This window comes from Macaca thibetana, chromosome 12 (assembly GCF_024542745.1).
Source record: "Macaca thibetana thibetana isolate TM-01 chromosome 12, ASM2454274v1, whole genome shotgun sequence".
NCBI classification, from domain to species: Eukaryota; Metazoa; Chordata; class Mammalia; order Primates; family Cercopithecidae; genus Macaca; species Macaca thibetana.
In genome coordinates, this window is record NC_065589.1 from 6,122,147 (window position 1) to 6,359,793 (window position 237,647).

General features: G+C 43.9%; 1 protein-coding gene and 1 pseudogene across 3 annotated transcripts; both read left to right on the top strand.

Annotated features, from left to right (window-relative positions):
* The first annotated feature begins 23,650 nt into the window (after positions 1-23,650).
* On the top strand, positions 23,651-190,461 carry IQCA1 (IQ motif containing with AAA domain 1). Of its 3 annotated transcripts, none has more exons than XM_050751654.1 (19): positions 23,651-24,005; positions 34,488-34,812; positions 38,163-38,282; positions 43,279-43,470; positions 44,575-44,646; positions 64,897-65,102; positions 90,219-90,303; positions 106,365-106,490; positions 122,990-123,065; positions 130,350-130,456; positions 130,627-130,719; positions 135,560-135,627; positions 138,503-138,585; positions 147,348-147,455; positions 150,768-150,967; positions 169,717-169,803; positions 176,003-176,180; positions 183,029-183,267; positions 189,825-190,461. In XM_050751654.1, exons 1-19 carry the CDS (start codon positions 23,995-23,997, stop codon positions 189,951-189,953), a joined length of 2,505 nt encoding a protein of 834 aa, XP_050607611.1. In that variant the 5' UTR covers positions 23,651-23,994; the 3' UTR covers positions 189,954-190,461. The 3 variants fall into 3 exon arrangements, with proteins under 3 accessions (XP_050607611.1, XP_050607612.1, XP_050607613.1); XM_050751655.1 differs by having other exon boundaries at positions 135,563-135,627; XM_050751656.1 differs by lacking the exon at positions 43,279-43,470.
* On the top strand, positions 106,500-116,287 carry LOC126932615 (60S ribosomal protein L3-like; annotated as a pseudogene).
* Positions 190,462-237,647: the final 47,186 nt, after the last annotated feature.

Below are 237,647 nucleotides of genomic sequence, written 5' to 3' on the forward strand. Positions count from 1 at the left end.
GAAGTGATAAAATACAGCGGCCCAGTTCAGGCACCACTCCCATGCACTGCCAATAAGGAGGGACCATGGACTAATGCCCAAAAGGAAATCAGAGGTTGCCTTGTGGACCAGCAGGCCAAATACACGGGCACTCTCACCTGCTGTGTGACCCTCTTCACAGGGCTGGCCTCACCCCAGGGTCTACCTTTGTGAAGCTGTATCTAATGCACAGCTGCAGATATCTGCTTACCTCAGATGCAATGACTTTGGGCCTGTGAGTGACGGTGAAAGAGAGGACCATTTTCCAGGGGATCAAGGCAGTATTTACCTTGAGGTTTCCTAGCCTTTCATATGTAGTACTTAAGCTCCTTGGATCCCATTCATTACTGTTACGTGGACATAACTTTGGAGGGTTTAGGAAAGTGGGGAGGTGGGAAGAAGAGCCTTTCAACTCCAAAGAAGGAAGACATGATAGTGAGGCAGCGCCATAAGAAGCCACATGGGGTCTGAGCATGCTGACAGGGTGACTCCAGGATCTTAGCCTGGGAGGCAGCTGGCTCATCTATTGAGAATGCTTCCCTAGGCCACCAGAGCTGTGGCGCAGACACCTGCTCCCACAGATGAAGGGAGCACCAAATTGCGCAATGAGACCTTTTTTTTTCATGGTTCTATTGTTTTAAAAAAGTTTGTATACTGGTGGGGAATACACAGGTGAATACAAATGTCAGGTAATTCCACACCCACCACAGCTCTCCCTGGATTTTCTGACAGTTGTGTCTCTCCTCTAAAACGTCCCATTGTCCCTTTCAGCTGGTATGCCCAGATCCATGTCATATTCAGAACCTGTGTAGAGAACTAGGGAAAGGCAAACCCAATTTTACACAGGCTATTCTCTGACTTACATACATGGAAGATTTGGAGACGTTGTTACCATGTCTCAGAACCTGTTCAGCTCTGACTTTCTGATTGTTTTACTGTTGCTTGAAAATCTGATATAAATATATTCATGTTGCCAGTAATCTTCAAAATTAACATATCATGGCTGTATTAAGGCTGACACTACAATTTTTTTGACTGTTCTCCTAATATTGAATGCCACTTCTTTACTGAAAATAAATTTGTGCAGATAAATGTTTTCTCTCATGGGAGAAATTCCCAGAAGTAAGTAGAGGTCATAACATTCTAAATCATTTCCCTTGGGGTGAGCAGTAGAGGGTAATTATGTCCTCTGATTGCTCCTGGGAGTTAACATTTTCTCACTTATTTGTACTAATTCTTGTGAAGATGTTTACTCATCATCTGCCTATTCACATGCTAACTACTTGATGTGTTTCGTATCAATCTGTGTGGCTCTTGATGTGATATGAGTATCTTCTCTGGGCATTCTAATGTAACCTTTTCCTAGTTAAGCTATGAGTGCCAGGCCTGCCCGACTTTAGATCCTGAGAGCCATCTATGGATCCATCTCTATGCTGTGCACTACAGAAGAGCATCCTATGAAGTCCTGAAGCAAATCAAATTCATCATTTTTTGAATGAGCTTAAATGTCTTTGTACGCGCAACAGAGAAATCTTGGAGACAGACCTCCTGGTACTGCTGTCTGTTCCACTATCTTCTTAGATGAGCATTCTGGAGCTTTCTAGAAAAGTTCATTATTGATTTATAGCCCAGTTTTTGTTTGATAATTATATTTTCTCTTATGGAAAAAGAAATAATGATCTACCCATGTTTAACTTGTGGGTTTAATAGTCCGTGTTGACGATCAGTAATTATTCTATATAATAGAAGTCCTATGCTGAGAAGATTCTATTACAAAAAATGAAAGCTAAAAAGTTTTGGGAAATAATAGATGGCAATGTATATATGAAATTTGGTATGAAACAGCATATAAAATAATTATTTCACCTTGTTTAGAAATGATTAGTAGTTTAAACTTGACATGTGACTATTTCGCCTTCATAGAGCCTTGTGTATTTCCTCAGTGAACAATATATTAGAACACATATGGTGTTTTACCTAGCATGTGTTTACTACCTATGAAAAGCAATGGATTGAGAGGTCCAGGGTTTGGCATTTGAAATCTGACAAAAAGCAGAGAGAGAAGGATGGGACAGCACTGAGCTGGGAAGCAGGACAGGACCAGCAGACCCACAGAGAGAGTGAGGTCGCTGGGGAGGCTGGCTCTTTCTGTTTCTGGCAGTGTTTCTGGAACCGTGGCCCTTATGAGGTCTAGCTGATCTTGGATTCCGGATATGTCCTTGAGTCTTCTTAACAAATCCTCCTTTTGTGTAAGTTAGTTGCATGGATTTCTTTTCCTTTTGCCAAGTGATTCCAGTGGTAACGCACTTTGCAAAACTCTCTCAAATTCTTTCTTGTTCTGAGAGGTTCTAGACTGTAAAAGTCTTGAGGTGAGTCCTGGCTCTGCTACACTAGCTGTGTGACCTTGAGAAAGTTATATGACTTTGTTTTCATATTTATACAATAATAATAAAGCTTGCCTCACTACTATAAAGTCTGAAGGAGAGACAGATATAGATACAGATATAGATATAGATATGAAAGGTGTTTTATAAACAAGAAAATGCTACTGATATGGTTTGGCTATTTCCCCACCCAAATCCCATCTCGAATTGTAATCCCCAAGTGTTGAGGGAGGGACCTGGTGGGAGGTAAATGGATCACGGGGGCAGTTTCCCCCCATGCCGTTATGATAGTGAGTTCTCATGAGATCTGATGGTTTAAAAGTGGCAGTTTCCCCTGTGCTCTCTCTCTCTTGCTGCCTTGTGAAGAAGGTGCCTGCTTCTCCTTCACCTTCCGCCATGACTGTAAGTTTTCTGATGCCTCCCCAGCCATACAGAACTGTGAGTCAATTAAACCTCTTTCCTTTATAAATTACCAGTCTCAGGCAGTTCTTTACAGCAGTGTGAAAATGGACTAATACAGCTACATAGAGTCATTTGATATTATTTTGTTCCCAGAACAACCCCTGCATGGTTTGCAGGAAAAACACCATCACAGCTGTTTTCTGGATGAGGACTCTGGAGTTACGTGGGGCTGCGAAGCATGGAGATAAGGCCCAGCCAGAGCTGACTCCATTGCTTGGTAGCAGAGTCAGGACTGAAACCCAGGCCCATAAAGGTCCAGGTCATTTCTTCTAAAGGGCCCCACTGGTGGGGTCAGAAAGGCAACGTAGACAATGATTATGTCTGAAGTCATTCAGGACTTTTCTTTCTGGAGAAAACACAACTCAAAACAGTAGGTTGTAAGCATGGTCCCAGATTCCCTCATCAGACCTCACCAAGTGGAGACACAAGGCATTCCAGGGCGTTTCAAGCCTTCCTCTCTGGCCAGAGCACCTAGGCGATTCACATTTAGTGTAATTATTGATGTCGTGGGATTTGAGCCTGCCATCTTGCTTTTTTCTACTTTCTCTGCCTTCTCTTTGTTCTCACCCTCTCTTCTTAGAGAGGAGCGCAGGTCAAGAGCAGAGTAGGCTCCGAGGTGGAGATGCCACAGGAAGGTGGCCCTACATCACGGTGGGGGACAGCGAAGGGCTGATGCTCCCTTGGGTTTTTAGGACTCAAAGGAAACACAGAACCAATCCTTTGTCCTTTGCCACTCAAATGAAATTTGTTTGATAAAGATACATTTTTCACTCTAGTAACAAGAATGGTTTTACTTTTTCAAAAGAGAAATGCAGCAATAACTATAAAGTCAAACGTTTTCATTTGCCATAAGTAGTAAAAGAAAAAGTATCAATTGTCCATCAATTACTATGGCTTTCAGTCGTTGATAACATAAATCACCAGCTCACTTCCAAGGGTCCAGAAAAACAGAAAAGATGTCCTAGTACTCAGACCTTCTAATTGCATGTGAGGCAAGATCTGTTTATTTATACACAAGAAAGAAAGAAAAAGGGGAGGGAGGGAAACAGCCAGATGAAAGTGATATAAGCCATGTAACTGTTTAAATGATCTGATATTGGCAAATACATGGCTGACTTGAGATAAGCTAGAGAAGTATCCTGTCTACATCGCCAGCCCGGGACAGTGAATCTGGTCCCAAAGAATGAGATTCTAGTATATGGGAAAAAGAGAGGAGGTCCCAGGTTCGGCTTTGCATGGAGGCAGTGTTAACGCTCAGTGTCTCAGGTTTGCAAGCCACTAAACATCTCTTTTTTCTAAGCGAATTTGAGTCAGTTTCTTCCTGCCATTTACAACCTAAAAAAGCAAACAATCCTGCAGGAGTTTAGATGAGGGAGAGCTGGCCATAGACAGGGCTGGTGGGAGAGAAGGGCCGTGGCAAATGTGCGACTCGTCTGGTCTTTGAAGGCCGCACAGGAATGAAGTAACTGAAGGAGTTGCTGTGCAGGAGAGGAGCTTGCTGTTCTCAGCCCCAGAGAGAGCTCACGTAGGCCGCTAGGCAGTAATGTGTGGTTTAGTGAAAGGTCTGAGCTCTGGAAGAGGAAACGGAACTAAATTTTTCTTCTCTAGGAAAAAGGCTCCCATATTGGGAAGGAAAACACGCGGTGGTTCTGGTGCATGTTTTGGTTAATCTTTCACTGAGAAGATAAGGAACAGCCCTCATCTGATAAACAGCTTAAGATTCCAAGTCCTCGACATTGCTAGAATTCATGTTACAAGTTTAGTCTTAAGTACAGTGTCAAAAAAGCTAACCAAGGGGGAATTTTGAGTCTAAGCTGGGACATGGTTGACAATTGTTATTGAAAGCATGTCTGGTGTGTTTACATTTCAGTAAAAGGTAACCCTCTCTGAGCCTGGAGAATGAGAAAAGCTATCAATAATACCTCTTAACTCGTTACAAGTTCACACCAGGTCAATGTGCCACTAATAATTCCTTCAGCCAGAAGATTTATGTTGCCCCACCACTAGTATTTATTTTACACCATGAGCAATAGCCCTCTTGCCAGCTCTCAGTGAGCCCATGTAAGCAGCCTTGATTTGCTGATGGTACCTTTACCCTACACCCCTCTATTCTGTCAAGAGACTGATGCACCACCTGCAAGCTGGGTTTGCCTGCATTTGTGAAGCTGGCCACCAGGGTCTACTGCAAGTCGCCCTGAAGGCTACTGGTCACTACTGCCAATGTTTAAAGCATGCGTGGGTTTAGCACTTTTTATGTTTTATAATAAAGGAAAGTGGTTCAAAGCAGTGTCTTGTGCCATTATGAAACAAGAACATCTCTAAAACAGGAGAGGCCCTGGAGAGTAGCGCCATTTAGATGATGTTTCCCTGGGCTGACTGCAGGCACTCAAGAGATGCTCAGTGAATGAATCAGGTGAAATCCGCTTACCAGGACCTCAGGACAGCAGCAGCCCCTCCCTACTGCGCCATGACTGTGCTCAGCCTTACAAGAGGTCAAGTCTAGAGTGGATTCGCTTCCTTTATTCATGACACAAAAGGGAATGCAAAAAATGATCAAGGTGCAAACTCTACAGTTGGAAAGTTTGTAAAGTGGTGATGAATTGATACGAAGTCCAAAAGAAATACGGTAGTCCCCCTTTATCCTCAAGGGATATGTTCCAAGACCCCAGTGGATGCCTGAAGCCTCAAATAGTATTGAACCTTATATATGCTGTGTTTTCTCCTGTACATACATACCTATGATAATGTTTATAAATTAGGCACAGTAAGAGACTAACAACAATAACTACTAATACAATAGAACAATTATAACAATATACTATGATACAAGTTATGAGAATGTGGTTTCTCTTTCTTTGTCTCGCTCTCGAATTGTCTTATTGTGCTGTACTCACCCTTCTGCTTCTTGTGATGGTCTGTCTTGATAAAATGCCCACGTGATGAGATGAAGTGAGGCAATGACTAGGCATTGTGACATAGCATTCAGCTACTACTTCTGACGATGCAACAGGAGGACCATCTGCTTTGGGTGCCCCTGGATCATCCAGCCATGACCATGTGAGTGGTTGGATGTCAGGAGCAGATGATGTGGATAACTAATGGGTGGGTGGCATCTACACTGCGGACACGCTGGATGATATGCCACGGGTGGGTCGGCACAAGATTTCATCACGCTACTCAGAGCAGCATGCAATTTAAGACATAAATTGTTCATTTCTGGAATTTTCCACTTAATATTTTCTGACCATGATTGGCCATGGGTAATTGAAATCACAGAAAGTGAAACCACAGATAAAAGGGGACAACAGTACATGAGCAGGTGGGAGGTGTTAAGCACCTAGAGACAGCAAAGGTCCACGAGGAGCTGGCAAGGGGTGGGCTCACTCTGGATGGGGAGAGCCAAGAGGGAGGCAGCTGATGTGGTATACTTTGCTTCACACATATGCATGCACATGCATGCGCACACACACACGCACATACACATCCATGCGCATGAACCCACACACACAAATGCACAGATGTACACACACACACATTCTAATTCCCTTACACTTGCAGAGCAGGGTCCATTCTGCAGAGGCTTTTCACAGGCAGACCTAACCAGCCTTGCAACAACCCCACGTGGGAGAGAGGTTTCACAGAACATCTCCATTCGATAGAGACTGGCCAGCAGGAGACATCACTTCCAAATATATCTATTGTTTTCTTCATTAGCCAAAGTGTTTATTTTAAACCACCTGATTTAACGGCATGTGTCAGGCAGAATTCTAAGATGGTCACCCAGATTCCCACCCCTGTTAGATATGCCTTTAAGCCCTCTCCCCTCGAATGCGGGCAGGACTGTGATTGGCATGAAACACTCACTCCCTTGCTGAGACTTCATTGCAGGGGACTGGAAAGAGGTTCTCCAGCTGGCTTTGGAGGAATGAGCTGCCATTCTGGGAGAGGACCATGTGCCTGGGACCTGAGGGCAGCTTCCAGGAGTGCCACAACTTCAGGGAATTGAGTCCTACCAACAGCCAGAATAGCTTGCAAGAGGACCCAGAGCTCCAGGAGGGGACATAGCCTGGTCAACACTCTAGTTCAGCCTTGAAAACTTCAGGCAGGGAACCCAGCTAAGTCATGCTCTGGCTTCTGGACAACAGAAACTGAGATACTAAATGGGTGCTGTTTTAAGTCAGTGAGTTTGTGGTAATCAGTTACAAAACAATGAAAAATGAATACAGAGCACATCTTCTATATGGTTTATCTATTTCTCCTTTTTTTTGCCTTCCCCCCTCACCCCCCACATCTGGCTATTTATTTTCTCCGTGTGTCTCTGTCTGAATTCTGTATCTGTTACATTGTTTAATAATGATAGAACTTCCATATCACAGAAAAGAGCAAAAGTGAGCCTCGTTAATCCTAGTTCAGCTCTTTTTTTTAACTCATCCAAGACCTTGAAAGAAGCAGAAATAAAAGTAATCTCGCTCTCACTTCTGGTTCTGTTGAAAACAGAGATTTATTCTTACCAGAGATCCCTGCATTTTTAACAAATAAACCGAAAGGTTTGATTTGGCACATGATTGTCCCAGATCAGCAGAATGGCCAGTGGGTGAGCACAGGGTCAAGACCTTCATGCTGGGATCAGACTGGGAGGACACCAGAACCTCTTTCAGAGTCTGAAGACATTCCGTCAACCATAAGCAGGGGAAACAGAGTCTCCTGATTTGTCTTAGCAATGTGGGGATACCAACAAACGTGCCAGCAGCCCAGACCTCACCTGGCCAACCCACTCACCTGTCCTCTTCCTTGCATCTCCAGGTCTCTGGGCACTTTTCATTGACTCTTGTTCATCCTAGTGCTTTTTCAGAGGAATGTGGACGAGGGCCCCATGCCCAGGAGGTGGCATTCTCCAAGAGGAGCCAAAGGTTGGAAGTTTGGATGCTCCAATGTCAAATCTTTCTATATAAGAGGACTAAAACCGAACTCACAGTTCAGGTCACTTCTAGATTTGAAGTAGATAACTGGAAGGTGTATTCACAAACAACAACGATAATAAGTATATAGAACATTAAAAAGTTAAATGAAATTACAATTTGACTACATACCATTCATTTAAATTCTAGACGATTGTAACGATTTCATAGCATAGTATCTTATGATCCATGGCTTTTCTGAAATGATTTTTAAATTCAATCAGTTACAGTCACAGGAAAGCCATCAGTACTACAAATGGAGGTGCTGCCATTCTTATTAACTTTATGCTACAATTATTGTCTATGTCATTAAATCTAGATGTAGCGAAGACAAAGAAAAGAACAGATGTTTAAAAAATAGTCTGAAGCAGAAAGTGTAAAGAAATAATTTTTGGCAGAGAAACAACAAGTCCTGTGGAGCCTAAAAGCTAAAAGCAATTACTTATTAAAATAATAATTCTTTCCAGCCCTGATGAATTAAGTGGTACTGGATCAGCCCTCCCATCATAAACAATGATAGAACTGGATCAAATTTGTGAATTGCCTGTTTTTCAGGCATTTTCAGACCTGAGGCAGTGCAGAATCAGAGAGAAGAGAAAAGTAACAGGGATGAGCTGTGGCTTCTGGGAGGAGGTTAAAGAAAGACCCTGGCCCTCCTCCTGTTCCTCCTCTCATGCTCTCTCTTGTCTGCCCACTCAGATGGAGTTCAGCTACCATTCTGTGAGCTGGAGAGGCCTGTGCAGAAAAGAACTAAGGAAAGCCAATGAAGAACTGGATTCCTCAGTCCAATAGCTCACGAGGAATTTAATTCTGCCAACAGCCACTCAGGTAAGCTTGGAAGTAGACGTTTCCCCAGCTGAGCCTTCAGATGACACCACGGCACCTGCTGTCTCCCTGACTGCAGCCTCATGAGGAGAATTCAAGGCAGAGGCACCCCACTAAGCTGTGCTTGGATTCCTGCCCCACAGAAACTCCGAGTTAATAAATGTGTGTTGTTTTAAGTCAGTGGGTTTGGGGATACAAAGTGTTACACAGCAATAGATAACTAATGTAGGTGATAAACAACAAAGAAAACTAATCAAAACAAAGATTGCCCCTTTGAAAACATTGATAAAAATGACAAACCCCTAGCAAGATCAATCAATGAAAAAAGAGAAAATATAAATTACCAATATCAGGAATGACAAAGGGAATATCACTATAGATCCTATAGATACTAAAAGAATAATGTGGAATATTATGAATAACTTCATAAGGTAAACCCCACAACTTATATGAAATAATAAAATTACTTGAAAGACACAACTTATCAAAACTAGAAAGAAATGGAAAATTTGAATAGTGCTGTATCTATGAAAGACATTGAATTCTTAGCCAAAAGCTTCCCACAAAAAAAAAAAATTTCAAGCCCAATGTTTCTATCAAACATTTAAGGAAGAAAATAACAATATAACAGAAACTCTCAAAAAATACAGGAAAAAGAGCACTTACTAATTTATTTTATGAGGTCCAGATAACCCTGATAACAAAACTTGACAAAGACATTAAAAGAAAGAAAATTACAAACTATAAATGTAGATGCAAAAATCTTCAACAATATCTTAGCATACGAAATTGAGCAGTGGATAATAAGTATAACCCATCAAATGCAGCTTACCCAGATGTGCATACAAAAATCAATGTACTTCACTCCATTAACAGAATAGAGAGAATCATATGATCCTTGCAAAGATGCAGAAAAGCATTCAACAAAATCCAGCAGCATATGGACACCTCACTAGTGACAAAGGTATCACTGCAGAGCAGTGGGGAAAGGATGGCCTGCCTGCCTGCCTGCCTGCCTGCCTTCCTTCCTTCCTTCCTTCCTTCCTTCCTTCCTTCCTTCCTTCCTTCCTTCCTCCCTCCCTCCCTTCCTTTCTTCCTTCCTTCCTCCCTTCCTTCCTTTCTCTCTTTCTTTCTCTCTCTCTCTCGGTCTCTCTCACTCTCTCCCTCTCTCCCTCCTCCATCCCTCTCTTTCTTTCTTTCTCTCTCTCTCTCTTTCTTTCTTTCTCTGTCTCTCTCATTCTCTCCCTCCTCCCTCCATCTCTCTCTCTTTCTCTGTTTCTCTCTCTTTTCTTTCAGAAACAGGGTCACGCTCTGTTGCCCAGGCTGGAGTGCAGTAGTGCAATCACAGCTCACTGCAGCCACAACCTCCTAGGCTCAAGCAGTCCTCCTGCCTCAGCCTCCCAAGTAGATGGGACTACAGGTGGTCCAAGATGGTCTTTTTATAAATAGTGCTGGTTGATTTGAATTTTCATATAGAAAAGAGGGAAATTTAATCCATCGACTTCACACACACATTTTTCACAGAAAAATTAATTCTCAATAGATTATATATCTGAATGTGAAAGATAAAACAATGAAGCTTTTAGAACATAACATAGAATAATGTTTTTTCCCCTTGAAGTAGGTAAAAAATTTCTTAAACAGGACATCAAATAAGCACTAATCTTAAAGAAAATGTTGATGTATTAGATTTCAGTAAAATTAGGAAAATCCGTTCATTAGAAGACACCATTTAAAAAGACAAAAGGAAAACCACAGGGTGGGAGGAGATCTTTTCAATAAAAGCATTCAACATAGACTTGTGCCAGAATATATAAATATCTTCTACCAAACATAAGAAAAAGATAAAGGAAATTCAATAAAAGTGGGTCAAAAGATATCCACAGGCACTTCACAAAATATCCAGATGGTCAAAGAGGTATACAGAAAGATTCTCAGTACCATTCTTACCAGAGAAACGCAAATTAAAGCCCCTATGTCGGGACGCCCACCCCCCAGTACCGGTCCGTGACCTATTAGTAACTGGGCCATGAAGCAGGAGGTGAGTGGCAGGTGAGAAAGCAAAGCCGCTCCCCATGGCTCACATTACCACCCGAGCCCCGCCTTCTGTCACATCAGCAGCGGCATTAGATTCTCACAGAAGCGCGAATCCTACTGTGAACTGCACGTGAGAAGGAGCCAGGTTGTGTTCTCCTTATGAGAATCTAATGCCTGATGATCTGAGATGGCACAGTTTCATCCCACAACCATCCTCCCATCCCATGGTCCATGGAAACATTGTTTTCCACGAAACCAGTCCCTGGTACCACAAAGGTTGGGGACTGCTGCCCTATGAGAGAATGATACTACAACTGTAAAAATAAAGAAAAAGATAGAAAATACAAAGGGTTAGGAGGCCTTGGAAGCAACCAGAACTCTTATCGGTAAAATTGAAGAAAACATTGGTACGACAATGTTGGAAAACATTTTTGTCAGTGTCTTCTGAGGCTGAATACGTGTATACCCCATAGTCCAGCAAGGAGTATGTGTGTGCACTGAAAGATATGTATGTGAATGATCTCAGCAGCATTAATCCCAATAACCTAAGCCTGTATGCAACCCAACTGTCCTTCAATAGTGGAATGGATAAATAAGCTGTGATCTGTTCATATGTGGAATACTACACAGCAATGAAAACAAACTACATCTACATGCAAGAACATGAATAAACCTCATGATCAATCATAAGTATGTTGAAAGGTGCTAGATTCAAAAGAATAAAGTGGGCCCTTGAACAACATGGGTTTTAACTGCATGGGTCCACTTATATGTAGATTTTCTTCCACCGGTACCCCTCTGAGACAGTAAGACCATCTCTTCCTCTTCCTCCTTCTCCTCAGCCTACTCAACATGAAGACGATGAGGATGAAGACTTTGATGAGGATTCCCTTCCATTTAATGAATAGTCAGTACATGTTCTCCTCATGATTTTCTTAAGTAAGATTATTTTCTTTTTCTCCAGCTTACTTTATTGTAAGAATACATTATACAATACGTACAACAATCAAAATATGAGCTAGTGGACAGTTTATGTTATCAGTAAAGCTTCGGGTTAATCGTAGGCTGGTAGCAGTTACATTTTTGCAGAGTCAAAAGTTGCATTCAGATTTCTGACTGCCTCGAGGGTTGGTGCCGTCTTAACCCCTGCATTGTTCAAGGGTCAACTGTACACTATATAATTCCATTCTGATAAAGCTTATATATGAAGTCTTTCTTTACAATGGAAAAATTAACCTTTGGTGTTAGGCAGCATTTGCCTTTGGGAAGGAGGGACAGAATGGGTTTGGAAGGCGTCCTCTGGGAGCCTCTGGGATTCTGCTATTCTCACGAGTCTCAATCTGGGTATTTCGTACACGGGTGTTCTCGAATTGTGAAAATGCATTGAGCTGTACGCTAAAGAGTTGCCCATTTTCTGCACTCATACTTTTATAAAAAGTCTTTTTAAAGTTGTAGCTATTTAATATTTTTACCTGCATTTCATGTCCCAGGACATCTACAAAGTCTGAAACCATTTTCATAGCATGAAAAGTGAAAGTAAACAACTCCCTGAGAATACACTAGGCAGACACATGCCCAGGATGGCTTTAATATGTAAACCTCCATAGCAGCAACAGACTGCACCGGGTCTAGACCAATGTGACGCCTTGGGGGAAGCTGACAGGCAAGGGTTAGCAGCATTCTGCCTGCAGTGAGGGCTGCTGCTCCTCCTACCCTGGGACAGAGCAATGCCTCATCCAAGGAAGTGCTGCACTTCTCAGTAGAAAGAGTGAGCAGGGCAGGGCACGGTGGCTCACGCCTATACTCTCAGCACTTTGGGAGGCCGAGGAGGATGGATCACTTGAGGTCAGGAGTTCGAGACCTGACTAGCCAGCATGGCGAAACCCTGTCTCTAGTAAAAATACAAAAATTAGCAGGGCATGGTGGTGGGTGCCTGTAATCCCAGCTAGTCAGGAGGCTGAGGCATAAGAATGGCTTCAACCTGGGAGGTGGAGGTTGCAGTGAGCTGAGGTCGTGCCACTGCACTCAAGCCTGGGTGACAGAATGAGACTCCACCTCAAAAAAAGAGTGAGCAGAGGACAAGGAGACAGACATTTGGCAGACAGATGGAGGAAGAAACAAGCCTACAAGAATTCTTACCAGCCTCCTGCTTGATATTTTTTAAACCAAGATTATATTTCTATTAAGTCTGGTGGTATTCTAGGATGAATCAGTAGATTAAGTAGACATTTTCTCTGCTCTTAAATTACATCTTGCTGATATAGTCAGAGCCATTGCCAATTCAAGACTTTAAGTATGTCTCATTAATGACTAAGTGTGTCACATTTTTAAGAGATGGGGTCTCACTCTGTCACTCAGGTAGTGGCACTGTTATAGCTCACTGCAGCCTCAAACTCCTGGGCTCAAGCTAACTTCTCACCTCAGCCTCCTGAGTATCTGGGGTTACAGGAGTGCACCACTGTGCCCTAGCTTCACTTTTGTTTTATGAACAACACAGCTGTTATTTGTAATTAGCTTTCTACTCTCGGTACCAAAAACTATTGTTTTGTTATAAGCACTGTGAAAATAAAATAGTAAGAGGCGGGATATGAGAGTCAAATAGCAAACACACACACACACATGCGCGCACACACACCAGAAATTGGACAGACATATTATTTATTCAAAAGTTTTATCAAAATAAAGGAAACCGCCACTTGAGGTAGGTTTCAGACTGAATTTATCAATGGCTTGTGGAAACCATGTTCATTTTAATAGACAGCAGGTGTTAAAACAATTGAAAAGTGACCTTCTCTGCATCTGGGTTACAAAAGCTGCCTCAGTGTTTGTGAAAAAAAACAGGATAATAATAATAAAAAAAACCCCAACATCCTGCCTCCAGCTAGTTCCTTTTTCTTTTTTCTCACACTGGGCAGTTTTATTAATAGATAATAGCGGCAGCTCATAAGAAACACACACACACACACATTTACACTCATTTCCCAGTGGAAGTGATGTTTATTTGACGTAAAACGGCTTTGGTGTTTGTGAGATCTATTCTCTTTGGAACTCTATTCAGAAGGTAACATACACATTGCTCATATCCCTTTAAATTAGTTTACTAGCATATTCTCACCAAAATCTATCAACTCAGACTCATTTCCAGTGCAAACTATGCTTTGACATGTTATGGTAATAGACTGGACAGAAGCCAAGATTCACAATCAAACTGTTTGCTGTTTGGAATGTTGGTGTCAGCTGTTGCAGGAGTTTGTAGTTATTATTGTTCTGAACGCAATGTGCATGTTATGGGCCCTCAATGGAACAATCTGTGTGGAGCGGGTCTTTGCCACCTGGGATTTCTGTGAAGCCTAAACTGAGGAATACGGTTAACTGAGATGCTGATTTTGAGCAGCCCTCCAGACTCCCCCAATAGCTTACAGGACTACCGGCCACATAACAGCATGCTGGTTTAAATTTGTGCCAAGTGCTTTACATACATTGTTTATTTAATCCTTATAGCAATCCTCTGAGGGAAGTAGGCCTGTCCCCATTAAATTATAACATGCCATGGACCTTAGGGGTGGCTCAGAATAAGTCAAAACTGTGAATGTTAGATCTCGAAGTATTAGGTCAAGGGTCTACCAATGCTTACTTTTAATGATTATGAATTAATGAAACACATTTGATTTAGTTCCAGGTATGTATTCAAATTGAACAAGCTTAGCATTTCATCCATTTCTTTTCATACAGACATAACATTAGACATGAAAAGTGGAATGTTACCGCAGACAGTTTAATATCTGACATTTTAAAATACACCTCTTATGTAGAATGACATTTTATACTTAGAAGCATAGAAAATGTTTCTTACATCTAAGTTTAGAGGAGAAGGCCTTCAAACTCAATGTGAACTTTACACCTTTTCACTTTCATCTCCGCTGACTTCACTCTCTGCAGTTCGGCAGGCCTACCTGAGGAACGTGTTGGAACTGAATCAAAGTCAACCAGAAACTTCCACTTCCCTTTCACTGTGCCTAGAAGTGCCCATCAAATCACGGTAGGATCACAGCAGTCGCTGTTCTCAAACTCCAGGACTCACACTAAGGGACAACTCAAACGACAGGCTTATCACTTATTAAACAGGGAGGTAAATCCACCTTTCAAAGACTCAATTCCTTCAATACAAATTCAGTGAGGACATGGGGAAAATTTCCAACAATGCTACAAACACTGAGTTTTCAGAAAAACACTTCGTGAACAAAATCTCTGGAATATAAAACCTGCGAGTCAAATGATCACCTGGCTACTAAGTACACAAGGTCACACCAGTTTTCTAGCAAAAGGCAACTTAAAAACCATTCAAGGAGCTCCATCACAATGCTTTGAGTGCCACAGTGGGTATCACTTTGTAGAGAGAGAGATTTGGGTTCAGAAATGTTACTGGACTTTATTCAAGTCACACTGTTAGAAAATAGAAGAATCAGCCGGGCGCAGTGGCTCACGCCTGTAATCCCAGCACTTTGAGAGGCCGAGGTGATGGATCACCTGAGGTCAGTAGTTTGAGACCAGACTAGCCAATATGGTGAAACCCTGTGTCTACTAAAAATACAAACATTAGCCAGGCATGGTGGCAGGTGCCTGTAATCCCAGCTACTCAGGAGGCTGAGGCAGGAGAATCGATTGAACCCAGGAGGCAGAGGTTGCAGTGAGCTGAGACGCTGCCGTTGCACTCCAGCCTGGGAGACAAAAGGGAAACAGAAAGAAAAGAAAAGAGAAAGAAAGAGAAAGAAGAAAGGAAGGAAGGAGAGAGAGAAAGAAAGAAAGAAAAGAAAGAAAGGAAAATAAAGAAAGAAGGAAGGAAGGAGAGAGAAAGAAAGAGGAAGGAAGGAAGGAAGGAAAGAAGGAAGGAAGGAAGGAAGAAAATGGAACAATCAGGACCAGTTGCTCCAACTGACTACAATTTTACAGTAATCAAATGCCCAGTTTTTGTTTTCTTATGAACAACCAGCTTATAATATGCCTAACTAAACTGTAACCTATTTTTGAGCATCAATAAACTAAGTAAAGTATTAAATGAAAACAAGCAGCATCCTGGGCTCTACAGACTCATAAGCATGATCCACACATTGCGAGAGTTTTAGGAAACCTGTAATTGGGAAGGAAGGGACACAACGTGACACTGGGTGATCCCCACTGTGCTCTGGCCAATAAAGAGAGGCGTGATGCCTTCCTGGCCTTCTCTGGGGTGTTACAGAAACCTTTTCCAGACTTACCAAAACAGCACTCTGCCAGTTACTCCAGCTGATTCTTTAAAGGCTGAATCACACCACCAAAACTCTCAGGGAAGGGTCTATATGTGGCGTGAGAACACAGAGTATTGGGATTTCTTGGAAAGAAAGAAGGGTGGTGAGTATAAAGAGATGCCAGTGCACATGATATCCCAGAAGAGTGCTTCTAGACCAGGGTTTTAAAAATGACATGCACTTGGCAGAGGAATACATCTTCAAATTCTTTCTTCCCATTTATCCTAAAAATTAGTTTCTGCCTCCCTAATCTGAAACATCTTCCCATATGCTTGTTATCACTTTTGAGCTACCTTCCTGTCTCCTTCACCAAGCTTCAGTAGGCGCCTCTGTACTTAGTCGCTCTAGCTCCTCCATTCTTCAGCCTCCATTCCTTCCCCAGCCTGACCTACAGCTCTGCTCCTTTGAGCCACCTGCCACTGAAGCCTCAGCTCAGCTCAGAATTCTCCCTCTCTGAGTCACACTACAATCCTATGAATTGTGCTTTCTCAATATTTTATACCTTCTCCTCTATTCTTCGTTTCTCGTTCAAAACAGTCTAGGCATCAGTTAGCTTCTCCTTGGTCAATGTTAATGGTCAGTTCATAGCCATTGCCACCCCCCAAGCTGCCAGGAGCCTCAGGCAAGGTCCTCAGTCTGTTGTGCTTAGTTTTTACAGCCTGATCTTTTGGTAGAGTGTATTCCTGTCTTGTCATGCTTCTCTCTCTCAAACATACAATGTGCCATTTTAGCTATTGTAAGTGTGTAATTCAGTGGCATTAACTACATCCACAACGTTGTTGTACAACCATCACCACTATATTTCAAAATTTTTCATTACCCCAAACGAAAACTCTGTACACATGAAGAAATAACTCTCCACTCCCTCCTTCCACCAGCCTGTTAACCTCTAATCCACTTTCTGTCTTTACAAATTTGCCTGTTCTAGACATTGCATACGAAGTGGAATCATACAAAGTGTGTTCCTTTGTGTTTGGTTTCATTTCACTTAGCATAATGCTTTCAGGGTTCATCCACGCTACAGCATGTGTCAGAACTTCATCCTTTTCTACAGCTGACTGTTGTTCTATTTACGTATACACCACATTTTGTTTATCTACTCATCTCTACTTCTTGTCTTTGAATTGGTCCCCTGCCTCATGACCCTGTCAATTATCTTGCTCACATAAACCTCCATAGTTTGAGGGTCGCCGTACAATTCAGTCTAAACTTCTCGGCCTGCTATGAAGTCCATGTAATATCTGACCTGAGTCCATCATGACAAGCCTATTCCCAGGTCAAAGACAAATACCGGCTCTCAAACGAACATATCCCTGTACTTTTCCTGCTGCTCTGCCTTTGCCATGTTGTTTCCTTCACCTGGCACAGTCTCCCATTTCCTCAGGTCAAAGCCCCACTCACCTTTTATGTAGCTAGCTCCAATCCCACCAGCATAACACCTTCCACTTTCCGAAGGGCAAAGTAGCCCCTCTCTTCTAAACTCCCAAAAGACTTTGCACTGTGACATTTAATCACCTCCTACCTTTATCTCTTCTACTCTACTCCCTGAAGGCTGAATTCCTAGCAAAGGTTTCTTTTTCTATTACACCACATTGAGTATTGTGCTTGGCATAGAATGAGTGTCCACAATATTTGCCTAACTGAATTCATACATATTGAGAACAATGAGAATAAAACATTTTCCCAGATACCTGGCAGTCTGATTATGAGGCTGTATAAAGACATGTACATTTGACATAAAATAAAACATCAATTGTTCAGGACAAAAACATAGTAACTGTGGAAGAAATAGTGACCAATTTAGAGGAAATTATTGGAAAAGTTAATCAGAATAATGATTTGGCCCTCAGATGCCTAGCAAGGTACAGAGAGTGGTTACTAAACAAGTAAGCTTAGGGTTCTCATGTAAGAAGAGAAAAGAAGCTTATTATCACTCAGGCTTGGCAGGATGGGACCCTGGAATGGGATTGAGTAGGACAGAGAGACCAGGGTGGGTGGAGCAGAGCTCTGGTCCTCCCTGGAATGCCAGGACCTGCTCTGGTCCTTCAAGGAAGGAGCTTCTCCTTGGTGGATGTTAATGGTCAGTTCCATGGCCAGTGCTGTCCCCCAAGCTGCCAGGAGCCTTCCTGGGCAAGGTCTCAGTCTGCTGTGCTTGCTATTTATAGCCTCGTCTTTTGGTACAGTGTACTCCTATCTTGTCATGCTTTAGTCTTACCGTTACTGAGGGAAATGGGAGGGGTGTTAGCAAAGGAGGTTAGGAAGGAGGCTGGGTCCTTCGGTGAGAAGGTGGGAGCAGGAAGCATTGTGTGGTCCTCACTTTGACTGGTTAGTGGCTGGCCTGCCACCGTGTGGCAGGAAAAGGCCCTGCTTCCTGTTGCAGCCTGTGTTGTCTTAGGCCGAGGTGTAGACAGATGAGTTGCTTTGGGACACTAACCCTGGTTCAGGCCTAGTAAAGAAACAAGTTCCCTGGTTTGACTGAATTGTCATGGCATAATGAAAAAAACTACAAGAGAGAATTGTGCAGTTCTGAGTGACTGATGACTCATTCACTTAAATAGGTCAGGTTCTGGCCCAGTGAACTTCATGTGATCACAGGAAATACTCAGACCATTAAAATGATTTGTGAGTTTTTAGAAAAGGAAGCAAAGGTAACAAGTATTATCATCTTGGATTTCCAAAAACAAAGCATGCCAGATCAGCCTACTTGTAAATTTCTATAGTTACTAACATAGTACATAAGGCAATGCTTTAGATAGGATATAGCTGCATATTACTGTGCATTTGACAATCCTTACCACATGGAATTGTTGAGGGCAAGGAGAAATACAAGCCATGATGATAGCATGGCTGGCAGGTTTAGAACTTGTGGTTTGATGCTAACTTGAGCTCATTTCTGGTGCTGTGCTATGGGGTTCCCAGCTTTGTCATAGAGAACATGTTTATCAATGGCATGGATCATTTGAGGGGTGACATGGAACTGGATAGGATGGTGAACACACTGAAAAACAGAGGAGACATTCAACAGTAGACACTGTAGGCAGATTTGTGGGGTTAGCGGACTATGGGCGTCATGAGTCAACAGTGTGGCGTGGCCGCCCTACAATGGATCTAAGGTGTGGAGACTCAAGGAAAGGCCCCTTTTGCTACTTGATGAAATGCCTACCACCTCCCACTAGAAGCTTTTGTTTCATTGGTTTATGCTGAAGGATGCTAAGTTGTGTTAACAGCATTACAGAGAGAAGGAGAACTTAAAAACCTTGTAATGCAGAAGAAGCTGAGGGCACTTACCCTGTAATCAAGAGGACTTTGATGAGGGGTGGGGTATGCAGGTGGACAGGTGGACATGGTCTTAAACTTTTCAAAGACTGCTCCCAAAAAAGAGGGATTGGAGGCCAGACACGGTGGCTCATGCCTGTAATCCCAGCACTTTGGGAGGCCAAGGCGGGTGGATCACCTGAGGTTGGGAGTTGAGACCAGCCTGACAAACATGGAGAAAACCCATCTCTACTAAAAATACCAAAAAATTAGCCAGGCGTGGTGGCATATGCCTGCAATCCTGTCTACTCGGGAGGCTGAGGCAGGAGAATCGCTTGAACTCAGCAGCAGGGAGGTCGTGGTGAGCCAAGATTGCACCATTGCACTCCAGCCTGGGCAACAAGAGCGAGACTCCATCTCAAAAAAAAAAAAAAAAAAAGGATTGGATTGTTCTGTTTCTCCCTGGAGCGTCAATGTAAAACCAATGAGCAATGGTGAGAGTTTTCCGAAACCAGAATGGGCTTCCTAGAGCGTCAGGCGTCCCTCTCACTGCAAGTGTGTTGGCAGAGAAGGGATGCTCAGGAGGTGGCAGGGTACTGGGGACCGGACGCACCTGAAGGAAGCAGATCTGACGACCAACCTGGAACAGCCCTTCCCAGCCTATTATCCCACAAGAAAATGCACATGTGATGATGAAGCCTGTGTTCTCCTGAATGATCCCCTCTCCTCTCCTCCACTCCTGCAAGCAGAATTCTTCCTATCAGAGCCAACTTTTTTCTATTGCATGGTGTTGAGTATTGTGTTTTTCACAGAACAAGCATCAATAAATATTTGCCCAAATGTCACATGTACCAAGAAGGCTGAGAAGACTGATTTCCCCAGAGACCTGGCAGTCTGGATCTGAGGCTGTATGAATTATTAAACGCTGAGGATAAAGTAACCTTTTCTACTGTATCCATGTACCTAGGTAGCAATGATTTTTCCTAAAGGATGGGCTGTTATGAGAACCAGTTTTTAGTAACATTTGTCTCACAGAAAACCCATTTTTTTTAGCTGTGTGTGGTGGTGGGTACCTGTAATCCCAGCTACTCAGGAGGCTGAGGCAGGAGAATCACTTGAACCCGGGAAGTGGAGGTTGCAGTGAGCTAAGATTGCACCACTGCACTCCAGCCTGGGCAACAAGAGCAAAACTCCATCTCAAAAAAAAAAAAAAAAAAAAAAAAAGGTGGGGGGGGATGAAAATATTACCTGTCTCACAAAGTTAATGAGATTTAATAAATGATTTATGTCACGTCCTCAATACTTTCTGGCAGAGAACAAGAGGTCAACAAGTGCAGCAATTGGCAAAGCTCATAGGGTATAATCACAGAGGAACTATATTTGTTCTCTTGCAGAATTGAGGGACCTTGTTCCACTGTCTTCTCATATTGAGTATTATGCTAACCCTTTTCACCTAATTTGTATCTTTTGCTTGTATTTCATCATCAAGTAATTTATTTGCTAGAAGAGTTCATGGGTGGCTCATATTGAATGGTGCCTACATACAGCCAATCCTGCCTTCTTCTGTGCTGACAGAGTTCTGATTGGATTCTTTCATCTACCTCTCTACCTCTTAATGCAGGTAAATCCTCATTACTCTAAAAGGGCAATGTGTATCATATTTCCCTGCTGGTTCTTTTTCTATCTTGGGATGTCACAGTGTGAGGATATAAGACCTAGAGCTGCGACAGGCATTTTATGACCACAAAGAAAGTCATTTCGTATGGTTACTATAACAGCTCCAAAAGATGGAAAGATCATTGAAGACTGATCCTTAGATGATGTCACTGAGCCACTGAGATCATGAGCCATCACCTCTATTCTTGGTGTTAAGGGAGATTTAAAATCTTATTGTTTAAGCCAGTGCTCACTGGGTTTCTGTTATTTGCATTTGTTAACACATCAATCTGTACATGAGTGCTGTATCTCCTGAGGGCTTTCATATTGGGACTATTAACTTGAATGAGTAGAAATATGCTTGGGTCACACTTTTTCCCAAGAACTTTGTAAATATTGCTTCGTTTTCATCTGACATTGAGATCTGAGGCTAGCCAGATTTCTCCTGCCATTTCTCTTTGAAGTTCAATAATGTATCCAGGACATCTCCTGATGCTGGGTGTTGTATATTAGTTTTCCCTGGAACACAGTGAGAATTTCTGATCTACAGATTTAATTCTTTTATTTCAAAAACATTTCTTTGTATCTCTGAAAATAGTCTAATGTTGAAGGTCTTTCTTTCAGGAATATCAACTAACCCTTTTTGTAAATTGCTCAAGTGTCTCTCACTCTTTCCTCTCTACATTTACTGTAAGTGAGTCAGGTTTTCTCTCTAAGTCAGTAATTCAGCTGAATTGTGCCTGGTCTATTTCTTGGTTTTTCTAACCTATTTTCTGTATTGGACTACTTCTGTTTTTCTTTTGGTTTCCTTAGCTGTGTAATCTTCTTTCCTTTTTCTTTCTGTTGTTTTATATTTTCTCCCAGTTCTTATTGTATTACCTTAATGTTCTTATTAGCTTATTCTATAACATGGAACACGTGTAAAGATTTTCCTGCTTTGGCAGGGCGCGGTGGCTCACATCTGTAATCCCAGAACTTTGGGAGGCCGAGGCGGGCAGATCTCCTGAGGTCAGGAGTTCGAGACCAGCCTGGCCAACATGGGGAAACCGTCTCTACTAAAAATACAAAAATTAGCTAGGCGTGGCGACGGGCACCCGTAATCCCAGCTACTCGGGAGGCTGAGGCAGGAGAATAGATTGAACCCGGGAGGTAGAGGTTGCCGTGAGCTGACATCACACACTGCACTCCAGCCTGGGTAACAGAAGGAGACTCCGTCTCAAAAAAAAAAAAAAAAAACTAAACTAAACAAACAAAACCAAGATTTTTCTGCTTTTATTTATTTGGTTACATTTTCTCCATACTTTCTTTCTTTCACTTGCCTGGCCTATGTTATAATCCTTTCTTCTACTTTTATGAAAGTCTTGGTTTTAGATAGTGGATATGCTGCTTCTTTCTATCTTACTCCTACTTAACACGTGTTGCTCTTTGAAAATGTTCTATTTGTTCAAACATAATGTGGGCGAATCCTCTTTGACTGTCTTTTCACTGTATCTGAGTTCCAGAGCTGAGATACTGCACTTCTCTCTGCTTTTCTGGAGCCTGAGTACACACTGAGGATAAGGGCCGCTCCCCTGAATCCACACAACTTCCGGGCTCTGCTCTCTTGTGAGATTTTGATAAGCTCCTTTGCCACCATCCTCCCACTCTTGTCACGAGTGTGCCCTATTCCTGTTACAAAATGCCCTCTGACTTTGAATCTTTGCCTCAATTCAATGTAGGAACCTAGAAAATGGCAAACCCTGGCGATTTCTCCTGTCCTTGCTCAGGTCCTGGGGGTGGCAGGGATTAACCTCCACTCAGGATGGTTTTATCTGGTAGGATTTCCCCAGGCGTTTGCTCGTTCTGCTCACCCTTTCATCTCCCTTCTTTTCAGTTTGTGTCTTCTTTGTATCAAAAAGCATTAATGAGATTCTTGGTGTTGTGTCTACTTGGTCTCTTCCCCCGAAGGGCTTTGGGAGAGTGGAGATGAGGCTGGACACCATTCTCCACTGCACGCAGCTATTTCAAAGAGCTTTTAAAGTTTACGGTACAGGTTGTACTTAATTTCTCGTCTGAGAAATAATTTGCTCCATTATTTTAAGGGGGTGCAGAGGGCTGGCTTTTACTACGCTTTCGTGCATTTCATTAATAATGGTGGGGGAGAGGTTTTTGATCCTGATTATCATTTTTTACCTGGATGTCCGCTCCACGCCTTTGACAGCATTAAACCTGGTGTTCCAATAGGAACTGCAGAGCCTAAAATGTGCAAATAAACCTCAACAGTTACTAAAGGCGAAGAAAGAAGAGCAATGAAAGCCAACACTCAATACCAACTTACGGATAACTGTTGATAACATCCACACTGCATTTTACATTGACAACGCACCCGCGCCTTGGTTCATACTCATTAAGTCTCCGAAGGGGGCGTCTGCGTAAGTCTTGAGTCCCCAGAATCTAAGTCTGCACTTGGCCCAGAATAGGTGCCCAGTAAAGTTCTGAACGAACGACTGTTATATCCACTTTACAGATGGAAAAACTGAAGACCACCATCATTAAGGGCCTTGCCCAAGGCCGCAGAGCTGACGGTGGATGAAAATGGGGCCAGCAGGAAAGCGGGAAGACGGCCTGGAGGACCACGGGCCAGGGACTGGGGCCCGGAGCAGGCTCGCCAGGCTGCCCGGCCCCGCGACGGAGGGTTGGAACTCCGACAGGCTACCGCCGCTGCGCCCACCCAGGCCTCCCTCGCGGTTCCTGCAGCAACAGGAGGCGGTGGCGCAGGCGCGGAGGGCGCAGGGGACAGGCGGAAGGCAATGCGCAGGCGCGGCGTTCCCGTTGCTAGGGCCGCGTCGCGCCCACCTGAGTGGCCGAAGTGAGGTTCGCGAGTCTCTGGGTCCCGACGGGAAGGAGCGAAGCACCCTCTCTGCGCCTGCGCGCTCCGTGCCTGCGACGCAAACCCGGCCTCACCTTTTCCTGCCCGAAGCGAGAGATTATCGCAGTCCTGGTTTCTCCCTCCAGAAGACCCTCTCCCAGTCCTCTGTAGCTCCTGGTAGTGCCCTGACCCCTGCTGCCACCGTCCTTCAGAGAGCAACGGAAGAGCTTCCCGGAGGGCGAGGAAAAGAGGGAAAGTAGCCAGCAATGTCGAACACGTAAGTGATGGGCTCCCAGCCACAGCTATGGGGTGGGCTTCCCCAAGCCAGAAGGTGACTTGCTTTCTGCTTCTCTTATTTTCTTTTTTCTTTTCTTTTCTCCTCCCCTCGCCTCTCAACTTCCCTCCTCTCTCCCACTTTTTTTCCTTTTAGGAAATTCATATATGCCTCAGGATAGAGTATCTGCTTCTTGTGAGCAAGGAAGATCATACGCGTAGATCTCCCCCTCCCCCACGCATCCCACCACCCCATGGGGATGAGCTCCCGGTCTTCCCTATACCCGCCAAGCCCTTAGGGGCTATTGCTGATAAGCCATTTTGTCTGGGGTTTTTTTTGTTAATCTTTCACAGTAGTAAATACGTTGCTTTGTGAAAACACCTAGGTCCTGAAATTTAAGTCTAGAAAGATCTTGGGAAAGCGTTATTGTCATTTGCTTTTCACCACCTCGAGTGGCAGTGATACTGAAAGGAGTGTGTGCCTAGCACTGTGTCGTTTACACAGCACTTGCACAAAGGTACCTCATTTGGTCTTCATAAGAATAATTTCAAACAGGTAGTACAGGGCTGACCCTGTGGACACTGTTCTAACTGCTTCACAGCAACCCTGTAATGTATGGGCTGTTGATACTGTTATTTCCATTTTACAAATGAGGGAACTTGGGTATGAAGAGGTGAAGTAGCTCACACAGCAAGTAAACAGTGCCAAGGCAGGCACTGTAGCTCCAGCCTGCACTGTTGCTATTACACTCCCTATTTTTCTGGGCAAGGAAGTAAGAGCGGAGAGGTTAAAGGCTTGCCAGGGTTTGGGAGTGGGGAAGATCAAGAGTTCTGTTTAAGACCTATTGAGTTGGAAGTGCCCATTGGACATGACATGGAGATGAAATAGCCAGTTAAAATATTCAGATCTTGGGTTCAGGAGCAAGACCCACGTCTGAAATATAAACTTACTCGCTGTCAGCCTGTGATGGTCTTTGTGAGACATAGAATGAATATTAATAAAGAAGAGGTTTATTATTATCCCAGCCTGGGATCATCCACAGTAAGGCAGGAAGAAGAGGAGACCCAGCAAAGGGATCAAAGACATGATCCGTGAGGAAGAAGCAAATGAAAGAAGTAATAGTGTTTCCAGGAGAAGTAACTTCTTTCTCCTCCGTCAAGTGCTCCTGAGACAAGTTGGGGTAGAACTGAGAACTGACTGTTGATTTGGCAGTGTGGAGTTCAGCAGTGACCTTGACAGAAGCTGATTCAGTGGTGTGATGGGATAGAAAGACTTACTCAAGTGAATATAGGAGGGAGAGAAACTGTAGACGGTGAACATAGCTAACTCTTTAAAGGAGTTTTGCTGCAAAGGAAAGGAAATGTGTTGGCAGCTAGAGGCAGAGCACATGGCTCCAAGACAGAAAACGATAGAATGTTTGTGTGTGGAAGGGAATGGCCCAGAATGATATATGAAGAGGAGGGAGAAGTGGGTGACATCGTTGGTAGTGAGAGGACATGGGATCCAGGGGGTACTGGCCTTAGGTAGAGGAACTCAGCACTTAGCAATGGAACAGGTGGGAAGGCAGCGTCAAGATGCTATTCAGTAGGTAGGTGCCCTGGAGGTGGCCTGGAATGATCATGGTAGATGGAAGATGATGGTGACTGAGGGGCAGTGGTGACAGCATCAGATGAAGTGGGATTCAAAGCCAGGGAGTGTTGGGAGGAGGGAATGCAGATATCTGGAGGTGCAGTGAAAAGAAGGGGTCCCCTTGACCCAGCCCCACAGCCAGAGACAGAGGGCTCTGGGGGGGAACAGGAGCCTCTACTGAGAAGGCTTCCGAGCAGAGCCAGGCCTTCCATAGAGCAAGAAGACAGGGGGAGTATTCAGGGAAGAAGATAGCAAACTAGTTAAGATTGGAAGATTCAGAAGGTTTTATCATGTGCAAAATTACGCGGAAAGAATTCCCATTTTGCAATATTTTGATTTCCCGTGGACGTGCATAGTATGTCTGAATATGCAAGTGTTTCCCTCCCCAACCCACTCCGTTATAGGAAAACTGCCAAGCTGTAGAATTAACAGTCTGGTCTTTTTAACTGTTATATTCAGTCTTCTCCATCCATAATCCTCCTGACTTCAAAGTCTATCATATCTCTAAGTCATATGCTCAACTCTGAAACCAATCATATACTTTTAAAAACTGTTAAGTAGTCTTATGGATAAAATGCTACCTTCTGTTTGCAAGGTGCATTTAAAATTCCCGGAACACTTTCACACCTGTTATTCCACCTGTATTAGTCTGTTCTCACACTGGAACAGAGGAAAGAGGTTTAATTGACTAGCAGTTCTGCAGGACTGCGAAGTCCTTAGGAAACTTACAGTCATGATGGAAGGTGAAGTCAAACACGCCCTTCACATGGCAGCAGCAAGGAGAAGTGCAGAGCAAAGCGGGGGGAAAAGCACCTGATAAAACCATCAGATCTTGTGAGAACTCACTATCATGAGAACAGCATGGAGGTAGCTGTCCCCGTAATTCAATTACCTCCCACTGGGTCCCTCTTACAACACGTGGGGATTATGGGAACTATAATTTAAGATGAGATTTGGGTGGGGACATGGCCACACCATATCACCATCCCACAGTAGTCCCTGGAGGTGTCCAGAGTTGGTCTCATCATCCAGATTTGCCAGTGGAGGAGGCGTAAGCACAAAGAGGTTGAGTGACCTCCAGGGATGAGCTGCTCAGGACACTGGTTTCTATTTTAAATGTAGAGCGCTTTTACCTTTGAAAACCACCTTGCCATATCCGGGGAAAATAAAGACATATGTCCACGCAGAAACTCATGCAGGAATGCTTCTAGCAGCGTTATTCAGAGCAGCAAAAAAGGTGGAGACGACTCAGGTGTCCATGGGTTGACAAATGGATAAACAGAATATAGTGTATCCGTACAAAGGAAACTTGGCAATGAGAAGAAATGAAGTACGAAGTAGGCGACAGTGTGGATGAACTTTGAGGACACCGCACCGAGGGAAAGGAGCTCAGCACTGAAGCCCCCTCTTGTGTGATTCCACTTCTGTGAAATGTACAGAATAGGCAAATAGAGCTGGAAATTAGGTTAGTGGTTGCCAAAGGCGGGGAGGAATGGGGAATGGGGAGTGACTGCTTCACGGGTGTGAGTTTCTTTCCCAGTGATGAAAATGTTCTGGAGTTAGATAATGGTAGTGGTTGCACAACTCTATGCTAAAAACCACTGAATTGTACACTTGAAAAGAGTGAATTCTATGCTGTGTGAATTATCTCACCAATGCTCTTATGAAAAATCATCTTGCTGCCTCTCTTGTCTCATTTGACCTTCATGACTGGGCTCAGGCAGAAGGAGGCTGAAGCTGCAGGGCGAGGAGGTGGGGTGCAAGGCCAGATGGACTGAGCACAAAGTGGGGGCTCCCCAGGATGGTGTGGCCGAGGCATGGTGTCCAGGTCCCTGGCGGTCCGACGCGTGAGGGGGTGTGGTCCCATGGAGAGGCATTGGGACAGCTGGGGAGCAGGAAGCCAGAAGCAGTTTCCAGGGAAGAGGGTCTGGTGGAAAGAGATGACGCCATGTCTCAGCACTGAGGAAAACAGGTAATGAGGCAGGGATCCGTGTGCTTTCAAAGCTGCCAAACATTTTCCTGTCAGCCAGGAATCTTTGCCTGGTCTCTCCAGACAGGGATCCCCAGACAGACTGCAGATGGGGAAGAAAGAAATTGCAGGACCCAGAAGGCTGAAGCTACCAGGACTGTCTTTGGCCAAAAATTCCAGTTATGGGTCAGCTCTGTGAGGCCCTGGAAAAGTCCTGCTTCTCTGACCTGACTGAAGCCAGTGAGGGCTCTGACCCTGAGCGACTGGGCTCCCCTGGGTGGGAGCCCACAGCAGGTCCAGACATCCAGAAAGTCTGACTGTGCTCTGCCCCATCAGGTCGGCCGTGGTTTCCCCTGCTGGAAGCAGGAGCCTCTTCAACCCAAGATCTCTTGCTATTGTTGACTTTGCATCTTTGTGGAGTTCAGGTCACCCCACCTGAACTTCACGGAGGCAGCCTCTTTAGGGTATTGTACAAACTTAATGCTTGTTGGTGTGGCCAATGTTGGAAGTATAAGATGCCTTTTAACTTTTACTGCCTGTTCTGCTCCCATATTTAAAAATTATTACTAGACTTATTTATAGTCCTTAGTCTATTGTTACTGAATTCTTGGCCATATTAAATCTGTATGTATGTCTCAGGAGTCTTCTGTCTTTATAGCCTTTCTTTTCTTTTTTTGAGATGGAGTCTCGCACTCTTGCCCAGGCTGGAGTGCAGTGGTGCAGTCTTGGCTCACTGCACCTCCGCCTCCCAGGTTCAAGTGAGTCTCCTGTCTCAGCGTCCCGAGTAGCTGGGATTACAGGTGCACGCCACCATACCCGCTCCTGTCTCAGCGTCCCGAGTAGCTGGGATTACAGGTGCACGCCACCATACCCGCTCCTGTCTCAGCGTCCCGAGTAGCTGGGATTACAGGTGCACGCCACCGTACCCGCTCCTGTCTCAGCGTCCCGAGTAGCTGGGATTACAGGTGCACGCCACCGTACCCGCTCCTGTCTCAGCGTCCCGAGTAGCTGGGAGTATTACAGGTGCACGCCACCGTACCCGCTCCTGTCTCAGCGTCCCGAGTAGCTGGGATTACAGGTGCACGCCACCGTACCCGCTCCTGTCTCAGCGTCCCGAGTAGTAGCTGGGATTACAGGTGCACGCCACCGTACCCGCTCCTGTCTCAGCGTCCCGAGTAGCTGGGATTACAGGTGCACGCCACCGTACCCGCTCCTGTCTCAGCGTCCCGAGTAGCTGGGATTACAGGTGCACGCCACCGTACCCGCTCCTGTCTCAGCGTCCCGAGTAGCTGGGATTACAGGTGCACGCCACCGTACCCGCTCCTGTCTCAGCGTCCCGAGTAGCTGGGATTACAGGTGCACGCCACCGTACCCCACCGCTCCTGTCTCAGCGTCCCGAGTAGCTGGGATTACAGGTGCACGCCACCGTACCCGCTCCTGTCTCAGCGTCCCGAGTAGCTGGGATTACAGGTGCACGCCACCGTACCCGCTCCTGTCTCAGCGTCCCGAGTAGCTGGGATTACAGGTGCACGCCACCGTACCCGCTCCTGTCTCAGCGTCCCGAGTAGCTGGGATTACAGGTGCACGCCACCATACCCGGCTAATTTTTGTGTTTTTGGTAGAGACAGGGTTTGCCTCTTTGGACAGGAGCAGATAGTGCCTTCTGCTTGTGCTGATCTGTACACAGCATTCTAGAATTTCCTTTAGCTAGATTTCATGTGGCTCCCACCCTATGAATTCTTAAATATTTAATATTCTTTATTGGTGCTGTGAATGGGTTTCTTCTTTCATTTTTTTCTCTGCATTAAAGTATTGCAATTTTGCTGTAATTTTTTTTTTTTTTTTGGCTTGAGTGCAGTGGTGAGATCTTGGCTCACTGCAACCTCTGCCTCCGGGTTCAAGCAATTCTCCTGTCTCAGCCTCCCAAGTAGCTGGGATTATAGGCGACTGCCACCATGCCCGGCTACTTTTTGTATTTTTAGTAGAGATGGGTTTTTATCATGTTGGCCAGGCTGGTCTAGAACTCCTGACCTCAAGTGATCCACCCACTTCAGCCACCCAGTGCTGGCATTACAGCCGTGAGCCACCACGCCCGTCCTTTGCCATACTAGTTGATGTATTTTTGTTACTGATTTCCTTGGGTTTTGCAATCATGCCATTTGTAAGCAATGGTGTTTTAAAAAATGGTTTATATTACTTACGTATCTCCCTTGTCCTTTTTTACTGCTAATTTTGAGGGCATATTTCTAGCGTTTCTCCACTGAAGGTCCATTGGGTCACTGGTTTTTGGCACTTTGAAGAAGTCGTCATTCTTTTTTTCCTGGTGTGTGGGGATGACATTTTTAATCAGGCCTGTGTTGCAAGTTACAATTTACTGAGCATCTTCTTGGTATCTATGAAACAAGCTGGGGTTTTTACTGGTCCGCTGCTGTCTGGAGTTATGCTTTCCTCTGTGCTGAACTGAAAAGCACTCCCGCAATCACCCCTCCTGGGTTAGAGCAACAATTCTTTTGATCTGGAGCTGTGCTCTGTTTTTTAAGTGGAATTTCAGATCTGAGTTCTAAACAAAATTAGCCTGTAATTTTCCTCTTGAATGTTGTCCTGGCAGGTTTGGGCCCCAAACCCTATTAAGTCCACAAAGCAACTTGAGCATTGCTCTATGTTTTATGCCAACAGTTGTCACACCCATTAGTATGTTCAGCCCATGTCTTCACTCAGGCCAGTGAGTGCCTTGGGTTTACTGTCCCTTCTCGGGTCCTGGAAGTCTGGACTTGGAAAACTCACACTGTGCTGAGCTGTGGGTCTTGATCGTTGTCCACAGCCAAACCATTTCCTTGATCATCTGTCATCTTTGCTTCTTCCAGCCCCTCCTGCTTGTCTGTTTGAGGTGGGGCAAGCAGAATGTCAGAGGGTCTCAGGAGCTTTGAACTGGCATGAGGTTTTGCTTTTGTTGTTGTTGTTCCTGGTCAATGTACTTGTTTATGAGTCACTAATTCTGCCAGGAGTCAATGTGTGTTCTGTGTGATATGGTTTGGATTTGTGTCCCCACCCAACTCTCCTGTCAAATTGTCATCCCCAATGCTGGAGGCGGGGTCTGGGGGGAGGTGATTGGATCATGGGAGTGGATTTCCCCTTTTGTGCCATTCTCGTGATAGTGAGTTATCAGGATAACTGCTTGTTTAAAAGTGTGTGGCACCTCCCCGCCTTCCTCTTGCTCCTGCTGGTGCCGTGTGAGATGCCTGCTCCCACTTTGCCTCCACCGTGAGTAAAAGCTCCCCGAGGCCACCCCAGACACAGATGCTGCCATGCTTCCTGGACAGCCTATGGAACTGTGAGCCAATTAAACCTCTTTTTTTTATAAATTACCCAGTCTCACTGGGCATGGTGGCTCACGCCTGTAATCCCAGCACTTTGGGAGGCCGAGGTGGGCAGATCACCTGAGGTCGGGAGTTCAAGACCAGCCTGACCAACATGGAGAAACTCTGTCTCTACTAAAAATACAAAATTAGCTGGGCGTGGTGGTGCATGCCTGCCCAGCTACTCGGGAGGCTGAGGCAGGAGAATCACTTGAGCCTGGGAGGCGAAGGTTGCAATGAGCTGAGATCACTCCATTGCACTCCAGCCTGGGCAACAAGAGCGAAACTCCATCTCTAAATAAATAAATTACCCAGTCTCAGGTATTTCTGTATAGCAGTGAGAGAATGGACTAATACACTGTGCCAAGTGGAATTCTAATTTTCTGATAATAACCTTCTTTCTCATAATAAGCTGGTCTGGAAGAGTGCCCTTTCACTAGCAGTATTTTAAATATTGCTGAGTTTTGAGAAATCTGGCATTCGAACATGCTGGGGATGGGATTCTAAAGGCAGAATTCAGTGTCCTGACTCAGTGGGGTGTTGGGGGGAAGAGTTTTGGTTTTTGTGCTCAGTCTGTTTGCTTGTGATGTAACTACCTCTGTGTCACAGGACCCCTCCTTCCTCATCTACTTTCTCCCTGACAAATGGGAAGCGATGAAGTGGTTTAGAGAGTGAACTCTGGAGCCGGACTGCCTACATGTATATCCTGCATTCAAACTGTGTGACTTTGGGCAGTAACTTCTCTTTGCCTCAGTTTTCTCATATGTAAACTGGGCTAATAATTATGCCTACCTCATAGGGTTGTTGTGAGGATTACATGAGTTATTACATGGAAACCACTTAAGACAGTGACTCACAGTATATAAATGTAAGCTATTACCATCGCCATCGTCATCATCATTATCATCATCATCATTATCATCATCATCATCATCATCTGAACCCCAAAATCTTGCAGACATCAAGATATGCTTTTACTTTTTGGCCAGAAAGGTGGGAAAAGCACGTATAATCAGTGCTTCAGTAAATGATGCTTAGTGTTTAGGGAAGAATGGAGCATGTTTGAGAAATGGCAGATGGTGAGCCTGGGGCAGAGGGTACCTGGAGGGGATACTTAATAATGACCTTAGGAATGTAGAAGAGAGATTCGCAGTCAAACAGGGTGGCTAACCATGGGTACTTATCTCCTCTTCCTCCTGAATTGCCTCCAAAATGGCAATAAAGGATTTTAAAGCTATGAACTCACAAGGACAAAGAAAACATTTGACAAGAGATACCAAGAAAGTGCAGGAGGCCAGGCACAGTGGCTCACGTCTGTAATCCCAACACTTTGGGAGGCCAGGGCAGGTGGGTCACTTGAGGTCAGGAGTTCAAGACCAGCCTGGCCAGTGTGGCAAAACCCCATCTCTACTAAAAATACAAAAATTAGCCTGATGTGGTGGCACACGCCTGTAGTCCCAGCTACTCAGGAGACTGAGGCAGGAGAATTGCTTGAACCCGGGAGGCAGAGGTTGCAGTGAGCCAAGATTGTACCACTGCACTCAGGTCTGGGTGACAGATTGAGACTCTGTCTCAAAAGAAAAAAAGAAAATGTGGGAAAGGGAGAGCAGGCATGGATGAAAGGGAATGGAGGAAGGGCAAAGAATGTGGGACCTGAAAGCCAGCAGATGGGGCTGGGGTGATCAAAAGCCAGCTGTTTCCCTGGGAAGACAGATGGGGGGCATGGTTCTTCTGGGATGGGGCTGAAATTGGAGGACTGCTTGCAGATCTGTATAGGCCACATTTAGGCTGCCAGTCACTTGTACACCCCAGAGAGCAGGTGGCCAAGCCACTAGCCAACCAGGCAGAAGTTGGCACATGCAGCCAACCTGGACTCAGGACGCCAGGCACAGGTAAGCGTGGGAATGAGTGGCTTGGCTGACAGTAAAGAAGAGGTGAGCCCCCTTGATCGACTTGCTTCTCCTTCAGGGGATTAGGGCTGCCCCCCCCCCACCCCCGTTAGCATAGGGAAAGACCTTACAGAAAGATACTGACATTTTTGGGTTTCTCCTTCATCAGTCATCAGGGCTCTCCACACCCACTTTCTACAGTGAAGCTCCTTCCCAGACACACTGACTTTCCAGTTCACTTTTCAGTCCTGGTTCTTGAACATAAAAGCAGAATCAAAAAATCACCTGAAATTTGGTAAGGGAAGGTGGGAATCTCTACCATGAATGTATTGGCCCTGGCAGGAAAAGTGGGGACACTCATGAGGGCCTAATAAAGAGACCAGTAACAAAGAGGTGGACATAGTCTAGGGAAACTGGTAAGGGATGGGGCAGTACTCTGGGGCCAGCCAGCCACAACAGAGCCACCACCACCCCAAGACTTTGGTGGAAGGGCACACCCAGCCTTTGTTGCCTCGCCAGGGTGTGGACAAGAGGGTCATACTCGTCTGCTCTCTGGCTTCCTCTCTGTTCAATCCACTAACTCAACTCACTGGAATGAGGGCAGAGAGCCCAGCTGGTGCATTCCATAGAGCTCAGCCTCCCAGGCCACAGTCTGCACCTCACCTCGCTTCTCTCTCTCCCTCTTTTTTTTTTTTCTTAAGACAGAGTCTCGCTCTTTCACCAGGCTGGAGTGCAGCAGTACGATTTCGGCTCACTGCAAACTCCACCTCCCAGGTTCAAGTGATTCCCCTGCCTCAGCCTCCCAAGTAACTGGGACTACAGGCGGGCGCCACTACGCCTGGCTAATATTTTTTTGTATTTTAGTAGAGACAGGGTGGCCAGTATGGTCTCAATCTCCTGACCTCATGATCCACCCGCCTCGACCTCCCAAAGTGCTGGGATTACAGGCGTGAGCCACCACGCCCGGCCTACACTTCATTTCTTACACTGTACATTATGGTTCTAAGATTCTTAGTGGTTGCCTTTTGCTGTACTTCATTCGTTTTTCACTGCTGTGTGATAGTCCATTGGTGAATTTACTACGATGTATTTATCCACTGTCTTATTGGTGGACATTTGTGTTATCTCCAGGTTTTTACTATTATTTAAAAAATGCAAGTGATCATTCTTGATGCATATTTACAAGTTTCTCTAGGGTATAGTTATTCATTCATAGGATATGCACACATTCAACTTCGTAAGAAAATGCTACATTACTTTCCAAAGTGGTTGTTCCAATGGATACTTCACCAGCTGTGTACGTGGACAAATCAGTTAACTATTCTGGATATCAACTCTGTCCTCTTTTAAATGTGTATAATAATAGTGGTGTTATGGGCGAAGTGAGGAAAAACTTCATATCACTTAGACAAAATGCCTTTAAAACTATTTATTTGATGATAATAGTGTTGATACATATTCAGAAATCACAAGGACATCAGAACAGGATATAAATTGTCTAACAAGCCTTTCTACTACATAACGATATTCTTAGCTCACACTTGATTCTGTGTTATATTTTGCAATACCAAAAGCCCGATGTTTATGTTTTACCAAGTGATTTTTATTTACTGTGTCATCTAAATTCCTTATCTTCCCCCAGAATGTATAATAAGATGTGGCATCAGACCCAAGAAGCCCTCGGTGCTTTACTCGATAAAGAACCTCAGAAGATGGTTGAACCACAAAGAAATCAGGTTTTCATCTTTCAAACGTTGGCCACCTTCTACATAAAGTATGTGCAGATCTTTAGAAACCTGGAGAATGTCTACGACCAGATCGTCCATCCCCAGAAACGAATACTGATCAGGAAAGTCCTGGACGGGGTGATGGGCCGCATCCTGGAGCTGAAGAACGAGATGGTGGAGCTGGAACTCACGGAGTTCCATTATTTCGATGATATCCTGCAGGATCTAAAGCTGGCTCCCGTAAGCACTCTGTTGTTTTCTTATTAGTTGCTTTTTGTTATAAATAGGATATGTAGCCCTGTACCCAGTACCCTACAGACTTCCTGTCCATGTTTACTAGTTGGTGTGTGGAAAATCTAAACATTTCCCTTCAATTACACCATGCTGTCGTGGACAAGGATTGGGTTCCCTTTGTTTCTGGTGCAGATGCATCTGCACACTTCTTGGCTGTGTTAGGCACTGCAGTGGCCGTGGTCTTACCTGACACCGTGGTGTCTGCACAAGGCTGTTGGAATGCAGTGGGCCAGCCCTTTCATCAGCACCCTTGAAGCACGGACCCTCCCAGCATCCAGTAGCACCACCCGCTCCTCTGTTTCCATGGGAATCTCTCTGTAGCCTGTTGGTCACAGGTTCCCTACTGCCAGGTGGATGCATCTCCTCCTTACTTTGGGACAGTGGTGACCCAGGGGAATGTATGGCTTACATGGCAGTGGGCCTCAGACGTCAAAGGAGAGCTCATGTGCTTGCTCTCCCTCCTTCCCTCTGCCCCTCTTCCCTTCCTTCCCTCTGCATCTCTTCCCCTCCTTCCCTCTCTCTCTGGAGCCCTCCCTGCTGGCACCTGGCAACCACACCCCCCTCCTGCAAGCATTCGGCCCCTGCTGCCTTCTGACATTCCTGCCGGGCACCGGGCCTCTCTTCTGACTCAGGCTGGCTGGGCTGCCGGGGCCACTGGCCACCTCCCATCAGTGTCATGGTCCTGGGAGCGCACCTTCATTTTGAAAGGAACATTTCCTTGAAGTAAAATCAAAAGGAGAAAGTCTTTAATTTTCTACATGAGTGTTTCATGTTTCTTCTCCTTGAAAATATTTGGGCTTTTATAAAGGTATCTTTCTTTCTGAGATAGGCTTTCCTCACATTATTATTTTATCAGAATGGAATAATGAGAATAACTGAAATGAATGAAGATGTTGACGATTATTCCAAAAGTTTTATGCTTATTGCATTCATCTGTAAGAGCATGGACTGATCACCAGATTTGATCTGGTGCACTTTACTCACTAAAGTGACAATATGAACAATTTAGGATAACAGTGAAACAAATGGTTATTAAATCATGTTCCTAAATTTAATTAATGAAGTAATACATATTCCTAAATTTAACTAATGAAGCAATACATATTCCTAAATTTAACTAATGAAGTAATAATACATTTATTAGTTGAATTTCAAGAACAGGAAGTCACGCCCCTGTTGTTGAGGAATAGTGCATTTAGGGCTGTGTGTGGCAGCCCCTCCACGGCCTTGCCTTTCCTGCCGCATCAGCCAGCCCCTCTGCTCCAGGGACATCATCTTCCTAAAGGCCATGCCACTGTTGCTGTGGGGACGGGGCCACCAAGCACCAAGAGGAGTGACAAACGAGCAGATGGCATCCAGGAGGCCTTTGTGCAGGGGGCGGTCAACAGTGTTTCCTCGCAGTCCTGGAAATAGTGACTGAACCATGTGCTGTCACTGAATCCCACATGGTTGGGATAGGCTGAAGGCACCTTCATTCTTGGCCACATCCCCAGGACTGACAAACACCCAGCTGGGTTCCTGCCCTTGGTTCCATGAGTTCCCCAAATCCTTCCTTAAACTGCCCCTTAGTCTGAAGACTGTTTGTAACCTGCCACGCGGGGAAACTTTCCTAATGGGCCCACCTCATAGAGAGAAATATATGCGGGAAAGAGCCTTTCTCTACCACCGGAAGTTTCCTAGATTCCACTCCATAGGGAATGAGAAGCCTCAAGGTTTCAGGGATGGACATGAAACGCATCATGGACGAAGATGGAGCAACTAATATCTTTCTTTGCTTCTCTTCCATTCTCAGTGACTCTGTGTTCTCATCCTCAAAATCCTAAGTATAATATTTTTTTAGATGGAGTTTTGCTGTTGTTGCCCAGGCTGGAGTGCAATGGTGCAAGCTCAGCTCACTGCAACCTCCGCCTCCTGGGTTCAAGCAATTCTCCTGCCTCAGCCTCCCAAGTAGCTGGGATTACAGGTGCGTGCCACCACACCCAGCTAATTTTTGTATTTTTAGTAGAGACAGGGTTTCACCGTGTTGACCAGGCTGGTCTCGAACTCCTGACCTCAGGTGATCCACCTGCTTCAGCCTCCCCAAGTGCTGGGATTACAGGCATGAGCCACCATGCCTGGCCAGCTAACTATAATTTTGTGGTACCAAATGGACCAGATGGGGCTATAAGACAATGAGGTTTTGTCTTCAAAGTTATAAAAGTACCACACTTGAATGTGCTTATTAATAAATAAAAATCACATTAAATCAAAATGTCATCATTCTTCTCCGACTGCCCTCTCTCCTCAGGCCACACCCACCCACTGGACTCTGCTAGTTCACTCTCCAGTCACCCCCAGCCCTCCATGAGCCTCAGAAAGGTTTCGTGTTCAAAAGTCATTGTCACCTCCCAGAAGCCATGGGGATACTGTCCCACCAAGTCCTAAAAATGATACCCTCTTAGGCTTAAACATTTATTTAGGGGAAGGCCTATCCAAAATTCTCTGGGCTGGAGGGAGGTTATGGGAAGTCACACCTGGAATTGGAAAAAAAATAAGGTAGCCAGTTCTGAAGACAAAGACCTTTGCTTCCCTGTCAAAACAGCCAAGCAGGTCTGACAGAAATTCTAGGATAGTGTTTCTCAGTGGGATTGGCCAAGGGCATACCCTTATCCTTAAAGAGTACTTCTGTACTCCTTTTCACTCAATTTGGACTGGTAAATTTTCATCTGACCCCCCGCTAGTTTGAAATATTTGGTAGCATGCACAAATGAAGGATAGAAGTTTTTTATATAAAAACCAGTTTCATAATAAAACAAACTACTTTTGTAAATAATTTTTGCAATGGGGTAATTTTGGTAAAAATAAAACCAAATTATTAGAGAAAAATGTGACCATTTACATACAAATAGTCGATGGTGCTAATGATAAATTATTAGGTTTAGTTCAGAGATCTCTACAGCTTAATACTCTACTACTCCAATTTGAACCATTATTTTAGGTAAAACGAGGTAATATTGTATTTCTTTAAAGAAATCCATTAAGTAATCATTAGTTAATTGAGGCCTAATTGACATGAACTCCTGATGCTTTTCTGTAATGATTAAAGCAAGGGGCATGGTTATGATTTTCTTTTTGACTTTGTGTCTCTTTACTGAGTGAATTCTCTTCACTCTGCTGGCCTCATTTTTTTCCTTAAATGAAAATGGGAAGTAAAGCAAGCGTCTTTGATGTGCACATCCTTACTGTATATTTTAAATAAAGTTCGAGTCCTGGAATTGTGACAGAAATGCTCTTTTTTTGTTCTTTCTCTTCTCTAGCAACAATTAGATATTCCCATACCCAAGTATTTTTTGAAGGAGAAGTTGGAAGTAATAAAAGGAAGAGAGAAAATTCTTGCTCAGATATTAGCCGACAGCGGAATAGATACATCTGAAATGGTTTGTATATCATTTTAACAAACATTAATCCATAATCTGTGTAACTTCCTTTTTCTGCTGCTCCTAATTGTGTGAGCAACGCTTAGGTTATTTTCAGTTTAAGGAAAGAATAATCCCTCCCTCCTTGTTATACAGTGCATAAGAAGTTGCATAACTTTTGGACATGCTTTTGGTGATATATAATCATTATTTTTCAAGAGCTTAGAAATCGAGATCAAAATGTATGTTTTGCTACTTGTATCAGTATCTGTTGATTATCAACTCAGTCTAATGTTTCATCTCAAATTCATCTAGCTGAAGCTAGAAGCTAAATGTTATTCATGTAAAATAATTAAGTGCTAACATAACTTACTAGGAACTTGAAAGTTACTACACTTTCTAAAAATGTTGATTGGCCTTTTATAACTGCAGGCTGAGTGGATACGGTTTGGCAGTGTCCCCACCCAAATCTCATCTTGAACTATAACTCCTGCAATTCCCATGTGTTGTGGGAGGAACCTGGTGGGAGGAAATTGAATCATGGAGGTGTGTCTTTCCTGTGCCATTCTCGTGATAGTGAGTAAATCTCACAAGAGCTGATGGTTTTATAAAGGGGAGTTTCCCTGCACAAACTCTCTTGTCTGCCACCGTATGACATGTGCCTTTCACCTTCTGCCATGATTGTGAGGCCTTCCCAGCCACATAGAACTGTGAGTCCATTAAACCTCTTTCTTTTGTAAATTGCCCAGTCTCAGGTAAGTCTTTATCAGCAGTGCGAAAACGGACTAATACATTGAGTGACACTTAGATCATCTTGAATGGACTGTCATTGGGGGAAGAATAATCCATAAAGATCCCTCCTGGGAAGCAAGGAGCAAAGTCTTTTTAGTTCTGTGCCCTGATACCTCTTTTGTCCCCAGGATTTTTGCAGCTGCATCTTTTTCCTGTTTCCACAGATGTCTTAGTCCTGACTCTCATGACCACGTCTTGGATTCTTGTAATCATCCGCCATGCAGCCTACTGGTGGGGAGTCTTCTTCCCACCCTTTCCACAGGGCACTGTCCTATCTACCTTCTGGCAGGTCTGCCTATACATTTCACTAACTTACTGCCTCGCCCCTCTGGCTGGCCTTCATGGCCTAAGCAGTTAAGGCAGCACTTGTCCATTCAAGCTGGGACACTCCAGGGTGAAAGAGGCACTGTGACTAACTATGCTGAGGCTGCAGCTGCAGGCCAGGATCCCAGGATAAACCAGCACCTGCAGTCTTTCTACAAATAGCCCTCATTGGGTATTGCCAGCCTGGGTGATGGTGTTAAGGAAGATTCCAAGTGTATGCTGAGGATGGCAAGAGAAAAAAGTGCCCTATGTGCCTGCCTCAGAAGACAGGTGAAATGCATGCCCTGTATTTGCCAGCCCAGTGCTGTCTCTCATTTTCCATAGGCATGTTCCATGCTGGATAGAGGACTTGTTCTTCTCCCTTACGTACCTGCTCATCAAAATGGTCCCCATTCTGCAGAGCCTAGCTTGATACACCATCCTTCAAGAAACCTTTGCTGACATACTGGCTTCGTCCATTTTGTGTTGGTGTAACAGAATACCACAGACTGGGTAATTTAAAGACAACACAAGTTTGTTTTGCTTATGGTTCTGGAGGCTTGGAAGTCCAGTACTGAGGAGTTGCATCTGGTAAGGGTCTTCTTGCAGTGTCATAACATGGCAGAAGGCATCACATAGTAAGAGAGCAGGAAGCGAGGGGGTGAGCTTATCCTTTTAGCAGGAAGCTATTCCCTGGATAACAGTATTAATTCATTTTGAGGAGAGAGGCCTCATGACCTTATCACCTCTTAAAAGTCCCACATCCCAACACCGTTGCACTGGGGACTAAGTTCCTAGCACACGAACTTTGTGGGACACATTTAAACCGTACCAGCCATTGAACTCGATGACCTCTCCTTCCTGTGCCCCTGCTCCCAGCTACTGGCCCTTCTTTTACATGATGAATTCCTTGAAGTCCATTCCAAAGCCAACTTACTTGGGGGTCAACTAGCCATCCTTTCACCACTGGGCTCCTGTGTCTGTGCTTTCTGTCCATGCATGAGTCAGGGCGAAGCACTCACACTGCATTTAGTTCCCCCCAAAGGAATCCCTTTGCACCAAGCAGTGATGAGCACTGCAGAATTACTCAAGATTTTGTGTTGGAAAATGGAGAAGGGAGATTACAATGCTCTCACTACAGTGAAATCCTAAAAATTCCTCTTTGCCATTTTCTGCTCACTGTTCCTCTTCATTTGTTCTCGGTCACAGCAGTCAGGCTTCTTTGTTCCTTCAGCATCCAGCTTTGGCCAGCTCCTATCTCCTCCATCGGGTTAAGCAGTTCATCTCCACCCCAGTCTCATTTCACATGTGCCAGGGGCTCAGAAAACCACAAGGACTTCCCTGCTGCTACTTCCCCATGGCCTTTGATGTCTCACAAGACCACTTTCTTTAAGCTGCTTATATACAATATATACCCCAAGAAGAATATTATATATATACACACACACAATATATAACCCAAGAAGAATTTTGATGCATGAAAATTATTGTCCATCTCCTACATTAATATCTACTGTGGGCCTCCTTAAATGCTTAAAAATGTTTGACGTGTTGAGTTCCCTACTCAAAATCCCTTAGAATTATTTGATAATGGCCACGACTATTTTCAGAATGACAGCCTGGAATCTCAAGGAAAGAAGTACAATACTAACTCATGTTTGCTGGGTACCATATGTTAAGTTCATCATCTCATTTAATGCCAGAATGATACTCATTCTACTCTGACTTGACAAGTGCATTATTGAAAATGTGTGCTCACTGCAAATTCGAAGCAGTGAGATCTTACTGAAAACAAAACTCAGAGGGATTGTTATGTGAAAGAGCTTCCTCATAAGCAACCATATTCCTCGTGCCATGTTGAAGGGTAGTGGGTGGCTTAGTGGAAAGAGGGTCAGTCTGTTCAAATTGGCTCCTTCTCTTACCCACGGGACCTTACATAAGTTGCCTTACTTCTTTGATCTTCAGTTTTCTTCAGTCTTAAGTGGTCATAGTAATACCGGCCTTGGAGTTTGCTCTTGTGAATATGATGAGCATGCATACAAAAAGCGTCTGACATCTACAGGTTCTCAATATATGTGTACCTTTCCTCTCCTTCTCACTCCTTCCTGTGCCCCCGACCCTGGCCTTGTTACACAGAGGAGGGATCATCCTGGCAGCAGTGGCCCTGGTGACAGCACCCCACTCATGAGGCCTCAGCACCTTCACCTTGTCCTGCTGTGGCAACCATTGCTGCCCTCTGAGGCCTGGAAACAGGCTTCACCTATGCTTTGGTGCTTTTCTTTTTAAATGTATTTTTAAATTCTTTTTAGAGACAGAATCTTACTCTATTGCCCAAGACACAGTGCAGTGGCATGATCATAGCTCATTGCAGCCTCCAGTTTCTGGGCTCAGGTGATCCTCTCGCCCCAGCTTCCCAAGTAGCTGCGACTGCAGGAGTGTCCCACCACACTCCACTAATTAAAAAAAATTCTTTTGTGGAGATGGGGTCTCACCCCTTTGCCTAGCCTGGTCTTAAATTCCTGGACTCAAGTAATCCTCCCACCTCGGCATCCCAAAGTGCTGGGATTACAGGTGTGAGCCACTGTGCCTGGCCTCTTTGCTGCTTTTCTCACTCCAGTGATCTGTCCCTTCTGCTTCCATCCATGCATGGACATCCCCCGAGCCAGGCCACGTGAGCCCCTCTTCCCTTGCTGTGGGGCCTCTGGAACAGCACTGGGGCCTCCTGATGAGCCTGCTCAGAGTTCACACAGGCCTCAGCTGCACCCAGAGCTCACAGAAGCCCCGGCATGCACCCAGAGCCCACACAGGCCCCAACATGCACTCGGAGCTCACACAGGCCTCACCTGCACCCGGAGCCCACACAGGCCCCAACATGCACTCGGAGCTCACACAGGCCTCAGCTGCACCCGGAGCCCACACAGGCCCCAGCATGCACCCAGAGCCCACACAGGCCTCACCTGCACCCAGAGCCCACACAGGCCTCACCTGCACCCAGAGCCCACAGAGAGGCCCCGGCATGTACCCGGAGCCCACACAGGCCCCAGCATGCACCCAAAGCCCACACAGGCCTCACCTGCACCCAAAGCCCACACAGGCCTCACCTGCACCCGGAGCCCACACAGGCCTCACCTGCACCCGGAGCCCGCCCAGGCCTCACCTGCACCCGGAGCCCGCCCAGGCCTCACCTGCACCCAGATCCCACACAGGCCCCAGCATGCACCTAGAGCCCTTTGTTCTTGTCCCTCTTTCCTCAAAAAATGGCACAGCCCCTCGCTTAACTTTGTCTCCACGTACACCATATGAGATGTCCCAAAACATTTTACTTACCAGCCCTGATTTTTCTGTTTTGCTAGTACTCATCATGTTTGAATGTTTTAAGGTGCAAGTTTATAGACACTGGAAGACTTTTCATATCTAAAATTCAATGCCCCAAAAATGATTTTGTTATCAGTTGTATTCACTGGGTCATTCTGTAATTGATTTTAAGATCAGCATTTTACTTCATGTATATTTTAAATTTTAAAAGCTCATATTAGAGGTATGTTTTCCATTTCTATGTTTCTCCTCTTAAGTTAATGAAATATTGATAGCAATTTCAAGTTTTACTGCATCAATTTTATTGGCATTTTTAGTAGAATTTGCTGCCAACCTAAAATATCTTGGAGCTAATTAGTATTTTGTGCAGAAGGATAAAGGAAAGTCATGAGGTCCTTAAATTTGGGATCACTGCATGAGTATGGCATGTTATCGAAATATACATCGTTCATTGGAAAAATGAACAGTGTTCAGTGGTTCTCACACTTGTCATCAACCGTGGGGACTCTTAGCAGGATTGTGTTTGAAGTAAGCGTGTGATGTGTCCGGGATCAATTGATGTGGTTAACATGTTCAAACATTGGTTTCTCTTAACTGTTGTTTGCAGAAATTCCCTGTAAAGAGTATGCCTTTCGACCAGGCTGTTAAATTAATCCAGATTGCTGAGAGGGCACGGCAAGGTCGCCTAAGGGCGTTATTCATGAAGCAAATCTATCTGCAAGAATACAGAGCAAAGCAATCCAAGACGCTTGGCAAGAAAGTGACAGATTCCTGGGCTGCTGCACTCTGCATTCAGAAGGTGCAAACCTAGAGCTCCTGGAGTTGGGGGTACAGGGTGTCTTATACACTAAAGATGCATCCCAACTTCGGGGCTGAGCTTCAAAACTCAAACCCCGAATCCTACCCTTATAGAACTGGATTACATTCCAGAAAGATTTATTAACTTACCCTGGGGAAACCATTACCTAAGCTTGGTCATATTTTCAAATTTTTACTCTAAATAGGTATTAAACTCAGGGCATTTTATTCAAATATTGTTAAAGACCATTGGTAATTGTTGAAATGAATGTTGCTGAAATGCAGTGAGGATATAAATCCTTAATGGATTTTTGGAATACATTCACACACAGATATATAATTACAGAAGGGGGAGCAGGCCTTAATAGCTTCCAGAAACATGCAGCAGCCATCACTAATAACCAGTACATCAGTGTCCCTTCTGGAAGGAATCCGTAAGGTTTCCTTTCCTTATCAGATAAGCACCATGGATTTGTGCCCCATTTTTTTTTTTTTTCAAATAGAGGCTAGGGTTACTTACAGGGAAATGCAGCAGATGGCAATGTGATACAAACTAGCATTAGGTTTCAGAGAAAATAAGTATAAGGACATAAAATTAGGCCAGAAGATGAGGACTCTTTGTCCCTAATTTTCCCTGAATAGGAATAGGAGAAGGTGGTAGGGAAGGATGGATAAAAGACTGATTTCTTTCGGGTTTCTGTGGGAATATTTAAAGTTTTAGCATCTGAGTTAAAAGCTTGAGTTGTACAGTTCTTGGAGGTTACTATATTTCCCCACATTACTTTGGAAATTTTTCCTTTAAAACCATGAAGTGCCATCCCTAGATCTAGCCTCACGTTCCTCCTACCTAGAAGTTCCTCTTGAAGAAGCCAAGGTAAAGGAATCTCACTAATAACAATTATAGGTCAGTTCTGTGGTTCATTTTTTTAATAATTTTTTTGCCTGTGATCACAAAAGAAAAAATATTCTGTCAACACACGCATGGACAACCTAAGCTTAGGATTAGTTGGCATTTTGAGATGTGCAGTTTATATAGGAGAAACTGCAAACCATGTTTTCTTTATATTTGTGTATATTAAACAAGTAACCATTTATTTGTTTTTAGGTTTGGCGACGTTTCCATCAATGTAAGAAAACTGAAAAACTGAGAGAAGAGGAGATGATCTTCCTGGGTATGGTAAGTTTTTTTAAGAGATAGCATCTGGTTTTCTTAAAGACAGTAGAATATGTGAGACTGTGTCTTCTTTAGAGAGTTTTTGAGGGAAGAAAGGAAAGAAAAATACATGATTTAATGGAATGGAGTCACCCATATGGTACAGAAACCTGCTCAGGGAGATCTGAAGAGATCAGAGTTATATCCATTTACATATTTCTTTGCAAGATGCGGAATGGTATAGATGTGGAAACAGGCTAGGAGCTGTCACAATCTGCTATTCCTGTCTGATGTCAGCAGTGCACACCACTATATTAGTATGGACGGTCATGACAGTAGGTTTGCATTGATACAGCAGGCCTTTTTTTTTTTTTTTTGGTGCTGGTGATTACTGAATCATAGAGTTGGAAAGATGGATTAGTTATCTATTGTCACATAACAATGTCACCACAAACTTAGTAGCTTAAAACACCAATTTGTTGTCTCACAGTTTCTGAGGACCAGGAATCTGGGTACCCCTTAACTAGGTCCTCCGCTCAGGATCTCACAAGGCTGCAGTCAAGGTGTCAGCCAGGGCTGAGGTCTCATCTGAGGATCAACTGTGGAAGGGCCTGCTTCCAAGCTTGTGTGGTTGCTGGCAAGATTCTCTTCCCTGTAGGGCATCAGATCCTGGGCCACAGTTCATGCCAGCTATTAGCTGGAGGCAGCCCCCAGCTCCATGCCATGTGGGCTTCTCCATATGGCAGCTGCCTTCGTCTAAGCCAGCAGGGAGAGAGGGGCTGCTCAGAATCTTACGCAAATGATCACAGAAGTGGCATCCCATTACCTTCACCCTATCATATTGGTTAGAAGCAAGGTATAGGGGCCACCCACACTCAAGGGGAGGGGATTACATGAGGGAAGAGGACCAGAAGGCAGGGTCACTGGGACCATCTTAGAGTCTGTCTGCTGCTAAAGATTTTTCTGCATGCTTTGCCTCATCGAGTGCATGGCATCTGAGGAAGGCTGACTTGTCCTCTGCCTGAGCCCCTCCTGAAAACAGAACCTCTGCCTCCCACAGGAGTCCATTCTCTTTCATTAAACTGCAGTTGGCCTCCCTGCAGATCCCACTGCCAGGCTGGGCTCTGTCCCCTGCAGTAGCTTGGAATGTGTCCTCTTTCCCTTTCACATGACAATCCCTTCAGCCCTTGGAGGCAGCTGTCAAACCCCCTGAAGCCAGTTCTTTGCAAAGCTCATTATGACCAGAGAAGGGGACCAGTCAGTCCTAGTGGGGCTTTGTTGACCTGCTCAGTTTTCATTAAAGGACATTGTAATTTTAAAAAGAAAAGAAAGCATGTTTGGGACTTGTTCCAGCATTGACCTAAGGTGTGTTCTGGTGAGCTACTTGGCTTGATACCCCCTATCCAGTGCCCAGGTAAAAATGTCGAAACAGGAACATTGATAAACAATGACTCGGTCTTTGAAAATGCTAATAACATACAGAGCCCTGGTGAGACTAATCAAGAAAAGAAGAAAAGAAAATACAAATGTATGACAAATATTATATATATGTATATGTATATTTACAAACACATGACATATATATACACATACATATATATGACATATATGTGGTCATATACGCAGTATACAATGACCACAGGCACTAGCAAGTTAAAAACTATTAGGTGATGTCATGAACAATTATGGTCATAAAATAGAAAATATTGAACAGAGAAAACTGTCTAGGGAAGTATGAATAGCAAAAGTGACCAAAGGAGAAAAAACCTAAATAAAACAACCATGCAGCAAATGCTGAAAAGAGCTTCAAAGTGCCTCTGTTAGTTTGGGTCCTGTGAGAGCAGAGGCCATGGTGGAATTAGGCACGCAAGAGATTTAGTAGGAGAATGTCTGTAAGGAATAAAGGGAGGGCGCTAAAGAAGGCAGGAAGAACCCTCAGATCATGACGCAGGTCGGGCGGCCGGGAAGCAGGCACCAAGGAATGAGGGCTGAGAAGGGGGAGTCTCCCCGTGCAGCACAGTGCCCATAAGGAAACTTAAATCGCTTTTAAAAATCCATGCTAACAAAAGAAAAGAGACCCAGTAAGGATGACACTCAGTTTGGGTAAGGACCGAGTGGCAAGTACAATCCCAGGGACTGCCACTGAGGTTTTACTTGCCCACCTTTCTAAGTTCAGTTTGTCTCATTACAAACACACCTTCTTTCCCAGTAGTGCCAACCCTTGGAATTTCTTTGCTCCAAAAAAAAAAAAAAAAAAAAAAAAGCCAAGAATATGAGCAAAGTATACAATATATAGATATTCATATTAGTATATTTTTAGAATTGTAAGAAATTGGTGCCCAGAAATACTTAAAATATCCCATTATGTATCTTTAGAAGTGATGTTTTAGAGTTTCTACATATTTTGGGAAATGTAAAATATGAACACCATGATTCTATTTTTTAATTTTTGCTTAGTCTTACATCTTTCTGCAATAAACATGTGTTTTATGTCTAAAAAATTACAGATAAAATGCATATTCAAAATTATGTCAGAGGGGGAAAAGACATGAATCATGACTTAAGTAATTTGTAGCTTTTAAAATTGTACCTTAATCAAATAATACTCCAGTTGAAATACGTTTTTCCAATTCTATGTACTTAACAAATATGTACTTCAGGTAAGACAAAAATCGGGATTCTTTTCTTTTCTGTCTATAACAGTAGACACAGTAGAAATGTCAGAGAATAACGTAAGAAGTAAAACAAATACAACATTTTAACCAATGTGAGGATATGGTTTTCTTTCTAATCTTCTTTGTTTTTAGGTTTCAGTGTTAATTTCTAATACTGCCTTCCTCTTCTCACTTTCAGGGAAAATAAATAAAGTGGTCACCACTATGTGGTTGATACTTTAAATCCTTTTGTTCTGTGATCAACCATAAACCTAACCATTTAAGCCATATTTTAATTAAGTCTTCTTGTATAAATATTCAATTTTCTTTTGGGGGATTTTAGGATTTAAAATAAATTAAAAGATTTTGCCAGTGGTATTAAGTATAACTAAAATATAATTTAGTTGAATTTTCAGGATATTGCCCTGTAATTTTCATCAGTTTTATAATGGCACGTTCTAAATGACACGGCAAGTTCATTTAGTTTTAGAATAGTTTACATTTTACTCTGGCCCCTCGTCATGCATTGCTCCACCTGCAGTCGTGGCCTCTCCACATGGCCTTTGTTGTTCGCACATAATTATTTTGCTTGAGGAAAGAATTCAAGTCCATGTTCCAGAAACTTGGAACTGCCTAGTTTCCTGGTGGAGGGGCATGGTCTTACCATATCTGTGTTTGTAAACTCTCAAATTGTGATATCCAAGCTTATGCCCTAAAAAACAGGAAATAACACCAAAAGAGCAGATATGATTTCAAAAATATCTTGATTTTTATCACCTACATTCTTGATTTCTGTTTGATCTTTGTGTTTCAAAAATAAGCCAACATTTGTTTTTGGAAATTGGAACCCCTTGGGACCCAGCCCTGTCCTTTACTTTTTAGTTGTTTAGGTGTGCTGTCAGAATCCAATGGGTCAGCAATTTCTGCAAGTTGTTAAAAATTTTTATGATTTAGAAATTCACTGGGTAGAATATTATTCAGCTATAAAAGAGAAGGAAATTCTGACACGTGCTGCAACATGGATGACATTATGCTAAGTGAAATAAGCTAGTCACATAAAGACAAATACTGTATGATTTCACCTATATGCACTATCTAAAGTAGTCAAACCCATGAAGGCAGAAAATAGGTGGTGGTTGCCAGGGGCTGGGGAAGGAGAAAAGGGGAGTTGTTGCTTAATGGATACAGAGTTTCCATTTTCAAGATGAAAAAGTTCTAGACATCTGTTGCACAATAATGTGAATATAGTTAACACTACTTAAAGGCACACTGAAAAATAGTTAGACTGGTATATTTTATATTATGTTCTTTTACCACAATTAAATTTGTTTTAAAAAATTCACTGGCACGTTGAAATGTATACTGAAATGGTTCTGTATAAATCATGGCTCTTACCTAGTGGTCAAAAATACAAAATAAAAATTACATGAGATTCTACTGTAATTTCGTTGAATCTAAGATATCATCAATTGTAAGATGCATCATTATTTTTAGTTGCCATTAAGAAAAAAATGCTGCCAAATAAGCCAAAACACAACCTTGATTGTAATATACATCCATCCCTAATTTCAGATATGCTAAACTATGAAAAATGTGCATCTTAGAATTAGTGAAATGGGGTAAGTGGTGTCTGTCTTATTAGGAGAATATTAACAGTTTTTAAAATTATAATTATTGGCAAGGCGGTGATGAGATGCTCATTCTTAACACAGGGAGTTAAATGGACTCAGCCTTTCTGAAAGCCAGTTGGCAAGTTGCCACAGGATGGTTAAGATATTTATATTCTTCATCCTTAAGTTACATTTCTGTCTTCAGATAATCACCAGAAATAGAGATGTGTGTGCATAGGAGTTCCTGACAGTGTTCTTTTTAATAGTGAAAAAATTGGAAATAACTTATTTTAGTATTCTTACAGTATGTATCTAGGTAAATAATTACAATGTTAAATAATGTATGATGTCCCTGTATAATGTAGTGATATGCCAGCATTAAAAAGTGTGTTTCTGACTAATTTTGACTACGTGAAAATGCTCAAGGTAAAAATTCAGGATTTAGAATTATACATGTTATGTGTATAATTCTAAAGTATATAGATTTCAACTGAAGGGTAAAGACTTCAACTAAGTATATACAGCATCCACGCACATACGAAAGAAAGAAAGAAAATATGCCAAGTCTGAATAAAGCTGATGTTTTAATGTGTGAGCTTTGGGAGATTTCTTTTTTGTCTGTAATCATCACATTTTCTAAAATAGTCAAATTTTACTTCGTTAATTAGAAAAAAACACATATTTAAAAGTAAAAGCAGCTCACCAAAATGTCAGAATAGAAGCAGCCTGACTTCACTCCCCACAACAGAAAATCAAAAACGAATATCCAGCACCAAGATTATCACCATCAATGTCCCATAACTCAAATTTAAGGATGACATGACCTCCAGGGCCACAGAGAAGTAAAAAAAACTCTGAGCCAATAGTAAGAAAATTAGACTTCTATATCCACAGTGCTCCTCCCCACAATCTGCCAGGCACCTCATGTATGGAAAATCTCCCCCAGACTCATGGTTTCTACCCTGGAGAAAGTGAGAGTAAACAACCAGCTTCCCCATCTTGGGTTCCCTTGCAGGAGAACTATCCCTGCCTCAACCTACAGGAAGCATCATGAGTATCGTAGGGATAAAAACCTTTTAGGGCAGCCAGAGACAAAGGGAAAGGCAGGACTAGCAACCCCAGCCCACAAAACTCTTCACTGTATCTTGGCCAAAAGAGATGCAAAGTCAGAATGGCTGTTCAGCAGCACCACACTGTAGAAGGCAGGCTCCACAGGTCCCCCAGGCACAAACCACTAGCCAGCCTTCCTGCATAGCAGGGATATCCCCTTTGGGACCTTCCCCATTGGGACAGGCAGCACTCCAAACATTTCCTAGAGCTAATGCAAACCTGGGCTTAAGGCTCCATACAGTACTGAAAAGGAGGCAGTGACCTAGCAATAAAGGAAATTCAACAGGTAAATTGTAAAGAACCCCTAAGCAAACATATGAAAGGGAAACCAAAACAATCCAGACAGAAAAGACTGGAAAAAATAACTAATTCTTCAATGACAAGACATAGACCTACACCAACAAGAAATAACAGCCAACAGGAAATGTGACCTCCTCAATGAGACAAAGCAAGAAGCCAGTGACTGACCCTAATGAGATGGCAACATGTGTGCCATCAGATCAATAATTCCAAATAGCAATTTTAAGGAAACTCAGCCAACTCCAAAATAACACAGGAAAGCAATTTTTAAATTTGTCAGAGAAAGTTAACAAAGGTATTGAAATAATTTTTAAAAATCAAATCCTGGAACTGGTAAATACATTTGCTAGACAGAAAAATACATTAGAGGTTCTTAACAGCAAAATGGATCAAGCAGAGGAAAGAATCAGCTTGAAGGCAAGCTATTTGAAAATACACAGTCAGAGGAGAAAAAGAATGAAAAGGAATGAAGAATACCTACAATGTATAGAAAATTGCCTCAGAAGAGCAAATCTAAGAATCATTGGTATTCAAGATAGAGTTGAAAAAGCGTAGAAGCTTATTCAAATAAATAATAACAGAAAATATTTCAAACCTAGAGAAAGATAAAAATATCCAAGTATAGGAAGGTTAGAGATCACCAAACACATTAAACCCAAATAAGACTATCCCAAGGTGTATAATAATGAAACTTTCAAAAGTCAATGACAGCAATGGGAGTCTAAAAGCAACAAGATAAAAGAAGCAAATAATGTATAACGGAGCTCCAGTTTGGTGACAACTTCTCAAAGGAAACCGTACAAGCCAGGAGGTAGTAGAACAATATATTGAAAGTTCTGAAAGAAAAAAAAAAAAAAAACCTGTCAACCAAGAATACTGCACTCAACAAAGCTGAATTTCAAACATGAAGAAGAGATAAAGTGTTTCCCAGACAAACAGAATTTGAGGGAATTCATCACTGCCAGTCTCATTTAACAAGAAATGCTAAGGGAGTTCTTCAGTCTGAAAGAAAAAGACACTAACATGCAGAAAGAAAACATTTAAAGATCTAAAAGCCACTGATAAAAGTAAGCATACAGACAAGGCCAAATTACTCTAATACTGTAATTGTGGTGTGTAATCCACTCATATCTCTAGTAAGACTAAAAGACTATCAAAATTAACAATAACTACAGCAGCTTGTTAAGAGACAAGTAATATAAAAAGATGTAAATTGAGACAACAAAAAGTCAAAATATGGGGAGATAAAGTATAGTTGTTTTAGTTTTTTCCTTTATGCCTTTCTTTGTGATCAAAGGTAAGTCCTCATGTGTTTAAAATAACTTATATGATTTGTTGTAAGCCTAATGATAACCAGAAAGCAAAAACCTATGATAGATACACTAAAAATAAAAAGCAATTAATTAAAACATATTGCTAGAGAAAATCACCTAAACACAAAGGAAGGGTATAAGAAAGGAAGAGCGGAGTTACAAACAACCAGAAAAAAAATGTAAATGGCAGTAGTACATTCTTACCTATCAAAAATAACATTTAATGTAAATGGTCTAAATTCTCCAGTTAAGTGATATAGAGTGGCTGAATGGATTTTAAAAATTAAAAGATCCAACCATATGCTGTGTACAGGAAGCCACTTTCACCTATAAAGACACACATAGACTTAAAGAAAGGAATGGAATAAGATATTCCATGCAAGTGGAAAAAAAGGACAGGAATATGTATACTTCTGTTAAATAAAATAGACCACAAACTGGCCAGGCGCAGTGACTCACACCTGTAATCCCAGCACTTTGGGAGGTTGAGGTACGTGGATCATTTGAGGTCAGGAGTTCAAGACCAGCCTGGCCAACATGGTGAAGCCCCCCTCTACTAAAAATACAAAAATTAGCCAGATGTTGTGGCAGGCACCTGTAGTCCCAGCCACTCGAGAGGACAATCACTTGAACCTGGGAGGTGGTGGCTGTAGTAAGCCGAGATCGCACCACTGCACTCCAGCCTGGGTGACGGAGCAAGACTCCATCTCAAAAAAAAAAAAAAAAAAAAAGAAAAAAAAAAAAGACTACAAACCAAGGATTGTAAAAAAGAACCCCAAAAGGCTACTATATAATGATAAAGGAGTCAATTCAGCAAGAGAATAATTATATATTAAACCAACACTGGAGCACCCAAATATAAAGCAGACATTAAATCAACCTAAAGGGAGAGATATACTACAATACAATAACAATAGGTGGCTTCAACATCCCATTCTCAGTCGTGGACAGATCATCCAGAAAGAAAATCAACAAAGAAACATGAGAATTAAGCTACATACTAGACCAAAATGGACCTAACTGACATTTACAGAACATTTTACCCAACTGCTGCAGAATACACATTTTTCTCGTCAGCACACGGAATAGTCTCCAGAATAGACTATGTGTTAGTCCACAAAACAAATTTTAAAAATTTGAAATCCTATCAAGTATTTTTTCTGATAATGATAGAATAAAACTAGAAATCAATAACAAGAGAAAACTTGGAAATTACACAAACGTGGAAATTAAACAACATGCTCCTGAATGACCAACAGGTCAATGAAGAAATTAACAAAAAAATTTTAAAAGTTCCTGAAACAAATGAAAATGGAAACCAACATATGAAAATCCATGGGATATAACAAAAGCAGCACTAAGAGAGATGTTTATAGCAAATAAAGGCCTACGTCAGAAAAACAGAAAGAGCTCAAACAACCTAATAGTGTACCTCAAGGTACTAGAAAAGCAAGGAGAAATCAAACCCAAAATTAGTGAAAGGAAAGAAATTAAGATCAGAGCAGAAATAAATGAAATTGATACTAAAACACATATACACACAAATCAACAAAATGAAAAGTTGAGTTTTTGAAAAGATAACAAAATTGACAGACTTTTAGCTAGACTAGGAGGAAAAAAGAGAGAAGACCAAAATAAAAGAAATCAGAAATTTAAGAAGAGACTTAACAATGATACCACAGAAATATATAGGATCATTAGAAACTATGACAAAAAAACTGTACATCAACAATTTGGAAAGTCTATAAGAAACAGATAAATTTCTGGACGTGTACAACCTACCAAAATTGAACCATGAAGAAACAGAAAACCTGAACAGACCAGTGATGACTAATGAGATTGAATCAATAATAAAAAGCCTCTCATCAAAGAAAAGCCCAGGACCCGATGGATTCCCTACTAAATTCTATCAAACATTTAAAGAACTAATACCAATACTACTGAAACTATTAAAAAAAAATTAAAGAGAACAAAAGACCAGGTAACGCTTGAACCACACAGGTTTGAACTGCATGGGCCCACTTATAAGCAGATTTTTCTTCTGCCTCTGCCACCCTTAAGACAGCAAGACCAACCTCTCCTCTTTCTCCTCCTCCTCAGCCTACTCAGTTTGAAGACAATGAGGATGAAAACTTTTATGATGATAGATTTCTACTTAGTAATAAATAATCTTCTCTTTCTTATGATTTTAATAACATTTTCTTTTCTCTCGCTTCAAGAATACAGTATGTAATACATGTAATATATAAAATATGTGTTAATGGACTGTTTATGTTATCAGTAAGGCATCTGGTCAACAAGTTATTAGTAGTTTTGGGGAGTCAAATGCTATGTGTAGATTTTTTTGCTGTGTGTGGCACCAGCACTCCTAACTCCCATGTTGTTCAAAAGTCATCTGTACTTTCAAACTCATTCTATAAGGTCTGGTACCAAAGCCAGACATAGACACAACAAAAAAAGAAAACTACCGGCCAACATCCCCAATGAACATAGATGGAGAAATCCTCAACAAAACACTAACAAACCAAACTCAACAATGCTTTAAAAAGATCATTCACAACAACGAGAACACATGGACACAGAGAGGGAAACAACACACAGTGGGGCCTGTTGGAGGTGGGGGGCGGGTGGAGGGAGAGCATCAAGAAAAATAGCTAATGCATGTGGGGCTTCATACCTAGGTGATGGGTTGATAGGTGCAGCAAACAACCATGGCACACATTTACCTATGTAACAAACCTGCCCATGCTGCACATGTACCCTGGAAATTACATTTAAAAAAATACAATCAGGAAAAAAAAAAAAAAAAAGATCATTCACCATGACCTAGCAGGATTCATCCCAGAGATGCAAGAATGGTTCAACATACACAAATCAATAAACATGAAACATCACATTAACAAAACCAAGAACAAAAACTGTGTGATCATTTCAATAGATGCTGAAAAAGCATTCCGTAAAATTCAACATCCCTTTACTATATCAATTCTAAACAAACTGGACACCGAAAGAACATACCTCCCAACAGTAAAGGCAATATATGACAAACCCACAGCTAACATCATACTGAATGGGGGAAAATTTGAAAGCCTTTCCTCTAAGCTCTGGAGCAGGACAAGGATGCCCACTCTTACAACTTTTATTCAACATAGTACTGGAAGTCCTAGCCAGAGTAATTTGTCAAAAGAGAAAAATCAAAGACATCAAAATTGGAAAGGAAGAAGTCAAATTAGCCTTTTTTGCAGATGATATGATCTTATAGCTAGGAAAACCTAAAGACTCCATCAAAAAACTGGGAGAATTTATAAATGAATTCAGTAAAGTTACAGGAAACAAACCAGCATGCAAAAATCAGTAGCATTTCTATAGCCAACAGTGAAAAAATCTAAAAAGATTCAAAAAAGTAATCCCATTTACAGTACCTACAAAAGATATGAAACACCTAGAAGAGAAATATGAACCAAAGAAGTGAAAGATTTCTACAAGGAAAACTATAAAGCACTGATGAAAAAATTGAAGAGGACACAAAAAAATGGAATGATATATTCCATGCTCATGGATTGGAAGAATTAATACTGTTAAAATATGAATACTACCCAATAAATTTACAGATTTAGTGCAATCTCTATCAAAATAACAATGATATTCTTCACAAAAATAAATTTAAAAAATTCTAAAATTCCTATAGAACCACAAGAGACGCTGAATAGCCCAAACAATCCTGAGCAAAAAGAACAAAGCTGGAGGTATTACATACACTACCTGACTTCAAAATATACTACAAAACAGTAGTAACCAAAGCAGCATGATACTGGCTTGAAAACAGACACACAGACCAATGGAACAAATTGAAAACCCTGAAATAAATCCATGCATTTACAGCCCATTTATTTTTGACAAAGGTTCCAAGAACCTACATTGGAGAAAGGACAGTCATTTCAATAAATGGTGCTAGGAAAACTGGATAACCATATGCAGAAGATTAAAGCTAGACCCCTATATCGCACCATATGCAAAATCAAATCAAAATACATTATTATCAAAAAGACAAAAAATAATGGATTCCAGCAAGAATGTGGAGAAAAAGGAACGCTTGTGCACTGTTGGTGGGAATGCAAATTAGCCACTATGGAAAACAGTATGGAAGTTCCTCAAAAGACTAAAAATACAACTATTAGGCTGATAGAACCATTAACAGTAATGGCAAAAACCACAATTACTTTTTGCACCAGCCTAATACCATATGATCCAGCAATCCCACTGTTGAGTGCATATCCCAAAGAAAGGAGACCAATACATCAAAGAGATAACTTCACTTGCATGTCTGTTGCAGCACTATTCACAATAGCCAAGATATGGAATCCACCTAAGTGCCTATTAGCAGATAAGTGAATACAGAAAATGTGGTATGTATATACACAATGGAATATTATTCAGCCATAAAAAGTAATGAAATCCTGTCATTTGCAGACATGAATGGAACAGGAGGTCATTATGTTAAGTGAAATAAGCCAGCACAGAAAAACAAAAATCACATATTCTCACTTATACATGGGAGCTAAAAAAGTAGATCATCTGAAGATACAGAGTAGATTGGTGGTTACCAGAGGACTGGAAGGGTAGGTGGGTGAGGGGAGATGAAGAGACATTGATTAATGGGTAGAAAAATACAGTTCTTTAGAAGGAATAAGATCTAGTGTTTGATAGTTCAATAAGGTGAGTATAGTTAACAATAATCAATTGTATATTTCTAAATAGCTAAAAGAGTAGGATTTGAATGTTCTCAGTATAAAGAAAAGATAAATATTTGAGATGATGGATAGTCCAATTACCCTGATTTGATAATTACACATTACATGAATATATCCAGATATCACATATACACTGAAAATATGTACATCTATTATGCATTCATTTTTTAAAATAAAGAAATAGTACTACGTTTTACAAAACAAAAAAAGTAATATTAAATGACAGTAGAGTTTCATAAATTTTTCCCCTAAGATCTCCAGATTGTTTGGTGTATATGGGTAGATGGGTACATGATGATATGTTAGTATTTCTCTGCTCAACACCCATAAGAGACACATGGATATAGAATGTAATTATAAAAAGAATTGTTACGTCCAGTTTTCTACTGTAAAAATTAAATTAGAAGTCAAAAGATTTAATCTAATACAATCTAAGTTTAACATGAAATATTACTTTAGAATCAGTTGGGATTCAACAACTTCTATTTAATTAGATTTCCATTTTATTTAATTCAGTCTACATTTACTGAACACCTATGCTGTGCCACACACCAGAAACTTAGGCAATGTTCAGTTTGTTCATGCTAAAGTCTTACTAGCTTACACTGATACCATACAAAGATAGAATTACATGTTTTTAACTTTCTTTTAGTGTTATTTTGTAGTTTATATGTACTCAGCTCAAATGAATGAAGTTTGTATTAATTTTTTCTGAATGAAGTTTGGTATAAAGAGAATAACGTCTGTTTTGTATTCAAATGTGACTTTCTTCAGTTTGCTTTTTTTTTCTTGAGTATGTCTTCACTTGGCATGACATGTTCTATTGAAATTTTACACCATTAAGAGATATATGGATTCAGTTTTTAAAAGAATGTTATCTTCTGTTCACTGGCTGAAAACCACTTTTAAAAATCCAAAATCTGTTACCCTAAATCCAAGAAATGTTTGCAATTGAATATATTTTCCACTATATCACTGGTTAAGATATTACCTACTCATTTTAAAGTTTATTTTTTGTTATTTCATTTTGTTGCACTATACCAATGTAGAAACCATTGACTTGTCTGATCTAAACCATATTTGTATCTTTAGGAGAGGTTTGGCATATTTCTAGGAGTGACTATTCAGTAACTGAAACCAAAATTAGAGCAAGAGACATCATCATGCCTTCAATTCCTGACCAAATGTTTCTTTTACCATTGTCCTATAAATTGTCTTTTTTTGGATATTGCCATTTTAAATATTTATATTCTAAAATACAAAGAAAAATAAATAGCACTCTAAAATTTATGTGCAATTATTTTAATTGGCAGAGCCAATGGAGTGGATCAAGTAGAAGGAAACTTAATGATTGTAATACATTTCATTTTGTGGATCCCTTTGAAATAATTTGTCCTACAGTCATGACCGTCATATATTTTATGTTACCCTGAAGCTATCAATGTTTGCATTATAATAAAGAACACTGGGGAAACACTTATTAAAGAGGAAGACCTGTCACTTTTAAACGCATCTACTGAATCCTAAAAGCAGCATAAAACCTTGTTCACTTTCCCACTCTAACATGAAGCAAGCTGTATTCTAAATGATTTTTTGGCCAATACATTCAATTTCTTTCTTATTAACAGCTAACCTCAAGTACGAGCTTGGGCGCCCAAATGAGCATGGCCCTCTCCCGAGACTCCGTTTGGGAAAGCTCTGTGCATATTGTAACTGCTTTTGTTGCCCTCAGAACATGGGGTTCCTCTCTGGGAATTGCTGTCAAAGCCAAAGTGAGCAAAGAATCTAAATGAAATTCTCTTTGATGATCACACTTTCATTTCAAAATGAAATGAAACTATGTAGTCTAGCTTGGTCATGTGTATTATTCATCATATTTGCTGCAGATGATCTTTGATTGTTTTTATTTTTTTAAAAAATTCTCAAAAAATAGATTCGCTGTAATTTGTGGGTTTTTGTTTGGCTTTGTTTTTGTTTTGTTACACTTTTTAAATGCAAAAGGGCTGTTCCCTACATGTCCTGGGAAGGAAGCAGCACCTTGGAAACGAGTGTGAGTTTCCAGGCACCAGCTTTGAAGGCCTGCTCCCCTGCATTGAGGGAGAACCAGGCATGGGGTTGGAGGACAGTTGGGAGTGTGCGCTTCCCAGGCAGACAGAGCTAGGCTCAAAGCCCAGCTCTGCAGTGTGCCAATGGAAGGATTTTGAGTGACATACTTACCAGTGAGCCTCAGTTTCTTCTTCTCTAAGGGCAGGAGAGTGCTACCTATTTCACAGAGATGCTGTTAGGAGGCCCTTAGGACAGACTGAAGGAAAATGGTCTAGCCTGGAGCTTGGAGTAAGATATGCCATCATGGAATGCTGGCTGATGTTAATTATCTTGAAAAATTATAGTATGTTGTCACGATATCTGACTGATTCATAGAGTGGAAAACTATCAAGAACTACAACTTTTCATGCAACAAAACACAAAATAATTTCATGCAACAAAAAAAAATTCAAAATAAATAAATTGTTGTGTAAATACATGTGCAACTGAGTTCAAACTATAAAACATCCTGGCCTTTGTCATCATGTACTGCTGAAGTTATGAACTGAAAATGTAGTCTGTTAAAAATATGATCCTGTAAAGCAAAGGGTTTGGAGTAGCCCATAGGGTTTAAACCTCATCTGCGGCTACTGTAGCTAGCTGCAGGGGGGAATTGTGGAGGCAAAAATGGTGCTACCTGTGCACACAGCTTGTGTTTTGGCACCAGCAAAAAGTCTGCAAACACAACAAGCAGTGCGTCCTGTACAACTGTCTGCGGCCTGTACAACTGTGGGGTTCTAGGGCAGGACATCTGCCTTTAAAAAGTCTGCAAACACAACATCTAAGACACCTGAGTATGAATTTCAAGAAGGACGCCTGGAAGCTCATTGCAAAGTGATTTTCTAATGCAGCTAGTTTTGGGAAGCCGTTAAGGTCAAGAACCCCGGAGCCAACCTACCTGGGTTCAGATTCCAGTTCGACTGTTTTCTAGCTGTGTGAACTTGGGCTGGCACCTTGGCCCCTTTGTGCCACAGTTTCTATACATGTAAAATGGAGGCAGTAATAACTCCTAGCTCATAGATTTGTGTTAAGCATTAAAGAAATTGCTATCTGTAAGGCATTTAAACTAATGTCTGGCAGTAGTAGCATGCAGTAAGCACTACATAAGTGTTAGCTGTTAATTTTTAAAATAGATTATTAACATGCATTTAGATGCTCACATCATTCATAATTCAAAAATGCTTCTTAAATTGCCATCTTTTATCTACTTAAGTTAGCAAATATCAAAAAAGTTAACGTTACAGTGTTGGCAAGGTATAGAAGCACAGACATTGTCATGCACTTCTTGTGAGGGGAGAGTAAATGCACTTCTTGTGAGGGTACCCATAATTTTTTTTTAAGTCAGAGGAAACCTATCAGCCGAGAGAGACAGCAAAGCATGGAGAGTAAGAACAGAGACTTCAGAAATAGATGCCTCAGGCCAAAGCCCTAGCCACTTCCTAGCTGTGTGACCCTGGACAAGTTCCTTGAATTCTTTGTGCCTCAGTTTTCTCATATAAAGATGAAGATAATAATGCTACCTAGTAGCATAAATGATGAATCAAAATGGCTGATTTTAATAAACTAAAGAACACCTCCCTCTTCGCATGATCTTGAAATGAACCAACTAAGGAGTGGTGCATTCCTCAGCGTGAGGTCTTCCATGTGCAAAATTAGAGCCAGGGCATGCGGCGAGCCCAATGATCTGACCGAACATGTGCCTCTAAGTGCTTCCTAATGAACACTGGGGTGTCCAGGGGCGCCGCAGTGCTCATCAATCTCTGCATTGACGATGGCAAGAAATTTCACAGGATGGTCATTTGCTGGGAATAGATGTCTACCCTGCTCCTTCTTTGCCTTCGGTAACAACAAAGCGCCACAAAGAGCACAATCCAGCGAGACAGCGAACTGCCCCAGAAAGTTAACAGCATTCAGTCACTTATTTGCAAGTATATTTGCAGCTGATAAATTGAACAGACTTTCATTTGGACAAATGTCCATTTTCTCTTACTAATTTGAAGAAGGATTTTTAAAGACAAAGCCCATCAAACATTAGATAAGCATTTTAAGTTAATGGACCATGTAGTCCTATTTCCCCACAAACTCAGGAGGCATCACATTATGTCCTATTTTTACAGCAACATCAATTATTAATATGTATATTTTTGCTGACAGAGGACCTTGCTATAAATGTAGGTTTCGTTATCCAGTTCTGGGTCATTAACTATGGAAAGCTTGTAAATATAATGGTTTATTCACATGGGAAGCCTTCATTAAGATGCATTATTCTACAGCTGATGTATTTCAATATATAGTATACTATTGTGTTCTCTATCTCCCTTTAATATTTGTAATTTATTTTTAAATGAGTTGCTGTTTATGCAGTGAGTTAACAAATTTGAATTCCACATGACCAAAGTTGCTAAAGAGGAAAAGATGTTTTAGCCCAAAGGAAAAGCTGCTCATTAACATAGGACCTAAATATGTTATAACCTTTAAATTCAAAAGCAACCAGAGAAAGGAGCCACAAATGACCCAAATGTATTTTTGTCAGAGAAAGTCTATATCAAGAAACATGCATGAATACACACATATTAACAGCACAGCATGGTGTAATAGGAGAAACACAGCACTAAAGGAGCCGGGAAGCCTTATTGCTGGATTCTTCATTAACGTGGAATGACAGGAAAGTCACTGAGTTCTGAACCTCTGTTTCCTCATCTGTTTAGTAGGATAGTCATGTCCTCATTCTTACCTCAAATAATAGATGTGTGGCCAACATGGTGAAACCCCGTCTCTACTAAAAATACAAAAATTAGCTGGGTGTGGTGGTGCACTCCTGTAGTCCCAGCTACTCAGGAGGCTGAGGCAGGAGAACCACTTGAACCCGGGAGGCAGAGGTTGCAGTGAGCTGAGATCGTGCCACTGCACTCCAGCCTGGGCAACAGAGTGAGACTCTGTCTCACAAAAAAAATATATAAATAAAAATAAAATGAAATGAAAATAGATGTGGACATGAATAAAGAAACGCAGCACAGGAATATGTAAGACAGGAACCATGCCAAGGGGCTATTAGGAAAATCCAGTGACAGCTGAGTGTTTTGTTGCACTCATGGATTGTGGAAGTATTAGGAAGTTTCTTGGACACATCGTATAGGGCTGTTGACAAGACACAAATTAGAATCACTTGCTCATTCATTCATTTGTAGGGATGAAAGGAGAAAAGACTCAGGTAAAATATAGTTTGTCTGTATACGTCTATGAAGGAAATCTACAAATAACGACAGGAACAACATAATTTGGAGAAAAGCAACACCAGATGATACATTATACAGTAGATAATTGTGACATTATTAATACAAGACTTCAATCAGAGGCAAAAAAAAAATTTGGGTCATTTATTGCAGAGATCCATTTTAACATCTCCATGAAAACTAAATTAGCCATTGGAGAGATTAAAGTCTCTATATGAATTTATGCTATATGTCTTATACACTTAAGATGTAAACACTAGGAATGAAAAACATTACCTGGACAATATAAGAACTGGATATTTTAATGATAATATAAAGGAAATTCCTACTGTTCAGTTTTGACACAAATACATAATATAAAGAAAAGTCATGCTTTTGAGCACCTTTATTGAGGCAATTAATGATCATTTTTTTAACATTGTTCTTTAAAATGATTCTGTAATTCTCATTCTATATTTGCTTTTATATTACTTTAAAAAGTAATTTTTAGGGTTTTTCTTCTAGCATCATAAAAGTTGTATTTTCTCAGCCAGGCATGGTGGTTCACCCCTGTGATCCCAGCACTTTAGGAGGCAGAGGCGAGTGAGTTGCCTGAGTTTAGGTGTTTAAGACCAGCCTGGGCAACACAGCAAGACCCCATCTCTACAAAAAGTATAAAAAATCACCCAAGTGTGGTGGTGCGCACCTGTACTCCCACTACTCAGGAGGCTGAGGTGGGAGGATTGCTTGAGCCCAGGAGGCAGAGGTTGCAGTGAGCTGAGATTGTGCCATTGTACTTCAGCCTGGGTGACAGAGTGAGACTTTGTCTCCAAAAAAGAAAAGTTGTTTGTTCTCATTTTACTAAACTTAGAAAATTGGCTCAAATTTCCTTAGGATTTTCTAATGCATATATTTACCAAGTATGATATATGTGGTTTCCTGTTCTCTTTTCACTGACTTTATGGGGTGAGTGGACACTGTATTTTAACGACATCTTCATTGTGAAATCCCTCCCACCTCCAGAGGTTCATAGGTATTTCTTTGAGAGTGTGTGTATATGTGTGTGTACATTTGTGTTACATTTAACTAATTCGTTCAAAATTTTAGTTTAAGACATGAATTGAATCTTTAAGATAATGATTTTTTTGAAGTAATTGATTTAAGTTTTTAGTTTTGCTAATGTCTCTTATAAACAGGGTCTTGAATTTTGTCATATTCTTGTTTCACAGCTTTCAAAATGGACTTTAACGTTGTTCTCTTACCCTTGGACATTTCTTTACTCCAGAGCTCCCTAGTATTCCTGGATTTCGCCCACTTAGCTATTGGTGCAGCCTGTCCTAATGACAACAATCACAATAGTGTTCACCATAGTGACTACAAAAAATAAGAAAGGAACAAGTATAAAATAAGAAACTATTCTGGGAATATAAGAGCATGCCCAAAATTAAAACAACAACAGTAACCACTCCAAAATTTAAATAATCCAAATGGTACACATAACTGAAAAGCAAATTGGTTCTGGAAGATAAAGCTAAAGAAATCTCCTATCTGCGCTATAACATAGTGATTTTTTTCTCCTATTTGCACTATCACCTAGTGCAAATAGACAAATGGAAAATATAAAAGCTCAGAGTCATGAAAGATCAATCTGGTGGTCTGGCATTTATCTAATGTTTACTGCAGACAAGGAAATGGAGAGAAAGAGATAATAGAAGGAAAACTTGAAGAGTTGAAGGTAATTCTTTATATTGAATAGACCTACCAAAGGAGAATACAATGAATGAAGAAATGCCTACACCTAGATACATTTTAATGAACTTTCAAAACTCTTAAGAGTAAAGCATTATAAATACTTTCAGGGAGGTAAACACCTTACTTGCAAAGGAACAACAATTCCGTTTGCAAAAATGGAGCTGGAAACTCTACATATTAGAAGTAGAATTCCTCAAAGGAACTACCAAAATGCCATTCAAGTGGGAGGGACCAAATGAAGACATCCTTACAAATGCAAGTCCTTATAATATTTATGGCTATACATATTCATTCTGAAAGTTACACTCAAGGACATACTTCAGCAAAAGGAAAACTGAACACAAAAAAGAACAAGGGTCATATGGTTTGGATGTTTGTCCCCTCCAAATCTCGTGTTGAAATGTGATTCCTAATGTTGGAGGTGGAGCCTAGTGGGAGGTGATGGATCATGGGGGCAGATCTCTCATGAATGGCTTAGCACCATCTCCTTGGTGATAAGCGAATTCTCTCCGTTCACACAAGATCTGGTTTTTTATATGAATCTGGGACCTCCCCTTCTTTCTCTCTTGCTCCCTTTCACCACGTGAGGCACTGGCTCCCTGTCATCTTCCGCCATGATTGTAAGTTTCCTGAGGCCTCACCAGAAGCCACGCAGATGCTGGCACCATGCTTCTCGTACAGTCTGCAGAACTATGAGCCAAAATAAACTTATTTTCCTTATAAATTACCCACCCTCCAGTATTCTTTTAGAGCAGTGCAAAAATGGACTAATGCAAAGGGTAAACAGAGAAACCAGGACATCTCATAGTTAAATGTAAACACATGTTTTCAAAATTAATTACAGTCTATGATATTATAAAATGAGAGGTTGTGGGAAGAAAAGTGAACACATGCATAGGTCCTATACTTGTTCAAAGAAGCTCTAGATTATGATAAATTCTAGACAGATAGAAATACAGATATTAAGTAACATGTTAAAATTTTAAGATAAGCAGTAGAAGATTAAAATAAGATGTATAATTTTTAAACCACTACATGATAAGAATGAACAAAACTAACTCCATAAATCCAGCAGAAGGTAGGAAAGGAAAAAAACAAAACAAAACAAAAAGAAAGTGTGTTAGATAAGAAACTTAAGATTATCTCCAAATGTTTCTTCTATACAATGAATAAAATTTTTCTTTTCTATAATTCTCAGATTGAGTTTTTTTAATCCAGATCTATGTTGTTGACAAGAGAGAAACCTCAAACATATTAAGCTGAAAACTTCAAAACAAAAGAACATAAAGCATTACGTCAGGGACTGTGGATTAAATACACTGAGTAAATGTACTCAGTTAGCTTTGCTTCCTCTGGATGCTTGCATTTCTTATTTGCCTTTGCTAGGACACTATGGAAGATATTAACACATTTGTTTAGTTTCTGATATTTTTGCCAGCTCTGTAACTTTTATGACCTCAAACCTTTTTGTTTGTATATATTTTCAGAATCCACCTCCTCTCTTTAATGAAGTCAGTGCTACAGTAATCCAGGCTGAAAAGGTGGACCGCCTGCGGAACGAGGTGCAGATGAAGCATGAAGAGGACTACAGGGAAGCCCTGGTTACCATCAAGAATGACCTAAAGTTGATAGAAGGCCTGGACATCAAGGAGAACCTTCAAGACCAGATCCGGCATTGGTTCATTGAATGCAGGTGAATATGAGCTACATCGTGATATGTCCAGACAGTCTGTTCTTTAGTGTCTGAGGTTATTGTATGTTTTTAAGCACAGAAGCATATTGATATAGAGTCATGAGGTTTCTTGGCTTCGTTTTAGAAGCGTGAAGTGCCAAGGCTAAGAATTCAGAAATTAATTTTTTTAAATATGGAAAAACGACCCACATAGTGCCTCTGTGACCACATGGCTTGGAATATAATGGGTGCATGACATAGCCCCAGGATGGCAGGACTTCACGTGCCAGGTCTGTCCGAAAGCCACGAGACCCAGAAACAACCTTCCCTTCTGGCATCTAGCCAGCCTCTCTACTTGTAAGAAGCTTGAGATTCTTGATCATGGTCCCTCTCGGTCATAATGCTTTGAGGCAGCTGCTGATTCCTGGGACTTGACACCTGGCCACCAGGTCTCCTTGAAATGATGGTGTGTTATGTGGTTCTTGCGTTGCTATGAAGAAATATCTGAGGCCAGATAATTTCTAAGGAAAAGAAACTTAATTGGCTCAAGGTTCTACAAGCTTTATGGGAAGCATAGTGCTGGTATCTGCTCCTGTTTGCCTTGGGGAGCTTTAACTCAACTTACAGTGGAAGGTGATGCAGGAGGAGGCGTGTCAAATGGCAAGAGCAAGAGCAAAAGAGAGAGTGTGGGGTTGGCAGTGGGAGGGTGGTGCCACACACACTTTTAAACAACCAGATCTTGCAAGAACTCCCTCACTATAGCAAGGACAGCACCAAGCCATGAGGGATCTGCCCCCATGACCCAGACACCTCCCACCAAGCCCTACCTCCAACGCTAGGGATCACATTTCAACATGAGATTTGGAGGGGGCATCCAAACTTTATCAAATGGGTAGATAGGTAGTTTTGGGGACAAGGCTCCAAGCATATTCATATTTAAGGGTGTTCTTTAATGCTCTTAAATGAAACATTAAATGAGTTAAAACTTGTTTACAAAAGATGGTTTTTAAATGGTATTCATCAGAGAATTTTTCTACACAGCAGAACAGTTTGTTGGTAACCTAATTAGAAGAATTTTTTAAACCAATTTTATTTCAAGAAGGGAAGAAAAGAGGGCAGATTGTTATGATAAATCCCAGGAGCCATAGAAGGCAGACTTGGCCATCTGTTTTCTTGATGGGGTATTGCATCATATTACATCAGGTCTCAAGATGTTCTGACGCCAACTGTGGTTAGCTCATCAGGACCAGAGAATTTAAATGTTGGCAGTAGAAAAATTGAACTTTCTCTCAAAAGATTCTGTTGAAAGATATCTGTGGCAGGCAGCCTCTAAGCTGGCCTCCAGTGATCCTCCCCTGAAGTGTAAGGTATACCTAGTAACTCACTTCCAAAGACAAGGATATGGCTAGAGTGATGGGATATCACCTTCATCCTGCTTGCCTTTCCTGCTCTCTCACTTGCCTTTTCCCTTGCTGGCTCAGAGGAGTCAGCCACCATAGTGTCTGCTGCCCAGTGGAGAGGCCCACATGGCAGGGAGCTGGGGGAGGCTCCCGAGCAACAGCCATTGAGAAGCTGAGGGCCCCCCTCCAGCAGCCTGAGAACTAAATGCTACCCACCAACCACAGGCATAGACTTGTAAGTGAATCCCCTTGACCCAGGTGAGCCGTCAGATGAGACCACAGTCCCCACCAGCACTTTGATGACAGCCTTGTGGGAGACCTTGAAGCAGAGGCGCCCAGCTGAGCCACATCTGATTCCCCACCCACATAAACTGTGATGCAATATGTGTTTGTTGTTTCAAGCTGCTAAGGCTTGGAATGACTTGTTATGCAGCAATAGGTGTCTAATACATATCAATTACTTTTACAGTGATTTACAAAAATCTAAAGTACTATAAACTTCTTGTATTAACTTTATGTGGGATCCTAATACACTATCTCCTCAATAATACTTCAGTTTTATACTAAAGTTTCTTCATGAGTGTTTGACCTAACAGTGACTTGCTTTTGACTGAGAGTTCCATCCTTTCCTACAATACAATTTTAAAAGTGATGACTTGTAAAAATTCAAAATTGATTACATTTGTGAGATTTTCTTTCTATGTCTTATTTATCAGAGATATTTTATAGCAAAATGGGATATTTTGAATGAGGGGGTATTTAAAATGAGGAATTTGATGTTGTGTAAATTCTGTACTGATGATGATAAATGGAGACGGAGGGCTGCTGTTAATTGAGCAGATGGTATCGATGTGCACATAGCCCTCCTTTCTCCATCACTTTCCTCCTTGCTTTCTGGGGATGGTTTCATGAGAGCATATATTTGTCAAAACTTATAAAATTCTATCCTTGAAATATGATCAGTTTATTGTATATCACTCAGGCCTCCATAAAGCTGTTAGAAATATATCACAGTAATAGTAGTATATCAGCAAAAATGCCAATGCTTGTCGTTCTTTAAAATATCATGTTCTGTTATCCAGAATACCAAAACCCAGTTTTCCAGTCACTACCATCGTTCTCAGACTCCCACTCCTGCTCATGGTATAAGACTTGCATCTTCATCAAAAATGGGTCACAGTAAAAAAGACAATAAATAAATAATTTTAAAAAGCAGTGGGGGAGGGAATACTTGCATTTGCCAATTATAGGTGACTTTGTCTCTTCTGGTTTAAAGTAGTCTCTTTCAGGTTAACTGTCTCTCCTGGGTAAATCTGAAGTCAATTTAAATGTCTCTCTCTCAAGAATCTTGCCCCATTTTTCTTCTCCTTACTGCATCTGACTGTAAAAGGAAATTTCATATCCTTACACTAATAGCTGGCAGCTGGGGAGAGTGCCAGGCACACCATTTCATACCCTGGTGGTTTTTTTGTTTTGTGTTTGTTTGTTTGTTTTTGAGACAGTCTCGCTGTGTCACCCCGGCTGGAGTGCAGTGATGTGATCTCGGCTCACTGCAACCTCCGCCACCCAAGTTTAAGTGATTCTTCTGCCTCAGCCTCCCGAGTAGCTGGGATTACAGGTGCACACCACCATACCAGGCTAATTTTGTATTTTTAGTAGAGACAGGGCTTCACCATGTTGGCCAGACTGGTCTCAAACTCCTAACCTCAAGTAATCCACCCGCCTCGGCCTCCCAAAGTGCTGGGATTACAGGCGTGAGCCACCGCACCCGGCCCCTGGTGGGTTTCTACAGCCATGTGGTGTGGCTGTGCTGGTCCGGCCCACCTGGTCTGTTGGGGGCTTCCTTTGCAGCCCGTGGTTTCTGCCACTTGTCCCCAGGCACTGGCTACCCACAGTCCAAGCCTCTTGGGTCTGAGCCCGGCTCTGCTGGCTGCTAGTTCTCCCCCATGAACATAGGTGGTGCCAGGCCCATGTCTCAGGGGCCTATCCATCAGGTCCCCTCCATTTTGCTACCATCGAAAATGCTGCCCAGGTGGGAAGATGAGCACCGCCTCAAAGTTCACAGATTCTTGTCAGCCACTCCGGGGCTTCCGCTGTGGTCTCAACATTCACCCCGCTCTTTGACTGAGGCCCTTACAGGATGGGTCCCAAGGACTCAGGGTCCCCACCCTCACTCCTCTCTTTCCTTCCTTCACCGTGCTGCTCCACTGCTTTGTTGTTCAACTTGAGAATGACTTGTGATGAAAGCCCCCTGACCATTCCCTCCCAGGTTCCTTCCGTCTCCTCCGTGAGCTCTGAGAGCCCCTCCGCTTTGCTCCTCCGGGCAGTTTGACACAATGATTAGGAATGCAAACTGGAGTCATTGCTTCCCGCAAAATAGCTGTGTACACTTGGGCAAGTCACTTAGCTTCTCTGTGCGTAGGTTTCCTCATCTGTGATATGAGAACAAGAATCGTCCCTGTTTCACGGAGTTGTGAACAGATGAAGGGTGCTTAGACCTCTTAAGTGTGGGCCACTGTCATTTCTCCCAGACTATAACCACTGCTCACCCAGATGCCCCCCTCCCATGTAAACTGCAGGTCCCATTAAGACTGTGCCTGCTAGCAGGATGAAACTGGTATATAAATTTCATGAATAAGCAGTGAATGGTGCTTCAAGCCAATGGTATTACAGTTTTTCATTCTTATTCAGTTACATAATTGGGTCTGGAGAAAATATACTTGGGATGATTTTGTGCAGTTGCAATCATGGAAATGCAGGTAGAAAGGCATTGTTTCAAAAGATTTAAGTCTTCTGATTAAATCACGTTGGTTTACACCTAAAACTGTCCTTTCCATAGCTAACAAGGATTATATGCTGTGTGCTCAATGTTCATGAATTTCCCTTATCAGGAACTTCCCCCATTTTCTCGTGTGTCAAAGAATAGGTATTCAAAAATATATTTTCTGTAAATGAAATGATTCTTTACTTTCATATAGACAGGGTAAAATCTGATTTATTATTAAGTGGCAAAACCAGGTTGAAAGCACTATGTACAACTGTAACCCCAAATATGCTAAAATATTTATATTTTTATATATATATATATTCACAAACAGATTTAACTTATTAAATCTATGTTTGCAGGCCAGGCACGGTGGCTCACACCTGTAATCCCAATACTTTGAGAGGCTGAGGTGGGCAGATCACCTGAGATCAGGAGTTTGAGACCAGCCTGGACCAACATGGTGAAACCCCATCTCTACTAAAAATGCAAAAATTAGCTGGGCTTGGTGGCGGGTGACCGTAATCCCAGCTACTCAGGAGGTTGAGGCGAGAGGATTGCTTGAACCCGGGAGGTGGAGGTTGCAGTGAGCCGAGAATGCACCACTGCACTCCAGCCTGGACAACAGAGCAAGACTCCGCCTCAAAAAATAAATAAATAAAATATATATATATTTGCAGATGGATGGAAACTTCAGGAAGGATACACCAGAAACTGTCAGCATGGCTACTTCTAGGGGCTAGAGTGGTAGGGTTACTTTTTGTTTCATATTTTTCTCTACTGTTAGAAGTAGAGAAAATAAGTGTTATTTTTATATTTATAATAAAAACCCTCACTAAAACATATATGTAAGGAAAAAGAAAGGCCATCTGTTTGGGTTGATTTTATGTTTTTTTTTTTTGTTTTTTTTTTTTTTTGTTTTTTTTTTTTTTGAGAGGGAGTCTCGCTCTGTTGCCCAGGCTGGGAGAAACGTCAATGAATATACCTTAGACACCCGTGGCAATCGTCTTTTGACCAAAGGGTAGGGAGACGGGGCTGGCCATGGATGTGAGTTGCTTCCCCAGCTGAGGTCCCAGCAGGGTCATGGGAGACAGAAGCAGCTCTGGATGTCATCCCGGGAGCGCCTTCTCAGTTGTCCCAGGGTTTATGGGCACCTTTGAAGATCCGGCCCTCACTGGCCTGTCCCTTGAGAACACTTTATCCAGTGTCCTTGACCTGACAGTTTGGAGGCCAGTTAGAGTCATCCTCGTGGGTGTGCTGTGCAGACTTCACAAAGATGTAAAAATGCCTCTTTTTGAAGTAATGGAAGGTCAAGAGTGAATTTATTTTCCTTAATTGGATTATACTTATCTGATTGACTTTGATAAAATCCCTTTCCTTGCTTTTTTAAATCAAAGACAAATAAAAAGCAAATATTGTCTTTTGAAACATGAAACATGGTCAGTCCTCAGGATAAATTCCAGTAGGACATACAATGATGGCTCAACAAATTCTTAAAAGCTACAGTTAATATGCACTCCCACGATTTGGAATACTTATGCTTATCTCATTGAATTAGCGCTTATAGTTGCCAAAAGGGGTTCTTTGTTTTTTAATTCAATTTCTACGTTATTGTACATGAAGTTTTTTCCCCAATGTTGAAAGTAGTGATCACTGTAGAGCATTCACAAGATAGAGCTTAAAGAGGAAAATTGAAATCATCTGTGAGGATGTAGAGATAGCTACCATGAAATTTTTTGATAAATTTCCTTCCAGTCCTTTTCTTTCACATATATATTTTAATTACAGTTTTAGGAATCATTTCTCCAATTTGTAAAAATTTAACATTGACTTTTCCCTTGTCCTTAAAATATTTTTCCAAAGAAAACCATCTTTGTTTTGATGGCCTCACTTTCGATTGCATGGATGCACTAGTTAATTAATTGATTATGATCTTTTTAAATATTTTACCAAATTGATAAAAGAAAAATGGTATCTCAGTCATCTTTTAATTTGTGTGCATTGTATTAATAGGGAGGTTAAAGAATCTTTTGGTTTCTTTGTCACAAGCATTGTAAAATGCCCAGTCATTTATCCGCTTCCCTTTTGGGCGTTTTTTTTCTTTTCTTTAGGTGATCTCTAAAATGTAGTTATATATGTATTACAGATACCAAAGCCTTTTGAATTATTGCAATAATGACTTCTCAGTTTATCATTTGCCTTTTTTTGTTTTTTGAGCCAGAGTCTCACTCTGTTGCCCAGACTGGAGTGCAGTGGTGCAGTCTCGGCTCCCTGTAACCTCCGCCTCCCAGGTTCAAGAAATTCTTGTGCTTCAGCCTCCCGAGTAGCCAGGATTGCAGGTACCCGCCACCATGCACAGCTAATTTTTGTATTTTTAGTAGAGACGGGGTTTCACCATGTTGGCCAGGCTGGTCTCAAACTCCTGACCTCAGGTGATCCATCTGCCTCAGCCTCCCAAAGTGCTGGGATTACAGTCGTGAGCCACCGCGCCCGGCCTTTTTTTTTTTTTTTTTAATTTAACTGGCTTATAGGAAAGCCAGAAAGAGAGGGAAAGAAAGCAACAGTGAGAAAAACGATACTGTCCCAGCAGCCCATTGCACGGTTTCTGCCAGCGAATGCCCCCTTGCTGGCTGGGAGCCCCTGAGTATCACTTCTCTGACTCTGTAGAGTCAAATGAGGTGATGCAAATAAAATACTTGGGCCCCACAAATTACTTGTTGAGGGTATGCATTTTATGTGTGCATTTTCTGTTTCGAATGAGATTTTCTTCCAATATTTTCCTTGTGATTGGTTGCAGACTCGTATATAGTGTGTGCATCCCTAAGTGAATTCCCACATTAGTTCTTGTAGTTTTTTAGTTAATTCTCTTGGATTTTACGTCCTGCCTCCACGCCGGTGTGTTTTCTCTTGCTTCACACTTAAGCTCTACAGGCCTAGAATTTTCTAGATAGTGTGATAGTTGTGATTATTTTTCTTTGTACTGTATAAACGATTTGAGATAGCTATTTTTGTCAAATATTGCAATTTAAGGAACATGCTTTGGGTTTGGAGGCGCTTCAGTTGTTCATCAAGCAAACACTGATGCCCTCTACTTAAACCTTTGGCCCTATCTCCTCCTCCCAGAGTCACAACTCAAGTGTGGGCTCCTTCCCTGTACCCCGCCCCTGGCCTCCCCTGTAATTAGAACCATTTTGGTGGTTGGACACATTAGGTGTGTATTCAATAATAATAATAATAGAGACTCACAGTTACTGAGCACTCATTCTATAATTCTACATCAGGAATTTGAAGTGCTTTATACTTTAACTAATTTAACCCTTGTATTGGTTTACTGTTGAATTGTAACAAATTACCACAAACTTGGTGGCTTAAAACAATAGAAATTTATTTTCTCCCAGTTCACAGGTTGGGAGACTGACATCAAGGTGCTGGCAGGGCTGTGCTCCCTCCGGAAGCTCCCTTCCTTGCCTCTGCCAGCTTCTGGGGGCTTCCAGCATTCTTTGGCTTGTGGTCACATCGCTCTGTTCTGTGCTTCTGTGGTCACGTTACCTCGTTGTCTTCTATGTGCATCTAATCTCCTTCTACCTCTCTCTTATAGGACACTTAAGACTGCATTTAGGACATACCTGACTAATCCACAATCATCTCCCCCTCTCTTGAATCTAATCACATCTACAAAACCCCTTTTTTCATATGCAATACCATTTACAGACTCTGGGGATTTGCACTCAGTATCTTTAGGGATCATTATTCAGTGTCTACTACAACTCTCAACAGCTTTATGAGATGAGCGTCATAATCCTGTTCATTCATGAATAGCATTCATAACGAAGGAGGAAATTACAGACGTTTGTATTTGTCCTGACCAGGGCTGTGCAATAGGACTTCGTGCAGTGGTGGAAACGTGCTTGATGTGCACTGTTTGGTGTGGTAGCCTCTGGCCACATGGGGCCACTGAGCACTTGAAAGGTGGCTGGGGTGACTGAGGATCTGAATTTTTAATTTCAGTTCATTTTATTTCATTAAATTTAAGCTTTGATGGCCCCTTGTTGCTAGTGGCTCCCATATTGGACAGAGCAGTCACAGGTACACTTGTTATCAGAAAACATCTTGCTCTCATTGGTTTTTCTCACGGCTTGAACTGCCGTCTAGGTCTCAGGATGTATCCATAAGCTTCACGTTAAAGTATCATAAAGGGGTCTCAGCTGTAACTTCATCCAGCCCCTTGGGGTGATAACAGAGAAGCCTGAAGCCCAGGTGGGCTGCGTGGCCCACAGCCAGCCTCGGGACTGTGGGCTCCTGCCCCTGAAGATGCAGCAGCCTCTCCTCATCTCCCCATGGGCTTCGGAGCCACCTGAGTGGCTGTCATCTCTGGACCCTGGGACTGATTCTAGGCCTCACAATCTTTCCAAGTGAAAATTCCAAATTGCACTATTGTGGAACATTGCCATTTCTCCGCCACCTATGCCTGTTACTTCATTTGTTGAAAATATGCCTGACTTCCAGCTCATTCTTCAGTGCAGAGGGAGTAAACACCCACCCTCTACCCCACTCCCATCAGGTGCCAGCTCTGGCACTGGCCGAAGGGCATTGCTAGTCTGATTTTAGCAGATTCGTTTTAATTCACGTAAGCTTGAGGAATCTGAAAGTGATGTAAATTAGGTAGCCACATTCTGTCTTTTAAGCCAACACATAATCAGTCAGAAGTGGGGTGACCTGGGAAAACTCGGAGGCTTGAGGTTGTCAAGGTCCTCAGCACACGAGCCTGACTAAGGGTATAGACCAGCCACTGCTTTCAGTCTTGTGATGTGATGGTGTCTTCTGTATCTCTAATCAACAAATGCATTGCAAATGCCACACACATGCAGAGGAGCAGAGGCCCTAGAGCCAGGCTGCCTGGGTTCAAATCCTGGCTCTATCACTTGCAGGCTGTGTGACCTTGAGCCAGTTACTTAACCTTTCTGTGCCTCCATTTCCTCATCTTAAAAAGGAGGTAGGGATAGTAATAGTACCTACCTCATAGGTAGAGTAATATAGATTTGTAACTATAAAGCCCTTAGAACAATATGTGGCACAAGATACACCCTCAGTAATCATGTTAAACCTATAGAAAGTCTATCAGATTCTCAAATAAATGACTTGTAATTTGGATGTTTCCCATATCCGTAGTACCCCATGTTTTTATTCTGGAGTCTGGGGCCTTTGTATTCACAGCTGTACACAGCTTCTGTGGCTCCCACAGTCAAAATGCTGCATTGCCAACCTACAAAAGGAGAGACTGGCTGGTGGTGGAGGCGCCGAGAGCAAGGGCTGCCAGTGGTGGGGGTGGGCATGCAGCTGAGGGGATAATAACAGGGCAGACAAACTGAAAAAAAAAAAAAGAAAAAAACAGCACGCAGTGTGCTTGAGTCTCCAGGGCATGCCTCCAGATCGCCAGCAAATGCTCATTCTTTCTGGAGGAGGTCTTGAAATGCTTCGTTGTTTTTGTTTTGTTTTGTTTTGTTTTTTATTTTTTTCATTTTTAAAATTAAGATACAGCTTAAATGCAGTAAAATTCTCCCCTCTCAGTGTACAGTTCTGCGAGTTCAGCTTTGTCGTTCGAAGGCTTGCGGGACCTGGGGAGACCTCCAGATTCCTTGTCTGTCATCTTCCCAGTAGATGCCAGTCGAACTCGAGAGCTAATTCGCAAATAGCAAGAGCAACCATACTCACTGTCCAGAGAGCTTCGGGCAATAGACAGAATGTCACATCTTCACGTTCCTCCCTCCACTCCAGCCTGATGCTCTCCCTGATAGTATCTCCGAGCTCTCAGGCCTGCAGCACCTCCCCTCACTAGTCACACCTTTAAAAGCTGTCCTTTCTCTCAGATGAACTTGCATTTCTCTACTGCTCCTGCTAGGCAAGGGGATGGCACCAGGTGCTGCCCCAGAAAGCTGTCATGGGAACCCAAGTCTTAGACATGCTCAGTGGCTTTCTCAGGGCTCATGACTCGTAACAGGTGAAGCTGGAATTAATATTCAGGTTTCTGATTCCCACAACACCAAGTGGGTCTCCTCCTTCTGAGCACGCCAGTGCAAATGTCCTCAGCCACATGTTGCAGAGGAGTGGTAGGTGGTCAGCATTTTGTTGGAAACAGATGGTGGTTGCACAAAGTCACATGGCTCACTAGGTGCCGCCTGGGAACCCGGGTCTTTCCTAACTCCTAATTGCCTCTCTCCTACTTCTTAGCATCTTCATGCAGAGCGTAGTGATGGTTCTGTGTAGTTAAAAGGAAAAGAGAAAAAGACAGAGGAGGGGAGAAAGAGAGAAGGAGAAGAATCGCGTGATTTGAGAAAGCTGACTGTGGCTTGCCCCAATTATTTTATAGATGACAAAGCAGACTCAGAAAAGTCAGGTAACTTGGCTAAAAACCTGCCTAGTTACTGTCAGATTGAGAACTACAATCTGGGTGAGTAAAGACTTTTTGAAACACGAGCATTGTGTAAAACTGGAATTGTTTCTCAAGAGAAAGTTCAGAATTGTTCTCTCTGAGGACTTCTAAGGACATCAAAGGAAGCCACCTGAAGGTTCACAATAGATATCTTCTGAGGACCATGGCTATATGTATTCTTTCCCTTTGTAGTCCGTTTTCTGCATGGAGCATGAATTACTTTCAGCATGAAAAAAGAGGTTTTAGAAAGACAGAGGGAGACTGATGGTCACATACAGAGAGGTGAGTTAGAGGCTCATTATTTTGAATTCCTTGTGTAATTATATTTTTAGTAAATTCTCAAAAGCAGCTGTGATCTGTAGCGATGTGAACCATGTATAAGTTACTCATATGAGAAGGCAAATAACTTTTTCTACTGTTTGCTTTGGCGGAAAATATATTAGGTTGAATGGAGGAAGAGGTGGGATGAGAACTTAAGGTCCAGGCACTATTCACTGAGGCCTTAGGGACAGGTGCACGCTCGCGTGAAATTGCAGATTTTGATGTCAGTCATCACAGTCAAACAAATTAAGAGCATCCAGCAGCTCTAGGCTCTCTTGGTTTATCCAGGCGCCAAGTCAGATGAAAGACAGATTCAGGGCTCTTTGGCAAATGCACTGAATGGATTTTCTCTTTATGGACCCGCAGGCAGTTCCAGGTTGCACCCTTGGGTCCCAGTATACCCTCTATTGTGCTTTTCTGTCCATCCCACTGGAATCCAAGTGACAAACGAGATCCCTGCTGCTGCCAATGGGGCATGACCTGAAGAACCCGTGGGCTAAGCAGTCACTGCTACCCTCTGCATGCCATCCAGGGCAGAGAATCACTCTAAAGAGGGGAAGGACACCACTAAAAAATTAAAACTGGGCCGGGCACAGTGGCTCACATTTGTAATCCCAGCACTTTGGGAGGCCGAGACAGGTGGATCAGCTGTGGTCAGGAGTTCAAGACCAGCCTGGCCAACATGATAAAACCCCGTCTCTACTAAAAATACAAAAAATGAGCCAGGCATGGTGGCAGGCGCCTGTAATCCCAGCTACTAAGGAGGCTTTGGCAGGAGAATCACTTGAACCCAGGAGACAGAGGTTGCAGTGAGCTGAGTTTGCACCACTGCACTCCAACCTCAGAGTGAGACTCTGTCTCAAAAAAAAAAAAAAAAAAAAAAATTAGAATTGGTGCTATCCTGGGAAAGTGGAGGACCTCAAATCTATTGCATCTCTGCTGCAGTCACTGTAGCTGGGGAAGTAAGAGGACTTGGGAATGTTCTTTACAGTACTTAATGCATCTGCGGCAGAGGACAGAGCTGTTCTTTGGATATAGAGCCATTCAGTTTGTTCTCGCAAGCTCTTAATTTCTGTGTTGTTTGGAGACGTATGTCAACATGTATGTGCTGCTTTGAGCAGAAACAATCAGGCCTTTGTGTTTTGTAAATATGATAAATATTCATTTAGCACTTGATCAAATAAGGCTGGGGGATCTTCAAAGTTTACCTCTAGACCTTAAAGTTGTCCTTTTCTTCAACTGACTCTTGTTACCACTTGTAAAAGATTACTTCTTTTCAAAAGTAGTGCATAAGAAGTGAATTCAAATGTAGATGACTGAACATTTTGCTAACCTGACTTTTCTCCTATGTCTGTTTTCCTAAGCTTTCTGGATTCCTGAGTTAGAAAAGGGAATGACCTGTTCCTCTCAATGAGGAGGGTTTGCTGGGGTTGCTGGGTAAATGATGGCGCAGGTTTTGAATGATGGGTCGGTGAAGAGAAAGGGATGACAGTGCCTTTGAACGGGAGAATCTTTCCATCCCTTCCTAAGGTACTCTCTTCTCCCCTGGGTATTCATTTTTCTACACAAGTAAATATTTAAGAAAGGTGAAAATAATGCATGCATCGCATTTTCTGAGTAGAAGAGTAACCAGAACCAAAATAGCCAATTGTGTGCTGAGTAAGATATTGTTCCTTTTAATAAAATTTAAAAAAAAAAAGGTTGGATAGGGAGGTTCCTGTAGGATTCAAGCCTGAGTAGAATTCAAGATAATACTTTTGAATCAAGAAGGACGCTTCGGTCTTGAGTGATAACTGCTAAGACTATCCTGGTAATAAGTAGAAACATCAATGAATAAATCAGATTTTGTAATGTGCCACTAAGAGGTTGCCTTGCTTCATGTACCACTTTTTCCTCCTCTCCTTTGAGAAATAGTGAGCCCCTCAGTTTCCCAAGGAGGGCCATGGTAATTAAGTCCATGTGCAGTCGGTTGCCTTTATTGAGTGTAAGTGAATTTATAGGCAGCAACTGCCACCTTTGGAGGCTTCTGTGCAGTGGCACAAGCTGCTTTCTTTAGAATGCAGGAAAAATTTATGAGCCTGCTGACATTAATGGAGGTGGCTGGATGACTTGGGGGGGACCGGCTGGAAACCCCTCCATCCACATATTTTTCATACTTGATGAAACACAGATAAATCTCTGTCCTGTGAGTCTGAAATGGTGAGGCCCGTTGAAGCTCAGTGTCGGACCTCAGGGGAAAGATTGATCATTGTAGTAGCTCTGCTTTCTAAATCACTGCAAACTCTAGAGATGGGCATTTTCACATTCGTGCAAGAATTTTTGACGATATGCATAAATTTTTAATAGCCCTTAACTTGACCAAATGCTCCATACCTCACATTTGCTAACTGAAAGATATCAGGCACACATGTTTCTCTTATCCAGCTTTTGCAAATAAAAGAATGTAAAGGCAGATGGCTATATTGAGTGTGTTTCTATTAAGAAAGTAACATTAATCATGGAATAAATTATGTAAAAAATTGGCCGGGCGCGGTGGCTCAAGCCTGTAATCCCAGCACTTTGGGAGGCCGAGACGGGCGGATCACGAGGTCAGGAGATCGAGACCATCCTGGCTAACACAGTGAAACCCCGTCTCTACTAAAAAATACAAAAAACTAGCCGGGCGAGGTGGCGGGCGCCTGTAGTCCCAGCTACTCGGGAGGCTGAGGCAGGAGAATGGCGTAAACCCGGGAGGCGGAGCTTGCAGTGAGCCGAGATCCGGCCACTGCGCTCCAGCCTGGGCGACAGAGCAAGACTCTGTCTCAAAAAAATAAATAAATAAATAAATAAATAAATAAATAAATAAATAAATAAATTATGTAAAAAATTAACATTGCCCTCCCCAGCATTTGTCACATGTAAATCATAGAGTTTCCAGAGCTGAAAGGATCTGTGGAAATTGTCTACTAGGCATACATACTTATTTTTAAATAACTAAATGAATAAAGCTAGTTCAATTGCACCATTCTGCAGAGAGGAAAACTAACCAAATTCCCACCATGATACCATGATTTGCCCACATCACACAGCTAACTAATCAATGGCAGCTGCCCTGGGCTTCTTCCTTTCCAGTAAAATACAATTTTCATGATACATCTACCCTCCCAACTGCTTCTTTATCAGGTGTAAAGCTTTATTTTAAAGTTTCTGGTTGGAGCCTTCAGGCCCACAGCATGGCATCCTTGGCCAGTGGGCTCTACTGTGTTCCCCACCTGTGAGCCTTATCATTTTAAGTTCATACAGAAAAGGCATGTGATAAAATTACTCATCTTATTTTTAAAATTTTTAAATAGAAAAGGTTAATTCACAGCATAATAAAATGTAAGCTCAATAAATACAGGGATTTTCATGTCCTCTGTTCACTGCCTTTTCCCAGAACAGTATCTGGCATAAAATAGTCTATAGGTATATTATGAAGGAATAATGAAAAACCGAGTATTTTTTAAACAAGACAGCTATACTCATATATATATATAAAGTTCTTTTGTTTTATTTTAAACAAGACAGCTGTACTCTTTTTTAATATATTTTTTAAACAAGACAACTTAATGGAGAAATACTATAGGTCTTCCCAGGAAAGGAAAGGACAATGTAGATGACCTTTGCCCCTGATATAATTAGTGCCATAATATAAATTATTGATAATACGGCCGGGCGCGGTGGCTCAAGCCTGTAATCCCAGCACTTTGGGAGGCCAAGACGGGTGGATCACGAGGTCAGGAGATCGAGACCATCCTGGCTAACATGGTGAAACCCCGTCTCTACTAAAAAATACAAAAAACTAGCCGGGCGAGGTGGCGGGCACCTGTAGTCCCAGCTACTCGGGAGGCTGAGGCAGGAGAATGGCGTAAACCTGGGAGGCGGAGCTTGGAGCTTGCAGTGAGCTGAGATCCGGCCACTGCACTCCAGCCCGGGCTACAGAGCGAGACTCCGCCTCAAAAAAAAAAAAAAAAAAAAAAAAAAAAAATTATTGATAATACAAGGACATGAAAAGGAAATAAAAAATGAATATTTTAAAGAAAGTGGCAAAATGTATTTTTAACAATCAATGATGGGCTAAATATGGAAGAAAAGTATAAGAACCTTATGAAAATTGAAGTCTATGAGTGTTAAAAGGAAGAAATGAGAAAAGACTTGAATAAATGGAGAAATGGACTATGTTTTTGGTTAAAGGGAAAGATGATAAATCTGCTCTAGATAATTTATAGAGATAATGCAATTTCAATTAAAATCCCAACAGGATTATTTATTGAACTTGAAAACATAATTGTTAAAGTCATTAGGATTAAAATAAAATGAGAACAATAAGGAAGGACAAATGGCACTGGATCTTCAACTTTATTATAAAGAAAAACAAGGTAAATGCATCACACTGATACAAAAGCATAAACATACATCAGACAAAGTGGAGAGCCCAGGAGCTGACAGAAATCGATGGAAATGAATAATGTATGATAAATGAAGGTTAAAAACGTAGTAAGAATGGAAAATAACAGAGTTGCAATAACTAGATTGCTTTAATTGTTAAAGCCAACAAATAGTAGAAAGCTGAATAGGCCGGGCGCTGTGGCTCATGCCTATAATATCAGCACTTTGAGAGGCTGAGGTGGGCAGGTCACGAGGTCAAGAGATCTAGACCATCCTGACCAACATGGTGAAACCCTGTCTCTACTGAAAATACAAAAATTAGCTGGGTGTGGTGGCAGGCACCTGTAGTCCCAGGTACTCGGGAGGCTGAGGCAGGAGAATCGCTTCAACCTGGGAGGTGGAGGTTACAGTGAGCCGAGATCACGCCACTGCCCTGCAGCCTGGCAACAGAGTGAGACTCCGTCTCCAAAAAAAAAAAAGAAAGAAAGAAAGAAAAGAAAAAAGAAAGCCGAATAGAAAATGTAACTCCCCTAAAGACAGGTCACAATTTCCTAACTCTAGAAACAAAAATATTTTCAAAGAAAATTGGACCCATTCCACTGTAAAAATTATAAAGTCAATAATCAAACTCCAAAACTACGACATACAACCAAACATAATATTTATTATAAACCATTCTATTGTTTTATTTGATTACATAGTTCCTATTTGCTGTAGCAAAGACAGTAATACTGAAATGCATGTTTTTTAAATTAGCAGTCTTCCTCCCTCCAGTCCCATGCCTCCCTCCGGTCCCATGCCTCCCTCCAGTCCCATGCCTCCAAGCAAATCCAGGTGGACAACTTCTCACCTGTCTCCAAGCACCTGCAAGTGTAAATACACACGTAGGGGTTTCTCCTCCTGTCCCTTTTTCATTCAACCAAAAGCAAAGTGGCAACTCATGTCTCTTCACAACCTGGTCTTCCTCTTACCATTATTTCAGGAAATGAGCAGGCTTTAGCTGGGGAGGGGAGGTGGTTAACATGTAAGGCGTCTTAATTTTCCCTTTTAAAATAATGAGAAATAGGCCCCCAGAGAGTGTTTCCTGCACAGAGCACCTGATTTTCAGAACAGATTGCTGCGGGGCTAGCAGAGATGCCTATAAGCCGTGAACTAAACTGACATGAGTGAGTAGAGTAGTAGCGTGCCACAGGTCCAGCAAGGCAGGCACACTGCCTCCGACAGTGCAAAGGAGGTTTCTCTGCCTCAAGGGAGTCCCAGCCCCTGCCTCCAGGCTGTGGGGCTCGGGTGCAAAACCTTCCAGCTACGATAAGGAAATGGCAGCAACACGGCCTGAGTCACTCAGCTTCCAGGCAAACACCCCATGGACAAAATAAAGTATTGCGGAGGCGGAGGCGAGAGAGTGGGCAGGTCTGGCTGTCCCTGGCTTCATGGCAGAGTGGTACCTTGGGCCAGTGCCTCCTACAGGAGAGTGATCCTTTTAAAACAGAAGACATATCATGCCATGTCTCGGCTCACGGTTCCCAGTTCTCTCGCTCAGAATGAAACCAGTGCCCATACGGTTAGGTTCATCTATGTTTCAGTTTACTAGTGTCAGGCCGAGTTTATGTTCGATTAATAACAGCACCCGGCTGGGCATGGTGGCTCATTCCCATAATCTCAGCACTTTGGGAGGCCGAGGCAGGCGGATCACCTGAGGTCAGGAGTTCGAGACCAGCCTGGCCAACATGGTGAAACCCCATCTCTATTAAAAATGCAAATATTTGCCAGGCAGGGTGCCAGCTACTCGGGAGGCTGAGGTAGGAGAATCATTTGAATCCGGGAGATGGAGGTTGCAGTGAGCCGAGATCATGCTACTGCACTCCAGCCTGGGTGACAAAGCGAGACTATATCTCAGAAAACAGTAAAAAATAAAAAACTAACAGCACCCTCTGTCATTCTTAAAGGTGCCCTGATCTAGACATGAAATTCCACGGCTCTCCCACTTACAACAGTCTACATGATAGTCTCTGTCCCCACCCCCGGCCTTGTCCCGCCGCCTTACAGCTGCTCTGCTGTCCTGGCTGCACCTTGGGCACTCTGGAGGCCCCCTCCTCAGAGCCTGTGCCCTTGACTAAAAAATAATAATAATAAATACGGCCAAGCATGGTCGCTCATGCCTGTAATCCCGGCACTTTGGGAGGCCAAGGTAGGCAGATCACTTGAGCTCAGGAGTTCGAGACCAGCCTTGGCAACATGGTGAGACCCCGTATCTACTAAAAATACAAAAATTAGCCAGACGTAGTGGTGGGCGCCTGTAGTCCCAGCTACTCGGGAGGCTGAGGCAGGAGAATCGCCTCTGCACTCCAGCCCGGGTGACAGAGTGAGGGAGACTCTGTCTCAAAAATAAGTAAATAATTAAAAATACACCAAGTGGCACATTCCTTCACTTGCTTTAAGGTTTTGCTCAAATGCCATCATATCAGAGAGGTCCTCCCTAATTATCGTGTATAGTATGTTTTTTGATCAAAGGATTTCCCTCTCATCTCACAGCCGATGATCTTACTGAGGTGTGTATCTTTGGGGTGGAGAAAAAGGAAGGATGTTAAGCTTTTAGGGGATGATTATCTCGGTTTCTCTTTGCAGTTTGTAAAGTACTTTAATAGATGCAGAGATCAACAATTTTAACACAAAATCCTCTGCAAAATCATTATGTTAAATATGCTGCTTTTGTGCATAATAATTATTTAAATTGCAGCTTTCCCTCAATTATACTTCAAATCTTAATTCCAAAGCCACTTGATTATCTGCGAACTTTCATCGTTTTGCTGATTTACAAAGTTGATGTGCAGCGTGTGCTACAATGTCATTCCTGAATCTGTTCTCCCTGACCTTCCATCGGCCAGCTCTCATTTGCTCTCAGATTTCCGCAACAGGCAAGGTCCAAGCCGACTCTTCGATTGGGCATGCAAAACCACCAGATGGAACCAGCGATGCAGAAAATGGAACTCATCACGTGGTCGCATGAAAAATATAACCTGGACTATCTGTATGAGGACTCTCGCACTTTACCCAAATCTACAGAACAAAACAAGAGGAGAAACAAGAAAGGCAAGAGCATCTGGGAACACAAAGTGTGGGAAGTGGATGCTGATTTGATAAGACCATTGTAAGTTTCTCAGGTATTTCCAAACCATTAGTCAACATTTGGTCACCTACAAGCAAATGCTGGTGCCTTTCTCAGGGACGACACTCCTCTGTAGGAGTGATCCTCTTAAAACATAAGTCCCATCACGTGGCTGATGCTGTCATGGAGGAGATAAGGCAATCTGTAACACAGCGGCCCCTAACCTTTCTGGCACCAGGGACCTTTCTGTCCAGGCCTCTCTCCTCACCATCTCTCAGCGTCTCTTCACAGTGTCTTCCCTTCATTTCTTCTCATGAGGACACCAGCCCGATTGGATGGGGCCCTCCTACTCCAGCATGACCGCGCCTCTGCCAGTTCCTTCTGCAGTGACCCTGTTTCCAACCCGGTCGCATCCCGAGGTAGTGGCAGCTGGGACATCTGCATGTGACTATGAGGGGGCGGGAGGCGCAGCACAGCCCATCGTCCCTGGTGAGAGCTACTTTAATGGAGACAGGGACCATGAAGAGTTCTTGAAGAGCCAGCCTGGGAAGGAGACAGAGATGAGAGAGTCACTGGAGGAGGCTGGGAGCTCAGGAGGCTGCGAGTTTGTTAAATGAGTGAGACCTGAGCATCCTGCAGATCTACAGGGGATGAGGCACAGAAGGAGGAGAGGGTCCCCAGGAGCATGAAGTGGGAGACACCAAGGGCCCAAGAGACCCCAGGCCCAGCAGCCACAGTCAGGGGAAGTGGCAAGACGGGTCCAAGGGGGACGAATCGGCTCTTGAAGGTGGTGGCTCCCCTCTCCCCTCTCCCTGGGACACATGGGCAGACAGTGCCTGCGCCCTGAGGTGTGCGTGACTGGCAGGGCCTGTCCAGGGCCCAGAGCCCAGCGTTTTGCAATTCCAGTTGTTTGAATACTATAGATGCCCACACCATGTGGCAGCCCTAAGCACAGCAGAGGGTTTTCCAGGCATTCGGCTTGTGGGTCCCAGGCACCACGGTTGGTGAACATGTGTGTCTAAGCGTCCAGAGGGCAGCCTATGCCTCTGCAGGGGCCTGAGACCCCGGGAAAACAAAGACAGGGTAAGCGCCCATCAGGACAAGAGAGCGGCTCCAAGGAATCAGGTTCCACAAAAAGCAGAGACTTTGGTTTCCACTTGTAACCAAGAGAACTGTCTTCCTGACACCCTGTAATCTGGGTTCCTGAGTTACTCCTGGGGAAGTCCCCAGGTGGGCAGTCACCTGCAGTCAGTGCCTCTGACCCCATCTGTTTACACCGGAAACATCGTGGGAGCCAAATATTTTCCGTTCACTGGTCTGTGATCATCAGCCCTCTCTCCCCTGAAGGTTTTACACCTCATGCAGCGCACTGAGCCCAAAGCACAGAGCACTCATCACCTCGCAGCTTCCTTACAATTAACAGCAGGAGCGGGACCAACTGTGCCTTGACTCTGAGGAGGCTCGGTCGGATGTCAGGATAGGTTCCTGTTTGTGTCACAGGACACAGCTGAAAATGCGGGGAGGGAGAAATACAACAGCCAAGGGGGTAAAGTCTCAGGAATATAAAATAGAACTCATAACTGTCTCTCTTAACATGCTGTAAGTGGCCAAGTCACAGGGAGGGGGCCAAGGAGAGACTCTGTCAGTGCAAAGCCAGGGCACCCTGGGAGTATCACACCGGGGGTCCAACCTCTGTGTGAACAGAGGCCTCCTAGCCACCCACGGGAGGGACAGACGGAGTGCAGTGAGCAAGAAAGGGATAGTGCACACCCGTCTGTTTGCAGAAGCATTTGTGGGTGTGTCTGTGTATGTGTGATAAAGAGCTCTCAGGCACATTGTCACTTTCTAGACACAAATTTTATATTTTTAATGTGTACCCTACAATAGTTTTTTTTCGTTCTTTAAGGATAAGACTAATTAAATTTCAGATTATGACTAATTATATAAACTAACATGTCAAAGGAAAACTAAATATGTTCATCTGTTAAAAATAGCCCAGACAGAGTGGCTCACGCCCGTAATCCCAGCACTTTGGGAGACTGGGGCAAGCGGATCACCTGAGGTCGGGAGTTTGAGACCAGCCTGGCCAGCATGGTGAAGCCCTATCTCTACTAAAAATTCCAAAAAAAAAAAAAAATTAGTCAAGCATGGTGGTGCACACCTGTAGTCCCAGCTACTCGGGAGGCTGAGGCATGAGAATCATTTGAACCCAGAAGGCAGAGGTTGCAGTGAGCCAATATTGCACCACTGCACTCCAGCCTGGGTGACAGAGCAAGACTCTGTCTAAAATTAAATAAATGATATATTTAATACTATCTTTACCAAAAGCACCATGATAACATAATATTATTAAATCTTAGTATGACCATCGATGTGTTCCATAATTAAGAATTCCATGTTAGAAATGACATATGTAAATTATTTTTGCTTTTTCATATGTCACTAAGTTTGTTTTGAGTCCTCAAAAACACTCAAGCTTTACAATATGAAAATAAAATTATGCAGTGGAGTTCCTTGTAAAAGTGGTTATTGAAGGAAAAATGTGATTGGGACTGAAAGAAACAGCGCTATCGTTTTGACTCCTAATGTATTCATGGTTTCTCTCTAAGCCCTGTCCAGGCTGGGCGATGTACGGGTCTGAGGCAGATCGTGGTCAGTTTAACAAGGTTTCAGACATGAGTCATGTGGACAAGCACCACCTGGGGCCCAATATCCGCATCGGCCATATGATTGTGGAATGTGAGCTGCGTGAGGGCAACCTCTGCCATCTTTGAATGTCAGATCTCTGTCTCCCATCACTGCATCTAGAATCTAGTTGGGACTAAACAGATATTTGTTGGTTGACTATATGAATGAAAGCTTGGATGGATGGAGGAGTAAGTGAGTGATCCCACCAAAGTAACTCCTGTGTAGAAAAAGAATCAAGTTCTGTTTGGACCCAGAGGGTGGCTCAGTGGCCCAGGGAGTAAGATGACAGTGCAGTGTCAGGAAGTATCCAGAAGTGGATGGGCTGCCTCGGGGGAGTGAGCTCACCATCATGGGAAACATTTAAGCAGTGGCCAAGGGAATGGCTCTCTAAGTCTGTCCCAGTCCCCACGGCCCCTGGCTCTCAAAGCGTGTCCCAGGACTCCTGGGGGCCTTCAAAACCTGTTCAGGGGATCCAAAAGCCAAACTGCTTTCAAATGAATACCAAGACATTGCTTGCTATTTTTGCTTTCTTGACATTGGCACCAATGGTACAATAGTAGCAGGGCAGATCTGTTGACCCAGGAATCAAGCCACCAGCTCCAGCACAAAAGTCACTGTAGACTTCACTGCCATACACCGCCTTTAAAAATAATTTTATTTAATCTAGGCAATACCATTCAAGACATAGGCATAGGCAAAGATTTCATGTTGAAAACGCCAAAGGTAATTGCAACAAAAGCAAAAATTGACAAATGGGATCTAATTAAACTAAAGAGTTTCTGCACAGCAGAAGAGACTCATCAGAGTGAACAGACAACCTACAGAATGGGAGAAAAAATTTGCAATCTGTATATCTGACAAAGGTCTAATATCCAGAGTCTGCAAGGAACTTAAACAAATATACAAAAAAAAAAAAAAGAAACATTAAAAAGTGGGCAAAAGACATGAACAGACACTTTTCAAAAAAAAAAAAAAAAATTCTTGTGACCAACAAATATATGAAAAAAGGCTCAACATCACTGATCATTAGAGAAATGCAAATCAAAATCACAATGAGATACCATCTCACACCAGTCAGAATGGCAATTAAAGAGTCTGGAAACAACAGATGCTGGCAAGGTTGCAGAGAGAAGGGAATGTGGAAAGGAACTATGGAAGACAGTGTGATGATTCCTTAAAGATCTAGAGGCAGAAATACCATTTGACCTAGCAATCCCATTGCTGGGTACATAGCCAAAGGAGTAAAAATCATTCTGTTACACAGATACCTGCATGCATATGTTCATTGCAGCACCATTCACAATAGCAAATACATGGAATTAACTCAAATGCCCATTGGTAATAGACTGGATAAGGAAAATGTGGTACATATACACCATGGAATATTAAAGGAATGAGATCATGTCCTTTGCAGGGACATAGATGGAGCTGGAAGCCGTTATCCTCAGTAAGTTAATGCAGGAACAGAAAACCAAGCACTGCATGTTCTCACTTATATGTGGGAGCTGAACAGTGAGAACAGTGAGAACCCTGTGTCCCCCACAGACACATGAAGGGAAACGACACACATGGAGGGATTGACATAATTGGACACATGGGGAGGGCCTGTTGGGGCAGGCGTGTGGCGGGAGGGAGAGCATCAGGAAGAATAGCTAATGTACTCTGGGCTTAATACTAAGGTGATGGGTGGATCTGTGCAGCAAACCACCAAGGCACACATTTACCTACGTAACAAACCTGCACATCCTGCTCTTGTACTCCAGAACTTAAAATTATTATTTTTCCTTCAACTTTTATTTTATTTGACAGTGTTCTTGAGGATGCAATAAAAAATATTATTCAGACTTGACCTTTGAAATACATAGCTTTTTAACATTCTACGTGACAAAATCAGCAGTGCTTATGAATCCCTTCTGCTGCACTCCAAAGCGTGAAGATTGTCTCCAAGAAGCACCTGTGAGGTGTTTCAGCCTGAGTTGAACCAGCCACTTCTTAATGGAATGTCATTTGTCCCTTGAGAAAACAACTGACAAACTCTGGACTTTGGGTTTTGGGGAGACTTTCCTCAAAAGTGAATCAGATGAACCTGAAGAAGAAGAAACCATCGACAATAGTTGTTGCCAATGGTAAAATTTGAGCTTTCCAGAAAAAAATTATGATTTTAGAAAATTTGTATTCACTCCTATGAGTTGGAGAGGTTCCCATGACTTAGACCTTCCATTATAAGATCTGTGGTATTATTAATGAATGCGATTTTCAATATAATGAAATGTATCAACTGCGGGAAGACCCACATAATTCTGCAAACCATTGTTTTCCAGTGACCAAGACCTGAGGACACAAAATCATGCATGGGTAAAAGGTCTATTCCAGGCACAAGACAGATCCACGGATTTTCTTTTTATTTATTTATTTATTTATTTATTTATTTATTTATTATTATTATACTTTAAGTTGTAGGGTACATGTGCATAACGTGCAGGTTTGTTACATATGTATACTTGTGCCATGTTGGTGTGCTGCACCCATCAACTCATCATTTACATCAGGTATAACTCCCAATGCAGATCCACGGATTTTCATGTGACAGGGAGGGAGAAAGTTTGTTGATACGGGTTCAGATTCCACATCACAGCTAGCCTGTAGGAAGCTACTAGTTGTCTAGCTGTGGTGTAGTATCAAAGCAGAATATTCACAGTTAGCTAAAAGGGCTATTAAAATACTTCTTCTTGCTGTATGTACTCATCCATGTGAAGCCAGATTTTCTTCGTATATTTCAACCAAAACAAAAGATTTCCACAGACTGAGTGCAGAAACAGATATAAGCATCCAGGTAGTTGCCATTCAGCCAGACACAAAAGAGACTTGAAAAGATACAAAGCTGTGACACTCTTCTCACTACTCTTTTCTTTTAGTTTTGGAAAATATACTTATTATCCAGAAAGTGTTATTTATGTTAACATATAATGAGCTTACTTTATTTTTAAATTAACTAAAATATATATTTTATAAATTTCTAAGCTTTAATTATTTGTTTATTTTAGAGATAGGATCTAGTTCTGTCACCCAGTCTGGAGTGCAGCAGTGCAGTCATGGCTCACTGCAGCCTCAAACTCCTGGACTCAAGTGATCCTCCCACCTCAGCCTTCCAAAGTGTTGGGATTACAGGTGTGAAACACTGCACCCAGCCAGATTTAATATTTAACACAGTAAATTATCGATAGCTGTAACTTATCTAGCAAAAACTCTTTGGGATCCTCAAAAATTAATAAGAATATAAAGGGCTTCTAAGGCCAAAAGTTTGGGAACCAGTTTCTTAAGAGCCATTTTAAACATGGTGGTCACCTCTAAACCTCAGATTCTGTACTTCTGTGAATTAATAGAACTAACTTGGCAGGTAGTCTTACGTACAATAAATATAATTTTCATGTCAAAGTCAGTTTCTTTTAAGAATACTAACTACCTACCCCTTCTGAAATTCTCAACACTAAATTTCAAAGTCTGCTTTTTTAAAATGTGGTTATGGAAAAATAATACTATTTGGAACCCATAAAACATAGGGCCTCAGACTTAACTAAAACCTAAACCATGGGTGGGTATTTAACACGTTATTACTAACTGTGTAATTTCGACAACTCTGTCCTTCTGTTTAGTTTCAAAATCCTGTGTTTATTCTCAATTTTAAACAGGAAGAAATGATTTGTGCTTCTGTCTTCATTCTTAACTCAAACACAGAGCATCTCAACATTAAAAAAAAAAAAGGAGGAAAAAAAGTACAAACTGTTTTAAAGAGAGATGTTTGCATCAGACTAACAATTCTCTAGAGGAAGGAAACCTGCTACTGAATGCCATCAGTACCTTCAGTTTCTTCAAGACACCATGCCCGGCCCTTGATTTACAGGGAACCGTCCACCCTTAATGACCATCACTCATTTAAATGAACATAAGCAAATAAATTAAATGGGATATATAACAGGAGAGGACTTCATTTCTATTTTAATTTGCTATTTTTTTTCTGCAGAAATTTAACCGGGACATTTCCTGACTACCCTGACATTGAAGAAGGAGGCTCAGCTGTTATTTTTTCTAACAAGACCATACAACAGGTACAAATATGCTTGAGAAATGAAGTGTAAATGTATCAAATGGCATTTCTTTAAACTTTAAAATTAATGAGTTTATAGCCTTACTGGGTCTCGTTTATTTTCCTATACATATTTACATGGAAATACTTTTGGGTGTTCATGATTGTATGTACTTTCATATTTATTCAAAGTGAGTTCTTTTTTTTTCCCCATCTTATCTTTGAAGGAGATGTGATGATGTGTGAAGGTCGTTTTCTTAGTAAATTCTGAGTAGGTTGGCTGCAGGAGCCCTTTATGTTCTGGTCCCAGCTTCCCTCTCCCTCTCATCTCCATGCCCCACCCCTCAGCAGGCCCTTGGCTCCAGCAGTCCACTCATCTGTGCTCCTGGCTCATGCCGCTGCTCCTTTGGGTGTGCCATGCTCTTCCTGAGTTCTGGGCGCCTTCCTGCTTAGCTCCTGCTCCCCTGTCAAGACCCAGCTCCTTGTCTTATTAATGTTTTTCGAGTGAAACACCTTTGATCGTCTCTGTAGATGCTTCAGTGACATTTGATGAAATTGACATTTAAAACTATTTTTTTAATGTCTTCATAAACTAGGAATAGGAAAATTCTTCTTAGCTTCATAGTATTTAGCATAGAAACCAAGAGAAGATTTGCATTATACTCAATGACGAGGCATTAGAGGCATTGTCAAAGTGAAAATCAATAAGGACAATTTGTCTTATCTCCTGAGTAAAATTTTCCCCAACTGCCCACAACCTGGGTGACTAACCCTTCCTCTAAAGCCCTGTGCTATTAACATCACTCATTTGACGTTTACCCTACGCTACTTCACATGGACACCTTTCTTTTAATGCAGGGGGCCTTCAAACATACAGCATTTTATTTGAATTTCTATTAAGCTGGTTCACCATTTACAAGCTTGTATCATAACATTCATGTGCATGCTTTATCTCTTCCTTAGCCTGTCAACTTCTCCAGAGGAAGGACTTTTAATTTGCATATGTAAACATTCAACAAATGTTTGCTGAACAAAACAACAGAAGGCTTATCTTCTCCGTGAGATTATAAACCTTCTGAGGGCAAGAGCCATATTTTAAGATTCTTTAAAATCATAGAAATGAGTGCATAGTAAGTGCTCAATATATATTTCGTTTTTCTTAATAATGATAATATTAATTTTACAGCCATGAGAACATAGTCTCTAATTTTTAAAATTAAATTAAAAATGTTTTCTTTTTTAAGGAAATAAAATTGTTAGGTTAAATCTGTTGAAAAAAATGTCAAAATCAAGAAAATAATAGTTGCTATCAGAACTATTAGTGAATATTTCCTTGGACATTCTAAAAAATGCCAGACAAATAAGAAAAAGGAAAGAAGTGATAAATATTTTAAAGTGAGAATTTTATCATTGTTTTAAGATCATGTAATTATCTCCCTAGGAAACCCAATACATTTAACAAGAAATTATATTGACAAATTATACAGAATTGAACAGAATTACACTGACAAAATCTCACTGAAGAAGATAAAAGAAGACTTGAATGATATACTGAACAATTATTTATCTGGATAAAAAGACTCAATAATATAAAGTATTATACGCACTTAATACTTTAATTATACACACAAAAGTATAAATACGCACTTTTTATTATTCTGTGAAGTTAATGCAATTCCAGTTAAAATCAAAACAAGTTTTTATTGACATAATTATTTTCAAGTATCTGAAGAATGAATGCACGGAAATATCCCAAAAGTTGTTTTTAAAACTGTAATAGGGAACTTTCCATATTGAAATAAAACAAATTATAAAGATATAAAATAGCCAAAGTACCACAATGCTGGAAAATGAATAGACGGATAACAACAAAAATAACAGATAACATTTGTTGGACAAATATTCTGTGCCAAGTACCATGCAAGCACTTTATATAAGTCAACTTATTTAATTCTTCCAAACTACGAAGATAAAAAATTTGGCCAAATTAGTTGTGGAGCTGAGATTCAAACTCAAGGAATCTGACTTTAGAATAGTGTGCTCAGAAACTTAGTCGGGTATATGTATCAGAACTCAGTAGTATACTGATGACATTTCAGATAAATGGGGAAGGACAGACTAATAAATAATACTATTTAGTAATAACTGGCTCACCATTTGGCAAAATCAAGTAGAGCCTTCCTTATTATACAAAACAAATTTCAGATGAATTAAATATTTACATGTAAAAATGTTAAGCCACAAATTACTTATGAAATTGTTTGAACTGGAGAAAAGTTTCATAAGCATGGCACCCTAGGCAAACACCATGAAGAGACTCTGCCCATATACTTAACTACATAAAACTCAAATAGCAAAATGACCAAAAAAAAAATCACAAATGAAGTTCAAGTTATATGATAACTGAGGAAAACATTTGCAACATATGTGATAATGGGTATTTTTCATGTATAAATATTTCTCAGAAAATAATAACAAAAATTGGAATATCCCAATAAAAAAGAAGGCAAAGAATATGAACAGGAATTTAACATAAGAAAACATTTTAAAACTCCCTGACAAATAAATGTATAAAGTAATGTTGCCATATCTCTTTTCACCTATAGGACTGGTAAAAATTTTAAGTCATTGTAATGACTGGAGTTGGTATGCATGTGGGAAAAAGTCACTCTCATACATTGCTACTGGATATGTAAATTAGCATGACATTTTTAAGGAACGTGGATCAAATGAATATCAAAACTTTTCATGTGTATGTGCTTTGGCTCATAAATGCTCTTTGAGGAATTTATACTAAAGAAATAAGAGAAGTTGTCGTAAGTCAGAGGTCAACATCCTTTTTTTGTAAAGGGACAAATAGTAAATATTTTAGGTTGTGGCACATACATTCGCTCCTGGCACTACTCAACTCTGCCAATATGGCATTGATATGCTTAGTCTCTGTGTCCCCACCCAAATCTCATCTCAAATCCCCATATGTCAAGGGAGAGACCTGATGGGGGTGGTTCCCCCAGACTGTTCTTGTGATCGTGAGTTCTCACAAATCTGATGGTTTTATAAGGGGCACTTCCCCCTTTGTGCTCTCTCTCTCTCTGTCTCCTGCCACCACGTAAGACATGCTTGCTTCCCCTTCTGCCATGATTGCAAGTTTCCTGATGCCTCCCCAGCCATGCGGAACTGTGAGTCAATTAAACCCCTTTTCTTTATAAATTACCCAGTCTCAGGCAGTTCTTTATAGCAATGTGAGAATGGACTAATACAGGCATCAGAGAAGCCATAGACAACATGTAAATGATGGGCATGGCTGTGTTCCAGTCACACTTCATTTCAAAAATGGGCAGGCGGCCGGCCAGAGCTGGCCCATGCACCATAATTTGCTGACCCCTGCCATGGATGCTGTTCACGTCTGCCTTGTTTATTGCATTGACAAAGAAGAAAACAGCCTGATGTTCTTTAACAGGGAATTCGTTAAGTAACATAAAGTTCTCTGCAGCAGTAAAAACCAGGCTGTCGCTCAGGGTTTCAGGACTTCAAGGGACCAACCCTGCTGTCGGCCTCCCTTTGTCCCTGTGCTCCCCTCCAAGAGCCCTCAGAGTTAAGCACACAGGAATTGCTCTTCCTTCACTTCTCCATCGGAAACCAACCTCCGCTCCCAAAGGCTGCCTCAGCCCTCCACAGGACTCCTCCCTCCTCCACTGAATTCCATGAGCACTAAATATTGACCCTATTATTTGGCAGTTTGTCAAGCCCTGCCTTGAGTGATTGTCATTTTGATTTGGAGTTGTTTCACTTTTTTTATGTGTTTAGGTGTTGTCCCGCCAGCTAAATTGCCAGGCACAATTTGTGTCTTGGAAGTCCATGGCAAACATCCAGACACATTTTATGTTCAGTTAGAAAGGTAGCGATTATAGGATTAAGAATGTTGGTAGAACATCTAAATTGCCATGAGAAACATTAAAAACTACTAGTCAAAAGAAAATTGAGAATGTCTGGTTAACACATTGAGAGAGAACAGAGGAGACCACAAAGCAGCTTAGCCTTGAAAGACAGATGATTGAAGAGTCAGAACGGCATGGTGATTACAAATCACAGTTCCGCCACACACTAGACCTGCAACCTTAGGCAAGCTTCATCCCCACACCCGCCGATTCAGTTTTCTCATCTGTAAGTGGAGGTTACTGGCAACACCTACCTCCCTGCACTGAGGTAATAATTAAATGAGACAATACATGTGAGATACTTAGAACAGAGCTTGGCACGTTGAAACCCTTCAGAAAATCATCACAGTTGTTACTAATGTTAATAGTAGCAGTAATAGTAGCCATTGTAGCCATAGTATGAAGAGAGAGTAGACCAAGCATTATTATTATAACAGTGTATGTACCAGGTGAAATATATAGTAATAAAACACAAAAATAATACAAATACTTTTTTTGAAATGAGCATAACATTGATACAAAACCCAAAAAGAAAAAATTGAACAACAAAAAAAGACACAGATCTGTCTGCGTTATAAGTATTAACACAAACATTTTAACTAAAGTATTAGCACACTAAAACCAGCACCACATTAAACTAGTAAAACACCACAAGTGGTGATTATTCCAGGATGCAAGAATGGTTTGGGTTAAGGATGTCTGTGAATGCACTGCCTTGTATTAAAAAGTCCAAAAGGGAAAACCATAAGTTCCTCACTGTGGAGGTTGCAAGGGCATTTTACAAATTTAACATCCATTCTTGATATTTAAAAATAGAACTCTACAAAATTGGAATAGATGGATACTTGTTGAACATTATAAAATATTTCTTAGTTCAAAACCAAGTGTCATGCTTAACGAAATTCACTAGAAACATTTCCACTTATGAGTGTCAGGAAAAATTCAAGAATAGCCATCATCACTACTATTATTTAACATGGTCCCATAGGAGCTACTAAACAATATATACCCTTTCTAGTGTTCTAAAGGGGAACGGAAGAGGCAAATGATCACCTTTTGCACATATGTTCAATATTTAGAAAAGCATTGAATAACTAAAGAGCAAAAAAGCAAAGAGAATAAACTAAAAACTACTTTAAATAATATGAGAAGCAAGATGGGGTGATTACAAAATTAATATGCAGAAAGCAATCGCTATTGTGCATACAAACAGTAGCTAGCTAGAAAATATAATGTAAGAGACCATTTACAACACCAACAGTGCAAAGATAAAATGCCCAGGAATAAGCTTAATGATAAATGTACACTCTACGTGAAGAAAAGCTTACAACACTCCTGAGGGATGCGAAGAAATGGAAAAGCATATCGTGCTCTTAGGTAGGAATGCTCAACACCATACATACCTTGACTCCTAAACATCATCTATAAACATAATATGATCCAAATAAAAATACCAATAGCATTATATTGGGGCATTGGCGGGGAGGACGCAGGGAGGATGACCAAACTAAACTTTAAGTAGAAAGCAAATAACCGAGAATAACCAGTGGAATTTGGAAAATGAAGCATAATGAGGAGGAACTAGCTTTGCCAGGTATGAAAACATATTCTCAGGAGCCCACTGGCACAGACAAAAGGCTGAAAAGGCACATCAGTTGAAAAGAACGGAAAATCAAGAAATAGACCCAAATACATATGGAAATTTATAATAAAGACAGCATCTCAAATGTGAAAGGAAAAAAAGGAAATAAATGGTATAAGAAGAGCCAGGTGGTCATCTAAGAAAAAAGAAAATTAAATCCCTAACTCTTTATACTTTACTTTGGAATGATTCCAAGTGGATCAAACACTTACGTATAAAACAAAACAAAAACACAAAAGGACTAGAAGAAGCTAAGAAAGAAATATGTCATAACCTTAGAATGGGAAAGATCCTTCTAACTATGGTGCAAACCCAGGAATCATAGCAGAAAAAAATTGATAAATTCAACTACACGCACAAAATTGTTTTAATCCTACATGGAAAAAATGACCCCAAGTAAGGGAAATGACAGATGACACCCTGAGAGAATTTTTTGTGATAAGTATCACAGACAAGAGACCTTTCTTCTAATATGTAAGGAACTCCTACAGCTCTATAAGAAAAGATTAATAACCCAATACAAAAATCAGCAAAAGGATGTGAATAGACAGTTCTCAGAAAGAGAAAACTCAAATGAATTCGAAACATAATAAAAGATGTTCAACATATGAAAAGATGAACAACCTCACACATGTAAGAGAAATGCAAATTAAAACTACACTGACAGATGAAATTGATCAATTGGATCTCAACAAAATGCAAAACTTTTGCACTTCAAGAGATACCATTAAGAAAATGAAAATACAAGTAACAGACTGGGAGAAGATATTTGCAGAATACCTACCTGCTAAAGAACTTACAGCCAGAAAATACAAAGTACTCTTACACCTCAATAAGAAGATAGTTCAATCAAAACACAGGCAAAAGACTTGAACAGACAATTCACAAAGGAAGATATCTGGATGGCTAGTAAGAACATGAAAAGATGTTCAACGTTATTAGTCATTAGGGTAATGAAAATGTGGATGAAGATGTGGAGAAAAGGGAACCCTCATACATTGCTAGTGGGAATATAAAATGTTGCCACTTTGGAAAACATCATGCCAATTTCTTAAAAGTAAAATATAAATTTACCAAAGGACCTAGCAATTCTTCTCTTAGGACTCTAGCCAAAAGAAATGAAAACATATATCCACACAAAAACATTTGTAGATGAATGTTCATAGCAGCATTACTCATAATTGCCAAAAATTTGAAACAACTTAAATGCATATCAACTGGGGAATATGGTAAAATATGGTATATCCATGCAACTTAATATTATTTGGCAATTAAAAAGGAATGCACATCTGATACATGCTACAACGTGAATGAACTTAAAGCATTATGCCATATTAAAACATTATGCAATGTGAATGAAACCAGACACGATGGACTATATATTTTATGATTCCATTTATATGAAATGTCTAGAAAAAGGAAACCTGTAGATACAGAAAGTAGATTAGTGCTTGCTTGGTGAGATACTTTTGTTGTGTCCCCACCCAAATCTCATCTTGAATTGTAGTTCCCGTAATGCCCATTTGTTTTGGGTTGGACCTGTTAGGAGGTAATTGAATCATGTAGGCAGTTACCGTCATGCTGTTCTCGTGATAGCGAGTGACTTCTCACAAGATTTGATGGCTCTGTAAGGGGCTTTTCCCCCTTTGCTCGACACTTCTCTTTCCTCTTGCCATGTGAAGAAGGACCTGTTTGCTTCCCCTTCCACCATGATTGTGAGTTTCCTGAGGCCTTCCCAGCCATGTGGAACTGTGAGTCAAGTAAACCTCTTTACTTCATAAATTACTCAGTGTTGGGTATTTCTTCACACCAGCATGAGAATGGACTAATACACCTGGGAAGGGGAGAGAAAAGGGATTAGCAATTAATGGAAATGAGAGAATCTTATTGGGGTGATAGAATGTTCTAAAACTGATTTATGGTAGTGGAACACAACTTGATATACTTGCTAAAAAATTATTGAATTGCACACTTGAAATGAGTGCGTATATGATATGCTTCAATAAAATTATATTTTGAGAAAAGAAAACAGGCACCAGGCCAAATTTGACCCTGAGGCCAAAAAAATGATGGCTGACTTAATAGGCAGTAAAGTGTACTTTTAACTTTGGAAGATTTTGCTCAAGTTGATGAACAAGAGCAAAATAAATTCAATACTGGCTTCTCAAAAAAAACGAAAGCAACTACATTTCTACCCATGTAACTGGCAAACAAGATGCACCGTGACAACGAGCATATGGGGAAACAGGCCCTCTCCTACGCTGCTGGCAGAAGGGTAAATTGACACAACCCATGGTAGGAAGTTTAACAGTATTACAAATGTGCGTACACTTGATCCAGCATTTCTACTTTAAGGAATTTATCCTGCAGATATGTTCACCACCTGCAAAATGATATTTGCATGCATTTATTCATGGCAACAATGTTAGTAGTAGCAGATTACTATTAGAAATAACAGCAGATTACTGTTAGAAATAATCTTAATCTTATTTGGTAGGGGAATGACCAAATAAATTGTTACAATACACCTTTAAAAAATGAACCGTGAAGCTCTGTATGTATCACTAAGGAAAGATGGCCAAGATACATTATTAGGTGACAAATGCAGAACAAGAACAGTATTATAATATGCTAACATTTGTATAAAACGACAAGTTGATGTTTATAATGTGCATTTGTGTGTGTACATGTGTACATCTGTGTGCACTTGGAAGATTTTGCTATAACTGAAGAGTGCAGGTAAAATAAATTTTGTATTGGTTTAAAAAAGAGACAACTTCAATGACATATTACTTTTCACCTATACAATTGGCAAACATAACACAACAATACCAGTGTGCTCTGTGTGTGTGTGTATTATATGTATATTTGCATATGTGTGTATAAAGTGTCTTTAGAAGCATATCCAAAGTATTTGGGTTGATTTTTTAGCAAATGTATTATGATCAGCCACACACTGGAAGTCACCACAAACCCCAGTGTCCTGCTTAGCCCAGGACTCCTGTAGACTTCTGCTGAGGAACTCAACAGCCCTCAAGACCACCACACAACCACCTGCAGCTTTCACCACAGAGGACCCCTCAGGGTTGGTTATCATGAACCCCAACAGCATATTCTGCAGAAGTTCCTACAGTTTTCACAGCTGAGGAAACCAGCTGCCTGCACAGAAGCAGTGGACCTCCCTCAGTTTTCACCACTGAGGACACTGCATTTCTTTTCACCTTCACAATCTCCAGGTGCCTGAGTCTCCCGTCCCACGCTGGAGCTACCCAGAGCAACATGACTGCTCCTGCCACAGTGACCCCAGCCCAGCGACCCACCCAAGTGGCCCTCATGTTCCCTAGGTGCCTAAGTCACCACATCTCCTTGAAATCACCCCAGATACTGCCTCCACAGGTTCTCTGGGCCAGGGACCCAGAGCAGCTACTGCATGTATGCTAGAAAACAACCTTGGAGCCCCCTACCACAGACTCCAACCTCACCACTGCATGCACTCAAGACTAGCTCCTGTAGCCAGACTATTGCAGTAGCTGCTAGCCTGGCTCCCCCAACTAGGTGAGCATAACCAGTTGGCCATGCCCTCCAGCTCCTATCCCCACACTATGCTTGTTCCCAAAGCTGGTCCCTGTAGCTACATGTGCATGCATCACTCCAGCTCAGCCTGAAGTTGGCCATGCACGCAGATGGTGTTGCTGGTCTGCAGCTGGCCTCTGTAATTATGCATATGCAAGCTGCTGGCCCCCACTGCTACATGTGCACCTGCAGCTGGCCCCAGCCACAAAGGACTAAGCAGGTGCCAACATCACAGACTCCAGCTGCCTGAAATGGCAAGACTGAATGCTCCCCCAGATTTGGAGTCACCACATGCCCCAACACTTGGTACCTCACAACACTAGACCCAGTGCTACAGTGCCCCCGGCATGCCTCTGTCCCTCAACCCTGCTGCCCACAGGTGAAGGTCTTTCCTTACCAAAGCCAGTCTGTAAAGTCTGGAAGAGGTGACTACTTCTTGAAATTTGCAGACTCATTTATAAGACTACATGAAGAATCAGGGAAACATGATACCACTAACAGAACACAATAAACTTTCACTAACTGACCCTAAAGAATTGGAGATCCATGAATTACATGACAGAGTATTCAAAATAAGTATTCTAAAGAAGCTCAGCAAATTACAAGACAATACAAATAAACTATTTAATGAAATCAGGAAAATAATACCAGAACAAAATGAAAGAAGGATCTACAAGACAATCAGAAAGTAATAAACAAAGTGGCAGCAATAAGTTCTTCCTGTCAATAATCATCTCAAATATAAATGAATTAAATTCTCCAATCAAAAGACATAGCATGGCTGAATGGATTTTTAAAAAATTATTCGACTATATGCTGCATACAAGAGATTCACTTTACTTTTAAGGACACACATAGAATGAAGGCGAAGGGATAGAAAAAGATATTCCATATAAACTGAATCCAAAAGAAAGCAGGGGTAACTATAATTACGTCAGACAAAATATACTTTAAGTCAAAAACTGTAAAAAGGACAAGTAAGATCATTATATAATTATAAAGAGATCAGTTCATCAATAGAATGTAACAATTGCAAATGTATGTGTACCAAACATCAGAGCATATAAATATGAAAAGCAAACATTAATAGATCTGAAGGGAGAGAGCGATTACAATACAATAATAGTAGGGAATTTCAATACCTCACTTTCAACAATGAACAGATCATTCAAACATAAAATTAATAAGGAAACAATGAACTTGAACTACACTTTAGACCAAATGGACCTAATAGACATATACAGAACATTTGATCCGATAGCAGCAGAATATACATTCCTTTCAAATGCTCATAGAACATTCCCCAGGACAAATCATATATTCAGCCACAAAACAAGCCTTAACAAATTTAGGAAGATCAAAATCATATCAAGTATATCTTTTCAGACTGCAATGGTGTGAAACCAGAAACAATAAAAGGAAAAATCTTTGAAATTTAACAGATAGAAATTAACAACATGCTCCTAAAACAACCAATGGATCAAAGAAGAAATTTAAAGGCAAATTTTAAAATATCTTGAAACCAATAAAAATGGAAACACAGCATACTAAAACCTATGAGATGCAACAAAAGCAGTACTAAGAGGAAAATTTCTAGCAATAAATGCCTACACCGTAAAAGAAGAAAGACCTCAAACAACCTAACATTATGCCTCAAGGAACTAGAAAAAGAAAAACAAACTATTATTAAGTACAAAATTAGCAGAGGAAAGAAATAAAGATTAGAACAAAAATAAATGAAATGGAGCCCCAAAAAAACAACAGAAAAGGTAAACTAAAAGTTGGTTTTGTGAAAGATAAAATTGACAGACTGTTAACTAGACTAGGAAAGAAAAGAGTCAGGCAAATAAAATTAAAAATGAAGGAGGAGACATTACAACTGATGCCATAGAAATACAAAAGATCGTGAGACTACTATGAACAATTATATACCAGCAAATTCATTAGCCTAGAAGAAATGGATAAATTCTTATACAACAACAGGACTAATCACAAAAAAAAAATAGAAAATCATAGTGAGTAGAGAAACTGAATCAGTAGTCAAAACCCTTCCAACAAAGAAAGGCCCAGGATAAAATGGCTTCTTGTGTGAATTCTACCAAACATGTAAAGAACTAATACCAATGCTTCTTAAATTCTTCCCAAAAATTGAAGAGAAATAAATACTTCCAAATTCATTTATAAGGCCAGCATAAACCTGATACCAAAACCAGACAAGACACTGAAAGAAAAGTATAAGCCAATATTCATGATGAACATAGATGCAGAAACCCTCAACAAAATACTAGCAAGCCAAATTCAAGAGCACATTAAAAGAATCATTCACCATGATCAAACAGGATTTATCCTTGGGATCCAAGAGTGGTTCAACCTATCCACATCAATCAGTGTAATATACCACATTAACAGAATGAGAGATACAAATCATATGATCATTTTAATAGATGCAGAGAAAGTATTTGACAACATTCAGAACTCTTTCATGATAAAAAAAAAACTCAACAAATTATGCAGAGAAGGAACTTAACACAATAAAGACTATGAAAACCCCACAGCTAAAATCATACTCAATAGTGAAAAATCTGAGTTTTTCCTCTAAGAGCTGGACAAGATAAAGATGCCCACTCTTGCCACTTTTATTCAACCTAGTACAGAAGTCCAGCCAGAGCAATTAGGCAAGAATAAGAAATAGAAGGCATCCAGATAGGAAGGGAAGAAGTGAAATTGCCTGTTTTTGATCTTGTATGTAGAAAAATCCAGAGGCCAGGCGTGGTGGCTCACGCCTGTAATCCCAACAGTTTGGGAGGCTGAAGTGGGAGGATCACTTAGCACAGGTTTTCGAGAATAGCCTGGGCAACAAAGCAAGACCCTGTCTGTATTAAATTTTTAAATTTTTTTAAAAAGAAAAAAGAAAACCCCAGAGACTCCACTAAGAATACTATTAGAACTGACAAACAAATTTAGTAAAGTTTCAAGATACAAAGTCAACATACAGAAGATCAGTAGCATTTCCATACACTAACAGTGAACTTTCTGAAAAAGAAATCAAGAAAACAATCCCATTTATGGTAACTTTTTTTAATTTAGGTATAAATTTAACCAAGGAGTTGAAGAGTCTGTATATTGAAACCTGCAAAACATTGATGAAATAATTTTAAGAGGACACAAATAAACAGAAAGATACCCTGTACTCATGAATTAGAAGAATTACTGTTGTAAAAATGAGCATATTACCCAAAGTGATCTATAGATTCAATGTAATCACTATCAAAATTTCAGTGACACTTTTTCATAGAAATAGAAAAAAAAATTCAAAAATTTATATGGAACCACAAAACACCTCAAATATCCAGTTAATCTTGGGCTAAAAGAACAAAGCTAGAGACATCACACTTCCTGATTTCCAAATATATGACAAAGCTACAGAAAGCAAAACAGCGTGATACTGGCATAAAAACAGACATAAAGATCAATGGAACAGAAGAGAGAGCCCAGAAATAAACCCACACACTACAGCAAATTGATTTTCAACAAAGGTGTCAAAAACACACAATGGAAGAAAGATAAGTCTCTTTGATAAATGGTGTGAGAAAACTGGATATCCACATGCAGAACAAGGAAATTGAACCCTTATCTCTCACCATATACACAAATCAACTCAAAATGAGTGAAAGCCATGAATAAAAGACCAGAAACTATAAAACTACTGTAAGAAAACATAGGGGAAATCTCCATGACATTGATCTGGGCAGTGATTTTCTGGATATGACCCCTAAAGCACAGGCAAAAAAAGTAAAAGTAGACAAATGGCATTGCACCAAACTAAAAAACTTCTGCACAGCAAGGAAACAAAAGAGAAGAGTCAACCTATGAATTGGGAGAAAATATTTGCAAACCATACATCTGAAAGGCGTTAATATCCAAAGTATATAAAGAATTTAAAGACTGCTATGGCAAGAAAACAACCTAATTTAAAATTGGACAAAGGACGTGAATAGACATTTCTCAAAAGAAGACATACAAATGGTCAACATGTATATGGAAAAATGCTCAACGCAACAGACATACGCTAATTAAACAATGAGAGATTACCTCACACTTGTTAGGATGGCTGTTATCAAAAAGACAGAAGATAACAAATGTTGTCAAGGATGTGAGAGAAGGGACCCTTGTACACTGTTGGTGGGAATGTAAATTAACACAGGCATTATGGAAAACAGCATGGAAGTTCCTCAAAAAATGAAAAATAGAACTACCATATGATCCAGCAATCCCACTACTGAGTATGTATCCAAAGGAAATGAAATCAGTGCGTCAAAGAGATGTCTGCACTTCCATGTTCATTGCAGCGTCGCTCACAATAACCAAGATATGGAAGCAACCTCAGTGTTCTTCAATGGATGAATGGATAAACATAATGTATTTGTATGTACCCAGTGGAACACTATACAGCTTTAAAAAAGAAGGAAATTTCTGCCATTTGTGACAACATGCATGAACCTGGAGGACATTATGCTAAGTGAAATAAGCCAGGCACAGAAAGACAAATACTGCATGATCTCACTTATAAATAAAATCTAAAAAAAAAAATTAACTTACAGAAGCAGAGAGTAGAATAATGATTACCAAGGGTGGGAGGGGAAGATCAGGGAATGGAGAGATGCTGGTCAAAGGGTACAGAGTTTCCATTAGACAGGAGGAAAAAGTTCTGGAGATGTATTGTCCAGCATGATGACTATAATTAACAATATTATTTTGTATATTTTTTAATTGCTAAGAGAATATATTGTAAATGTTCTCATCACACAAAAAATTGCTAAGAATAAGGTGATGGGCATGTTAGCTAGCTTGACTTAATCATTCCACGATGTGTACATATATCAAAACGTCATGTTGTGTACTGTAACTATATTAAATTTTTGTCAATTATGCCTTAATAAAAAATAAACATAAAAAGAGAAAGTGGATCTTCTTGGCTGGTTAATAGTATGGGGAGGAAACCTTTCACTGTATATTATGTATTTATGTATAATATAATATAATTCGTAACTTTTGAATTGTGAACCATGAAAATGTAATACTCAAAAATTTAAACTGATAAACTTTAAAAGGAGAGAGATGAAATAAACCATTTAATTGGTAAGACTTTAAAAGGCTTAACTGATAAGGCCACAGTGAAATGTATACTCCACAAATAAGGATTTCATCTTTTTTTCAGCTGCTCATATTTTATATATCAGACTATTTTTTTTAAGTCTTTACATTTCTGAAAGTTTTGCAGTTTCTAAGGTCCAAACGATGTCTGTGTTCCAAGTGCTCCAGTGCAATGAAGAACTGGGCAGCCACACCTTGATTCTGTGAGTCGAGATGAACCTTTGTCTGTTTTGTTTTGTTTTGTTTTGTTTCATTTTTTGAGGCAGGATCTCACTCTGTCGCCCAGGCTGGAGGGCAGTGGCTGGATCATAGCTCACTGCAGCCTCTACCTCCCAGGCTCAGGCAATCCTCCCACCTCAGCCTCCCAGATAGCTGGGAGTACAGGTGTGCACCACCACGCCTGGCTAATGTTTTGTATTTTTTTGTAGACATGGGGTTTCATCATGTTGCCCGGGCTGGGAAAAGATCATTTTTGCATGGCCAAATATGTGCACAACACATGCTTCACCTCTCTCCTTTTTCCACACTAGGATAAAACAATATTAGCCCTTGTCTCCCCACCCCCAATTTTTTAATTGCTCCATCTTCAAAGGCAACTGCTGTACTTAATTTGGAGTAGGTCATTCCCTTACATTCCTTTGTACTTGGACTACATGTGTATGTACCTGAATCTGGAGTATGGATTGTTGGTTTCACTCTGTGCATTTTGTACGATGGAGTAAGTTGACATGTATTTTTATGCATCGTGCCTCTTTTCTCCCTGCGTTATGAAATTCACTCTGGTTAGTGCCACCTGAATCCCAGCTCAGCTACTCACTAGCTGTGTGTCCCTGGCTGGGATACTGCACTCTGTGTGTCCCAGTTCTCTCATCCATAAAACGGGGCAACAACAGCAATCCCCGTGCGTCTGGTGTAGCAGTGAAGGAGTCTGTCTCCGGGAGACTTCCAGGAGCTTGCCCGGCGGATCCTAAGTGCTGTGTACGGAGATGCTGGCTCCATTTTAGAGCTGAGGAAACTGAGTCTCAGAGAGCTTATGCAGCTTGTCTTGGCCATGTGACGAGTGATGAGCAAAGCCCCGGGGGCCAAACAGGAAGCGTGTCCTGTCATTGTCACCGCTCTCTATGGCAGTGAGTGAGTGCTCAGTGAACACTGTTGTATTGAACTGAATTATATGTTTTTTTTTTAAACAAATGTATAATAGTTCTGCAGTGGTGCTAATCCTGTGTGAACTGGATGCTTTTTAACAAATATTTTATAATTTAGGAGGATAAAAGGTCTTTTGTCACTGTAGGGAATATAAATTAAATCACTGGTGAAAGAAACCAACTCATGAAAATGGAAGTTATTGCAAGAGTGGCTGTTGCCATCAGAGCCTGGTAGGAAACAGTGGCATCCTCCCCCTGGATTTTGATGAGTTGTGGGCAGGGCTGGCACATCCAGCTGTTGCTGAGACGTTGAGGAAGCTGTGACCTCCCCTAGAGTTTGTGGAACCTCCAAGAGCTGGAGCGGGTGGAATTAGGGAAGGAATTGGGCTCAGAAATGTCCAGACTCTCTCTCCATCTATACTGAGGTTGCTGCCCCCTACTCACGAATCCAGCTAAGGGTAGATGGCAGGCAGAACCCCCACCATACCCCACAAGGGGTCGGCCTGCAGGGTCCAGGGCCAGGCAGAGAGGAGATACTGACCAGCACAAATACTTCCTTCCAGACAGGAAAAACAGTCCTCCTCTCGATAGGGATCTGTGAAAATGCTATGATTATTTTGGTTTTCACTAGGTTATTGAGGATATCATTGCAAACCAAGAAGAAGAAGAAAAAAACGAAAAGAAGAAAAAGAAGAAAAAGGAAAAACAACCTAAGAAAACCAAAAGACAAAAGAAAGGAACCAAGGAAAAAAATAAGGTAAAATATTTGTATAAATTTTAGAAATTTGATTTCATTTTCTTTTTAGTGACTTTTTTGCTTTGGGTCAATGAGGTATTTCCAAATCTGTTGGGATTGCAGCCATTTGTTTCCTGGAGAAACCATGTTATCTACCAACAGGTTTTCAATTTTTAAATATTGATCAGCAATCCATTGCCACATTTTCTATAACTTGTAAGTATCAATTAGGATCAATCATGGTTTCAACACTCAGATACCTCACATGTTGACTCACATATGTGATAGCTTTAAGTTTTCCTTCCTCAAAATAAATTATCCCACTTTTCTTTCCTCAGTGGTAGAGAGAAGTAAAAATACTTAACAAACCAAGTAAATACTGGAAAGTCAAAATAATCATACTAATTTAACCAAAATGTGTTCATTCACATTTATCATCTAGCACTGATATCTGGATATATTTTAACAGAAGTATTTGTTACTAAAGGAAATCAGAGTTCACACAGTGTCATATTGGGCCCGTCCTTGCCTCGTGTAGGGGGTTTGGAAGTGGAGGTGGGATGAACTTGCCAATAACTGGGGGGATCTTCATGGTGAAGCCTGCAGGAGAAGTGCACTCTCAGGGCTCATGTGTTCTCAGCATAAACTCTTTCTATGGGAAACGGATCTCAGGCTTGAAGATGGTCTCATCCTAAAACATTACTGTTTGAAGTAGACTATATTGCAGTCAGATACCACTTCACGGCTGACCAAAATCCAATCGGAATCAGCTTGAAGAGTGGATCCTTAAAGACATTTATGCAGCCAAGAAACATATGAAAAGAAGCTCATTATCACTGGTCATTAGAGAAATGCAAATCAAAACCACAATGCGATACTATCTCACACCAATTAGAATGGTGATTATTAAAAAGTCTGGAAACAACAGATGCTGGCAAGGCTGTGGAGAAATAGGAACACTTTTACACTGTTGGTGAGAGTATAAATTAGTTCAACCATTGTGGAAGACAATATGGCGATTCCTCAAGGACCTAGAACCAGAAATACCATTTGACCCAGCAATCCCATTACTGGGTATATACCCAAAGGATTATAAATCATTCTATAAAGACACATGCACACATATGTTTATTGCAGCACTATTCACAATAGCAAGACTTGGAACGAACCCAAATAAAATGCCCATCAATGATAGACTGGATAAAGAAATGTGGCACATATACACCGTGGAATACTATGCAGCCATAAAGTGAATGAGTTCATGTGCTTTGCAGGGACATGGATGAAGCTGAAAACTATCATCCTCAGCAAACTAACACAGGAACAGAAAACCAAACACTGCATGTTCTCACTCATAAGTGGGAGCTGAACAATGAGAACACATGGGCACAGAGAGGGGAACATCACACACCGGGGCCTGTTGGGGAGTAGGGGGCAACGGGAGGGAGAGCATTAGGACAAATATGTAATGCACTCAAGGCTTTAAACCTAGATGATGGGTTGATAGGTGCAACAACCTATGTGACAAGCCTGCACGTTCTGCACATGTATCCCAGAACTTAATATTTAAAAAAAAAAAAAATCATGATCCCGCTGTTACTGCAATCTGCATCAGCTCTCCAGAGTGGATCGGTAGAGGTTATGTGACCCAGCTCTGGCTCAGACAGCCACAGTCATGCTCCTCATGTTCCAAGGATGGTTCTGACCAGCACGCAGACTCGCGAACTTCTGCGTGGGAGGAGCAGCTCCAAGGGTCTGGCAGACCGTGTCTGGGAACCCTGGTGCCAGGTCACAGTGGGAGAGAAAAGGGACAGCCTGTGCAGTCAAGTAGGACGAGCTACCTGAGTCAGAAGTTACGAGCAAGGGAGAAAGGGTAATGGTAAACATAAAATCACAGCACCCAAGTCTGGCATAGACTCACAGTGTAGGCAATGGTAACAAAAGCCAACATTTTGGCCAGGCATAGTTGCTCACACCTGTAATCCCAGCACTTTGGGAGGCCAAGGCAGGCGGATCACCTGAGGTCAGGAGTTCGAGACCAGCCTGGCCTACATGGTGAAACCCCATCTCTACTAAAAATACATACCTGTAATCCCAGCACTTTGGGAGGCCAAGTCGGGTAGATCACCTGAGGTCAGGAGTTCAAGACCAGCTTGACCAACATGGTGAAACCCCATCTCTACAAAAATACAAAAATTAGCCAGGCGTAGTGGCAGGTGCCTGTAATCCCAGCTACTCAGGAGGCTGAGGCAGGAGAATCGCTTGAACCTAGGAGGCAGAGGTTGCAGTGAGCCAATAAAGTGCCACCGCACTCCAGCCTGAGTGATAGAGTAAGACTTTCTCTCAAAATATATATATATAAATTTAAAAGTAAATAAATAAATAAAAGCCAACCATGTGTTCAAAGCACTGGGCATGACTGCGGCTGGCCGGCTGAAGGCAGTCGTTCATTTCACATGCTTGGCTCCTGCACTGTGACCCACAGTGGATCTTCCATCTGCCTCCATTTGTCTTCATCCCTTTCTTTAACCACGTTCCACTGATATTCACTGAATGAACAAAAGAAAAGAGACCCCTTACTGCTCATTTGGGGCCCAACCCAATTCACTGGCAGTAGACGCTGAGTTGGGCCCCTCGGATACCCCTTTCGGGACCAAGGCACTCAAGCACCTGGCTCCCCACGTGCCAGTGCTGACACTCACAGCTGAATCCCACCCCAGGAATTGCTACAGTCTAAGGGTGCCACTGCAAGCAAGGTTACACCCCTTCTGGGGCAGCCTGCATGCAAGGATAGTCACGTGATAGTACCAAAACCCAGCCCCTCTCCTTGCCTGGACAACTCCGAGGGTTCTCCCAGCTTCTGCTGTTCCCTCTGGGATCAGCTGACAGCTCTCTTGCAATTGCATCACAACTTAGCTTCTCCCTCTGCCCAGGGCTGCTTCCCTCCCTCTCTTCTTTCTGGCTGGTGTTCCCAGTAGACCACCTACATCCATCTCCATCTGAGTGTTTCCAGGGAACCCGATCTGGGAGACCGCCTAGGGCCCTATTGTTCTGTCTGTACCCCAGAAGTTCTAGCTTGTTCTGGAAAAAAAATAAAAGCCCCCTGAATACAGTTAATTTTAAAAATCATACACTTACTCTACAAGATAATTTTGAAGAAGTGCCTAAGAATAAAGAGAATTGGAAGCATTCCAATTTTATTCTAAGAATCTCTTCCTCTAAATATGCACGAGGGAGTTTTATACTTGCAAATTAAAAATTTGCTGTTAGTGAAGCTTGTTCCGTATAAATCTGAAATTACCAGCTACACAATCTGGTCTTTGTTGGGTGAAAGTATTTTATTAACTAGCTATTAAAGAGTCACTTAACGATGAACAGTTTTGAACAAAAAGCAAAGTTTGAGAACATCAGCATTTATGAAATGCTTGCAAATGAAGGGGAAACGCCTTCAGAATCAGAAATGAAATTTTTCATGAAAAATGCAGGTCTGCATAGTGACAATGTGATTATTAAAAGAAGAAAGGGTCAGCTAATAAACATTGATATATTTAAGCTAGGCTGCTATACTTCTTAGAGATCACATTACCTTTTCCAGAGACTTTTTAAAAGTCTTACTCTGGTGTCAACCCCAGAGAACCTCAAACCATTCCTGAGACCAGTTATTCAGATCCTTTTGTGAGAATTGACATTTTGACCTAGAGCAAAAGGCACTCTAATTCCTCATGGTTAGAGGGCACGGGAGAAGACAGAGGAAAGCAGTTCTGTCTCACGTGTCTGGTTGCTGGCTTATCCCAGCCCTCGCAGGGCCCAGCTGCATGATTGTTCTTTCAGTATTTTGATAAGACCACATATCAATTGCCAGTTCTAGATGCATAATCAGAAAACTTGGAAAAGACCTTATATTTAAAAACTGATAGGATTATCTGAATATTTCAACTAACCTCTTTAAATGGAAAATAAGTTATTTTCTAAATATCACACAGGTAGAGAGCTAAAAGCTTTGCAAGTCCATGAGATAGTTACAAATTAACATAAATATGAAAAAATCTATAAGTGCAAAAAAGTCATGAGAACTGCTGAACGTTTCGGTTGAATTTCACAATGAATCAGTGTTTCTGTGTGAATTTCCGATTTAATGCAGGGCTAGTGGAGTGGGAAAGAGCAGGGTTGTCATGGTGGATCTCTGTAATTGTACACAAGACCATTTTAGAATAAAACATCTTGTCATTAGTAATCTTGCATGCATTTGATCTTTTCATCAAGAAACTTGGTGAAACAGTTTAATGTTTAAAAGATGAATGTTTTCATTTCCTCATTTGGATCCATCGGAGCCCCTCCATACTGAGATGCTGAAAGACAGAAGAAAACAGAACAGTCTGGGATGTTCGTCTTCAGCTCGGGGCTAGTGGAAGAGAAAACACAAAAGCACAGTAGTCCTGCCCAGTGGCTCGCACCTGTAATCCCAGCACTTTGGGAGGCTTGGTCAGGAGGATCATTTGAGGCCAGGAGTTGGCACCCAGCCTGGGCAACACAATGAGACCCCATCTGTACTGAAAACAAAAAAAGAAGCACAATAAATACATTCAAATATCAGGTTCTAAAAATTAGTCTCTCATTCACAGGCAAGAAAATGAATCTCTAGGTAAACTTCACACCTTACGCAAGTATTAATTCAAAATGGGTCATGGACTTAAACATAAAACTATGAAGCTTTGAGATTAAAAACATAGGAAAAACATCCTCAGAATCTAGAGCGAGGCAAAGAGGTCTTAGACTGGACACCAAAAGCAGGATCCATAAAAGGAAAAATTTATAAATTGGGCCACATCAAAATCAGAAACTGTTGCTTTGTGAAAGACCCAGTGAAGAGGATGAAAAAAAAAAGCTATAGATGGGAGAAAATATTTGCAAACTATCTATCTGACAAAGGATTAGCACGTAGAATATATACAGAACTCTCAAAAAAAAAAGTCTTTCTTTTGAGTCCTCAGTTTTAAATCCAAATTGTTGTGGACTGCAGTTAAGGACTGCTCTGTGGAAAGCGCTTTAACAGAAGACAATGCTAGTGCCAGGAGGAGGACATTTTCTGCAAACTGATAGCAGTCCTGCAAAAGTGCCTTCAATACCAAAGTAATCGCCTTTGTCTCACAGTTGTGTGGACCTCACATTGGCTTTAGAAACAAAAGTAACAGTAACAGAGCACTATGCAATTATCCTTACAACTGTTTCCTCTGTTATTTTTCAGGCCACGGGTTAGACCATTTGAAACAATTTAAAGTGGTATTGACCTGTCACATGATCACATGAACATTAATGAGTCTTCTCTAAATTCACTCCAGCCTCAAAATGATTTAACTTAGTGCTAAATTCTTCTGGAAGGACCCTTGGACCTTTACAGAGCACAATTCACAATGAAAACATTTGTTTATCTGCAGTGCCAGCAGACCTAACTCTGACCACAGCTCCTCCTCTCCAATCCCTTGGCCCAGAGAGCTGCTCCACATTGAACGATTAAGCCAACCACATTCTTAGGTTATTTTAGAACATTTCAAACCAAATTTTGCATGACTTTACAAAAATGGACAAGTGAATATCATGTATTTCCAAAGGAAATTATCAGGAATGAGGGCGCCATCGTGGAAGTGTATGTCTGGAGCATCTTCTGTGTCCACTGAAATACAATAAGAGAAGAAGATGGAAAGAAGTGAGGGGTTGGCTTATGGGCAATAGAGATAATAGAGTCCTTAGCCTAGGGAACAGGGGCCCCATGGTTAAACATCCTGCAATTTTATGTAAACTTTCATGGGAAGGAACGTTCTCCTGGGAAAAAGGTGTGTGGGCTTTCTTCATGTTTTCAAGAGGTCCCTTTTATAAAAAGCTCAAAGATCACTGCTTAGAGAAAGGACATATTTGGTTACACAGGCAAAGGGCCAATGGAGGCACTGCATACTCAAAGGAGGGTGATGATCTTAGACACCAGAGTGGCAGGGGAGGCTTCATGGGGGATATGGAATAGCAGGAGACTCTTTCAGGAGCCTATGCTCATAGCCCAAGTCTGCCCACATCTCCCCATCTCCATGGCAACCACCTGACCAAGAGGCATCATTGCCTCTCAGGCTGCAACTGCACCAGCCTCCCAGCCAATGCCCCCACCTCCTCTCCTACCATTCTACAGCCTGTTCCCCTGCAGCAGCTAGAGTGACCCAAAACTCTGATCGGCATCTCTCACAGCGCTTGGAACTCAAGAGCTATGCAGTAATTATTTTTGAAGAGATGAATAAATGCTCAAATGAAGATCTGCCCTAAAGTGAAAGTACTGGATATAAAAAGATGAAACAAATGCAGGAGACATCGTGAAGGATGCAAGAGATACCACAAAGGATGACTGGCATGACTGACGGGGTGTGGAAGAAACAGGAGGAGACCAAGGAGTTGAAGTGAACTCCAGGTGTCTTGATTGGAACAGAGGGAAGATTGAGGACAGACGGACCAGGGCTGGCTTTAGAGCTGTTGAGTCAAACCATTGTCTATGGTTCCACAGCTGGAAGTTCAGGACAGACTCAGGAGAGAGAAAGACCAGTGGTGTGGATCAGGACATATCCCTGCTCAGGAAAACTCTAGTTGAAGGTGGGGCATGCATGAGGTATAGGAAAATCCATGTGAATGGAGGCTGGAGAATCCGGATTACAGCCACATATTGAGGCAGGAGGAAGAGGTAAAACCATCTGGGGGATGGGAACAGCATGGAAGCCAGGAAGAAATCCAGCACCATGAACTTCCTATATAGTCTTCCAACTGGGAATTTCTGGAAGGATAAAAGGAAGGTTTTCCTTCTGCCTCCTGAGTCCCTCTGCCATAAGAAGTTAGAACTGGCTGGGCGCAGTGGCTCATGCCTATAATCCAGCACTTTGGGAGGCCATGACAGAAGGATCACTTGAATCCAGAAGTTCGAGACCAGCCTGGGCAACATAGGGAGACCCCCATCCCTACAAACAATTTTTAATAAAATTAGACAGGCATGATGGCGTGTGTCTGTGGTCCCAGCTACTTAGACAGCTGAGGCAGGAGGATCTCCTGAGCCTGGGAGGTCAGGGTTGCAGTGAGCTATGATTGCACCACCGCACTCTAGCCTGGGCAATAGAGGGAGATTCTTGTCTCAAAAAAAGAAAAAAAAATTAGGCTCTACCAGCGAAATTTGATGGAGTGATGTCTCACAGGAAGTTTTCCACTCCCAGACATGGGTCCCTCGGCTTCCTGCCTCGGAAGTGCACAGGAAGCATCGTGGGAAGGCGAAGAGCTTCCCTAAGGATGACCCTTCCAAGCGGGTCCACCTCGCAGCCTTCCTGGGATACAAGGCTGGCATGACCCACGTCGTGCAAGAAGTCAACAGGCTAGGATCCAACGTGAACAAGAAGGAGGTGGTAGAGGCTGTGATCATTGTGGAGATACCGCCATGGTGACTGTGGGCATTGTGGGCTACGTGGAAACCCCTCAAGCCTCAAGGCCTACAGACCTCCAAGACCATCTTTGCTAAGCACATCAGCAATGAGTGCAAAAAGCACTTCTCTAAGAACTGACATAAATCTAAGAAGAAGGCCTTTACCAGTTACTGCAAGAAATGGCAGAATAAGGATAGCAAGAAGCAGCTGGAGCAAGACTTCAGCAGCATGAAGAAGTACTGCCAAGTCATCCACGTCACTGCCCACACCCACATGCACCTGCTTCCTCTGCGCCAGAAGAAGGCCCCGCTGCTGGAGATCCAGGTGAACAGAGGCACCGTGGCCAAGAAGCTGGACTGGGACCGGGAGAGGCTAGAGCAGCAGGTACCTGTGAACCAAGTGTTTGGGCAGGATGAGATGATTGACATCTTCAAGGTGACCAAGGGCAAAGACTACAAAGGGGTCACAAGTCATTGGCATGCCAAGAAGCTACCCTGCAAGACCCAATGAGGCCTGTGCAAGGTGGCCTGGATTGGGGCATGGCATCCTGCCTGTGTGGACCTTCTCTGTGGCATGCACTGGACAGAAAGGCTACCATCACCACACTACAAGAAGATCAATCTGTATGATCGGCCAGGGCTACCTTATCAAGGACGACAAACTGATCAAGAACAGTGCCTCCGCTGACCATGACCTGACTGACAAGAGCATCAACTCTCTGGGTGACTTTGTCCCATAAGGTGAAGTGACCAGTGACTTTGTCATGCTGAAGGAATGTGTGGTGGGAACCAAGAAGTGAGTGCTCACCCTTCACAAGTCTTTGCTGGCTCAGACCAAATGGTGGGCTCTGGAGAAGACTGACCTTAAATTTATTGACACCACTGCCAAGTTTGGCCATGGCTGCTCCCAGACCATGTAAGAAAGAAAATATTCATGGAAAGTATTCATGAAACCACTCAAGAAAGACCAAATTGCAATAGAAGATGGAGCTTAATGCCAGGAACAGATTTTGCAGCTGGTGGGGTCTCCATAAAAGTTATTTTCCACTGCAAAAAAAATGAGGAGTGAAAACTAAGGCTGTGATGGAGGCAATCAGGAGGTTCTTTAGAGAGAGAGGATCCCAGGGAGTAAATGATGTAGCAGAGGTGAGAAGAAAGTGTGGTCAGGGCACTCCAGAGAAACAAAACCAATAGGAGAGCGATATATAAAAAAATACATGTGGCCTGTGTGTGTGTGTGTGTGTGTATATATATGTGTGCATGTGTGTGTGTATATATCTCCTCTGTGTACTTTTATATTTATAGAGAGAAAGATTCATTCATTAAGGTATTGGTTCCTTCGGTTATGGAGCCTGCGAAGTCCCACCATCTGCCATCTGCAAAAAGGGGCCCCAGGAGAGCTGGTGGTAGAGTTCAAAGGCCAGAGAGCTGAGGGCCCGTGTTGTAGACTCCAGCCCAAGTCTGAGGACTGGAGAGCTGGAGAGCCAGTAACCAGCTGGAGGCTTGCATGGCCCATGTGAGAAATGTGGTTTATTTCTTAGTACCATACTCATAACCAAGAAGATCTTTCTGATAAAAATTAACACAGATACCATCAAAGAAACTTGAGACAAATGTATTTAGGACATAGTTACATGTTTTTAGACTTCCCACTGTAGATTCTCTCCTCTCTCTTGTATTTCTTTTGTATTTCAGAGTAGCACTCTGCAGCCCTCAAAGCCATGAGGAACGTTGATTCCCTAGTGCTGACGGAAATGCATGAGCAGAAAAGTAAAACGATAAGCTAAATGCAAGCTCAAAAATAGTGGAGATGCTTGATCTGTTTTTCAAGTTTAGTTGCATAAGCTATCACGTTGTTTGGTGCATGTTAATTTTTAAATATAGTTTTCAGCCATTATAGTTTCTGGGTTGGTTTTCACTTCTGAGTCTAGAGAAAGGGATAATTATTTCACTCTCAGATCAGTGGGAAATTGTCAGCCTCTTCAAAATGCCTGGTGGACCTCTCCCCCACCCCAGGATACAGACCCAGAGGGGAGGAGCAGGTAATCTGAAAGCCGCCGAGTGATCCCTTCGACATTTGAACTTGTATGTTAACGGGTGTATGCCAAAATGTATACCTTCATTTCGAAAAATCTAACAGTTGCAGCCCTATTTGAATTTTTCCACAGCCCTACCAGTGTGAGATGTTAGCCATCCCTCAACAGCCTACTTCAGATGCACATACTTGCCAATGGAAAATTTTCAACAAAACCTCCATGCATTTGAATCGCTCTTTAAGCCAGGCAGGAAATTATAACAGTAGTTAACATTTGGGGAGGGCAAGAAGAGGGAGCGTGGTTTATCTCTGACTGCCCTCCTAATTTCACAAAGACAAATAGAGAGGATAAGATATTTGATAACAAAGCCTCTTCTGGAAACATTTGCTTTGCATCTCTGCATCTCTCCGAATGTCCCATTGACTCTCAGTAAGAAACTTTAGAAACGTTCTCCATGCAGCATTTATCTGAGTTGTGTGAGGGACAAAGTTCATACAGTAACTGGAAACTTACCAAAAATGGTCAGTTTCCATAAACCAGCTTTTTAAATATGCTCTAGTCCCCCCTTATTCTCAGTTTCACTTTTTGCAGTTCCAGTTACCCGCGGTCAAGTGTGACCCATAAGTATTAAATGGAAAATTCCTGAGTTTTGAATCGTGCACCATTCTTCGCAGTGTTAATGAAGTCTTGCACCGTCCTGTCCCATCACATCATGGACGTGAATCATCCCTTTGTCCAGCATGTTCATGCCGTATACACTACCTGCCTGTTTCTATATAGGAAAAAGTATAGTGTAGGTAGGGTTTGGTACGATCCGAGGCTTCAGGTGTGCACTGGGGTCTTGGAACGTATCCTCCTTGGAGAAAGGGGGACTACTATCATCTAAATCAAATCAAGAGGCCTCCAAAAGTTTCTTTTTACTTAACAACTCCTTTGTCCTGAGTGATTTATAACTGATTGGGCCATAAAAAGAAAGTGAGAAGCCGATGAGAAAGCAACTGTCTGCCCTAAAGGAAGCTTTCTGTGCGGTTGAGCGTCTTAGCAGTAGCCAGAGACCGGGCAGGTCAAGTCTCAGTGCTGCTGACTGTGATATTTGAGGAGCCCCAGAGAAAGCAAGGCCCAGAAGACTGGAGCCATGGAAATGGCTCAGTTTGCAAAAAAGGGAAGAAAGTTGGATGCGACAAACCACAGATCATGGCATGCTGGTATGGCCAAGCAGAGAAAGCAGACACTACAGTGACTCAACTCTGAGGTCGGTGTGCAGGTGAGAACACACTTCTCCTCCCGTCTGTTCATTACTTGTTCAGCCAGCAAGCCTGGAAAGCAATGGAGATGGAAAATGGCGGAGGCGTGAATAAACGCTCCCCTCCCGCAGCGTGCGGTCACTTAGGCGGCCAAATGTAAGAAACTGACGTTTCTTAGGTGCCATGGTCTGAATATGTGTTCCCCCACCTACAAAAAATTCGGACGTTGAAAGCTAATCACCAGTGTGATGGTGTTGGGAGGTGGGGCCTCTGAGGGTGATTAGGTGCTGAGGGCAGAACCCTTGTGATTGAGATTAGTGCCTTTATGAAGGAGACCCCAGAGAGCTGCCTTGCCCTTTCCGCAGAGTGAAGACAGGGCTAGAAGGCACAGTCTCTGAAGCAGAGAGCAACCCCCACCAGACACAGAATCTGCACCTTAATCTAGGACTTGCCAGTTTCTGGAACTGTGAAAAATACATTTCTTTTGTTTATAAGCCACTTAGTGTATAATATTTTCTTATAGCAGCCCGAGCTGATCAAGTCATTAGGAATAAACACCTAAAAACCATTAGTATAATTTCAAGGCAGGAGAAATCTGTCTACATGGTATATGCATTTAGGTAGGAGGACTTTGTCAACTCGGACTCATGGTGTGCTGGTAACGTCCAGACAGCGGCATAACTGCAGGCCACCTTCGCATGCCGCAAAGGCCAAGGAGGTCACCGGCCATGGCTCCACCCATGACCATTAAACCAGCACCGTTGCTTGACTGGGAGCCTGGGTAGCTAGAACAGTCCACAGGAGATGGCCAGCAGGGCGAACAATCTGGAAATCTCTTTTGAGCAATGGGGATAGGAGTCAGGAAGGCTTCATCTGGAGCAGACTTAGGGCATGAAAGGGTGCAGACTCCTGAGGCTCCAGGAACTGGGCCTCAGCTGATGGAAGGACAACTTCAATGAATCTGTGGCCTTCAGTCTAGCTGCCTGGGGTGGTTTTAAGAAAAAACGACTCCCAATGTCCACACACCTTAGAAGAGATTCTTACTTAATTGAGCATAATTGGTCTAGGGCAGAGCTGGGCATTGGATTTTTTTTTTTTTTTTAGCTCTCCATTGGGTTAAGTCAGAAGAGTTGTCTGACAGTGGAGTGGGCCACCTGCCCTGTGTAGAGGAAGAGAGCGTCTGAACTCAGGTCATGGCTGGCCTTCCTCACCTCAGGAAGTGGGCCAGAGTGTGCAAGGCCAGCCACAGTGGTGGGATGGGATCTGGGAAGGTGACCCCTGGTTTCTACTGGGGGAAACGTGTGTGTGACAGTTACAGGGAAGCCCTGGACCTGGGAACCACCCAGTAGAAGGCGTCGGGGGAAGAGAGGCTGTGGTGTGGTGCAGTTGGGCCCCTGAGGCATAGTGAGCAAGGATCGGGGACAGGAGGACTCAGGGATCTCAGAGGCAGGCCCCGTGCAGCTCTAGCAACCTAGTGAGTCCCACCCTTAGCAGCTGCTCAGGAAAGGTTCACAGGTAAACAGATAGGCTCATGCACCTTCATTTGTAAAAATCAAGATAAGGCCACAATGAACAGAAAAGCAAACAAAATGAAGTTCAGCCCCACCAACTAAAGAAATACAATTTTTCAAAAATACCATGTTACGCCTATTCATCCAGCAAAACTTTTAAGTCATAAAATATGATTCTGCTATAGCAGATGTACATCACATATGCATGCATACTAGCCTCCTTCCCACCCCTCAAACCCCCATTCCAGCCAGAGCGATGTCTCAAGGGGCCAATCCCTTCACACCAGGCTCCTGGGTAGCTGCCCTGCTTGTAAGCCAACTCCAAGCTCCCTGAAAAGCACAGCTCACGGTCCTTTCAAGGGCCATCCTCTTTCTGTGTCTCGCCATCTCTGTCTCCCTGTCTCTCTTTTCCTCCCCACTTCTCTTCTCTCCCTCTCTCTCCCCACATGCCAGCCTCATGTCTGCCCAGCCCCGCGCACTCCCCACGGCTGCTGAACCTCCTTCAGCCATCCCTGTGAGACACAGCCTCCCCATCTGGACTTGACACATGCTGTTCCTTCTGCTGGAAACACTTTGCCGCACCTCAGTCTCCTTCCCTGGAGCCCTCCACCTTACCCTTCTCCTCTTCCTCCCCTTCGTCCATCCCTAAGAGCACAGCCTCACCAGTGTAGGGGCTCCCAGAGACCAAACATAGAACAATCTGAGTATCCAAAACAAAAATGGCAATAATAGACAGTAACACTGACGAAAAAGTAATAAAGATGTATGACTCCTTAGTGATACCTGGAAAGAGAGAGAGACAGACAGATGATAAATACTATCTCTGAGGATAAATATACCAATGAAAGTGATTCTAAATTTCTCTTTCGTTCATGGATTCTCCCTCTTTCCTCCCAGGCCTTGCTTTATCCACTACTGGTCTTTTTCTTGCTGCTCTGCAGGCTTTTCTCTAATGCCCGGGTCTCTTGGGAGCCAGGAACGGGGCGTAGCTAACCCAAACCTTGAGTTCTAGGTGGGACTTCCTTACCAGAGAGCTTTGATTTAGTGTGAGCTCTAGAAGGTCGGTGAGCTGTGTCATAGGCTTTGGGCCCCCTGGTGTTTCCGGGTCCAGGTTCTCTCCCTGGTTCCCCGCTGGCTGCAGCTCCCCCTGCCTGGCTTATGGGCTGCAGTTCCAGGCAAGCCTGCCATGTCCCCACCTCCCCATGAAGTGAGAGTCCCCTCTGCAGCACCCTGGGCCTCCCCTGAAGCGCTTGTGATCCCGTTTCACATGTCTTCCCTGCTTCCTGGTGACCTGAGCAAATGCAAAGCTGGAAGACACAGTGGACTCAAAACAAAATACAAAGCTGAAAAATGCAAAGCTGAAAAGAGACACGGCGGATTCACAGGGGGACAGACCACAGATGAGAGTCAGGAGGGGCAGGAGGTGTGGCCTTTGAGTGAGCTGGTAACCATGGTCTCAGGGGGCCGTGGAAAGCCCCTGGGAACACTTGAGCCACCAGGTGACTTGATCAGAGCTACGGTTGCCTCAGAAAGTAACTGAGGCAGCCAAGTGTGCCTTGGCTCCGGGTGTAACCCAGCACTGTCTCGGGAGGGAGAGCCGCTGCCAGCCCTGGGCTGGGGAGGATTCGAGGAAGCCCTGGCTTTCCCAGGCACCTGGGGCACGCGCTGGGGGGAGTCCGATGGCTCCACACCCGGCCTCTTTTATTCCGATGGTTGTGTTTTATTCTCATGTGTGTCAGGAAACTAATGTATCCACTATGGTTTCACTTTAGCAATAGAGAGTGCCTCTTTAAAGAATGTAAGTGAGTCTTTAAAGAAACGATGGTTCTATTGGTCAGGGATTCTCAGATCTGGCAAAAATCACGATGAGGGATGCAGTGAAGTAGCATGACAGTGAAGACATTTTCATCAACCCCAAGGAGACCCTGTACCCATTAAGCAGTCCCTCCCCTTCCCCCCTCTCTGCCCCACCCCTACCCCCTGGCCACCATTGATCTGCTTTCTGCCCAAGTTTGTCTGTTTTCATATAAACGAGATTATACACTGTGAGGCCTTTGGGGTCTGGCTTCACACTCTCAGCCTAGGTCTTCACGCTTCCTCCGCACCGTAGCCTGTGTCTGTCTTCATGTCCGTGGTCGCTCCTTTCTGTGGGTGAGTTCAACGTTTCATTGTGTGGAAATACCGCATTGTGTTTACCCATTTACCCATGGATTGAGCCTATACTTTTCCTATTCTTGTTTCATTCAGCCCATGTCGCACACAGGCCAAGCGGCCAGGCCACAGGGCTGACGGGGTCGTTCCTGCCTGCTGTGTCTGGTGGGAAAAGCAGGCTGTTCTGAGGAAATGACAAGCCTGCAACAAGGGCAGGAAGGCCATCAGAGAGGATTTCAGGAGGACGGGAGGTCTGTTCAGAGTCTGAATTCATCAGAAAGCATAGGAGAAGGGTGGCCGTCCAGGCGGATGGAACAGCAGGGAAAGAGTATGGCAGGTGCAGGGGGGTGGCCTTGTCAGCATCTCTGCAGTGATGGTGGAGGCAGGAGGTGGCAAGGACAAAGGCCGCAGAGGGGCGCGGGGGCATTCATGGGGGACCACACCTGTGGGGGTGGTGTGTGGTCTGCTGAGGGGCTTGGACTGTATCCTGTGGGGGACAGCACCTCCCAGGAGCTCCAAGACAGATACCTCTGTGGGGCTTTCGAGGAAGGAAGTCGTGAGGCCAGGTCTGCTGCAGACCCCTTCCAGCAGGAGAGAAGAGAGTGACCCTGCGTTAGCCAACCTTGGAGCAAGGGGCCAGGGCAGTGGGACTGGAGGCGGAAGCAGGGAGACCCCAGGAAAGCCTCCACGGCAGAACAGTGGGGTTTGGTGATTGCTTGGCCGTGGGGAGAGAGAGGAGAAATGCCTCTGGATCTGATGCATGGATACTGCACAACCACGAGGGCCTGTGGGGACACCGTGTTCAGGCCACTGCATCCCAGAGCCCAACCCTGGAGCCCAGAAACGGAAGGGCCCATCAGGTGCCAGAGTCAGGGCGTGCTCGGGAAACAGCCCAGGGGAGGCACGCCCACGTCACCCAACTGCTGCCCTTCCTCCCACTGCATAGAGAGTACTGAGCCTGCTTCGGGAACCCGAGGACAGAACAGAGCCAGCGTTGTTCCTTTCACCCTCTCTAAGGGTAGCAATAGCCATGATAGTGGTCATCGGAAACATGACTGTTCAGGCAATGTCAACATTATTGCAGAGAAACACCACATGAGGGTTTGCAGGGCCTAGCTCTCACTATTAGGCACAGGTGAACCCTGGCGGCAGAGGGGCAGAGGGGGTGTTGTGCTGGGGCTCAGAGCAGAGCTGCGGCCTGGGCTGACGGCAGGTAGCACTGCAGTCTCCAGTCTTGGTGCACAGGGCTGGCGGCAGGAGCCAGGGATGGTGGCCTGGCTCTCTCTGCTTTGGGGGGCCCAGGGTAGGGAAGCTAGCTAGACCCTGGCTCCAGGAAGGAAGCAGAGCCCCAGAGTCAGGCTGCAGCTCGCGATGGCTTCCAGGCTCAAGGACGAGGCAGGTAGCGAGAGGAAGGAACAGCCCAGGTGCTGGAACTGGCAAGCAGCACAGCTCAGCAAAGGATGGGGAGTAGCTCCAAGGGCTGGTTACAGGAACATGAAGGAGGGAGGTAGATGAACTCAGGCTGGGAAATCAGCCTTCAGAGCGAGGAAGGAGTGACAGCATGAGAAGACAGGACCAGGCTGGGTGTGGTGGCTCAGGCCTATAATCCCAACACTATGGGAGGCTGAGGGGGGCAGATTGTCTGAGCTTAGGAGTTCAAGACCAGCCTGGGCAACATGGCAAAACCCCGCCACTGCAAAAAATTTTAAAAATTAGCCAGGTGTGGTGGTGCACACCTGCAGTCCCAGCTACTGGGGAGGCTGAGGCAGGAGGATCGCTTAAGCCCTGTCTCCAGAAAAAAAAAAAAGAAAAAGAAGTTTTTTAATCAAAAAAGAAGACAGGATCAAACTCGGGGCATGGGGTGCCCCAGGGGAGGCCACTGAGAAGGGAAAGCTGATATCAACAGGGGACGCTTTGGTGAGCCTGGACCACCCACGCCTGCTCAGTGACACAGTACTCCATACTCAGACGGGCCAGAGGGGCACTGCCCCGGGGGACCAGGACTGGGTCATACTCAGACGGGCTAGAGGGGCACTGCCCCGGGGGACCAGCATGAACCCTGGTCACGGTCATCACAGCGTCTGCGCCTTTTGCTGTCCGGTCTTGCCTGTGATTAACAAAACTATTCTGCTTTGAACAGGAAGAAGATGAAAAATGGAAAATGTCACCAAGTCTTTTTCTCCCTGCGATGAAGGAAGGATGTAACACATACAAAGGTAAGTTTAGGAGAACATGCATGGTCACTGAGACAGCAGCACGTGCTGGGAACCCCGTCAGGGGAGGCTGCTGCATGCTACTCACAACCGAGACGTTCTGCCTGTCTCTATTTTAAATTTCCTGGCCAGGCTAAGTGGCTCGCATCTGTAATCCCAGCACTTTGGGAGGCCGAGGCAGGCAGATCACCTGAGGTCAGGAGTTCAAGACCAGCCTGGCCAACATGGTGAAACCCCGTCTCTTCAAAAATACAAAAATTAGCTGGGCATAACAGCAGGCGTCTGTAATCCCAGCTACTCGGGAGGCTGAACCAGGAGAATCGCTTGAACGCAGGAGGCGAAGCTTTCAGTGAGCCAATATCGCGCCATTGGACTCCAGCCTGGGTGACAGAGCGAGACTCTGTCTCAAAAAAAAAAAAAAAAAAAAAAATTCCTTTTGGTGGCCTGAAGCATACAATTAGTTAAAAGGCAAGACACATTTAGGATGAGAAGATAGTCAAGACCCCCATCCTGTTTTTGAACCCTTAAGACTTCAGCTGAATGTTTTCATGCTAGTGGCAGGGAAGAAAGATATTTTTAGATTACTTAAATTAAGAAAATTGATACTGTATGTACAGTAAAATGTCTTAATCCTATTAGACTAAGACATGTGCCTGAATTCTGACACACGATTTTTTTGTCAGTTGTTCAGCCTGATGGGTATAGCTGTCATCTGGCTGGATATGCAAATGTAGGAACTGATCTTTCAGATATTTGCATTTTAATTTCCTAAAACTATTACCCAACTCCTGTGGTTCTACTGTGCCCTCAGGATAAATCCAAACACAGTGACCTGCCAAGATGACCTCGGTCATTAGTGCTAGTATGGAAGTTTCTGAAAGATGCAATCTGGATATGAAGTGGAATCTTTCCAAATGGCAGTCATTCGTGGCCTCCTTCCCAGCCTTGGTCTTCTCTGGATATTATCAACTTAATAGTTGTATTTTTAAATTGACTCCGGGCTTTCACCTTAATAATTGCACCTCATCCTAAGCAACAATATGAATGTGGCCATAGGTTTGACATGCTAGTGACATAAGATAAAAATGTCTGCATGCCAATGAAAATTCTCTTACATACCATGCATGGGCACCCCACCGCATGAGATGCTGAACTGAAGTGGAACCCTGGGGGGCACGATGACGTTGGCAGGATTTGGCAACTGAATCCATTTTCATTGGGAAGAAAGGAGGTCAAAAGGGAAAACTAACATTTATTAAGTACCTAAGACATGCAAGGCTTGGAGTTTTTCCATGCCTATCTCATTTAATCTTCACAACAACTGGGAGAGGTAAATGTTGCTCTCCTCGTGTGGGCAGGTACTGGTAGAAGCCCTGCTGTCATCCAAGCTTAAGAATCCATCACCTACTTAACACTGCAGAGCAGTCACTATCAAAACACCTTTTCACTTGCATATTCCTTCAACAAACAGTCAGCATCTCCAGGGTGTCAGGTGCAGTGCTAGCCCGGAGATATAAAGGTAACACCTGCCAACAACAAGCTTATATGTTGGGGGTTATAGTGGTGGGATCGGGTGGGGATAGTGGCATAAACTGGGTAGTTTCTGTAAGTTAGGATGACAGTAACAACATCCAGTGGGACCTGCTGGGAGTTGCCATCATCCACACGGTGGGGCCAGGGGCCTGGCTAGGGTGCCACTGGCATCAGGTGTGTGTCTACAGCAACAATGCCATCTAAGACTCTGCTTTGCACATCATTATTTGGTCTTTACTGCCACCCTCACTGGCTTGTTACTGCATGTATCTATAACTCCCATGCCTCCAAACACTCCAGGTAACATACTAATTCGTTTTCTTCTGGAGAGCACCTTTGTGGAGCCCTCCCGCTCAGCTGCGATCCTTGAGCCTTACTTGGCCTTTGCTGACTTCTTGCCTCTCCCTCATTTTGGTGGAGCTCATTCTCTAGGATGTCCCAAGAAGGGATTCGCAGAGGGGAGTTTTGGCTGCCATGGGCATCTGGAAGCTGTCCTGCACTCACACTCAGACAGCAGGTGCCCCGGGATGTGGAAAGCAGGGCTCCCTTCTCTTCTGATACAGCTAAGACACCGGCACAGGAAGGAAGGAGCTGGAGAGCAGAAGCCTGCTGTCCCGTGGCAGGAAGTCAGGGGCCCGTGTCTGAGACTGATAAATCAAGAAGTAACATATGAGCATGTTCTATAGACACTAGGAAAAGAACACAGAAACTACCCGAAATAGCTTCCATTAAACCAGATCACTGCACACGCCCCTGTGGCCGCTGCGCTTCCTCCAGCAGGCCAGGCACGCTCCACCTCTGGCCCTTATGCTTTCTGTTCCTCTGGCTCAGAATGCTTGTCCCTTTGGGCCTCGGTGCCAGTGAGACCTTCTTTAAGGGCCCTTGTGGAGTGACAGTCCCCCTCTGCCCGTGCCCACCCTTTGCCCACTTGGGTGTGAGTGTGTGTTCACAGACGTTTCTCACGGTGCCATGCCAAGTCCTTGAGGGCAGGGCCTTCCATTATCCACCTGCTCTGAGAGCAGTGCCTGGCCCATAATCGGGCTCAATAAAGTCAAAATGTAATAACTGCATTTGTCCTGTGTATTTTTAATGAATAAATGAATATAGGAAAGAATGCCATTGGATAATGTAATTGGCAGGTAGACAGAGTGGGACAGGTTTTTCATTAGCATCTGTTTAATATTCTGACTTTGTTTAAAACAATGTGTATCATTTTGATACAAGCAAAAATTAATTTGGGAGAAATCTAACATCCCCATGGGAAGCCAACTCTTGCAACCTGCTGACCGGCCCAAAAGCTCTGAAAACTGTCCACGCCTTTTGTGTAATATCTGTTTCCATTAAGACTGAAAAAGCAAGCAGTGTCCCTCCTGGAAGCAAACCCGCAGTGTCATTTTCCTGGTCGGATGGTGTGGCGTTGGACTTGTTATCTGCCAGTTCTTTAGTAACTTCAAGGAATTAAATGTCTTCCTCTTAGAGTTCTTTTCTTAAAAAATCAAAGGTTTTCCTCTTCAAATAAAACATTAGCATTTTAATCACTAAGATTAGCCCCCCGCCCCGGCGCCCCTCTTTCATTGCCCCCCCACGTGTGAAACTGCCTTGGCCTCGCTTTTCACATTCTTGGGATAAAAGCTGTTTCTCCGCTCTAGGAGAGAGTGGGGCAGTCGTTGCCCTTTGAGGGCCGTGAATAGCTTCCTGCATTTATAAATGTCCATGAAATTCTTGAAGGGATTGAAAAGTGCCCTGCGCAAAAGTGTCATGAGAAAAGCAAAGTTTCAGTAGAAAACTCAATCCATTTAAACGATCTAGAGGGGAAATGGGCAAAACGGCTCCGCGGTGTTTTATTTTAAATTTAGTTGCGACTCCAGAATGAGAATGTGTTCCACCGTACAACTGTTTCTACATAAGTAATTGTGTCATGGTTTCCCTTCTGTGAGAGATTCTGCCTTCCTTTTATTATGAAATACGTTATTTCCTGATTTTAGTGAATCTAGTGAAAAAGAAAAGTAGCTTCCCGTAACTAACAAAGCTGTTCTGTTTAAAATGCCCTGATGTAACAGGTAGGTGCTGCTATTGCAGAAGATTTAGAAATCCCACAAGGGGGATTGTTATTAGTAAACAGCACGTTATGACACATTTAAACCTTTTCTAGAATTTTCGAGAAAGAATGCTTACAATTTTAGACACATAAAAGGAAGCATTGATTCCTTTTCCTACATTTTATCTCTACGTATTATTCCTACATTTTGAAGTTTTTCACAGTTTAAGCTTACGTACATTTCAGAAAATTTACTAGAAAAGAGCAATTCGCTTCAAATGCAGGAGTTGTAAACCCTCCGGGCCTTTGGAGTACACACATCATACAAGCTAACCACAAAATCTAAGGGAGTGCAGGGCGAAGAATGAACTTCCACCTATTAGTGACATGAAGTCTCTCTTCCACCAATGGGATGCTTTAGACAATGTATGCAATACTTGTTTTCTACACCTTGGCTCTCGGGCTGGCTCTCACTGGGAAGGATTATGTGTAACGAGAGAAGTTCAGCCCAGGCCCCCTCCTGTAGGCCCACTCCAGCCCATCAACCTTTTTCGCCTCTTCTCCCCTCCTGTTGTCACACCTGTTTTGGGCTGGCCACCTGCCCTATGTGAATGATGACACCCCTTGAACTTCAGCCTCACCTCTGCAGTCACCTTCAGAGTCCCATCCGAGCCCCCTTCCCACCCCTAGCTCTGTGCCCCCAGTCCCTGGGCCACCTCTTATGAGACTGCCCTGTCAGGAAGGACACCTAAGTGCATTGGTACCGTGAAAAATTTGCCACCTTTGTGATTTATTTTTTGTCTGTCTGTAAGCCCACATTACAAGGAATCTGCATCATTTTCTGCATCATTTTCAAAAACCTGCCCAACTGACCTTGCATCACCACAGGCTGGTCCTCCATATCTCTGTGGCAGAGACAGTGCTCAGCCAGCAATACACACAGCCCTGCCCTTCAGTTTGCTGGTAGGAGGTAGGCTGGTCAAGAGCTCTTGCTGGGTCCTGCTGGACCCCCCACCACCCACCCCGCCCAGATACCTGCTGAGCCATCCGTGCTGCAGTCTGTCCGGAAGTCAGGTGGACCTGCCTCGGCCGTGTGTGGCAAACAACCCCTTCTGCCCAGAAAGTGCTGTGGTCACCTCTGGTGTCAGCATCTGCAGCTTGTGAACCCAACCCGCTCTTTTTTTTTTTCTTTTTGAGACGGAGTCTCGCTCTGTTGCCCACGCTGGAGTCTCAGCTCACTGCAACCTCTGCCTCCTGGATTCAAGCAATTCTCCTGCCTCAGCCTCCTGAGTAGCTGGGATTTCAGGCACGTGCCACCACACCTGGCTAATTTTTGTATTTTTAGTTGAGACGGGGTTTCACCATCTTGGTCAGGCTGATCTCGAACTCCTGACCTCGTGATCTGCCCACCTCGGCCTCCCAAAGTGCTGGGATTACAGGCATGAGCCACCGCGCCCAGCCCGACCCACTCTTTTTGAAAACTGGAGCTGCGTTTCCATGTCCTGTCTTCCTGCAGGTGTCCTGTCCTGAGGGTCCTGACTCTGACCACTAAAGGCACAGGCACTGGCCCCAGGGCCCCAATTGCTCTTTGCTGGCACGCACCTGCTTTGGGGCATAGCTGTTTCTGGTGTAGCTGCTGTCCTGTGTGATCCTCTCCCTCCAGGAAGTAGAGAGTGTCAATGAGGTAGGCTAAGACCCTGTGAGATGCTCTGCTTCCTGGGGGATGGCAGCAACTATTTGGGGCTAAACTGGAACTGTATATATTTATTTATATATAAATATTTATTAAAAATTAATTATTCATATAACTTTATTTTATTCCATTTACCATCACCATATCGGCGTGAGGAAGGGGTTATTTTCATTTCTCAGAAAGGGGAATGGGCTCAGCAAAGGCTGTCCCCTGCTAAGATCACCAACTGGTAGGTGGTAGGGCAGGGGTTCCACCTGGCCACAAACAGTGGCCCTTGCACCAAGCTGTGCTGCCCCGGGCAGGTGGCAGGTGGCCAAAAACCTCGGGACAATTGTCCTGCCTGTTTGCCAGTTCTGAGTTTGCATCAGAATCTCCCCAGTCTCTCTCCACCTCTCCTGAGAGTCTAGGTTTTCCTGGGTCTCACAGCATCTCATCCCCACCCCTTTCCTTGTTCATCCCTTTGGCCAGTTCCTGGTCCCTCTGTGGTTTGTTCAGAGACTCAACCTCTCCTTCCCATTTGTTTACCCACATGATTCTCTGGGGAAGCTTCTCTATGCTAGGTCTTCACGTTTGATGGCTCTGGGTCTCCAGCAGCTAGACTTGTTCTTCTGTCTGTGACTATGACTTTCCTCCCAATGTAGAGTTAGAGTGCCACCCTCTCCCTTCTCAGTCAGCGGGTCATGCCATGCTTGTCAGGGAGGCCATGCTGAGAAGCCTCCTTCATTCATTCACCACCCCACCTGCCTTGCCTCGGAGGCCTGCAGCCTCTGCCGTCTTCACAAGGGGCAGCCCTCGTCCCTCAAAGGTTGGGAGCCTCTGTCTGTGCCCCGAGTCCTCAGCTACCTTCCCAGGTTAAAGGTCATCACAGCCCTAAAGGCAGGTCCCAGTGAAGTGGCCAGACTGGTTGGCGGTTGTCAGCTTCACCAATTCCAGCAAATTTCCTTTACGTTCTCGACATAGATTCCAGAAAGACGTCTCCTTCCCCAAATGACAAGTCTTGGCTTCCCATGGGAGACCTCTTCCAAGTCCCACGTCGAGGATCCAGCTGTTCCACACCTCAGCATACATTTGGAACCTCCCTTCTGAGAAAGGAGCTCTATTTCCATTTATTTTAGTGATGGGAAATTATCCTTATTTTGTCTAGGGTCATGTTTCTCTAGGTCTACCCTCCTAACCACCAGGAGGAGGCAAAAGGGAAATGTTAAATATGTGTGATTTCAAAAACATCCAAAAAGTAATTCGGAAATTTAGCTGTTGAATTAGGAAGAAATACTGAGTACTTGTGTGTTTAATGTTGTCTGTTTCATAATAGGAGGCAAGGGATAATTCCTGGAGGGTTCAACAGGCAACAAAATCTTTCGTATTTTAGTGAATCATTTGAAGAAAAAAAATGAGATAAAACATTATAAAAGGGGTCACCTATGATTGTATAATCCCACCATTAACATATTGTTCTTACATGATTATAATAATACAGTAGAATACAATTGTATCACACTTAAAAAATATTGAGTAAAACAAGGCCGGGCGCGGTGGCTGACGCCTGTAATCCCAGCACTTTGGGAGGCCGAGGCGGGTGGATCACGAGGTCAGGAGATCGAGACCATCCTGGCGAACACGGTGAAACCCCATCTCTACTAAAAATACAAAAAAAATTAACTGGGCATGGTGGCGGGCACCTGTAGTCCCAGCTACTCGGGAGACTGAGGCAGGAGAATGGCATGAACCCAGGAGGCGGAGCTTGCAGTGAGCCGAGATCGCACCACTGCACTCCAGCCTGGGGGACAGAGCAAGACTCCGTCTCAAAAAAAAAAAAAATATTTTTACATCAGCAGTTTTTTTTCTTTGTTTGGTGTATTTACAAGCACATATATGAATGTCATCTGTCCAGCTTATTTTACTCAAACTTTTATCCTATGCAATAGCATATGAAGTTAGGCTTATGTTTATATTGCAATAACTGTTTTCACTAACCTACATCTTTTTAAAATTTTTTCTTTTTCTTTACCCTTCTGGAGTATAGAGATCTGGATGAATAAAGATGAGTCTTGGAATTTCTCTCAGGACTTTGATCCAGAACTGATCAAAGAGGAGAAACGGAGAGAATTAGAGTCAGAGATCAGGGTACAGGTACAGCTGTGTTCATGGTGTAGTAACAGCAAATCATTTACTTCAACCATTCTGCTTCTTTACAATTTCCTATTAATGACCTACCCCATAATTTAAGGGATTTTTAAACTTCACAAACAAAACACAAGACATGCAAAGTGACTTAAAAGTATTGTTTTGTATTCTCCTAGGTTGATGAGTTGATGAGACAGGAACTAAAAAACTTAAAGCTAGCTGTGGACAGAGAAAGGGAGCATCCAGCAAAAGTAGGAAAGAAGAAGAAGGTGAGTGGGGAAGGACCCTGCAGAGGGGTGAGGTGGAGCCGATTCAGTCATGAAAAGCAGCCCCTGCCATTCTGTGGCATGTCCAGGAGGGCTGCCTGTTGCCAGGACACCTCACGGGGAAACATGCCTGCCTTTGGTAAATTTAATTGGTCCACCATTTAACCTTTGGGCCTGCGGATTCATAAATAGGATAAACCCAACCATCTGAGAGTAACATCTCCCAAGCCCTGGTCCGTTGCAGATTCATATTACCCAAGCCCCACTGATAGAAAGAGAACTATCAAAAGAGCCAAAGCATATTCCCCAAATGGTCTCCCATCTGTTCCTGTACATAGAGCTATAAGGGAGGCCAATGGTAATGAGTAGGATTTTGTGAGTGGGGGAATCATAGGGAAAGGAATTGGATGAATTGAAGTGTAAGTTGCCACCAATCCATCTCACAGTGGTTTAGAGTAGCTAGTTAGATCAGAGTATTTTAAGTTCTTTTAGTTTGACCCCTACTTCTACCTTCATTCCAGAGACAGCCCTGTCATTGGGGCCAGATACCCAGAGTAGAGAGCGGAGAGTTCTCCTCCCTGTCAGTGCTGGCATGAGCACAGGCAGCCTTTGCTTGTATGGCAGCTTTCTCCACGTTCCATGACTGAGCCACTTTTCCTGTGATTCACACATTTTCTCTTAGAGATTTCCACACATTCAGCTGCATTTGTGATTACTTTTGCTAGATCAGGGGCCATGTGGTCTTTTCAGGATGACTGGCTCTTGATCCATTTTGTATTGATATTATGGTTTAACCCTGAAGGCAGCTGAATTGGTGTTCTGAAGATCCTTCACTGTAAGCTGAAAACACCAATTTAATAACCATCCATAGATGAAAGTACCTTCACAAGAGCTCTGGGATTCAGGTGAGAGGCTGCACACCCGGGTGGAGCACAGAATCATAAAAAAAAAAAGATGCATTGGAAAGAGTAAGAATGAAAGTTTCACTTTACCCATGTCACCCCAAAGCCCACACATCCTAGTGCCAAGAGAGATTTCCTAGACCCATGAGTTCTATCTTGGAAGAAAAGGACAGAGAAGTGAACATCTGACTTTGCCATGGAGCTCAGCACCAGGCCTGTGGACCCCAGTACCATGGGCCTCCCACAAACCCTGACACCAGGTCCATCCACAAAAATCAGTATTGGGCCTGTCTTTGGACCCCAGAACCGTGAGCCTCCCACAAACCCTGGGTGAGCCTTGCTTCTGTGGCAGCTCTCTCCACTTTTGTGATAGCAAATGTAATAGCAAGTCATTTACTGCAACCATTGTGCTTCTTTAGTTTTGCGAGTCCATCCACAAAAATCAGTGTTGGGCCTGTCTTTGGACCCCAGAACCAGAAAAGAATCAAAATGTAGCACTACAAAACATCATTCAGTTACAAAGCAACTTGTAACTTGAGAGAGGAACAAAAGAACCTCAAAATAGAAATAACAAAATGGCAAAAGTAAGCCCTTCCTTTCAAAAATTACTTCAGATGTATATAGATTAAACCCACCAATCATAAGATATAGAGTCACTGAACGGATTTTAAAAATTCAACTATATGCTATATACATGTAATTTACTTTAGATTTAGGGACACATAGGCTGAAAGTGAAGGGATGGAAAAAAGATATCTCATGCAAATAATAAGCAAAAGAGAGAAGAAATGGCTATACTTATATCAGACAAAATAGACTTCAAATCAAAAACTGTCACAAGAGACCAAAAAGATCATTAACTAATGATAAAAGGGTCAATTCAATAGGAAGATATAACAAGTATAAATAAATATACACCTTTAATCAAAGCACCTAAATATGTGAAGCAAATATTAACATATCTGAAGGGAGAAATAGACAGCAATACAATAATAGTAGGAGACCTCACTATCCCATTCTCAGTAATGAATATATCATCCAGACAGAAAATCAATAAGAAAACAGCAGACTTGAATAGTACTAGGAACCAAATAGTCCTAACAGTTATTCTACCCAGCAGCACCAGAGCACACATTCTTCTCTAGTATACATAGAACATTCTCTAGGATGTATTACATGCTAAGTCACAAAACAAATCTTAATAAGTATAAGAATATTAAAAACATTCCAGGTAACTTACAACTGCGATGAAATGAAACTAGAAAACAATAACAAAAATAATACAGAAAAATTCACAAATACGCAGAAATTAAACCACACACTCTCAAACAACCATTGGGTCAAAGAAACAAATTTGAAGGGATATTAGAAAGTATATCGAAACAAAAATGAAAGCACAACATACCAAAAATTATAGGATGTAGCAAAGGCAATACTAAGAGGGAAGTTTTTCACCATAAATGCCTACATTAAAAAAGAACAATCTCAAATAACCAACATACCTCAAGGAACTAGAACAAGAGGGGAATATTAAACCCAAAGCTAGCACAAGAAAGGAAATAGCAAAGATTAGAGCAGAAATCCATGAAATAGAGAATCGATAGTAGGAAAAAATGATAAAACTAAGAGTTGGTTTTCTGAAAGGATTTTTAAAATTGACAAACTCTATGCTAGACTAAGAAAAAAGAGATGAGATTTAAGTAAATTCAGAAATAGAACAGAGGAAATTACAACCAATGTCAAAGAAACAAAAAAGATCATAAGAGACTATTATGAATAATTAGATGCTAATAAGTTGGACAACCTAGAAGAAATGGATACATTCTTAGAAATATACAACCTACAAGACCAAATCTAGAAGAAATAGAAAGCCTCAACAAATCAATAACAAAGAGATTAAATCAGTACTCCAAAACCTTCCTGGGATCCTGGAAAGCAAAAGGACATTAGGGAAGAATTAGTGGAAACCTAATAAACTTTGAGTTTTTGTTGATAATATTGTGCCAATGTTGGTTTCTTAGTTGTGACAAATGTCCCATAGTGATGTAAAATGTTAATATGGAAAATTATGTGAGAGAGATACAGGACCTTTCTGTACTACTTTTGTAATTTTTCTGTAAATCTAAAACTGCTATACAATTAAAAGGTTTTGATTGCAGATGACATTATTTTCTTGTGGAAAATCCCAAGGAATCTACCAACTCCAAATCAACTTATATCAGCAAGGGTGCAGGATATAAGATAAGCATGGAGAAATCAATTGTATTTCTATCTATCGTCAATGAATACATAGACACAAAAGTTAAAATGGAATGTGCTTTTAAATCACTCAAAAAATGAAATACATATGTGTAAATCTAACAAAACAGATATACGACTTGTATGTTAAAACTGCACAATGCCAGTGAAAGAAATCAAAGCAGATCTGAATAGACAGACATACCATATTCATGAATTGGAAGACTCAACATAGTAAAAATGTCCATTAGGATATTTTTATAGGATAGGATTAATGCAATTCTATCAAAATACCAGAAATATAATTTGTAGACATAGACAAGTTTATTCTAAAATTGCAAAAGCAATTCAAAGGAGGAAAGATAACTTTTGAATAAGTAGTGCCAGAGTAACTGGACATCTATAAGCAAAAAGAAATGAACCTCAACCTAAGTCTCACACATTATATAAAAATGAATTCAAAATGGGTCACAGACTTAACTTTTACAAAAACAAAAAGAGAAGACTTTGGGGACCTAAGCCTAGACAAAGAGTTCTTAGAATTAGCATCCAAAACACAATTTTAAAAAGGAAGTATTGGACTTCATCAAAACTAAAAATGATTGCTCTGTGAAAGACCCTGTTAAGAGGATAAAAAGACAAGCTACAGACTGGGAGGAAATATTTGCAAACCACATATCTGACAAAGATCTAGTATTCATATACTGACATATATAGACCTCTCAAACATATAAACATATAAAGAACTCTCAAAACTCAAAAGACAAGCAACCCAATTAGAGAACGAGTGAAAGACATAAAGAGACATTACACTGAAGAGGATGTACAGATGGCAAATAAGCACATGAAATAAGCACATTTGGAGCATGTCCCTCTAGGCCATCACAAGTTCCTGAATGCAAAGCCCCTTGGGAACTAGAGGTAGACTGTTGCCTGGCCCTGAGGGCTCCAGATTTGGGGCTAGATGCTAACAGAGAAAGGTGATTGGGTACTGCCTTAGTCTGTTCGAACTGCTATAACAACGTTCTTAGGCTGAGTAATTTATAAACAACAGAAATTAATAGCTCATAGTTCTGGGAGCTGGGAAGTCCAAGATCAAGACACCAGCGGATTTGATGTCTAGTGATTTTGTGTCTGGTAAGGCCTCATTATCCACTTCAAAGATGGTTCCTTCTAGCTGTGTCTTCACATAGTGGAAGGGGTGAACAAGCTCCCTCAGACCTCTCCATGAGAGTGGAACCCTCGTGACCTAATTGTCTCCCAAAGGCCCCATCTCTTAATACCTACCTTGGGGGTAGGTTTCAACTCATGAATTTTGGGGAAACACAAGCTTATATCAGGCACCAAAGGTGAACACAGCTTGACTCTGTGTGTGCACACAGCATTTTCATCCTTTGTGGGACACCAAGCCAGAGCCCAGAAAGCCAGAATGCTCTTCCCTCTTTGGAATTTGGCCCCGTGTAAATTCCACAGTGGGGATCTCACGTCTATCCACACAAGGACACACCTACATAAGCAACTTGGGATGGGATCTTCCAGGACAGTCCCTGCGTCCATGAAAACACTGCGGTCCATGTTCACGCCGCCACAGTTAACTTTCCACCTCCCACCACCCCCAGAAAACAACGTGCTTAGCTAATTTCTAGGACTTATTTGCTTGCCTGTTTTGACTAAATTGTTGGTTATTTCCTTTTTTTCCGAAGAAGAAAGGAAAGAAAGGCAAAAAGAAAGAGAAAAAGACAAAGAAGGATAAAGATCTGACAGCGGACAGGTGAGGAATGGACTCGTTGTGTTGTGACGCATGTGAGAAGAGGGTGCCCCAGAGAAGAGCACAGGAAACCCCAAGGGCACCCCCTGTGTGGTGCCACGCCCTCTTCATCCTCCACAGTCCTGTCCCTACAAATCCCAGAGTGGAAAGATGCCTGGGTGGCCCAGAAGGCAAACCTGGACCCCCATGACTTCTGACTTCATAACTTTTTTTTAAGTTTTAAAATTCATGGAAGGGGTGTTGTTTAAATTTTGTGTTTAAGAAATAACAGCCTGGTGAAGCTTTTGAGGAAATATGGAGACTCTGAGTACCCACAGGGCAGGAATCTGTCCAAGCGCCTCTGCTGGGGCCCTTGCTCCTGCCGCGGAAGGAATGAGAGCAGTGAGGCCCAGTCTCAGGAAGGGCTGTGTCCTTTCTCGGAGCTTCATGGGCCCAGCTTCAGTGCAGGACGAATGAATTCAGTGTTCATTTTTAACTTGAAGTGGCCTGAAAGTGCTTTAACACTGAAAATAAATAGTACCTAGGTTTTCAAATATTATCAAGGAATTTAATTAAAATCCCTAATAAATAATGTGGGAAATAATTTTGAATGTGTATTTTTCTTCCCATGGGTCTTATTAATGGGTCAACACCTGTCGCTCCCCTGTTGGGGGTTCCCTCCCCTCCCTTGGTCATGTCACTCTTCTGTTTGGGCGTTCCCTCCCCTCTCCCTTGGTCCTGTCGCTCCCCTGTTTGGGGGTTCCCTCCCCTCTCCCTTGGTCCTGTCACTCTTCTGTTTGGGGGTTCCCTCCCCTTGGTCCTGTCGCTACCCTGTTTGGGGGTTCCTGCTTCTCCCTGCGTCCCAGCGTTACTCTCCCCAAACTGTTCGAGAGAAGCTCTGTGAGAGAGAAAGCCCTGCCTAGAGCTCTCTGAGGGGGAAGAGGAGGCCAGAGCACCCAGAGGGGCACCGGGCATCTGTAGCCTCCAGGGAGGCCAGAACACTGCCGTGGCCCTGGCAAGCAGCCCCTGGAAACATAGTCACAGGGAGTTGTGACTATGGGTTTCTGCTCTCTAGAGAAATGGCTCTCACAGGACATCCATAGAGGGAGAGGGCTGCGGGTTTCTCCACTCAAGTCTCCACTGTTTGAGAAGCAGTTCCAGGTCGAGAAGCTGTGGCTGGCGGCTGCCTAAGAGGCAGCTGGTCAAGTGTTTTGAGTGTCAGGTGCCCCTGTTCCTGGGGAGACACACATCTGTCCATGTGCAAACACTGGCACCTCCTGGGGCAGATTTGGGGGGCAGAGGGGCCTCAGAGTCCCATCCCTTGAGGAAGGTGCAGCCCATGCTCACACACAATGCCATGGTGTCTTCTACTAGCTTTTTTTTTTTTTTTTTTTTTTGAGATGGAGTCTCACTCTGTTGCCTAGGCTGGAGTGCAGTTGTGCCATCTCAGCTCACTGCAACCTCCGCCTCTGGTGTTCAAGTGATTCTCCTGCCTCAGCCTCCTGAGTAGCTGGGATTACAGTTGCCCACCACCAGGCCCAGCTAATTTTTTTGTATTTTTAGTAGAGACGGGGTTTCACCATGTTGGCCAGGCTGGTCTCAAACTCCTGACTTCAAATGATCGGCCCCCCCTAGCCTCCCAAAGTGCTAAGATTACAGGTGTGAGCCACCACGCCTAGCCTCGGACTTTCTTAATATCGTTTGTTCTGATTATGTTAGAGAATCTTCTTCAAATTTATGTTAATATTTTATACCTGTGTTAAGTGTTTATGTTAAATAAGTATTCAAGTTAAAACACTGCAGTTGATACCTTCTTGATATCTATGGGTCAAATATTGCTATCCCAAATTCCGCTAAATTAAATCTTTGTTAACTTTCAGCAGAGGGCATACTACTTTAAACATGTTTGGTGGAATACAACTCCAGTCATCCAAAGACTGGGGTCATTGGATTAGCATTTCCCCTAATAGTATCTGGCTTGAATCTAGCTGATATTCTCGGGTATCTTTTAATCACACTAACTTGGGTCACAGGACAGTCAGAAGAACTGTCTAAATAAAGTTGTATTTACAGTTCTCAACTTAGAGAAAGACCAGAGTGGGATGGAAGAATAAAGAAGAGGAAAAGACAAAACATCTCAAAGGATTATACTGAATAATATTGGAATTTAGCCTATCTAATTTATGCAAGCCAAACCCAGCACGTATCACTGGGAGTTTCATCCGTTACGTGGGATAGATACTATGTCCATTTTTTTCTCAATTAGTATAAATTACCAGTGTGCTGGCTATATGCCCAAGGTCCTTTTAGAGAAGTGGTTTTGACATCTGTAAACACTCCATAAAGTATAACACCCTCCTAAAAAATCATCACCCTCATAGCTTTAGACGTTTTATCTTCCATATAAGAATTATCTTCAGTCTCATCCTTTGTTCTTTGTAGATGTTTCTTTCAAACAATTGTGCAATTGGGTTAAAAGGAAACATAAATTTCACAAAGGATTAATGACGTACTACAGCTTGCAGATGCTAGCCAAATATATAATTATAGGTCCATTGCGTTACTATTATTGGGTAATTTCTAATTCATATTTGTGCCATCATGAAGACTGATGGAAGGGCAGACTGCAGGAGTTATAGCTGGTCCCAGACGCCCAAAGATATCATTCTTATTAATGGGAAACATCAGATACACACATGGATGAGTGAAAGTATTGTTTTTAAAAAGCCTAATTTATCCCCAAATTGTAGAAACACTTCAAAACTCCTTTTATTTGCATATGAACAAATGTACTTGGAAATAGATCTGGTTTAGGTTCTCCACATATGTGATCATTAACAGAAATACTGCTGATTTCTGTGTGTGTGACTCTGGAACAGACACTCTGCTTTCTCCCCAGGACAATCGAGTCTCTGTATAAGGAACTGGTGGAAGAAGGATTACTGATCCAGGCTCTGAAAGTCAACCTCTCTGATTACATTGGTGAGTACGCAAAGAATAATGCATGTGTGTGTCACGTGTCACCTCTTGTGTTTTGAAATCCCAGCAGCCAGAAATATGTTTTATTTACATTTTTGTTCAAGCCAAAACCTGGCCCATGGTGGCTCCTGGTAAATGTTGGATTGAATTGATTCAAATAACCTAAGAGGATGCTGTGAACTAACAGATTCTCTTAATAAAATGGTTGCAGCTCTCTCCCCTAATGTAATAGAAGCAGGTTTTTAACCTACTAGCAAGGTTCCTCGATGCATTCTTTCTGGCATAATCTGATTTAAGGAGATGGGGAATTGTTTATGATTTCACATGTAAAAAATGCACCTGGGGCAGCACCTAAGGCTTCCACAACACACTCTTTACTGGAGGAATTATTTCCAAAAGATACCTTCCAATAGAGACACAAATATTGGGGAGGAATGAGGTGGGGACATTTGTTATCACAGCCTCACCTAATGGTTTTCTCTGAATTTTTAAAAAACACGATGATGACCTGAAAACACACTTAAATCTTAAAATTCCTCATAACTGTACCACCCTAATGCAGTTATTAGTTTTACTTTTATGAAGAAATTACCCCAATGGATGACAACATTCTCCTACATAACCACAGAAGGAAAATCACTCAGAAAATCAAACAATAATGCAATACTGTTACCTAATATACAGTGAACTTTCAGCTTTCCCAATTGTCCTGATAATGTCCTGTATACATACTTGTCTTTCTGCATCCAAAATCCAGCCAAGGATGGTGCGAGTGATTGTTGTGTCTCTTCCGATCTCCCATAATTCCTTCCTTCTGGAACAGTTTCCCAGCCTTCCTCCATCTTTCACAACACTGGCATTTTTGAAGAGTCTGAGCTGTTCACAGACTGTCCCTCAATTGAATGTGCGTCATGGTTTCCTCATTATTTGATTCAGGGTAAACATTTGAGAGGAAAACGATGGTGTGTCCCTGTCAGTGTTTCCCACTGGGGGCACCTAATGCCACTTTGTCCCATCGGTGATGATGTTAAGTTTAATCTTGTGGCTTAGGCACTGTTCCCTCTATTTCTCCACTGTAAAGCATCATCTTTGCCTTTATAATTAATGAACAGTGAATCCAAGGGGTGATATTTTGAGGCTCTGGAGATTCTGTTCCCAGCATCCTTTCAGGCAAGCGTTTTAGCACCCACTGACGATTTTTATCTGCATCAGTTATTGCTGTAGCAGTTGTAAAGTGGAGATTTTTCTCTTTCTATCATTCCTTCTACATTGAATAGATATCATTCTTCTGTAAGGAAGTGTGTAATCTTTTAAAATTGTGTTATCAGTGTAGACACATGGATTCTTTTTTTATTCAATGTATTATCTATGCCTATCATTATCCATCCTGATATTTACATTGACCCAATTTTGGTCTGTGAGAGCAAGAAGGCTGGCATTCTCCTTTGATCAAAGGATGGTTATTTTAATCCCTTTTCAAGACAGCCTTGTTTCCTTCTTGAGGACTTGAAGGAGCACTCACATTTCCTAATAGCATAAGAATTTTGCCAGAATATATATTGAGATATGTTTTGGGTTTCTATTTATTTTACTTTCTGTGTTTCTTCTTCAGGTGCTGGAGAATTTTCTCCTGTGCCTTGATTCTGTTTTGTTAATTCTGTTGATATTTTTAAATGGCTATTTTTAACAGAACCTTCTCTTATTTATGGTTTGGATTTGTGAACAAAAGATCCTAGTGCCTAGTACAATGCCTGGCACATGGTAGATTCCCATTACCTATGTGTGGACTGACTTCTCAACTAATTATTAGTTTCTTATCCCTTCTGAACTTTTTCAATGATCTGTCAATTTTCAGGAAGCATCTTTAAGATGCCTAAGATCAAAGTGGATGGAGTCAGCCATTTAAGAGTGACTCTGATATGGTTTAGATCTGTGTGCCCACCAAACCTCATGTAGAATTATAATCCCCAGTGTTGGAGACAGGGCCTTGTGGGAGGGGAGTGGATCATGGGGACAGTTTCTCATGAACGGTTTAGCACCATCCTCCTTGATACTTTCTTCGCGGTAGTGAGTTCTCACAAGATCTGGTCATTTAAAAGTGTGTAGCAATCTGGACACAGTGGCTTACGCCTGTAATCCAGCACTTTGGGAGGCCGAGGCGGGCGGATCACCTGAGGTCAGGAGTTTGAGACCAGCCTGACCAACATGGAGAAACCTCATCTCTACTAAAAAAAAAAAAAAAAAAATTATCCAGGAGTAGTGGCACTCGTCTGTAATCCCAGCTACTCGGGAGCCTGAGGAAGGAGAATCGCTTGAACCTGGGAGGTGGAGGTTGCGGTGAGCCGAGATCACGCCATTGCACTCCAGCCTAGGCAACAAAAGCGAAAGAAACACCATCTCAAAAAACAATAATAATAATAAAAATAAAAATAAAAGTGTGTAGCACCTCCCCCTTTTCTCTCTCTTGCTGTAGTTCCCACCATGTGAGACATCTTGCTCCCTCTTTGCCTTGTGTCATGATTGTAAGTTTCCTGAGGCCTCCCCGGAAGCTGAGCAGATGCCAGCATCATGCTTCCTGTATACCCTGCGGAACCATGAGCCAATTAAACCTCTTTTAATTATAAATTACCCAGTCTTGAGTATTTCTTTATAGCAATTCAAGAACAAATTCATACAGACTCTAAGTGAAAATGACTCAATCTAACCAAAGTAGTCAAATATCCACCAAAATCTGGCACACTTTGACCTTGTCCATATTTTCATTTTTTCCCAATTAAGGTCCTTAGCCTGAAAGATGGCAGTGTATCTTCCTAAATCCCCACATCGTAAAATAGAGGAACTAGAAAACAAGACCAAAACCCCCCAGGCAACACTTGCACCACAACTAAATGACAAATTTTCCTCATTGAGCCCCAGAGTACAAACTTTAGGGACACCAAAGGACCTGAGAATAGGAGACCCCAAAATAACCAGAGAGCAATGGGCCACGTAATGTGCAGTGGGCCAGGTAAGAATCAAAGCTGAAACTAGGAGGGGTTTTGCCCATCTCCATAGCAGATGAGTGCAAAGGACCCGAATAAGAAAGTGTGAAGGGGCTGGGACAGTGACTCACCCCAGTGCCTTCCTCCACAGGGCCCATACTACGAAGAAACTCTTGGGAGTGAAATCAAAATTGAACAGGATGGGAAAAGTAAAGATGAAACATAGAGAAGACCCAGAAGAAATTAGGGAAGGGGACCAGAGCCAGAACGTCTCAGAAAGCAAGCCACCACATTTTTAGCATCTATAAAGATGACAGAGGAGGGAGCTCTGTGAAACTGGAAGAGCTATCCTGCGCCACACTTCCTTCTAAAAGTGTTGGACTATTCACTCATATAAATTTGAGCAATGGAAAAGCTCAAGGTCAAAGCCCAAATTATCATAAGAAAAAAAGAATAAGAAAACATTAACATCCCAAAACGACATCTCCACAAAGCAGGTCTATAGTGAAACCTACTATTGCAAAACAATATACATTCAGAGACTGGGTGCAGTGGTTCATGCCTGTGATCCCAGCACTTTGGTAGACTGAGGTGGGCGGATCATTTAAGGTCAGGAGTTCCAGACCAGCCTGGCCAACATGGAGGAACACCGTCTCTACAAAAATTAGCCAGGTGTGATGGCACACACCTGTAATCCCAGCTACTTGGGATGTTGAGGCAGGAGAATCGCTTGAAGCCAGGGAGGTTGCAGTGAGCCAAGGTTGTGCCAGTGCACTCCAGCCTAGGGGTCAGAGCAGGACTCCATCTCAAAAAAAAAAAAAAGTTAATATACATTTAAAAATTATAGAAGACGTGTGAGAACAGCATAAAATAGAATAAGTAAAACCCAGAAATGAGGTGAGAAATCTCAATAACTATAAATAAAGGGGAAAATGTTATAGAAAAAAACAAATTATAATGAATACAAGAGCAAATAAAAATAATAAATAATGCTTTAGAAATAAAAGGCAAAAAGACAAATTTTTTAAAGCAAAATTAGAAATGAAGGATATTAAAAGAATTCAAAAGAGCATATCAAATATTGATGACAGACAAAGAAAATCCAACATACACAGATAATACGAGTCCCTAAAGAAGAAAATCAAAGTAAAGGAATCGAAAAAATACAAAGAATTTCGGCCGGCCACAGTGGCTCCCACCTGTAAGTAATCTCAGCACTCTGGGAGGCTGAGGCAGGAGGATCTCTTGAGACCAGGTGTTTGAGATCAGCCTAGCAACATAGCAAGACCCTTTTTCTACAAAAAAAATAACAAATAAAAACTAGCTGGGCATGGTGGCACGCACCTGTAGTCCCAGCTACTTAGCAGGCTGAGGCAGGAAGAGCGCTTGAGCCTAGGAATTCGAGGTTGCAGTGAGTCAAGATCACACCACTGCACTCCAGCCTGGGTGAAAGAGCAGGACCTTGTCTCAAATTGCAATTTTATAAATATATATAATTTTAATTCATGAAAATTTCTTTTAGGCCTTTTCCTGTTTAGAAAAAGAAAGCGCAGCTCGCTGGTAATGCTCATTTAACTTTATGTGAACATGCTGTTTAAGGCTGAAGCAAATCTGACTAATTTTCAACGTGAAAATAAAATGTAGAAACTGTTCTTGGAGTTATTTCTAAACAGAACTAATATCAGAATCATCTGAATCATCAGGATTGTCTATTTCCGAGAAAATCAGATTCATCAAATGAATCTTCAGCCAACAACCATTGGAAAACAATGTCAAGATCATGCATAGGAATGCTGCGTTTCTTAGGATTTGATATTTTCAGCAATCAAGAATTACTATATTTTCTAAATGGAAACACCACTACTGAAAACAGAATGCTATAAATAGAATGATGTCTTTTGTTTCTGAAGTCAATATACTAGAGCTATGCGAAAATAATAATAAAAACGAGATGCTTCGTGGCAAAGTTTTCTTGGGGCAAATGCTGCAGCCGAAAAGCATCTCTGGTGAGTCTTCTCAGGGCAAACAGGAAAAGGGTTTAAATATTTAAAAAAACATTAAAACCACATAATGAAAGACCACACTGTCTATCTGAGAATATTGACTCAGATTGATCAAGAAGACAGTCTATTGAAAGTGCCTTTGGGCATCTATGTAAAAGAGATCACAGGACTTGGAAAGGAAAGAACATTAGATTATCGTCAGACTTTTCCACAGCCATGCTTTACACCAGAAGTAAATGGAATAGCATATATAAGATGCTCCAGGAAAGGAAGCAGGATTCTAGGATTTTGTACCCAGTCAGGTTTATTTTCAAGTACATAGGACACAAACTGATAAACATGCAAGAACTCAGCAATTTTCCCCCTGAGCCCTTCCTGAAGAATCTGCTAAGAATGACCTACTGACAATCAAAAATGGCACGAGAGACCTTGGCACGAGGATTGGTAGTGAGCATCCTCCATGTACCCATAAAACCAATAGAAAGTGAGGGCTTCAGGAGAGAGAGTACGGTGCCTAACAGCGGTGTGCGCTGCCAACATGGCATTGCAGACTTTCTGCCTTAGGGGGACTGGGCTCTTGCACAGCTGGGAGCTTCTTCCTGATCTCATAAACTTGGGGAGCTAGGGAATGGCCCCCTGCCTCTGGAAAGCACACTGCTCTCAGCACCCAGCTAAGTCATGCCTCGTCATCTTGTCTAAGAAGAGAATTAACAAGATGAGGACCCAGGCACCCTCACTCACCCTTGGGTTCCCTGGTTTCGAATTTATTATCTTGTTTCCTTTTTAACACCTTGACAACAGAGGCATGGCCCAGAGGGTTCCTCTGTTGCCCATTCCGTTGCTCCAGAGGTCTGTGCTACAAAGCCTCAGTGCTCAGAGCCCTTTATTTCTTCCTGCTTCTAGAGAAGGAGAGAGGGTAGATGTGGGCTGTTCCTCCCTAGCCCTTCATCCAGGTGGGGCAGGAGCAGGGATCCCCAGACACAGAACGTGGTTTCCCAGATGGATGTCTCCACCAGGCCAGGAATGCGCTACACAGATCCTCCATGCTCAGCCGCTGGACACAGAGTTGCTTTTTATAGTCTTGAGATTTGTAATCCCACTCTTTCCTCAACACCACTGAACTCCCAACAGTCATTAGAATCACAGCAGATGAGAGCTACAGGAGACTGAAGGGGAGGAACAGACCCAGAGGATGCCAAGCCTGCATTGCAGAGCTCGGGAGGACCCCTTCCTCCAGGCCCAGCCCTCAGCTCCCACAGCCCACCCCCACCACCCAACCCACTGCTTGCCGCACCCTTGCATGGCCACCCTGCTCCAAAACTGGCCCTGTGCCCAGCAGCAAGCACCTGCCACAATCTCAGGTGTGCGAGAAATAGCAATTTCCTTATTTTCTTTAAATCACCTTAATTTGGCTTCACAACCCCTATACTAACAAGGTGATTTAAACTCAGTCCTTCTTGCCAGTCCCCACGCCTGCCCCTAGATATCGTCAAGGCCCCAGTTCCCAGGTAGCACCAGGCTGCAGAGATATTCTGGGGGTGGTGCCCATGAAGGCCCCCCAGACCTCCAGGGCCTAGGGGCTGGATGCCCGCTGCTCAGGGGCCACTGACCAGTCTCTCCTCCCAGGCTCAAGGAATCTCTCCTTCCTCTCATCCTTCTGAGGCTGCCTCCCTCCAGGATGCCAGGCCTTTCCTTACTCTTTCTGTGCCTCAGTTTCCACTACTATGGGATGAGGTCATTACAGCGAATGCCTCACTAAATCGCTGTAAACATTAAGCGAGTTGCTGGATGGAGCACCCCAGGCTGCACCTGCACGGCGTTCAGCTGCTCCCAGCTGGCGTGTGGTCGGTGATCTTTGGTGATTCTTGGTGTAAAACCATCACCTCCCTCTCTGCTTTTTTCTTCACGTGGTGCTCTGCCTCTGTGCATGTCTGTCTCTGTGTCCAAATTTCTCCTTTTTTATAAGGACACCAGTCCTGTTGGATTTAGGGTCCACTCTAATGACCTCATCTTAATGAAATCTGCAACAACCCTATTTCCAAATAAGGTCGTGTTCTGAGATGCTGGGGATTAGGACTTCCACATAGAATTGCAAGGGGATTCGATTCCACCTGTCATGCAGCCCCTGTTTGGTTTTCTGCCCCTTGTTCTGGGTTTCCTGGCATTTTCATGCCCTCTATCCCAAACACCTTTTCATCTGCCACTTTCTTCTTCCCTCCCCTGTGGAAGATCTGATGTCTGTGCAGGGAATCCTGAACTCTCCAAGCTCCGAATGCATGGATGGGAAGGGGCATGGCTTGTACGCGGGGCTACTGCAGACACAGGAACGTGCTTTCAGTGCGAGTCTCAGAACTTGGCAGGCAGCCCAGGCTACTTGTGTCCTTGCCTCTGTTAGAACCAACACCCACTAATTCAACTGAATATAATTTGTTTAAACAAAATCTGTTAGGTTCTAGAAAATATGGTGCGTCTGGAGATTAATACGGGTTTAGATAAGCAGGAAAATTGGGGTCACTTTCCTGTCACCTTTAATGTCATGTTTACTGGCAATGAGCGCTGGATTTAACGGTTGTTACAGGATCTCTTTCTATTCTAGTGGAGGCTAAATTAACCACTCTTCTATTTATTACCTGCTCATTAAAAAGTGTGGTATCTGAAGCTGTAATAGATGCTTTCATTATTGCTCATTCTCCCAACCAATACCCATTGTCCTTGCCAAGGACTTTTTTTATGTGGAGGCTCTGAAAGGCTGCCCCCCACCCCACAACAAAACAGCAGTCACTGTCTGAATTTTAACTCTGATTTCCTTAGCATTTGAAAATGCTTAAAAGCTTGGGATATTTTCAGTGTTTCCTACACACATCAATGTGCATATTGTACTTGCCGTACACGTGTAGCATCCGAAGCTCTGCAGGACCAGGACTTGCTATAGAAAGAAAGCATCGGGGAAAAAAATCCAGACACGATGATTCATTCATTGAATATTTTTACTCCAGATTCAGATACAAATCAAGAGAGAATCATATGAACCTATAAAGGTCCGTCCTCATGACAAATGGAGACAGCCAAACTAATTTTCTTGGTGACCTTATCTAAATTAGTTAGAAAATAACACTTCAGATTTATGACTAGTTACAATTAAGCCCTTTGATATCTTCTAATTAAACCTGTAAAGATTTATTTCTATATTATTCCTTTGGTAATCTCTTAAAAATATAAAAATGTAAATGAATATTACCCTCAAAAGGAGATGTTTCTATTTATCCTAAATTAGACTCATACCCTTCCTTTCAAATGACTGCATTTTACACTCAGATTTACACTGCTCCAATACAAATTCTACATTTTTTGTAGAATTTGATCTTAAATAACTTATTTTTAAAGTTTGCACAAATGTTATACCTAATCTCTTGGAATGTAAATAAAGCAAAGCCCCCTCTATTTCAGCCTTTTTTGTGTGTCCTCCTTTTTAGCACTTTGCCCCATTTCACGTAACTCAATATTCAAATGTTGTTTTAGGAAGTATTAGGAGGTTAATATAATAGTCAACATAATTCCCAGTTTACTCTAGCTAGTAGAGCAGGGCTTTCTTGCCTGGATAGTTTTTCTTCAAACCTTTGTCTGAGAAAAGAGGTGTTCTTCATAATGACTCTCCTAATAGGATTCTGTTTGCTCTGAAATATTAAATTTGTATTCTCTGATCGTTTTTGCAGACCAAAATTATGCAGCTCAGACCAGTGCTGTTTTCCATTTATTTTTCCTCTGTTTCTTTTCTCTCCAGGTGAATACAGCTACCTGGGGACTACTCTTCGCCAGGTATCCATAGAACCCATGCCCTCCCTCCTGGATGTCAGACAGCTCATCACGTTGTACGGAATCTGGCCATTAGGTAAAGACTCGGCGTGCGCGGATGTGCCTTTTCCAAAGCAGCTTGCACCACTTGCTAGTTTGGACGGTGTGTTCCTGTTTGTCAGCAAAAGCGCACTGCAGCTTGACTTTTCCTTCTGAGAACTCTGAGTGGGCACAGTTTCATTTTGACAGTGTGCCCACGAGCACACAGAGGACTCCCAGGGAGAGCGCTTCTACACCCTCTCTGTGTGCCTGCTTAGCAGTGCTGGGCTGAAGGACATACGGGCAGTGAGCTGGGGAGATAACAGGCAAAGCAAGTACCTGCAATTACGATTAATCGAATTAGAGAACAGGCTAGGGCTACCACTTGCCTTTTACCCACAGGCTCCTACTACTAGGTCCTAAACAGAGGCAGCCTTTCAGGAGTCAGTGCAAGTGTATTTCATGGATCTAAAGGATCACCTTTAAGGCCCTGCCAGTTTTCACCGAAGTCTACTCTCACTGCTAAATGAGGTTCAATTGTGACTTTTTTCAGACAGACACACTAGAGCTCTGTGGTGTGCAAGTGATGCAGGAAAGATGGGCTCTCCGTAACACAGATATCTGCGGCTCACGTTCGCTTTTTTCTCTTTTTTTTTTTTAATGGCTTTGATATGTGTATGACCTGAATCACCTGGGGCAGGGACGGCAACTGCAGCCAGGAGTTTCAGTTCTGACAACAACTCTCAAATAGAAGTCACATTCTGTGTGTTTAATTTGCTTTACAATGAGATGGGGGTAGTTCAAACCCTTAGTGTTCCACTTTGACTTCAGAACTTAAGCCTATTGGCAAGAAATAGTTAATTCCTCTTCTAAATTAATGTCAGAAGTAGTAAATGGAATTTACTACTATAAATGGAATTTGCAATTAATATATATATGTGTGTGTGTGTATATATATATATATTTTTTTTTTTTAAATGGTGGCCACTGCCCAGACTAAAAACCCGGCCACTCAGCAGAGGACCTTGAGAACATCTCGTGGCCGCTTACATACCTGGCCAGGAGACACCGGCTGCAGCCTAGGGCTGGGTCTTAGACTCTGAAACCACGTTGGTAGAGAAGAGGAAGCCCAGGAAGTATCTGGTCAGCATCCAGCCACCCTCCTGGAGGTATTGCTGCCACACAGAGATGATGGAGAATGAAGGGAGGAGGCGTGCTCCCAGAGCAGAAACCATGGCCGCTGTTTCATCGCCTGCCAGGCGCCTCCAGGTGGATGTGGTCCAGCTTTTACTGATTCATAAGCAGTTCCAAGATGCAGAGGCACTTCCTTGGAGTCACAGGGCTAGGAAGGGGCTAAACTGGGTTGAGGACACAGAACACTGGCCTCCTTGTTATCTCTTAATCCTCGGAAAGTTGAACAGGGCTCAAGTGCGAAAACTGGAACCATACTGTGTCTCTTGGTAGCTCTACAAGAGGGGCAGGAAGAGCTGTGGACACTGGCACAGGTGTGTCCTGCCAGCTCCTGGGCGCTCTGCCCACCTTTGCCCTCCCTGAGGTCAGCCAGGCCCCAGTCGAAGAGGCCTCCCTGGGACCACCCTTTTCATGTCTCTGGGTGACCTTGGTGACCACCTCCTTTCTCTGGAAGGCCACTGCCTGTGTCACTGCCACACACTCTCCCAGGCCCACTCACCCGCCCCTGCTCCTCTGCCTCCTGCCACCCCCTCCCAACCCAAGACTCTGTCCTCAGCACTGTTCTCTCCTCCCTCCCCCGCTCCCAGAAACCTCTCCCGGCCCCCCGGCTTCAGCCAGCACCCCTGGCACCTCCGTCCCACACCACCTTTCAGGGCCCCTAACCGCTGGCTCCTCACCCCTCCCTGTGCCAGCCTGGCTTCCCGGCCCCACGTGAAGCCTGCCCACACACCCCCTCACTGCATGCTACCGTTCTGCCCGTTCCTCAGAGGCCAGCCCAGGTGCCCCCTCCTCCTGGAAGTCCAGCCGGAGTTCCCCGCGGGGAGCAGTTTCTTCTCTGAGCTCCCTGTGGCTCTCCTGGACCTTCACACCGCTTGCCTCCCGTTCTCATTATGGCAACTCAGGTTCAGCTCCGCCCCTGGCCTGAACTGTCCACAGCAAATCCAGAGTCTTTTCCACATTTGTGTCACTCCCCGCCACAGCCCCCACTCCCACGGGCCCCGCCCTAGCTCCCAACCAGGGCCAGCACAGAGCAGCCTTTGATACCCAGGTGTCCAATGCAGGGCACATGAATGGCATCTCTCTCCTGTTGTGGAAAACAGCCTCTCCTTTATCCCGTTAGATTGCCGCAGCCCCTACTAACCACAAAAAAAGCACACTCATTGAATTATATTTTGAAGAGAATTTGCTCAAAACCATTTTCTGAGTTTATGTGGAGAATGGTAGGTAACCATAAGAATGACATATCTAATCATCACTTAAAGTTTCTGTATCTTTTCAATATACAAGAAAAAAGAAAAGCATAATCATTTTAATGGCATTTATAGATTATCAAAAAGAGCCCATTAAGTGACAGAACGCAAACTAACATGATAATAAATGATTTGATCGCAGCACTTTCCAGAATTTAATCCCATTCACTTTTCAGTTGCTTTGTGCCCAGTACCTGCTCTGCTTGTGTTCTCTGCAGTGGAGAAGACCCACACCCGAGGCCCCTTCTGGGCACTAAGGAAATTGACAGTGGTGGAGAACACAGGGCATGAACCTCCGAATGACTCTAATCATCCAAGTCACGTTATTACCAAGTGTCAGGTTAACTCTGCCGCTCCTGACAGCTAGAAACCAGGGCAGGAGAAAGAAGTTCAGGCTACTGCTGCCTGGATCTCCGTCTTCCCTTTATCTCACAAGAATCACTAAATGGTAGACAAGAGGGTTGCAAGGAAATAAACACTTAGTCAACCTTATCGTCTGTGTCTCCACATTCCTCTTCCCAAGCTTGCAAAGAATTTAATGCTGCTGCTGACAAGCAGAGAAAGCACTCAAAAAAAAAAAAAAAAAAAAAAAAAAAAGAAAAAAAAACAGCCAAAGGTAAGCTATTGCAGGAATGCTCTTTAAAAATTATGATTTTAGGGGAAATACTGATGTGGAGAGGGGGAGAAGAAGGGTATTAAGGACCCACAGAGACCCTATGGCTCCACCACGAGCCCTGACATACAAATTAAAAGTGTCACGGAGCCGGCTGGGATGGAGGCGTGTCTCTGGTTTGAAATGCTTTCGACACCTTTATCACTGTTGCAGGAAGTGGGGTCACATGATGCAGTTTTGACCTTGAGTTATCCTAGTTGAAGAACCACTGATTTTCTTGGCAGAACATTAGCACCTTTGCCTCTGCCTTTTTTAGGTTCTGCAGCAGTGCATGAGAAAGCTCCCTTGGTGAAATCGCTGCTGTTAGCCGGGCCGTCTGGAGTAGGGAAGAAAATGCTGGTCCATGCCATCTGCACCGAAACGGGAGCCAACCTCTTCAACTTGTCCTCCTCTAACATTGCTGGGAAATACCCTGGCAAAAATGGCCTCCAAATGATGCTGCATGCAGTCTTCAAGGTATTGATTATATTTCTTGGTTTCCAACTCTCCTCCCTTTCAAATTACATTTCTAAACCCTGCAGACAATTTCTGTTGGCAGACAAGCATGACTCTCTTACATTTCCTCATTGTCTACCCCTGCAAATTACTTCATTATTGCATATGGCCAAACACACACAATTAGAAACAACTTCTTTCTTTCCGTAAGCACCCTACTGTGCCGTCCTGATCACCCTCCCTCTGCCACAGGAACCCTTCTGGAAATGCTTTCATGTCTCATTGAAAATTAAACCCACAATTGCTTTGTTTGGCCCACCTCACTTTAATAATTGGCATCAGGTAGAGATATTTGAATTATTTGGATTCTTCCTTACATGACATGAGTTACCAAGGTATGGCACCTTCTGTGCTTCTGTGCACTCCTCACACAGGTGTGATGGAGAAGCCTGTAGGCACCTAAGCCAACCAGAGTAATGTAAAGACGCGGTGATATCACAGGATCTGAGCAGCTCTGTGATCTTAGCTAAGCTGCTAGCTTTCCTGGGTCTCCATTTTATCATCACAAAATGAATGTGTTTAAAAGAACTTTGATACAGAATATTTTTTATTTAATACAAAGGCTTTACAAAATTTAATTTCTACTTGCTTGAGAACCTCCAGGTTAGCCTTATGCTATTCGTTTCAGTTAACTGCCATGCCAGCGTTTACTGTATCAAAACCTACTTGGTGGCAAACACTGTCCCATATTGGAGGCCAGGTGTTGGCTCTGTGTCTGCTTTCTGAGGGGCTGTAAAGCGTGAGAGATGCTCCGCAACGAGGCGGTTTACAGGAATGATAAATGGACAGGAACATCTCCTCCTTAGTGTCATGCTAATACACTAAGAAACAAGGGAGCGACAGTAGTAGGATTTCTTCCCTTAGCCACATGGTCCCTCCCACTGCAGCGACTCAGGACATGCCACTCTCCTTTTCTCTCGTGCTTGTAAGGAAGGAGTTCAGAGAGGAATCTGTGGAGTATACAATGTGTAACCACCATTTTCATGCACATATGATCATTGTACAACTTTTTTTTGAAATTTATATTCAAGTCATTTACCTATAGTTGATGCTTGAACAACACAGGGTTTGGGGCACTAATCCCCTGTGCAGTTGAAAATCCACATATAGCTTTTGACTCCCTAAAAATCTAATTACCAATAGCCTACTGTTGACTGGAAGCCTTCCCGATAACAGAAACAGTTGAATACCACATACTTTGTATGGTGTATGTATTATACACTGTATTCTTATAATCAACTGCAGCAAAGAAAATGTTATTAAGAATACCATAGAGAAGAAAAAATCTATTTACTCTTCATTAAGTGGAAGTGGATCATCATAAAGGTCTTCATCTATGTCTTGTTCACATTGAGGAGGCTGAGGAGGAGGAGGATGAAGAGGAGGAGTTGGCCTTGCTGTCTTAAGGGTGGCAGAGGTAGAAGAAAATCTACGTATACATGCACAGTTCAAATGAGTGTTGTTTAAGGATCAACTATACCTTTCATTTAGTTATTGGTTTCATTGGTTCATTTCATTGTTTAGGTTAATTTCATATTTTTTAGTATTTCAAAATTTCTGAGAATTTGGAGGAGCTCTCCAACTATATGCATTTCTATATTTCTCCCTGTAGTACTGTCAGTGGCTTCACATATGTTGAAGCACTGTTATGAGATACATCCATGTTTAGGACTGTTATGTCTTCCTTCCTGGTTGATTATTTTATCATTATGAAATGACCCTTTTTGTCCTGGAAATACTCCATGTCTTGAAATCTACCTGGTCTGATACTAATGGAGCCACATCAGCTTTCTTATGCTGAGGGTGTATGGTATATTTTTATGCTGTTTTATTTCCAATATGTCTATGTCTTTATAGTTAAAGTGCATTTCTTATGGATAGCACACAGTTGGGTTTGCTTTCTTATTCAATCCGACAACATATGTCATTTCACTGGAGCATTCGCTCTGTTTATTTTAAATTCAATTACTTAAATGATTGAGTTAGGTCTACCATTTTGCTATTTGTTCTCCATGTGTTCCATTCCTCTTTCATTCAACTTCTCTTTTCTTGCCTTCTTTTTGGTCTTTTTTAATTTTGTTTTTCAGTGGTGGCCTACGGATTACTGTAGTCATTCTTAACTTATCACAGTCTATGTAGAATTAATATGGTATTTTACATAAAATATGAGAATCTGGTGACAACATAATCCACTTGTTATCTGTGTCCTTCATTTTCTTATTATACATTTTACATCTATAAATGTTATATATACCCCAATAGAATGCTATTTTGCATTTCACAGTCATTTGTGTTTTTTAAAAATTGAGAGAAGAAATACAGTATTTTATACATCTCCATGTATTTGCCATTTTTAGTACTCTGTTTGTTTCTGTCAAGTTAAGTTTTCACCTGGTATCATTACCCTTTCAGCTAAAGAACTTCCTTTAGCATTTATTTTAGTGTAGGTCTGCTGGCAACAAATTTTCTTGGCCTCTATTTTATTTATCTTAAAATTTTTTACATTGCCTCCATTTTTGAAGGATATTTTTGCTGGATATAGAATTCTGGGTTGACCTTTTTTTCAGCACTTTTAAGACATTATTCCATTGTCTTCTGGCCTTCCTTGTTTCTTATGAAAAGTTAGCAAATTTTTGAATTATTTATCTCCTGTGTGTAATGTGTAGATAAATAACTCTATCTCCTGTGCAATCTCCTGTGTCATTATTCTCTGAATAGTTATAAGATTTTCTCTTTGTTTTGATTTTCATCAGTTTGACTATGATGTGTCTAGGCATTCGTGTTTGGTTTTTGTTTTTGTTGTTGTTGTTGTTGTTGTTGTTGTATTTATACTGCTTGTAGCTCACTGTGTTCATTGAATCTGTAAACATATGTTTTAAATCAAATTTAGAAACTTTGGGCCATTATTTTCTCCAGTTTGTATTTACTGCATTCTCTGTCTCCTGTCTTTCTGAGGCTCTAATTATATACACATTTGACTGCTTGATATTGCTCCACAAGTCACTGAGGTTCTGTTCTTTCTAGTTCCCACACTGGATATTAATCTGTATTCAAATTTACTTACCCTTTCTTCTACCATCTCTAATCTGCTATTCAGCCCATCTTGTGGCTTATTTTTTATTTCTGATCTTCTTATCTTTTGCTTTTCATTTCTAGCACTTAACGTTTGCTTATTACTCGTTTTCATTTCTCTGCATAGTTTTCTATCCACCCATTTCATACAACCATCTTTTTCCTTCAAGTCTTTGAACTTAATTGCCTTAGAGCCCTTATGTGCTCATTTCAAAATCGGGGTCATAATGGGGCCTATTTCTATTTGACTGCTTTTCCTTTGACCATGTGTCACATTTCTCTGGTTTTTCATCTGATTGATAATTCTTACTGTGTATTAGACATTGTGGATGGTACGTTGTGGAGCCTCTGAAGCAAGCGGGGCTTTGTTCTAGCGGGCAGTTAAATTACTGGCTGATCAGCTTGAACTTGCAGAGGCTTCGTTTTCCATTTTGTTAATATGGGTCTATTTTGACTTTGTCTATGGTCCAAAACAAATCTCTTAGTCCTGGAATATGGTCTTTACTCCAAGGTTTCAATGGAAAGCCTGTTTACCAAGCTCCTCTGACTTGGCAGTAGCTGAGGAATGTGCTCCATTCTTTTAGTTTTTCATCTATTGCTTTTCACTGAGCTTCTTAGAATCTTCCCCCACGCAAGCACACATCTAAAATTAGCCAGTGATTTGAAGGTGAGCTGGAATTTGAAGCCAGGCAACCTGACTTGTGGCTTCCATGTGCTTAACTACCAGTAAGCACTAAGTTCTTCAGAGGAAAGGTAAAATGAACCCATCCTCTTGCCCAAAAAACACCTAAATTTGTTCATTCTAAACATAAAATTTTGTTGACATTTGACATTGTCAAGTAACAGACAGAAGCACATAAATATAAAAATATTAGTGTTTTGTGAGCATCCACATATCCCAGACTATTCCATACATCACTATGTATTAAGTCATTCAGTCCTTACAACAACTCTATGAGGTAGGCATTATCATTATACCCATTTTTCTGATAAGAAAACTGAGGCACAAGTCATTTGAGTAATTTTCTTGGTTGCAGTGCAATGATAGGATCTCACACAGCCTGGCTCCAGAGCCTCCAAGTTTCAAAACTGCATTATACGGCCAAGTGGGGCTGAGTTAAGTATCCGTTTTCCGACCCACCAAACAGTGTAGTAGCTCCTGGTGTGAATCTAGGACAGAGCAAGGATGTGATCTTTCTGTTCTCACTCTAGGAAAGTCTTTGTTCCTGCTGCTGAGAGATTTTGTCTTGATACCAGATAAGTGATCTTTTCATCTATTAGAATGATCACAGACTGACATTGTGTGGACCGCAAAATGCTGGGTGTCAAATTATTAAAATGTGGAGCACCACATTCACCCACCTGGGCCACTTCGTGTCAGAGTGCCTGACACACACCTCATTAAGCTTCACCTTTCTTGTGTATATAACTGATTAATGAAAGACCCAGAGGTCTCAGGAGTGGGAGCCATTCAATTAAAAATTGTGTGCAGTGAGGCCACCGTGTCCCAGTGTGACTGACAGAGCAGCTATCTGCATTGCAAAGAAGTATTTGCTTTTCATTAACCACAGGCAAGTGGGACAGGACGCTTGCGCTGGTACGTTGGCGGCAGGAAGCTGGAGTGCCTGACTGTGCCGTGTGAGCCGCAGAACACGGGCCGTGGCTCGAGGGCAGCAGAATATGGTTCGTGGCATTTGCGGGAGAAGGTGAAATAACAGAAGGGCCTGATTCCTCATGGAGTCTTCCTAGAGAGAAGTCCTGTTACCAAGTTAATCTCGAGAGGCTAAATCAGGAAACTACTGGGAAATACGCGTCATTTCTCACTTCAGGCAGGTCGTATTCGCCTCACTCACAGCACTGTGGAAGCACGCAGGGAAAATGAGTCTCTGATTTGTTGCACAACCGTAAATTCAAATCCATTTTGTGATCATTGCATTTGGAGGATTTCTTTATTTTACACACAGTGACTAATAGAATAATGAGTGCGGGGTGAGGGGAAGCGTTTCCTTTTTAAGAAATGTGTTTATAAGTAAATGACTATTATTTCAGATTCCCTATACTACTAAAGCTATACATAGAAAAGAATATACTTATCTTGGAAATATAAGGAATATTTGTCTAACCAATTAATAAATATTTGACAAATGATGAACATGCAATAAGCATTTCACAGGTAAAAGAATTTATAAGGCAGGGCTGTTGCCCATCACCCACCCCAGGTACCAGTCTCCTTGAGTCTGTATAACAGTAAATCAGGGCACAGAGGAGCGGGAATGGCTTTTTCTGACCTCTGCCCTGGAGTCAGGCACACGCTAAGGCGTTTTACACATACTTTCTCTTTTAATTGCATCAAAGCTCTCATGAGGTAGGAATTAACATCCCCATTTTACAGATGAGAAAACTGACACTCAGAGTGCTGAATTTCAACAAAAATGCAAAAGAACCAGAGGACTGACCTCTGGATTTCAGTCCAGGTTGGGCCCCAAGACCATCGCATGGCACCCCAGCTGGCCTCTGGGGAAGCCTCGGCTCCGCGTGCCCCTCCCTGTGGGAGGCTGTGCCCTCCACAAGACACAGGGATAAGGCTCTTCCTGGGCCAGCGAGTCTGCTGGGAGTATCCCAGTGTGAGACGGTGAAGCAACTGAAGGCCATTCTGCTTCTTCCTGCATCCCCCTTGCCAGTGAGACTGCCCCCCACCCTCCAGACTTCTCATTAGAGAGGCAAGGGGAGGCCAGGGCAGGGCGCAGGGTAGGAGGCTGGACCAGAGGACGCTTCAGCGGCCCCCTTGGTCCTGGGCAAGGGTCCTCTCTGCCCCCGGAGGTTCGTAGGTTCTGCTTTCCTGCCCTCTGCTTGGCGACCTGGCGCCTGAGGGCTGAGTTAGAGTGAGGACCTGGGAGAATGGGGCCAAGGCAGTGTCTGCTGTAGAACACGTGGCTCACAGGGGTCTGCAGCATCTGGACAAAAGGGACCCTCAATGCCCTTGTGCCCCTGTACCACCCACCCAGCTCAGTACCACCACCCAGCTTCTCGGTGGGCTCACAGCCAGCAGCCTATGGCAGCACACCAAGGGCTCTCGCCCAGATGTGGTGTGTGGTGGTGTGGACGGCGAGTCTAGGTGTCCGCAGGGGCGCCTGGCCAGTTTCTGTAGCTCGTAGAAGGAATGTTCCTCATAGAAGACTTCTCTTCCTGATTAATAACCCAGACAAAGACATTGCTGCTATTTGTGGATGATTGTATTTAAAAAAAAAACACACACACACACACAGATGTACAATTAGTGTAATAAATATGTTAGTCTCGTTTTACAAGGTGGATATCAGTAAGGATAATGCAAGGCCTACACCTGGCCACCAAAACAGGGCTGATCAAAAAGGAGGGGGAGAGGAAAGAGAGGAGCAAGGACAGGGGGAAAGGGACGCAGGATTTAGCGACTCCGGTGCAGCCTCAGGTGTGGACATGGTGGGAGGCCAGTGCCCTGAGTCTTGAGCTGGTCATCCGTGAAGAGGCCAGACTCCTCTTCCACCGTGTGCGGAGGCAGCTGCAGGCTGAGGAGGGGCGTGCACATAGGCTTCAGAACCTTTTGTTCTTTACATAGACTTTATTTTTCAGAGCAGCTTTCAGTTCCTGGCGAAAAGGAGGAGAAAGTGCAGACAGCTCCCACATAACCTGTTCTCACATAGGCAGGGCCTCCCCACTCTCCACGCCCCACCGTGGGCCACACCCACCATGTGCTACAGTAAGGAACCCAGACCGACACCTCACTAGCGCCCAGAGTCCGTCAAAACCCGCTGTCGGTGGGGGTGCAGGCCTCTGCACGGCCAGTGAGGCCTCTGCCGTTGTTTCCACTGCCTGGAACATCCGTGTCAGTCCTGGGAGGCCACGTCAAGCCAGACACCAGGGAGGGGCCCAGGTGGGGAGGGAGACCTAGACCCCCACACATGGGAAACGTCTCGGAATTCAGACACATGCACCCGCAAAGAAAGAAGGAGAAAAAAGAACACGAAAGAAAGGCCCTAGGCCACGGTGGGCCATGTAGCCGGGTCCAGCGGTGTCAGAGGCTGCCGTGGGAAGGGGACTCCCAGGAGGAAGGAAACGAGGGCCAGGCTTCTCCAGGACCCGGGATACACATCCCACTCCACCTGTCCAGTGACGACAGGGAGCACCCCACGGGGGGAGCGTCAGGCTGTGGAGGCCCCGGGCGCTGTGTCAGCCAGGTGTGGAGACACAGTCTGCAGGCTGTCAATCACCGAAACCACAGCGTGGCATCCGCAGGTGTTCTGTAGCGGGGACGATGCCGGACCAGGGCTTGATGCCACAAGCATTCAAAATGTTTAGGCAACCCGGAAACACTCGGGGTGGGGGCGATGGAGGTGCCTTGGGAAGTTAAGAATGGCTTTGGACACAGGCTTCTCCAAGCTGGCCAGAGTCCGTGCCACCTGGCGAGAATTCATTGGCCCGGTGTGGTGGGCAGAGGGCTGGGGAGGAGACGGGGCTTCAAGAGTTAAGTTCAGGTGGTTTGTAAGCCTGACGCCCCCCACCATCCAACACCTTCCCCTTGAACACAGTCTGGAGAAGCACTAATTGCATCGACATGTTCCTGTTACTAGCACCAGCCTGCCCCCGACACACACACACACAAACACACTTACACACGCACACTAACACACACACGCACACTAACACACACATGCACACTAACACACACACGCACACTAACATACACTCACACAGGTGCACACTAACATACACGCACATGCACGCACACTAACACACATGCACACTAACACGCACATGTGCATGTGTGCACACTAACACGCACATGTGTGCACACTAACACGCACACATGTGCACACTGACACATGCTCATATGCACTAACATGCACACGCACATGTACACACACTCATACACACACTGTCACATACACTGACACACACATTGACCACATATACATACACATACATTCATGTCCTGTCCTAGTTACTCTGCCCAGTCTTTCCTGTGAGCCGCTGCATCCCAGCTCCTCTCTGGTTCTTTGCTCTGCCTCAGTTTACCTCCCATCCCACCCAGGGTCAGCCCAGCCAGGCTTCTCTTTGTAGTATACCTCTGCCCTTCTTTTGATGATCATTTATGGTTTATGTCCAGCTAATTGCAGTGAGGACTTGAAGTAACCTCTGCAAGTACATAAAAGGTATTACAAGGAAATAGAAACTTAAAATATAATTTTTCAATAGTGGAAATGCAGGCCAAAGTGTCATATGAACTATTTAAACAGAATCCAAGTGACCACAGTATGGGAAAGTGAACCCTCTCCCCCTGCAAATAGGCCTCACTCCCCCGTACCCTCCCTAACCCCGCAGCACCTCACTCAGCGTCGCCCATTCAGACACAGGCAGACAGGCAGGGACCATGTCTCCCAACTCCCAGACACCCCTGCCTCCTACCACAGAGCTCTCAGATGCACCGTAAATACGTGTGGGATGAATGAATGAGTGAATGAGTTTCAGCTGAGACACAGCAGCTGAAAAAAACAAGTAGCTGTTTTATTCCTGCAGTTCTCCTTGGCAGGCAAAATAGGATTCTTTCAGAGAGAACCTCCAAAATGTCCAGGGGTCATCTGGGCAGAGCATCTTCATAACTCATGCGTGCCGAAACACAAACAGGTTTTAATTGTTGAGCATTATCCCCTGAGAATCTAATTCTGATGGTGAAGGTTTGACAGTGTTTCTTTGGAAAATACAAAAGATCAATCCCATAAAATGCATGTGGATGGAGAGGTCTTTAGTTCTTTGCTAGAACTTGCTAGCATTTGAAAAAGCACACGGTGGCGATTTGTCTTTATTTCATAATTGACACAAAACAAAAACCCTCTAGTCATATTTGATAGGAGCGAAGAGCCCTCTACTGGCAGGCGAAGGGAACTATCCAACAGAACTCTGGAAAGTTCAATTATGAATTAATTAATGTAATTGTCCATGACCTCAAACTATCTGTGGGTAATTTCAATGAAGCCTTTTCATAGCTAAATGAAAATTAGAAAAGCAAAGGATACCATTTTTCATTAGCAAATTGGCAGAGAGTTTTTTATTATTAATCCTTGTTGAGGAGAAGAGTGTGGAAAGCCAGAGCCCTCATTTATTCCTGGGGACAGTGTAAACAGATGGAACCCCAGGAGGGCACTGCGGCAGCACACGCAAAAACGACACGCCCAGAACGTCCGGGCGCCTCCAGCTGGAAGCCTCTCCTGGCAGTCATTCTAAGGAAATTCTCAGCCAGGTGCCCTAAATAAATACTATTTGGAGTAGTAAAAGATGGAAACCATCTATACGTTCAAAAACAGGGGATTAATTAGAACCCTAAACCTGGTGCTTCCTGTTAAAATTGATAATGGAGAAATAACTTTCATATGACATGAACAAAGCAGCCCATAAAGCAGTATGTGTTGAACAAGATCCCATTTTCGTAAAGGATCTGTAAGGACAGGAAATGTTCGACGGTTGATTCTAGGTGGAGGGAGAAAAGGTGTTGTTTATGCCATTCTGTATATTCTGAGATTTTTACTAAAGAACACTGCTTTTCCGCAAACTGTAAGAGCAGATCTTATTCCCAGCAGAGGTGCCTGCAAACATTTCTTGTGTGGCCTGCACACTTTCTGCGGCAGCAGCCACCCTGCCCTCTGGTGTCTGTGGTGCAAGGAAGATGAGCCCTTCTCCTCCCAGCCCATCCTCCTGCCTTCTGTCCCTAGCCCATGCTATCCGCAAACATTTCCTGGGCACTGGCTACTCCAGTGGCACATCCTCCCCAGGCTTACTGTCTGCCCGTCTTTCTGCAGGAGCCCTCCCTGTCACCTGGCTCTGTTCCCTCCACTCCCTGCCAAGGCCACAAGTGACCTCCTCATTACCAAACTCTCTGGCCAGCATGGGCCACCGTTGGCCGCCCCCCTCCCCCGCTTGTTGGCCCCCTGGTTTCGAGGCTGGCTATCCCTCCAGACCCGTCCCTTCTCCCCACAGCTGCTGCCCCTTGGCAGCCCAGACCTCCTCCTCTATCATCGTCTTCCCTGTGTGGCCCTGGGCTCTCTGCCACCCTCTCCTGGCCTCATCCACTGTCCCCCTTTACTCGGGAATTCCTTCCATCCACTCGAGGCGTCCACTGCTGGTGGTTTGCTGTGGCCTTGGAGGCCTTTCCGGCCCTTGCCTCTCTCCTCCTCTCTGGCCCCAGCAGCCCTCCCTGCCTGCCCCACTGTGCGGGGGCTCATGGCAGCCGACACTGACCTCATTACCATCCTCTGCACATCTAGCATCGAGCCCCCTCCCGCAACCCACAACCCACTGTTATCGAGTCTGGCCAGTCCTGCCCTCCCCATCCCGCCCTGCCTATCCCCCGCTGCATACTCTCATCTTCTCCCTGCAGCAGCCCCGCAGCACCTCCCTGCCTGGGCCTTGTCCTCACTGTGCCACCGCCCACACCTGCCTGCTCCCCGAGGCCGGCACAGCTCCCACCACATCCTCCTCTACACACTCCCCAGAGGGATTCTTCTGTAACATAAAAAGGATCAAAGTTCTTGATTTAAGTCTTTTCCATGCCTTCCACAGCCTCTAGGATACAAGCAACCTCTGTAGCGTGGCCACGCACTTTTCTGACCCCTTCCAGAAGTGCCAGGCACTCCCCGTGTGCCCCAAGTGAGGACACCTCACCCTGTGCCCTGACTCCTGGCCCGAGCAGGGCGCTTCCCCCCACTTCAGACCATCTGATCTTCTGGAGACCTTGGAAGGCCTGTCTGCTTTAACTGCTATCTGTGGTCTCCATTCCTAGTTCCCCCCACCTGCCCACTTCTCCCCCTTTCTGTCGTTGGTGGCCCTCACTGACATCCTGATTTCCTTGGAACACCCTCAACCTCAGGTCTGCTCTCTCCTACCACAGGTGGGCTCCTGGAGGTCAGGGACCCTGCATTATTACTCTTTGTGACCTTGGCACCTAGCACAGTGCCTGGCACATCAAAGCTCTTCTGTAAACGTCTTATAAAGGAAGAAATGAAAGAACAGCCTTCATTCTACATTCAGGGCCAAACTTAGCAAAACCTTTCTTCCCCATGGCAGTCTTTCACGCATTTGAAAACAGCAAACTTACCTGCCTCCAGTCTTCTCTTCTCCAAGAGAAGCAACCTCTGTCCCTTTCATCCCTCCTGGACAAAGCAGCTTCCACGTGACACTGCCTCAGTTTCCATGCCTGTCTTCTCTGTGGTCAGACCTGAACATGGTCACCAGGGGTCCCGCGACCAGCAGCCCCCCTCAGCTTCCCCAGGGGAAGGTCAGGAAAGCCAGAGATCCGAGCTCTGGAAGGCAAGACAGTGATGGCTTTAGGATTCTTCCTGCTAGGATGAAAGATGGTAGCGGATGATACAGGTCAAGGGTAGAGAAACACTTTAGAATAGGCATCCCGTCTCCCCTGGCAATGTGGTGGCCATGCAAGGCCTTGTGGGTGCTGGGCAGACCCAGATCCCACTCCCACCTCCAGCACTTACCAGTTGCTGAGCCAGCACGTGACTCACTCCTCACCTGGCTCTGCCTCAGCAGCCTCATCTGTGAAAGGGCAGAGCCGCGGGGTGTGGTTGGCACTCATGGAGCATGTATCCAGCGAGGATGGAAATGGTGTCCTGGACGCCAGAGCACTTGGCAAACAAACGTTAGTTGTATTGTTATCTTCATCCGAGAACACTCTTGGAAAGCGTTTTCTGTTTTGTTTGGTAATAATTGAGCCCTTCCAAACCACATCACTCCAGAGTGCCCCGTACAACCTGTGTGTCCCCAAAGCTGGTGAACTAGGGAAAGGAATTCCTTCACAGGTGTGTGTTAAAAATACAGGAAGCATGGAATTCCCCCATTAGTTCTGAAGGAGCTCCAACTTAAAGGAACAATCACTGACGTCACAGTCAACAGAACGGTGCCACCGTTTTCAAAACAACTGATTTAGAATCAGATGCTGGAAACAAGATTGTGAGTCTCAAATCATTCCAAGTTAGTACGATTCCTGTTTCAAGGCTGCGCAGCTTCGTTTGTTAAGAGCAGAAAGAGAAAAGTTAATGCTGAAATTCTTGGTATTCACATCTGCAATTCCCATCTGGGTTGAGAAAATAGAGGTCCCAATAGGAACTATGGAAAACCCATTGCTTGCCACGTGGACATCGTGCGAAGTAATCCACAGCAGCCACGAGTGCAGTCAGCTAAGACGAGAGACGGTTGTTTTTGTTTGTGTTTTTAACTTTTATTTCAGGGGTATGTGTGCAGGTTTGTTACACAGGTAAACTTGTGTCACAGGGGTTTGTTGTATAGATTATTTCATCACCCAGGCATTAAGCCCAGTACCCAGTAATGATTTTTTCCACTCCTTTTCCTCCTCCAAACCTTCACCCTCAAGGAGGCTCCAGGGCCTGTTGTTCCCTTCTTTGTGTCCATGTGTTCACACTGTTTAGCTCCCACTTATAAGTGAGAATAAGTGGTATTTGGTTTTCTGTTCCTGCATTAGCTTGCTAAGGATAATGGCCTCCAGCTCTATCCATGTTCTTGCAAAAGACGTGGTCTTGTTCTTTTTTTATGGCTGTATAGTATTCCATGGTGCATATGTACCACATTTTCTTTATCCAATCTGAAGAGACAGTTGTTGATGTGAAGATGATTTCTCCATTGATTTCAATTCTAAAACTAAGATTCTTAAGAGGTACTGAAAAAAATAAGGTCTTGTCTTTGTTATTACAAATTATCTTTTCTCTAAGAAGTGTAAACCTTTTTACATACAACGTCTCATGTTCTTATTTACTTTTGGGCTGAAAGTAGGGAAGCTTTTGACTTAAAATAGCTGTAAGGGAACAGTGGCCCCTTGGAACTTGCCCCCTCCTCGCTCTTCAGCTCTGTCCCTTGGCAGCAGTGCCCAGGCCATGTTGGAAGGAAATTGGGGGCTTGCACCAAGGAGCTGGGAGAATGGAAGACTTGGAGTTGAAAGGGATTAGGAAGTGCCATGAATAGACTGTGGGGTTGTTAGGCGCGGGGAATGAGACGAGGGTGGATACCCAGGCCTCTGGCTTGGGTAGGAGCAGAGTCACACAGGGAACCGGCAGGAGACAGGATGGAGGGAGGGAAGGTGGCCTCCTGAGGCTTCCCATTCCATGTGGGAATGGGAACCTCCGGCCTGGAGCTCTGGATGTGCATTTGGGTGTGGTCAGCACGTAGACACCAACTGAAGCTACCAGAGTGGATGAGATTAGCCCTCAAGGTGGTATTGAGAGAGTGCAGAGAAACCAGGGCAGGGTCTTTGGGCACCTGTGCCTAAGCCAGCGCATAATAGACATCTCTGCTTCCGGGTGGGGCTTCCTGACCGTGGCTGCTCTTCAGCATCATCTGGGGAGCTTTAAAAACTGCGGATGCCGCACGACACCCCAGTCACACTAGAATCTCCAGGACTGGGACCTGGAGGTCGTATTTTCCAAAGCTCCCCGGGTGATCCCAGTGAGAAGCACGGAACTGTCAGTGAAAGAAAGAGGCTTTGTACTCGGTCCCTCCTCTCTTACCTGCTGCTGTGAGACTCCGCGCACGGGGATCTCTTTTCTCCAACTTTCAAGCACGTGTTGTTGTCAACACCACCTGGTGCTGTTGCTCCTGACTGGGTGCGCTTCCCGGTTGGAGTGACCCTGTTCGGACAGGACCCATCCCGTTCCTCTTCCTGCCCTTGCTACTCTAGCGGAGGGTATGGTGCCCAGCCGGGATCAGTATAGCTCAGTTCAGTGTACAGCGTCGAGCTCCATTTCCAAAGGCCCTTGAGCACGCCCTGCATTTTCTCCTGGATTTCCCTCCTGCCGCGACTTTCTGCTGCACACTGACCAGAACTCAGAGGCCCCTTGGAATCTACATTTTATGCAAAAGCTTTCTTTGTAGAAGCACAGAATGTTTAAGCTAGAGAATCACGTAATACTTTGCTGTGATCTACCAGAGAGCTGATTTTATTAAGCTTTTTTTTAAAAAATCAAAGATGAAGAGAGAAGAGGAGAGAGTTCCTTTTTCCTGTAGCATTTTGTCTGTTTCATTGATGAAAGCTCGGGGGCAAAGCACCCGGCTTGGTGTTTCTCCTCATCAGCTAGTCTTCTCGGCTAGGCTTTGAAATAGACTTGCTTCTCAAGTCCACTGGCAGGTGCTATAGGTAATAACCTACGCATTGATTTGAGATTTCAGATTTTGATTTTTTTTTATTTTTTTATTTTTTGCCATAAGTTATTAGGGTACAGGTGGTATTTGGTTACACGAGTAAGTTCTTTAGTGGTGATTTGTGAGATTTTGGTGCACCCATCACCTAAGCAGTATACACTGCACCCTATTTGTAGTCTTTTATCCCTCACCCCCCTCCCACTCTTCCCCACAGGTTCCCAAAGTCCATTGTGTCATTCTTAGGCCTTTGCGTCCTAGTGAGAATATATGATGTTTGGTTTTCCATTCCTGAGTTATTTCACTTAGAATAATAATCTCCAGTCTCATCCAGGTCATTGCAAATGCTGTTAATTCATTTCTTTTTATGGCTGAGTAGTATTCCATCGCATATACATACCACAGTTTTTTATCCACTCATTGACTGATGGGCACTTGGGTTGGTTCCACAATTTTGCAATTGTGAATTGTGCTGCATGTGCAAGTATAAACATCCATGTGCAAGTATCATTTTCATATCTTTTCCTCTGGGTAGATACAGTAGTGGGATTGCCGGATCAAATGGTAGTTCTACTTTTACTTCTTTATAGAATCTCCACACTGTTTTCCACAGCGGCTGTACGAGTTTACATTCCCATCAGCAGTGTAAAAATGTTCCCTGATCATGCCAAAAAATAAAATCCTAGTGGCAAGGCCAAAATAAAATGCCCACGAATGCAGGTCACCCCTACATTTAGCAGAAAGAAGGGTAGGAGGTCTGGTGCTCTAGGTTGCAGTCAGCCAAGATCGCACCCCTGCACTCCAGCCGGAGTTTGATATGTTGGCGTGCTTCTGGGGTCTTGCGTCCCTTCTCCCCTGATTCTTCCCTTGGGGTGTGCTGTCCGCATGCACAGTGGCCTGCCAGCACTTAGGAGGGAACATACACAGTGTATTTACTGGTATCTGACGTAGAAGTGATGGCCCATGAAGGAAGAGGGCGAGGCCTCTGGGATTTAAAGATGAGGGTTTGGGTTTTGTTAGCAGCAAAACGTATCCAAGTCATGCGGCACCGAAGTATGTTAGTAGTGGCAAATCCATACAGGCCTGCAGCAACCTCAGTTCTCGCCTCCTCAGAAGAAAGAATTGGACCAAGGAGGCAGAAGGAGAGACCAGGCTCGGCAAGTTTGAGAGCAGGAGTGGAAGTTTATTAGAAAGCTTTAGAGCAGGAAGGAAAGGAAGGAAGGGATACTTGGAAGAGTGCAGGGTGGGTGACTTGAAAGACAGGTGCACTGGCCGGGCGCGGTGGCTCACGCCTGGAATCCCAGCACTTTGGGAGGCCGAGGCGGACGGACCACTTGAGGTCACGAGTTCAAGACCAGCCTGGCCAAAGTGGTGAAACCCCCGTCTCTACTAAAAATACAAAAACTAGCCAGGCCCCTGTAAACCCAGCTACTCGGAAGGCTGAGGCAGGAGAATCGCTTGAGCCCGGGAGGCAGAGGTTGCAGTCAGCCAAGATCGCGCCACTGCACTCCAGCCTGGGTTTTATATGTTGGCGTGCTTCTGGGGTCTTTCGCCCCTTCTCCCCTGATTCTTCCCTTGAGGTGTGCTGTGCGCATGCACAGTGGCCGGGAGGGAGCATGCGCAGTGTGTTTACTGGAGCTATGCACATGCTCACTTGAGACGTTCTTCCCTTACCAGTCGAATGTCCCTGGAAGGTCCTAGACCACTTAAACTCCACCATTTTGCCTCTTAATGCGCATGCTTGAACCCACTGGCCCAACCCCTGAGATCTTATTGGGAAGCTGCTGATCGCCAGCTTCCGGTGTTTCTGTTTATCGGGAGACTGCCTTTCGCTAGTGCAGGCTGTGACCAATGATTATTATAGAGACAGTAAACAACCTCCTACCCGTCATGGGATGGTCACCTGACATTGCTGGTGTGTGTATGTATTGGAAGGAGCCCTCTCCTGCCCTGCTCATGCCCGACTAGCTCCCCACTGTAACATGACCACCTACTCGTCTCTGGGGCCTCAGTTCTCAGCTCCGAAGCAGAGGTCCTAGGGCTGGCCCCTCACAGTGGTGGTGAGAGTAGATGAGGGAACCCATGGAGGCTGCCTTAGGTGCCAGCACAGAGTCCAGCCCCCAGCCTGGCCTCCAGTCCTGCTGCTGCCACACTGGACCTGTGTGACCAGGGCCGTCACTTAACGTCTGCAAGCCTCGGTTTCCTCGTCTGCAAACAGGGATGATACCAGTGGTTCCTGCTTCGTAGGGTTCAGATGAGATGAGCAGGTTATTCCACATGTGCGAAGGCCTCCAGGGGGAGGCAGCGCCAGGTGTGTGCTGGCTCTGGCCATGTGTGATGCTGGGCACATGGGTGGCTGATGCCTGGCACACGTCTGCCAGCTCACTCACTGCAGTTATCACACCACACCGGCTCAGGGATCAGGATTGAAATTTGGGATTCTGAGTTCCTAAATTCTGTGACTCTGGGTCTGCAAAACAACACCTACCAAATAGTGTTTGTGGCTGGCACTCTTTTCTCTCTGAATGTCCGTGTGTGCTGGGGCCTGGGAATGCAGCCGGCCCAGGCGTTGGGCCAGCGCAAGGATCCAGTTCAATCAGTGCCCACTTCTGCCTTTGAAGGTGCATAATCTGCTTTATAGCCCCGACTTGCCACTTCGTACATAATGACGGGGAGGCAGACACAGTGGAGTGTCCCTAGTGATTTTTCCATCACTCATTGAATGACTGTCTTGGTTTAAAATCATGCCTGCTGCCTTAATGATGTTTTAAGAAATATAAAAATAGGAGTACATAACGCTGTGTTCACCACGGCTTTTATCTGTCACAATTTCGCACAAAGCACAAATTGTTGCAAAAATACCTGAACTTCGCTATCATGGGGGTGCTTTGAAGAGATTGTTAGGTGTACAGCAATTATTCATGGGCCCACGGTAAGTCCCATCCCAGCTCTGTCGTGAGGCCCTGCTTGTCCAGAGGGGCTCGGAGCCGCCTTTCAGGGGGAGCCTGGGCCACAAAGGCACAGCCAAACAGAGATGAACAAATAGCCTCGTGGGGGCCCGAGTGCTGAAACGGGTTTTTCTCATGGTAAGCAAACTTGAATAAACCTGGGAACGGCCAGAGGCGGTAATTAAAACTCATGGCCCAGTTCTCCATTCATTTTCAGCAGAAAACTGGGGGTTTCTTTCAAGCCAAACTGAGAGGATGTTGGGGTCCTAGAGCAGAATGTTTGTCCTCAAGCTTGTCCTGCCTGTCAGAACAGGACTGAGAGAGGAGGGGTTAGGGAGGGAGGGGGACTTCTGCTGCTGTGAAGGAGGGGACGTGGTGGGGCAGGTTTCCAGCTGCAGAACATTCCTGTGCCTGTGCAGCACAGCTGAGGAGCCGGACAGGGAGCGTCTCGCCCTGCTCCTGGGAGAGCAGATGCACACCTGAGAGGGAAGTGCATTTACAACCAGGGCTCTGCACACCCCAGAAGGAAGTGCATTTACAACCAGGGCTCTGCACACCACAGAGGGAAATACATTTACAACCAGGGCTCTGCACACCCCAGAAGGAAGTGCATTTACAACCAGGGCTCTGCACACCACAGAGGGAAATACATTTACAACCAGGGCTCTGCACACCTGAGAGGGAAGTGCATTTACAACCGGCGCTCTGCACACCCCAGAGGGAAGCAGGTTTGCAGCCAGGGCTCTGCACACCCCAGAAGGAAGTGCATTTACAACCAGGGCTCCGCACACCCCAGAGGGAAGTGCATTTACAACCAGGGCTCTGTATACCTGAGAGGGAAGCATGTTTACAACCAGGGCTCTGTACACCTAAGAGTAAAGGGCATTTACAACCAGGGCTCTGCACACCACAGAGGGAAGCACATTTACAAGCAGGGCCCTGCACACCTGAGAGGGAAGCACATTTACAAGCAGGGCTCTGCACACCTGAGAGGGAAGTGCATTTACAAGCAGGGCCCTGCACACCTGAGAGGGAAGTGCATTTACAAGCAGGGCCCTGCACACCTGAGAGGGAAGTGCATTTACAAGCAGGGCTCTGTATACCTGAGAGGGAAGCACATTTACAAGCAGGGCTCTGCACACCTGAGAGGGAAGTGCATTTACAAGCAGGGCTCTGTACACCTGAGAGGGAAGTGCATTTACAAGCAGGGCCCTGCACACCTGAGAGGGAAGTGCATTTACAAGCAGGGCTCTGCACACCCCAGAGGGAAGCACATTTACAAGCAGGGCTCTGCACACCTGAGAGGGAAGTGCATTTACAAGCAGGGCCCTGCACACCTGAGAGGGAAGTGCATTTACAAGCAGGGCTCTGCACACCCCAGAGGGAAGCACATTTACAAGCAGGGCTCTGCACACCCCAGAGGGAAGCACATTTACAACCAGGGCTCTGCACACCTGAGAGGGAAGTGCATTTACAAGCAGGGCCCTGCCTTTTCCTCTGCAGGTGGCTCGACAGCTCCAGCCCTCCGTGGTGTGGATTGAAGACACAGAAAAAACTTTCTACAAAAAAGTTCCCAACGCAGAAAAGACGGTGAGGACTTTCTCATGCCTTACTTTGGCCTTTTCTTTCCTCCAAAGGAGGCCCTTACCAGGGCCTACCTCTACTTTTCGAGAAGGCCTTGCCTTTTCAAGCAAGTAAGGAAACACAGAGGCTCTCTGTAGTGGTCTCTGTCTGTCTGTCCTCTCTGTATTTGAAAGGGTTCTGTGGTCTGACTTTATGAGGCATAGTTTGGAAGGAAAGGAAAGAAAGCGTGGAAGAAAGGGGAGAGGGATTTTCCACCCAAACATACGATTCAGAGGTAACGAACAATTTAGAGAACTCTGCTCAGTTAAAGCAAATGGCACACATAGGAGTTATTATTAGGATTTCCTATTGTTCATCATAATAAATAGCAAAAGACCCAAAATTTATGAACAAAGATCGTCAACAGAACTGCTAAGTGCACAGCATTCGGGGCCTCCAGGGAGTCCTGTTTCAATTGCTTCCTTCCTTCTTTTCTCTCCTTTCAATGGTCCCCCCGACCCGCCACTTCCCCCCACAAATCACCAGCAAATTTCCCACAAGTTAAAAAAAAAATGTGCAGATACACGAGATTGTTATTCCACATCAATTTGCACCAAAGCAAATAGTGGTTAACTGTGAATTTCTGATTAAATTCATAAGGATTTTAATCACTTTTGATCCTTATGTATTATACATCACTTTTCGCAGGTAGAGATGATTTGGATAAAGAGTGGAAGCTCAATCTTTTCTTCCCCAAATGAGCCTTGATTGCCCTGTCATTTCAGAAAGTGTTCAGAGAACTCATTTATTATTTAATCTGGGATTCTAGTAGTTCGCTCCCTCTGCTGGCGAAGTTGCTGCATTGCATAAAAACTTGAAAAGGTCCGCAAGTAGTTATGCAAAATGGATGGCAGGAATGACGGGGCTCTCCACCAGGTCCCACGTCTAAGAGAAATGTAGGGCAGTGTTTTGTCCCAGGTGTCACACACCTGGAGTTATCAGAAACCTGGCTCATTCATGGGCAGGGGCTATTCCCTCTCCCTCCATACATCAGCCTGGGGAATGGAAGACACTGGCCTGGAACTCACGCCAGCCATGCACAGCATTCACACAGCTGGCTGTGTGTCCTTAAACAGGTAACTTAACCTCTCTGAGCCTCCGCTTCCTTTACTATTAAATGAAAGCATTTTAGCCTGCGCGGACTCCGAGTTCATGCAGCCCCCTGCATTCTCCCACAGTGCCCTGGGCTTGCCATCAGTGCTTGCGGCTGTCTGCTCACTGCACGTCTGAGTCTCGGAGAGCAAAGGGAATGGGAATGTTCCTCCTGAGAGAGCCAGAGGAGCACTGGGGAAGGAGTGCTGAGAGGGGGCCTTTGAGAGAAAGCTGGAGGCAGGGAATGAAATATAGGCCCTGTAGACACCCTCGCATAAAGGGAGTGGATGTGAGGGGACGGAGGCCCGCTGAGGAGGGAACGGAAAGCCATGAAGCAGCAGCCGAGCCTGCAGAACCCTGCCCTGAATCAGCCCTTTTGCTGCTGACACAGAGCGAACCTCTCAGCACCGTCCCTGATTCGCGCAAACCCTGCCCATGCCTCGCTTTGTCCCTGTGGGAAATGAAGGCCACCGGAGGCATGGTCTTTGTTGTGGACGAATTGGACGTTTTCTCGGTTCCCTTCCCATTAGAGGAGTCCGTCGTCTGTTGGGGAGGTCAACTGCACTGAGGACCAGGAGTCACATCCTGGGATAAGTCCTAGGGGACTGCAAGCCAAAGGGCACCCCAGCTTCCTGAGCATCTGCAAGGCCGACCAGGGGACCTGAGCCACCCCAGACTCAGAGCTGCAAGAGGCATGAACACCATCCTCCACCCCCCACCCCCAGTATTTCCACCCCTGGCTCCAGTGCTGCAGCAGGAGAGGGGCGGGGGAGGAAACCATTGCTTGTGCATGCCCAGCTCTACACGGAACTCCAGCTCCACTCGGCCTGCACCATGCAGTGATAGCATTGCGGGGCCTGCCCTCGGAGCAGGGCTGCAGAGTTCCTGCTGCCTTCCCGCGTCTCCAGGGCCATGACTGGGCCAGTCCTGCTGTCCTTCCCAGCCTCCCAGCCTCTGAGACTCTGTCTCATCCAAGATCCTCAGCCACCAGGGCCCCAGGTAGCCATGAGCACTGGACGTCCACATTCTGAAGGTGACCAAAAGCCAAGGGCAGCAGAGGCATCCACAGGCAAGAGGAGCCCAGGAGGCACTGTAACTGGCTCCTCATTGCGTCACTCAGCCACCTAGGGAGCCCAGTGTCCTTCCTCCCACCTGCCCTGGCCTCTGTCCCAAAGACTGCCCTGATCCCAAGGGCACAGAGGCACAAAGAAGAACATCCAGGAGGCTGGCACTCCACCAGCTACAGCCGCCATACAGGCAGCAGGGCCGACCTTGCCCTGGGGTTAAGGGATTCCGGGAAATCCCCTTGAAAATCCAGTGACTGAAGGCACCCTCCAGCACCTCTGCCTTTGGGGTGAGGCCCCTCCCACAGTCAGAGGCAGGAAGTTCCCCCGGGGATGAGGCATGGCGAAGACCAGTGACGCCTCCCGAGCATGGAAGCCAAACTTCGCGAGTGCAGGGACACTGCTGCGGACAGGAAAAGGAGGACCCCGGCGGTGGTGGGGGGCGTGGATTGAATACCTCCTCTTTCCCAAGCACAATACATATGTCAGGGAAACTCCCAGCAACCCTGAGAGGAAGGCATTGTTTTCTCTGTGTCACAAAAGAGAACAAAGGCTCCCAGAAGGCACACAGCTGCTCAGGGCTCATGCTGGGATTCAGAAACAAGGTTGCCAGAATGCAGAGGCCAGGACCTTCTCCCGCCCATGCACAGCACGGGCTGGAAGACACCGAGGGCAAACCACCAGCTTCGCCTTCTGCCCATACGGTCAGCCCTCCTGGTGCACCTAAACCACACCGCATCCCTGCAGCCCTCTCAGCCCTGGGGCTGCTCTAAACATCATCCCAAAACCTGCCTTTGGGGCCCTCTTGTCTTAGAACCAAATGGGCCCTACTCTGGAATTCTCTGTCCTCCTGCCCACACTCCTGTTCCCCTCTCACTGTCCTCAGCAACCTTTGAGAGAAGCCCTCACACCTCTAGAATTTCAGCAAAGTGCAAACTCCAAGTAGGCGCCCCCCCAACCCCTGCCACTTTTACAAACACACCCCTGCCCCCGGCAGACACCTGGACCAGGCCCGCTCCCTTTCTCCTCCTCCTAGAAGGAGAGCAGTGTCCCCTCCCATCTGCGCCTCGAGTGCACTCAGTCAGTTGTTTGTGTCTGAGGCGAAGGCGGTAAAGAATGAGGCGCACAGGCTGCTCCTGCATTTTCTGCCCCATTACCCTTTGTTACTTCATCTAGCAAGCGCCTCCCTGACATCACGATAGTGCCTCCACCAAGGAATTGCTGCTTTCTGGGGGCTGGCTGTGGCGGTTGTTTTGTGGAGCTAACTGCAGAATAGCAAATTGAAATTGCTGCGTGGACGCTAGCCACTAATTTGAAATTGCCCAAAGAAATACAGTTGTGAGGGACTGGCAGGCCCCGCGGTAGGGGCGGCGGTTTTGGAGGTGGCCAGGTGACTGTGGGGTGGTTTGCTGGCATGATTGATGAGTGCACAGGTCTCGTGCATAATGGACAGCTCTGCACTGGAACAGGGGTGGTCTGAGTGTAGGGGAACTACCAATTGAACGACACACCCATTTCTGTCCCCTCTTCATGGGACTGCACCTCACCGTCAGCAAGGATGTCACTCTGGACATTGCCCAGGATCAATGTTTGTTAGCCAAATAGGCTGATTCATTTCAAACGTCCCTGCCATTTCAGGACACAAAGGTAGCAGTATCATGTCCTGCCTCAGAAAGGGCAGGGATCACACTGCCATCACCATGGCAACTGGGTTGCTGAGGATGGGCACAGACCATGCAGGTGTGTCTCTAGCCCCATGGATTCTCAGTCTCCAGCCTCACCAGGACCCTCAGATCAGTCCTACTTCCATTGTTCTTTGGGCAGCTCACATGTGCACCCCACATGCCCAGTCACTGCCACCACCTGCTTTGTTCCTTAAAGGCGAGTCTCACCCCTCAACCCACCGCCATCAGCTTGCTGCCCCCACCACTCTAGAGAAATTGTTCTCACAAAGTTCTTAGGGCTGGGCACGGTGGCTCACACTTGTAATCCCAGCACTTTGGGAGACCGAGGCAGGCAGATCACTTAAGGTCAGAAGTTCGAGACTAGCCTGGCCAACAAGGCAAAACCTTGTCTCTACTAAAAATACAAAAAGGAGCCGGGCGTGGGTGGTGCGTACCTGCAATCCCAGCTACTCAGGAGGCACAAGAATCACTTGAACCCGGGAGGTGGTGATTGCAATGAGCAGAGATTGTGCAACTGCACTCCAGCCTGGATGACACAGCGAGACTCTGTCTCAAAAATAAAAGAAATTATTCTCACAAAGTTCTTTGACATGAGAAGTGCAAGACTTTTCTGAAAACTACAACAACATTGTTGAAAAATATAAAGGAAGCGTAAATAAATGGAAAGACATTTGTATTCATTGGTTGAAAGACTTAATCTTGTTAAGATGGTAATAATTCCCAAATTGGCCTACATATTCAATGCAATTCCCATGAAATAGCTGGCTTATTTGCAGAAATTGGTAACTGATCCTAAAATTCATCCAGAAATTCAAGAGATCCAGCCAAAACATTCTTCAAAAGAAAAATTAAGTTGGGGAATTCACATGTCCCAATTTCATTTTCCAACTTACCACAGACCTACAACAATCAAGACAGTATGGTACTGGCCTAAGAAGAGACATAGATCAGTGGATCACAATCAAGAATCCAGTAATAAAGCCTTATATTACAGTTCATTTTGACAAAGGTGCAAAGACAATTCAATGCAGAAAGAATAATCTTTTCAATAAGTGGTGCTGGGACTATTGGATTGCTACCTGCAAAAGAAAGAGTTGGACCCTTACCTCACACCATATACAAAAATCAACCCATAATGTATCAAAGACCTAAAAATAAGGGCTAAAACTAGAACAATCTTAAAAGAAAATATAGGCATAAATTTTGTGACCTTAGATTAGGCAGTGGTTCCTTAGATATGACACCAAAAGCACAGGCCACAAAAGAAAAACTGCACCTCATCAAAATTAAAAACTTTTTTGCTGCAAAGGACATCCTCAAGAAAGTGAAAAGACAACCCACAGAACAGGAGAAAATGTTTGCAAACCATGTAATATTGAGGGTTTTCTATCTATTAATAGAACCTACAAAGAACCCTTACAACTCAATAATTAAAAAGACAAATAACCCAACTTTTAAAGTGGGCCAACAATCTAAATACACATTTTTCCAAATAAGATACACAAATGACCAATAAGCACGTGAAAAGATGCAGGAACATCATTAGCCATCAGCCAAATGGGAGCAAAAATGGCCTCGACTGTGCTTGGGAAGTCTCTGCAGAGGCTCTCACCATTGCCCCTGGTGTGCTCCTCCTTCCGAAGCTTCCTCTTTGCTGTCTGCACTGGGGGCGAGGTTCACTGGCGGCCAGGCTGTTGCCCATGGCAACATGGTCAGATCTGACTCCCACGGGCTGGAAGTCGTCCTCCCTGGGGTGCTGAACAGCCAGCCTGTCCTCGTTCGTTCCTCTCCCTCATTAGTGCTGAGATTATACTAAAATAATTCAGGTTCAAACTATTTCCCAACTGCTTCAGAGAGATAAGTTTCACAATCTTATGTAACCAGGTATTTTTCAGACATGAGATGCAGGAGCTGGGCTCTTCATTGTTTCAGCAATCGGCAAAGGAAGTCTTGTGTCCAGCTTCCAAACAACTCAGGAAAATGGGAGCACCACAGCTCATTACAAGTCCCAGTGAGCTTCCTTCCATTTGTAAATCAGCCACCACTTCCCATTCCTAGGGTCAAGGTGCTTCCTTCCTTCCCACCCTCTAAATCTGGACACCAGAGGTTGAGGAAAGGAAACACTGACAATTAAAATCCACTGGGTCATGCTAGGAAGCACATTCCAAGACCCATCCCAGGATAAACCTTAAGAAATTGTGTTTGTCAGAGCTTTGCAATCACTTTAACAAACGATGCTGCAACACATTCTAAGTAAATTTTCTTTCATTTTTTCATTCTTTTTTTCTGTATGTGGACCCATTTTTTTTCCTCTCTCTCTCCCAGAATGAACCTAAACGCCTGAAAAGACACCTTCCCCAAATCCTGAAACTCCTGAAACCAGATGACCGGATTCTGATTGTGGGGACCACACGGCGTCCCTTCGATGCTGAACTCCAACCTTTCTGCAGAGTTTACCAGAAAATTATTTTGGTGCCTAGACCAGACTATGCTTCCAGATACGGCAAGTACCCCCAGCGCCTTCCCATGCATGGTAGCTGAGGCTGGGCTGTCCGCTGTGTGCTTGCCAGGAGGGTGGCCCTTGGACCCAGTGTGCCCCAGATGAGGGGAGCCTGCACCCGGTGGGGTGAGTGCACCTGCATCCAACACAGAGCACGTGCTGCAGATGTAAACCACTAGGCCACATTCTGTTCTTAGCTTATTTCTCTCTACCCAAGACAAAAGGAAACTGGACGAGGATTATGACTTCTGGCCCTGACAGTGACAAAAGCCTTGTGGGTACTGATTCTTCTTGGGACAGGTAGATAGGATCACTCACCTTGCACCCATGGTGATGGTGTTTTCCTCATAGAGCGTAGTTTCTTTTCACCGGGTTAGGTTTTTTTTTTTCTTCCAGTCTCAAAGTCCAGTTGCATGATGATTTACTTAAAATGAACATTAAAATACAAGGAGAGCTTACTTTTTCAATTCTTTCTCCTTAAATAGATTCAAAATCCACTACTTTTGAAACATGTTTTTTAATGGGAATGACACAAAAAAAGGGCCCCTGGGAGGCAAAGCAGTGGAGCGGGGAGGAGCCTGGGTTGGGGCTCTCCGGACTCCTGGCTCAGAATCCTGGTTCTGCCCCTGCATAGCTGGGTGACCCTGACAAGTCGGTCACCTTCTGAGCCTCCATCTTCTCATCTGTGAAGCAGGAGAACGGTTCACACCACAGGGCTGCTGTGGCACTCACGAGGTGTTAGCAGAGCACCTGGCCTCATGTGGCCCCCAGAGAGAAAGGGTGTTGGCAGCAGTGGTGGTGGAGGTAGAGGAAGAGAAGAGGGTGGCGTGGGCTGGGCACGAGGAGGGAATGGCGAATGGCAAGGGAAGCTGAGGAGAGTACTGGCGGCCGTTCCGTTATCTAGTGCTGTGTGAAAACCTCCCTGAAGGCTCAAACAGCACATTATTCCACTGTGTGCTTCCTTCCAACGGTTGTCTGGGCAGAGCTGGGGCGTTCTCCTTAATGTACCTCATGACGTGAGAGTCACATGAAAGTTGAGGCTCCTTCGTCTGGAGACTGGGCAGTGTGGATACCCAGGATCACTCGCGCATGTGACTGGAGTTGCTGCTGCCATCATGGGCACTGAGCAGGACCTATGTCGACTGGACAGGCTGCACCTGGCCCAGTGCAGCTTCTCACACCCGGCAGCTGGGTCCCACGAGGAGTTATCTCATGAGCACATGTTTCAAGAAGTTGGGGCAGTAGCTGAAAGGATTCTTGTGACCCAGCCTCACAAGCCACAGAGTGACCATCTCCACCCTCTGCTGGTCAAGAGGAAGGCACAGGGCCAGCCTAGATTCCAGGGCGGCCGAGGACACACGGGTGTGAATGCACAGGGGTGGCTCGTGGCGGGGCCACCGTAACACTGCACTGGTGGGGGAGCGGTGAGGACTTGGAGGTGAGATGGCAATGGCGCTGTCAGTGTTAGAGATGGTGGAGGGGGTTGGCCGGAGGTGACAGCATGTGCTAATGGAGACAGAAGTGCTTGCTGGCAGTAGGGGTGGAGGCAGTGTGGGATGATGCTGAGGAGGCAGAGATGGGGTGGCTGTGTTGGTGGCAGTGTGGGCGGCTCTGGGGAGGGTGTTGGGAATGGTGGCAAAGGTCACATTTGACACTGGAGATGAGGACGGTCAGTGGCAGGAGCAGTCGAGGTGCTGGTGGCAGTGGTGGTGGCCGTGGTGGCAGTGGCGGTGGTGGTCAGCATGAATGATAGTAATACAGTGATTAGGTCAGACTTGGTTTCTGTTCTTCCTTCTTCAATCACATGAGCACTGCAAAGCAGAGGGCACGTATGGTCCTCTCTGGCTGTTCATAAGTTGCTGCTCAATTTTCTTTGCTAAAAGAACAACCCCCTACTCTCCACATGCTATAAACGACTAGCTTCTTAGCCACTGTGTTTGCAACATGTGCTTATTTCCATCTTGATAAATTGTGATCCTGGCTTTTTTTTTTTTTTTTTTTTGAGACGGAGTCTTGCTCTGTCGCCCAGACTGAAGTGCCGTGGCGCGATCTCGGCTCACTGCAAGCTCCGCCTCCTGGGTTCACGCCATTCTCCTGCCTCAGCCTCCCAGTTAGCTGGGACTACAGGTGCCCGCCACCACGCCCAGCTAATTTTTTTTGTATTCTTAGTAGAGACGGGGTTTCATCGTGTTAGCCAGGATGGCCTTGATCTGTTGGCCTCGTGACCTGCCCGCCTCAGCCTCCCCAAGTGCTGGGATTACAGGCATAAGCCACTGTGCCTGGCCGATAAATTGTGATCCTGGCTTTCTAAATCAATGTTATACACAAAATACAGGAAGACTTTAGGCCCAGCTATTTCTGCATCCGTCTAGTGCCTTCTTCATCTTTTAGGGCCTCAAAATGCCCCCGCCACGAACCCTTTGCACCCAGCCAGCATCAAAAGAAGCAAGGGAAGACAGGATGGAGGAGTCACAGGAGATCTTAAGGACTAGACCCAGAAGAGGCCAACGTTTCCTCCAGGCAGATCACATTGGCCAGAATGAAAAATATGGATGAAGGGGGTAGGGCTGTCCAGCCAAGAAAGAAGACAGCACGAGACGGGCGGGCACACAGTCTCGCCGCAGCCCACACAGCCGATGCCGGAGATTCCACGCCCCTGACCTTAGCAGGGCTACCCCTCTCTCCTCTCATGCACTCTTCTTTTTTTCTTCCTTTTTTGTATTGTGTCTATATTTTAAGCTATGTTAATGGAATAAAGTGGGGTATTATTAATTCAAAGGGGCTGGAGCATTATTCTGGACTCTGAACAGAATGGTTTTTATTGTTTGACAAAACTATAGGCCCTTTAAAAATGAAGCTATTGATGGATGGCTGGCAATTTTGTTCTTTTGATAAAACACCACGCATCCTTTAGGATTCAAATCACACTACAGATTCCTACCTGAATCTCCTCACAACATCGTGATGGGAGAGGAAGGAGAGAAAGCGTCCTTCCACCTATGGGCAGATGATAAAGCTGCACCAGACACTGCTCTCAGACCCTGGGTTCTGTCCACTGAAGCACATGCTCCTCAATATTTCTGTCTTGGGGAGTGATGTGTTCAGGCCACCATTCTGGCTGACATCATTGCCCCTCGTCCAGCATTTCCTCCAGTGACCTTGAAGTTTTCATAGCCACAGTGGCTGGGACATCTGTCTTAGAGAAAGACTGTTCTTATCTTTGTGGTGATCAAAAGTGGTCTCTTCCAGTCCATAAAGCAAGGGCTGCCAATCCGTAGCATGGACAGCGGCTTGGCCATCTCTCCACCCGCAATGGAGCTCGAAGGTGTGCGACAGTCCCCACGGCCCCACTCCTCAAATTCCTCCAGGCCATGTGGGGACAGACAGTGCTGAGAAGTGAAGGGCGGATCTGTGGAGGAAACGCAGCCCTCAGGTTCACCAAACGTCATTCAATCTCTCCTTTTTTCCCCCAAACCAAGCTGTCTCTGCAAAGAAAATCCACCCCCCAGGCTGATGGATGCCCTGTCTGGTCCCCAGAAATCCCTTCGGGCTTCCTTTTCTCCACATTCCCAGTGCCCTCCTCCTCTTGCCTCTCTCCCTGGGGTCAATTTCGCTAATAACCCAATTCATCACAGGCCCACCCGGACCCAGTGTCTGGTCAGATGGGTCCAGGATTTGTCTTTAGCCTTTTCTGCAATTCCAGGCTTCAGAGGGTCAGAAGCTCACCCACGTCACATTATTCACCTCTCAGGCGTTTGGAAAACCCCAAATAAAAATGAATGTTCAGAGACTGCGTCATCTCGAGCGCTAGCCAAGACAGAATCCACTGGGAATGTCGACAGCAGATGAAGGGGAGCCAAAGGCCAGATGCTTTCATCCAAAGAAGGGAAAGAGAATGTAGATTGGTCTGAAGATGTGAGGAGCCTTTTGCATCCAAGAGACCAAAGCAAAATTCAGCACTCGGCCTGGAGAGCCCCTCCACTGCCCTCAACACTCTGGGGCCCCTAGCCTCAGTCCTCACCAACACAGCCTTCACCACACCCCAAGACTGCAGTGCATCTGTGCTCCCCACTGCACTCCTAGACCAGAGACCCCACAGCCTCTGGGGCTCCCATGCTCACTGCCAGCTCCAGTCTCCACCCAGCCCACCGTGCTGTGCCTCCCGCCACACCTGACACCACCGTGGGCCCCAGAGCAGCTATTTAAGGGCCAAGAACCCATGAGTGGGTGGTTGTGTAAAAGCAATAGAAGCGATTCTTTGAAAGACCAACAGCTCAAGTTCATCAGCTGCAGGAAGGAAGCCAAGCCTGGTTTTGCATCCCCTTCTCTGGGTCTTCAGATGAGCGGGCAGGTGGGCAGGTCCCACCACAGCTGGGACTGCTTCACAGATCTCTCTTGCTGCAACTCCAGTAAAAATGGTGATCTATGGAGAGCAACCAAGGAGTCATGTATTGAGAGGAATCTTGACCGAAACTCTCCGTGAATACCAAGTATCCTACACTTTAAATGGGCAGCAGCGGGTTTACATGTCCCTCTGGCCCTTGTTGGTCTCACTGCAGGTCTCCAAAGCCTTGATGCCTAGTCGTCCACAGCTTGGAGGAACTGACAGGCCCCACGGTACAGTTCACCGTTTCCCAGTACAGTAACTGTACTCCGTTACTAATGCATCTCTACTCATCAAGTGATCACTCCTGCAAAAAGGTTGGATGATTTGGGCAGAAAACTTCCAAGATTGTGACTGTTGTGACCTCACAGAGAAGCCAGGGAGAGAGTTATTGGTTGCCAGGGAGCACGTGGCCCTCACCCTTTCCCACTGATGGTTCCCTTTGGCACCACAGGTAGGAATTTTGCTCCTGCTAGCCCAGAACTGAGTCCGCAAGCGTGCAACCCAGCCTGGGATGTCGACTTCAGCTTTTGGGGCCTTACCTGTGACTCTCCCATAAATCGTGTTCCCTTCTCAGCTTCCAGAGTCACCACTCAGACCCGCTGGTACTTTGTTTAGATGTTATAAATGTGACGAGCAGACACGCCGGATCTCAAGTGAAGATGTGGGCTAGGTGTTGTTGTTGATCATTTTTACCGTGGGTTATGTTTTCTTATCTCTAACTCTGCAACAGTTATATTTGGATAAGGATAGTCTTCACCTGCTGCCATCCATCCCTACACAAACAGGCTTTGAAACACTCTGTAGCTTATTTTGTGTTGTCTTTTGTAGTTGATGTTTTAATGAGGGTTAGGAAACTTCAGTGCAAGATGGAATGAACAATCGTTGTTATTGTAATAACAACAGTAACGTAGCTACAGAAAGTCAAGTCCCCACCACATGCCGGGCTGCTGCACTTCCGAGTGCTTTATAAACACTGTTGGGCTTGTTTTTCACAGCAGCACTGAGAAGTCAATCCTTCTACGCCTGTTTTACAGATAAGACTAGTTTGGGGCTCAAACTCAAAGAAACCCACCAAGGAAGGAGCAGAGTAAATTGGGGATCTGATGATCCTTTAGGCCAGTTTGGGGTCCTTGTGGCCCTCCTTGGTTTCACTGCAGGTCTCCAAACCCTGGATGCCTGAGCCTCCACAACTCAGAGAAACTGGCAGGCCCCGAGGTACAGTTCACCCTTTCCCAGCAGCTCAGCTCACCCACAGGGCCAAGGACCCCCCAAAAGAGGACAGTGGGAGTGAACTGCTGGAATAGCTCACAGCCCAAAAGCCAGATTCTCCAGCATGGTTCATAGTTACATTATAAGCCATTGTATTCCTTTACAGTAAGTAGACCTTTTCCTTTTATCAGCCATTTTTGGATCAACATACTTGTATGATGTAGTCATTTAACAGACTCAGAATTAACCCCTTACCAGGCCTGACAATGCTCAGATCAGGTAGTCATTGACATTTTTTTAAAATGGTTTCAAGTGTTCCTCAAGTAAACTCAAAATGGTTTAGAGATATTTGACCAGATTATCCCAGTGCTGAGACTGACAGATGCTCTTGTAAACACCCTTCACCCTTCTCCACTGTCTGGATATAATTAAATAAGTTACAGCAAGTCTCCTTTACTTGTGTTCCCTTTACAGAATAGAGGTAATTCTCCAAATACAGAATGATTTTAAGGATTGTACAGGAGTTCATTCCATCTCTAAAGTTAAGCACCCAGAATTATTTCATAATTCATTTTCACAGCACCCCTGTGTTCAGATTGAAATATCTCATTTACTCCAGGTCCCACAAACCAGAGAACACCCAGGCCCTCATCTGAAGGACTCTAGTCAACCAGTGCGTGTTTACAGTTGCTGAGGGGGAAAGAATAAGGGTCAAATTGCTCTATTTAATACAATGTGTAATACAGTGTCTTCCACTGAAAGGGAACTGACCCTGGCAGTAGCTGATGAAAATTGGAATCTGCATTCTGATTCCAGATGTAAAAATAATATGAGATATTAACTTTACATCTAAAAAAATAAGTTAAACTCCTTATCCAAATTACTTGGGAAATACAATATTCTGATGAGAAGAGATGCCATTATACACCCTATGAAAATTTCAAATGTTGAAAGATTGTCAACATCTTTACAGGTACCACATTAAAACTATACTGCTGGTGTTTTTCCTTGTTAATTTGCAGGGCACTTGTAGATCTGTAGACCTCAGGGTCATTGATATGTATGGCTTATGGTTGAAAATTCTCTAGAGGAAAGCATTTAGTTACTTGGCTTTGGTTCATTTGAGTTACAAATAAGTTAGAGTAGACTTTTGTGTATTCCTTTCTTGATGAGATGCAACTTTCAACCGAGAGGGAAACTGGCACTGATTCTCAGTGGTAGCCCTTGTTCTCTGTGTCTTTTCTGGATACAACAGTTCTGTGGAAACAAATCATTGAACGCAATGGAGGAGTCCTCACCAGTGCCTTGAATGTCAGCTGCCTGGCGAAGGTCACTGACGGCTTCACCCAAGGACATATAGTCAAAGTGGTTAAAGCTGTGCTCACAGATCAGAGAATCCGGCGGCAAATTCATAAACCTCTCACTGCGGTTGAGTTTATTACCGCAATAACCAGCATGGATCCGGTGTACAAAGAGGAAGAAGAGAGCTTTAAGGTAAATGGAACACCCTCATGACCAAATCTTAGCAGCAAACACTCCTCACACTGCCTCCTCCCTCTGGAGTTCCATGGGTTTCATGAATTAGAACTCTGCCATATACAATGACATTTGGAAACCTAAAATTTTGGATGACAAAATCTTTGGGGTTTTGGCAGTAAAGCATGTGTCTTCCAAATTTCAGGAGAATCATGGTGTGTGGCCTTATATATTAACAGCCAAATTGCAGAATTGAGTAGCAACTTCAAAACCATTGGATTCACATAGGCACATATACTTATTTTGGTTTTTAATTCCTATTTGGTATTATGGAATAAGTTTTGCATAGAGAAATCATTCCCCAAATAGGATAGTTCAAGCCAATGCTGTTTGGGGCCCAAAATTGTCATGGAACACTTTGTTTTTTAGTTTCAGTTCATTTGCAATAGGAAGACACAAGATAACTCATCAAAATTTAGTTTCCAATGTTTGAATACATTCTGACCTATTCGCAGAAATTTCTGGATCTGAAGGAAACTTTGAGAATTATTTCTTCCAACACCCTCTCTTATAGGAGGAGTGCCCAGGCCAGTGGGCACTCCTCAAACTCTGCTTGCTCTCCTTTGAGCCAAAATAAATACAGTGGTGTTGTCTTTCTGAAGGAAGTTTTCCCTGGCCAACTCCAAAGGTAAGAGAAGATTATATGCATGCAATTGAAGGCCACCACAGTATCGGCTGTGCGGTCACCAGAAGGGGCATTGAAATTCTCAACCGAGCCCATCTCTGGGAGCCTGCTTCACATCAGGAAAATCTCCCTCTGCGACACATCACTTCTCCAGCAAATCTAAAACTATGATTCCCTCCTGGTTTGCCCCTAATTCTTCAGTGAAGCATTAGAAAGGTGAAAAATAGTCACAATAATGATTTCAGCAATAATGGTCTAGCACAGGAGTTGGCAATCTTTTTCCATAAAGGTCCAGATAGTAAGTATTTTAGGCTTTGAGAGCCATGCAGTCTCTATCACAGGTATTCAGTTGTGCATCAGAGTACAAAAGCATCCATACACAATACAGAAATGAATGCGTATGGCTGGGTTCCAATAAAACTTTATTTGCAAAAACAGACAACAGGCCAAATTTGGCCCATCGGCCATATTTTGCTGACCCCTGCTCTAGCAAGGCAGAAAAAAAGATTTAACTCTAGCTGAGTGTTTACCAAGCATTTGAATTATTAACATATTCTCATTAACTGTTTAAACCTGTTCATAATTGCTGATATTATCCTCTTCAAATGATACCTCATATTCTTTTCCGAAATTCCCAATTTTTTTCTCCTTTCTAAAATACTAATTTTCCTCCTTATTTTGAGAAGTTAGATGATAGGGTGTGGAAGCCTATCCTTTCTCATGGCTGAGCCTTTAACTTTCCAAAGTAATCTCTAGAACTTTTTCTATCTATAGGTGCTTGAGGTCGATCATACTATTCAAGAAAAGGAATTACTACCCTTTTATGACCTGGGATGAGAATGCATATGCTTCACACATCCATTCTTGGTGTATTTGTTTGCTCTATTCATTTTCAAAAGAAACTGCATCATTTTCCCACCATTCCCCTTTCCACCCAATCCCTTGGTGCTTCCATTACAGCACCAGTGCTTGGCCCTGTGCCTGGCCCCAAGTAGATGCTTAATAAATTTGTTTAGGGACACGTTAATCAAACACATGGATAGATGGAATGACACCCTCACATTCTCCTGAACAATGTGATACCATTGCTATGGTTCCTGCTAATGAGGCAAACCCTGAGAAATTTCCCCTCGTTGTGCTTCTGACAACATTATCTCAGATGAAGACCTTGCAAATTCTCCAAGCACGTTCTACCCTGCTCCACAGACATGATGGAGAGAATATGTATGAAAATGATGATAGTAAGTCTAATAATGTTAGCTAACACTTATTGACTGCTTATTATATGCCAGCCACTGTACTGACTCATTTAGACTCGTAACACCCTGTTTTGCATATGAGGAACTGAGATACGGAGAGTCATGGTAGGCCGGATAATGGCCCCTCAAGGACGTCTGCATCCTCGTCCCTGGAACCTGAAAATAAGTGAGGTTCCACGGCAGAGGCAGTATAAGGCTGCAGATGGAGTAAGCCTGCTAGTCAGCTGACCTGAAGATAGATTATCCTGAATTACCCTGGCGAGTCCAGTGTAATCATGAAAAGCAAAAGAGGGAGTTGGAAGAGAGAACCAGAGAGCAGTCTGAGAAGGCATGTTGGTACTCCAGGCAGCCCAGCGTTGCTATCCAAAGGTGGAGCAGGGGCCACAAGCCAGAAAAGCAGGTGATTTCTGAGAGCTGCAAAAGGCAAGGGAAAGATTCTCACCTGGAGCCTCCAGAAAGGGACACGGCACTGCAGACACCTCAATTGTCACCCAGTGAGGCCCGTTCCCGGTTTCTGACCTACAACCCTGTGAAATCATAAATGTGTGGTTTTAAGCCACCATGTTTCTGGAAATTCACTGCAGCAACAATAAAATAAACAATACAAAAGGCAAGTAAAGTAACAACTAGAAAGTAGCAGAGCTGAAATTCATACGTTTCCCCAAAGCCAACTTCATTAACTATATTCTATACTGGGTCTCGGTAAATTAGGAGTTCATCGCCTTAAGTACATGGCCACGTCACCTTATGTTAAAAACAGAGCCAAGGCGAACAGGAGGAGGAGGGAATCCCCCAGTGCCACTAACAGAGAGGTACATCTCAAAGACAAGAACAACTACATGAGCTAATGCATGGGTAGCCTAGGGGTGTATAAGATCCAAACAGTAAGGCAAGGGGAGGCCTGTGAGAGACAGAACGCTGGAACTGCACGAAGCTGGGACACTTTATAGATTGCCATGAGGAAGTATCAAGGAACTTGTGATCTTCTCCAGGATCTAGGTGGGGAATAAAAGTGGCCCATAAGAAATCAAAATCCAAGCTACACCTTGCACGTCAAATTTCCAAATCTGTACTACCTCCATAGTCCCAGAATCTCAAGTTGAAATATTAATATAATTTTTAAAACTGATATGGTATCATTAAAACCCCTGAAGTCACATCAAAAGCAAAATTAAAAACCACTCTGTATGGAAATTTAGCCAAGTCAGGGTATATAGGATTCCTACAGGAAATACCAGCCTTGCTGAAGATGAGTTCATAATAAAAAATTATGAGCCACAAGCAATAATCTACCCCAAGGACAGTCAGCAAATGCAAATAACAGAATAGCACTACCAAGAATCTGAGATAAAAGGACATTCCGAAAGAGACTACAAAATAAGTATGTTTAAATTAAAGACCAGAAACATTAGGGAGGAAAAACAGGCAAATTTGAAAAAGAACCAAATAGAACTTTTGATAGTGAAAAAATATATATAGTCATTAAAATTAAAAACTCAGTGAATCGAGGCAGGCAGATCACCTGAGGTCAGAAGTTCAAGACCAGCCTGACCAACATGGAGAAACTCCGTCTCTACTGAAAATACAAAATGTGCCGGGCGTTGTGGCACATGCCTGTAATCCCAGCTACTCGGGAGGCTGAGGCAGTAGAATCGCTTGGACCCAGGAGGCGGAGGTTGCAGCGAGCCGAGATCGTGCCATTGCACTCCAGCCTGGGCAACAAGAGCAAAACTCTGTCTCAAAAAAATATAAATAAATAAATAACTCAGTGAATAAATATCTGTGGATTTGACAAAACTAAAGAGAAAAAACAAAAGAACTGAAAAAGGGAGCAAAGAAAATTGCCTAGAATGCAGCATAAAGAAAAATAAAGTATAGAAATCAAAGAGAGTTTAAGAGTTGGCTGAACATGGTGGCTCATGCCTGTCATCCCAGCACTTTGGGAGGCCAAGGCAGATCGCTTGAGGTCAGGAGTTCGAGACCAACCTGGCCAACATGGCAAAACCCTGTCTCTACTAAAAATACAAAAATTAGCCAGGCGTGGTGGTACACACGTGTAGTCCCAGGCTGAGGCAGGAGAATCCTTGAACCTGGGAGATGGAGGTTGCAGTGAACCAAGATCGTGCCATTGCACTCCAGCCTGGGTGACAGAACAAGACTCTGTCTCAAAAACAAAAACAAAAAGAACGGTTTGTGAAAGATAAAATAATGCCTGCTTCTTTTATGACTGGATCTTTGATATCCCTAATATCACCAGGAAGCATTAAGGGAAGCATCAATCAAAACATCATTATAAGACTTGGTTCTGTATATGAGTTTAGAGGATCTTACAGAAGCAACTGTAGGACTGCTATGGAGGAAAGAATAAGGAGAGAGAGACAGAGCCCAAAACAAAACTTCCCACTCTAAATGAATCTTGGCCAGGCATGGTGGCTCACGCCTGTAATCCCAGCACTTTGGGAGGCCAAGGCAGGTGGATCACTTGAGGTCATGAGTTCGAGATCAGCCTGAACAACATGGCAAAACCCCATCTCTACTAAAAATACAAAAATTAGCCAGGTGCAGTGATGCGTGCCCAAGCCAGACGCCATAAAACACACACACACACACACACACACACACAAAAATCTGAAAATCAAAATTCGAAAACATTTTAGGAAATCTAGTGCTAAATATAATCTGACAAAATGTTTAAATTAATACAATTAATATGTTCAAAAAAATAAATGAGAGTATGACTTCCATTAGAAATGTACAGAACATTTTGGGGGAAAAAATGAAATGAGAAGAGATAATTATGAAAAAATGTTACAGAAAGAAAGCTTAGAGAGTCAGAAACTGAGGTCTGAATTGCAGAGAAAAAGAAAGCTTAGAAATTTAAAATATGGTAATCAGTATAAAGTGGCAAAGGAAATGAAAGAGGTATGAACTCTAAACTAAACATGGTCAAAGAGCAATCTGTGGACTGGAAGATGGTCCTGGGGAGCACCCCCTGGTAGTCAGTACAGAAAAACAAGAAGGTAAAATCCATAAAAGTATAAAGATCCATCAAAGGTGGGTTGAAGACGCTGACCTTCATTAATGGAAGTTCTAGAAGAAAAGAATACAGTAAGTGTCAGAGCAACAACTGTTTAAAGACATTATTACTGAGAATTTTCCTGAATTAAAGATAGATTGAAAATAAACCCCAAGTGAAATAATTTATTAACCAATAAACTCCTAGTAACCAGCAGAACAAATCAAATAAATCTATACCTAGATATATTATTGGGAACTTAAGAACAAGATTAAAAGCCAGTCTTAAAAGCTACCAGATTACCTACCAAGAAACAATTGGGAAATCAGACATCTCTTTAACAACCATAGGTGCCAGAAGATAGCGAAATAATATCTACAAAGTGCTAAGGAAAAACAACTGTCTGCCTAATAGTTGTATCCAGCTAAACTGGCACACAAGAGACAGGAGAAAAGAGACATTTTAAGACATATGAAGCCAGGCACCATGGCTCATGCTTGTAATCCCTACACTTGGGGAGGCTGAGGCAGGCAGATCACTTGATGTCAGCAGTTCGAGACCAGCCTGGCCAACATGGTGAAACCCTGTCTCTACTAAAAATACAAAAATTAGCCAGGCGTGTTGGCGCACGCCTGTAATCCCAGCTACTCAGGAGGCTGAGGCAGGGGAATCACTTGAATCAGGGAGGCAGAGGTTGCAGTGAGCTGAGATCGCACCCTTGCACCCTAGCCTCGGCGACAGAGCGAGACTCAGTCTCAGGAAAAAAAAAAAACAGTTGTACAAAGACTGAGAGAATTTCCCACTTACAGCACTTCAGAGAGCAATTTAGCCATATCAAGTAAAATGGAAGATGTTCATTCCCTACAACCCCAGGAGTTCTATTTCTATCTGTGTGCCCTAAAGAAGTTCTCTCACATAGGTACAAGGAGATGTGTAAAAATTGTGAACTTCAGCATTCTTCATAATAACCAAAAATTCAGATGTCATATATCCATTACTAGGACAATTGATAAATAACACGTAATATAATCCTGCAATGAAATATTGCTATTATAAAGTTTATAAACCCAAATGTTTCTTAGGTTTCAAATAAAATGCAAAGGTTGAGAAAAATGCCATTGTGGGGCCAGTTACAATCACTAAGTTCTTGAGTTCTTGGTTGGTATTTGGGCTTCATTATTTCTACCGTGGTTTCAACAGCACCTCCCCCGGAGTAGTTGAATGACCGCCCATTGTTCATTGAACATGCCCACATGTGAACCATGAGCACCCTTCACATTCCCGAGAAAACCCAACCCTAGGACACAGTAGGATGCCCGGAAAATAGGCAACTTTGTTGAGAAGGATTGCTGGTTAGATTTAGCCTGTGATTCTCTGAAATTGTTAACTCCCTGAGTTAACAAATCATGCAGAAATACAGGTTGAAGTTTCAAATCATGCAGAAAAACAGGCTGGAAAACCCACTGAGAAAGAGGTTGTATTAAGCATACCTTAAATGCCCAAAGTACAATGGCTGCTTGCCCCTTCCTGCTTAGCAGGCTTTTCTTTATTTTTAAGAGTATTGCGGTGAATTGGTATCATTCTGACCTTTTCCGAAACTTTTATTGTATTTCAGAACTGGTATGCCAAAACCCCTCTGGGTAAAAAACGAGCCTTGGCGATAACAGGAGGCAGCACAGAAAAGGCAAAGGACAAAGGGAAAAGGAAAGAAAAGAAAGAGAAAAAGGCAAAAAAGAAAAAGTAATGCCTTTCTGAAGAACCATGCTTGAGTCTCTCGGGGATGGAGAGGACCCCAACTCACCAAAGAAAAGATTCACCATTGCTCGCCTGAGGAAGCCCTCAGGGGAAGGAACTTAGCAGTTTGCAGGTGAGCTGATGCCGCAAACCTGCTAACCACTGCGTGTGCTGTTATGCCTTTCCCAGGCTGGACACCTAGCTGGGTGTTCATCACAACTTTCCATAGCTTTAATCCACGCCAAGTTTGTATATAACTGAAATTCACTCGTGACGCCCTCCACAGTCTTTCGAAGTTGGACTCTTCCTGTCATCAGTACTAGCTGTCAAATTTAAAATGTGACAGTTAAAGAATATTCTAGTTTGACAATTAGTAAGCAATGAGTATATCATCAGTACACTAGCTTTTTATTAATGGATGTACACTGTATAGTATCTTGCATCTATTTTAATAAATTAATTCTTTGCTCTAGTAATAGATTTTATATAATGAAATAAAGCTGTTGCCCTTGAACTGACTCGGTAATTTGGTTGCTGGAACTAAAACAGGATCTTACAAATGAACTGTTTCAACATCCTAATTTTGAAGTTGAGATAGCTGAAGTCCAGGTCCCACTGCTAATATTGGGGCCTGGACATCATCAGCCCCGCCTAGTCCTTGTTGGAAGGACTGAAAACTTGTCAGGCCAATGACTGGATGAAAAACCATGGCATAAAAATGGGGTAAATGCAGAGAAGAGAAAGCCTACATGAAGAAATAAAACAGGGTAAATAAGAAAAAGATTAAAGAGTAGGGAAAGCTCAAAAGAGAAATTTAAATTGTGTGAGGATGTGAAAGGTTATTGGTGGAAGATAGCAAGTAACCCACTTCTAAATTGTGGTAAGAACACAATCAGAGGAAGTAGACTTCAATTGAGATGGGATGGATTTAACTTGAATTTTAAGAATACCCTGTCTGACAGTTTGGGGTTAGACCACAGAAATTCATAAAATCTCACACTGCATAGACCAGGTCAGGCATCCAAGTTTTACCAGGATTCCCAGTGACTTGGATCATCAATGACCAAGAAGGTTCATGGTTCCCAGGTGTCTTCTGACCACCAGCACACCCCCTAGCCTGTGTCTGTACACAGCAGCCTGACACAAATTGGGACAGACAGAGACAGTCACAGGCTGATGTGCCCTGGACAGTTCCGCACTCCCCATGAAGTCATCCTCCTCCTGAGTGTCCTCTTGAACAAACTTCTGCCTTCAGGGTGCCCTCCACTGATTTGCCTTCTCATTACCAAAGGTGCCCCAATTTCCACAGACTCCCCTTACCCACTTCAGACTATGTCTAGCCAAAGCCCAGGGTGGCCTGAGAAACGGCAGACTCCCCCACCCTAACATCCCAGAGTGATTTCACATTCATGTCTCCAAGATGGTTCTGCCAAGATCCTTTCACATGTCATGAGACCCCACTTATGGCCCAAGAAGAGAACATCAGGGCTCTAGGATTTGATGTCCATTGCAAAGTAACGAGATTTGCACCGCAAAGAAATGAAACGTATGAGGGTAAAAGTAAACCATTTTTTAAAATACCATTTCACTTGATCTTAGTTTCATGACAAGCACGCTTTTTCAGAACTCATAAAAACCTGTGCAGGTAACATTTAATAAACAGTAATGGAGTGATGGAAACTTGATACATATGCTTTAGAGCACCATCCAATAAAACTTTCTGCAATGATGGAAAGTTCTAGATCTGTGATCTCCCAGTAGGAGTCACACTAATCTACCAGGCTACTAAGCACTCAAAATGTGGCTGGTGCAACTGAAGAACTGAATTTTTAATTTTATTCAATGTTCATTTCCATTTAAATAGCCACACGTGGCTGGTGTGACTGGTGTATTGGGCAGGATGGCATCAGAGTAACTTAAGTTTGAAAATTGGTAAAGATATCTAAATATCCTTTCTACATGCTCACTTCCTTTTTCCCAGCACACTAACATGGAGATGTGATTTCCAGGGCCTCACTCAGCCTTTTCCCAAAGGATGGCTTCCTGCCCTGCCCAATGCTAGGTTTGTGCTCTACTTCCACAATGTAAGAATTAAAGAAAGAGGAAAGAAACATGAAAAGCAGCTCAACAGTCAAAGACAGGTTGATTTTGGAGAATAAACCTGAGAGGGGCTTCTGGCTGAGTTAGGTCAGAGGCATTCTCTCTTACAGACCAAGAGTATTTCAAGGTTTAGGGCAGGAGAGCTTATCACAGGCTTGGAATGTTTCTGTGTCTTTTTGTCCCGCTTATCTGGGAGGGAGAGTTGTGTGTCTGTTCCCATACATCTTCTGCAGCTGCAGGCATACCCACCGAGTCTGCTTTTAGCTTCCCTATCTTAGTGCACCTAAAGGGAAAGGAATGTACTTATTAGGGTCCATTGTTTTACTGGGTTCTGTTGTATGAGTGTAAAGTTTGTTGGTTACCCAAGAGACTTTCCCCCCACCCTCTGTGCCCGAGCTGTCTTATATGGGTGTTACTCTCTACTCTTTCTGGCTGCTTGCAGTTAGAAGAGAAGTGATATCCTTGAAATGCAAGAGGCTAGAAGGGGAGCTGGAACTGTCTGAGATGTCGGTGCTCCTGCCCTGTCACACGTGGGGCCATGAGCTCTGTCTGAAATCTTGGCTAGTGTCAGCCAGCCCCGCCTCTCAGCCAAAGATGCACACACTTTTCTGCTGCCCATGGATCAGAGGACCCTTTGTCTGTCACTGCAAAGTCCACCAGAGCCAACACGCCATAGCTCAGCACATGCTGGTATTGACATCACAGCCTGCTGCTTTGTATGTGAGTGGATATGGAGAGGGGGTGTAGATACGCTTAGATACACTCACACACATACTCATATTCTGCGTGTTTTACACAAATGGTAACATGCCATTAGAACGTATATGCTGTTAAAGCTTCTTGCTGTTTTTGCTTAATTCTGTAACTTGAATATTGTTCAATATCAGCACATACAGACGGGCCTCATTTTGTATTCTCTCCATACTACCCCACTTTATAGATACACCATCATTTATTTAATCAGTCCACTCTGACAGATATTTAGATTATTTCCACCCTTCTGCTAGTCCATACTTGCTGTAATAAGTGCCTTTACATAGTCTTCATGGGTGTATACCAAAAAAAAAATATGTAGGATTAATTCCTAGAAGGAAAATTACTGGGCCAAATTACCTCTGAGTCTTTCATTTGGGTAGCTATTGACAGACTGTCCTGTAAAGAGGCACTGGTCACACCAACTCTGCAGGCAAGGGCATGGTTCCTTGTCATCCACGGAGTAGGTCAACAAACTGTGAGCCTATTCACCATCCATGCTGAAAACCCAGAGTCCTCCTGGAAGATTAGACTGCCATGCCCTGGAACTCCCACTTTTATCTGACAGGGAGAGGAAGCACGGCAGCCCTGTGGGAGGAAATGGGAGGAAGGCGATGGCGGGGCTGGACCGGCGGAGGGACCGGTGGAGGGACCTGAGGACTCCTCAGACCTCTGCTAGGGCCTCAGCTGCCCTGGGCCATTATGTGACAATTAGCTCCTCTTGAGCACGTTCTGAAGTGGAGGGGACAGTAATTAATACCATTAACCCTCATTAAGGGAGCATTCTGCGGGATGGAATCTGATTAAAGTGCAATTTGAGCTCTCAGGTGGCTCTGCATTTAGGAATAAGTAGGTCCCAGGTCCACAACCAATGCCAGGGCATGCTGAAAAGATGCTCCTGAGACCGAGACTGTCGGAGCTTCACCAAACAGCTTCAGAGATAGCAAATTGAAAACACCCTGATGCTGAAGAATCTATGTTTGAGACCCTTTTAAAACACATAGCCACATTTAATACAAAGGCCGTAATTGTGGTAGGTGGTCACAGGGCTGTTTCACAGGAGTGACATGATTTTTAGCCTCTAATGATACTATGGAACCCAAGCCATGGCGTAAGTGGCTTGTCCTGTCCTTGAAAGTCTTAAGACTTGAATTGGAGAGAAGCATGCAGTAATGCTAAACGAACCCAAGGAGACAAAGCCTGTGGGTTGTAAACCAAGCTGGCAGCCGCCCAAGCAACGGGATGTGGGAAAGCAAAAGGACATTGGCCCAAAATGTGTGTGTGAAGGCACCTGAAACCTCCACCACTAGAATCATTCATTCATCAATGCAGGGTCGCCCCCCTAACAATTCTGCTGCGTTCAAATTCACAGTTGCAGCACAGCAGTGGTTTTTTGGCTCATGCTCCAGTTCTTTCATGGAGCACTCTCAGCCCTCAGTGCTAGGGGCTGAGGATGCAGGAGTGAGCTGCTTTGCAGTCTAAGGGGGAAGGACACATTAAGAAAATGGACATACAAATAAATGTGCAAGGCCAGATCCATGCAATGAACATGAGGAAGAGAAAACCCTGCCTAGGCTGAGGGATCAGGAGTTTCATCCCAGGACACAGGGATGAAAAGGCTTCATCCCTGCAAGAACCCTTTTCTGATGGAGAATCTGAGAGTTCGTGACGAAGTGGCAGGTCTCTCTGATTCTTTGGCTCTTCTTAACGGCTGCACCTACCGCCTATATAATCACCCAAGATAGTGTGTTCAAGGTCCCTGGCACAGAGGTACAATCAGTGTTTATTGCTTTACACATATTCAGTGAGTTTCTCACGTTGAGCTTTGGGGACGCAACTGGGAACCCAGGAGTGCGGGGCAGGTTCTGGCCTCTCCACTGCATACTGGTTTTGTTGTCAGGTGACTGTCAGAGTTCCCAAGGCCACTAATCAGTTCCTCAACGTGGCAAACAAACACAGTACCTTTTTTTGGTCAAGAGATTAAGCATCCTAGAAATGTAGTCTCTTCAGTCAACTCGAGTGGTTTACAGCAAGGTTCTGACTGACCCTAACTCAGGCTTCATCCCAGCTGCATCCTGGCCAGAGCCTGGATCAGTCCCAGCTCAGCACACAGCGTCCTCCCTGGATGTGCATTTCATCTTTGCCTCCCTGGGCTCTCGTGAGGAGTAAACTGAGCTGTGTACCCGGCACAATGCCTGGCACGAGGGCACATTCTCAGTGAACACCGCCTGCTGTTCAATTATTGCTGAGTGCCCAAAGCAGACCCCGCCCAGCAGAACAGGTGCCACAGGGGCGGGCTCTACCTTCCTGGAATGGAAGTGCAGGCTGCGATGAAGAAGGAGGAGGGGCATGGCAGAAGGGTCCTGTGAGAAGCCTCTGGGGCCCCAAGAAAGCTGGGGCCCTTCTCCAGGTCCTCCCACCACCCTTGTTCTCATTTCACTCCGCTCTGTTTCTCCTGCTGGGGCGGCTTTGGGGGTGCCCTGCACGTCTGTCCACCACCTCTTGAATATCCCTGGCTCCACCTCTGGAGCCCTTGGCCAGCCTGGCGCCCACCATTCCTCAGGCCTCGCTCCCTACCCATCTGGAAAGGAAGATGAGCCGGGTGCTGTCAAGAGGATTGCGGCTTTATGGGAAACTCACTGGGCTGGGCTAATTTCACAGACCTTCTGAGTGACCTTGGGTCAGTCTGGCCGCACACATACATACACATGTACAGCATATACACATGCATGCACACACACAGGGCATTCATATACAGCACACACTATGCACATGTACACATGTGATCTGTACACACAACACACAGAAACACATGCACACATACAAACTATATACACAAACCACATGCAGTACATACATACACATGTGTGCATGTACACACAAACACACAACAGACATGGACCACTCCCTACACACACACTCATATACATATATACATATACAGGCACAAAAACACACATACACATGCATATACACATCCCACACGTGCAGACACATCACCCCGCACATGCACGTGTTCACACACATGCATGCACACATAGGCATGCGTGCAGTCCCACAGCCGCCATTATTTCCTCGGTGGGCTCATTGCAGATGCTGGTGGCCTGCACACACACCCCTGGGCCTCAAGCCTCTTCCCAGGGCTGCGGCAGGGACAGGAGCAGCGGAACGGGGAGGCCTCGCAGGTGCTGGGATGTGTTTACTGTTTACACCGAGCGCACCGGGAAAGCAGCTTCCTGCTCCCCGTGGGAGTCAGAGGAGCCCCCAGCTGCGGCAGGAAAGGCTGACGCAGACACCGTGGCTCCCAGCTGCACGGTGGGTCCAAGGAGGGCGGGTGGGGGGCCCTGCTGCACCCAAGGAGAGCGGCGTGGACCGGCAACAGGCCAGAAGCGCTGCGCCACTTTACAAGCTAATGAACTTTCCAGGACACAGCACGGCTCCCCTGCACCGCACCGTGAGACCGTGTCTGCCTGGGAGGAGCAGGATGGAGACTGAATGAGGGGTGATCTGGGACCCTCCCAGGGGACCCCAGGAAGCCATACTTATTTCTTCATCAATAAAAGACCTGGAGTGATCCCCATAAAGAGGCTTCTAGCTCTGAGTTCCTCTCGTTCTTCAGATAGAGGCACTCCACATGCCAGGGGCCGTGAGTTTTGGAGGGGCAAATACTTCAACCGTAGCACTCATTGTGCCTGGAAACGCCACTGCTGACTCCTTATTTTGAAATAAATCTTTCTAGTCGTCTTTTAGAAAAATGTAAGTATCCGTGAGAGGGGTGTAAACGTGTATGCTTTTGTTGAATTATGACAAAAGCACAGAAAACGGCTCCACCGACATGTAAAGTGGAGATGCTCCCAGCTCCCGAGAAGCCCTTCTCCTGATCACTGCCCTCTCCATTTGCAAAGGCAACTACTGTCCTGATTCCCAGCATCCTAGGTTACTTTTAGCGGGGTTTGAACTTTATGTACATGGAAGTAAAGAGTGTGTATTCGTTTCTGTCCGGCTTCTTCTAGCCAATGTTACGCTTGTGAGACTCCTGCAGCCTTGCACACAGCCGCAGTTGGTCCACTTCCATCACTGCGTAGTGTCTCCTTGTAGATGCCACACTTAGGCTTCTTATTTTACTGTTAATTAAAGCCTCGTTTTTTTTTTTTTTTTGAGATGGAATCTCACTCTGTCGCCAGGCTGGAGTGCAGTGGCGCGATCTCAGCTCACTGCAATCTGTCTCCCGGGTTCAAGCGATTCCCCTGCCTCAGCCTCCTGAGTAGCTGGGACTACAAGTGTGCACCACCATGACCGGTTAATTTTTTGTATTTTAGTAGAGACGGGGTTTCACCATGTTGACCAGGATGATCTCAATCTCCTGACCTTGTGATCCACCTGCCTCAGCCTCCCAAAGTGCTGGGATTACAGGCATGAGCCATAGTGCCCAGCCGAGTGCCCATCATTTTTCTTCAGTTTGGGGCTATTATGAATGATGCTGCTGTGGACATGTGTATCTGTCTCTCTACACACATGTGCACACATTACTGTTTGTATATGCCTGGGAAGACAACTGCTCACCCCAGAGCATCATCACATGTGGTCGCAGTGCCACCAAGTTTACTGAGGTGACTGCTCCAATTTCCCTGCCACCAGTGATGCATGCAAACTCCCACTACTCCACATCCTCCCAACGTGGTGTGGTCAGCCGTTTTCATTGTCCCCACTCTGGAGTGTGTGGTATCACACAATGGCTTTAATTTCCTCTTTCCTAATGACTACTGGGTTGCACATCTTTTCATATGAGTAGTGATCATTTGAATATTACCGTGCTTTTAAATAAAACCCCTGCTATTTTTCCATGGGTTGTCTATTTCTTTCTTATTAATTTTATACTTTTAGTGAGAAGCTGTTTGCAGGTGCACGGTTGGGAATATTGTCTCCCACTCTTTAGCTTCCATCTCACTGTCATAATGGTGTCTTTTAATGAAAGTTCTTGCAGTGGCTCACACCTGTAATCCCAGCACTTTGGGAGGCCAAGGCAGGTGGATCACCTGCGGTCAGGAGTTTGAGACCAGCCTGACCAACATGGTGAAACCCCATCTCTACTAAAAATACAAAAATTATCTGGACGTGATGGTGGGTGCCTGTATCCCAGCTACTCCAGAGGCTGAGGCAGGAGAATCACTTGAACCCAGGAGGCAGAAGTTGCAGTGAGCCAAGATCGCACCATTGCACTCTATCCGGGGCGACAGAGTGAGAGTCCATCTCAAAAAAAAAAAAAGAGAGAGAGAGAAAAAAAAGAAAATGAATTCTTAATGTTAAGGTAATTTGGCTTATCAACTTTGTCTTTGTGGTTACAGTTTTTTTGTGTCCTATGTAACAGTTCTTTGCCTGCCTCAAGATTATGACACTATTGTTGCTAATAGCTTTCAGAAGCTTTTATTTTAAGTTCCGGGTACATGTGCAGGATGTGCAGGTTTGCTACATAGGTAAATGTGTGCCATGGTGGTTTGCGGCACCTATCAACCCATTACTTAGGTATTAAGCCCAGCATGCATTCCCTCTTTTCCCTAATGCTCTCCCCAAACCCACCGTCCTCCAACAGGCCCCAGTGTGTGTTGCGTGTATCCGTGTTCTCAGCGTTCAGCTCCCACTTATAAGTGAGAATATGCAGTGTTTGATTTTCTGTTCCTGCATTAGTTTGTTGAGGATAATGGCTTCCAGCTTCATCCACGTCCCCACAAAGGACATGATCTTGTTCCTTTTTATGGCTATGTGGTATTCCATGGTGTATATGTACCATATTTTCTTTATCCAGTCTATTACTGATGGGCATTTGGGTTGAGTCCATGGCTTTGCTATTGTGAATGGTGCTGCAATGAACATACACATGCATGTATCTTTATAATAGAATGATTCATGTTCCTTTGGGTATATACCCAGTAATGGGATTGCTGAGTCAAATGGTATTTCCGGTTCTAAATCTTTGAGGAATTGCCACAGTGTCTTCCACAATGGTTGAACTGGTTCACATTCCCACCGACGGTGTGAAAACGTTCCTATTTCTCCTCTTTTCAGAAGCTTTATTGTTCCACTTATCACATTTATATCTGCCAGTTTGCCTGGAATTGATTTTTGTTCATGGTTCAAGTTTTATTTCATAGCCATATGAATATGTGATTGACCCAAAGACCCAGCACCATTTATGGAAAAGACTGTTCTTTTCCCACTGCTTTTCAGTGCCCTCTATCATTGAAAACAAGTATTTAAAAACAACAACAATGAAAACAAGTGTTTATGTAGACAGTGATTTGCTTAGGAATCCTCTATTCTGAGCTACTGCATCTATCATTCTGCCAATATCACATTGACTTGAGCAATGTAGCTTTACAATAATGGTTTGCATCCACAGAGTAAGTCATCCCACCTTCTTTTTCTCCAAAGTATCTTAGATATGCTTGACATTTTGCACTTCTAAAGGAATTTATAATCAGCTTAGGCATTTCCACCAAAAAACTAATATTTTAATGTAAATTATATTGATCAGTTTGAGAACAGACATCTTTACATTATTGAGTTTTCCAGGCCATGAAAGTGATATTTCCCAGCATTTGTTTAGCCATTAAATTTTCTTAATGATGTTTTGTAATTTTCTGTCTACATATCTTACACATCTTTCCTTAGATTCACTTTGAGGTATTTGATAATTTCCATTATAAATTACATTTTGAAGTTTTCTTTTATACCTGTTTGTTGCTGGTATATAGAAATAAAATTGACTTTTTCAATTGGTTGTATATCCAGCAACAAGCCAAACTTATTATCTAATTTTAATTGTTTTTAGATTCTATGGTGTTTTTTTAAACATCCATAGGCATATTGCCTTTGGAAAATGACAGTTTTATTTATTTGTTTGCAATTTTCATAACTTTTTGTTTCTCTTGCTTTATTGCACTGACTTGGCCATTTAGTTATGATGTTGACTAGAAGTGATCATAGAAGACATCCTTGTTTCAGACCTCAGCAGGAAAATGTTCAACATTTTATCAGTTAGTACAAAGTTTTGAAATTATACTTTATCACATTTCGTGTGCTAAGAATGTTTATCATGTATGGATGTGGACTTGTAGCAGATACTCTTTCTGCCTCATTGAAGATGATCACGTGACTTTCCCCTTTTGTTACCATGGTTGATTTTATTGAATGATTTTTAATTGAATTTTTACTAATTATTGATTCACATACTTAAATAATACAGAGAGATCCTGCATAGGTTTGCCCAATCTCCCCCAATGGTAACATTTTGCACAATTATAGTATAATATCACTGATACAATATACCAATTTTATTCAGATTTCCACAGTTTTCCTTGTACTCATTTGTGTGTGTATATATGTATGTATTAAGTTTTATCATCTTTTCAGGTTTGTGTATCCACGAGCACAGCCAAGATACAGAAGAACAATTCCAACCCCACAAGGATCTCTCATGCTGCCCGGTTCTAACCACATCTACTTCCCTCCTACTCCTCTTCCTTTAACCCTTGGCAACCAAGAATCTGTCCTCCATTTCTAAAATTGCATCATATTAAAAATGTCATATAAATGGAATAAACAGTTCGATACCTCTTAGGATTGGCTTTGTTCACTGGGCATAATTCCATGGGAATAAGTCCCATGTTGTTGCATGTATTAAAGGTTCATGGCTTTTTATTGTTTGATAGTATTTTATGGTATGGATTCATCACAGTTTTTTTAACCATTCACTTGTTGAAGGACATCTGGGCTCATTCCAAGTTTTAGCTGTTACAAATAAAGTTGCTATGAGGATTTCTGTATAGGCTTTTGTATGAATATGTTTTTCAGTGAAAAATTGAGATAAGGCCCAAGAGTGCAATTGCTGGTTTTATGTATGTTTAGCTTTATAAGAAACTGTCAAGACTGTCAAACCGTCTTCCATAATGGTAGTACCATTTTACATTCCCAGCTGCAACGTATGAATGATCCAGTTTCTCCACATCCTCATCAGCATTTGGTATTGTCACAATTTTTTACCTGATATATATGTAATAATTGATTGATTGATAATGGTTAAACCAGTGTTGCATTTTCACGTACAAAGTTATGTTTATAGTGTATTTTTTTGTATATAATTTTATTTTATTTAGTAATATTTGGCTTAGAATATTAGAATATTTGCATCTATGTTCTTAAATGAGACTTGTTTTATAACTTTCTTGTAATATTTTTGTTAGGTCTTTATATCAAGACCTCATAAAATCAGTAGCAAAATATTCTTTCTTTTTCTGTTCTTTGCAAGAATTTCTGTAAGATTAGTATTATATTTTCTTAAAGGTTTAGTAGCATTCATGAGTAAATCCATCTGTATAGAAAGGATTTTAATTTCTTAATGAATTTAAGACTATTCAGATTTTCTATTTCTTCTAGTGTCAGTTTTGGTAAGTTGTGTTTTTTAAGGAATTTCTCTATTTCATCTAGATTTTCAAATTTATCAGCATAAAGTTTTTTACTATATGTTCTTCTTAGCTTTAATACCTGTAAGACCTGAAATGTTGTTCTGTTTTTAATTCTTTGATGTTAGTTATTTGTGCCTTTTCTCTTTTTTCCCTCGATCAATTTCATCAGGGCTTTATCTTTCCTTTAAAAATAAAAATTCAGAGAGCCAATTTTTTGATTTGATGGCTGTCTTTATAGTAATTTTTTTACTTTATTAATTTCTACTCTTATCTCTATCATTTCTTTCCTTCTATTTCTTGGGATTTAACTTGCTGCTATTTTTCTTAACTTCTTGAGGATAGTTAACTCATTAATTTTTACCCTTTTTCCTTTTCACTATATAGATTTAGACCTATACAATTTTTTCTGAAAATCTATCTCTCGATAGGTACTAAGATTTTCCTTAATCTCCAAGTATGAAATATAGTTATCATTATGCATTTCAGGCTATACTTATGTGCATATAGAATTAGAGGGGCATATATCAAAATCAGTCATGGGAATGCTTATTTTCTTTGTCACTTTACAGGCTTTTCCTGTATAATACATACTACATTTGCAATTAGAATACAATATATATATATTTAAGAACTATGATGTACACACGTAAATTAAAAGAAATTAGGTCATGATTCAAAAATGGAGGTTTGGCCTACTATAATGCTCTGTGTGAAGGCATGGTAGACCGAAATGGCTTTGAAAGTTCCATAAATTGAGTAACTGTGGAAAAGCAGATTCAGTGGTGTCTCAGTCCTGATGTTAATTTTAATTTTTGTACTAAATCCTTATCTCTATATGTCCTTAGGGAGCACATCTGGAATCTTAGGATAGGTTTTTCAAAAGTGAACCTGTTGAACAATGGAAAATGTGAGTTTTAAGGAATCAATTAATGATTTAAAATATTATAGAAAACAATACAAAAGCTTGTATCTACTTAGCTGAACAATGGCCTCGAAAGTGAAGAGACACATCACCTTAACATAGCTGTAGAATGAAAACACTAGGGGAGAAGAAATAGGAGGAAAAGGGGCTGCACAGTTTCATCCTTTGCAAACCTCACCTGCATTCCCTACTAGCAGCCGCTGCTCTCTCCGGCCTGGCTTAGCATCCTGTCGCACTCCAAAGCCTAGGATCGCGTGTCTAAGCATGAGCTTTTCTCAAAGAGGAGACCCAGTGAGACAAAAGTGAGCCCAATAACCACCCCAACACACACACACACACACACACACACACACACACACACACACACACACACCCCTATCCAGCTGGCCAAGCCCACAGTGTTGCCTGTCCTGGCTGGTTCCCTTTGTGCTCTGCACTATCTCTGCTCTGAACCTAGTACCCCAATATCTGCTTCACTGGGACCACCCTCTGCTACCACAGCAACCATCAGACCTCCAGGATCCTAAGAAAACAGGAATATTGGATGCAGAGCAAGGTCAGTTCTGGCCATGTCTGGAGAAATGTGACCGGAATGAGACAGAGAAGGTGAAAGACAAGGCTTGCTCTTGATAAGACACAGGAGCAAGGCCCCACTGTGAGCCTCTTCCCTGGGATCGGGAGAAACTGGTAGACGCAGGACTGCCAGCAGATTCCCGAGCTCACAGGAAGCTTGCGCTCTGCCCGCTGCCTCCGACCCTGTGGAGTGAGCACCACCAGCTGCTACCTCCAACACAACCCACCCAGGTGCGGCGCTTGCCCTGCCGGCCAGGCTCCCATGTGCGTGGGGCTCAGAGGGGTGGGGAGATCTCATTGTGTGGCAGTGAGGCCTGGGTGGAAGCTGATACCAGCTGGAAACCGATGCCTCCCCTGGGGGCTATGCAGAGAACTGCACTTGGCCAAGGGACCCCCAAGGCTCCTTGAGCACAGTGTGTCGTCCCAGAAGGTGAGATTGGTTGATGCTTGACTCAAACAGCCAGAGCAGGCATGATAGCTCCCTCTTGAAAGAGATTTTACTCCAAGTGGAAACTAATTGATTCTCCCTCAGCAACTTTCCCAATTGGCTAGAATTCTAAAACTGACAGATCGGCGAATGGGGAAGTTACTTTTATATAAAACAGTGAGCCACAGACTTCAGAGTGTTCTCTAAGGGAAATTTAATTATATCCTCCCCAACAAGACATCCAAAATACCCTCGCCTAGCTTTTGTGTGTGTATTTATATGAGGCACAATGCCCACGTCCTGTGACATTAGTATTTCTCTTCACATCACTGGAAATCTGAGTACTTTGGAACTGGTTGGAGCAAATTATAATGCACCCAGCCAGGGCCTTTTGTTACGCAGCCCTTCGATGGTGGTGCCTGCCTGGCCCTCTGAAAGCCCAGGGACCACTGGAGTTCATTTGAGAACACTCTACCCCAAGTTGGTTGTGCAAATTATTTCTGCTCTATGCAGAGTCTTTTTATTTTCCTCATGACATCGAGTGACTTTGAATCTTGCATAATACATACTCACACATACACAGGGGAAAGGATTAAGGCACAACCAGGATTAAATAATGCTGATAATAACGAGCTGATGAAACCGGAACCGTCGAGGTTTCCTGTATGTCTCTGGGGCATGGCAGTGCCATGTCCAGTTGGGGAGGAACTTCTGGACTGCCAGGACTGGGTTTCTTCTGCAGATGTTTCGGTGTTGTCCTCCAAATGCTTAGCATCTGGATTTGGGATACCTTGGGCCGTGGTGAAGCCAGCTCCTGCCTTTTCTCCTGGGTCCAGGAAAGGGAGGAGTGTAGATCTTTCCAGGGTCAACCAAGGCAAAGGGGGCAACCAGACAGCAAAGGATGCCCACTGCTGCTTCATGGGCCTGTCCTCCTAGGCTTAGCAGTGACCTTGCTGGTGGCCAGGCTGCCCTACACCCTTTGCTTTGTGAGGAAGGTGGACCCAGCCTCTCCTGCACCCATCACTGATCAAACTGTGGGCAGGCACGGGTGCACGGGCAGCACCAGAGAGCTTGCCGGCCCTGCGGGGATTTCCACTAGCTCTTCTCACCAGCATTGGTCCTCCGGTGGCCAAGGGTGCCCAAGCAGAGATGCCAGTCACTCAGCTCAAGGCCTCCCTCCTTGGTGAGGCTGGAAACATCCCTCCGTCCTCCAGGAGCACAGTGAGAGCTGGATGAGGAGATGGACCGTTGGGCACCTGCCCAGGGGTCCAGTTGAAAGGGACACCAACACAACACTGGGGTCACAGTGCCCTCAAGTGGAGACTTGCAGGCACCGCTCTCCATCAATTCCAGATTAAGAACATGCTCTAGGATGACCCATGTGTGTGAGAAATCTCTTATTCTAAATATAAAGATGGAGACGTGGCATTTTGTGGATGAGTATATTTATTTGCTAACAGGAAATAAGCTATTCGCCATCTCCAATAAGTAAATGTTGGACAAATATTTAAAGAATGTCAAGAATGTCTGTTTTGAGCCTGCTAGGGGGACCTCCACACGTCCTCCCGCCCCTGCCTTCCCACCCACTCTGCAAATGCTCACAGGCAATGGCCACCTGTGGGTAAACAGGATGCCTCTGTGAGTAAACGGGATGTCCCTTCCTTGGGACCCTGGAACCTCTCGGGAGGGGTTGGCCTTGGTGGAAAGGGAAGGAAGGGTGATTAGGGCTGAAAGAAACACTCATTTAATGAACATTTTCACTGGGCCGATTTTGTGCGAGGCCCCAGTAGCTATCAACCTTGTGATGCACGGTGTGGTTCTGAAGTGTGGACTGACAGGGCTGGACTTGGGCCAGGGCACAGTGCAGACTCAGGGAGTGCCTGGAGCAGGGAGCCACCACGAGGGAGTTCTCAGCCACTGTGTGGCTGCTTATGTCCTGTAGGAAATGCACAGTGCAGGTAACACGTGTATTCTGATGCCTCTCTTGTGGGTCTCACCTGGTCATCAGCCACCAACCTTCTCTCTTGGCTTCTCACCACCTGCCAGGTGCTGCCCAGAAAGGAAGAGAAAGACTTTGGCTTAAAGGTGGACGCCAGAGGTCCCAACAGCTGGAGGCTCCCGCTCACAGCTCCCCTGTAGCAGAAGCACTTGTTCCTTCATTGTAGTTGTTGTTTCATTGCTTTGAGTTTTATTTTAACTGTTGGATAATAATTGTGCATATTTATGGGGTACAGTGTGGTGGTCTGAGACCTGCCCTCCTGTGTTCATTGCAGCACTGTTTACAATAGTCAAGGTGTAGAATCAACCCAAGCGTCCATCTACGGAGGGATGGATTAAAAGAATGTGGTATATACACAGCCGGAATACTATTCCACCGTAAAACTCAATGAATTCCTTTGCAACAATGTGGATGAGCCTAGAGGATGCCATGTTAAGTGGAATTAGCCAAGCACAGAAGGACAAATCCTGCATGTTCCTTCTGGATGGAAGGCAGAGCTCCCACACTGGCCACAGAGGGCTCACTATCACACAGCAGTGCTAGCGTGAGCTGCCACAGCTGCCCACCTGGGCCACTCACAACTGTGCCACAAGAATCCCCACGCAGAGACCTCTGTGAATTGCTGCATCTGGGTCTGCTGGGTAGGTTCCCAAAAGTGGCACAGCTACGTGGAGGCTCACACACGCAGAAGATGGTGAAGAATAAAAGTCACAGACCAGGGGACACAGCCTCCTGCCAGCCCATCTCCTCGATGATGGACACCCCCAGCAGAGGATGCCTGTCAATCATTCCTGCCATCAGAGGAACTGCCCAAAGGCAGGTGTGTTCCACACTGAGAGAAGCAAGGCCTGGTTGGAGACATTTCCTGAATTGTCAATGTCTGTAAATGCCTTCAGAGGAACCCAGACACTGGCTGGTTCCACCCTCTCCCAGGTCACTTTTCAGTTGGCAGAGCAAGCACAGCACAATGTCTGTATCACTGCAAACACATGAGGACGTCTGCATCACTGCAAGCGCACAAGGACACCTGTGTCACTGCAAGTGCACCATGATGCCTGTCACTGCAAGCATACCATGATGCCTGCGTCACTGCAAGCACACGAGGATGCCTGTGTCACTGCAAGCACACGGCAATGCCTGCGTCACTGCAAGCACACAAGGATGCCTGTGTCACTGCAAGCACACCACGATGCCTGCGTCACTGCAAGCACACGAGGATGCCTGTGTCACTGCAAGCACACGGCAATGCCTGCGTCACTGCAAGCACACCACGATGCCTGTGTCACTGCAAGCACACGGCAATGCCTGCGTCACTGCAAGCACACCACGATGCCTGCGTCACTGCAAGCACACAAGGATGCCTGTGTCACTGCAAGCACACGGCAATGCCTGCGTCACTGCAAGCACACCACGATGCCTGAGTCACTGCAAGCACACGGCAATGCCTGAGTCACTGCAAGCACACGGCAATGCCTGTGTCACTGCAAGCACACGGCAATGCCTGCGTCACTGCAAGCACACCGCGATGCCTGCGTCACTGCAAGCACACCACGATGCCTGTGTCACTGCAAGCACACAAGGATGCCTGTGTCACTGCAAGCACACAAGGATGCCTGTGTCACTGCAAGCACACAAGGATGCCTGTGTCACTGCAAGCACACAAGGATGCCTGTGTCACTGCAAGCATGCAAGGATGCCTGTGTCACTGCAAGCACACGGCAATGCCTGAGTCACTGCAAGCACACGGCAATGCCTGAGTCACTGCAAGCACACCACGATGCCTGTCACTGTAATCACACAAGGATGCCTGCATCACTGCAAGCACATGAGGACACCTGTGTCACTGCAAGTGCACCACGATGCCTGTCACTGCAAGCACACAAGGGGCATCTGTGTCACTGCAAGCGCACCATGATGCCTGTTACTGCAAGCACATGAGGATGCCTGTGTCACTGCAAGCACACCGTGATGCCTGTCACTGCAAGCACACAAGGATGCCTGCATCACTGCAAGCACATGAGGACACCTGTGTCACTGCAAGCACACCACAATGCCTGTCACTGCAAGCACATGCGGACGCCTGTGTCACTGCAAGCACACTACGATGCTTGTGCCCCCACAGCATATGAGGACACCTGTGTCATTGTGCATTTAAAAGGCCCCAGGACCTCCCAGCCACACCAGACGCAAAAGGGAAGAAGAAAGCAGCAGGGAAGTTATTGTCACGGAAAAGCTGAAATGAACTCCAAATACATTGAGAGTAGGGAAAATGCTTCCATTAGATTTTAATTCCACGCCCTCATCACTGGTGGGATGAACATTTCTGAAAGGCAGCTCCATAGAATGTTGCTGAAAGAGTCTGGCATCCTCACACCCCCTGCCTTAGATGATCCTAGAGGACATCCCTGCCACCACCCTTTGGGCCACTGTTAGGATGCTGAGCTGGGCTGCAGGAAAACACCAGAATTAAATCAAAAATGGGCAATGGGGAGAGGGCCTTCTAACTGCAAGGAGGCCAGGAAGTTGCTGTCTTGACAAGTCACTGTGAGGCTTAAAAATAAGCTTTAAAAATAGCATTTTAAAGGGAGTGGCTCAAACAGCCCTGGCTCAGGGACAGGGATCTGCAGGCACTGGCCTCTGCCATCTCCCTCCTCGCGGCCTCCCCTCTCCTTTGGATGGTGTTTTTGCAGGCTCCACCTCCCACGTGCCTCTAAGCCTGGGGCACTGTCTCAGGAGCCAGGGGGTCTGCTTGAGATGCGTGCTCTGTACGGGTTCTTCTCCTGCCGGATGTGGAAGAGGCAAGTCCTGAGCACCGACAATCCACGAATTGACGAATCCACCGGAAAGTGTCCGCCCTGAATCTCAAAAACCCTAGGGACAGGACTGCTTAGTGTGGGCAGTACTGTGTGCATGGGATGGAAGGACTCACGTGAGGAGGAAGGACCTGACTCTGAGGACAAACCTCTCTGATGGTCAAGTGAAGACTCCATCCCACAATCACCCCGCCCCACCCTCCTAACGTTTCCCTCACTTTATTACAGAACGGGGTTGCAATGGTGTAAGAAGCGGGGGCAGAACGGGAGAGGATTACACAGTGGGACAGACATAACCTCTTTGAGCCTCTGTGATAATTTACACACAGGATAAGACTAGCAAGTTAAGGCTGCAAGAGCCGATGTCTGAAGAGGTGTGATATTAACCAGACAGGCTTCGTATTTGAGTGAATGTGGAAGAAATGCTTAGGAATGGAAAATTTGACATCGACCCCTTCTTCTCTCCTTATTAGAATGAGGGATCTGACATGCCTTCCCCAAAGCTAAATAAATGTGTGTTTGTCCACGACTTTATCTTTGTCTTGGCCAGTTATATTAGAATATGACAGTTATTTTGACCTTACCAAACCGCCATCCCCGCCACATCCAGGGCATGCACATACACTTGAGTTGACATATCTGATTTGGTTTCACTGTGGGGTGGGGTGACATGTCTGATTGGAAATGTGACATCCTAATGACTTCCATTGACTGTGGAAAGACGTGCAAGGGCCCCTTGAACAAGATGGAGTTTCCAAGTCCTCCTCCTGTTGCCTGGGTGAGTCCCTGTGGAATGGAGATTGTCAGGGTGATAAGAGGAGCTGGATCAGGAGAGGAAGGCTGATGTGAATATATTGGGGCCAATAAAATCTTCTTGAAAGCTGGTTTCTTGGATACAAGTTGAGGACATGACACCGCTATCATCCAGGGTGTCCTGCTGGCATTATTAGGCCAATAAACCTCCTAAGATTCTCTCTCCCCGCACTTTACCCCGGGAGCCCAGCACCCGACAGCCGTGAGGGGGAGGAGCGCTGGCAGGGACGGCATGATGTGGCCTCACGTTGCAACCGCCCAGAGAGCTCTCGGACAGCTGCAGGTCAATAAAACATCCTCAGACCCTGCCCACTGGACCCCATCTCTGTCCGGGGCCCCTAGGATTGCAGGGCAGACACAGCTGGTAAGCGGGGAGAGGAAGGCTCACTGCACAAAAGAGATGCCTGTTAACTAGAAAGAGTTCACAGGGGGCCCCTGCAGATGTCATCAGGAGACACCACGAAGAGAGAGCAGTGGATCGTGCATGTCGCCTGGAAGCAAAAATGATGGAAGATCCGGACTGGGCTTAAAGAAACTGACGAGGGCCCCAGTGCATGGGAGGGCCCCTGGCAGAACACGAGGCACTGGTTGCCTGAGAGATGTTCGCCTGCAGCTCCAGGATCCCACATGTGCCATGCTGCACCCTCCCCCTGAGCAGCGCCTCTTGGTGTTGGATGTGCTTTTGACTTTCCTGGGGCTCATGTTAATATGCAGATTATGTATCAGTGGGTCAAGGTAGGACCCCAAGATACTGCATTTCTAACAAGTCTTTGGGTGATATTGATGCTGCAGGTCCCCATAAACGCTCTTAGAAATACAGGATCACGTCCTCCAGCCCAGACCTACTGTGTCAGAATGTGCTGTTTATGACATCCCCAGGTGACTCAAATGCACATTAAGATTTCAGAAGTTCTGTTTAGACACCCAGTCTTATTCACTGAAAATCAGAAAGAGGAGAAACTGAAGAAGATTGTGGACGTTCTTGCCACCAGACAAACAGCCAGAGGCCCCTTATGAATGGACCATGCCTGGGAGCAGCTAGGAAGTAATATATAAGCTGCCAACTGAATTGCCTTTCCATGGCTTGATAGCTGCTATGGTTTGAATGTGTCCCCCCTAAAATTCAGGGGTTGCCAAGGTGATAGTATTAAGAAGTGGGGCCTTTAAGAGGTGATTAGGCCATGGGGACTCCTCTCACATGAACAGGATTAGCTGCCCCTATAAAAGGACGTGGCAAAGGGAGTTTGTCTCACCTGCCCTTCCACCTTCCACCATGAGAGGACACAGCCAGAAGGCCCTCACCAGACACCAGATGTCAGAGCCTTGATCTTGGACTTCCTGGCCTCCGGAACTGTGGGAAATACATTTCTATTCTTTATAAATTACCCAGTCTCAGGTATTCTGTTGTAGCAGCACAGAACAGACTAAGACATTCACCGTTCATCTGGTGGAGTCTACGCCACAATGGATTTGTACCCTGACAGCTGAAACACCAAGGCTCCATAGGGTCCCTGAGTTTGCTCATTTCAAGTGTACTGAGTCACTGGTGCTCAGGCATTTGCTAAAGTGAGGACAGTAACTGACAGTAACTGGAACCTAATGGAGATGGATCAGATATGGTGGCTGAGAGGCAATTGGGTTCTACAAAGCTCAGTAGCACTTGCCATTTAAAATCCATTCCCGGCCAGGAGCAGTGGCTCACGCCTGTAATCCCAGCACTTTGGGAAGCCAAGGCAGGTGGATCACCTGAGGTCAGGAGTTCAAGACCAGCCTGACCAATATAGAGAAACCTCATCTCTCCTGAAAATATGAAGTTAGCCAGGTGTGGTGGTGCACGCTTGTAATCCCAGCTACTCGGGAGGCTGAGGCAGGAGAATCACTTGAACCCAGGAGGCGGAGGTTGTGGTGAGCTGAGATCACGCCATTGCACTCCAGCCTGGGCAACAAGAATGAAACTCCATCTCAAAAAAAATAAATAAATAAATAATAAAATAAAATAAAATACAGTAAAATCCATTCCCCAGTCAGCAGGACCTGGAGGAAGCTAGTATTCCGCTCAGGAAAACTGTCTTGCAAAGACAACACTCAGAATGCCGGGGTCTTCCCAGCAGTCAACACCCTGGCTCTCACTTTGCCTATAGCAATACATGCCAACTTTAGTGCTCATTATCCAAGAACTTTTTTAAAATCTTCTATAAAATGCGGTATAATAAACCAATTTCCTTAAAGCAGGAGCCTGTGAATTTTATCTTTGAAATACCCTCCTCCTTACTGCTTCCTCAGCAAATTTCAGACCTGGAGAGATATTGCTGTAGCAATAATTTAATTTGCTTTAATTTGCTTCTTGTTCACTTTCATAGAGATTGAACTTTTTTTCTATATTCTGGAATATTCTGTGAATATCCTTGTCTTATTAGCTTAGAGTACCTCTTAATATGTTGAAAGTATTACTCTTTCTGGTTGTTTTATAAACTCTAAATGTTCTCTCCTAGTCTGTCTTTTGTCTTTTGATTCCACATACAAATATCTGCATACAAATATCTGTCATTTTTACCTAATCAGATTTGTTCATTTTCCCACTCTAAAGTTTTTAAAATTTTCCTTTATTTTACTTTATTACTTTTATAGTTTTATTTAAAATCTAGTTACTACATCTGGAATATATTTATATGTGTGCTCTTAGTTAAGAATCTAACTGTACTTCTTTTCCAGTGAAGGAAGTCATTCATCCCAATACTGTTTACCAAATTATCTATTCTTTCTATTATTGATTTTAAATTCCGTGATATATGATTCGATGAAAAGGAGTGTTACAAAACACGTTAAGTATGATGCTATCTTTGAAAAGGTCATAAAGGAAAAATATTAATGTGGTTATTACAGGAATATAGGATTATTTGTAGTTTTATAATTTTCTGTTTCTGTGTATTTTCTGATTCCCTATCATGAAAGTATCATACATTTAGATTTGTATTTGTGTTTGAGGTTTAATGCTTCCAAGTTGTGATAGCATGGGTGTGTGTGCATGTGTACGCATGTGTACATGTGTGTCTGTGTCCACATGTCCAAAACCCTGGGCTTGCCTAGGTGTACACATTCCAACAGCCTCTGCCAGGTACTTCCAAGGGAAGCCCTGAGGTTAGGATTCAGTTTCACTGACCTATCCATATGCTTTCTCGTGATTGTCCTTATGTCTGAGCAGATGCATGGGCAGGATAACTGATTGAGCTGGGTGTCATTTATGTTTGTAAAATTAAGTGAAGACACTGGCCTAAGTGGCAACGGGCCATATGGCTGCAGATAAACACTGGTGGCCTTTCAGGAATGTCATGGCTCCAGTTCCTGTGGCCCATGGTGCCATATGCGATCGTTGTCCCTACTTGCAGTCGTTGGGCCCACCTTGTGGAAAAGGGATAACCTACTTCTCCTATCGGTCCCAACATCACAGTCCTGTTTCCATTAGTACAAACCTATGTCTGTCCAAGTTTTTTATCCCACCGCTCTAAATATTCAGGGTTAAGCACTGGCACCGCGCTTGGGTTCCCTGATAAGTATAGAGACAACAATGCGTTCCACACCAGAGAGTGGTTGCTCACCCATCACTCACCTCTATGGGCAAAGTTCAGACGCCAAATGTCAGGAGCTGACAGAGTGATCTATTAGGCCAGGTGTATGGTGCTAGCCCAAAGAACTGGCCATGCTCTTTCATGACCTGACTGTCCTGTAATTTGACACACCATTTCTCAGAAGTAACTGAAGCCAGAGTCAGAAATGGACATTAGACATGCCTTCCCCATTCCTGGCTATATGAGAAAATAATTTTAAAAACAGGGGTACATGACGGCAAAAAGGCAAGGAACCCAAATGGTCTTTTGTTAAAATATAGATGCACCAGAACATGGAATTTCTTTGACAAGTCAAGTTCATCTGTGTTTATGTGAAGATTCAAATACACATACACACACACATACAAAAAAAAAAGAAAAAAAAGAAAAAATAACTAAAATACTTCCAGATGCTTTGATTTTATGTCTTGCAGGAAACAAGTCATTGCTTGCATAATTGGTGAAAGGGAAATAGATGTAGAAACAGACACAAAGAAAACCACTTTTTAGGCCAGATGGGGTGGTTCATGCCATATTCCCAGACATTGGGTGGTTTACTTGAGGCCAGGAGTTCAAGGCTGCAATGAGCTATAATCACATGACCACTCCAGCCTGGGCAACAGAGCAAGACTCTGTCTCAAAGAAAAAAAAAAAAAAAAAAAACATTTTTAAAATCTTCCTACTGACCAGTTTGAGTAAAACCCTACAGGTTATCAGCCAGAGATAATTCCTTAAACTAAGAATAAATAAAAGGGAACATATGTTTTATCTAAAGCAACAAAAACAAGAAGCAGGAAAGAAGGACGGTAAAAAAACACAGAACAGTGAAGCCCAATCCTGCCACCAACAGGCACAGACAGACCTCGGGCAAGACTCGGTCTCCCCAAACCTCAGTTGCTTAGTCTCCAAAACCAGTCATCTGACTAGTCCAAGATTCATCCCAGGTCTAAGAATCTGAATGTTCAAAATGTACAACTTTACTGATTTTTATTTTGCTGCTTTTCTGTTGCTTTAAGTAGATATAAACAAACACACCTAATAACATTAAAAAAAAAGTTAAGTGGAAAAACAACCAACAGGATAGAAGAAAATATTTGTAAATCATGTATCTGATAAGGGACTTATACTTAGAATATATAAAGAATATTTAAAACTCAATAATGACAAGGTAAGCAATCCACTTAAAAAAAACAGACAAAGAATTTAAATGGACACGTCTCAGCCTCCTGTGTAGCTGGAACTACAGGAGTGCTCCACAACACCTGGCTAAATTTTTAATTTCTGTACAGATAGGGTCACTCTGTGTTGCCCAGGCTGGTCTCGAATGCCTGGTCTCAAGCAATTCTCCCTCCTCAGCTTCCCAAAAGGCTGGGATAACGAGCATCAGCCACCATGCCTGGCTCTGTTTTTCTCATTTATTTTAATTTTTTCTGGCTCCTATCACCTGTGTTTGCTTAGGTAACCAAGAACATTGAATGCTATAATTTTGATTGAGAATATGACTGCATTGCTTTTATTTCCAAATTAACAGTTTCAGCCAGGCACCGTGGCTCATGCCTGTATTCCCAGCACTTTGGGAGGCCGAGGCAGGTGGATCACCTGAGGTCAGGAGTTTGAGACCAGTCTGGCCAACAAGGGGAAACCTCGTCTCTACTAAAGATACAAACTAGCCAGGCACAATGGTGGGCACCTGTAATCCCAGCTACTTGGGAGGCTGAAGCAGGAGAATCACTTGAACCCAGGAGGTGGAGGTTGCAGCGAGCCAAGATTGTACCACTGCACTCCAGCCTGGCAACAGAGTGAGGCTCTGTCTAAAAAAATAACTAATTTAAACAAAAAGACCAGTCTCACTTGACCTAAGTAGAAAGCAACTACACTGGCCAGGCGCGGTGGCTCACTCCTGTAATCCCAGCACTTTGGGAGGCTGAGGTGGGTGAATCACCTGAGGTCAGGAGTTCAAAACCAGCCTAGCCAACAGGGTGAACCCTGGTCTCAACTAAAAATACAAAAATTAGCCAGGTGTGGTGGCATGCACCTGTAATCCGAGCTATTTGGGAGGCTGAAGAAGGAGAAAGAAAGAAAGAAAGAGAGAAAGAAAGAAAGAAAGAAAGAAAGAAAGAAAGAAAGAAAGAAAGAAAGAAAGAAAGAAAGAAAGAAAGAAAGAAAGAAAGAAAGAGAGAGAGAGAAAGAAAGAAAGGGAGAAAGGGAGAAAGAAGGAAAGAAAGAAAAGGAAAGAAAGAAAGAGAAAGAAAGAAAGAGAAAGAGAGACAGAAAGAAAGAAGAAGAAAGAAAGAAGGAAGGAAAGAAAGAAAGAAAGAAAAGAAGGAAAGAAAGAAAAAAGAAAGAGAGAAGAAAGAAAAAGAAAAAAGAGAAAGAAAAAAAGAAAGAACTAGGGAGGGAGGGAGGGAGGGAGAAAACTAACAAAATGAAAACAAAAAATACAAAATTCTAGCGAGATATGATTGTCTGCAAAGCCTCTCACTCCAAAGGAGTCCTCATCTCTTATTGTTAAAAACAGTTAAAAATGGGCAACTGACTTCCTCACTAGGGGAGCCCATGTGTCTGAAGGCCAAGTCTGTGCATCTCTTAGAACCCACTCACCTCCCTCCAGTGACATGTCATATGAATGTGTTCTTGCATTGCTATAAAGAAATATCTGAGACTGGGTAATTTATAAGCAAAGAGGTTTACTTGGCTCATGGTTCTGCAGGCTGTATAGGAAGCGTGGCACTGGCATCTGCTTCTGGGGAGGCCTCAGGGAGCTTCTAATGATGGTGGAGGGGAAAGGGGAACAGGTGTCTCACATGGCAGGAGAAGAGCACGAGAGAGGAAGTAGGAGAGATGTCTAAACAACATTTAAACGATCAGATCTCGCAAGAACTCACTCACAGTCTTGAGGACAGTCCCAAGGAGATGGTGGAAACCATTCATGAGAAACCCACCCCTGATGCAGCCACCTCCTACCAGGCCCCACCTCCAACACCGGAGATTACAATTCAAAGTGAGATTTGGGCAGGGACAAATATCCAGAATATATCGCCTCTCCTACACTGATAGAAACTGGAGCTAAAGAATCCCATCCATCCATTCAACGGCGGGCTCTGAAGGGAAGTCGTGAACCTCAGGGGTGCTCGCAATAGTCCCTTGGGATATACAGAGGAGATACTAAAACTTTTATTTATATTCAATTGTCTATCAAAAAAGGGAAGAAGTGAAGTTTTTTGTTTTTGCTTTTTGTTTTTTTGAGACAGTCTCACTCTGTGGCCAGGCTGGAGTGCAGTGGTGCGATCTCAGCTCACTGCAACCTCCGCCTCCTGGGTTCAAGTGATTCTCCTGCCTCAGCTTCCCTCGTAGCTGGGACTACAGGCATGCACCACCACGCCCAGCTAATTTTTGTATTTTTAGTAGAGACAGGGTTTCACCATGTTGGCCAGGATTTTCTCGATCTCTTGACCTCATGATCCACCCGCCTCGGACTCCCAAAGTGCTGGGATTACAGGGGTGAGCCACCGTACCCGGCCAGAAGTGAAGTTTTTAAACACCAACCACATGTGTCAGCCACAGTCCATCTGTACGCCGCGTAAACAAGTGAACAAGTGTGCATATGATGCTTTGCACACACATTGTCTTCACTGATAGGAGGGCAAGGTCATATGCCATTGAGGCCGCCCTGCATTCAGCCAGACCTTTTCCCATGGTGCTGGCCTTTGTCTCCACTGCTGGGCCCTTGTCTGTCCAACCTCCTGCCTGTCTGTAGCAGTTCTTTTCCAGAGCGAGAAGGGTCTCCTCTTTCGGGGCCCCTCTCTGTCAAGGTGAGTCCTGCTCAGGTTCCAGGTGACAGGTCTTGACCCCTACTCCCAGGCTCAGCCCTTCCCTGAGGGGGGCCCACACGAAAGCCAGTGGATCCCAAACTCCACGTAGAGCCCAGTGTTGAGCGTGGGCCTCCGGTTCAGGATGCCCCTCCCAGGCCGGGAAGCCAGCTGCAGGAAATCGGAGGTTTCCCGGGGCTGCTAGCAGAAGGCACCACAAACTGGATGGCTTCAAACAACAGAACTCTATTCTCTCCCAGTTCTCCAGCCCAGAAGTCTGAAATCAAGGCATGGGTGGGGGTGACTTCTCCGGGATGCTGTGACGGAGGATCTGGCCCCTGCTTCCCTCTGGCTCAGCAGCTTCCAGCAATCCTGGGTGCTCCTTGGCTTGTGTCTTGGCTCACTCCAGCCTCTGCCTCTGTGACCACATGACCTTCCTATGTCTCTCCCCTACTCTTCTCTTCCAAGGACACTTGTCACTAGATTTAGGATCCACCTGGATAATCCAGGATGGTCTCATCTCAAGATCCTCCCCGTAGCAGCATCTGTAAAGACCATCGTTCCAAATGAGGTCACATTCATGGTTCCAGGAGGCATATCTTCTGGGGGCCACCATTCAGCCTGCTAACGGGGCTTCTGTCATTTCCCATCAGCAGGAGTCAGCACCCCCTTCAATCCATCAGAAAATCTCTGATAAAATCCACCTGTGTGTTCCAGGCACTCCGATCTAGAGACGGAGTTCCCTTTGCCCCCTGATCTCGTATGTACATAACTGAGAGGGGCTCCTCAAGACCAAAAATCTCTGCTCCAGATTGCTTTACTATATCCAGCTACATAAGAGTAGGGAGCGTGACCCTGGCAGTTTTTAAATGACAGCTCTTGGAGAAAAAAATCAAAAACAAAAACTGAATGCCAGAATGCCCCATCTAATTTGGCCCATGTCACTTGTAAATGAAGACTTGAAAGGGAGGGGTAGTTAAGAGTATGGTAGTGGGTATCACGCCCAGATAACACAGCAGGCACCATCTAAGCCCTTTCCAAGTGTTACATCATTTGCCCCTCACAGCAGCCTGTGAGGTAGGTAGTATTGCTCTCCCCTTTACAGACGGGGAGTAGAGGTAAATGGACTCACCTAAACTCACACAGCAGTAAGGGGCAGAGCTGGATGCTAAACCAAGACATTGGGCTCTTAGGCCCCAACACCATGCATAAAGAACCCCAAGCCTTAAACTGGGGTTCACCAGGCACTACAGTTATGTATTTTTGTTTTAGAGAGCCAGGATTTTGCTCTGTCACCCAAGCTGGAGTACAGTGGCATGATCATAGCTCACTGCAGCCTCAACCTCCTGGGCTCAAGCGATCCTCCTGATTCTTTAGGGACTTCATGGACGCCTTGAGAATCAGGATGGGTGGGTGCTGCCCTCTGGCCAAACAAACTTCATCTCAGAGGGAGGAACAGGAGTCTAATGGCTTAGCCCCTTCCCTTGTTTTTCAATTAAACCGTTTATTTTTAGATAACTGCAGATTCACATGCAGTTGTAATAAATAATACAAGAAAGATGAGAGATCCCGTGTCCCCTCCACCCAGTTTCCCCCAATGGTAACATCTCGCAAAATTATAATACAACATCACAAGAACATTGACAAAAATACAAAGCACTGATCTTACTCGAATTATCCTCATTTTGTGTATTCATTGGTGTGTGTGCACATGCGCTTAGTTCTATGCAATTTTATCAGGTGTAGGATCCTGTATCCACCACCACGGTCGGGACTCGGAACATTTCCTCCAGAAGAATCTTTCTGGTTACCTTCCTACAAGCACACCCACCTCCCTGCCCTCCTCCATCCCTTAGCCCTGGAAGCCACTATCTGTTCCCCAACTCCGTAATTTTGCTATTTCGAGAATGTCATATAAATGGAATGAGACAGTGTGGTACCTTTAGGGACTGACTTCTCACTCAGTATAATGCCCGTGAGATTCATCCGAGTTACTGCATACGTCTGTACCTCTTCCATTGCTGAGCGGTACCCCACGGTATGTCTGCACCACAGTTGCTTTAACCACTCACCCATTAAAGGACACTTGGGTTATTTTTGGTTTGCGGTAATACAAATAAAGTTGCTATGAATATTCATGTATAGGTTTTCGGGTGAACGTAAGTTTTCATTTCTCTGGGATAAATGCCCAGGAGTGAAATTGCCGGATCTATGGAAATTACATATTTAGTTTACAAAGACGCCACCAAACTGTTTTTCCAGAGTGACTGCACCGTGTTACACACTCACCAGCCAGGAATGAGTGAGCCAGTTTCTCTCAACCTCACCAGCATGTGATGTCGCAATTTTTTATTTTAGCCATTCTGATCGATGTGCAGCCATAACTCATTGTCACTTCAAGTTGCACTTCCCTGATGGCTAATGATGGTGAAATCTTTCTGTGTGCATATTTGCCATCTGTACTTCCCCTTGTCTGTTCATGTCTTTTGCCCACTTTCCCTTCTTTTAACTAAATTTAATTAACTGAAAAATGTGGTGCTACTTTTAGGGGAACAGGAAGCATGAATCCCGGGAAGAAAAAAAAAATCGGAAGGTGTGCCTCCTCAAACGTTCATGGACCTGCAGAAACGGCCAGAAGAATTAGCTGAGTTTATTGAACAACTGTTGTCAAGAAGAACATTTAAATAACCTAAGCCGAAGCCTCAGTTGTTTCTGCCAAGTTCTTTGAAGGCTCCAGAAGAATATTCCTATGTGATGTTCCACAGGTCAGCGTCTGTGCCTATTTGAAGGGGGGTGGGTGTGTTGAGAATAGGGCTAATGTGTCCTAGAGGGTCCATTAGGATGCAGTCCCAATCCTAATACAGTGTGTGATGAGCATCACATTAGGAAGCTATTTTGGTAGAAATGGACATTAAGGGGCTCCTGGCTTACCGTTTGCCCAGCCACAATCATCCCTTCTCTGCTCTGTGCTGTATGTAGCATTCTGGAAGACACTCGGATATTTGAGAAAATAAACAAACTGGAGCTGCAATATCTGAGAGAAGTCCCAACTCTAGGGAGAGGAATTTCAGCCCCTCCAAGCAGGGGCAAGGGACACACGATGAAACGAGGCACAAGAAGTGCCCTTTCCACCTGCACACCATGTTCACAGCAGCGTTACTCACAATAGCCAAAAGTGGAAGCAACACGCATGGCCATTGACAATGAGTGGGTGAGCAAAATGTGATTTTCTACACGCAACGAAATACTATTCAGCCTTCAAAGGAAGGAAATCCTCACACATGGATGAACCTGGAGGACGTTATATTCAGTGAAGTAAACAGGTCACGAAATGACAAAGAATGTTTGATTCTTCTTAGATGTGGTATGTAAGATAGTCAAATTCATAGAGACAGAGAGCAGAATGGCGATTGCCAGGGGCTGGGGGCAGATGGGAATGCGAGCTGTTCTATAGGTTCAGAGCTTCATTTTGAGAAGAAGAAAGAGTTCTGGAGATGGACAGTGTGATGATCCTCACAATAGTATGAATGCGCTTAAAGCCATTGAACTTAAAAATGGCTAAAATGAGGCCAAGCACAGTGGCTCACACCTGCGATCCCAGCACTTTGGGAGGCTGAGGCGGATGGATCACTTGAGTAAACCACCCTAGGCAACATGGAGAAATCCCATCTCTACAAAAAAATACAAAAATTAGCCAGGCGTAGTGGTCCCACCTACTTAGGAGGCTGAGGTAGGAGGATCACCGGAGCCCAAGAGGCCGAGGCTGCAGTGAGCCGAGATCACGCCACTGCCCTACAGCCTGAGTGACACAGTGAGACTCTGTCTAAAAAAACAAATAAATAAATAAATATAAAATAAAAAAGGCTAAAATGGCAAGTTTTACATTATGTGTATTTTACCACGACTTACAAAAAACGAGGCCAGGCATGGTGGTTCACACCTGTAATCCCACCAGCACTTTGGGAGGCCGAGTTGGGTGGATCACTTGAGCTCAGGAGTTCAAGACCACCCCGGGCAACATGATGAAACCCCGTCTCTACCAAAAATATGAAAAGTTAGCTGAGTGTGGTAGTGCACACCTATAGTCTCAGCTACTTGGGATGCTAAAGTGGGAAGATCACTTGAGCCCAGGAGTTGGAGGTTGCAGCGAGCCAAGGTCATGCCACTGCACTCCAGCCTGGGCAATAGAGAGACTCTGTCTCAAAGAAGAAAAAAAGAAAGAAAAATGCCAGCCGCAGTGGCTCATACCTGTAATCCCAGCACTTTGGGAGGCCAAGGCAGGCCGATCACTTGAGGTCAGGATTTCGAGACAAGCTGACCAACAGGATGAAACCCCATTTCCACTAAAAATAGAAAAATTAGCCAGATATGATGGTGCATGCCTGTAATCCCAGCTACTCGGGAGGCTGAGGCAGGAGAATCACTTGAACCTGGGAGGTGGAGGTTGCAGTGAAGTGACAGAGCAAGACTCCATCTCAAAAAAAAAAAAAAAAAAAAAAGGAAGAAAGATGGACTGTCCACTTTGGACACACATGGATCTGTGGCCTTCCCAGTCACTGGCTGGGCCTGCTCCAAAGTGCCTTGTTGTAATTCCCCACGCCTCTAGGAAAGAGCAAAGTTTAACGACCTGGCAACGAATTCTCATTACCTTCTGAAGCAAAGAATACTTTCCAATTTGCCAGCAGCTGAGTCCAGCCTGATGAGGCTCACCTGGCAATGCTCCTCTGCCCTTCGGAGCTGCGGGAAAAAACTGGCTTTGGAGCAGGAATTTAAGGGAAATTGAGGTCTTGTTGGTATTAAATAGATACTTGTTCACATTTTTATCTCTATCAAATCCAGTGGACGCTGCCTGGGGAGAGTCTAAGCACTAACTCTTAAGAGATCAAGGGTTTCGGCGCTAGAATGGACCCCAGAGATAATTTCATCCAAGCTCATCATAGTCCATATGGAGAAACTGAGACCACTTATCAGGGCAGGAAGGGATAGACCCAGGATGCTGTCCATGGCCCTACACCAACCTTGGGCATTCAGCCCTCCATTTATCACACCATCCAGGCCCCAATTAGGCTGTTACTGTAGTCAAATGCCCCTGGGAGAAACACACCTCAATTTCCTACCTGTGGCCATACGGAGATGAATTTTTTTTTCTTTTTTTTTTTTTTTTTGACATGACGTCTCATTCTATCACCCAGGCTGGAGTGCAGTGGGATGATCTCAGCTCACTGCAGCCTCAACCTCCCAGGCTCAAGCAATCCTCCCACCTCAGCCTCTCAAGTAACTGGGGTTGTAGGTATGCAACACCATGACTGGCTAATTTTTGTATTTTTGGCAGAGACAAGGTTTCACCAGCTTGCCCAGGCTGGTCTCGAACTCCTGGGCTCAAGTGATCCACCTGTCTTGGTCTCCCAAAGTGCTGTGATTCCAGGCATAAGCCACCTTGCCTGACCCACCCACGGATGATTTTTACCATCATGTACATGAGGCTCTCAGCTAAATAGATCTATTTTCCTCTCCCAGGAAGAGGAAGAAACTCCTGTCCTCACAAAGGTTACACCCACGGCCACAGAGTCCTGGCTGAACCGCTGTACACACCAATGTGTACAGTGTCACATTCACGCCTCACGAAACAACATTCATATAATCATAAAGAGAGCATTGACTGAGTCCTTGCCGGGAGCCAGCACCGTTCATGTGTTAACGCACGTGAGAGTGTTATGTTCCCCTCATTTGATGGAGGAGACCACTGAGGCACAGAGATGTCAGGTTACACCCCATGACACGTGGCTGGCGAGGGATGTTAACCCAGGCAAGTTCCAAAGACTCCAGTGGCAGGGGGGATTTGCCTCAACCTCATGCCGATTGATTTAGGATCCAACTCTTACAGCTAACCCCACTCCCCTTCTACAGCATCCTGATGGGTGTGCCCTGTCACCACCTGCAGGGCCTCTTCTCCCGAGGCCTTAGCTCTGCGGGTTCTGAGCAGGTGTGAGCAGAGGCCGGGAGGTCAGCGGTTGGCCCCAGGAGAGACACCTGGGGGCTGCTGCCCCAGGCTCACCTGACCTGGGCTCATCAGCCACATTCCAGGGCCTACCATGGAGAGAGAGCCCCTGGGGACAGGCTTCTGGTCACTTCTGTGAGTGGCCAGTGGTGGAAGGACGTCCCTCCCATCAAAATAGCTCCTCTCTCCCCGGCTGCTCTGAGTCCGGCAAGGCTCAAGCGGAAGAGCTGTGAGAGGATCTCTCCACCTCCTGAAGAGAGCCTTACTGAGCTTTCTCGTGTGGCCTGTGCCCGTTTGGAAGCCCTAGATGTGATCTGTCCTTCATCCCAGGAGAGAGTTCCATGTTGTGTCTCCTAGTGGTTAGGGAGCGGAGTCCTGTCAAAATGGAGCCCAGGACCTGAGCAGCCAGTTATCTGTGGCCGAACTCAAACCAAGATTCCATTAACTGTATTGGTCTGAAAGATACTTAGTCCAATGGGGATAAACATGTCCTTTCATAAAAACTGTCTGTCAGCGTTTACAATCAGGGAGGTTTCCTGAACCAGACTCCTACTCGGGAAGTAAGTTAATCCATTTAAAATGTAAATGATAAAATAAGTCCTTTATTTCTGCACTATTTAGATTCAGAATTTTTGTGAACGCTGACTGCTACACTCAGTCTTCGGCAGCCGGCTGGCCTCAGGTTCTATGATGTTTACGCTGCACCAAGCAAGATACGAACGCATTGCACAAAAATAACCCATAGTAGTGGGTCAGAGTGGGGGAAGAATATTTTTTAATTCCTACTTGGGTTTTTAAGGTAGTGAAAACATCCTGCATATCAGTTGTGACAGTGGGTACACGACAACATGCATTTGTCAAAAGTCAAATCTTACACTTAAAATGAGGGAATTTGGCCGGGCGCGGTGGCTCACACCTGTAATCCCAGCACTTTGGGAGGCCGAGGTGGGCGGATCACGAGGTCAGGAGATCGAGACCATCCTGGCTCACATGGTGAAACCCCGTCTCTACTAAAATACAAAAAATTAGCTGGGCACGGTGGCGGGCGCCTGTAGTCCCAGCTACTCAGGAGGCTGAGGCAGGAGAATGGTGTGAACCCGGGAGGCGGAGCTTGCAGTGAGCCAAGATCGCGCCACCGCACACCAGCCTGGGCGACAGAGCGAGACTCCGTCTCAAAAAAAAAAAAAAAAAAAAAAAGAGGGAATTTTATTGTATGTCAATTATAGCTCAATAAAGTTGTGTTTGTTTATTTATTTATTTATTTATTTATGTTGATGGAGTCTCACTCTGTTGCCCAGGTTGCGGAGGCACTATCTAGGCTCACTGCAACCTCTGCCTCCTGGGTTCAAGCGACTCTCCTGCCTCAGCCTCCCAAGTATCTGGGATTACAGGCACCCGCCGCCACACCCAACTAATTTTTGTATTTTTAGTAGAGACAGGGTTTCGCCATGTTGGCCAAGCTGGTCTCAAACTCCTGACCTCAGGTGATCCGCCCACTTTGGCCACCCAAAGTGCTGGGATTACAGGCATGAGCCACCATGCCTGGCCATAAAGTTGTTTTTAAAAAAAAAAAAAAAAAAAAATTTACTTGGCAATGTTTTCTTTTGTGCAAGGTGGACCCATGTACTTTGTCTGGTTTTTTGCAAATCATCCTGTGGAAACCCGAGTTTGCTCACTGCAATTTTGTGATCCCTTCCAGTGGTGATTTGGTGACTGGTGTAGACGGGTGCGCTCGGTAGGATAGTTTCCAGGCAAGGAAGTGCTGAGAAGACCCTAATGCTACTAGATCAAGGGATAACGCCCCACTGTTGCTTGCGGCTCTCTGTCAGCCCTGACCTCCTCTTTCCCAGTCCCCCTCCCAAGACTGTGTCCATGGCAGCCAACCTGTCTCCCTATTTCTTTCTCACTAGCCACCCCTTGTCTTCTTGTCCCAGGTGCCCCATCCTTGGCTTTGTCTCTTCTGTATCCACACTCACCCTCTGTATAGCATCATCTCACCAAAAGGTCTCAAATGCCATCTAAATGCTGATGGCTTCCAAATTTCTGTCTTCCAGCTGGACCTTTTCCTCGAACTAAAAATAGTGGAGTGTTTCCAACTGCCTACTCAACCCCTGCCTTGGATATATAATGATGAACTCCAACTTTAAAAGTCCAAAGTTAATGTCCTGGGTTTGCCCACTGATGCCTTTTTCTCCCCAAGCCTTCCCTATCCCAGTCATAGACACTCCAAGCTCTGGTGGCTCAGCCCAAAAGCCTAGAGTCACCCTGGGCTCCTCCTCCTCTCACATCCACATCTGATCCATCAGGAAATCCTGACTCCTCTATCTTTAACATATTTTCAGTTTCCAAATTCCTCTCATGCCGTCCACTGCTACTGCCCTGGTCCAAGCCACCAACTCTCACCTGAATTGTTGCAGTAGCTCCATTAAGTGTCTCCCTGGTCCCACCCCTGCCCTCTGTAGTCCACCCTCAGATCCTTTCAGCAACCAAAGCAGGCGAGTCATCCTCTGCTCCAGACCTCCAGTAGCTTCCCATCTCCCCCAGCAGAAAAGTCAGCCTCCTCATAATGACCTTTAAGCCCCTGCATGACTTAGCCACCCTTCATCTCACTGCACCCCAACCTAGTGAACTTCCTGGTTGTTCCTCAAACACAGCTAGCACATTCCTTGCCCAGGGGTCTTTGCACCTGCTGTTCTCTTGTCCTAGAACACTCTTCCACCCACCCCCACCTCCAATATCTGCATGGCTCCTTCCTCTCTTCCCTTGGTGTTTGCTCAAATGTCACTTTATCCAAGGAAGCATCCAGATCACGCCACATCAGAAAGCAGCCACCCTTCACCTCTAGTGCTCCCCATCCTTATTTTCCTTCAAGGCACTTTGTGGCCTCTGAGGTGTTTATTTGTTCACTGTCTCCCATAGGAGCATGGGGACCTTGTCTCTTGTTCACTCCTGTGACCCTGGTGCCTGGAACACAGGATCACTAACTGAGTTCCTGAATTAACCAGTGTGTGCTCAGTCCCCTTCTTCACCCTTGCCCTGCTTCTGCTGGGCTCTCCCGCCCCGCCCCCCCTCCAGAAGCCCCACTCTGCCTCTCTAAATCATACCCCGCTCTGGAGCAGGTTCAATGTCACCCCTTCCAGGAAGTCTTCAGAATACAATCCAAACTTACAATCATCTTTTTTCTTATGAACTCCTCCATCACTTACATATCATGTCTACCACCCTTGCCTTTGACATCATGCATTAAAATGTTCTCTAGACTTATGACTGGCTGTCAGCCATATTATAAAGCCTCGGCAAGAGGGATTATTTGGTTTTAATGTTTCTATCCTGTGCCCTCTTACAGAGTCTGGAACTGAAAAGACATGAAGCACACACTTGTTAAACACGGTAACTATTTCGCCCCGACATCCACACTTGAGAGGTCCTAAACTCAAGAGTAGAGGGGGCCACTCAGGGGGTGCTGCCATCAGTAGTGGGGGGCCCAAGTCCCTACAACCCCAGGCAGTCTGGAAGGCACCAGGAGAATGAGCCCCTCTTCTTCTTGGGCACACATTTCCCCCACCCCAATAGTGGCTTTGTCCCACTGGTGGGACAGGTGAGGGAAGGGGATTACCACTGCAGGACAAACGAGGCCCGCAGCTCATCCGCCAGAGGGAGAGCAACAGCTCTGCAGAACCACAAGTTCCCAAACATGCAGGCTAGTCCTACAGATCCACGTGAACCCAGCATCCCCTCCCCTCCTACCTGGGTTCCCTCCCTCCATCCTACCCAGCTCTCCCCTCAGGCCATCTGCATCACCGACGGGATTAGAATGGGCTGCACTTCCCTGCTCAGCTGGGCTCAGACATCCCCTTCCTCGGCTGTCACAGAGGGAATGTCTGGTATCCTGTGTAAATTTGTTTGGTGCCTGGACATTCTTCTTGGTGATAACTGGGCTTCTAATTGATTCTAGACATGAGGGCAACTGGACTCTCCCATGCTGTACTCCAGCCGTCCTTTACAAGGCAGAGACTTGGGGGGGTTACATGAAAAATGAGTCACAGCCAAAGGACACAACCCACCTCCGGCAATGGCCACCTCTCAAAGTAGGTACAGCCAGGTCAGGATGGCAAGCGGCCAGCACCGTTTAGAAGGCAAGAAACCTGGGAACAGCTGCATGGCCTTCAGAACTCTTTAGCAGAAACGACAGATGATCCTGATTGTTGTCTTGTGGTTACTTCCCCTCTACCCTCCTCCCTCTCACCACCAACAGAGAGGGAGCTTCGAACTAGAATACATTTGAATGACAAAATAATTTATGCTTAATTAGGGTGCTGGATTTAAAATTAGAAGTGTAAATGCATAATCACGTGGATTGTTTAATCTCATTGTTTTGCCACTCATTAGCCACTCTTTAGAGATCGGTGACACAGGAGCCATCTCTCTACCCCCAGGTTCTCCTTTCCTCTCCTTCCTAGAAATTATGCCAGATTCACCTTCCTAAAACAGCACCCTGGTCATTTCACAAGCTTTCTCCAAAAAATTATATAGTTGCTCATGAACAGTCGATCCCTGGCGTTCAGGACCCTCCCTGCCACCCTAGCCACTTCCTGAGGCTCCATCTCACTCGTGCCCTCCTCTCCTGCTGGTCTGGTCTACACACCTGTTGGTGTTTCCATATCATATCCCTTTGCTCACCCACCTCCTTCCAACCAGGAAAACCTTCCACCTTCCAAAAGTATGCCCATCCCTTGGATTCCAGTGCAAAAGCCACCTGCCCATGAGTTCTGTGGTTACTATAGCAAGAAGTTGCCTCCCCCACTCACCACCACTTATTGCCCGGGCTGATCAAGTTCCTTATTTTATGTTCTTATCTTCCCACTTCTTTTGGCTAGATACCCCTAGAGACCATGAACCTTGTTCTGCAAGCCTAGCGCAGAGGCTTACTAGAATAATTCTTTGGGATTAAGGACAACTGAAAGATAGACCATGTCTCTCCTTAACCCTTCGTGATAGATCAGAGAGTAAGACCTGTGACAGGCTCAAAGCAGGGAGCATCCCTTACTGCAGGTGCCACTAACACTCATGGTCTCTCCATGCTACCCTCCCATTTTCCCTTTGCTCCTAATCAGCTACCTCTCTGATATGGTTTGGCTGTGCCCCTACCCAAATCTCATTTTGAATTGTAGTTCCCATAATCCCTATGTGTTGTGGGAGGGACCCAGTGGGAGGTAATTTAATAAGGGAGGGGCGGTTACCGTCATGCTGTCCTCATAATAGTGAGTGAGTTCTCACAAGATCTGATGGTTTTATAATGGGCTTTTCCCTCTTTGCTCAGCACTTCCCCTTCCTGCCATCATGTAAAGAAGGATGTGTTTGCTTCCCCTTCCACTATGATTGTAAGTTTCCTGAGGCCTCCCCAGCCCTGCAGAGTTGTGATTCAATTACAACTCTTTCCTTTATAAATCACCCAGGCTTGGGTATGTCTTTATTAGCAGTCTGAGAACAGACTAATATACTCTCCTACTAACCACAACAACCATTTCTAATGTTTACTGCTGTGCAAGCTCTGTGCCCAGCCATCTCTGCCTCTCTCTCAGCAAATGATTCTGACTCTTATTGTATTAAAAGAAAAGATACCACTAGACTTCCTCTCTCACTAATCTGGACTCCCAGGACAAACTGACATCTGTCTGTCCATCCTTCTTCCCTCCTGAACCAGTGGGTGTGTTCCTGCTTCAGCTGGAGGTGAGACCCCTAACTCCGTGATCATCAGCCTTTCTGCTCCATCGTTGTATTGGATGCAGTACTGGCTGCTTTACCTTCCATACAATGAAGTCTCTCTGTGGGCACTTTTACTTTTTGGGAATCAAGCATTGTCAAAGCTCTGCAGTCCCACACAATGACAGGTCCATCCTTTTCCCTTCAAATCCTGTCTCCTTGTGACAGTGGACACTCAGTCTTCTCTTTCCTCTGGTCCAATTCTCAGCAAGGCGCAGCCTTCTGCCCCTGGGGTTTGACCAAAATGGTTTCCCTCATCCTCTGTCCTTCTGCACTGCTCTGTGCCACTAAACACCACTGACGACCCCCTGGCCTCAGCATCCCGCTCTGCCCTGGGTTCCGTGCTGATCCCCTCTTCTCTGATCATCCCCTCACACTTCTGTGCATGCTCCCCTTCCCCTCCACACCTCTGGGTATTGAAACGCTGGGGTTCTGTCCTTAGCTGCTTCTCTGTTTCTCTGGGTTTCCTGGGTGACCTCCTTCAAGAATATCATCTGTTGATGACCCTGTATTTGTTCTTCTGGTCCAGAATCCTCCCAGACATAAACATCCTACCACACCCAAGAAATCTCCGTCTGTACATCCTGCAGGTCTACAGGTGCGACATGTTCAAAGTTGTTCCATCATTTCCCCTCTCAGAACAGTTCTCCTCTTCTGGGTGTTTCCACCTGCCCTTAACCCCACAGGCACACAGCCCTGTGGCTCTTAACGCCTCTCCCTCACTGTCATTTCAGACTCTCCAGTCATTGCTCATCTCCCTACAGGGAAGCGTGACTCAGCTGGCCTCCTGTCCCAGATAATGTCCCATTAATCCATTCTCCACAGTCCAAGGGAAGCCCACACCACCAGCAGTTAGCCAAGTGCACAGAGCCAGAACCAGAGAGCCAGCGACATGAAGCAGATGTCACATGACTCCTGGTCAGGATGGCCTCAAGCTGCTGCCTCACAGGATAGAGGATTTAGCCTGTGGCTCTTTACTCTTTGGAGGCCAGGGTGCTCTCCCATGGACAGGATTTAGGAGGCCCACAATAGCATTTGCCCCCTGGCCTTTTGCTGACAAACCCCCTTGTGACTCACCCTTCCTGGGTGCATTGATTCATTGCATCATCTCAGAGCTGAGACTTACCGACCTGAAAACCATTCCCTCTCTTTTTACATTTCTATGTAAACTTATATATAAATTGCATCTACAGTGTACTGTCTTATAAAATAAATAGATGTCACTATAGAAAAAATATAATACAGATAAGTCAACAGAAAAAAATGAAATGCATCCTTCAAGTCTTTTCTCTAAATAAATACATACTTTTTACAAATATGGATCATAATATGCATTTGGTTTTGAAACCAGATGTGCACTTAACAATAAACTGTAAACAAATTTCCATGCCATTAAATATTCTACCAACACAGCATTTGTATGGCCACATAGAACTCCAATGAATCAACGTACCATCGTTTACTTAGCCAATTCCCCATTGTTGGATATTGGGTTGTTTCCAATTTAAAGGGGTTTAGTAAGCAGCCCCTCCCAGGGAAAGTTCCCCCTACAAGAATCGCTTGCAATCTTCCAAATGACAGTTTTTCAGCTTCAACAGTCTTGAGATCTAATATGCACCGAGGACTATTTCTAGCCCATCTCATCTACTCCATTAGTCTGTTAATTCCCACACTCATACCACACTTCTTATTGCTGTCACTTTGTACCTTCTAGGACACCCCCAATCTTTTACTCATTCCTCAAAGTTTTCTAAAGTAGCCTCATAAATGTATCCTTTTATTTAAAAAAAAATAGCTTTCAGTATGTTTACAAAAATAAGACCATCTTGTGGTAGAAAACTGAGACCACACAAAAATTGTAAACACTCATTTAGAGATAACCATGGTTAATATTTGGAATCTCCCATCTTTCTCTAAACATCATTTTAAATATACTTTACCAAAAATGAAATCATGTCATGCCATGCATTCCATCCTACAGAAACTTTATGCCCACCAGAAATGTACAGAAATGCCCCTTTCCTATAGGTATCCCAGCATATATACACACATTTTCAAAGTTTTATCAATTTAATATTTTAGTTTGCATTTCTTTGAATATTAGTGAGATGGAACATCACTTTTAGAAATTTATTAGCATTTTGACTTCTTTCACGTGAATTGGTTGTAATTGTCATTGGACCTTTTCACCATCAGAGATGTGGAGGTGTCCTTACTGAATATTAAGAAGCCCTTGACATGTGAAGGTTTGACCCTCTGTGACATTTCTCACAGGTGCCCTTTCCACTTAATTTTTAAGGTTTTTTGGTATTTGGAAGTTTAAAATCGCTTGTGTGGGCAAATCTATCTTCGATATTCTACCTTTGTCTTGAAGTTTAGGAAGCCCTTCTTCAGCCCAAGGTAATAAAACTGTGTATCTACAGTCTCCTTTAGTGGTGGTATGATTTCATTTTCATTGTTTAAATTTTTAAATCATCCGGGATTTCTTTTGGTGTGTGGGATGACAGATTTAACTTGTATTTTTTTCAGTTATGCCAACTGCGTTTGTTGACAATCCTTCCTAGAATCATGACTTTAAATGTCACTCTTTTTGTTTGGGCTGCTACAGAACAATACCTGCAACTGGGTCGTTAAAAAGCAACATAATTTTATTTCTCACCTTTCTGGAGGCTGAGAGTCCAGGATCGAGAGGCTGGCGATTCGTTGTTGAGGGCCTGGTCTCCACGTTCAAGATGGCACCCTGATGCTGCATCTTCTGTTGGGGAAAAACGCTGTGTCCTCCCAGGGCAGAAGGTGGAAGGACAAAAAGGGCTGAATACTGCATGAAGCTTCTTTTATAAGGGCCTTAAATCCCATTCGTGAGGAAGGAACCCTCGCGGCCTCATCAATCTTACAGGCCCTGCCTCTTAAGACCATCACATTGCTAACACTTGAATTTTGGAGGGGACACATTCAAACCATCACAGCCACTATGTCATATTCTAAACCTATTTGTTAGTTCTGTTTCTGAATTTAGTATTCTTCCCTTGATCTTGCATGGATTCTTTTGCCACTACCACACTTTAAGAATTATTGTAGTTTCATAACATATTTTGTCAGTTTGGCAAGGCAGATTTTCTTCCAAAATTCTTTTATTGTATTTATTGGACATTGTTATGAATTTATTTTCCCAGGATCCCTCCTTCCATAACTTGCCCAATTTTCTAACTTTGCTGGTATAGGGAAAAGCCATTAATTCTGTCATTTAAGGAAAGCAATAGGCTAGCTTACCAAACACTTCTGTAAGCTCTAATTAATGTTTTTCAATTGATTTGCTTGGATTTTCTAAATAGCTATAACATTTGCAGATAACGACCAATCATTTTGAATTTCCTTTAAGATATTTACCATTCCCGTTTCTTTTTCCTGTCCTATCACAATGGCTAAAACTTCTCAAAGAGTGTAGAATACTGTTAGGGGTCCCCTTGACTACATGCTCCCGTATGGTAAAGGTTACATTTCTGTGATGCTCCTGACCTTCCTCGAATTCTCATATTTTCCTTCTTGGGAGCATTTGTTTGGGAGAAAGAATTTGCCTGCATGGCTTGGCCTCTTCTGGATTCTCTTTGAATCTGCCACCTGAGAAGGCAGCATTGTCTGGTTTTCTCTGCTTCCTGAAAGAGCCAGCCCTAGCTGGGTATGGGTGGGGAGAGTCAGAGCTGCCAGTGACTGTGGTATGTTGTCTAATTCAGGGACTGCTGGCAAGCTCTTCTGGCTTCAGATCTAAAGCCACATGCTGCAGTTGGCTTTATCACTAATGAAGCTGACATTTTGACCCATGTGTCTGATGACTCCTCTCAACTGATTTCAAACTGAGACAGGGAAGAAGTGATGATGGTGAGCTTGCTTGTTTTGCTCTTGACCATAGTAAAACTCAGCATTAAATATGATGTTGGTTGTTACTTTTGGACAGATAATCTCTACCATGTAAGAAAATATCCTTTAATTCTAGCTCCCTAGTTTTAATAAGAAATGGATATTGAATGGTATTAAATGTTATTGTATCATCTATTGAGATACAATCGTATTTTATCATATTTTATTTTTATTTTATCTCATAATATACCAAAGGATGGTAAAACATGTTAATAGTGTTTTTAAAGCTAAACAAATTTTGCAGTCCTACAATAAACTATTTGATCATATGTATTATTCTTTGAGCACATTCCTGGATTTGATTTGTTGATCTTTTAGATATAATTTTTTATCTTTTTTTTATTTCAACAGTTTTTGGGGTACAGGTGGGTTTTTATTACATGGATAAGCTCTGTAGTGGTGAATTCTGAGATTTTAGTGCACCCCTCACCTGAACAGTGTACACTGTACCCACTACGTAGGCTTCTATACCTCACCATCCCAATATCCCCCCCGAGTACCCAAAGTCCATTATATCACTTTTATGCCTTTGCATCCTCATAGCTTAGCATACAATATTTGGTTTTTCATTCATGAGTTACTTCACTTAGAATAATGGCCTCCAGGCCAGGCGCAGTGGCCCAGGCCTGTAATCCCAACACTTTGGGAGGCCAAGGCAGGCGGGTCACTTGAGGTCAGGAGTTCAAGACCAGCCTGGACAACATGGCGAAACCCCGTCTCTACTAAAAATACAAAAATTAGCTGGGTGTGGTGGCGCATGTAATCCCAGCTACTTGGGAGGCTGAGACACAAGAATCCCTTGAACCTGGGAGGTGGAGGTTGCAGTGATCTGAGATCATGACACTGCACTCCAGCCTGGGAAATAAAGTGAGACTCTGTCTCAAAAAAAAGAAAAAAAAAAAAGAACAATAGCCTCCAGCTCCATCCAAGTTGCTGCAAAAGACATTATTTCATTGCTTTTCATGGCTTAGTAGTATTCCATGGTGTATATATACCACATTTTCTTTATAAACTTATGGATCAATGGGCACTCAGGTTAGTTCCATATCTTTGCAACTGTGAATTGTGTGGCTATAAAACATTCAGTGCATGTTTCTTTTTCATATAATGACTTCTTTTTCTTTGAGTAGATATCCAGGAGTGGGACTGCTGGATCAAATGGCAGTTCTACTTCTAGTTTTTTAAGGAATCTCCATATTGTTTTCCATCATGGTTGTGCTAATATACATTCCCACCAGCAATGTAAAAGTGTTCCCTTTTCACCACATTCATGCCAACATCTATCTTTTTTTGACTTTTTAATTATGGCCATTCTTGCTGGAGTAAGGTGGAATCTCATTGTGGTTTTATTTTGCATTTCCCTGATGATTAATGATGTTGAGCATTTTGTCATGTTTGTTGGTCATTTGTATATCTTCTTTTGAGAAACGTCTATTCATGAACTTTGCCCACTTTTTGATGGGATTATTTGGTTTTTTTTCTTGCTTGTGGTAAACTGTTTTATTTCAACAGTTTTTGGGGTACAGGTGGGTTTTTATTACATGGATAAGCTCTATTTGGTTTTTTTCTTCCTAATTTGTTTGAGTTCCTTGTAGATTCTGGATGCTAGTCCTTTGTCAGATGCATAGTTTATGACTATTTTCTCCCACTCTGTGGGTTGTCTATTTACTTTTGCTGTGCAGACAGTTTTCAGTTTAATTAGGTCCCATTTGTTTATTTTTGGTTTTGTGGCATTTGCTTTCTTTGTCTTAGTCATGAATTCCTTGCCTAAGCCAACAGCCAGAAGATTTTTCCCGATGTTATCCTCTAGAATTTTTATGGTTTCAGGTCTTAGATTTAAGTCTTTGATCCATCTTGAGTTGATTTTTGTATAAGGTGAGAGATGGGGGTCCAGTTTCATTCTTCTGCATGTGATTTGCCACTTTTCCCAGCACTATTTATTGAATAGTGTGTCCTTTCCCTAATTTATGTTCTGCATGTTTTGTTGAAGATCTGTTATCTGTAAGTATTTGGCTTTATTTCAAGATTCTCTATTCTGTTCCATTGGTCTACATTCCTTTTTTTTATACCAGTGCCATGTTGTTTTGTTAACTATAGTTTGTAGTATAAGTTGGGTAATATGATGACACCAGATTTTTTTCTTTTTGATTAGTATTGCTTTGGCTATGCAGGCTCTTTTTTTTGGTTCCATGTAAATTTTAGGATTGTTTTTTCTGGTTCTGTGAAAAATGATGATGGCATTTTTGTGTGAATTGCATTGGATTTGTAGATTGCTTTGGGAAGTATGGTCATTTTCCCATTCATGAGTATGCAATATGTTTCTATTTGTTTGTGTCATCTATGATTTCTTTCAGCAGTTTTTTGTAGTTTTTCTTGTAGAGATCTTTTACCTTCTTGGTTAAGTATATTCCTAGATTTTGTTTGCAGTTATTGTAAAAATAATTGGGTTCTTGATTGGATTCTCAGCTTGGTTTTTATTGGTGTATAGCAGTACTACTGATTTGGGTACACTGATTTTGTAACCTGCGACACGAGGCACAATTCAGTCCATAGGAAAAGGTATATTGTATTACTTCTTTACTTATTATGTTCTCTCTACTCTTATTTCTCCTAAGATATACACATTTCCTGAATCTGTCTTTGGCATTACTTTTCTTTATGTGCATCATTTTGTTCCTTTCATACTCTGAGTTTGAGAGGATTTCTGTGTCTGGTCTTTTAAAATCACTGACTTCGTCTTCTGCAGTCTCAATCACTGTATAAATTTCATTTTAAAACTTGAAATATGGTTTTCATCCCAGAGGACTCTTCCTTGGTCCTCTCTCATTCCTCTTTCAGACAATGTTTATCTAGATTCTCAGTGATAGTATGGATTTGGGATTTTCACAAATTTTCTCACTTCTCGCAGCAACTCTTGTTTCATAAAAAGACATTTACCCTGGGACTCAAAAATCATCCATTATTTCCCACTGTTGAATCAGAGTTCATGCTTTGTTTATCCTCGAGTGGGGAAGGAGAGAATGAGAAAGGGAAGGATAAAGTCTGTGACTTTCTTCAAATGCTAGTTAAGGTGGTATATTAATTATCTACTGCTGCATAGCAAATTACTCCAAAAATCTAAAGGGTTAAAGCAGCAAACATTCCTAATTTTACAATTTCTGCAGGCCAGGAAACTGAACATGGCTTTTGGTGGGTGGTTCTGTCTTTCAGGAGGCTGTCATCACCCTCAGGCTCCACTAGGGCTGAAGGTTTTCCTGCCCCTTCCCCAGCCCCACTTCTGGGGCTGACTCACCACAAGGCAGCTAGCTTCCCCCAAGGGGAGCTACTGAGGAGGAAGCTAAAGAGAGCACCCAACACCGAAGCCAAAGTGTCTTTATAATTTATAACCTAATCACAAAAGTGGCCACCCGTCACTTCTGCTTTAGTGGCACCATATCTGTGAGAAGCAAGTCACAAAGCGTGGCCCAGCCCATGTGAGAGCAGGTTACACAAGGGCATGTATATGAGGGCCATCTCCAAGGCTGCCCACCACAGATGGGTTGGATCACGATTATGTGTGCCTGTGGTCAAGTATTTTCAGGCCCAAAGAGAAGAGGACAGACATTAATCCTATGGAAATTTTATTTTTCTGTAACAGAGGCATGGAAATTAAAAAAAAACTAGCAAGAGTGATGGCCAGGGACCTTCACCACTAAGGCAGGGTATTCCGTTCCTGTTTCTTGTGTGTTTCATTTTTAAATCTATACCATCCTGAATGGCAGGCGCTGTGCGCCTTTCTGAAGCATGCATGACTGCCCCCCAGGTGCCCACCACAGCCCTCCTCACCTTGCTCACTGCCGCCAGCAGCTGAGCGTGACATGAGATGCTGAGGTTCTGGGCACACTGTGGGGCTCAGGAGTCCTTTCTGAACCTGCCAATGAGGCAAGATCTGCCCCACTCTCACCCCAGGGCCCCAGCTTGCATTTCTGTCTACTCACACCCTTGGCCAGCTGGTCTACCCTTCCTCAAGCCTGCCCACCCGGTTGATGCCAGAAATGTCTTAAACTTTTTGTCACAGGGATGCACTTTGTCCTAAGTTTAATCACTGATACAGATTTTCTCCATTTTTCTCATTTTCCTTTATTTCAAAGATGATTTGAGACGGAGGTAGGGGATTAAATTTGAAAGCATATGCTCTCTCAAATTATTCTTCATCCTTTAAGTGACTTTACACTGTCCTGCTTTGATCTATTAGGATGATTTTAACCTCTAATTATCAGAGGGCAGACTTTTCACCTTACATCATTGTGCTTGACTGATGATCCTCTTACCCCCAATGACAGTGTCAGTCGAGAAAAAATGACGAGACAAGTTCCAATCACTTTAGGAGGTTTGTTTGCCAAAATTAAGGACACACGCCCATGACACAGCCTCAGGACGTCCTGATGACACGTGCCTAAGGTGGTCGGGGCACAGCTTGGTTTTATACATTTTAGGGGGACATGAGACATCAATCAGTATATGTAAGAAGTACACTGGTTCCATCCAGAAAGGCAGGGACAACTTGAAGCAGGGAGGGATCTTCCAAGCCACAGAGAGATGAAGAGACAAATGGTTGCATTCTTTTGAGTTTCTGATAAGCCTTTCCAAAGGAGGCCATCAGAATATGCATCTAGCTCAGTGAGCAGAGGGATGACTTAAAATAGAATGGGAGGCAGGTTTGTCCTGAGCAGTTCCCAGCTTAGTAATGTTGGGGTCCCAAGATTTTCCTTTCACAGCAGAGACTCACATAATTAGTTAAATAACTCTTTAAAAGCGATGACCCTTGTGGTCTAGTCTCAAATAAGCATCTTGATTAGGAAAACACCATCCAGCAACCAAGAGATTATATCAAAGTAATGGCCTTTCTTTCTTTATCCAATTCCCACCTACTCTCAGGCCTCTTTCTGTTGAAGTCTCCCCTGATACTCCTGGTCCCTGCCTTAGCCTTTGCCCCTCTTCTCTTCCCTCCCACCCCTTCTACATCTTTTCTCACAAAACTACATATCAAGAAACCAAAATAACCGACAGGAAGTGTATTAGTCCGTTCTTGCACTGCTACAAAGAAATACCTGAAACTGAGTAATTTATAAAGAAAAGGGGTTTAATTGGCTCTTGGTTCCACAGGCTGTACAGGAAGCATGGCTGGGGAGGCTTCAGGGAACTTATCGTCATGGCCAACTTACCGTCATGGGGAAGCAGGCACATCTTACATGGCAGGAGCAGGAGGAAGACATAGAAGGGGGAAGTGCTACACACTTTTAAACAACCAGATCTCATGAGAACTCAGTAGTATGAGAACAGCAAGGGGAAAATCCACCCCCATGATCCAATCACCTCCCTGCAGGCCTCTCCTCCAACATTGGAGATTACAATTCAATGTGAGGTTTGGGCAGGGACACAGATCCAATCCATATCATTCCACCCCAGCCCTTCCCAGATCTCATGTCCTTCTCATTGCAAAATACAATCATTCATTCTCAATAGTCCCCCAAGTCTTAATTCATTTCATCATTAACTCAAAAGTCCACAGTCCAAAGTCTCATCTGAGACAAGGTAAGTACCTTCCACCTATAAGCCTATAAAACCAAAAACAAGTTAGTTACTTCCAAGATACAATGGGGGTACAGGCATTGGGTAAATATACTCATTTCAAAAGGGAAGAATTAACCAAAAGAGAGGGGCTACAGGCCCCGTGCAAGTCTGAAATCCAGCAAGGCAGTCATAAATCTTA

Bases quoted from the DNA above. Each gene is read 5' to 3' on its own strand.
- IQCA1 (XM_050751654.1), top strand. The intron at 38,283-43,278 runs GTTTGTATATCA...TGTTGTTTGCAG, and splicing joins GAATAGATACATCTGAAATG to AAATTCCCTGTAAAGAGTAT. The intron at 65,103-90,218 runs GTGAATATGAGC...TTTTTTCTGCAG, and splicing joins CATTGGTTCATTGAATGCAG to AAATTTAACCGGGACATTTC.